Genomic DNA, 261,494 nt, shown 5'->3' on the forward strand with positions numbered 1-261,494 from the left:
GAATCTGTGACCTGCCAGACTTTTGAACTGACGCTGAGGTCTTGCCTTTATCCGCACATAGACAAGCAATACTTGGAATGCTGTGGGAATCTGATGCAAACTTTAAAGAAGGATTATAGGTAAGAACGTAGATTTGTTTTTCCGTAACTTTTCTTTTTCTTACCCAGGGGTATGCCATCACTAAAAGAAGCAATTTTAACATGTGTTTCTACTCCAGTTTGATAACCGGCAATAAAATCATTAAGGAGAAAAGGGGGATCTAGCATGGAAGACTCTTGGATGAAAACTTGGTCTAGCTTAAATCAACAGCAAAGCTATCATTTATCTTCAGTAGATGTTCAGTGGGGAAATTGTTTCAAACAGTACTTCTTAATAATGTTGTCATTTGAAGTTCATTTTAGGGAGAGGGAAAGATTTCCAAACTATGCTATTTCTTACAATTACCTAGCTGGTAAAATAGCTGAATATCATGAGCACTCCCATTGAAGTTAGTGGGGTTTTTCAGGCTTACAGGGAAAAACACATTGGTTATTTGGTTTTATTTGAATACATGTGAAAGATCTCTGAGGGTTAAACAAAGGATTCACTGTGGACTTTGTTATGTTTCTGTCCAATACTGAGTTCTTGTAGTGAAGAGTTTTGTGTTTTGGAGGAGACTGAGGAAATGTTTTATGTTTGTTCCTGTTTAGGCTTGTAGAATATTTGCAAGCAATGAGAAACTTTTTCTTACTTGAAGCTGGAGATACCATGTATGACTTCTATACATCTATTTTTGACAAAATTAGAGAAAAGGAAACTTGGCAGAATGTTGCTTTCTTAAATGTTCAACTACAAGAAGCAGTTGGACAACGCTACCCAGAGGACAGCGCAAGGTAAAATGCAAAACACGCTTTAGTTATATTTCTTCACACTTACCTATATTAATGTACTTAACCTGCATAGCACAATACTAATTATTGTGTACCCATTAAAATAATCTGTTTTAATGAAGTTTTGAGCTGCTGTCATCTTTTCTGCCCAAGTCCTCCAGATTAAATCAGACAGCTTGGTATTTAGCAGTAAGAAATAAAACTAATAAAACTAACTGCGAATTTAAAACAGACTCTCACTAATGACATCACTTGTTTCCTTGCACAGGTTGTCTATATCATTTGAGAGTGTTGATACAGCAAAGAAGAAACTCCCTGTCCACACCTTAGATGGTCTGACATTGAGTTACAAGGTAGTGAGTTAATATGGCTGTGCTTGTTATTGTAGAACAGATTTGAAGTGTTGTATTAAAATTGCTTATATTTTCTGTCTCATTATCCTCTCTTCTTCTTAGGTTCCTTGGCCTGTGGATATAGTTATAAGTTTAGAATGCCAAAAAATTTACAATCAAGTTTTTCTGCTCTTACTGCAAATAAAGTGGGCCAAGTATAGTCTAGATGTTTTACGATTTGATGGTAAGATACTTCTTCAATGAAAGATACTCTATAAATACACTTGGTTTCTGTTCTTAGGATATAAATAGTATTCTGCTTTCTACAGTAAGTAGTATAAACTAGTTAGAATTTTGATTAATTCTACAGAGTATTAATCTGTGTTAGCATTGCAAATTAGATGTATTAAGATGGGTATGCTTTTCACTTCTTTTCAGCCTCAGGGAGAGCACTATTCAAGCATTCCCTTGGTCTCTTTGATTCAAGTCATTCAAGATTTAGTTCTATTGGAAATTTGTTACTTCATGCTTCAGACCTTGCAGTTGAAAGGTCTGTCTACCACACCCTAATGTTTTGCTTTATATGTAGTCTCAGTTTTTATGCGTAATACCTTGCAGACAAGTTAAGAAAATAAGATGAAAAAAATACTCTATTTGAGATTGAAACAGTAAGCTGTTTGGGGATTATAGAAAGAGATTTCTTAGTATTTCCTTCACCAGGTTAATGTGTATACTCTTCTTGTCCCACGTAAAGTGGATACAGACTTTGTGTCTTAGAAAAATAAATTAGAAAGTCAGTGAGTTCCTCTGTGATTTGAGTAATTATCTTCCCAAAAACATGTGGTTTTCTACTGTTTAAACTTTATGGGTGTGACTGTGCTTGAGTCTTTTCCCAAAAAGAGCAATACTTTTGCCTTCCTTTTTTTTAGAACTAGTCTCTGCTGCAGAAAGCCCACAGGTTAAGGAAGGAACTTTATCAGAACAAGGAACGCGTCCTCTGTTTGGACCACAAACAGAAAGCATAAAACAACAAATACATCGCATGTTCCTCTTAAGAGTGAAACTTATGCATTTTGTTAACAGCCTGCACAACTACATCATGACAAGGGTTTGTCTTATATCACACTTTCATTTATTTTAAGAACTTGTAACTGGAGATGCAGTATTACTTTCCCTTTAAAACATACTACAAAAAGTGCAAAATCTGAGTATGATATCATTCCTGCAAAGTGATTTTGAGCTTGACATGCTTCAGTTTTAACTTGGCCGTTTTAATTCAGTAATTCTGGAAATGCATTAAAAGTTCTATATGCACATGATTGATCTTCAGATATTACTAGTTCTTTTTGACCCTTTCTCCCAGTGGTAGATGACTGAAGCACAGTCATGTAAAAAAAAAGGTTTCTGTAAGCTCTTTATCTCTTAAGAACTCTTTATGCTAATAGAAGTGTTACTGCAGATATTTTAGTTAAATGGATCCTTCTCAAAAATCTCTAGCACACAGTGTATACATGACTTCTTGAATCTAAAGGCAATGCCTTTAGATTCATATCTGCTCTACTATTGTCCTTTTTTTGCCTTTAGTAAAATTAGTACGCTCCAGTTCCACCTCTCCAAGGATAATCTCTATGTCCTTGTGTAGTGGCAGTATTCCTATCTGTATGAGGAATGTTGTTGTGTAGTGAGAAGAGCTCAAAATGTTTGCTATTGGTGGTAATTTGGAGGTTGATCCTAAAATTTGAGAGCAAATGAATCATGCAGTTTCAGGCTCTTAAAAATATATTGGAAGAGAGTCATAATCATGTGTGCAACAATTAATTTAATAACTGGTCATCTTTTTAAAGATTCTTCACAGTACAGGCTTGGAGTTTCAGCATCAGGTAGAAGAAGCCAAAGATTTAGATCAATTGATAAAGATTCATTACAGATACCTATCCACAATTCATGATCGCTGCCTACTGAGAGAAAAGGTGGGTAAAAACCTAGCAAATTTGATATCTTGAGTTTAGTAAGTAGTTCAAGAAAGTAGTTCAAGAAAGTAGTTCAGTACTAATTATGCTGTCTATTTTGAAGTTCATACGTACTAAGCAATGTATAGGTCCTTTTGAGGAAGTGGTAACTTTTCCAGAGTTAACATGGAGATCGAGTTTCCCATGGCGGTCTCTCCAGGAGAGAAGATAAAATTAAATCCTTTATATTGGATATTACATGGCTTGTTTGTTCCTAAGAGACAGGAGGTTTTGAACAAGCTGAGACATGGCAATGTAGGGAGGATTATACTTAGTGGTATGACAGGAAATGGAGGTACATGGATATGTTATGTATATCCATTTTATCCCTTGTACTGTCTGTGCATAGTCCACGTTGAAGTTGTCAGCTGCAAAATGAATTGGAGAACAAATGCAAAACACATCTTAAATTTGGAAGAATCACATTGTACTTAGGAGATTGTTTTTGCAGATTAGATTAAATGGCATGTGATTCGTTTGTATTGCAACATAGCACTGAATATTATTATGCTGAACAATGATTTTCTGACTTACTCCTTGTGTTTTGATTGTTGTTTTAGGTGAGCTTTGTGAAAGAAGCTATAATGAAGGTGTTGAACTTAGTACTGATGTTTGCAGACCGTTGGCAGGCTGGTTTGGGCGCTTGGAAGTAAGTACACATGCCTACAATTCTACATGGTTGTAATATTGAGTATGATTTTGAATGAATTTTGAGCGTGATTTTGTGCCCAGAACTGCACACAACAGTCCAGGTGAGGCCACACCAGTGCTGAGTACTGCAGGATAATCACCTGCTTTGACTGGCTGTGTCAGGCACTCAGAAGTTGATGTATGGTCCTGAAGCCAGCTGGTGTGGACTGGCTCACTTCATGTTTTTAAGGACTAATTCTCTTTGGCACAGATACTACCTAGAATTTGGATCCCACTCTCCTGTGGCATTAGGAAGTTGCTATTTTTGGAGTGCTTTTCTCATCCGGTGTGTCAGAAATGATTTGTGAATGCTGTTAATATAGACTGAAACTCAGGGCATGTGGTTGTGTGCTCTTGGATGTGGCAGAAGAGTCATAGCTGGTGTAGTGTCATCCGTATCATCTTGGGAGAGGGGAAAAACACAAGGAGTGACTGTTGTGAACTTTGTCTTCTCCCCTGAGTGGTGAGTGCTAGCTGACAAGAGTCCAAAGTGGAATTCAAGAGATGGCTGATAGTAAAGCAGTGTGGGTGTCCCTGTTTTACTGGCAGTGTGGAGTTTACCCCAAGTTGCTCTGAAGCAATAGGAAACAGGAAAGGCTGTCTTGATATACAAACATATGTAGTAATGGTAGTTGTCAGTTGGAACCATACAGTTCCTCCAAACCACTGCAGAGATTTCTAAGACGATGAGGAGATTATTAATGCCATCGTGATAGTGCTCAGATGCTCCTGTCAAAATTTTCTCTGTTTTTCAGAAGTAGCATACTCAGGCATAACTGAAATATTGTAAGTTCAAGCCAGAACTCTATGTAAAGAGTACTTTTATCATTTACTGTGAAATTTTGGTCATATTTTCAAGATAACATAGTGGCTGGTCTGTTAAGCATTCCTGCCTAACTGTTTTGTAGGATGGAATCCATAGAGAAGATGGAATCAGATTTTAAAAACTGTCACATGTTTCTTGTAACTGTTCTCAACAAAGCTGTCTGTCGAGGCTCTTTTCCTCACTGTAAGTACATGAAGCTTTTTACGTACCTGCACTTACAAAAGTTTGCTAGGAATGTGTTTATGTTTTAATCTGTATTAATGTTTGTCAGTACATCTTAAATGTCATTTTGTGAGTTATTGACAGAGGGACATGAAGACTTAGTTCTTACTAAGTTAAAGTCATTATTTTTTTAGAGTATTTGTGCCAAGGTTTTTCATGACAGCTTTCTTCAGTTTATCTGCCTTCTTGATGAGGGGAAGCTGATGTAGCCAAGCAAGTGACAAGCACTTTTCTAAACTAATGAAATTAAGTTCTGGGGTCATAGAGGAGCATTCCTTTTTGTTGTTACTGAATGACAGCTTTGATATATCATGAGCAGATAAAATTTTAGTATTATGGGGCCTCAGCTGCAACTGCTCTGAGCTGTAGGCTCTGCCCATCTGTTGGAAGTTACTTCCTTGGTAGTAGAAACAGCAGAAGATGATGTGATTGTATTTCTACTTACAACCTGGTATTAGCTTAAGTTGTTAATCAGTGCCAGTTTGAGCTATGGAGGGGACTGCTCAATGAGGGTTTGTTGGTATGTAGATGTCTGTTGTAACAGGTTTCTGACCGCATCTCAGATGATGTAGGAAACATACCTTAGTGGTGGACTTAGCAGTGTTAGGCTAATGGTTGAACTTAATGATTTTAAAGGTCTTTTTCAACCAAAATGAGTCTATGATTCTAAAACAGGTAATATCTGACACCACTGCTACTCAGTCTACAAGAACCATCTGTGAGAATGGCTTGCTGTATATAACCCCCCACAACCTTTTTTTGTTTTTGTGTACAACAGTATTTCAAACAAAGGAGCTAATTTCTTTCTGGTTCTTACCACATGAAATAACTAATGGATAACTGATGATGAATGTGGTGAAATATTGTCTAAGCTGTCAGAGACTCATGAGATGTCTTACCATCTTAAGTCCTGAAGTATTACAATTTAAAAAAATAATCTGGTATCTTCCTTTTAAGCGAACTGAATTGAATATTGCACCAAGCATTTGCAGACTGCTGCGAATACAAATATTAACTGCTTTTTTATTGTTTATTTCACAGTGGAATCTTTAGCTTTGTCACTGATGGCTGGCATGGAACAAAGTTAATACCTGAGTCTGCTGAATTAATGAAGAACTGAAAGCAGCCTTTATGTTGAAATTCCCATGTTAAAAAACTGTAAGCATTTTGCACTCCAGTTTAAAATGTGTATAGCTAAATGATGCTGATGATTTGGAGCTGTGTAAAATATTTTAAAATGTAAATAATGTACAGGTAAGTGTATTGGTGGTAGCAGTGTTTGTATATGCTCCAACATCAAAAAACATGTACAGTGTAAAATTCATTCCATGTAAACAATCTTACTTGAAAATACATTACATATATTTCATGCTGAAAAAAGGGATTTATTTTTTCTTTAATTATGAGTAATTTATAATTTACTTTTTCCATTTTTCAGCTGTGAATAGCTGTGAACTATTTTTCAGCTGTGAACAGGGTAGTGTGGAGTGGTGTGACTCAAATCTTTGTGTTCAGAAAGTTGGCTGAGTTAATTTTGGACCTTTTTTTCTTTTTAAAAAGGCTAAGAAGCATGCATCTTATTTGCTTAGTGGTTCTTAAGAACTCTGTAAGAAAATTGTTACAATAAGCTGATGTAAAAAGTACAAGATTCATTTATCAAAATGGATTATAGCAGAACATAAAATACCAGAGTTTTTTACATTAAATGCTCAAATGCTTACTAATGTGAGTGGTAACTCTCGTCAGTCTAAGTAGGATCAAGATGATGGTGTGTAATATATTAATTTTAAGTAATGAATTGTTGAGATGTTTCAGAGGTGGTCAGATATGACTTGACCTTCATCCTCCTTCTAAGCTTTTTGCAAACAAACAAAAAAAAGTAGTAGATTGTGATACAGAAAGGTACATTTCTAGACAAGTAATTGTGAAACTTGTTCTGCACAAGACAACTTGCGCTGTCTCCTCCCCATTAAAGTTTTGTTTAAATTCTGGCATCAGTACACCTGCATTAAAAAAGATAAAATCAATCCTAACTATTTACTTATTGATTTATTTGAATCAAGAGAAGATTTAATAATAAGAATTTTACTCTTGTGTGTGTTTCTGATGAAATCCAGTCAATAACTTAAGATTTGAGGGCTGTATCTGCAAGGTAAGTGAAGTATGTTACTACCAGTGTGAGACTGTGGCTCATTGTAAAACTGTTTTTTCAGCTGTAAGCTCATAATTACTTTATATGAAAGTGAATATTTGGGTTCTTGTTTGAACAGGAGATCTTAGAAGGATCTTCCAAGTTATACCCATGAAATATTTTTAGGAAAAGAAATTAATTTTTTGAAAAAGTTTAACACGGAGAAACCTTCTGATGCCCTGTAACATGTTCTTTTTTGTTTGACTGAGTGGAGGTTTTGCTTTAGAGAATGTTATGCTTGTATTGTCCTTCACTACCACAAGACACACTTTTCCAAGTGAATTTATTTTGTGGTAGGTGGACACCTATTAAAAGTAATTTGTACTTTCAGTTTACTGTGACTGGTTCTCATTTGAGATTCCATATTATTTATTGCTATCAGAGACAGTATGTCCTTCATTAATTGTTTCTTGCTCACTGAGAGTAATTGCTAACAGTTTTAAAAGGTGTATTTGTACTTAGAAGTTCAGCACTTCCATGCAGTGGTTCATTACGCTTAGAGTATTTGTATGTCTTGTACTCTCTGCTCATAAACAAGTCTAACATGGTTGCTTTATTTCTCCTTTCTGTACAGTTGTTACCCTCAGTGTAATTCCTGCTCTTCCTAGCCTTACCTTGGATAATATTAGCTAGATATGGGAGAAAAAAAATCCTTCAATCCTTCATGTTGTTGAAACAATAATTCCTAGTAAATCCCTTTTCAGATTTTCCCTATTTTTTGTGAAAGACCCTGTGCAGGTGAAAGATTTTGCTGTTTCACCCAATTTCCTGCTTGGAAATTAACCTCGAATCCTGCAGAGAGACTTCTGTGCCCTTTGTAGACAAGTGATGTCTACATGCTGTTTACTCAGGCAACTTCCAATATTTGCACATCTGTCATCAAAAAAGCACAATGGAAAATCTGGCTCTGGCAATGTTTACTGATTCTAGACAGGGACATCCTACATGTTTAATATTTGGGTGTCAGTAGTATTTGACTGACAAATCCCCATGAATGAGTCCATCTCGTGGCATTCCTTTTTCTTTAGAACTGTACAAAAACAAGTCCTGTTTTTTAGTATGCATGTCCTGTAATGCCACCAGGACCTTTTCATCAGTCCCCTGGCAGTAGTTAAAATGGCTGTTTACCTGTTCGGAAAGACATAAGGGTTTTTTGTGAATTTGGGGGTATTTTAGCTATTTATTTACTCAGATTTCCTTGTAGCAATTTCTGCTTTCTTTACAGAGCAGTTCTGTTACTTGTATTCTGACCTGAATTAATTCTTTCTGGACAATTTTTGACCTTGTTTTCAAATTCTTGTTTTCATCAGTTATTTCTGAATTGATTTTAATCTTATCTTTTGGACACTTTTCCTCTTTGTTGGAGGAGACACAGCCTTTGAGTATGCTTTACTTGCATGTCTGGAATTTCAAGTAAGCAATTTCAGAGATTTTAGGAAAGGTTTAATCTATTGCATGTGTGTATAGATTTAAAGGAGTTGTCAGGTCTAGCTAAAGGAAAGCATTAAAAATACCAAGCAAAGCAGGGAACTTTCTAAGCTTCTAAGGGGATATAATAAAATTCTTGGAAAAGAACACGCTGCACATTGGATGCTGTCACAGTTTCATCTGTTCTTCATTTCCACCTTTATTTGTTCTCTTTACCTTCTGGATGCAGTCTTGAAGTTGCAGCATAGAAGCCCCTATCTATCTGACTTGCTACTTTTCTTCCTTCCCTTTTTTTTTTTTTTCTGGGGGCTTCTGTAATCTCTAGGTCATGTTTTAGCACAGATGTAGTAAATTCTCCAGTGCTTTCTTTGCTGTTTTAATAACCCCTAATTAACCACTAGGTTCTTGAGGACCTTAGCTTATGTCAAGCTCTTGATATAAAAAATAGTTAGCAACCAGTTGTTGATTGCATGGTTTCTGTGGTAGTAGAGATTAAAGATAGCAACACTAAATCACAGGCTGGTTAAAAATATAAAAAAATCCCTCTGATGTGCTTTTTAATCTTACTAACTATAAAGATTTGCAAATCCTTTAGCTTTCCTCCTGTATTCTTTTGCACACTTACAAAAAACCTTTCCTCATTGATTCAGTTGGTATTTACTGGAGGGTGTAGTGGCTTGCTGCTGCACTGTGCATTTATTGCTGGAAAGGCTGCATGGGGTCACAGATCTGGGGGCCTAGAGAGCCACTGAAGTTACCAGAGAGAGAGGGGGCAAGGCTGGGATGAAGAGTGAGGGTGCTGAATTGCCTAACATACATGTCCTAATTCCTGTACTGATGTCCTACATGAGCAAAATTAATGTTGTTTACAGTAGAACCAAGAAATGATTGAATGCACGTTAGCGTCTGTCAGGGAGTTGGTGGGTGGACTCTCGTTTGGTTTGGCAGCACAATGTGCAGCAGGCTTGGAAAGCAGAGTGGGGGACATGAACCCATTGTACACATACAGAGTTAAATCCCACAGACTTAGCAACACAACTCTTGTCTAGTGTTTCAGGGAGCTGGAAAGCAGAACTAGGAGACCCTGCTTACTCAGATCCACTTCAGATGGTGTCATTCAGCACTAGGAGGGAAATGGGAGCCAGACAGCTGCGCACTGCATGTGTCATCATGTGCTAATTGATATTTATCAATGTCCAGCATGCCTGCTGTTGTCAGCTGTGCTCTTGGCAGCACATGTGCTCTGAGGGGTAGGAATCTGGCTTTTCCTGGAGTTAGAAGTAGGTATGGGTGACCAGATCACTGCTTTTGTGTAAGGCCTGGTGAAGTGGGGGGCTCCTGGTAGGAGTTCTGTGTTTAGGTAGCTGGCCAAGCTTCCTGCTGTGTGCAGGTTCTCACTTTCTGAGCTGGCTGCTCATTGAGACCTCTTTGCTGCTTTTTTGGTCTCTTTTGCTTAAGCTCTCCCAAGTGCTGTGCACTCTCCTGAGAGCTGAAACAATGGGTTTGCTTTATGTAATGTGGAAGCATGTAATGTTTTTGTAGCCTTGCTATACTTTAAACCTTTTGCTGTGTATAACATGAAGTCCATGCTGCCTTCTTGGGTGAAAAATCTTGTCCAATTCTTTACAGCACAGACAGGTGGTTGCCAGAGGTTGGATTTAATTTTTAAACTGGCTTATAGATAATTACCTATTTTCTTTCCTTGTAGTTTTGCATGGCGTCCTATTCTTGGGGTCATTGCAACTGTTGCCTCTCATGAGTTTGTAAATAAATATCTTTCTGTGTGTCAGGTCATGGCAGTTTCCTGTGTTATCTTACCTCCTTTCTGAGGATGAAAAATCTGTGAACTCAGCAGGTAAAAAAAAAAAATATCTAGATGTGCTGTTAAATACCAAAATATCTGCAAACCTAGAGAGTAACGTCAATATCTTAGACATAGAAGACACAGAGCCACAAGATTCCTGTTGAAGCTCTTAGGCTGCTGTGGAATGAAACTCTTCTGTGTATTCCTGTGGGCTCCTGGAAAAGATTTTCTTTCATTGCCTTTGGGCAAATACTTAAAAGCCAAAAGAAGGAAATTAAAAATAAAGTAAAAATAGCTGGAATTCAGGAAGTAGACCTGCATCTGACTGTGGCTAGCATAGTGCCTTGAACAAAGGCTTTATCAGACAAGTGCTTAAGCTTGTTACTACTGTATTATCTGATACTTGTGTGATTTTGGTTTTAGGGTACATAAATTGCCAGCAGTGTGATACATTAGTGTTACAGATCTTGCTAAAGATTGTTGGCAGGCATGGATTAAAATCAGGTTAAAATAAATTCCACCCAAGAAAGGGCCACTTGAGATCCTAAGTCTAGCCACTGGCCTCATAAAAACCACACCTGACTTCCAGTGGGTAGGATATCAGTTAATGGTTTGACTGGAAATATGTAGGTATTATATCTTTAGCTAGACCTAGAAGGCTTGTGTTCAGCATGGCAGGGATAACTGAGATGGGTGAGTGCAGCAGAGGGAGAAGCAAGACATGGAGACTTGCTGAATGTCCTTAATCAAGTACTGTTATTGCAGCATTTAAGTTCCACTAAAGTGGAAAGAGCAGGGGGTCGTGAGGGCATTACAGAATTAAATCAGGCATCTGGAATGATGCAAGTTGGGCTCATTTGGAATGATAGGCATGCCACGTGTTATGTGAGAGCGTAGACATCCAGATGGTAAAATGTGATTGTCCTTTAATTCCTATATCAAATATTACATAAAGCAACACAAATCTTGAGTAGCTGTGTATCATTATCACTACTTTTCTATATGACCTTATGGGTTGCTATAAATTGGAGTATGGAATGCTAATGAAAAGCAGATTGCTCCAGCAGTGGGGAAGCAGTTCCTTCGCCCAGTCAGTTTCTTTAGATGGAAATAGCAAGACTTGGGGCATCAGCCAGTCCTCAGGACAAGCTATTACTGCTTCCACAGTATGATGCTGGTTGGCAGCGTCTTGCTTTCATGCAAAGCAGCTTCTCCTGGCACCAGATGGCTTTTGGCAGGTACAGGAGCCACAGTGGCAGTCTTGCATGGCAGAGACTGGCAGACTGAAGCATTGCCAATCTGCGGGCAAGCTGCTGTTGATGGATTGCACTGGGAGTGTTCAACTGCTGTCCTTGCTGCCCCATTGTGGCCTGATGTCTCGTTGACCTGACAACAGATGCAGACCTAGTGGTGTCATCAAGACAAGGTTGTTCTGAATGCGCACTTGCTCGGACAAGGAAACAAAAACAATCCCATGTTATGAAGGTGAGTTATTCTTTACGTTAGTAAGCTGATTGTCCCTCATTTGTGAAATAGGGTACAGGATGGATTGCACAGGAGAGAATCAGCTGTTATTTTAGAAACTGAGGCATCCATATGTGGCTGTATTTTACAGTTTTGCCTGAGCTGGGTTAAGAAGTTAGGCTGCTAAGGAACTGTGATGGTTGAAATTAATTTGTTTGGTATAAGCACTCAAAATTATTACAAATATACACAATCAGAGAAGACTAGCAGCCATGTCCTAGAAAATGAATTGTTTCATAGAAAAGACTATTGCTGTACTGGGGAAAAAATGACTGTGAAGATGTGTCTTTGATAAGATGAACTGGTAATGTTAACATCTTGCAACAATGTGTAACTTCACAAGCTGAGGAAATTCTTGATGATATGAAAAGGGTGGAAAAATTGGATTAGCACAGTTGAAATAATGAAAATGGGGGGGGGGGGTGGGTTGGCACCTTATCCCCAGTCTTCAGAAGCTTTCTTGTAGATGCTATTACAGAAAGATTATATAAAGAGACTTAATATGGTGCAAACTTGTTGGAAAAAAACCCCAACAAACAATAGTTGAAGTAAAGGACTAATTATTCTGTTCTCAGCGCAAAGTTCATTAACAGCACAGTGTCCCACAAAGAGCTGTTGAAAAGAGATACCTAAAATTGCTTGCTAGAGCAATACTGTGTAATTTAATGATGATTAGAGAGGTTTCTCAAGAGTAAATAAAATGTTGGGTGCAAGTTTAGCAAACAAATCCAAGCAAATAGACTTTGACGAAAAATTGGAAGTCCCCATACTCTCAGGTGACTGGATCCCCTACATAGAGTAGTTTGTGGATTCTGTCTGCTGTAAAATAGTGGATGGAAAGAACAATCTTGACAAACTTCAGTGAAGAAGAGCTGGCAGTTTGTTTTTGTGGTGCGGCATCCAGTTCCTTAGATGGAATCTTGAAGAAATGAAAAGTAAAACTGAACTTTAAAAGGGACAACACTATGTAGAAAAGGTGAGAAAACTTTAAAATGAGAAAGTTTGTATGTTTGTTGTGGTTTACAGAGAAGTAAAAGTGGGAGGTTGTCAACAGGCAGTAGCAAACAGCCTATTTTTTTTTCACGGTTTTGATTTTAACAAAGTGTGGTTCTTTCGGATGTAAAACCCACAGGCGTGAGCACCCTCTGCAGGACATTTAAAGGGGTTTCCCACTTTGGTTCAAAGGGGATTCCCTTTGGTCCTTTAAGGATAGCTCTTTCATCCTTACTGCTCCTTCATCCTAACTCTTTTCCTCGCCATGCTGCCAAAATTGTGAAGCGGGAAAAAAAACCAGTGACCTGTCCTACCACACCCGGTGCCCTCGGGGCGTTGGTTTCCCTACGGTGGTGCCGGGGCGGTGCCAGGGGCGGGTTTGTTTACGAGTACGAGGGGTCGCCGTCCTCCTGGGCGTGGGTTTGTGTTCTCAGAGACAGATTTCCCGGTGCGTAGGGCACAGAAAACGTCGCTTTCATGAAAAGCAAAGGAGCAGTCCAGGACGCAGCTCTGCCGCCTGCAGCATTCCTGGGATTACTCTCGGCTCCCTTTGAGGAGGAGGAGCCGGAGCCCAAGCCGGAGCCTGCCGGGGGCGGGAAGGGGCGGCAGGTTTGGGATGAGGCGGGAGGAGGAGGAGCTGGAGCGGCAGGAAGGGTGTTTCCCTGCGCAACTCCCGGCTGAAGTGACTCACACAGGAAACTCCCTGCCGGGCGCGGCCCAGGAGCGGAGCCGCCGGGCCGGCGCGACCCTCGGCGGTGGCCGGGCCGGGCCGAGCGGAGCCCCCGGGCGGGCGGACAGACAGACGAGCCCCTCCGGCCGCCGGGCAGCGCCGATCCCGGGAGCCGGCGGCGAGCGGGTGAGCAGCGCTTCCCGGGGCCGGGAGCGGCCCGCCCGCCGAGCGGGGCGGGTGTCGCTCCTCCGCTTCGCCCCCTGCCCGAGCATGGGCGCCTCGTCTGCGGGGCCGGGCGGCGCCGCGCCCCCTCTCGCTGCTGACCGCGAGTCCCATGCGCCTGTTTCGGGTTATTTATCCCCCCCCGCTCGGTGTTCGGTGCTCCCCGCCGGCGGGGAGGTGCCGGTGCCGCCGCGGGCGCTCGGGCGGGGCCGGGCGGCGCTTCGGGGCGCGGCGGGGAGGGTCGTGCGGAGGCTCGGCCGGCGCTTCGAGCAGCGGGCAGGCGGCCTGTCCTCAGGAGGGGTCCCGCACGGGTGCTCGCCTAAAAGCCATTTCTGTTTTTTCCTTCTGGGTGTAAGGTTTGTCTTGTTCTCTCTCGCGCGGAGCCCGTGTGTCTGTAACACAAGGGTGGTCGGAGTTGTGCTTCCCAGGCTGTCCTGGAGCGGGTTAGGCGGGGGAAAAAAATAAAAATAAAATACCCTGTGCAAGTTCATCCCTCTCTTCAGAGGAAGGAGGTGATCTATGGTGCCTGTCTAAGGGCATGGAATAACTTCCTCTTGAGAAAGTTTAGGTTTACCGAGTTAAAGTAACTATGCTGTAGTACAAACAGTAGTGTAAGCCGGAAAATCCCCAGATGGATGGTCTGGTAGTCCATCCTTCCTCTCTGATGAGCAAAGACAGACACACACTTCATCTGCTTGAGTATTCCTGTAGTTCATCAACATCTCTACTAATAGTTTTTACTTTTCAATAGGCTCTCATTGCCTTGATTTTTATTCCTGCGCCGTTTGATGGCAGGTTGATGTAGCATTCAGACATGTAAATAGGTGTTTGTGCCAGGAAGGCTGCTGGGAGGAAGTTGTCTTTGTGGGATGTAGCCAGTCTGCCTGAAGTGCTGGCTGGAGAGTGCGTGTTATTGAAGGGGAAGGAAAGCTAGCTGGAGGAATTTTTTCTTAATTAGAAGGTCATACCAGGCTTTGCTGTAAACTGTGGGAAATGGAAAGCTTAGGCTAATGAGTGACTCCAGTCCTTATTACATTCCAGTTACTTATTTGGCATAACTTTATTTTAATAAGCTCACTGAACACATACACATGCAGTGTTGTTGGTTAGTGTGTTTTTCAAAGTGGAATTTCTAATAATACTGTAATGCAATTCTGCAGTCTCTGAATTATGTTTATATTAGTCGTACTTAAACTGTTTTATGCTCAGACAGAGAATATCTGAGCTATATGCTAGAAAATGCTTTGCTAGTCCTAACTAAAGTTCTGATCCTGGACTTCATTTAAGTCCCACTTTTTACCTTTAAAAATTTTTTCTTCTTTTTTTATTTTTTTTTTTTTTTTTTTTTTACATTTGTAAACACAGAGTTTCTCTTGATTTATTGTAAAAGGCTCTTTAAGCTTTCCCAGGCAACTGGGTCTGTGAAGTTCTGGTTGGTGCAGGCAGTCAGTTGTCTCTGTAGCGGCTAGGAAGGAGAGGAGGAAGCAGTCTGTACAGCATTGGGGTATAGCAGGAAGGATTAGTCCCAGTATCATCGAAGCTTGCTCTCTAGAAAATGTACAGCAGTCTTTCTTTGCAGCAGCTTAGAATTTTATGTGGTTGGTTTTGGTTTTGTTTGTTTGTTTGTTTGTTTTAACAGGGACTATGCAATTGGTGGAATATCTCTAATATGCTTTGGTTTTCAGATTGTCGCACCTAATTTATTTATTTTGGCAGTTAACCTCTCAGAGTCTTAGAAAAGTACCCAAATACTCCAAGCACTTTTCTTCCCCCCCAAAACTACCCCGTTGAAGATGGTTAAGGCTTTGTTTTGTTTACAGGTCTTGGATTTGTCAGTTTCTGTTGAGGGTTCTGATGGAACTTGGTCAACTTGGTTAACTTAAAATTTCTTCCTTAATAGGTATCATAATATTTAAACTGAGATGGAGCCGAATTACCAAAGTTGTTAAAAAAAAAAAAAACAACCCAAAAAAATTCTGTGTTACAGGAAAGGAGTGTTCCCCAAACAATCCAGACTTTTCAGTTCTTAACTCTTGAATGAATGTGTGACTTACAAAAAAGGGACTGGTAGTCCCTTAGTGACGTACCTGTAGTGTCCAAAGCATTCATTAACAAAACTCTTGTTTCTTCAGCTTACCTTAGATGGAAATTGTCCCCTATTGTTAAACCAACAAATTCTCTTGATTGGTTATACAGATTTCATAGTGTAATTAAATAATTAACAGATGTCTGTTCCAACTACGTGTTTTATGCTAGATGTTGTCTGATATACTCCTGAGGTTTTGGCTAGTACTTTGTTTATTTATGCTGTGAGAGAGTTGTCTTGGAAGGTGGCTTGTTCCCTTGAGTAAGTTTTTAAATCTTATATATAACTCTCTTGTCAGAATCATTTTATTTTTATTTTTAATTTTGTTTCTCAAAGATTTCCAAGAAATTCATGTTGAGGTGGAAAATTCAGGGTGATTGGAATTGAGCTGCAAGGTTGTAACAAAAAGATGGAACAAAAAATTTTCACAAAATTCTGTTTTGTGGATTTGGTTTTATTCATCCTCTGGTCTGAAAGCTGCTAGAATTTCTTACAGTGCTATACAAGAGAAATTTAATTTTAGTATAATTTCCACATCTGTTTGTGTGCACATCAAGAGGGTTTCATTTTACAGCTGTTATTCTGTGTTCTCAGGGCAAGTCCTTGAAGTGGTTCCTTTGCTGTGAAGTAAAGTAAACTTGAATGTTGGGCAGCAGGTTTTACCCTGGTGAATTGGAAGTCACCTGTGTGATTGACTTTGCTGCCCTTGAAACAGTGACTCTGTGAGTTTCTAAATGTCTATTGTTTATATATTTTTAAATAGCTGCAGTTACTATGGCAAGCCCCAACTTAAGAAGCAATTATGCTTGAACCAAATTAAGTGCTTGTTTACCTAGGGATGCTGCGGGAGCTTGACACAGCCCAAGCGTGAATGACCAGTGAAGTGGTTCAGGTGGATCAGCGCTTGGGAACATAATTCATTTAAACAGTCCTGGGCTCCCCTGTGAACGTGTTCTCGGGGATGAAGACAAAGAGGGAGTAGTAAATGTAACAGATTTGGAAACGATTGATATTTAGAACATGTACCTTGTTACCAGTGGCCTCTGACAGACCTTATTGTAAAGGACATTTTGTTACTTTTTGGCTACATTGTTATTTGAATACACAACAAATCAAAGCCCCCTATATTTGTCTGTTTGGTGCGTGTGTGCAGAACTGAGTAACACGAAAGAAGGACATTTCAACATTGTGAAATATGGCTGTACACCTACAAAACCTGAGAACTTAGTGCTTTATCTTTTAAGCTACAGACATCAGGATTCTTTACCGCACATCTGCCCTTAGAAGCTGACCTTTGTAGGGCTTAGGGGCATGCTTTGCTGTGTAATACTGATAACGGAGTGTGTATTGATCTGCTTTGTTTAAGTGTAATTCCATTAATCCACATCACTGCCTTTCTAATGGTAAAATTAATGTATGATGCATAGATGAGACTTGCTCCGGGAATACAGAGGGTGCAAAATAGCAGATAATCTTTCTATCTCTTGGCACCAAAAATGTTGTAAGATCTTTTGGGTAGCTCCTTATCTTTTGTAAACATGCTGGCAAAAATCCTGAAGCTTGTTTTCTTCATAAGACTTAGAAGATTTTCTCTCTTTCAATATGTGTTGTTTCATCTTTACCTCTGTTATGTCTATAAATATACATGCACTCATAAATGTGTGCATTTGGGGAGAAATTCCTGTCTTCACACAGTTCAATTTTGTGAGAAAAGTGACAATCTCAGACCTCTAACTGTAAAAAGCAGACTTGCAGTAAAGGTGGGTATGGCACAAATAATTGTCAGGCATTTGCCATCTCAGCAGAAATGCCTCTTCCCTCAGGCTGACTGTCAGCAGACAGCACGTTAATTTATAGCTATATGGCCATTCTACAGAAAGACCATTGTGGGAGAGGTGATTTAAGGTTGTGGGCAGCAGAGCTGAGAACAGATCTGACTGGGGTTGTTGGAAACAGAGCCTATCTCTCTCTCCAATCCTTCCCAGCTGTGAGATGGTAGCGGTCCCTGCTCCCAAGGATGCTTAGGACCAGCACTTGTGACCTGCTGCCATATCGCTTCTTCACATCTTCTGTAGCTGTTTCATTCTGGCAGGGACCCCAGCAGGGCATCAGTCTAACGGGCTGGTGATCTCAGAGAGGGCTCTCGGGCTGGGAATCCCTTCATAGCTAAATGAGATGCTTTCTGGGCACCTCCTGTGTGGTTAATATCCAGCTGTGGTCTGCCAAGCGTGGATTTGCAACCCACTGAGTCATGCTGCGGGGGTCCCATGAAACTGTACTCAATGACCAGAGGGAAGTAAAGAATGTGGTGGTCCTTCAGTTGTGTGGTTGTTCTGTGGTTCTGTCTGTGTGTGTGTGTGTGTGTTGCCGGGACAGCTGCTCTGGCATAGGCACAGCTGAAAGTGAGTGTCCTCCACTAAAGGGGGAATTCTACCTGTTAACTTTATTAAAACTTTTCTTATTTCAAGTAATCTGGTAACACGTGAGGAATTGGCACTGCTTGTTCTTGCTTTCATTAGAGGTAAATGCCAGGGACAACAGGCTACAGTGCCCTCCTTTACCTGGTTCACAAAGCAGTTACTCATAGACTCCAGTTGTTTGATTTCTCCTTGCTTGAACAAGATGTTGGGAGATTTTCTCAGTTTAACAGGGTGACTCTCACCAAGCCTCTCACATGGCTGGTTTCTGCAGGTCTGCTTTCAAGGAATGTTGGTTAGGAGGTAGTAGGATGACCAAGAAACTTTTTAGAGACAATAACTGCTCGTTTGGAGAGAAAAAAAAGCCACTCCTCTTCCCTTTACTGAAAGGCATCTTAAATATTCAGGCAATGTATAGACTTAGACTTACTAGATGACGCTCTCTACAAATGATTAACAGAGCTGAGTCTCAGTAATATTCTAATGAATTAATATAGAATATATTATTAAGTAAAAGAAAAAAATTAAATGATGCTTATAGTTTTAGAAACAAATAGTCAGATTTAACAACCAGTACTGTGGTTTTATGTTAGGACACAAATCTTGAGAACTGACATGACAAGTAGTGATTCCAGCAAACTGGTACAAAATGCTTTTGGACATGCTTGCTTTATGCACTGCAGGAATAGAAGAGATTTCTGGGGTTTAGATAAAAGTACAGCAGTGCTGTACGTCACCTCAAAATACTTTGATTCTGATACGGTCATGGACACTTTATTGGCAGGAATTAAAAGTGCTGTTGACCTGAACTTATTTATAGTCTTCTTTCGGTATAACTCTAATTGTTTTAAGTGGGTTCAGTGACATAAAATCAATAAGGGGAGTACACTGAATTATGCATTCTGAATGTGAAGTTCAGGCAAACTGTCATGACACATAGCTCAAGATAGATGTGGATGCCTATCAGGTGATATCAGAAGTAAAGCTTTGGATTAATTTTCACTGAAACTGCTGATTTTCTTGTATAAAATGTTGCAGATGATAAGCTGTTTTAGACAAAAAAGGAGAGCTTAAGAACTTAAAGCTATTTACTTATTTCTGTTTTTCCTTCTACCCTCTCCATAAGCATTTTCTTTATTTTTTTAAGAGAATGATTAAATCATGACTTGCTTCTTGTCTGATTCACACTCTCTGCACTGAAATGCACATAATGGCACATTTTTTTTAACAACCTCTGAAGCCTGTTGTGTTTTTGTTTTTTTAATACTGTAATTTTTCAAAATTGTATGTTATACTTGTACTGATTTGGATATTAAATCAGAAGCTACTTTTAAGCATGTATAATACAAATTTGCCTAAAATATCTTCCAGCTTATTTTTTAGATGAAGCCATGTAATATCTTTTAACTGAAAGTGGGGAGAGTTGTATTTGCCAAGTCCTTACAGGTAGAGACAAGGAGTGGGAATGACAGCAGACAGTCCATGTTTTAAAGAGTAGTTTTTATTTCAGCCTTTGTTCACTTCTTGAAGTCAAAATAAGGCAGTGCTGAAACCAGAGCTTCAGCTGCAGGCTTGCATGAAAAAAACCCATGGGATATAATGAATGCCTGTCATGTCATTGGGGGGGCATATACTGTAAGACAGAGCTGGATGCGTAATGCGGAGGCATTGTAGAAAGGGAGACTTAGGGAGCTGACCCTGCCTGGACAGCTGTCCTCGGCAGTGGTGCAGTGGGTGTCCTTCCCAAAGGCACAGGTGTTGCCAAGCAGACTCCACTGAGAAGCTGTAAGACTGACTGTGGAGGAACCCTCTCTATAACTGAACTAAGGAGGAGAGTCTCTTCCAACTGAAGCCGTTCTGTGATTCTAAATAAACAGTTTATCTAAGGCTGAGGGGCTGTGTTGTTGCTTAGATTGAAATCTACAGACTCCAGACCTTTGTCTTTATGTCTTTGTGGCTCATCTCTCTTACCTGTAACATGACAGCCCACCATCCACAGCTGTGCCCTTTTGGATTAAAGTAGTGGCATTCCCTTTACGCCACAGGGCAGCCAACCAAACCCACACTGAATTGAACGGGCATGAGCAATCTGTGACAGAAGTCTTCCTGCAGGATGAAAGGTGCTGTGCCTGAGCCGGGCCAGGCTAATTCCGTGTGCACGTGCTTCTCCTCTCTTTTGTGGGGTGGTTATTGCTCTTGTCACTTCCTTTCTCATTCTTTGCAGAATGTTTACACGGGCAGTGTTATGTTTGCTAAGAAATGAGAAGAAAGCTTTTCACAACGGCTGAACGTGCTGTAAGCGCTGAGCTTCAGTGCTTGGCTTCTGTGCTAAACTTCAGTCTTCCCTAAAGCACCTCTGGGCAGCATTGCTTCCTAACACACCCATGCAGCAGCAGGAACAGTCAGGAACAGAAGTATGGAAGAAATGCTCACTGAGGACAGCTGCAGGAGATAGCAGCACAGCAAAACTGGCAACAAACAGAGAAGATTAAATGGGGAAGGGGAGGAGTGAACTGGGTGAGAGGAAAAGAACACGAAAAAAGAGAAGGAGAGGGAGTTAGTCAAGCAGAAGTAAGATGAAATGGTGCAACTCAAAGATGTAATATCAGTATGAAGAGGGTGAGGCAAGTAAGCGTAGCAAGATGGATCTCAGCACACCTAATCTATAAGGACAGCGCTTAAATCTTTAACTTTATTCCAGCCTGAAGAGAGACCAAATACTGCAGAAGGAGGTTAATTTTGTACACAAGTTTAATTAATTCACTCAGAACTAACTCAGCAGAAACCCCCTCAACCATCTAGCCCCACCAACATCAGATTTTTTTAATGTTTTTGTTTGTGACTTCCTTCTTGAGCTTCAGACTTAGATACACAGATAAAGCAAATCAAGCAAAACAGCTCTGAATTCTTGTAGCACAAGTGCTGTTGCAGAGGGGGTTGCATGCTGCAGAATAAGCTGCAGTGACAGACCCTACCTCCCTGTTAATGTGAGTGGGATACCTTTGGAGCAGGCTTAGGCCTCTCCCATACTGTCATAATGGATTCTCAAATAGTTTCTCATTTTTGAAGTGTGTGCATTGTGTGCTTGAGATTCCTACATGGGGATAGCATTGGACCCTATATTTTAACATCAGGAAGTTTCATCTTTCCTCCAAAGCTTCAGGTTGTGGCGTGGTGCTGCAGATGCACAGTAATGGCCTGGCTACCCTTCAAAATACCTGGTCATTACTTGCTGCATCGTGCAGATGCTGCTGCTGTAGAATTAGTATGTGCTCACCTGTGTGCTCCTGTTGGCTGCTAACACAGCAGGAAAAAATAAACTCACTCTTGTGATAACTCGCTAGCAAAGATACAGTGACTCCAGCCTTGTGCTGTGATACAGGAGTGCTAGGGTTGCGTGATTTTCTCTACCTGTGGGAGAGTTGTCTTATTGATGCTGTAAAAAGGAGGAGCTAGCAGACTACACCTGGTGATAGGTGTCAGGAAAGGCGATTCTGTCCTTTCATGACTCACCAGTGTTGATGCAGGCTTTGCCTGAAGAGCCTGAGACTCCCCATTCATAACCTGTTGAGATGATAGTAGAGTGTCAGACTTTCCTATTATTGGAAAGGTGCTTGGATTCATCCAGAATGTTGGAAGGGAATGGCTGTAATTGCTTGACAAGCGTAACTGATTGTCGTCTGAGTTCTGGTGGTCAGTGTGTCTGCAAGCCATTTCAGCTACATGACAACATCGTTAGAGCGCTGTCCTCCTGACCTTGGTCATCCTGTGAGTGGGAGGGAGGAACAGTACTGACTCATTAGAGCATGGCTTTTAGGTTGCATTAATGGTGCTAATGTTGCTCACTGACACTGCCCAGAATTCACTCTTCCAGGTGACAAGACTGGTGTATCGCTGAGTGCTTGAACCTTGTTTGCACAGCCATAGCGCAGGTATTGCTCGTGTAAAGAGTCGGGGGTTGCTTGTGGTGATGTTTTCCTGCAAGGGACAGAAGCTGGACAGGTAGTAATATGGGTCACATGAAAAATTCACACGTGACTGAACACAAACAGATTTTAATTTGGGAAGTTACGATTTTCTACAAAAAAAAAAAAAAAAAAAAAGGAAAATGTACCCCTATTAGCCTCACGTTTTCCCCCCAGTCTGTACCTGCTTTTGGAGACCTGCTTTCTTCCCTGCAGCCATCCAATGGCAAGGCAAAACAGTTAATGTGAGCCGCACCACCCTGTAGGAGCCTAATACTAAATTAATTATTTCCATTATGTGGCCTTTCTTCTGGGGCTGTGGTGTAGAGTTGGGATAATTCAGTGCTGGAATTTTTGTTTTCCCTTTTTCACCTATTGAGCCTTTCTTTTAATTCCAATCGCAGACTTGTTTCTGAAAGCTTAACAGTATGTCAGATCTGTTGCACAAAGGACTGTCAGCTGCTCTTTGCTTTCTTCTGTCTTTTACTTTAATCAGGCAGGCCAGTAAATGATGTGAAAAGCATTTTTCTTTGCTCCTTCTGATTATGCAAATCTGTTGCTTAGGAACGAAAAGGAGCTCCAGTCCCAAAAGGAACATCTTAGGCTGATCCATTTGGCAAAAGGGCAGATTTTGCTGTCCAGAGCACAGAAAAAGAGCATTCAAACAGAGAAGATCCAGCGAGTTGGTGTTCTCTGAAGCACTTTAGTTATCATGCTGTTAAAATGTTTTCTGCTCAGTCTGAATTGATAGGTGAGCAGTTGAGCAGCCAAGGTGTTTGAAACTTAATTTAAAAAGAACTAAAAGGGAATTTTTGAGGGACATCTTGGAGATTTAAAATAAAAATTAATATTAGAGTAGTTGCTATGCTGTTCTTGGAAGAGGAAATCTGTTCCTTTTGTTAGTTCTTCCCTTTACAAGGGCCCTTTGTGACTGGGGTCTCATGGTTTAACTTGAGCAGAAACATTACACAGAATATTGAATCAAATTTTCTTAATAGAAAAATGATTTAATTGGTTTTCTGTAAGCCAGTAGCATAGGAGAATGAGATAATGGGGCAGAAGAAACCTGAAAATGTTGTGTTGCTATAGGGATAAAACTTAAATTCTACTGCTGTGCAAACCAATTCTATTCTTGTGGGAATGTTGTCATTAGTTTCCATGGAGTTTACTGGGGTTGGTCTCATAAACCCCAATTCAGCAGGCCATTCGATCATCTTTTTAAATATATCTCCATTTGAACTTCTTTCCTTCAATGCATGGACTGTGGAATACCTTTGTTTCTCCTTTTCTAAATTATATTCTTCTCTTCTTCCTCTTTAACTGCTGTACATAAAATTTTCCTGATTTTCTTCATAGAATTCTGTCCTCTTAAGTAGGGTAAGCCTCATTTATTTATTTATTTATTTATTCATTTGTTTATTCATTTATTTATTTATGCCTGTTTTTAAAAGGCAGAACAAATCACATGGATACATATTTCAATTAATGGATTGCACAGCAATTGCAATCTTCAGTACCCGTGCCAGGCTTGAGACTATGTTTTAATTTAAGATGCAAAGATGCTTTTGCAGGCTTAGGAAAGAAGAGAGGCAATGTCAAATGAGGTGCTGTTTAAAGTGCAGACATGCTTCCCCTTTGTCTTATTTTGAGCCTGGGAACATGTGCAAGCACTTGTAGATCAAATGTATCTATTTAAAAGCAAAATGCAACCCGTGGTTTGCAAGTAGGCATAAGGCATTCCTTCCCAACGTTATTTTTCAGTCAAATGAAACACTGTTCTCATCTGCAAAGTCAGAAAATATTCTAAAATTTCTGTAATCCAGCAGATTTTTCTTAATCATTGAAACTCCACCTTAATTATCTCAGTCTTTGGCATGATCCTTCTCCATTTTTTAAATATGAAATAATTTTTTCCACTTAAAATTTCAGCATTTCAGATCTTTTTGGATTACGTGGAACATACTCTTACCAAAACCAATTCCTTGAACGTCCCAAACCCCTCTGCTTTCTTGGGCTGTGTTCTCAAGCTAATATGTGCATGTGTTTTATTGGTGTTGGACGTAGGCTGTTCTCTAGAGCTCACATTGTAGTGGGTGCCGCAGGGGCCCGTCCTGTGCAGCGGGAGGCGGGGTGTGCTGCAGCACATTTGCTCGCCCCACTTGTGCAACTGCACGAACACGTGGCTGAACGTGCTGTGGTGACTTCTTCCACAATGGGGAAGGAGAGAGAGACTGTGCTGGAGCGGGTCAGGCTTTGCTGATCCCAGCTCGGAGAGTGGCGCGTGGCCCCTGGCTGCCAGCTGAGGCCAGGAACTGCTGATCCAGCCCTTTGGGGCTGGGGGCCCCAAACTCTCCTCTCGAGTGGCGGGAACTTGCCCTGCAGTTGTGATGGCCATATGATATGTTTCTCCTGAACTGTTTCAAGCTGTTTGAAGTTTAACTATCTGCATTTCGAATGGATTCATGCTTCATTTAAACTCTGAGTTTTCTTGGAGCTTGTGGTTAAATGACTGAAAGTAAAAGCTTTGGAGAATTTCTTACTTTTGTTTTTATTTTTGTTTTGGTTTGTTGTTTCTTTTTCTGAGGTGTGTGCCATGGGGATGTTTGTTCAGGAGCAGATGGGACATGCCTCGGTTTTCAACACCCTTTTTCAGAGTCAGTGAGAAATTTGGGATGAATGATTCGAGGAAAGTTATTTCATCCATTTTTTTTTTTTTTTTTTTTCATCTACCCCTGCTAGCTTGCTGCAGCACTTCATGCCAGGGCAGTGAAAGGACAGGGCTGAACAAAGACACTTGTTTTGCTCTCAAACTCTTAGGGACATTCTGGTAATTCAGCTGAAGTTAAGAAGAAGAAAGTGGATTCCTCTATGGTAGTGTTTCTTTTGTACTTTGATTTTTATTGGAGGTTAATGATAGAAGGAAATCATTGTCCCTGAACAGCTGAGCTGTTACCTAAATGAGATGAACCTTATCAGCCCTGGGTGGTGAGGTTAGTTGCTGCACATCCATATTGGTGTAGGGGAGAGGTATCATCCATAGCACTGACTACTCACTCCTCAGATCTTGTATCAGCAAAACCATTCTTTCATTTCCCAGGGATGTTTAACTTTCAGGGCATCAGATGAGCATGTGGTAGGCAACAGGCACAGTTATGCCCATCTCTGGATCTTTCCAGTGTGCAGGAGTATGGCAAAATCTGTGCTGTAAGGAGCTGACAGCAAAAACCACCTGGAAGTCTGTCTCCAGATTGTTCCCTGCTGCAATCCATCATGTTTCAAGTGGGAAGGTGGCTGTCTTAACTCCTCTGATGGTCATGTGAGGATAAATCCTTAAAGATTTCAGGGTGAGGGTGCTTAGGTGATCTCAGGGCGTCAAACCTTTGAGTGAGTGATGCAAAGGAAAAGAATGCCTGTCAGCTGTGGGATTTAGATTTTCATTATTTTTGTTTATTTGAGGAAAGTTTAATGTTATTACTCCTATTTCCAAAAAGTAAAGATTGCCATAAAGTAAGTGCCTCTCCTTGCTATGTCTAAATCTTCAAAGAAAAGTTGCCTTCACTGTAGTTTGATATTCACTACCTTTTTTTTGTAACCCAAGGACTGAATTATACTGTTTATCTGATTTCTGTGGGAATGTTCACTTGATAATCTTAATACATATGTGTGTGTACTCTCCAAGGACTTACTTCCCATTCTTTCTCTATATATTTTCAAGATACTGAATATACCCATTGCTTTATACCTTTTGCTTTATTTAAAATGTTTTGTGATAACATGATAGCATCCTCATCATCTCCCAGTCTTGTCTAACACAGCCATAAAGTTGCACCTGATAATTTTTGTGGTGAAGGGCTTTATTTTTCACCAGTAAGTAGGTATCATCAGACCTAGTTATCTGAGGTTGAACTTTTATGTTGGGAATCAATGTAGTTTTAAAGCTCAGCTGGATAGATTCTTAAGACCATTAGAGGCTAAAGAGGAACTGTGTGGTGATTTCTGCATTTATAACAAGGTCTCAATAAGGCTACACTTACTGAAGTTCATTTGCTTTACCTATATTTATTTATTTTTTAATTTGGTTGCTGGCTACAAGTTACATCTGTTGGACTGTGTGCACCGTTGCTCAACATGTGTAAGAACTATCTCATATCATAAGCATATTTTTTCCTCTTTTAGCTATTTATAGGCTGAGTGCCTGACTTGTGTTTTGATCATTTCTTTAGTAAATAATCTGTCCTGTTTAACTCTCACTGAAAGAAAACTTAAAACCTTCTTTTTATAGCTACTTAACTCTCTAGAATTTGGGGGATTTTTTTTTTTTACCTTTGAGCTTGAGAGCAAAATAATGTTACAGTAGTCCTCTCTCTCACAGTGATTTTGAATTTAATGCTCTCTTCTCTATTCTTTGTTTTGTCCGTCCTTACCTTTTGCATTTTTTATTATTTCTTCTGGTTAGTTCTGTTTTTGTTTTTTTTTTGGTCCAAAACACTTTTCTCCCTAATTTGTTCCTGTTCATATTTTCCTCCAGATAATCTGAAGCTTCAGGAAGCTCCAAAAGAGCAGGGCTGGGAGATGGATGCTGTCTGTTTTCTGGTATACTTGGAATTAGGAATATAGATCTTCTGCAAATACTTTGGCGTTCTGTAAGGATGGAGAGGTGGAAATGATGTCTGCTAAGACTGACAATCATCTCCTCTAAATACCAAAGCAATGTTGTGAGCAGGGTGCTGCTTACCAAACAGTTGAATGGCTGAGAGCAACAGAACAGAATTAGAACGTTTTAAAAAGATTGACCACTCTTTTTCTGTGACTGTGTTTCAGTAATAATCTAGTTCTGAAGTTAAATCAAAATGTAAACAATGCTAAAGGAGCTTCAAGATCGGTTTCCTTTTTTGGCTGGGTTTTTCCTGTGGGCAAAGTGTGACAGAGGCAACTCAGAGAGCTTCTTCACAGCACAGGTTCTTTCGAGCAGATCAGGCCCACCTGGTGCTTATCTCCTTCAGAACTGAAGGAAGGATATCTTAGTTTTTAACATACCTGCACTAACATACTTAAAGTTTCCCCAAAACACCCTGAAACTGATACCTCCGATCCTTGGACGCTGTGGGACTTGGCACTGTAAGGCTGAAGTTCATTCAGAGACAGCGATTTTTTTTGCTTTGAAATCCAGAAAAAGGAACTGAGAAACAGCACAGATGTTTCTCTCTCCTGCTTAGAAAGCTGACTGTGCTCATCTAACACTAGAATTTAGCAAGACAGCTTACTGATCTGTGTGATTCTCTCTCCTGAAGGGAGAATTTCAGATATTTAATGGTTTTTAATGAAGTTGTGTACGACCAGAAGAATGTATTCTTGGAGTGCATTTTGACTTTAATGCTGTAATGATGGGTCGTAGTACAAGGGTACCGAAAAGAAAAAGTGGATTATTTCTGATATAATACTTACATGTCTTCTACCTGAGAAAATCTGTCCTGGATAATCTCGGGTAGGTACAAAACTGAAAACACACAGCGTTGCAGGACTTTAGTAAGAAAAAAATTCTCATAGCTTGGGCAAATTTACTCATGTATCTATAATGATCAGTATGACTACATCGTTTTAGTCTGTTCTCATTTAGGTTAACTTCTAATCAGACTTTTTTTAAGTAGGTCTTTGAACTTTATGTTCTCTGCCAAAAAGGAGTCTCTCAAAGTATTAGCTCTCCTGCCCAGTAATTTCAGCTGTTAAAAACTCCTGGTGAATGAGGCAAAGGAGTTTTGCCTGTTAAGGAGGCAAAACTATTCAGTTTTGTATCTTGAGAATTTTAGCTTTCTTAAATTAGTTTTTCTGAGCTTAGAGGGGAAATAAGTTCTGATTTTGCCAACCCTTTGTCACTATACATTAGAAACAACCGTTGTCTTTTAGAACTTGATTTATCAACGACAGCAGCATCAAAGAAAGGGGAAAAAACTCCTGAACTTCAAGGAAATCTTGAAGGGCTTTCACATCAAAGAAGGAGGTGGTGTGGGCTGTGCAGTGGTGTCACCTGGCTGTGGTACATTGTGTTCTGGCTAACACAGTTGGGAGTGTAGCTGAGCTCCAGCCATCCCCCCACTGTTGCCACTGTCAAACCTAGGCTACTCATTTCTCAGGGGGCAGAAGGAAAGCGTGAATCACCCCCTCCCAACGTTTGCAAATGTGTCAAAGATGGGTGGGAAGGAGCTGCTTTCTCTTTCATGTCTTGCTACAGAGTACAAGGGCTGGAAGAATAGGAGCGTGTCACTTGGCCAAAGAAACACCAGGTGTGTGGATACCTTTGGCAAAATTGCGAAGTGGAGCTCTCAGTAAGCAACCTCAAAACAAGAGGATGTTTGTAACTGCGTTTGTAACTGTGTGTTCTGGGTTTGAAAAATGCTGATCTGTCCCTGGGAAATCGTGCTGGAGGGCTTGGAAAAATGTACCTTCCCTTATTTCTTTTCACAACCCAGAGGACAGCAGGAAGCTCCTGTTTCTTGGCTTGGACCTCTGGTCTGATACTGAGGGTTTCCCAGACTTGTGCTATTAATTACATGGCAGTGTAAGTCAGCTGGGATTTTGGTTTCCATTTTTAAATTATTTTTCAAGTATTTAAAAAAAATTCCACAGATAGCCTGAACATAGAAGCTGATGCTGGAGGATTACAACTGTAAATATTTGAGGTCAAAAGCATGCAGGTATGCTTTCTGAAATAGGATACATGGGGATTAAGGACCACGTCTTCAACATATTTATTTGTATTACTGAGGAAACATAAGTCAGGAGCCTGGCTTTTGTGAATGCCTGACTGTTCTGCAACAGGGGCCCGATTCATTAATGGACCATGTTTTAGGAAGAGAAGGAAGATGTGTGGGTTGAGGAAAGGGTGCCGATACTTTCTTTGCTCTCAGTGACAGCTCCCCTTTACACAGATAGGTGCAGTAACTTTTGGTGTAGAATGGCCAAATGTTTTTTGGTATGATTTTTGGAGCATATTGTGCTTTCTTGGAGCCAATGCTTTGTGGCCATTTGCCTGTCCACTGTGAGAGAGGGCAATGGACCTGTTGGTCCCACCACCAACACCTTCTGGAGGAGCTGCACCACTGGGTGTTTCTGCTTGGACAGAGAGGCTAAGAGGAGAAAAAGCTTCAGGTTGGAAGGAGCCTCTCAGTTAAAGTAACCTATGTAAAGTGTTGTGCTTTTTTCTTTTTTTAGCTAAAGGTTAAATTTATGGATACTCAGACTAATATATAGAGTAGCTATAGATACTCAGACTCATCTGTACATGTTGTGACTTCTTCTCCCCATTTCCTCTGGGGTAAAACTGTTCAGTCTGACCTTTTCACTGAACTTTTACCCAACTGTGGAATTTTTTTGGCATGTGCTCATTTATTGAAAGGAGGATGCCATGTTTTGGCCAGTCTCTAATTTGAGAATAATTGTGACTCTTGTGTTGGAGCTTGATGAGGGTGTAGGCAGGTGTTGTGCAAGCATCCTAGTGCTGGAATGCCAGCCAGGACTCCTGTCAGTCCAGTTCTTCATCCTTTTTTTGGCAAGGATCACAAATTGCACAATATGGGTGTTTGTTTAGTTATTTTAACAAAAACTCATATGCTCAGGCTGAAAGCAAAGTTTAGGACAGGGCTTCAAGAAACAGGCCCCTGGATCTTTCTGTTCATTGTTTGTAAAGCTGTTGGTGAACTCTCTTTATCTGGGGTACATTAGCTTTGTAGCAATCACTTGAGACACAGGATTAGTCTCTGGAGGTAGACAGGTAATCACTTCTGGTTGTTTCCTTTCCTTTGGTTTGGGTTTTAGTTCGGTTGTTTTTTTTGTCAGCCAAGCCCTTCTTTGAAGTAAAGCTGCTGTTTCAGTAGAGCTTTCCTCAGGAATATAAAATTAGGCAAGAGAAAGTGAGGAGATACTTGTGCCAGGCCAGTAAAAGTGCAGCGCCAGCCCACACCAGCAGTCTTGCAGTGAGTTTTTGTTAAATCTGCTTTGGGATCTGCTTACACCCTCCCTGTATGAGGGAATGTCATGACTCCATGGGGGTGACACATGCAAGCAGGGTCCTGCTCCTCTGGGATATGGGTGCTTCAGTGTTCCTTCCCTCCTGGTTAGAGCCAAGGGCAGCGCTCAGCTGATCCTTTCACTCAAAGTGCATGGTTTTGCTGTGGTAAGTGGAGGAAAATAAATTGCAGAGCACTACAGAAAAAGAGAGACAGCTTGATTAGAGGTGTTACATTAAATTTTTTTACTCCACTGAGGAGAATGAGTAGATCATTATACAAAAGTGGGTGATTAAATTGTTCCACCCTACACTTTCTTCCTAAAATTTCACGGAACTACAGAGTGGGTAAGGTTGGAAGGGACCACAGCAGGTCACCTGGTCCAGCCTCCTTGCTCAAGCAGGTAATCCTAGAGCACATTGCACAGGATTGCGTCTGGATGGTTCTTGAACATCTCCAGTGAGGGAGACTCCACAGGCTCTCTGGGCAGTCTGTTCCAGTGCATGGTCACTGGTCACAGGTTGCCCAGATTTCTTCCCACTGATGTTGTTGGTTCCAAACCCCATGCAGTGGCAGCAGTCGAAGGTGTATTGCCATGACCCTGAGGGGTTTTGGACTTCTCTATCACTAACTACCCAAAGCAGATCCAGATGTCCCAGGAAATGAAACACTGGAGACTGCTGGCACCTTTTGACAGGCTGGCTCTCCTGAAGATGGTCTGGGTGTAGTAGTTGTGCTTAAGATTTTGATAGCACATTGCCTCAAACTGAGCATTAGAGGTCATACTTTCCTCTATTTTTGGTGTGTTTCTGGTGTGCAGCAGTGGAGGAAGAGAAACATGTCTCGCATTTCTCAACCCCTAAAAGTAAAGACGAGGCTGTTAGTTCCAAAAGTCTTTTTTAAAACTTGTACACTAAAACCAACTGAGTTTCTGTTTGACTGTTTCTCTGCCATTATGGTTGAAGGGAAACTTCCCGTTTCCCTCAGTATAAATAATTCCGTGCTCTTTGTATTACTCATTTGTTTACTGTGTATGTAGTAACACATACAAAGTTATATGTATGTGTATACATATATATATATATCTGTGTATACATATATATATATCTGTATGTATTTTCTAATCAGGTGCAAAATGACTGCTCAAGTAACACTGGAGGATGCCTTGTCCAATGTGGACCTCTTGGAAGAATTACCTCTGCCAGATCAACAGCCGTGTATTGAACCCCCACCATCATCTCTCCTTTACCAGGTATGTTGTCATTGTAGGAAAAAGAGGTTTTCCATTGTTAAGAAAGAGTACCTGCTTTTCAAAAAAAACCAAAACAAAACAACTTCCCAAACCCAAAGTGTCTTAATATTGACAATATATATATGTATAAATTCTTTTCATAGAATGGTTTGTGTTGGAAGAGATCTTAACAATCATCTAGTTCCAAACCCTCTGCTGTGGGCAGGGACACCTTCCACTAGACCAGGTTACTCAAAGCCCCATCAAGCCTGACCTTGAACACTTGTAGGATTGGGACTTCCACAGCCTCTCTGGGAAACTTGTTCCAGTACCTCACCACCCTCACAGTCAGGAATTCTTGCTAATATCTAATAGAAACCTGCTCCCTTTGAGTTTGGATCCATTTCCCCTTGTTCTGTTACTACATATCCTTGTAAAAAGTCTCTCTCCAGCTCTCTTGCTGGCCCCCTTTAGGTACTGGAAGGTGCTATAAGGTCTCCTGGAGCCTTCTATTCTCCAGGCTCAACAATGCCAGGTCTCTCAGGTTTTCTTCATAGGAGAGATACTGCTACCAAAGATTTAATTCTGCATTTTCCTTTCTCTGCAGCCAAACTTCAACACTAATTTTGAAGACAGAAATGCATTTGTCACGGGCATTGCAAGATACATCGAGCAAGCTACAGTCCATTCTAGCATGGTAAGTAGATTTTTAAAATGTTTTAAATTATCTTTCTTCTTAATCAACCAATGTTGTTCAAAGGTTCACTGCTTTCAATGTGCATTTTCTCAGTATTCTGAGGCTATTTAGTTCTATTGACAGCTAGCTGCTGTAACTTGAGTGAAAAATTACCTTCCATCCACCCAAGTTTCCACTCTTTCTGTCAGTTTAGTGGTGTTGAAAGGTTTTTGTTGGCTTCCTCACTGAGGAGTATGTATGCTAGTGGTTTATTGGCATTCTTTTGTGTAAGACGTTCTGTGATTTTAACAGTTCCACAATAGAAGGTAAGAATTCATGCTAGTAATTCCATCTCTGCTGACCGTGTAACTTCTTTGGGATACAAAAGGACTTATGGGCTGCCAATTCTAGTCTGTACTGAACTTGTTCTCATTTCATGGCATTCTTGGAAAATGAGAAATAATATGTTTTGTGATTCTGGAGGCCAGTTCACAAATGTTGGAGTGGACAGATAAAGCACCTGGTTACATACTACTGCAAATTATGTATGTTTACACCAATCTACTTATAAAATTATTTATTATTATAAACTTATTTGGTGACTCCTTAACCTGTTTTGATTGTATGGATACTGTTGTATCTCTCCTTTGCCATGTAATAAAGAATACTACTCTGCATGTGCTGACTCTTTTATCCTGGACCATTCCATCTGGAGTCCCTGAATTTAAAAAGAAAAATGAACACCATTCCATCACCCTCTCCCCTCAGACTGGCATTTTATTTATACTTATAGACCACGGTGTCATTATTTTTGGGAAGAAAGAACAACACAAAAGCCAGTCTCATCTGGGGAGATGATAATTTTTTCATGAGATAAGCACAATTATTGCAGTTGTTGATTAGTGATCTGATAGATATTTGTTTGTTTAAGTGGGATGATGATGATGATGTGAATTCTCTCAGAATTAGGTGGATGCTAAAACAGATGACTGAGAATAAATGGCATTTTTTTAGCTGTTGGATTATAGGCAAGCTGCACATCCATAGCAACTCAGCTCTTAAGCGTGTAATATATCAACTGACCCTATGTGTTATGGTAATACTGTTTTATAAACATATGTTGTGATGTATCATTCTGCTTACAATATATGTGTGTTTGTACATAAACAGTCTGATAAGAGAAATAGGTTTATTTGGACAAGGGTTTGAAATGACAGAAGACACATGGATTTGACCTTTTTTTGTTACAATGCCTAATTACGTTGTCTTTCCTACAGAATGAAATGCTAGAAGAAGGTCAGGAATATGCAGTCATGTTATACACATGGAGAAGCTGCTCAAGAGCCATTCCTCAGGTAAAATGTCATTCAAGAGACCCTTCCCACTCCCCAGCTTAAGTCAGAACAGGTTTAACAACTAGCATAGCATGTAACAATTAACATTCAGGAGAAACATTTAAGTTTCTAGACAACTTAGGTAGTCAGTTCCTAAATGTCAGAGCTACGGAGTGTTTTCTTGATCTGTATTCAAAAATAAAACACTGAGAATAGGTGATAAGTCAGCCTTAAGTGTCTGGGAATGGTTGTACAGCTGTGGGGTAGGAAGAATATTAAGATGTGTTAGAAAACCAAACAAAATTATTACCAATAGGTGACTCCTTCCTTTACGAGGAATTTGTACTGCAATAATTTTTGTTATGAAGTACAAGTAAGGCACATCCTGTAGTTAAAATATTTAGAGTGGACGTCAGGTAATCTATTTTAATGTCTAGTTCTGGCCCTATTTTAGTGCACGATTTTGAGCAAATGGCTTAATATGGAAAAAATATTGTTCTAACACAACTTAAGTACTTGCTGAGAGGTAATAGAAAAATCTTGGATTTTTTTTTTTTTTTACACACAACTAAGCTTAGAAGACTAGCATAAGATTACCAAATCTGGAAATTTTTGGCTTAAGTTTGCCTCTTTAGGATAATAGTGTATTTTCTCAGGATCTTAGTTTCTGAGGCTTTATCATGGAAAGTTCCAAGTGTAATGATGTCTTTAATTATCCTCAGGTCAAGTGCAACGAGCAGCCTAACAGAGTAGAAATTTATGAGAAAACTGTGGAAGTTCTGGAGCCAGAAGTCACAAAACTGATGAATTTTATGTATTTTCAGGTAAAAGAAATGGAAACAAAATCTGTCAGTAAGCTTGAAATTCTATATATTCCTATTTTGTGTACTTGATATTGTGTGCCCAGATACCGAACCTAGTCATTATACTTCAGAAAAACCCCACCATATACTCTCACAGAAGGACAGAATTTCTAGTGCCTATCCTAAACACTTCAGGCAATCTCCTTTAAGACTTTCAGCATAAAATCAAAGGTAACTGTGTATAGTCCCTATGCAGCACATGAGGACAGGGATCTGGCGCTTTAGGAAGAAAGGAAACAGAAATATAATGCTTCACATTATATGTTTCACATGTACATGTAAAAACATCTCAACACAGAGGCCATTTGCTGCAGAATGAGGGATCCACAAGACTGGACAACAGAGCAGCAGGTGCAGCTTGGCTATGGCAATTTATAATTGAGGCGAGCTAACCCAGTTGCTGTGACCTGCCAGCCACCCGAGCTGGAGAATAGCACTCTGTCTTGCTTTCTCCTCCCTCCTGGCAGCTTGCCACTTATTTCAATGGACTGAGGATGTTTCCAGGCATTATTCAGAGCTGGAGCAGCTAGAGCCTGTGAGGGTCAAAGCACACAGGAAGAGGAGACTGAATAAAATGTAATAATTCCTGTCGTCTTCCCCAACCAGGGAGTCTTACTGAGTACAAACAATCTCCTGTCATTCAAGCAGATTAGTGCTCTAAAGTCAGAACAGATTCCTCTTTACAGCTGAAGTTGCTGTCTCTTTTGTATTTGTAATTTCCATCTGAAATGGCTCTGCTGTTTGCTTGGAAATAAGCTCTCAAATTAACATGTGCCATGATGACTTTGAGAGTTGGCATATACAGTGTGCTGTGGATTTTTGTTTTTGTTTGAAGGGAACATACCTATAATCTACTTTTTAATGTATGTACACTTCCTCACTAAAGAACATCAAATCACTTGTTCTCAAAGGGATATTAAACTTCGTAGAATTGCAGAACAGGGTATTTTCAACCAGACCAGGTTGCTCAGAGCCTCATCTAACCTTGCCTTGAACACTTCCAAGGATGGGGTGTGCATCACCTTTCTGAGCAACCAGTGCCTCACCACCCTCATTGTAAAAAACTTCTCCCTTATGCCCAACTTAAATTGACCCTCTTTCAGTTTGAAACCATTGTCCTATTTTTTATTTATACTTTTATTACCTTTATCTGCAAAGAAGAACCTTGGCTCTTGTGTCAAGCAAGCTCTGTGGCAAAAATTACTGGTGACACAGCATACATCAAGTACATCAAGGCCTGTGCTGATGCCTTGCTAGTTTTACGTGCTTTAAACATTTTTCTGCTTCAATGGAGCTTTTCACTGGACCAACTCTGGGTACATGAAGAAACCTTTTCCTTGGAAACGTCATGGGTTTTACTCCCCATTTCTTCTCTCTTTTTCCCCCAATAGAGAAATGCAATTGAACGATTTTGTGGGGAGGTGAGACGCTTGTGCCATGCAGAGAGAAGGAAGGACTTTGTGTCCGAAGCGTATCTGATCACACTGGGCAAATTCATCAACATGTTTGCGGTATTGGATGAGTTGAAGAACATGAAGTGCAGCGTGAAGAACGACCATTCAGCCTACAAGCGGTAAGTGGGAAGGAGCAACAGGACCTGGGTTTCTGCTGTCAGGATACAGGCCTCCCACGAGATGGCAGCAGTTGCTCTTTTTCTGACAGCTTTTTCTTCAACAATGCTCTCTTCACGTGTGGGACAGATTATCTTGAAACTAGGGATGGATTGACTGCAGTTAGGCAGTTGAGTGCTTCTGTTTTCTTTGTGCACTTCTTCCAGCAGCAAAAGGTCTTTCTGCCTTTTGATGCCAAGCTGTCAAATACTTATGTCTTGGTATATGCATATACTTTGTTCAGTAAAGCTTCTATTTTTTTAAGTTTGAGAGGAAACTGGCTTTCTGGTCACTTGTGCTACTCCCATTCTATACTATTTTATTCTTGGCATCCACTTTTGACTGTTGTAGCTGAGAGTTGTTACACTTGTTCTTAAGACATTTCAGCTTTGTTGTTTAAGAGCATTGTGACCATGGGTGTAGCAGGGAGGGTAGGGCATGGGATATCAGTAGCCGAGTTTTGTACTTGAGCTACCACATGGTATCAGGTATTTTCTGTTGAACACAGTGGCCAGAGCAGCAGGGGAAGACAGCCTTTATGCCAGCTGTAGCATCTGTGGTCTTTCATAAAGAAAGCTATTCAGACAATGACTAGCCAATTTTACCTATGCTGCTTCTACTTACCTGAGATTTAGTTTCTACCTCCACCTCTTGTAGTTGTTGTTGTGCCTGGAGACCTCCTAAACTTGCCTGGTTTGCCTTTTTTTTTATTTGGAGGTGTGCTTCTAGAGGCTAAACTCTTGTTTTCTGGAAGGCTGACTTTTCCTGGGTTGTTGTGTGGCTTGCAGGTATAGAGCCACAGCTGAACCCATCAGTTGAAGGATATACCCAAGGCTTTTTGGTTTGGGTTTTGTTGGACCTTTTAACTAGGGTGTAGTGGGGGATTTGGGATGGCAAACTGGTATATTTTGGATAAATAAAGTCCATTTCTCTTCTACTGAACTTTTCACCTTTTTTTTTTTTCACTGTTTTCTTAATAAAAATTCTCTTTTATGAAACAGGATCTTGACAGTTTTGAGTCTATAGCCTGTGCTTGAATAACTCACTGTTATAAAGCTGTGGCAAAAGAAGTACTGGCTGTGTCTGCCCAGTTCTCTTTCTGCTTCATTTGGGAGTTTGGAGGTGGAAGATACACTGAGGTTGACAATCCTCTAGGATCAGTGAATGATACACTATTGTACTGGCACTTAAAGATGTGCTGATGACTTAGCAGTTCCCCTGACATATTTGGGGATGGATGTGTTTCTATTGAGTGGGGATGGATTTGCTTACAAACAGTCCTGGCTAGGGGAAATAGTGTTTTCCTTCTGTTTTTAAAGAGCTGCACAGTTCTTGCGGAAAATGGCAGATCCTCAGTCCATTCAAGAATCCCAGAACCTCTCCATGTTCCTTGCCAACCACAACAAGATAACACAAGTAAGCTTTAACTGTCTTTTTGCAAATTACCTAATGCTTTACAAAACTGTTAAAATAAAACTCTTCCAGTTTGATAGCAATTATTGTTCACCAGGAAGTGTAACTAGTTGACTAATATTCTTTCTTCTTTTTATTCCAGTCTTTGCAGCAGCAGTTGGAGGTGATTGTTGGCTATGAAGAGCTGCTTGCAGATATTGTGAATTTGTGTGTGGACTACTATGAAAACAAAATGTATCTAACACCCAGTGAGAAACATATGCTTTTGAAAGTAGGTTTCTTTTGGATACAAAATAAAAAAGGAATGTTGAGACAGGACACAGATGTTTGAATTCCTGATTGTGTTTTGGTTTTTTTTTTAATTAACCAGATTAACCGAATAACTCAAATTACTCCTTTCTCCACACTTTATTATGTAACTTTATTATATTACATACTAAATGTATTTATAAAACTTCTAATCCATTTTTGTTTTTCATAAATTGAAGTTGACCTAGTTGAACCTACATCCATTTCTAATGAATTGTTTTTCTATGAAGTATGACGACAGAAAGGAACTGGTACATTTTAGTTTAGATATGTGGCAAGTTTGTATAAAAAGCTTTTGGAAGTGAGGCTGCATATCAAATGTTTCAGGGAACAAGTGGTTTAAAATTAGGATTAATAAGTAAATTTTGTTAGCTTGAATATGTACATGGAGTAGGGTGGGAGGCAATATGAAGTGTGGTTGATACTAGCTCCGTGTCGTGCTGTGGAAGAAAAAATAGAGAGTAATAACATAAATTATGCCTCAAATATTTTGAGTCACTTCACTATTTAACTTCTGAAGAGCTCTGTTTATTAGGACCAAATGAAAACATCCTGAAACCATACACAAACTCTAGAGCATTTACTTTCTGTCTGCAGGGATGTCCAATGTGACTTTCATATTTAGGCCTTTTGTTTGATAAATGCTTGCTTAGAATACAGTTACTGGCTGTGCTTGGCTCCTGTAAATACTAGATTATAACTCTATGTTATGAATAACTTGGACAAAATGTAGTTAGATCTCTTTTGGATGCTTTGGAGCTCTTATGTGTATACTTCAGGGTTGTGCTGAAAACCATAAAAAGCAATCACTCAGAGATGTTAGATCTAAATTTCTGTTCCAGATCAGTTTGCACATACAGAGTTATAGTAAAATGCAAATGAAAGAAAACCTGTCTAAAATTAGCCAGCCTCTAGTTTCTAGGTGATGTTTTTTGTATGCTAAAGCTTTATACAAACAAATAGCAACTTCTGAGGATAACTGATCAGGCTAATGTTAATGTAAAAACTATTAATATGCATATAATAAAAGAATACTCATAAACATATGTATATGAAAATATATTCTGTTTCAAGGAGGTTGAGTGTTTCATGGTTGTTTTTAAAATGTTACCAGCAGGTTTTTACCTCTGAAAGTCGTTTTGTGAAAAGGTTTGATTTTTTTCTTTTTCAGGTGATGGGTTTTGGATTATACCTGATGGATGGAAGTGTCAGTAACATCTATAAATTGGATGCAAAGAAAAGGATAAATTTAGCCAAGATAGACAAGTACTTTAAGGTTGGTTAAGATGTGATCTTAATATGTGATTTTAAAGGTAATTCCCCTTGCATTTTATATATAATTAAATAGAATAAAAATCACTTTGGATTATACTATGGGCAAATAATAGTTTCCTTTCACTAAGATTTGTGTTAATAATTTATCTAATCTGATTTTATTCCCTGTGTACAGCAGTTGCAGGTTGTCCCACTGTTTGGTGACATGCAGATTGAACTTGCAAGATACATTAAGACCAGTGCCCATTATGAGGAAAACAAATCCAGGTAAGAGGGAGAAGGAAGCAGAGTGGAGCATCTGGGCTGGGTAAAGTCAGACCCTTGACTATTTTCATAATCACCTGGTAGTCTGTGGGTCTGTGGTAATTGATGGGATTTTCACCTGGTCATTGTTTTGGTGTGGATATTTCACTGTTAATGTCATTCATGTAATAGATACAACTGAAGAAACAGGTAGTTTAAAAGCGCTTCTATGCTGCTGAACTCATTCTTGTATCTGTGACATTTCTTATTGCCTGAGTTGGAAGCAATTAATTTTATCTTGTACTAATTTAATTTTTATTTTTTCCTTAAATATGAAACTTTCTTTAAAAGAAATGAAGGATTTTACTAAGCAAGGTGAGCAGTAGTAGTGCATGGGTAAATAGGCATGTGTACATTGTACATGGAGCAGCAACTTAGCTTGTCTCCCCCCTCTTTTTGATTTTTTTTTTTTTTTTGGCTAGGTGTGCAGCACAGCAAAATGTTTGGAAAACGCAGGCAGTTGTTGCATAAATGGTTCCATGGTTTATAGTTATTGCTTTGTTTTAGTGAACATTTCTATGCTTCTCCAAGACCTTTCCTCCATGCAGTTACACGAATTCAGAATGTTGTGCTTTGCATTTTAATTCCTGCAGAAAAAAATATGTAACCTGCATGTAATTGCTAAGAGAAAATCAACAGCAATGGGCCTACTGAGCTACTAAAAATACGAGGCTACTTAACATGATGTTCTTGGTAGCATGTTTTTTACCTCTTGATAACATGTTAATAGTATTTAATAATGCCTTATTTATAATTGGGAGCATACTGTATGCTCTTCATAGTTAAATAAGACAAAACATCCAAAGGAAGCTAGATGTGTCTTACAGCCTATACCTATACTTCTGCCTGACCTTTCAAACCTTTTAGGTCTTGTTCCTAAGTGTATGCTCCTGAAGAGAGATGCTGGTTTGTATTTCATAGCAACAGCCTTTAAAAAACAAAAAGAAAAACCCCCAAAACAGAAAAGAAAAGTTTTGAGGGTTTTTTTAAGACTTGGAAGGAATGCTGTTTGAACTCAGGAGGGCCGTTCCTCACTAATGGATTGTTGCAGGGTTAGAGGTAGAGGTGTGAAGAGAGCAAAGGCCTCACACAGCAGAAAAGGAAGATGTCAAAAAAAAAAACCAAACCAAAAAGTAATGCATTGTGGATCTTTCTTTGCAGTATCAGTTGTGCTGTTTGCTGCCAAAACTGATTTATGCGGTGGTTTTTTTGTCTTCTGAAACAGATGGACATGCACGTCTTCCAGCAGCAGTCCCCAGTACAATATATGTGAGCAGATGATCCAGATCAGAGAAGACCACATGCGTTTCATATCAGAACTGGCTCGTTACAGCAACAGTGAGGTATGTGGGATTAGAGCTACATGTGCATATTTCACATCACTCACTAACAGTTATTGTTAAGTACCTGAAGAGCAGGAAAACCTTGTGGTAGGAAAATGGCAAAACTTGATCATCTGAGTCAGGAGAAGCTGGCTACAGGACCTAGCCCTGTTCTCTGCATTATATTTGCACTATTTAAATTTAAAGTAATAATGATGCGTCATATCAAGTGCAATCTCCTTCTGCCTCTTTCCCTCTGTATTTCTAGGATAAATACCCTAAAACCTTTACTATGTCTCTTTTAGAATATGTTGTCTAGCCCTCACTTCAAACAGGTGCTTGTGACAGTTTAAATGAAACCAAAAGTTAAAGGATTAGTAAAGGAAAACTGAAGTGCACATGTATACACACACACATATATGTAATCTATGTAGAACATATAACTATGTGTATTGTATATAATTGATGTCGTGAATTCATCTGCAGTAAAATTTTGGCCATTAGGGATACCAGTGATTTCCATCTCTTGACCAAAATCTGTGAAGTTTAGCTGCGTAGATCTCTGAAAGTAAAAGCTGATATTAATGCAGATGTTGGTATATATATGATGCTGTTTTAATGCTTAAAAGAAACCTGTGTAGAAATTTGACTGTTGATACTAGATACAGCATGTTCTGATGTGGGTTTGTTGGGATTTTTTTCTGTTTAATAATGTTCTAGGTGGTGACTGGGTCTGGTCGACAGGAAGCACAAAAAACAGATGCGGAATATCGGAAGCTCTTTGATCTCTCTCTCCAAGGCCTGCAGCTTCTCTCACAGTGGAGTGCACATGTCATGGAAGTGGTATGTTATCTAGAAATATAACCAGGTAAAAAAGAGCTGGCTTAGTGAGGTTAGACAGAATAAAAGAGCTTTTCCTTAATGGAATGAAAAATGCATATTGTGTTTTCACAGAATCACATAATATTCTGAGTTGTAAGGGACCCACAAGGATCTTGTTCCCTTAAATCCTGTCTTCCTTCACTGGTTTTCTCCTTCTGCTCCGGACTCCATTCTTAGAGGAAGGCCCATGAAGTTCTCAGAGTTTAGGAGTAATGTTACTGCTTTGAAGATCCAGTAGCTTGTAGCTTGTACAATCTCACACAGTACATTCAACTTGTTATATTCAAAGGATAGGCTGTCACCTGTGAACCTTCACCAGGTGCTTTAATGTTTCTCTTGATACGTACATTCTGTAGAGTAAGACTTCATAATTTTCTTCTAAACATTGTTTAAAATTATATTGTGAGAACTATCCACACTGACATGCAGTCACCCAGGAGGTGGTAGAATGGCTCCAACTGACTATGTTTAGACATCACCACTTAGTAAGTTGAAGCATGTACAGTCTTAAAGCACAAAAATGGATTGAAAGGCTCCCATTGGCTTTAGATTAGACTTTTAGTCAAAAGGAAAGTAAATGCAGGGAAAGGAGAATTTGAGAGGAGATGAGGGAAGGGAAATAAAGAACCTGCAGAGTTGTTTCTCTATATTGTAATAGTTTATTTTAAAAACATGCCAGTTAGAAAAGTGACTTTTTTTCTTTCAGTAAGAAGCTACTTAAGGCAGAAATTGAAGAGGAAGATGCAGGAGTCCTTTTTATACTGCAGATAAAAGCTGCATGCCTTAGCTGCACCAAAATATATGCTAGGAAGGGTTGAAACATGATCTACTGTATGAGAGAAACCAGACTTGCTTCACTTCTGCCTCTGATGTCTCAGGGGGCATCAAGTAATTTGCACTGTGTGAATTTGTGCAGTGCAGTCACAGTGGGCATAACTAGAGACTAGTTTTCTTTCTCTTCAATATTTTTAACTACCTCTTTTAAAAGCTAGTAGGAGTCTTGCTTTTTCCTGTATTATCCTATTCCTATTTAAATCAACAGTGTATTTTATGTTGAAAATCTTGTTCTCCTTTTCTCCTCTTAAGAGAGGTTGCTGTCACCTATTCCTGGCCTCTGCAGCTCCCAGACTTGCTCCCTTTATTTGTGTCATCAAAAATTGCTGCATCCAGGGTCTCTTCATAGTGACAATCTTCCTATTTTATCTCTGAAGAAGGTCGCTCGTTCTTAGCTCTGTTTTTTTCCTCCTCATCACAGAACAAACTTTCTCTGAGCATCACAGGAGGGATTTTTTGAGTATTCTCACTGCTTTTCCTTATCTGTCTAATTTGTATGGATTCCCATAAGTACTTCTTATGTAAGTTCAAATTTGTGTTCACCCTCTCCCTGTCCTCCTACTGAGAATTCATTCTGATATGGAGTATTCTAATTATTTATCTGTCTTCATATTCACTCAGTATCCATGAACCTAGTTACACGCACCATGTTCAGATAAAAAGTTTCAACATATGTTTGTTGTCCTTCTTAACTTAATGCCTCCCAAAATACTTCATCTTTGTTTAATCATTTCCTTGGTGTCCTCTTTTTGTAGCACTTAGGTTGCAGTTAGCACTCTCTAAAGAGAGCATCACAGGTAAAGCTGCTATTGCCTTAGGTAAATTGGTACTGTTAATCCAAATTTATATTGCTCTGTAATCTAACACTTATGCAAAGATGATGTCAACCACATCTTACTATTCCCTGAACTCAAACTGTGAAAATTTACATTTAAATGTGACTAGGATTTTACACTTGATGTACCCTAATGGATATTAGACCACCCTGACAATGCTCAGGGACATTTTCAGCTGTGTTTGCAGTAACTGAAAAGGCAGTATTTAAGAGAAATGCATGCTGTGCAGATCATATTGTCACAGCTAATACAGTTATTTCCACACATTTCAGCCAACTAAACTTAAAACTCCTCCGCCTACCCCCACAAAACACCCCTGTAGTTTTCCAGTTGTTTTTTGAAATCTAAATGTGACTATTTGGCCAAGTAGGAAGCTCCTCTATGTGTGGGTGTGATGGATTTTTTTTTTTCTTATGTTCTGAGGTGTTTCTGTGTTTCTCATGCTTGAAGCAGAAAAGAAACTTCTGCCTATGCCAACATTTGCTCAGAAAAAATACCTGCTGAGTTTGAATTGCATTTTTTGAGCTAATCTAGAATCTCTGGTTTTCAGGAAAATTGTTCAGGGAAATTATTTTTTGGCACTTCTGCTGGATAGCAGTTTCAGAATTTATGCAGGGTTTGTGTGTAGTACCAAATACTATTTTTCAGATATTCATGAAAACATGACAGTATTTCTAAAAGCAATGTTATTTGTGTCTTGCTGGGGTTTTTTTGTGTTTCTCGGGCATTTTTTGAAATTTTTTGTTTCCTATCTTTTTTTTCTCCCTCTTCTGCTGTGCAAACTGCAGTATTCGTGGAAGCTGGTACACCCAACTGACAAATACTCTAATAAAGATTGTCCTGACAATGCAGAAGAGTATGAAAGAGCAACAAGATACAATTACACTAGTGAGGAGAAGTTTGCTTTGGTTGAGGTAAGATAAATGTCTTTTTTTTAGGGATTTTCCAAAGATTAATTCTATACAAAGGAGAACATTCTCTCTAAGCATTTTCTATACCCATTGCAAAAAGACAGCCTGCCCTGTGCTGACTCTGAAACACCATGTGTTCCCCCATTCAATATATAGGAGGAGCACAGCAAAACTATCTTTTGTAACTTAATTCCACCTTTCTAATTTAAATTCTATTTAAATTCTCTATTTAAAAAAGGGATTTTTGAACAATTATACCAAAAAAATTAAGAAAAATACAGTTGTTTGTTTGGGTTTTTTTTTTTTGCAGGTGATTGCCATGATCAAAGGTCTTCAGGTGCTGATGGGACGGATGGAAAGTGTTTTCAATCATGCCATTCGTCATACTATTTATGCAGCTCTTCAGGATTTTGCCCAGGTCACACTTAGGGAGCCATTAAGACAAGCCATTAAAAAGAAGAAAAATGTCATTCAGAGGTAGCATTCTTGTTTTCATCTCCTTCTGTATTCTTTCCCCCAAGCCTTAGTAAATTTTTTGCAGAATTGCACAACTGTTAAATTTTACCTCTTTAATCTCTATCCCCCTACTAGTCTGTTTGACATTTGTAGTTAGCTCGATTGTGTACATATTGAAGAAGCCTGAAATTAAAAATGAGTGACTGCCAGCATGGCTGAAGTAAGAGTCCAGGCTATCTTGAGCCTCTTAGGACTACTTCTGGAAGTCTCACGTTCCTTGCTGTTTCTTTTTATTTTAAGAAAATATAAATACAGTGATACTGAAAGCAAGATTAGTGTTTTTATTTTGAAGAAAGGTTTCACTGTCCACTTTATGTTTCCTCTCCTTGTGTCTCATGTTCATCCCACTCAATCTATTCCCTGTGTCTCTTAGCATTCTGCCTTATTTCTCAGCTTCTGCTGCTTTTGTCTTATTAACCTTACCTCCTCCTCCAGTGCTCCATCTGCCCATACTGATTGGTGACATTTCCAAGTCTTGTTTTTTTGTCCTTAATTATTTATTCTGAGAGTGGTGAGACACTGGAACAAGTTGTCCAGAGAAGTTGTGGATGCCCCATCCCTGGAATTGTTCTAGGCCAGGTTGGATGGGGCTCTGAGCAACCTGATCTAGTGGAAGGTGTCTCTGCCCATGGCAGGGGGGTTGGAATTAGATGGTCTTTAAGGGCCCTGAACTGTCCTTTTTTGATAAACAACATGGAGTGATTATTTTGTGGATGTGTCATTCTTGAAGTTGTTGGTGAAATTGTTATTAATTTGAGTTACCCTGAGCTCCTAAATGATGTTGCAAAGTTTCTGTGCTTGCAGGAGTGTGCTTAAGAAAAGTGAAGTGTTCTCATCAGTGCACTTAGATGCACGATCAGTCTAAAGTCGTGTGGATTGTGTTCAGTGTTTTGCAGGCCATAAGGAAGACAGTCTGTGACTGGGAAGCAGGTCATGAGCCATTCAATGACCCAGCTCTGAGGGGGGAGAAGGACCCCAAAAGTGGTTTTGACATCAAAGTCCCAAGACGTGCAGTGGGACCCTCCAGCACTCAGGTATTTTCCTGTCTGGTGGTTGTGACGTCTGTCAACAATTATTGCATGAGATGTTTTCTCTCTGTCCTGAACTGTTTTAAAATTACAGGTTTTATTGTGTTTTTTATAAATGCTAAAAATCTACTCTGATTTATATTTGCAAAATTATAGATACTTAACCAAGATCCTCTGTCTGGTTCACTGTAACTTTCTACTCTGATGCATAATTTTTCCAAGTGTTCAATCTCTTCAGTTTGATTTCCTGGGAAAAAATATTTTCTCATTGAGCTCCTAATGTTTTTTAAATAATATTTTTGAACTATTTGAATTATTTATTGACTGCCATCTCTACTATGACTGGTGAAATTTTTTTTGTTAAATCCAGTTATTCAGTAGATGTCTAGTAGTTTTAAAATGTGTTTAAAATATAAATGAATGCCTGGAAAATATGGGAGAATATTTGATTTCTGACAAGATCCCTCTTAGTGTTCAGTAATGAATGATAAAGCTGGTCCCTAAAATCTGTCTAGTCTGCTGCTGCCACTAAAACGAGGTATTTCAAGTGTTATCTGTGATAGTCATTGAAACCCCATACCTAGATGCTTGTTCTTGTTACCTCCATACAATTCTCTTTTTTATTTTATTTATGGATTTGTTTGGAGATTGTATGGTCTGATATTCAGAGCTCATCTGAGAAAATGAGCACTTTGGGTGACAAATTAAAGGCAACTGTGGTTTGTGAAGACAATCTTTTAATACCTAAAATCTGTGGGAAAGAGAGCATGTATGGATAACAATCTTGGGTAATAAAAAGTTGCTTATTTTTGATAAGATGGGTTTAATGAAGATTTTGTTTTGATAATTGGAAAAAATTGTTTTTTGGGGAAAAAAAAAGTTAAATATTACCACCAGTGTGCTTCTCCTATGCTTTAAGGGCTTTGCTTCACCTGCTGCAGTAGAGTATGTGGTTCTGTCTGCTTTTTCTGCTCTTGGGCTGGCACACATGTCTTTCTTGACTGACAAAAGGGAGAGAGGTCAAATACATTGATTTTAGATAGTTTTTTTTCTCAGTTTCATGCAGTTCTAAAATGGACCGTGTGTGAATTGGTAATACTTAAAATTCTTTATGAAATCACTTGATAAGCTAATGGCTCTCTGAGTGTCTTGTGAAATGAATGGGAACTTTTCCCTTTGCTCGAGGGAGCACCATATTGCAGTGATTATTCTGAACAACCTTTCTGCGTGACCTCCTCTGCATGCTTACTGTGCTGTTTTTCATTATTAACAAACTAACATGTTTTCTCTGCTTCTGTTTCCCCTTCCTTATTTACCCATGTGTTTTTATTAACGGATTCTCTTTCCCCTGCCTGCCCTCTGTTGGTTTTTAGCTCTTCATGGTTCGCACTATGACAGAGTCCTTAAACTCTGCTGAGCTGTTGAAGCAGCTCAAGTCTCTGGGATTGGAAAAGCTATTGCATGTGACACACAAGTTTCTGAGGCAGTCCTACATCTATCCGCCTCTTTTAAACTTTGGTGGTAAGATATTACTTATTACTTTTACTTCTTGTGGTGAGCTGTTCCACTGCAAATGGTCTGCTGCTAAGTGTCAGTGGAGGTCCCCTCGGCATGGGTAGGCATTCGTGCTGGTGCATAGGCTAGTGTTGCATCAGTTCCTCTTGCCTGAAAGGCTTTTATCCACACAGTGTCAGTTTTCAATTTGAAGTGGAGCAGTCGCTTACTGATAGTAATTCTCAGTGTTGCTCAACTAATGTACCATGTGTATTTTCCTTTTTTCCCCCCCTTTCCACCGTAATTGTTTCCTTTAATGATACAGCTTTACATGGTGAGAACTATGTTAGAGTCCCTCATTGCTGACAAAAGTGGTTCCAAGAAAACCTTGAGAAGTAGCCTTGAGGGGCCCACCATATTGGACATAGAAAAATTCCATCGCGAGTCTTTCTTCTACACTCATTTGATAAATTTCAGTGGTAAGATACGTAGATGATCAGTGTCCAGCTTAGCATGTCCTAACACCTCTAACACGACCTGGAAAATGTTTCCGATTGCCTAAGTCAACTTACCTTTGGGTTGCATATCAAAAGCCTTGGTCTGTCCAGACTTTTTCTGAGACATGGTATTTAGTATTGCGGTGGGGTTTTTATTTTGACTTGTTATACGTTTGTTTATAATGCGTCAAATTTTGTATTGTTACTCCTTTCTCTATTTTCTTTATGTATGTATTTATTTAAATAAGGGACAGATAAGCCTATACACATGGAAATTTTTAAAAGGAAGTAGTTTTTGTGCTTTGGAAGATTTTTTTTGTTGTTGTTTTTGTTTCAAATACAGAGGAAAAAATTCTCTGTTGTGGTAAATTTGATGTCATTTCACTACTCTTACTATTCAGTTAATTGTAATCGGAAACATGCTGTCCTAAAGAATTCACCTACTGACATTGAGTGTATCTAGTCTTTGTCATCACCATGCTGTGTTGTCTTTTATTTTTGTTTTGCTGCTGGTCTCCTTTACCCTCAGAGAAGGGGGAGCCTGTTAATATCAGTCATAATGCTACTGGGGAACAGCACTGCAAAAGGTCTTCAGAAGGTCTTAGTGTAAAAACTTCATTCCTGATTTAGTTCTCGAGCCTTCTGCACAAGAGGGATTGTGTCAAGTGTTTTCTGCAGAGATGGGAAGCACACCTCTTTGCCCTTGACAGCACCCTTAGGAACTTGTTGGTTTAATCCCTACTTCATGCATCTGTCTGTCACTTCCTGCCCATCTGATCAACAGGAATATGTGGAGTGATTCAGTGCTCCGTAGGCAGAGATGGCACTGGTGGATCCAGTGCAATTTTGTCTCCTTCGCCTGCTGCTTCCCAAGTTCAGTGTATGGCTTTCTTAGCCCCCAGCTGAGAAATTAAACTAAAAATTCCCCTTTACCGGTGTACGTAGTTCCTCTGTTTAAATGATAGTCTGGTCCACTTCCACTCTTTTTTTCTGTAATAAGGGACCACTTTGGGGGCCAATGTGGAGTTCAGAACTCTTTAAAAAAGTCACGGGCTTTATGTTTTGAATTTGGTTTACGTATTTAGCCTGTGTGTAGCTCTAGTGACTCACACCTGCTTTTTTTGTTTCACATTGCATCATCAGAATTGCAGTTGTATTGTACCTGATGTATTTTTATAAGAAGTGTAATTCTCCCTTATTTATTCTGAAAGAAACCCTGCAGCAATGCTGTGATCTGTCCCAGCTGTGGTTCAGGGAATTCTTCTTAGAGCTGACCATGGGCAGAAGAATCCAGTTTCCCATTGAGATGTCCATGCCTTGGATTTTGACGGATCATATTTTGGAGACAAAAGAGGCATCAATGATGGAGTAAGACCCACTCGTGCTCTTCCACTGAAAGTTTATTCTTAACAATTACCATTTCTTATTATAATGTAACTGCTTTCAGTGGTTTTAACAAGTAGCTATTAAGAAGGTATTCTAAACCTTTGTAAAATTTTCCACTTATATTTGCCCATTTCCAGATTCTATTAAGTTTTCTTCTTGAAGTGAGTAATTGAAATGCTGAACCTTTCATATAAGTATCATTGCACCAGCCACGCACTTTGTTCCCTGACTGAGTTCTCCTTACTTATCCTTCAAAGATATCAAATATAATGTATAGTGGTAAAAGCCTAGTTCCGTTTTGATGGAAAGCTACATCTAGGAAACAAGTTTTAAACAGTAAAAACTTATCTAAACCTTTTCTTGAATACTTTTCTTAAAGGAAAAATTGTGATACTTTTTTATATAAATTAAAAAAGAAAAGATCCTGTTTGTGTGAACCACATATAGATTATAGTATTGACTGGCTTGCAACATCTTGACTACTCCCTGCTGAAGAATCATAACTTTCATACTCATGTAACTCTTTTTTTTATTCTTTTTCATTCAGGTATGTTCTGTATTCTTTGGACCTTTATAATGACAGTGCTCATTATGCACTTACTAAATTTAAGAAGCAGTTCCTCTATGACGAAATTGAGGCAGAGGTAAAGTAACCTTACCTACTGGAGAAAAATAAGTATACCTGAATGTGAAAATGATAGTAAGGGCAGAGATCTATAGAAGAGATTCAGAACAGCTGGAGATAACAAAAAAACTGAGTAAACCGACCAGAAGATGGGTAACTAACTGGTTGGGTGATTATGTTGTAAGAAAACCTGTAGACCTGTGCAAAGTGCCTCACATTAATGCCGAAAGCTGAATGTCATATTCTCTTATACTGGGAAATTTGGATGTATTAACTTTCTCGATTCTGTTTGATAAACAGTGGGAGGGCTTGGATAAGCTCCCCTCTTTTAGTTTTAAGTACCTCTAAATGCACATTTTTTCCCCCCCAAGGTAAACCTGTGTTTTGACCAATTTGTCTACAAGCTGGCAGACCAGATATTTGCATACTACAAGGCAATGGCTGGCAGGTAACTATTCCAGTAATGAGAACTCCTCTTCGCACGTTTTGGCTCTGCTTTTCTGTTTAAAGTACTTTAAGCATTTTCTCCCTTTCTCAATAGCCTGCTTCTGGATAAGCGATTGCGTTCAGAATGCAAGAATCAGGGAGCAACCATTCAGCTGCTGCAGTCCAACCGCTACGAGACACTGCTGAAACAGAGACATGTGCAAGTGAGTTGGCTCCTGCTATGCTGTTTTGGAGTTGCTTGTCAGTTTTCCGATGGTGTCGATTTATGTAGGTAAACCAGGATTCATTCTGTGCTTTATGTTCTGTCAGCTGAGTGGCATAACTGAACACTTGAGATCTGCGGTTTTGTCACATGAAGGAGGAAGTTAAGAAAAAAAACAACCTTAAAAGATCCTGTTTTAATGCACATGTCTGTTGCAGTTGAGCAAACACAAGCCAAATAGGAATGTCACGGGTGGTAGCATTGTCTTCCTAGTAATGCCTTTCACCAGTTTTCAATATGTTGTTGGCACAATGCCATGGAAGCATAAAATGCTGATATAAATACTTAAGTGTAGATGCAACATGTAATTTTACTGCCTTTTGTGAGAAATGGGATGTAAATTTTAGTACGTCATTTGTTCATGACTTCATAAATTTTGTCCATCTGCTTTGTTTCAGTGTGTTTGGAATGCAAGTTCCCAATGTGAGAGTCTATTAATCTGTGGAGTCTCGTAGTCCTTGTAGACTTTGTCTCACAATCTGACTTTCAGTTCAGAACTTCATAGCATGTTTTTCTTTAGCTTCTTGGTAGGTCGATCGACCTGAATCGACTGATCACTCAGCGCATTTCAGCAGCCATGTACAGGTCAATGGAACTGGCAATTGGCAGATTTGAAAGTGAGGATTTGACTTCCATAGTGGTAAGTGTTGTGCTGTAGTCTTGCCAGGTCACTGTCTAGTCAGTTGTGGTCTAGGTGCTAGTTTTGTTTTGTTTTGATGTAATTTATTTTAATTAAATATTTATTTCTTTTATTTGCATTGAGAATCATAAATATCTAGTGATTTTTTAAAAAAAATATTTTTTTCTTCATTATGAATTGGTATTTGTGTTTTAATGTCAGAAGCATTAGGACTTTTGACTTTTGCTGGAAATCCTCTAAGTATACGCTAAGCAAATAGCTGGACAGTCACTCCTGAAATAAGAAGAGGCTGAATGACAAACAGGCAAACTTGTTTATCCTAATAATAATAATAATAATAATAATAATAATAATAATAATAATAATAATAATAATACACACACACACAATATAATGGCCAGTCTTCGCGAAAGCGAAGATCCGGTGAAGGTCTTTCCACCTAGCCTGCGCATTGGATTTTTTAGGTGAGACACAGTGTGCGGAACTGAGCTCCACCCTTTAATCCTAAGGTTCATCTGTCAGCTGGCGAAAGCTTGACGGCAGCGAGGTCCTTAGGAGGAGGTGGGTTGCCTTTGGCGGGCTAACGAGCCCCACCTGCCCGGGAGTGGCCCTCACCGGGAATCGAACCCGGGTCTCCGCGGTGATAGCGCGGCGCCTTATTATTATTATTATTATTATTATGTTTATCCTAAACCTTAATTAAATATATATAAATGGAAAATAATTTAAGCAGTCTCATTAGAAGAATAACAAAACTCTTTGTTCTGACGTTTTGTTTTCATTGTCCTGTAAGTGTGAAATTATACAATGCAATGGTTGAAGTTTGTCTGGTTTACTAAGTCTAGGTCAACAAAACCTCTTACCAGAGAAGTAGTTTAGTCATAGAAAAGGCATTTTCTTAGTCACCTCCTCCTACATCATAAATTATTGTGGCAAACACTCTGTTGCCATTGTAGTATATATATTGTGGACTTTATGAATTCTGATGTGCCATGATTTTTATCTCCCCATGCCTTACCCTGCATCTCTGTTCAAACAGTTCTTTGGCCTGAGCTGATGCAGTTTTCTGAAGTGTGCTGCTGTACGTGGGACTGTGCAAGTCCCAGTCCTGCTGAGATAGAGAATTTTGTTGTTTCTTTGCCCAGAAAAAAACCCAAACCTACTGTAACTGAGGACCCTGGGAGTAAAGTATAGAGAAGGAGTATACTAGGAGCTACTGAGGAAACAAGGAAAACAAGCGTTCTTCTGATGTAAATTTCTATAAACACCCACTTCTATTCATGCTTACAGATAAATTGCAGATCAAAACAGAACAGCCTTGTGCCTGGTAGAATCAAAATTAGTTTATTTATCCAGGGCAGCTTGGTTTTGTAGCATGACAAAAATAATTTTTTTTGTGGAGGAACGAGATCTGACTTGTGCCTGTGGAAGAAGAGCATCTGTTCAATATTGAGGTGTCTTTTTGAGTTAGTTTCCTAATCAAAATGCTAAAAACCAAATTTTATTTCCAGGCGGCATGAATTTGTCGAGTAAATACGCAGTCAGCAAGAAATATATCAGGCACATTCAGTTCTGCTGCAATGAAAAATAAGTTAAAAGTTACACAAGGAAGTTTACTGTTGGTCATTCTGTAATAAGTTTTTTCCTGTGTCATTTTGTCATGCAGTTAACTAGCTCGATTTAATTTCTTTAAAAGCAGTGCTTGGATTTTTTGGAAGAAGAGGTTGTGTTCTTTCTGTTTGGTGTTTTCAGTGTCGGATGTCAGATAGGGGATTAGTTTAGTTTAAAGAAAGTGTCAGAAATTGTAGTAGGAACTTCTTGTCAAGAGGGAAAGCGTTATGAAAAGCAGTGCTTATATAGAGTTATGTAGCCTGCAGCTAGTGATTCTGCAGAAATCTTCACAACATTTGTAAATGTCTGATCTGGTCTTTCATTGCATCTTAACTCCTTTCATTGCATCATTAACTCCTTCACTGGAGTTAATGATGAGAAGGATTTATGGTAAATGTGATGTTATTCCTACCAGTAGCACTACAAAAGCTAATTCACCTGTTTCCCTACTTAGCAGAAATTACTTTCTGTATTTCCTACTTCAAAAGGTATCACAAAAATGCTTTTGGATTAAGTCTGACCCCATTTAAATGTTGAGGTTTTACTCAGTGGAGGAAGAGTTGGCACAGATCTGTATTTGAGACTCATCTGCAGCGTGGACGGTTTTGATGAATACTCTGAAAGTCTCTGAGGGTTTTGGTGGTTTTCTTTGTTACAAAACAATCCACAAGAGCATTGATTCTTTCCAGCTCTTATCATTAAAGTAAGAGACTAGGGAAGAGTCAGTTTGTTTGTTTTGACTTGTTGCTAGTCTTCTGTTTGGTCAAGGTTATTGAAATACTTCGTGCAGTTTCTCCACTTTATTAAATGCATCACTCTCTTTCCTCTTGTTTTTTGTAGGAGCTGGATGGCTTGATAGAGATAAACAAAATGACTCACAAGCTTCTGAGTAGATATATGACCTTGGACAGCTTTGATGCCATGTTCAGAGAAGCCAATCACAATGTTTCAGCCCCTTATGGAAGAATCACTCTTCATGTCTTTTGGGAACTCAATTATGATTTCCTGCCAAACTACTGCTACAATGGATCCACTAACAGGTTAGCAAGGCAGCTTTTTTGTTTGCAGCTGTTATTCTACCATCCTCCAGCAACTTTCTTCCTAGCAAGTGCTGGCAAGCCCATCTCCATTCATTTAGTATTTTCCACTTCAAATGAAGTAGCATGAGTCATTTTACTCATTACTGTTAAATGTATGAAGCCTCTTATTTGTCCACAATGGAAGTTAAATGTAACCACAGCATCCAAATTCTGACATTTTAATGACTTAGTTATGATATGCTTGAAAAATAAAGTGTGTCCAAAAACACTGCAAAGTGTGTATCAGGAAGATATTTTGGTAAACATGATCTTCAGCTGTGAGACAATGGAAATAAAATTATATTCCTGATTCTGTGTTAATGTGAAGAAAAGAATTGTTTACTGGAGAATGGAAGAGTTCAGTGTTCACTGCAACTACAGTTGCAGCCTTGAGTGAGTAATGGAAATAGGAAGAGGAAGGTGGGATCTAAGGTTTGAATGAGTGGGAAGGTGCAGTGTTCGAGACTTTTCATTTACGGGCTTCCTGCTTGTGTGCTGGTTTTAGGATTTGTGTTGCTTTTAGTCTTTACTCAGGTTTTGGTAAAAACCCCGTGAAGTGACAGTAAAGTGATATTGAATATTGAGATGTAGGAAGAGGAGGAAGCCTGTTCTCATCTTTCACTGTCTCCTTGGAAAGCTTTCCCTGTCTGACATGTTCTGTGATGGTTATGTTGTATTTTAGATCCAAGATTCTGTCTGTGAAGAAAAAAAAAAGAGGAGTGTTTTTTTGTGGCTAACTTCTGTTAAGTGAATCTGTTTGCATAGGAAAGTTGAATATATTTCTGAGGGAGCTGCTGTGCAGTTCATGCATCTGGAGATCAGTACTGGAATATTCAGTGTGCTGTATTAAGAATCATATAAGCATAATATTAGAAGAAAATCTTGATGAAATGCTGCTGCTTCACCTGTCAGCTTTATTGAAAGACAGTCAGTAGGTCCTATACGGTTTAGTCTGTGTTTATCCTGGCTGTAAGGACTGATGGACTGCAGACCACAGCACTTGGAAAGCCAGAGTGAAGTGCCAAAGGACACCAGCAGGGTCTTGTAGTTGCTTGTCTGTTTAAAACTGTACACAAGCATTGAGTTAGACTGATCCTCAAGCTTGTTGGGTAATTAATTCAGGGTAATTAATTGATGATAAAAGGAGCCAGATCTTAGGCAATCTGTGTACCGTGTGTCTGACTTAATCACAAAATTGCTTTAGTTTTGGTCAAAAGCAGCATTGTGGAGAGAATTAATGCCTGTGTTGCATTTGCTATACGGTACCCTTTGGTATTTTTGGTGAGAGAGGGAACAGGAAGTTCTTAAGCACATTCATGTCTATTGCTGCCTTGCTGTTAGTAGGAATTTTAAATTGGTGAGCTCTCTACATTAAACTGTACAGGTTGTTGTGTGTAAATACAGGAGGATACAGTGAGGAGCTGTGTGAGAGCTGCTGGTCTAACACTTGACTCCTGATACCTAATGTCTTGCACGAAGGCTACACGGAAACAAGGGAAGAAAAGTAGCAATGAAAGGTTGGAAGAAAGAGAAAGAATCATGATGAAAAGCAGAGAGGTTTCTTGGTGGTGTGAGGGGTTGGAGGCAGAGTTCCCAGAAAATGTGTAGTACCTGTGTCTTGCCTTATATTAAAAATAACCTGCAGCCTCAGTGTAAGGGTCCTTCTTTTAAAGTTGGTGTTTTTTTTGGTGAGATTAACTTGTATCCAGTAACCGTAGAAGCTCTTTTCCCAAGCATGCTGGAATGTTACAATTTCAGATATCTGTAGAAGAGTTCAAGTGTTTAGAAACCCTGCATATTAGTTCAAGGCTTTTCATGCAGAAGTGCTGAAACACATGGCATGTTTAATTATTTGGGACTTAGGAATTCTTTTATATCTGATAACGTACTGAGATTAAGCAGTGAGGCTGCTATTAAAAGATTTAATAATTTAGTAATTGCAGTTGCCATTTATCTGAAATTTAATTATTAATGCTGGCCAGCTGTACAGCTGTGGCCAGGCTCTGGGACAGCAGTTTGTGGAGAAGCAGTGGGGAGATGAGTGAGGGAACCTCTGTGGATGGGCCTTAGCAGTGAAATCCAAGGGGGTTTTTAATCCACCTGTTGATGATCATGAAAGAAAGATAACAAACCTTTGGATAATGCACAAGCATATGAACTGCAGGTTCAATACCATAGTCAAAGGCAGGTGAGGTCAAAGCCGTGTCTAGTCCAGTGTCCTGCTGCTGTCAGCAGCCATAAAGGGGCCGAATGAGAAAACAAGGGAGGCTTAAGGTAATTTTTCTCCCAGGAAACATGCCAGCCTCTAGCAATGCTTAACTGTTTCTGTAAAATAAAAATGTTGGGATGTTAGTGCATTTCTGGGCCTTTACAGGTATAATTCCCTCCCCCCCCCCATTGGTATGTTCTGTCCTTTTTATAAAGCTGCATGAGATTTTGGCACTCATGATGTGCTGCAGTGAAGCTGTGTGCTGCAAGTATCTCTTCTTGTTTGCTCTCAAGCTCTTGCCCACCATTTTTTTTTTTCTGAAAGTGACCATTTCCAACTTGCTGTCTTTTCTGTGCTGCCTGGGATTTATTGTTAAAAGCCCTCCCTCATGTTGGCCCTCAGTCACATGTCTTTCCAAGCCAGAGAACTTTCCACGCCAGGAATCTTTGTCATGCTTATGCCTGCATCTGTACTTTTGCATTCCCTTGTAGCCCCCTTTGTTAGGAGGTCTAGAGCTGTCCAGAGGATTCAAATGACGTAAAGGCAACATACACGTTTTTGTTCTTTGTTCCTTTTCCACTATCTGCAGTGTCCCTTTTCCTGCTTTATGTTCTTTACTAATTCTAAGCTTGTCTTTTCCTTTCATGACAGCTTGTTTTGTGTTAAGAACTAACAGAGGAGCAAGTGTGAGACAGCCTTATATTTATTTAAATAGAAGATTTTCTGTGCTTTCTTGACACAAATGATACAAGCTTTTGGACACAGTAGTCAGACTAGTAGCTCCGTCTCCTCTCAACACATTACCCAAATCTGTGTTCTCTGGTATAAATTCACTTGTATAGCAGTCTTCCAAATGCAGTGTGACATGTTTCTTCCAAGGGTACAGATTTATCACAGAATGAACAAAAAGACCAGCTTTTTATTTTTCACTCTTCCTGCCCGCCTGCCTCTCCTTTTGCAAGCTCTCTGTCTCTCTCATGATGCTTTTGAGACTAGCATTCACAAGAGAACAGCTGTGTCTTCTTGTGTTGCATATACTCTGACAGTCACTCTTCAGAAAAATGTTCAGCCCTTCCAGACACTGCTGGAGCAAACCTGAAACAAAGCACTGGTGATGAAAATTACCTGGTTTCTGCTACACAGAACCAAATGGTGCAGAGATACAAACTCATGCAAAGTAGAGGTGACCGTAGTCAACTACCTTTCCCAACCAAACAAAAAGTCTTTCTGCCAAAAGGAAAAGTGATAGCAATGGATTGGTGGATATCTATTACTCTTTCATGTGTTGTTTTGCCTTCTGTTTCCTCTATTCTCTCCATCTTGATATCCATGTTCAGGAAGGGTGAGTTGGATCTAACATTCACTTATAGAGTAGGTGTAGGGCTACTCTTAGATCTGGTAGATGGGACAAGCTAATTTAAGAAGGCTGAAATTTAAAAATATTAGGCAGGAAAGTGCAAAGGGACAGTTTCTGTAGGAGCAGGGATGGAGGATTGTGATATCCTATTACTTCTGAGATGAAGCTCAGGAAGTCTGTGAGATTTTCTGCAGTAGCAAGTCAGCAGGTTCATTGGCCAAAGCTGTCTCTTTCAGATATCTCCTTAAATAGATTGTGGTAATTAGAATCATAGACTCATTTAGGTTAGTTTGTGAAGTGCTCACTATGAACTGCTTCCTGGCGGGTATCACAGAAACACCAATATTAAATGATATGATCCCTTTACTTTGGGGCTCATGTTGTCCTTTAGCAATCACCATTGCAAAGCTTTGGTAAGCCAGAAGGCTTTTCATCCGCTTAATCTGCTTGGACTGCTTACAACCTGTGCTGATTAAAATGGATAAATTGCTGTGAGATCATCCACACTGATTAAAAATGAAACTGATTATCTTGGAGTGTGCTGAAGCCTGCATCCAATCAGTATCCAAGGGAAAGTAATAATTTACTTAGCTTTAGAACTGACACTCAAAGAGCTTCAGTCCTTCAAAGAGATGTTTCTGTTTCTTGGAGGAGCAGGAGGAAAGCCAACCAGCAGAATGTCAGAAAGAAAACATGCACACACACAGATAAAAAGTTTGAAGAATAGTAGCTGATGCTGAACTGTAAAGGTTTCTGTGTAACCCCTAGTTTTGAGAGAAGAAATTTCTAATACTTATCTGAATGACATATTGGGATTAGTCACATACCTCCTAAAATGATGCAGTCTCTAGCCTGTTGTATCCTTAGCCTTAGACATTGCCTCTCTGTAACATAGTGTGTCTGTATCTCTTACTGCTACTCTCTTTACTGAAACCTTGTCCTAGATGCATTTATTTTGCTGGATTCTCACTCAGACCAACCTGATCTGATATAATGATTTGATGTACACTCCTTAAATAGCTGTTTTCCCTTTTTGACATGCATATACAGCTTTGCACCACTTAGCAAGAAATCCCTTTTAATCAAGTTAAAAAATAAAGAGGCCATCCAACTCATAAACAGCCCCCCCAATAATTTTCCTCTGTCTAGTGAAGTTCAACAAAACCAGAATTGTAGCAGATATTGATTAGCTTCTTTCTGCACTAAAACTGCAGTGCTGCCAAATGTGTATTACACTGTTAACAGGGAACATCGGGGGGAAAGTCTGTGCTGCTTGTTCACAGGAGGACTTGTGAGCAGTCCTGATTTTGGTGCCCTCAGCTGGGCACTCATTTGGCTGTTTGATGGGTTTTTTTTGCACTACTTCATATCTTTGTAGTTCTCTTGCAGTCCTCTTCACAGTATACAAAGGTAAAGCTAAATGTGATTTGTATTGGTATTTGCTCACACTAAAGTATAATCAAACTTTGGAAACATTGATTTTGCTACAAGGATTATACCCTTCCTCGTGATTTTTTTTTAAGGTAACAATCTGACATCTCCTGCTGTGAGTTTGGGGGGGAATAAAGCTCCAAAACATTAAATAGAAATGTTGTGTAGGTGTTTGAAGGTGTACTTCTTTCTCAAGGATTTAATTTTGCGAGCTCAAGGAGCTTCCTTACTCCCCGTGAGAGGTTATTGCTACTTTGTTAATTGCTCCCTTATTTGCTGGGCTGGGCTAGAGTAAAGGTGAGGCCTATTTTGGGATTCTGCACACCACTGGAAGAGCAGTAACAGTTGAACTCCTGATGATTTGTGTCCATGTTTTGGGCAGTGCAGGCTATGTGCTTCCCCAGTTTCTACTAGGGATGAAAGGCTACCGGTCTGGCTTTGATTTTATATGCAGACAAAAGCAGTATTATACAGGGAAGGTGCATCAGATGCACCCTGACTAACCTAAGTATAATTAATGAATTCTTTACTTTTTTTTTATAGATTTGTTCGGACCGTGCTACCATTTTCTCAGGAGTTTCAGCGAGATAAACAGCCTAATGCACAGCCGCAGTATCTCTATGGATCAAAGGTTGGATTTAATTCCCTTTATGTTTATGGTTCGCTAATGTTTAAAGGTATCTCCTTTTAATTATAGAAAGTATGGTATATGAAAGTTATTAAGTAGTCTGAGATACGTTCTGTGTGTAGTTTAAATTGAACATACACTTTTTTTCAGACTTTGCTGTGAAGCTCACCATATGTTTCAGCCAAAGTGCAAGTGGTTAGTCTGGTGGTTAGTCTTATTTGACATAGCTAAAAATAATTTCTTTGTCTCAACCACCTTGCATTGCACAGTTGCTTATAGTGGCAGAGCAGATCTAAAGAAAAGATTAATTACTCATCTGGTGAAGTGAGAATGAGAGCCCATCTTGGGTGCAGCTGCTCCCTTGTTACAGTGAGCAAGACTGAAGTAAAGGGAAAATATTGGAAAAATTGCTTCAGATGTTATCTGACTTAAAAGGAATACAGATTCTGACCACCATAAACTATCAGATACCAAACTGCTTAAATTAATTTTTTTTTAAGTGTAGTAGCATTCCTTTGGCATCTTCCAAACAAGGACCTCAAAGTCATTGGGATGAAATTGGAATTCAGACCATCTCATCTCCTGCATTAGCATCATGTTTCTGCATTAGCATCGTGTTTCTTGCTTTGCAGATTAGGAGGGCCTGGAAGATTTATGCAAGTTTTCAGTAAAAGTGTGCATGATATGCAGTCACGTACTCTGTGCCTTAAGGCAAGCCCTGATACTAAGGTTGGAAAGGAGCTTACCTGGGTGACAAGTTGAAAGAGTACGTGGCACAAATGAATAGTTGTGGGTTTTCATGGGGCTACCCAAGTAAGGAAAGTTAACCTGTATTCACAGGACCAATGCTATGCTCATGTGTGATAGATTTGTACTCCCTAATCACTGCAGATCTATTTTCTTATGCTTCGGAATTACTACCTAAGTCTTAATGACAGTTAAAGGCATAATGCATTAACATATATCGGCATTTTTAATATCCATTCAGAAATACTGATCTACTTCCAACAGCAGTAAAACCAACAGTGATATCTTCAGCAAATCGTTTGAGAATATTTAACAAGCTGTCACTCTGTATTTTGCGTTGCATTCCTGAGTACCAGGGATGCAAATTTAAGTATGGAAAAGATAACTGAAAATATAAGGATCAAATTAGAGGGTTGATGATAAAAAAGCTTAAAAATTCTTTGTTATTATTTAAAATTATTTAAAAATACATACTTGGTTATACTTTTAATTTATACAAGTGTACTGTAAGTGTCGTGTCAGGCTACTTTCATTATCTACCTCCTGCTTAAAGATGAACATAATTAGTCTGTGTCTTACTGTTATTTTCTGTACATCATATCTTGGTTATGTGGTGCCATCTCTACCCAGCAATCTAGTTTTTGAGAGCTGAAGAGATAGCTCAGAAGTTACAGATTTCAGTCCTAAAATATCTGTTGTATTTGTAAAACTTTCATACTTTTAAAATGTAAAGGAAGTAGAAAATGATTCACATATCTTAATGTGGAATGTAACAGCTGATTGTCTGGTCCTGTGAATAGTGTTTTATATAATTATTTGCCAACAGGGAACAGTAATTTATAGGAAAGTGGGATTTTCTTACATTAGAGTTATTGTGTTCCTAACTATTTCAGGAGCTGACCAGATGCAGCGTAGAGCAAAAAAACCTGCTGAATTTCATAGAGATTGCTAACTTAATTTAGCTGAGTGATGATACAGTGGAGTAAGTGACAGAGGATTAACTGAGGAACACTTTTTTTTTTCAGTCAGGTTACATTATTAAAATGAGTTTAGTAATCTTTACTCTGAGAGCTCTATGTTTTCAGAAATCTTGATTTTTTTTTTCCATGAGCAGAAGCAATTGAGGGGGGTCTTACTTGCATTTCTGAAACAAATTTCATAACTAAATATGCTTATATTAGCAAATATTCCTGACTCTCTGTAATTTTAAATTTTTACAGGAGTATGTTTTTGTTCTTGAATCTAGTGTGGTTTTTGAAATTGAGGATATCTGAATGGAATTTTTTGCACTTCTACTGTATAGGTAGTGTAAGACAGGAATTCTTACTTGATAGAGTCTGCACGTTCTAGTGTGGGATATGACTGTGTGATATTATTCTGTGTGGTATATAGCCAGGCTTGTTACAGAGCACATCCTTATTTGGGTCCTTTCACTGTTACATTGTTGAATTGCCTCCTGACTGGGTAATAATGAAATACGGAGTAGCTGTGAGGGTGGCTTTTTTTTTTTGTAATTTTGTCTTTTTTTAGTTCTTGAACTGTTTAAGATATTCAGGTGAGCACTTCACATTGATCACAGAGCGAGGAGATGTGACTTTTCCATATTGGACGTTTTTGTTGCTTGTTGATTTGGTGGTTTTTGGCATTTTTGAGTTTTTAGTTTTCTTTAGCAATGCATGGTATTTATTTAGGTCAATTCAAGAGTATTTTGATTTCTTGTGTATATGTACACTCATACATGCATGTATTGCACTGTAATAGCTAAACACTTTCTGTGCAGAAGCTTTACATGAGCAATGTGCTTGTGTAAGTGTAATAAAAGAGGCTTTTAGTTTGGATCTCCAAATGATCACATATTCCCAGATGTTTTTAAATGAATCAAAGCATTTGGTCTATACTAATGTGTGTTGATGCTTAGCATAGACAGTTGTAGCAACATTCTCTTTTGCATCTAAAGTTTTCTGAGCGGTATCTTCATCCGTTTAGCAAAACAAAAGCCCACAGATAAAACTTATTTCTTGTGGCTGAGAAGGAATCAGGGCTGTCAGGTGGGAAGGGCTGACCTGCAAAAGCTCCTCAGCCTTTTAAGTGAGCTGGAATATTTTAAGAGCTTGTTGAGCATGGTCATTGAAATTCCTTTACTCAGGTAAGGTGAGTGTAGGATTAATGAAATTAACATTAGCAGGTTGGAACTTGGCAACAAGGAATGGATGCATAAAATATTTAATAATGTATATATAAGAAAGAGTCTCCTCTGGGGATTTGAACTAACTTTGCATGTTAATGAAATGCCTGCTTTTATAGAGGTTGTGTAGATCAGAATTTAAGAGCTTTCTTTCTGTCATATTCAGTATTTTCCAAAGATTTTCATGTTTGCATGTCTCCTGCATTTTGTAAATGCTAACTCATTTGTTTTCTGAAAAACACCCATTTGGAAGGTACTTTTCAATGTGAATATAATGGTTTTTATCTCCTGCTGGTAATTAACATCAGTCTGCACTATGTTGTAGCTTGTTATGAGTTTGGTAATCACTTAGAATGTTTGCCCCTTACTAGATGACTGTTAAAACTGGACAGTGAACTACCAAAACACAGAACTGCCAAAATGAACCTGAATGAATCTGTAATAAAATTTTCCAAGCAAGAGAGGAAGAATCATGTAGCTCTGTGAGTGTGTGATGACATGAGTTCTTCCAAGCTAGGGGAGAGCACAGATGACACTCTGTATACATCACTCATTTGCAGTGGGTGCTGGGTGGTTCATTGATTGTAAGATGATATAAATGTTTATCTAAGTAATGCACAGTAAACTCTGTGGGTGGAATGGTTTTATATTTAGATGAGGTAAATCCCTTTGGGAGCGCTCTGTGGTACCACTTTGTCATCTCAGTGTGATACAGATGTGTCTTTTTGGATATATGTGTTTATGTACAAATAATGAAATTCAGTAGGTGAATTACCTCAAAACTGCTCTAAGACTGAACTGCTCCTTGTTCTCAGTAGGATATATACACGTGTATATAACATAAATATATGGAAATATGTGTATTGGACTGCCTTAAAACCCACATAAAGAAACAGAGATGCAGAGAAGTAAATAGGTTTTCAAGGGCCCAAGATGTTGGCAGAGATGAGAATATGCATCTTGGCTCTATCCCTTTAACATTAAAAGCATCCTTTCTTTGATGAAAACCTGGTCACAGGAGCATTACAATTAATTTGATTAAAAAAAATATTAAAGCATTTTTTCTGTCCCCACTACCCAGCCACCCCTTTTTGAAGTTAACCTGTAGTGTTGGCTTCATGCTCTGAAGAGAGTTTTTCAGTGTCTATTTCATGAAACACCATCATTTCAGACAGTGGTACATTGTTGTAATTCTCAAGTTTATTTGAAACTGATGTGCAAGACAAAGAAAAACATCAGCTGGAGGAAATGCTCTGTAGCAGGTGGAGAACACGTTATTGCTAACTTCACACAATACAGATGCCTTCTGAACTGATTTCTAAAAGTAATACTTGCCCCCATCAGCACACGTTTCTGTGTGTCATGCTTATCCTAGTAAAAAAAAAAATAATAAAGAAGAGGCATCAAACTTATGCCAACTTGTGTCTTCCTACCACGGTGAGAGTTGATGCCTTTCACAAGTCGTGGGAATTGTCAAAATAGAGTAGCTGAAGAGATCTGCTACCTGCTGTGGAATTGGGCACTCTCTTGCCAAAACTGTACACTCCTCTAACTTCCAGGGCATGATGGAAAGGGATGGCATCTGCGCAGCTAACAGTTCTCCAACCTTTACTGGTACAACCTAGCTGTGTCAGTAAGAGCTGATTTCACACATACATTCATACCAATAGCAATTTAAAATGCCTGCAGTCACAGTGTACCTTTGTTTTCTAGGCAAAATATCCTATATTTTATATGTACTATATAGCAATACTAAGATTTATTATGTTTTTATGGAACACAAATGCACTTAAGAGATTTAAAACAGGGTGACTTATGCATGTAAGTCAGACAAGTGTTGTCATGGTGTGAGGGTGGACAGGTTTCTGTCTGAAGGACCTTGGCACTTTGCCATGAAGCTCGAGGCAGAGTAAGATAATCAGCAGGTTTTCTTCTTACAAAAATAATATGTGTTTTTACTGTCTTTCCTCCCTTCTTTACACAAAATGTACTGTGCAATTGGAAAGAAATTTGCAGCTGATTAGTAATTTTTGTCATTAAAATTGAAAGGGAAAGAGAGAAGGAAGGGCCAGGAGCTGCTCCTCTGAATTCCATTTGCTCTACAGGGAGTCACTGGCCCGTGGAGCAGAAGGTAGCTTGTTGTGGGAGCAAAAGAGTGCAAGATAGGATAACTCAGGATGTTTCTTTAATTAGAAGTGTCCTTACAAAGTCACTGTGTTGCATGTATTTAGACCAAGGGAAAATTTTAAAGACAGATGAAAGGATACTACAAAAATCCTGGTGAGTTTAGCTCACGTGCTGAGACTGACCTCAATGCAGATGGGAGCTATGGACAGCGCCATGGCCAGTGAAGTATATAATCTGAGTGTAGTAGTTCGTGGTGTGTGGTTTGGGAAGCAGTTAAGTTTGTAGGAGTAAAACTCACACTGGCAAACCACTGCACTCTGTGTGTACGTTCCAGTTGCCTGTAGTTTAGCAGTCTGGGTTGCTGTCTGAAAACTTCTACTCAGTCTTATTCACTCTAATTTAAAAAAAAAACCCAAACAAAAACCAAAACAAAACCCTCACAACCAACCAACCAACCAAAAACCACAAAAAACCGCTCACAAAAATTCTCATGGTCACTTTTGATTAGTTTTTCTATTTGCTTGCTATTTTAGACTAAAGAAAAGCAACCAAAAAATCCCCTTGAAATGTAAACCAATTATTTGCTACATGCATCATTTTAAAACAGTGGAGTGTAACTGAAGTGCTCACTTCTTGGGAATGTGAACCTTTGCTTCTGAGTTCTTCTGGATGCATGTAGGTTTTTGGAAAGGGATGTGACACCGGAGGTACAGCTGAGAGCACTGGGGTGAGCAGTCAGAGCTCCCTGTTGTGAGCGCTGGCAATGCATGTGATGTGTTGGAAGCAGTGGGGATACCGTATGTAGTAAAAATCTCCCTGCCAAAGGGTTTCTAATTTATAGCAGAGCACTGTCCCGTTACTGGGACTCGTTCCCGACTTCTGGAAGCCGACATGACAGGCTCACTGCACGCTGAGGGATTCTCTATGATTGTGGCCAACTGGATGCCACCTGGATGCTTTTCCTCAGTGTCCTGCATCTGTTGTCTCTGTCTGCTAAACTCCTCCGAGGTATGAGCCTTGCTTTTGGTCCGTGCCTCCCCATGGTCTTGTTTAGAGGTCCTGTTTCGTTCTTGCAAGCGCTCGTGTCTCCTGCGGCACAGGAGGTGCAGGCAGCCATAGAGGAGGACTGCAGCAATGATGAGGAGCAGGACGCTGCTGGTGAGCCAGATGCCCAGTGCCAGCTCTTTCTTGGTGTTGCTCGCAGATGCCTGGTCTTGTTCCAGTGTGTTAAACACTCTGCACTGGTCGCTGGAGGGGTTTGCGGACTGGCAGGTCACGCACATGATGTACGTGGTTAGCGGAGTTAGGTTTTCAACAACAAAGGAGGAGCGACTGGTGGGCACCCTCTCTTCCTTCTGAAAGCTTTTTCTCGAGTAGCTGGATATCATGTTGTTCCAGTTAGGGTGGTACATGATGCTGTAAAAGCTGTCAACACAGCTGGCCATTTTTGGCCAAATTACCATTGCCGTGTTTCCTGTGATGTTTTGGATGGTTATTCCCATCAGGATGTTGCTCGCGTGATTTTTTCCCCTCTCGATGCTGATCTCCCTGCGGAAAGGGAAGACGTTCTTTAGAGGTAACTGAGAAGCCGCGGCACTGAGGATGTTGTGTGGATCTTAATCGTAGTGCTCTGTAATTTAGGAATGGAGTTTATTAGGAGAGTACGCTCTCATCTTTGGTACTGTAATGTAAAACTGTGAGATTAAAGTTCATAGAGTTTGGGGTATTTTAAAATGTGTATTTCTCTTCCAAGTGAAAGGATAAACATAAACTTAGAGAAATTCAATCAGAGTTGCTGCCTGTACAAGTAACCAGTTTTATCTTTCCTCCCTGAGAGATGGTGAATTTTTGCAGAATTTTGCTATCAGGAAATCACTTCCTTTCACTTTTTTTTCCAGGTGATAATGGAAAAATGCAGCAGTTGTTTTTTCTCTAGTCTGAGTATCTTGCATTTTATGTTAAGTGGAAAAAGGGGGTTGGCATGAATGGATATTGAGGGATAAATGCCTCTACCATCCATAAGTCTTCCTTTTTGCTGGTCACAATCAATTGAAGAACAAAATAGTATTTGGCATCACCAGATATTATTTTGTCTCCAATATTTTACATTATTTTCGTATTCACGAATATGAATACGAAGCACCTCTCCAATGAAGACCGACTGGGAGAGTTGTGACTGTTCAACCTGGAGTGGAGAAGGCTCCAGGGAGACCTTACAGCACTTTCCAGTACCTAAGAGGGGCTGATGGAACAGCTATAGAGGGACCTTTTACATGGGCAGATAGTGATACGACAAGGAGAAATGACTTTAAACTGAAAAAGGGTAGATTTAAATTAGATATTAAGAAGAAATTCTTTACTGTGAGGACAGTGAGGCACTGAAACAGGTTGCCCAGAGAAGCTGTGGAAGGTATCTGTGCCCATCACAGGGGTGTTAGTGCTAGATGATCTTTAAGGTCAATTCCAACCCAAACCATTCTGTGGTTCTATGATACGCTCCATTTTTTGCTGGTGAATTAGCACATCTGTAGCTACTGCGGCTCCACTGCGGCAGTGGCTGTGATGACTGTACTTTGGTGGTATCAGTATCACAATATCTAGTCTTGATGCTAGTTCACCTCTTGGAAAAGCTTTCTCAAGGCTTAGTGAAATAAAGCTTTCACTGTAGCATACCTCTTGGAAAAGTAGTAGGTTTTTTTTTTAAATTACTAACAGTCTTTTCTGTTCTAAGTGATTTTATGTAATCCCATAGTCTATCTGCTATGAATTGAAGCCTGAACTTCTCCTCCTCGTAATAAAATTCAAAACAGAAAGCCTGCCAGTATTTTGGGATTCTCGGTATGTGTTACCACTGTAAATAGTGAAAGGAAAACATCTATTGTGCGGTTTTCTAAACACATCTATGAAAGAATATGTAGTAACAGCCAGTAGGTATTTTCATTTAGTTTTGCTTATACTGTTGTGAGTGTAACTTTTGAAAAAGAGCCCATCTCAACAATTTAATCTTAATCTCTTCATTTATTTGTCTGTTTCCAGTGGCACTCATGTGAAAGTTTTTCTTCCACTTTGAAAGTTTCTTACGTTTTTTATGAAGATAAATGACCATGACAATAACACTGTATTTAATTGTTTATGACTTCATTAAAATGTTACATCTCCTGGCTAAATAACAATTAAGTATTGAAAATTCTCTGAGGAAGAAATCTTGAAAGAATTTCTCATAACATGTTCTGAAATTATTCTGTAATACTTGCATTTTATACTATATAGTAGACTGGAAAAGTATATATCATTTTAGTGGGATTTTGATAGTGACATGGATGAACTCGGAGGTCTCTTCCAACCCAGTTAATTCTATGATTCTATGAGTCTATGATTACACTAATAGTAAGAATTCTGTGCCTACTTATGTATGAAAATCATTGCTAAAGGCTTTTGGACTATACTTATTGGGAAGTGAGAAGAAAAAAGATGTATGTTTATTTTCATTATGTAAAACCATGGATATGACTGATCTGAGTAGCTGATACTGTTCTAATTGTGTGGTAAGTGCACCCTTTTAATACAGAAACAATATAAAGGAACTGAGTTTGCTATCAAATAAAGTTATCAGACAGACACATTTTGGCATCTTCCCAGCTACTGCAGATACTGAAATTGGGTGCATTAGTAAGATCAGAGCTTTTACTTTCTCGACTGTCTTCTCTTTAGCTGGTATATCCCTAGCACTTAAAATTATTTTATTTTTTTTAATAGAACACTTCCTAACACAGCCTAGAAACAATACTTTCATCAATTTAATCCTGACAGCATTTTCTAAGTAGAATGTTTGGACTGTAATTAAAAAACAATTACATGTTTCTAACGTTACAAAACATCAGTTATTAGAAGACACATAGTTACTGACATGTAAATGTTTGGAAAAACCATTTGTTGTTTTATGGATCATAAAGTCAGTACTTACCGTCACTTCCTGATGGAAATTTCAGAACAGAATTTTCATGTGGTGATGCTGCTGTGAAAATGATTTAGACACCAAGTTTTCTGTATCCCTTTCCACTTGAATTATTTCCTGACTGATCTCTGTTTGCCAGTTTGCTTTTTCTTCCCCTCAGATTCCCTGGACTGAATTCTCATTGCTTGGTGATTTCAGTTTTTTTCTCCGATGCTGCTGGTGGCATGGTTTCTTTGTCTCTTCCACTTAAATTCATGCAAGAGCACATCTTGTCTAAAGATGCTGTTGCCTTGCTTTTCAAAGACTATACAGGAGAAAAAAAATAATGTCTTTTTCCCCCTCTTTGCTTGCCTTCCCTTGGACAGTGTACTGCTTGAGCATCCCTGTTATATGCTCTTGTGCGTGGACCAGTGATGCTGTGAGTGATTAATGTTAGCACTTAGATGACATCAGCAACTAACAACTCTCTTTCTTTTTTTTTTTTTTTTTAATTTAAGTAGGGGAGGGAGCAAGTGTAGATTAAAAAATAATGAACAACAACTTGCCTTCCCTCCCTCTCCACCCCCACTCCCCTTTTGTTAGTGGCTTCTTCCCTAAGGATTTTATGCTTTTGTGCATCATGGGGGGGGGAAGTGGTGCTGGTGTGTAATGGTATTTTCTAAATCCCTTCTCACAGTTCATAAAGCTCCAATAATCCAGTGTTTACAGGGGACCGTTTTAGGTAAACCTCATGAGGTTTACATTAAAGAAAGATGTATTTTTAGATTGGCTGGCTTCTTATTGTTATATATCAGTGAGTTTTTTAAACACTGAAATCATGTTTTTAGGACTTGCATGTCTGTGACAAATTTTTGCTGTCTGAAGAGAAGTTCCCTTCCCTTAACCTCACAGCAGTAAAGGTCTTTATCCTGCTGAAGTAAAATTCTTCTTGTGCTACAGTCGAAACAGATAGTTCAGACACATTTGTTATGGAGACCTACCTGACTGGAAACATCAAAAGCAAAAGAGAAAATGTCATCTTTTAGGGGCAATTGTGTAAATGCTTAGTGTATTAGGGCATCAATCTGCACATCTGCTCCTAAGGTTTTACCAGTTCTCTGCACTGTATTTGCCCTGGAGCCCTTTTCCATATGTGGAGAGCTATGGAAATGCACAGGTTGTACTAGAGGGATGCTGCTTTAGACTGTCCCCCTCCTGGGACATGTTTGGAGTTTGGCCTTTTAGCCAGCTCTGATCTAATAGCAGGAATCTGCTATGTATTAGGATTCTAATAATTACTCGTGTGTCTGTTTTAGTTTGCATCTAGAATACAATTTTTGAATTTCTAAGACCACAGTTGGAAACTGCTGTTTATATAGAGATTTACAACACAAATAAAAGTATGCATTTTTGATCCCGATCGCTTCTAAAGATGGTATCTAAGTCCTTTCCTGTTATGAGACTAAAATCCTTCATGAGCTTGGTAGAATTTCATTACTTGAATTCCTAGTAGTTTAATGCCATGTTTTACAATATCTAGTGTTGACTTGCATGGTAATTAGGTAGGATAGGGTAATTAGGGCAGGATCTGCACTGAAGGAAATGTTCTTCCTGGAAAATTTTCTGTAACAGCTGTGTGTGAAGTTAGAAGTCTAATAGTATGCTATTTTCCATGTGTGTATTAGAGAGAATGAAACTGCAGAAAATAAAAGGAAACACTGAACAGTTCCTTCTGTAAGAAAGGATAAAGGAAGAGCAGGATTCCCTCTTAAAATTAAATTTCAGGGTATTAGGAGAACAACGCAGTTGCAGAAATAGAGGATGTCAAGTTATCTAACTCCTCTCTGATCTGTGCCTTCAGCAAACAGTTCTTAAATCCCCACACAGCATCAGTCTGTACAGTTGTGTTCCCTTTCATAGAAATAAATGCTAATATGGCAAAGCACCTGGTCCTATTTATAAAGCTCTTGAAGAATTTCCATGAGGTTACATCCCAGACTTAGATTTGCTTTGATCTTGTGTACAGCTAAGGGGTTTGAAGAAGAAAGATTCTTGTTAATTAGTTGCAGAGAGCAGTAACTGCAGAAAGCTTTTTCTTGTAGGTGAGTATTCAGAGACTTAAAACAGAAAACTGAAGCAACTTCTTTCAAGATGTTTTGTGCATAAAATGGATGATACAGGAATAGAAGCTGTGCTTTAAATTCAGAGATCTGAATATCAGCATTGACTGTTCTTAACCCTTTTATACTCATGTAAATAAAAAAATACAAAAGAGGAAGTGTTCATGGCTTTATAAATGGTAAATGGAAGATGTCTGGTGGAAAAAAAATGTGGTTACAACTTTGTCTTGCTAATGCAGAGATTATGGTTGAAGTTCCTGCCTTACAAAAGGGTAACTCTGTAATTAAACTTTCCAGAGTGACAGTGGGAGACAATGTTATTTTAGTTTAATTATGCTTTAAAACACTGTTTAAATTACATTATTATAAAGATGCAGGCAGACAAAGTTTCCATTAATCATGTGTGTTCTCTAATTTTAGGCATTGAATCTGGCATATTCCAGCATCTACAGCAACTACAGGAATTTTGTTGGTCCTCCTCACTTTAAGGTCATCTGTAGACTTCTTGGATATCAGGGCATTGCTGTGGTGATGGAGGAGTTGCTGAAAGTTGTCAAGAGCCTGGTATGCTAATTCTTTTGTTTTCTACTATTCCAAAGGGTTTCTGGTAGGAAATGTCTCAGGGAAAACAAAGTGAAAATAAGATCTTGGATAAAAATAATTAAAATAATTTCCATTGAGGTTCAATATAAGCTGGGCTTGACAGTCTTGTGCGAGCAATAAATATTCCTTGGTACCCTGAGCAGTGTTTTGAAAATCTTGGATGCTTCATTAGAGATGAATTTAATTTGTGGAGACCTATGATGTTAGGACCTAGGTAGACTCTGGAAAAGTGTGAGTATTTCAAATTAGTTGATTTCTACTTAAAGACCATACTGTAAGTTTTTTTCTTGATATTTTTTTGAGCTGGAGTGTGCTTTCTGCCTTGAGCCTAACTTCAGGGCTCTCACTAATGACATCATTAATAGATGAATCCTTAATAACAAGCCAGGTTTAATCTCCATGCTTGATCTAGCAGTAGTGCTGGGACCAGATGTTGAAGATGTTATCCATACAGCCTGGGTATCCTGTATTGGAAAGGACCTTTTCTGTAACTAGGAGGAGGTTGAGGGGCTGGCTGTGTGCTGTATTATTAGCATCTATATATACAGCCATAATGTACTGCAGTAAATTTAAGCTAAAGAAATTGTCTTTTCCGCCCTGTCCCTGTTGCTTGTAAGAAGCTTCCTGCCAAAAAAATCCGACTGGGGAAAATTGTGGCATTTGTAATCGCACTTCAGGCACTTGACACACTTGGCAGTTTGTTTACAGTAATTCCCAAAATGTTCTAATTACATTTTTGGTGTTCTAGAAAGGCTGTAGCATGCTTGAAGAAGTGCTGTAGTCTCATTTTGAGGGAAAGAGGAAAACACATGTATTTTTCAGGGTTTGGGTGTTGAGGGTTGTTTTGTTGTATTTTATGAGGAACTTTTTTTAATGACTTAGTGGTAAATCTTCTCAATTCATTAAAGGTGGCATTGAATGCTTGGTCATTTGCAAAGAAGGTTAAAAGGCCTGGGGGAAGGTATCCTGCCAGTGCCTGATGCAGATGCTCAGATGTGGGGAGACAGATGAGAGTGGGAGGAAGACAGACTGCCTGTAGGCTGGGAACCGTGTCACAACTGGTATGTCCAGAAGAGCCAGTTTGGGCAGTTACAGACATACCTTAACATAAGCTTTTCTCTCTTGTTGCTTTTGAAAGTATTCAAATGCTTTTTGAATAGTTTTGAAAGTATTCAAATGTAACTTTTTTACCAAAAACCTAAAAGTTAGTTAGACAGTAGAGACTGCGCAAGACAAGAGCATGTTTTCATCTTTTTTACCTTCCTGGCCCTAGCTGTTGTGCCACTCTTCTTGTAGCAAAAAGTGTGTAATGCCACAGGAAGGAAAGTTCAGTTCTATTAATCTGAAAAAGTTGCCTTTTTAAATGTGATGACTGGTGGAATTAAACCCAAGATTTTTAGAGCTGCTTCAATTCACTTGTAGTTTGAATGCAATTCATTGTAGAGATTCTTAGTTCAGTAACACTGACATGTTTACATACATCTGTTTTCTCTTTAGTTACAAGGAACAATTCTTCAGTACGTCAAGACCCTAATGGAAGTGATGCCTAAGATCTGTAGGTTACCAAGACATGAGTATGGCTCTCCAGGTTAGTTCATGTTTGGTGTTATCATAGCAGCCTTAATAAGATGATACTAACCACTGTCTTCTGGATCTTGTATATATATCTGTCTTTCCCTCCCTCTTTTGCCTCCTGATAATCAGCAATTAGTCTGTGTTAGGCTTTGATATTTTGCTTTATTATGTTTATTCCCACAACATGAACCATTGAAAGCTGGGCTTTCTGAAATTACATAATAAAGTTTTAAGACTTCTGTGCATAGAGAGAAAGGATGACAATCTGTATAGGCAGTCTTAAAACATAATTGATCTTGAACTGGGATGTTCACAATAGTTTCTATTTCTAGTCTTTCTCGTGAGTGTGTTGAGCTTTTCCCTCTGCAAATTAACCTCTCACATTTTTTCTTTTTAAACATATAATTTAGATAACCCTGATTCTCTGGAACAGCCTTTATTCCCTCTTCCTGTGCCCTTATCAAATGTATAAAGATAAAAGGAGTGATACTGCTGAGAGGCAAACTGGTCCTGCCAGAATAGTTATGTCTGAGGCATGTGTGGGGTGCATCTTAGCTGCTCAACAGGAGGAGTGACAGTTGCAGGAGAAGAAATGGCTTTGAAAACCACTTGCCACTATGGAGAAATAATTGGCTAATTAGTATTTATCACATTGTTCACTGAAATTTTGAATCTGCTCCCCCCCTTCAAAATATTCCTCCTCCACAACTTCTAATTAACACAAATTAATCCCTCCATGTGCCACCCACCTCCTGAGTTTATTTTTCCAGAGTTACTTAGTTTTATTAAATGCCACTCCAACTGGAATGAGGTTGTTTTTTTTCTGCTTCCCACAGCTTGCTTGACGCTCATTACCAATGTTTAAATGAAGCTGAGGTCTTACTAAGTGTTTCCTTCCTATTTTTCTCCCTGGAGCATAGAAGTGGATGAATCATGGTAGTTAGCAATATAAAAATAATGTATCTGAGGCTTTTATCCATTCATTAAAGTCTTACCACAAAAGCAGTAGGTATTCTCAGATGTAGATTATGCACCACAAGGGTCTGTGATGCTTCAGGTGACATTGGGAAGCTCACAGTCTCTTGCCAGAAATCCTCACCTGTAAGGTGAGATGGCAGGAGATCCCCAGGGACTTTAGGAGAAACCTTTTTCTTAATGTTAAAAGACAATCCATCCTATAGGAAAGGCAGAACTTTACTTGTACAATGGTAACAAACAATTTGGACCTCATGTTTACTCTTCCAAAATAAATACTGTACGTTTAGATGCCTACTGTACCAAGAAATCAAAGCAACTCCTGTTTTTACAATGGAAGATCATAGCAACTAGAAGTGGACTGGATCACTGCCCATGTTCCTGTCACGTTTTGTCTCGACACATGTAGTTTACTTGTTCTGAACTATTTCTAGCAATGGACACATAATAGCCCCCTGGAGAGTCTCTTCCAAGAAATAGCAGAGGCAACCTTTATTGCACTGTCTTGCCACTTCTCCCTTTCCACTCAAAGGCACCATACAGAAAAGGCTTGTGGAAGCTCAGGGCCCCTCTATTGCTCTCTCACATCGCAGGAGACTTGCATTGTGCTCTCTGACACCTACCCATCATGGAGCTGTCTGTCCTTGGAGCAGCTCTGACTCATGAAGGAAAACGTTCTCTGTGAGGGAGATGTGCTGTAGATTTTAGTCCTCATCTGACATCTGGAGAGGAACTGCCAGACTGTAGAAGGGGGGGCTCAAAGTGTGCTTGATTTCAGTCACTGTGCTCTCCTTCCTGTGCTAAATTCTCCTCTGTAGCAGTCTTTGTCACACCTTGTTGATGTGTTTTGCCACAGCAAATGCAAGCCAATACATGCCAACTGTTGACTGTTCTCTCCTCTGCCTCCAAAAGCTTCCTCAGAAGTTACTGGTTGTTGTAGTAAGCCTGAGTGGTGTGGGGTGTATCTGTGTGCCGCTTCTGTTCTTTCATAACAAATCATTCAATCACTTAACTGGCACTACCTACATACACAGACCAGAACTGTGATTCCAGTCCCTAGATTAAATATGTAGATTTTCATCTGTCCTGGTGTAACATGCATTTATCAATTCAGAATTAATTCTTCACAAGCAAAGCGATTTAAGTATGCTCAGTAAGTAAGCCTCTAGCTCTTTCATACATTTTGGACATTTTATTTGGAGAGCTTAGTTTGGTCTCTGCTGATTACAATTCCTTGAGCCATACATAATCAACCTTCTAGACTTGTGGATTTCTAAATGATGATTTATTCCTGCTAAAAGGAGTGAGGTACAGACAGTGGCATCAGAGTTGTTCAGGACTCCTCTTTGCCAATGGGTTTGTTTCCATAGGAACAGTCTAAAGCAGTGGGGAACTTGCTCATCTTGTAGTCATAAAAATATTTGTCTAAAAATACATTAGGCATAAGGATTTTTAAAGGGACCTTTTAAAGTTGCTGAAGCTCTTAAAGGAGTATTTGTCTTATAAGAGTTTAAACTTGAAATTTCATCTTGGAGGTAACATTTTCTTCTGCTATTTTTGAGTATTTGAACAGGGCATTCCTGCTTTTGATGAATGAGTATCCTACCACTCTGAAGTATCATTGAATACCATGAGGAAAGTAGTTTGTCAACTCTGCTGTGAGATGAGGCTTTTGTCACTGGTATACCACCCCTCCAAAAGAAAGTTTTTTAAAAATTAATGAGTTTAGCAAGACGCAACCTTGAAGAGAAAGTAGCCTAATTGTGTGTTTTTTCCTGTGTATAGCATTTCCATATTCTTTAAAAAAGCCCCAACAAAACCAAACCAAAAAAACACACAAAACCAAACCAAAAAAACAAAACACTTCAAGCTGGTGCAGGACAAAACACTTGTTACCCCAGACCATGATCTCTTGAAATCCCATGCATTCACACCACAATTTGGGGAAGTCTCCCAGTGCCCCGTGCTGCTGGCTGCTGTGTTCCCATCTCTCCCTGGGCTGACTGTACAGCTGGCAACACCTTGTGAGCTGCTTCAGCACAGCAATCTGGCAAAAAAACAGTCTTCCATGCCTTCTTTCTGTAGAATATTTCAGGTCAGACTCTAATAGGAACTGGAGCAAGCCTGCACTGGGAAGCATGGGGGAGAGCAGTAGTGTCTGGAGGCTGCTGGGGAAACATCACTTGGAGCATAGCAGAAGGGTTAAGTAATGCTTCCCAGGTTTTTGATCAAACTCAGATGAGTAGGAGAATAAGTTAAGTGGAGGCACAATGATTTAAGTGCTCACTGGATGAAGGGAATGTATTTATAGGTCTTTCCGAAATCTGTCCATTGAAGAAAGATTTGGGAGAGCATTACAGACTATTTGAAAGGCCTAAATCACCTGGATGACTGCAAAAGGGCAGTAAGGACTCGTTAAATATGCAGAACAATAGGGTATTTCTTTCTAGCAAAATAAACACAATGCACGGTTACAATTCCTGCCTACATGTATGTGCTTAAACATTATGAATATTTCCATGTCAAGGAAGGGCAGGACCAGTGATATGCGGAGTTAGTGATGTCTCTTGTGAGCCAAAGAAGTATTTGGAGCTAGTATTGAAGGTCTGTATGAAAGTGAACATAGGCTAAAGGTCATTACAGCACCTGGTTTCTTGGGAGCAGTTTTGCTATTGCAAATTAGTAGATTTTATTTCATAATAGTAAAATCAATTCTTTACAGAAAATAACCCAAAACACACTAGGCCAAGAATTATATTAAAGATCCAGTTGGTTTTAGTCAGAAATTCAGTTGTCACTAGTCAGAAATTAGCAGCTCATTTTTGTCCTAATCTTTTAGGTACCAAATTTGTTCAAGCTCTGGAAAGTGTTTGATTTCAGTCTGTAGGTGTGGACTGAGAAATGAAAGGTAACCAAAGTGAAGGAATACAACCTGTTTTGTGTTGCATGTGTTGATTTGCTCAAACTTCCTAAATGAATTAGTGTACAGACTGCACAACTGAAACTTGGCATCTGCTGTTTGAGTGCTGTTGGGATAGGATTTTGGAAGCAGAGAAGGAACCTAATCCTTTACTAATCTTCTGTACTTTATCTGTTTTATATCAACAATCTTTCCTTCTGTTGAGATCTGTGTAAATCGGAAACTGGGATTATAAGATCAATTATTGTGACACCTAATGTCACCCCATCTGCAGGAATAGAGGGATTTAATTAAAATTGATTTCTTGGAGAGGAGAAGCAAAAACCTTGATTCATTTGCTTTGCAAAATTCTCTGTATGTATAACTAACTCAGTAACTTATGATTGCACCCACAGATAGAATTAGGGGAAGGAGGAAGGAGGAAGTTTGCATGAAGTTAAGTGAAATTAACTTTCCTAAGACGCTTGTTTTTTTTTCCCAGGGCTTCTGCAGCCATGCATAGTATTTCATAAAAATACAGTTCTGTGTACTGTACCCAGAAGTGTAATTGGAAATGCCATTGCTCAAACATTAATGAAAATATGATGACGTATTTCTGCCACAGGACTCCACTGGGGAGCAGATTGTGCTTTCATCAGAAATAGCCTATGTAACTCTGTAAACTTTTTTCTGTTTGGCTGGCAAATCCAGCCCTTGATCTAAAGGGAAGTAGTACATGGGTAATGACAGCAATGCTAAATGCATGCTAAATACTGGCTGTCAGATTTTCAAAATAATGTCACAATTTGTTTATGAATACATCTGTGTGGGTGTGCGTATTTATATATATGTATTTATATATATATATTTATATATCTGTATATGGAGACTGGGGCTTTGGGTGAAGAAATAAGGAACTTTGCTAAGGATTTTGAGAGGAGCTCTGCTGCCTGGACTGGCTGTAAAGGACAGTATGGACTTTTTACAGTATGAACCTCAAACCTCTCTGGCTTGAGTCAGAGAGGAGTCCGAGGAGTTCAGTGTTCAGCAGTAGGAGTCCCAGTATTCTGCACTGCAGCATCCCATTGCCGTGGTGGGCAGGTGTGTTTAAATGACAAACACAAGTGTTCACTGCTCCTCACACACCTGGGAATTGCGGCTGGCCTGTATTCAGCAGCGTTGAATGAACACCAACAGCCTTTTCCAGAGCTTTTTTTATTACACAGTCCTCGTGTTATGGGGAGGAGGGAGTTGGTGATGTGCTGGCATGACTTGTTTGGCTTTTTAGCTAGATGTAAATGTGGGGTTTTTTGAATAAATTAAGCTCAGCAAGCACTTGCTACATCTGACCTTTCTCCGTTAGTTTTTCAGTTCTGTTTTTCTGTCGAGTCACCGGAGTACTAAAGTTTGGTCTGAAATTTATCTCCACTGAATTCAAGTGGAACACTCATTTACTGCTAATTTTCCATTGACAAACACTTATTTGAGATGTAACAGAGCCAGCCCTGCATCCCCTCGTCATGTACTTTACTGATGCTTTATGTTACTAATTTTGATCACATAAGACTTTCTGTAGAAGTGTGGGAGTTAGCTACACGGTTCTCTCCTTTACTGTATGCTTTCAGTTTCCTCTGCTGAATTTGAGGGGTTTCCTTGGAATAGATAGGGTGCAGGCTGGATTTTATATTTGCATGCTCCCTTCAACCGTTGCCTTACTAGGTAGATATCGTAGTCTAATCTCCTGCATGGAAAGTGTTCATCAGTTGTGTCAAAGAAACACATGGGAAGGTGGTGAAGGGCATCTGTGTTCTCTTTCCTTGTCTTCTCTCAATTGCTTTAGGTGCAGTTGGGTGGAGATTTATCTGACTTAGTTCACTGTAATGAAAATGAACTGCCATATGCAGCATTCAGTTTAAAAGCCTTGTATGATGCATTTTTCCTCTGTTACCAGCCGAGGGTTTTGGTGGCTTTTTAAAAGGGGTAGGCTTGTGCAGACAGATGGAGAAACACTGATAAAAATTAACTTGTAAAAAGCTGAAGAGCTATCTGACCTACTATAGTTCTCTGCTCTTCCTCTCCCATCCTGCACATCGCTTTAATCTCTGTGGTGCTAACCGGGTCAGGTCTCTGCAGAAGCTGCTGAGCCCATGGGACTGCACAACCTTTCTAGGGCTGGAGGGTAAGGAGCTGGAAGTCCACCAGTGTGTTACACATCACTGTTGTTTGGGAGAGGTTTGGTGGAAAAGATATGTTTATGTGAATTACATGGTTTCGAAAATCATAATTTTAGCTGGCTTTTATCAGCTTTTGGCAAAACTTTGACAGAAATCGTGTTCTGATTATGCTTGTCAGCAGGATCTAAGCCAGCAGAGCTTTACTTGTGATCTCTGTATTTAATTGCTTTGCGAGGTTGCAGATCACCTTGGGCCCCGTGGCAGAGTCATACCCTGACACTGCCCCTGTTCCCTGTATCTTTAACTCTCTGCTCCTTGCTGACCCTGTCGTCCATGAAAATAGCAGCTGTGAAATGAGCGTGTCGGGTGGTGCAGCAGGTTGGGGAACAGGACTAATAGCAGACAAGAGCCGAGTCTCTCTTCCTGCTCCTGGGTATTTTTTTCTTACCTCTTACACCGGCTCAGTTTTGCATGATGTATGAAGTTAAAAAGGTCAGTGCACTACCAGCTTAACACTTCATAACCTCTGATTTTTATTGCATTTAAATGCTGCTTCTTCCAGTTTCCTCTGGGCTGCACATCTGGAGATAAAATCTCATGTGCTGATACATGGAGAGAGAACTCTAAACCTGCACTCCTGGTTAGTTTTGCTCTAATACAGTATATGTACACACGTTTGTGCAACCTTTGAATAGGCAAATCGGTTAGAAAATCGGAGTGGTTTTGAAGCAGAAAGAAAAATTAGTCCTGGTCCGTGTGACTCATCCACCTGCCTGGTATCTTTTGTCTGCTTTCCTGAGATAACAAGTGTGTCTGTCACTAGATTTCATTCTAGTTCCTGAGATTTATTTATTTTTTTGTTTCTCTTTTGATTTCAGGTATCTTAGAGTTTTTTCACCATCAGTTGAAGGACATTGTTGAGTATGCAGAACTGAAGACTGTTTGCTTCCAGAATTTGCGGGAAGTGGGAAATGCTGTCCTGTTTTGCCTCCTCATTGAACAGAGTCTGGTAGGTGCCTGCTGTGCTAGTTTAAAATCCATCTGTCTCTCAAAATGTACTCTCATATTTTTGTTACTAACGTCATCAATAACAAGGTTGAAATCTGCGAGTTTGCTATTACTGATGGGCAGATGGGTAGAAACAGTTCCCTGTGCTAATTTCTTACAGTCTTGCAGGGACTTTGATGTCTGTGAGACAGCAGTGATGCCTGACTTTGCTGGGTGAGAGACATTGCTTCTTGTACAGTACCTGAGGATCTAATATTGTGATCTTTACCATAAATTATAATCACAAATAGTACTGCTGCATTCAGTCACAACAGAGAGAGTCACACTCTCTTTATGTCAGTGAGTTGTGCGTCTGGTACTGTTATATTCCTTTCCTGCATGCCATTCCTGTTGTCATCACAAAGTTAATGTGGACATCCTTGGACATCGCCCTTGCTGCTTTGATGGCTGACAGTAGTGCCCGCTCTGGCAGACATTCATCTGTCCTAGTGTGAACGAAGCTGTGAAATGTGTCCAGTCTTTCAGCTGGTTCCAATATATCTTGGTTCTATCTCACACTGTGCAAACCTGCCCACTGCTGAAGGCACAGTAGTTGCTCTTTATTCCTACCTCTAGTTTTCTTTTCCCACTTTTCTTCCACATTATTACTTTTTACTGTTCAAACAAAATGGCCAACCCCTGTAATTTTTTTGTCTTCAATGCTTTTGGGTGCTTACAGAGGGAAAGCTGGGCATTGATAATGGAACCAGAACAGCAACAAGTGTGCTGCCTTCCCTTTCTTTACCTGCCTTGTGCTGTTGAGACTTGGGTGGGGAGTCTCTTCCTGCTGTGCATACAGGCACCCTGCCCAGGCTGTGCAGGCTCACAGTGCTGCCGAGCTTGGGCATCACACAGAGATCTTTGCTGACTGCAAACCAGCCACGTCATTTCCTCAGCAGGCTGGATGGGGGCCTGCTGTTGTACAAAAATAGACCCTTCTCTAAGGGCTATTAAAGCTGTTGATGTTAGATAAGGTAATGGAGACATGCTGTTCCTCAGAGTCCTGCTTATGATGTTAGGAGGATCCCTCCCTCGTGGGGCAAAGTAATTTGAAGGCCAGGTGACCAGCAGCAAAGCTGTCTTCAGTAATGGCATGACTGAAACAGAACTAGCAATTGGATTACTTTGGATTCAGGCTGAGTGGGTATGTGGTAAAAAGGCCAGGCCCCTCACTCCCTCCTGAGAGGATTGCTTGATGGTGTACCAAAGTGACACCAGCACAGAGGTACCTTCTTTGGGACACCGCCTAGGTTACACCTGTGTTCACTGTCTCTCCTCTTGATTTTGCCCTCAGTCATGCCCCAATGTCCTGTCATGAAATTCTGTATTTTTTCCATTCTGGTTATCCATCATAACTAATCTAGACTTTACCACAGTGCAAAGTGTAATTCTGAGTATATCTCTGCTAGTGGATGGGTCTTGTTCATTTTGACTGCCTAACATATGCATTTTCCTGGTATTGACAACAAGGAATTAGACCTGGAGAAGGCACATGAGCCCCAGTACCCTGGCCTTGCCAAGAGTATAGCTGATGAACAACCCTTCTAATATTAGTGTTGAGGGATTACAAATTAACCTCTGCTTCAAAAACGAGGAGAGTGTCTTAGCAAAGTTATGCATCTGCTTCTGGTCATCTCTGCATTTTCTCTGCACATACCTACAGCAGGCAAGAAACAGGAGACATCTGTTTCCCTTTTCCTCTGTCCCTAAAGATGTAAAATAATTCCTAAGACATGGTTCACTGCTGCTATGTGTCTCAGCCTGCCTGGCAGGGAGATGCTCCCACCACGGTAAGCTCCCACTAGGATAATGGGTTGTGGCTTTGGTAAAAATAACCAAGCAGTGAGTCATCTTCTTCCCCTCTTTGTCTGCGCAGGAGCCGACTGCCACTTTCCCACCGAAATTACTCTTTCTGCATTAGTTTATTTAATAATTACTCTGCCCTTTATGAACTGGTAGTTGAGGGTGGGAGGAGAGTTGCTGGAGTTAGTTTGGGAATTCAAGGTAACCTGATGAAATCAAAGCGTCTTTTGGAGTGATCCACAAGGAGAGAGCGGGCTCGGAGCAGCTCCCTGCGGTGGTGACGGAGGTCGGCTGCCCTCTGGTGTTTCTGCAATGGCATTGGCCTGCATTTGGAATCCGCTGTAGGTCCTAAATGCTTCTCATTTTCTTTTTGTTCCAGTCCCTAGAGGAAGTGTGTGACCTGTTGCACGCGGCGCCATTCCAAAATATCCTGCCCAGGGTTCACGTCAAAGGTAACGGTTAAGTGAAAATACTTTCCTTGGATAATGCTTTCCACTTTCCTTGCTGCTGCTGCAGTTTTGGTAACCATCCCCAGACACCCTTTACACCACCACTGATAGTTGCATGACAGAGGTAACAGACTGAAGTCTGTTTGCCTGGCTGAAGAAATGAGTGTTTCTTAGCAAGGCTCTGTGCAAATTATAAGAGGAAGAGGAGGAATGCCATGAGAGGGAAAAGCAGGATGGATGCCCAGGGCAGCATTATCCTGCTTTGTGGATATGGTGAGAGGCTTTTCTGAAGCTGCAGTTTAGATTATAGGATTGTCAATCAAATGGGGCAGGTTTGATCACACAGGGTGTAGGAAATCTGTCAGCAAGTAAGTAAATATCAATGGTTCCTGGTCCCAGTAGATTTTTCACATCCTTTTTACTAAACCGAGTATGCAGTAGTGAATATTTGCAATATTGCTTCCTTTGGTATCTGTTCTCCTCTTTCATCAACAGAAAGTGAGCTGTCCCCCCTGCCCCCCACTCTCTCTTCTTTCTGTGTTGTTCCTCTGTCTCGTTTCTTCTCCATTTCTTTCTGCCAGAGCAGCTGATTTGTTCTGCTTGGAGAAATCCCATCAGCTAGAAATCTGTGAGAATATTTCCAGGCTCACAGCATCTCTACATAAAACTGATCAGACCATTTTAAATGGTGTTTTCCCATTTGCCAGAGAACATTTCCTACTTGCCAGTGTTGAGGGGGTGCCAGCTGCTTTCTTAGCCTTGCTATACACAAGATTCCATCCTCATTATACCTCATCTTCTAGAGACAAGCATTTTATGCATAAGGACAATTTAGTTGTCTTAGTGCAAATGGGGGTCAAATATGTCAGCAGCAGCATATTATATTCTTCCTTGAATTTAGTTAATTAAATATATTTTACTACAAATCCTTTTTTCTGTATGCACAAGTAATGTAACATTTTAAAATATAAATGTATATTTTTCTAAAAGCACATTGAAGATTAACCCACTATTTAGAACTGAAATTACCTATAAAAATGACACAGTGAAAATGACATACAGTTTTCTTCCTCACTGAATAAAGATTGTGTGAAAGGAAGAATTTTCTTGGTTAACTGCAATTTATTAGTGCTCTCTTTTTTAAAAAATTTTCTTTCAGAGGGTGAAAGACTTGATGCTAAAATGAAGAGACTGGAATCAAAATATGCTTCACTACATTTGGTTCCTCTCATTGAAAGACTTGGCACACCCCAGGTAATCTCTCTCTCATTTGTGTCAGAGGCAATTCAAGAAATCTCTGAGCCCCAGAAAGCCTGTCCTGATAGCTCTGTCAGAACTTCAGCCCGCACATCCAGCTTGTTCACACAAGAGGACTTTTTTATTAGATCCATGAATTTGGTAGATCTGTTAAAGCTCAGAAGTTTCAAACATTTGAGACGGGGGTGAAGGTGGCACGTTTGGGGGAAATTGCTAATTGGCTTGTATGTTGCTACGTGATAGCCTCCCAGTGTAAAGTCCAGCCTGGGAGCTACTTGTGCAAATTTCAGCAGAAACAATCCGTTTTCTTCTGCACATGTATATATATTTTTAAAGCATTTTACTACTCTTTCAGCCAGTCATTTAGAAACTCTTGGAAAATGAGCTGTCATTTGAGTTGAGTGCTCCTGGAAACAAAGACCAAAGAGAACATTTTTGAACTGCCTTTGCAGCTTCTGCACTGTTCCCTTTCTCTCAGTGTGAGGGCTGCATCAATTCCCTGTAGAAGTTGACAATTGGGTGAGATCTGAATAGTCGAAGCTAAGAGCAGAATGGTCTGAAGCAAACTTCAGACTGCTTTCGTCATCACTGGTGTAGTTCAGTAGGAGCTGCTGCAGTAGGAGAGCTCTTGGTGCAATGGCACAAGATGGGACAAGCCCTAAACAGCGTTGCCTCCTAATGAATTTTGTCTGAGCCTGTTTGTGCTCTCTTCTGAGCTTTACAATCTTGAACAGCAGCAGTAAAGGAGATGTGCAGGAGAGTACAAGCAGGAGGGTACTGCCCATACTAGCAGGAGAGCACAGAAGTCTTTGGTTTTGCTTTCTGCCTCCATTCAGACACAGATTCTTTAAACCTCCCTGAGACAAGTCCAGGACTAGCATTACTGCAGTTAGTGTCACTTACTTTCAAGCCTGTCTGCTTGAGAAGGTTTTTACAATTTTCTGTGAAATTGTGAAATTCATCTGAGCCCCATCTGAGGGGAGGCTCATCTGAGCCCCAGGTTAGCAGTCGCTGACCTACGTGGGTCAGGAGATATTTCTCCCAGAATAAACCAAGTGAAACTGAAAAATGTATTTATTTTTTAAACTAAGATTTTGTGGTCAAGTGGCTTTTACCAGGATTTTGCCCTTTGTTTATCTCCACCTTAGCAAATAGCCATCGCAAGGGAAGGGGACCTGCTGACCAAAGAACGCCTCTGCTGCGGCCTGTCCATGTTTGAGGTTATCCTGACAAGGATCCGCTCCTTCCTGGATGATCCCATCTGGCGCGGGCCCCTGCCCAGCAACGGGGTGATGCATGTGGACGAGTGTGTGGAATTCCATCGCCTCTGGAGCGCGATGCAGTTTGTCTACTGCATCCCTGTGGGAACACACGAGTTCACTGTTGAGTACGTACTGCCAGCTGCCCGCGGCTCACCTGCAGCAACAGCGCTTAGCTTGTCCTCCCTGCCGGCGGCAGTGGGGCCGGGACAGAGGCGTTTGTCTGCCTGCCTGCCTGCAAGAGCTCAGCACAACAACAAGGAGAAGTGCTGCCATCGCTGGGAGGGGCTCGTAATCCACGAACACAGATACTATTGTATCTTTAATGAAAATAGCCCTCTATTTTAAAGTATTGCCAATGTACAGTGAATGATCCCATGACAAACGGGCCCTAGCACGTGTCTTTCAGTAGGGGTCATAGCCCTATGGATGCTCAGCTTAAATAAAATAGCAGAACATTTGTGCATCCATTTCTAACAAGTATTTCTTCTCTGAATTAAGAGCAAGAATGAGCACTTGGAATTTAACGTGATTAACACGAGTTAACCAGGAACCGTTGTTTGTCCTTGGTTTTGTTGATTTTGAGAATATCCTTATTTTGAAAAACTGTTGAGCTGTAACATGCTTTTCACGGAGCAATTAGAAAACAGCATAGGACATTCGCTTCCTTTCATGCCTGCAGCCTAAAGGAACAGAGTGGTGTTGAATTCCCACTTTGTTTTCTTTGAAAGCATTGCTTTCACTGAAAATGAAATGTAATGACACAGGAGTCTAATGGGAGTAAATGTTTTTGGAGTAACTATGTTATGTAAAATTTGTGGAGGGGGGGGCTTCTGATTTTTCTTTTAAGCATCCATTTGAATCCCTTGTGATATCTACAAAGAAAATTAATACATCAGAGCTTTTGCTTTCTAGATTAATGTCCAGCATATTTATTATTCAGTGTAATGGCTGATTAGCAAGTGTTTACTGTAAATAGATTTAGGTGAAACCTGCTCTGTGTGATGTGTTTCTTGTTTCAGGCAGTGCTTTGGAGACGGCTTGCACTGGGCTGGCTGTATGATCATCGTGCTTTTGGGGCAGCAGCGCCGCTTCGATGTGTTGGATTTCTGCTACCACCTGTTGAAAGTCCAAAAGCACGATGGCAAAGATGAGGTTATAAAGAATGTGGTGAGTTGAAAACATCTGTTCTGTACCCGCTGTAGTAAGAAATACAGGAACAACTCAGAGCTGTTTGTACTCAAATGCAGCATAGATGTAGCAATTGTTTTTTAGAACGAATTGCTGAAAATGAGGGCACTGGGAACTTTAGAAACAAAAGATTAAGGCATCAATACTGGAGTGTGAAGACGGATCAAGTAGAATTCTGATGTCCCATATATGTGAGATTTTCTTAATGCCTTCCATGTCATATATGTGCATTCAGATAACGACAAGGCTGCTGTAAATTGAACTTCTTTGTAGCAAAAGCAGCACTGTCAAAAACCAAAACAAGCCTTGGATTTCCATTGGCTTAGCAGTGAGAGGGAAACATTGGTAACACTGCTCAGAGAAGCGAAGTAACAGCATTTGCTGCTTTTCTGTCTAAGGCTTTTTATCTCCAAAGCTAATTCCTGTGTGTCTGGCTTTTTGATGTTTGCAGCCTTTGAAGAAAATGGTTGAGAGAATTCGCAAGTTCCAGATTCTGAATGATGAAATAATTGCTATTTTGGATAAGTATTTGAAGTCCGGCGATGGAGAGAGCACTCCTGTGGAACATGTGCGCTGCTTCCAGCCACCTATCCATCAGTCCCTTGCCAGCAACTAGACTTTCCCACCCGACGATACTTTTTACACATACTTAGGCTAAAAGTTTGAGAAAAACAACCCCACATCAACAGTCTTAAGGACTACTCTCATCTGCATTTTTCAGTATGCTTGTGCCATTTGAGTGGTGCGCTGTCCTCTCCAGTCTCCAAGCACAGTAACTGTATACAATCCATACTTATTTTTCTAGACTAAAATTTTATACACTTTGATTAAACACCTGTAAGATTTTTGAAATCTCTTTGCATTCCTGTCCCAAGGTGGCCATTTTAGACTGGACTGGCGTAATTTTTCCCTGAAGTTACCAAAATAATGGCTGTGGAGGATAAAAAACTGGTTTCTGTAGAAAAAAATTTTTAGAAATCAATGCATAAAATTGTTTGTATTAGAGCCTTAACTGCTAATTTGCCTTTATTAAAAAACAAAAAAGGAAAAAAACAGCAAAACAAACTCTGCTGGTGCTTTGTGAATAATTTTTGTAGTCAGTTGATTATTTTTCCTCTTTGCAAAACTATTCTCTGAGATCAGTCATTATGGAAATGGAGGCTAATTAAAGTGTTTGTTTCAAAGTTATTTGGCATGGGGGTGACCGACAGTATTCTGATCTTTTTAAAAGCAGTAGTTTGATTGATTAGAATGAGGACTATTTACTTTTTCCTAATGAGAACTTCTAACAGAGTTTATATTTTGGTTGGATACATATCTTGTGTACCCAAACACGTTTACAAGTGATAAGGAATTGCTGACTACAGCAATCAGGTGTAATCTATCCCAGTACATAAATTCTAATGATGTTAAACATGATTTACCTATGGAAAATATTTGTTTAATTACACTTGCTGTTTTATGCAAACACCGCATCAGTAAAATTGTTTGTAAAACTTTGCAACTGTAAAAGTTGAATTTTAAAGCAACTCATTCAGGCAAAAGTAGTAACTCCTGCTTGCTTACTGTGGGATCGTAGCTGGCTGTTGGGATCAGCCCAAACCAAACATGAGTAAAGGATGGCCAGAACAGACACAGACAGATAATTACACGTTTTACCCAGGATATGGGTATCTGGAGATGTTACTTGGTTAGTGTTTCTAACCCATAGTATGAGACCAAGAATGCATTCCTTTGAGAACCTGTTCATGGTTAGGTTACAGCACATCCTGCTCAGCTCTTTCCAGATGCTTCACAGCCATGGGATTGAGTCCAGTAATGGGCAGAAATGAGCCTCTGACAGAGGAAGTATGCAGGAGTTGAGCAGTGTGTAGGCACTGGGGTGGCAGGGAACTGGCTTCTGAAGAATGAAATTAACTTAGATTTCCTCAGCTAAACAGAGGATGGAGATTTGCCAGGCAATCTATAAGCAACTTTCCACCGTCACAGGTTTTCCCAGGACATCTGTGCTTCAGAGCTGCCATTCTGGAGTGGTGTCTGTTGTGGTGAGAGCACACACAAGGCTGCCCACTCTGTGGGAGACAGAAGTAAGAAGCACTTGTGCTTTGTTACACCAACTTGTTGCAGGATTTCTTTTACAAGGTGTTAAACAGACTATTTTCTTTAAGAAACACTTTTTAGTTCTCAGAAGACTTCTGGTCAACCAGATTCTTCTGTGTGCTTCAGGTTTTAATTAAGTACATGAACAACTTTCCTAATTTGTTGAGATAATCATTGTTTTAGGGATGCTTTGCACACTGGAGGCTTTGGCTTGGCACTGTGATGCAGAAATGGTTAATTAATAAAGCCTGAGTTTTTGTTTAAGAACTATTTAAAATAAAAATAACTAGTCGTGATATTAGTAAACTAAGTTCTAATTCTCACCAGTTAACTTTCATCAGTAAGAGAATTGGTCTCTAACATCTTAAAACTACTTTTTACATACTTTCTGATCACTAAAAGTTTAAGAGAATTCAGACTTTTGTCCTAGGAATTTTCAACAGCACTAGACTTTGATAGCAGCTAAATCCTCTTCACCTGGTATAGCCTCTCCTACCTCAAAGGAAAAATGCAGGAAGGTGCATAAAAGGTGTAACTTTTTCATTTTTAATTAGTTCTCATCAAAACCAGTGGGTCTGGAGGCCAAAGTGCCCATCACCACAGAAAGTAACAGACTCTACTGTGTGAAATTATAACCTGCTCTTGGAGTAGGCTGGTGCTTTGATACTAGAAGTGGCAACCAAGTTCAGCAACTGCCTTGGCTGTTTGATGTCCTCCCTGCCCCTCCCTGTGCGTATGCTCTTCCTTGTGTCAGCACTGGAGGGACTTTTCCCCCCCCGCCCCTGACTGAGTGCTGCTGACATCATGTTCCTTACAAAGAGGTGCAAGTTCAAATCCCGTTCTTCAGCCAGAACTGAAAGAACCTTTTTCTCATTTGACACCTTCGCTGTTCCTGTACACTAAGACATGCACCAGAGGAAGGCAGCAGAATTTGTTTCACAGGTGGGGACAGTTGAGGGGTTTTTTTCTCTTCTAGGAAAAATCTTAAATACTATTAAACAGTAAGCACTAAAACTGACAACAACAAGCAATAACTAGTAGTCTCTGTTCCAAGTATTTCCAACCTTCATATGCATGGTAGAAATGCTTTTATAAAACTTCTATCACTAATCTTTATTTTCTGCCTTTGCAAACTTAAATTACCACCTACCTGCCTTAACCTTTTTTTAAGCAGTGACATTATGTTCCAATTTTTCTGGCCCTTTTTGAAAAACTCAGTGTTACAGCCAGTAACTGTGTTACTGCAAACAAAACAGTAGTTCTATTCAAGCAATTCTGAGTTCAAGCTGCAACACCAAGAAGACAGAGCAGCTCTGCTGAGCCAGGGCAGCATGGTGCAGCACAGACAGAACCTGACTTTTACAGAAGAAGGAATAGCTTTTTCTGGCTACTATTAATGACTCAAATCCTCCCACCTGCATAAAATGGCATGGCAGGAACCACTGCTTCACCTATCCAAGCAGAGTAGATGCTCTGTCTTCTTGTTACTTCCAGCCAGTTAATCTGATTTGGTAAATTGGGGGTGTTTTGATGCAAATGCAGCAAGTTTAGCGTACAGCTTTACTTAAGCAGTATGTTCAAAGGATCATTTGTGCTCGATTGTAGCTCTCCCTTTCCTCTTTCACAAATTAGGATGGAACGAGTTGCTACAGCTCCTCTTTCATTATGGTTACGATCGCTCTGTGGTCAGTCAGGGCACAAGTACAAAGGATCCAGGTTCACTGCAACCTTTTTACCACCAATGCAGAAATAAAGCCATTTATTTTTGATAAAATTGTCATTAGTGCAATACAATCTTTTAAACTAATGAAATGAAGGTATTTACACATAACTTAAACAACAAAACCAGTTGTGGTCTGAGGTCATTTTAGTATTTTTTAAAGTAAAAATAAGGCAAATAAAAACAGTTTCAGTGTTCTTTATCCAAACTAATCAAACTCAAAAATCAACGATTGTCTACACATACTGTTAAAAAGTACAGGAATTTCCAGACAAGATCAGACATTTCACAGCAGAAAAAAAAAATTCCAGAGTTACAGAATTGTTCTTTTCTTAAGTAACATGTAGCTATTTTCAGAAGGCTGACAGACTTCCATTTCTCCTGGCTGAGAGACTCTCAGTGGACTGCACTTCACCTAGACAGGCAGAATTTTCTTCATCATCATGAAAGCTGTCGTATGTGCTCAGCAAAGTGCCATTTGCTGCTCTGTCATCCTTCCGCAAAGAGAGGGGCAGATTTGCTAGGGTGAAATTAACATCTTTGAAGGCATGCAATAAAAAGATCCCCACAATAATAGTCAGGAAGCCACTGAAGGTGCCAATAATGTCATCAGCCGCCATGTGTTGCCATTCCTTGAAAAGGATGGCAGAACAAGTTAAAACAGATGTTGTAAAGATTACATAATATATTGGAGTCACTATCGAAGTGTTGAATATATCCAGAGCCCTGTTTAAATAGTTGATCTGCGTGCTCACACAGACAGTAAGGCTTAGCAGCAGAATCCAAGACAAGGGATGTTTCAGCACTGGTTTTCCCGCAAAAAGTTCCTTTATAGCGATGCCCAAACCTTTTACACAGGAGACTGATAAGGCTCCAATTACAGAGCAAATTGTTATGTACACGAGAATGTTGGTCTGTCCATGGCGAGGTCCCACCACACATATCAAAATTAAAGACACAATGACAACAAGCGTTGCAAAGACCACAAAACCTGTGGTTGGGGGGGAAAAAAAAAATCTTATTAGTTGTGGACACTACCAAAAGCATCTTAGGGGTATCGAGAAAACACTCCTTAACAATCGGACTGACTCAGCTTAAACAGAAGAGTTCAGGATGTTTCTCATTACCCCTCCAACGTCACAGTTAAAACGATTTTAGAGTGAGCTAGCCAAAACAATGAACCCCAAGCATGTTGTATTACCTTTACCAGTCTATTGGCAAGATGTCTACAGGATTAGATTGCTAAACTGCCTTACACACAGACTCACACTGAGGTGTAGAAGCCACTGGATACCGGCTTGAGCCTGAACTGACTCTTTTTAGGGAGTTATGTCTTGGCAGGCGGTTGCATTCATCGCACGTTTCCAACAATCAAGTAATTCTTTAAGAACAGCTCTTTAATCTGTGCTGGCTGTTTCCTCATGTTTAAGATGGGGATTGCCTTTGTATAATTAGTATTTTGCAGATGTGCATTTTTGAGTGCCTCATCTTCCACGTAAGAACAACAGCTTGTCTTCAGAATTTCACTTCTCAGCAAACACTTACCACGACACCTACTTTTTCATTTTGAAGCACAGCTGAAAGTTGGGCTTGGAGACTGACACACTTCAATCAAAATTTATAGAAGTTTTGTTTATCCACCTGTGCTGCTGCATTTATATAAACAGTCATCTCAGTGCTTCACATTAAGACTCTGTTCAAGGCCAGGCAAGTTCACTGGCATCACGCAAAGTTCCCTATGGAATTATGTTACAGAATTCAAATCTCTAATTCATTCAGACAACATGAAGCAGACACAGGCTATCTTCCCGAAACTTGGGAGCAGCAGTAATGAATCTATAATAAAGAAATTACGGGCTGTGTACATATTAAGCCAGCATTTTTCTTACCTGGATCACCTAGTTTGTGGGACATTTCATCCAAAGTTTCTACTTCCTCCTCTTGTGGAGCATGAATTACCATCACAGTTGATCCCAGTATACTTAGCAAACACCCTATTTTTCCATGTAAATTAAGTTTTTCGTTTAAAAAGAAGGATGACAGAATGGCACTAAGAAAAAAAAATGCACCAACAAACATGGAATTAGTAATTTGCTCATCAACTTAGAGCTTGCTTTGACTGTAAAGGTCACTTGCATACATAGAGTGCAGCTTAAAAATAGCTACATATTTTCTATCCCAAGATAATTGCTACGGACACAACTACCTGTTAATATTTGGCATCTCTCCCCAGAACCACTCTTTTTATGTTGTCAATGAAAAAAATGCTCTAAGAACTTGCAAAAGTAACTTTAGAAAGACAAAAATCTTTACTTAGGGATGAAAATACTGCTCTGTTGTATATACCAGGTTCTTGAAATGCAGAAGACAATAGTCTTCAGAGATGGAAGTGTAAATGCATTGCTAGAACCCTTTCATATCACAGTCACTAGGTATTTGGAGAAACTTAAAAGTTACTCCTGATGTTTATAAGCACTCTTTATTTACTGTTAAGAACAAACCCCATTTATTACAGCATAGTTCAGTGACAAATTTCTAAAGAAATGTTTTAATCCTCTCTCTCAAATGACACTGCTTTCTGTTAGTTTCTTACCTTACAAGAACACTGAGAGCTCCTAAAGGAGTCACTAACGTAGCTGGTGCAAAAGCATAGGCAGCAAAGTTAGCTACTTCGCCAGCTCCCACTGCAGAGGAACAGTAATTAAAAAACAGGAGTTAGACTGTCACACAGCAAACCTGAGGTTCAGTGCAAGAGTTTGTGTAGACACAGACATGCAGTAAGGAACAATGGAAATTCTAATTACAGCGTTCAGCCAGCAGTACTAGCAGAGCACACCCTTGCCCCTCTGCCTCATTATTAAATTTTAAAAACAGGCTGTGGAACTGCAACAGGTATTAGAATTAATTCTACCAAATCACAAGGTGTTTTCTTTTAGTGTCTATGTTCTAGCTCCCCAGCCTACCAACCTGCCTCGTGAACTTCTCCATGGAGAAATCTGCAATAGCAGGATACAGCGCATCACAGCACATACAATAAGCCAGTTACCTGAATACAGCCAGTAAGTCGAGAGCTTAAGCAATGAAAAAAGTTCAGAAAATAGACATAATTCCAAAATATGCTTCCCTCTAAGAAATCCTATATATCTAAGCACTTCTCTGCTACGACAAAAACCAGAATGCATACGGCAGCAAAGACATACAAGAAGACCAATGTCTGTCTAGCTCCACTGTACAAAGAGGGCAGTTAAATTCAAGGAAGAATTTCTGGAGTGAAAGAAGTTATATTAAAATCATTAGAGCTGCACCCATCAATCTCCAGATAGCATTACCATACATCGTAGAATCCCAGTCTCATTCCTTTTCTTGTAATCATTGCTGCCATCTGTGGCACAGTTACTTATTAAAATTATATCGTGCAGATTGTATTTTTGACACTTAGATGAATATATTTTTGATACTTACTTGAAAGAAGTCCAGCCCACCACAGCCACTCCTTAAGGTATGCATGACCACCTTGACCTAAAATTGAAAGAATGTTTGCTGCTCCACTAAAAACATACATCAACGCTCCATCACTAGTAACACTGCCATGACATAAAATAATTTTTGTAGCCCGTGCCTTTAAAAACAGGGGCAACCTTTTGATACTTAAGCTTTCTAGGTAGAGGGGTTGAAATCAAAGCAGCTTCAATTTCTGACATGCATCTGCCTCCAACAGCCTACAGTTATTTTATTTCTTTTATATTAGAAATGGCTGATGACCATATATGCATTACTGTGAGAAACAGTTCTTTCAACTCACTGTAATGGCACGAAAAGCCAAGATACGTGTCTCTTAGTAAAAGTGTTACTCTGGAAATCGTACATCGTTTCTGTGGTTGATTATATGTTCAAACATCACACTTTCTCAATCCAAACCAGGAGCATGAACTATGGTATATCAAGATCTGTTCATCCCCAGCTGATAACTGGTACTGGGGGTTGCCCCAACCCAGGTGCAGCACCTTGTGCTTGTTGTTGTTGAACCTCATAAGGTTTGCACAGACTCATTCCTCAAGCCCATCCAGGTACCTCTGGATGCCATCCTTTCCCTCTAGTGCATCAGCTCTCCCACTCAGCTTGGTGTAATTCACAAGCTCAGTAGCAGAGCACTCAATACCACTGTCTCTATCACTGATGAAGATATTTAACAGTATTCCTTCCAGTATGAACACTCAAGGGACACTGCTGGTTACACTCAATTACTACACATGATTTTTAGTTTTCTAAAACAATCTCCTGACACTCAAACATCGTTAACTCTCCTAATTTCACTCATTAAGGAGCGCAGATGTAGTTAAGAGTGCTGTTTCCAAGTTCCATTTGCAAGTACAATTTAGACTTAACTGACATGTAAAGGAATCCTTTGACAAGTGTCCCCAGAGGGTATTACATACAAATTAAATAGCACGTATCACACACAGAGTTAGGGGCATCTGACACCAGAGGAAAAACACACCAGCCCTATGGTTTAGTTTTCATATACATTTAACAACAACAACAATAAAAAGTCAAAACAAGATCATTAGTTTAGTAATCTGTTAAAAAGCAAAATCTAAACATTGGCAATTTATTACAAGATGTATTTATTTACCTGCTCTCATGGAGCCTTTCCTGGCTAACCGGAGGAGACCTTTCTTTTTCAGGATGAAACTTCCTCCAATGAAAATGCTGGAACTCATAGCCAACACCAGACCAATACAGAAGTCATATCTCCCACGAGTTTGGCTCATTTCGTAAACTACTGAACACTGTCACATTGATCAGTGAGGAGCAGAACTTCTGTTACTCAACACGAAATGATGCAACACCGAAACCTGAGCAAAATAAACACATTAGAACTAAACTGGTAGAAACACATGCTGCATAGGAAAATCCTCAACAGCTCATGTGACTGGTTCTCCTATAAATGGTCTCTGCTAAAAGTGTTTTTTTAAAAAAAGGCAATCTTTGAAGCATGTGTAAACTTGCACTATGGGTGACTAACTAACAAGTCTGAACACAGAGAAGGAATGGTTTCTGACCTGGCATATAAAAACTGGAACCCAAACACATAGAAGTTCTTTGAGAAATGTTAAGCAAAGCTTACAAATATGTGATTTATTTTTCTTTTCATTGAGGACACAGGTCTGTGGCTGGCACACCCTGTAACTGATGACACTGATCAAACAATTACTTACGTTGAAATCAGTCTGTAAGAGAGTTTGAGAACAGTCGCAGCATTTCTTCCACATAAACTCCCTAGAAAAATAAAAGAGAATATTAGAAGGGTGTTTAATCATACAGTCATCTCCATAACACAAACAACCCTGACATGCATGCATATGCAATTATTCTTTAACAGCCAGGAAAATCTGGCAAGAAATAAGGCATTTGTTTGTTGATTTATATTACAGAGTTTCCCATACCTGTATGAAGCACTTGTTTCTTCAAAACATGCCTTCTTTCAATACTATTGTTCCCTGTATTTTAATGCTTCCTATTTTGATTAATTTTCTATACCCCCAGGAAAAACCTAGCAGAGAGCTACAGGTAGGTTAACATTAAAACTGAACACAGATTCCTACTTGCACCCAGTGAGGCTGTGAAAAAGTATAGCAAGACAGTCTCATACAAGCACTCAACATGGCACTAGTCAAAATGCTGCAAGAGCCACGGTTGAAAATTCTCAAATTCACTTCCCTTAGTCCTTGCATAGTCATTTTTAATATCTTATTTTGTAGGAGAAATGAAGTAAATGATCTACATGAGAGTGCTTTCATTTTCTAGCAAGTTTTAAAAATAAACTAGATTCTTGCATGATACAAAATCACCTATGGAACAAAACCAAGAAAAACAAATCATAGTGCATGAGATAGACCAGACCCAGCCTCCTCACCTACCGCATAAAATATTCCCCTGGTTTTGAATTCCAACAAGACTTTCAGTCCCCTGACGAATAAAGGGATTTTTTAATGCAAGGAAAAGACATCAACAGGCTTTTGCAGATGTTCTCTCTGCCATCTTTTCTAGCAGGTGTAAGGCACACTGTTCAGGTAATCAAGCTATGAATGTTCTTCCAGCTCCACCTGGTGCAAAATGTGACACTGGAATAGCATCACCTGCGGGAGGAGGGGCTGCTTTGCTAAGCTTTTATACTCTACCACTTTTTTCAACAGTTGCACTTTAGTTATATTACTAAAGGGAGTATTTTTACTAGTATAGCTTTTTACTAAAAGAGCACTCTCCATACTTTATTTCCCCTTTTCTTCTTTCCCTGGTTTGCGTATCTTCACCTACACTGACAGAGGTAAAGAGCATCAGTTAGTCCCATCCTGACATCTTCCACCCACTGCATTTCAGAGAAAAGGGAGAAGCACAGGCAGCTTTTCTTTGCAGCAGCAGAAGAATCTGATTGCAGAAGAACGAGGAAACTTGCGAGCTAACAGGTAATTTTATGAATTTATACTTTAAAAGGATGCTACATTTCAAAACTAGTAGTTCTACTTTCCCCCAGGTCCCAAATACACTGAAGAGTTTTTGTTGCCCTGTCAGCCACTTTGTTAAACTTGTAAACTACTCAAATCTTAATCACTTAAATTACACAAATTCAGGTAAAATTACTGCTAGCTCTTCTCATCAAGTCTATTTGTCCTCACAGACATGGCCAGTACCATTTCTGCTTGGGCTGGACTGCCATACTTTCCCCTAAGGTTTATACAGATGTCTACAATTGCAGACAAATGTCACATAGTCATGGTGAACCCGACATCTCTCTGAAGAGATCTGGTTCCCTTTGCATACAGCACAGATATAATTTGCACAGGTAGAACTGATATGTACAGCTGCAAGGTCAAAGCAATACCAGGCACGAGAAGCTTTCCACTTAAGGAAATCAGTAGTTCAATTCTAACCCTAAGACTCAGTAAAGAAAAAGACCTAATGCGTCCTCAAAAATATCATCAAGAAAAATTATCTTTGGAAATAAGAAAAGAAAATGCCACGAAACAAGCAGTTTTTGGAATAAATACGCCTCTCATGTTTCTGCTTTGGGACATGCAAAGCCACTGCATCTCAGCAGCCAGGGCCACTACAAGGTTATAAACAGGAGAGAAACCAGAAAATGTAGGACTTAAATAAAACCTGCAGTAGTGGAGTTCTGCAAAAGTTCCGTAATCAAGTTCAGAGCTGATTTTAACACAAAGAACATTTCATCCACTCAAGCCCAGAAGTGTCATGGACTAGTTTGCTGCTCTGATCTCAGAGGAGTAATGAGGGGATGAGACTCTCCTATCCACAGAAGCTACGACATATTTACAATGCCTCCAAAACCCACTCATTAACGAACTGCCTGTGGATCTGCTGGTATCTTGAGTCCTAACTCTCAGCATGAAACAGGGCAATGGCAGACTACACAGGGAATGTATACTGGGTTGGAATGTTAAAGACAGGGAGAGATGGAGAAACTTGGAATGTAAAAAAAAACCCTGCGGAACATAAGCAAGTCCAGATTAGCCACAAAGTTTGTTTGCTTATTTTCAAGGTGTAACCAAAAGTATGACAAATGCTGGCAAGATACAGATTCTCTCATCTAAAACACAAGGTAATGTTTCTTTGCCTCTTTGCTCTAAAGTCCTTTTCTCCGAAAAGCAGCAAAACCACAACACTGAAAGATGTTACATTTATTGTAGCAAGTAAGTTCTCTAAATATACAAAACACACTAAAAGAGGTGTCATGAAATGAAGAAATAGTTTACATTCAAAAGCAGGTCAGCTTAAGTAAGTATGTGGGAGCTACCAGCCAAAGAAAATTAGTAACAATTCCACAAGCTGTACCTTGTACGGAAGCAAGAATTGAGAGTTGGGAAAGGCAGACATGGTAGATTGTTCCAACTTTACCTACTTGGCCACAGTCCCTCTAGAGTTCAGTAGACAGTCTTACAAGACTTACAAGAAGTAATCTAAATATATGCTAAATTATTTAAATGACAGAATTCACAATTTTCTTATCTAAAACCTTATATTTTAACTGTGAACGGGATGATGTCACTAAGCACAAAATGACCTTAACAGGCCATTTACTTCAACCTTTTGGCACGTACTGCATCATTCACTGCTGCTCCTCATCACAAATAAGTCAGCCAAGCTTCTCCCAGGAAATGCTTGCAAAGGAACCTTCACAAACACGACAGCCACGCTTTGATGCCCATTAGGAATTCTCATTATCTAATGATCTTCACCTAGATCTTCACTTTCGCTACCAAAGCCACTCTTTTTGTCCATTCTAGACTTGGAAAAAGATACAGGTCCCTTTATCTTTGCACCTGCATGTTAAGATTACTCTGTAAGTTAGGTGCTTGGCACCTCCTGGTGGTGCTGTCAGCACCTCCTAACCACCTCCTGGTTGCCCTCTGGGTTCCTTCCCAATATCTTTCTTTAAATGCAACTCCCAAAGCTGCATACAGTACTTTAGCTTGAGTTATTACTTCCACAAATCAGTGGAAAACTGTATTTCTTCTTATACACCCAAAGCAGGTGGTTTTCCTAGCCCTTTCTCAGTAGTCTACTGTTGACTCATATTCAGCTTCTCTATTAGTATAACCTCCTGCACTTGTATAGCAAATTATTCCTGCCTGGATGCAATTCATTCAGACATGACTCACACAGAAGATTTTAAAACAAAGGCCTGTTTAGGCAAAACAAGTTACTCCAGGTACAGCCATTCCCCATCTTTTGAGTTGTTCTGTGGTACTTTATTGTAAATTCTGCTCTTTTACAAGAGCTCCATGAAAAGTTTTATGTTTCTAACATTGGAATAAAGCACCTACTTAAGGTCCTTTAGCCATAAAGCTTTCTATGGAAGAAAAAGGGGTTGAATCAACAAGTTGCTTTAATAAATAAACATTGACTATTATGTGTCACACTGGCTATTATGTGTTCACTTCTTCCTTTCCATAGGCATAAAACTACAGGAAAGAAACACTCTCTAACAAAATAAAATCCAAATATTCATTGATGAGCCTTTAGAAGGCTCATTATAAATACCAATTTTGTTTCAAAATCCAGAGGCATTCACTTCTTAAACATTTCATAGTTAGGTTTCTAAACCAGAAGTTTTAAATAGTATTAACTGGTATTTTAAGAATTCGGCGAAAAAATTGTCCACAATTTCAAGTTGATTTCATTTTCGTGCATGACACACAAGGCTTTACAATGTCTCATCTATGATTTAAAAAGGGACAGGATTTTTGTTTAAAAACACAAAGCAATGTGATTTTAAATTTGATCTTCCTTAGGTATGTCTTGCCTGAAGCATTATTTCATCCCTTTGCTTTTCACTTCACAAATCCAAGAAACTAACTTGTGATCTAAGCTATTCTTTAGAAGGTACCATGTTAAAGTTGAACTGAAATACTATCCTAGTCCTTTCCATTTTTTCTGTAACTTAAGTGCTAAGGCAACTTTTCTTACAAAATAACTAATATAGTTTTAATTACTGAGTTCAGTAAGGTGAGCTTTCAGAGGATGTTTATGTAACTCAGAATAAGAATCACAGAATATGCTGAGTTGGAAGGGACCCCCAGGGGTCAAGTCTATCTCCTGGCCCTGCACAGGACAGCCCAAAGAATCACACACAGGTTTGAACTCTGTCAGGCTTGGTGCTGTGACCACTTGCCTGAGGAGTCTGTTCCAGCGCCCAGGCACTCTCTTGGTGAAGAACATTTTCCTAACATTCAACTTAAACCTCTCCTGACACAGCTTCATGCCTCAGGTCCTGTCACTGGTCACTAGAGAGATCAGTGTCTGTCCCTCCGCTTGCCCTCGTGAACAAGTTGTAGATTGCAATGATGTCTCTTCTCACTGACCTCAGCCACTCCTTGTATGGCTTCCCCTATAGGGCCTTCATCATCTTTGTAGCCCTCCTTTGGATATCCACAACTCTGGGGCAGTGGGGAGTGTGAACACAGAAACAGTCTCAGTAAGGTTACTAAAATCCCCCAGATATACCTAACTTTTTAATAGAAGTCTTCCTCAGTTATGTTCTGTCCACTCATGAACATATCTTTTAAGCACAGAGAACATTGAAGGGACAGATACACAGCATTAGAAGAGCTGCCAGTTCAAAACTGTCGTGTGCATCTTTAGAAGGCCAAGATGCATGCACACAGTACCTAAAGATTCTGCATACACTGTTTAGGAAACAATATATTCAATTTTGCAATTTTGTAGATCTGCCCCAATACAGATACAGTTTTCCATCTCTGTCAAAGTTAAATGACTGCCCAAAATTATACGTATAATTATTTACATATTTTGTAGGCAAGCTAAAAAAATTTGTTTATATTGTTATATATATGTATATATACTAGCATGTGCTCAGAAAGCAAAACATACTTTAACTATACTAAAGATGCCTATTTTAAAAGGTTCAGTTAAACTATGGTGAAATTTATTCTTTACAGCAGATTTCTAATAATAAAACAAAAGCAACAAGCATTCCACTTTATGAAACCAGGAGGAAACAAAAAAATGCCACACTAAAAACTTCTTTGCATGTTCTATTTGTAGTTATTCACTTCTACGAAAAGAATGACCTTTAATTAAAGCATTTTCACATAAAGCTAAAAACATCTTCACTAAAAGAGTGTTATTTATTAACTGAATGCAAACTACAGACAGTGCTACAGACAGCTGATGTTGTATTAACTGTTTTCCGGGAAGATAAGAGTTGCTTCACTTCTGCTGTACCTGACACAATACCTTTACTCTCAGTGGGAAGAGTCACCAGCACAGGGCCACTGAAGTTCCACCTTTAGTATTTCAGATGGGCAGTTTCAAATTTAAGATAACTCAGGATGTTAAAGTCAAATCTAGACTTTAGTCACTGCTACACCTTTGACATGACTGATATAACCTGTTACAACCTGCTTTCTTTTCGCCAGGATTTTATCCCGAGAATCAACCACTTTAACAAAAGCAGAACTGGTGTGACACTGAATTCTAAATACATTGATACTGACAAATACTAATGCAATAATTTCCTATTGATGAAGCTGTTATCTTCCAGGAAAAACCCTAACTCTATACAAGGCACATCAAAAGCATTAAGAAAGAGCCACATTTATTATGCTTTAATTAAAAACAACATTAAAGACATTGTGATGAAATGGAGAAAGTTGACTGCTTAAAACAGAAAAGACCAGGGGACAAAAGGGTCAGATCCAGGCAACATCTTCACAGTGTATGAATGAACAGAAATTTGAATCACATCATTCTGAATCACAGAATCAGTTAGGTTGGAAAAGAGCTCCGAGACCATTGCATCCAACCTATGACCCAAGACATATCAACTAGATCATGGCACTAAAGCGTCACCTCCACTATTTCCTTGAACACCTCCAGCTGACTCCACCGCTTCCCTGGGCAACCCATTCCGATGTCCAGTCACACTTTCTGTGAAGAAATTTTTTCCCATGTCCAACCTAAACCTCCCTGGCGCTGCTTAAGCCTACAATGAACTACAATGCAAAGTTAAGATTACTATTTTCCATGTCAAACTAAAGCACTGACAGGGCTCTGAAGTTCTGCCGAAGCTGCTCTGCTCAACCCTCAACCTCGGGTAACTCAACCCTGGAGACGAACCGGTTTAGCTCCCTGGTTATCAAGGCACAGCGGCTCCAGAGCTCTGCCAGACCCAGCACACCGTACCCGGCCACTTCTGCCCGGCTGGAGGGCGTCACAAACACCGAGATTTAGGGGTTTTAATCCCGGCCTTCTCTGCCCAAACCACAGCAAGCTTCTCGCTATGGAGACACCCACCCTGGGCTCCTCCGGGGCAGGTCCAAGGCCCGGAGCCCGCAACTGCCGCCCCCGGCCCGCCCGCTGCTCACCCGCAGCGCCCGCGCCCGGGGCCTTGCGCCGAGCGCTCCGCGGGGAGGCAGCCCCGCCTCCCTCCGCCCCCCTGGGGCCGGCCGGGCCCCTGCCCGCCTCTCCCCGCCGGTACCTGCGGCCACGGCCCCTTCACATCCCCGCCGGGAGCGGCGAACGAAGAGGAGGAGACGGGGGCGGGGGAGGCCGGAGCGGGCGGCGGGAGGGGCCGGTGCCCGCGCGCTCCACCGCCATGAGGGGACGGGACGGGACGGGAGGGAGGAGGGACCGGCAGCGGGACCGCGGGCGGCAACGGCGGCGAGGGCGAAACGGCGACCGGGCCCGGCAGCCCGCTCCGCTCCGCGGGTTCCGGCAGCGCCCGCCGGAAGGGGCGCGGCCCCGGCCCCGCCTGCCGCGGGTCACGGGCGGCCTCTGGCAGCGCCGCCCGCTGCCGGGACGGCGACAGGCTGCTCCCGTACGGACACAGCTGTGCCTTACCAAGCATCGGCTCCGGCCCGCGAACACCCCTGCGACGGACCCACAGCGCCGCGGAGCACCTGCAGCCGTGACAGGCCACTCCCGCCCCGGGCGCCCCGGCCACACCCGCGCTACCCAGTTCTTACACTGTCACGGAAAGTCACAAAATCACTGAACGGGTTGGGTTGGCAGGGGACCTTGAAGATCCAATCCAGTTCCAACCCTCCTGCCGTGGGCAGGGGCACCTTCCACTAGACCAGGTTGCTCAGAGCCCCGTCCAAGCTGGCCTTAAACACCTCCAGGGATGGGGCATCCACAACTTCTCTGGGCAACCTGTTCCAGTGCCTCATCACCCTGACAACAAACCAGTAGAGCGTAAACAGAAGCATCTAAGTACTGATAGCTAAATTCAAAGTTTAAAAGTGCCTGTGATCATGCCAAATGCTGGTAATGCATACACATACATATTCCTGAGTTAAAAAACACTCATGTCTGAAGCTAGTCAATTTAATCTTCCCGTTCCTCTCCTGCTCTCCACCCTTCAAAAACACCTCTCAACCAACCTAAAGCAATAAGTAAACTTCCTCATGTTTCTTCAACTGCTAGTTCTGCTTAGCATACTCTCATCTGTTCACACAAAACATGAATTCAAGTGCTTTCCATTTGGCACAAATCTTTAAATATTTACTTCAAAGCCAGGGGTTCTGCTCAGTAACAGAAAATACTCAGACCATCTCTGAGTAATTTACAACAGCATGGTATTTCAGGCATGTTTGCTGAGTATCTGGAAAGAACTCCAAACACGAGAACGGTGGTAACCTGCCTAACTTAACCCATTCTTGTAGGGAAGCTCGGCCACACAAGCCATCTTTGTGACCCATGGATTTCACCAGGGAGGTGAGCTAGCGTAGGCACTTCTGCAAGGCTATCAACAGGGTTTTTCAGGGATTAATATCTATTATGTGTATAAACAACTTGTATTAAAAAGATGGAGAGCAAAAATATCACCCATACAATGTCAGGGAGCATGACTGAGTTAGGAGAGTCTGTGTTGTGTACTGACTGACTCTCGTGCAGTGATTTCAAATGGTATAGACACAGCAAAGGGGTTGCATGAATGGCACTGTGTGCCATCCACCCCCACCTGCTTTCTGGTACATGTTCCCTGGGCAGAATGGTGCCAGCCGGCAGAGTTTTAAAGCATCCCACCAGGATGGTGAATCCAGTCAGGTCAGTACCTGACAGAAAACTGATTACGGAATCAGGAAGCTCTAACAGGGTCTCTGATGACCACATCATGTTGCATTCACGAAGACAGCTGAGCAGAACAATGAAGTCATGTCTGTGAGTCTACACATACAACAGGTGCATTGTCACATACAAATAACTTCAGGGACTGGGCTTAAGACTTAAACTCTTAGAACAAACCTCACAAAAAAAATCAATGGAACTTTTTTTTCTTTTGACACTATCAGATTTTGGTCTCTTAACACTCTTCCCATATGAACTGTGTTGGTGAGATAAATATGCTCAGGATTGATTATGTCCCAGACTTTCAATACCGATGGTGTAAATGGCATTATTTGCCTTTACCACAATGCTGCTGCCTTAGAAGACTAACTCCAGCGATGAACAAGAGGAAAACAAAAAGCTGAATTCTCCTGATGAAACATGTTCTCAAAAGAAACACTCCTCTATGCTACCTACTTAAAAATCAGAGATGCTGCATGCAGAAAAAGCCTCTAGTTTTTTGGACTATCTTTGTATATTGCCTTAATATCATCAGCACCTCTAAAAATAAAATTACAGTAAAGAATCTATGCCAGTCTTTTCCACTGCATATGTTTAATATTGAGAGAATTTTTTTTGTTTAAAAATAACATTAAATTTTGACCAGCAGTAACACTGATGCATCCCCTAAACCACAAATGCCTGAATCACAGATCTGAAACTGTTCTTAATCATAAATCCCACCATTAAAAAAACACCCAACCAACCAAAACTTAACACACACACAGAGATTGTAAGCCATGTGTTTGCCAGTACCTGATGCCAGGAGCTAGGAATTTCAGATGAAGGATTAGATGGGCAGTCACTGTAATTTTCCAAGTGATTCTACAGGAAGCTCTTGTGACAGACAATAAATTAGACCAGTGACTTCCTTAGAGCTGTTGCCATTCAATGCATACCCAACTGTGAAGCAGTAGATCTTGAAATAAAAGCACTAGCAAGTAGCCAGTGTACAGCAGTGCAGGAACAGAGCACACGTTAACCCTAAAGACACAGTTTAAAGTGACTCGGGCCTCAGCTAACATTTCTCCAGAGAAGTGTTCATTCTACCTGTGAGCAAACTTCAGTCCAATGATGATATTAAGACTATATAGCCTGCTAGTAGACTCCAGTATAGGACAACTGAACCCTCAGTGTGGCAACTGATCAGTACCCACTGTGCCCACAGAACCTGCTGATCTGAGTAAATGCAAAACTGTTGTTTTATGAAAGGGAAATGGAAATAGTTTAGGCTTATGAATTGGGATTAGGCTGTAAAGCAGCTAGGTGTGAGGGAAACTTGACTTTTCCCCCCATGGGATAAAGAGGAATCACAAAACAAGCATTGAGCTAGAAATAAATCATTTATTTTAAAACAATACAGGTTAATAAATAGATTAGTTATCAGAAAACTTAATAAATAGCCTTTAATAATTTACACAAGGCAAATACAACATGCCTATAACTATTTTTTAAAAAGCAAAGAGAGTAAGCTTGACTCGTAAGCCGTTAACAAATCTATATATACATTATTCATAAGCTAATAAAATAAACCATTTTTATGTAATCTGTAGTAACTATATTGCAAGAGCATTGAAGCAACCAAACCTGACACTGTATGTTTGTTGCCATCCACCTTTTCCCCATATCCCATTAGAACTATTTTTTACATTCCAGGAAAAAAAAAAAAGTAGGGGTGGGGGGGAAGAAGAGAAAGTTCCACAGTTGAAAAAGGATTTAACTTAAAAATACCACTTTTGCATAATATTTTCCACTCTGTAGAGCAACTGCCTCAGGAGGGGGGAGGACATGGGAGGACCCAACACAAGAACAAATAATTTAAAAACGCAAACTTATTTTCAGCTTTCAAAAAATGATTTCTTAATCCATAACATTTCAACACTGCTGTCTGAAACACTTGGGCACTAGTAATAATAACTGCTGACCACATTGGTGCCTAACACAGTACAGACTAAAATTCTGCATTCTTTAAGCCCATATATAGCACCAAAATTTATTACAAAGATAACAGGTAATAGGTAAACATTTGATAATGCTTGATTTAACAGTAAAACTTCAGCAGTTACACCATCTCAAGACAATGAAGTAAGATCTGTAGAATCCTTGACGTTTTGTATTTGTGAAACAAGAACGTGAGAGGGGCATAACATGCAAACAACTGCCCATTTAAAGCACCCCCTATTTATAACCCTAAACTTCTTTAAATACAAACCCTCTATTTTTTAAATAAAGAGGAAAGGTAAACCTCACTTTCTAGTGTTCCGAAAAATTAATCCAGTGTTTCCACTTTTCAGTGCTAGTTACTTCAGAAAAATACATATGTTCCAATATAAATCAGTATTATTAATAGGAAGCTTCACTTGTCAAACTGTGATATGACAGGTTCCTATGTTAGCTGCAGCTCACTAATAAATAGGCTCTATTTACACATACAGAGTCCTGGAAAGTCAGTACAGCAGATAACTTGTTTAGACATTTTTCTTTTTTACAGAAGTACTTAAGATGTAACAAATTTTTTTTTTTTGGTTGTATCAAAAAGGTTTCTATTCTCCTATTGGACATTTGAGGGATTTTTGTGTTTGACACCTAATAAAGATTGTGACTGACATATGCAAATCCTCCATACACTGAAGGGATAATGATCAAAGAGCTATCCTCAAGTGAGTACCAAGTAAATATGTTTGACAAGTATAACAGAAGTCAGACATACAGAGTGAAGTGCCTTTCATAAGGATTTGAATTGAATTCAAATGCGTTCCACCACTGCAACGAGTCCACTTTTTGTATGCGTAGCCTCTCCCACTTCTACTTTGGAATCAGAACTGAAGTCATCTGCCTCCCAGCTATCAACAGACATAATACAAAGAGAATGGGAAAAGGGCAGACCCACAAAGGACACCAAAGCTCAGGAGACAACTATGCACATTTGCTCCCTGAGATGATGAAACTCAGATATCTGTCTTATTCAAAGTGCTTACTTATTAAAGGGGTGAAATAAAAAAGAAAAACAAAAAGAGTGAACAGCTAAAATTCAACTTCAACATTGCCTTCTTTTAAATCAGAAAAGCAATGGGACTAAAAAAGGTAGGACACCTAGAAAGAGGAGGGTGTGGGATGGAGTGGGGGAGAGCCTTATCAACAGTGACAACAGGAAATGCTAATACATTTCTAAAGTTAGAACTGAATCAGATCCAGGTACAGCAGAACTCAAAAGAACACTGCTACACACTGAACAAATAGCAAAAAGTAAAGGTTTCCATTACTTAGCATTCAAGATGTAGAAGGCTGCAGATACAAGTGATGTGCAAGGCCACAAGAATTTCTTTCACCTTATGTGCTGGCTTTTGACATCTCTGTTTTAAACATTAAGGGTAACTAGACATTTCTAGAAAGATCACAGATGAGGAGCAGCTGGAGAGAACTATGCAGACATTTATCAGTTGTAAGGATAGTCAGAGGACCACAGAACATGGCTGCTACTTTGTTCTTCCTCTGCATAGTGAGCACTTATCAAGTAAACTTTGTGTGGAGCAGAAAGTAGCAAGGTTTAGACAGGGCAGTCAAGTTTATTTTAAATCTAGTATTAACTAATAATTTGCATATGCACCCAACATAATAGGACAGGCACTTTATAAATAATTAATTTTAAAACAAACCAAGACAAACAAATATGGCCAAAGGAGGAATAAGATGACATCACAATCACTTCCATTCTGACCTAAAGATTTTCACTGAAGTCTTCAGAGATTAAAAGCTAATATGAAACCAACATGCAACTCAGGAACTCTGAATTTGAATTTTGAAAAGACAACTTGACTGCTTCAGAAAACAGCTAACATTATTTTAAAAAGTAGATTAACACAGGTCTCAGTCTATGCAGAATTTGTTTCAATCAGAAGAAAAGGTAACTAGTATGACCAAATACAACTGTTTGCTGAGAATCAAGAAACCATCTTCCAATCAATAATGGGCAGAAGTTAGTTTTAACCAGCTTCTGTAGCCCAATTCCCCTCATCTTTCGAACTTTCTAAAATCCATGTACAATATTTGAAAATCCATGTAGATGGTCCTTTCTCTGCTAGTGCTACTCTGTTTCAATAAGATATCCAGTTACTGTGCTGGCCTATAACAAAGTACACTTTTGCCAACTCAGTCACTCCCTTGCAATTTGGAGTTATAAAACAAGCTTGCAAATAACATAGTAGGACTCTCACTCCCTCAGAACAATCCCTCCAGAATACTAAATTTTTAGGATTCACTTTCACGATTATTGCTGCCATTAGTAGGGCTTATAGCATTCATTTTAAATTAAAATGGAGGCTGAGTTTTAAGGAAACATTAATTCAGGTTAACAAAAAAGATCACGAGAGCAGACAGTATTACACCCTGCTAATTGAAGTCCATGTTCTTGTCAGGCAGCCACAAAGCTACATTCACGATTTCTGGATAAAGTGTCATGAACTTTCTCAAATACTGTCTTGTAACCACTTTGGGGGTTTTTGTTTTCCTCAAGAGACATCCTGATCTAGAGGTGTTGAGCTCCATGGTACTCTTCCAGGTTTGCACTTACATGGAAACAAACATTCACTGCTTTGTAAGCTTTCAAGTTTTTGACTCATGATGTTTCAGCTACCAAATATAAGTAGAACATGAACATTAACTGTTTCTTTCTTTGACATATCAATATCCTCTAAATGGTTTAAACTGTTTAGAGTCATTCCCATCATAGCTTAAGGTATCTGTACTACTTGTCAAAATATTATGGCTGAACCATTCACACAGGTCTATAAATTACTGGAGCTGAATGTGTGTCCCTGTCAGTTATCTAAAACTCAGCTCTTTGAATGCCTAAGCTTTTTTGGTCTTTAACCTCATTTTCCCATGTTACAAGAGAAATCAGACCATCTTCTATGAGCTATGAGAAAGCTCATGCTCTCCTCTCTCTTAATTTTTTTATGGTCTCTATTTATTAGCTGCTTCACAAAATGGTCTCCTGCATTTAGTCACTGAACTAAAATGAAGGTATGCTGGGCTGTTTTCAACACGCCTCCTGTAGATTACCTCTTCTCATTAGGATTATGAGTTTTTCAGAAGCTGTCAAGGCATCTGGGGGTTTCAGTTCACGTTTGTCAATTCTTCCAAATATATATGGGTCCTTCTAGATACTTTATGTGTTTAGAATCTGAATACAGTCCAATATTATAGACAGTGAAACAGAATTATTAAACCAGTATAGGCCATCTGAAACAAATACATTCACAATTATGCAGTATTTTTGGATTGCAAAGGCACTGAAACAGTTCTGAGCTGCTTACAAATAAGCCACCATGTAGGCAATGAGTCTGTGCATCATTTCCATATCCTTCACAGGCTTTCTGTCTGCTCCCAATTAAAAACTGTGAGATGAATGCAGTATGTCTTAATGCAAGTGTTACAAAGAAAAATGCATACCTGGTCACTACCATCAGCTGATAAGTAATTAGTGAAACAAATTTAAGGGTCCACTGCTCTGTATAAAGAATTAAATTTAAAACTCCCCAGTCCTCGCCACATGGCAGACAAAGTTGCCAAGACAGTCATTAAAAAGGACAAATCTGCAGTTCATGGTTCAACCAACATTTATCTCAGAATTCACAGCCTTCATGGTGAACACGTTGCTATACTGAAATTAACAAATTCTTCCACTTTTATTCCTCCTTATTTTAAAGGTACACATCACTCATGATGGAAGGTGTCAGATTGAGTGAGTTAGAAACTGATGTTCTCTGCCACAGAAATGGTACCTCAGAAGTCACAATACAAGCTTTCACATGCAGGTCTGTCAGAATATCCACAGACCTTTTCTGAGGGACTACCTTTTATAGTAAAGAAATTCATCAGTCTCTATGCTGACTCAATCAGTGGTTGCAGTTAAGGTCATTTATTGTGTCGACTGGGGTACATGGACAACTGTTCCTTTGAAACTGGATGGAGGCCTCCAATTCATTTCATATAGGCCACCAAATCATCAGAGGGTAGTTACCTGCCTGAATCCCATTTGAATCAGTGACCTAGAAATTAAAGACTCTGCATCCTTCCCTGAGCCATCCAGTTTCCCCTCAAAAAATATTTTAATCTGTTTTCATGTTAGGTTTATTTAAATCTCCAATATTGAAGTTGAATTCCTTGAAGACTTGTATAAGAACAATTCCAATAGATACTGTGGTGAATCCACAAGCCATTCCCAAAAAATCTACCACTCCTACATTACTCCATTCCCTGAAAAGGATGGCTGAAGCCAGCAAGACTAGGGTGGTAAACACAACGTAGTAGATGGCACCAAACACAGAGGAGTCAAAACATTCCAGTGCCTTATTGATGTATCTGAACTGAATGATAATGCTACATCCTAATACTGCCAGAAGTACCAGACAGAGGTACAGAGCCCTTTGACTTGATGGGTTATTGTGAAAGATATCTTGAGCAGCCAGCCCAATGCCTTTTGTACTGGGAACAGTGAAACTGCCCAACAGAGAGCAAATACTGATGTAAACCATGATATTAGTAGGTCCATGAGCTGGAGCTATCCAGAAGATAAGCAGGAGAAGCATTAGCAGCACTATGCAGAGATAACCCACGAAAACTGGAAAACAAAAAGGAAACAATAGCAAGGTGAGAACTCCTGGTCTTCTAAAAATTTTAGCAGGCAAATCATGTCATACCAGTGAACTTCAGTATATATCACACTTAAGATTTGCTATTGAATACAGATCCAAATCACTGAGCTTCTAGAGATGTTGTTGGCATCTGCAACTGATGATGTTGTCATGTTCTTTGAGTAAAACAAATCATCATGTAGTCAATGACACACTGTTGCACATTTGAAGTGGATTTTGGATGGTTATTTTTATTTTATTCTCTCTTTCATCAGGACTATACTTCTTAAAGTCTCCTCCTATGACAGACAGCAGGGACAACACCTCCTTCATAACCAGTTCAATAAGGTATGGTGTGTGGATCCAGCAAAGAGCTTAAACACAAAGTTAGATCCCATTAAGGTGAGCAAGTGGAGTAGGGACAGCTGGAAGAAACATGAGGCCATATCACTTATAGCATCAGTACACACATTAGATCAGTGAAAAACATCTCATGCTTTACAGTTTTAAAGAAATACATTGCCAATTCATTTTGTTCAGATTTAAATTTAAATGTAAATTTACACCAGGGTATTTTTTTTCTTTGTTTGCAGATTTTTTGAATAGCTGATGTTATTAGGTTTGACTTTCACTTAAAGCAAATAAAGGAAAAACAATAGTTGTCAGTTTAGTTCTTAAGCAAGACAAATAAAACTGGGCCTGGAACATATTAGCACCAGTATGTGTCCTCCAGCAGCTAGTGAGAAAGAGAAAGGCATTTCAGCTTATGTCTCAACAGCCTATTTCTCTACAACAGCCTATTTTTTGCTTTATTGTGCCATTGTTCTGAGCTTGCTGTGCAGGACAATGTTTTCAAAAGTATTCACGTTTTCCTTTCTGCACACAGATCTCAATAAATATAACAAGTTCTAAGTAGAGTAAGGCACAGTTTTCCTACACAAACCGTGTACTGGTTTCTCTCTGTCATATCATGTTTTCTTCAAAAGTCAATTTTCCTACTTGATAGAAGTGTTAAGTCTCTTCCTCCTGCATGCTCTTGCTCAACGTCACAAAACTGTTACGAATTAATAAAAAACCACAGTACCTGGATTTGTAAGCTTCTCTTCAAGCTCAGCCTGAGTCGTCACACTCTCGGACTTTGGGGAATGGATGATGAGAACAACAGACCCGGCGCAGCTCAGCAAACATCCCAGCTTGCCAAGAATGTTCAGTTTCTCTTTCAGTAAGTAAGAAGCTAAGATGGACCTTTCACAAAGAGGAAGAAAAATAAAAGTTTGACTACATCCTGTTAATAATGTTCTAACAGTGTTGTGCCACATGAACTTCCTTCTTAAAGGAATATTATCAAATGTCAGTGGATCTTCAACCAAATGTTAGTGAATCCTCAGAATGTATTTCTGACTTATCTTCGGAAAGATTCATCCACCATTTGCAGTTTTACTCAGTCCTTGACATCTCACCTCAGGAAAAAAAACAACACAACAAAACAAAACCCAAACTCCAACAAAACTGCTAACCACAACACCTCAAAAAACAGCACCACATCACCTCAGCAAAAAAAGCCCAAAAACCCAAACCCCCTAAAGCAGACATCTGGCCTCCAAGGCAGTTATCTACCCATTCCTAAATTGGTGAGCTGTGACAAAGCCCCATTTTATAGGTGCTAGGCAGTCAGGAGATAAAAGTGACCTTTAGTTACAAAGATCACAGGGCTCAGCTCAGACATGTAGCTGACCAAAGTACACAAAATTATGTGGCCTAGAATAAAATAAGAGGTGGTAAGTAGAGCACCATCAGTGTGCTTCATAGTGTATAAAACTAAAGTCAGCCATGAAGCTGATGCAAAGCCATCTACACTCTGAAGCAGATGGCCAGTGCAGTCAACAGAAAAATCTTGAGGCAATGTACAGCTTTGTTTTTAAAGAGTTGTGCTTTTACATTGCATTAGTTCCACGACTGTAGTTTACCTATTCACAAAACATTTAGTTGCATATTAAAGTCCTTAAACTCATTGCCTTTTCTGTGCCCCCCTCCAACATAACATTTAAGAAGCTGGGGCTTCAGGAAAGGGGCCAAATCCAACGAACTGAAAATCAGCATCCATAAATACATGTGGGCTGTGCATAGCAGGGCAAAGAAAGACTGTGAGACAAAAGGAAAGCACTACTTAGTAAGGGAACTGTGAATAAGAGAATAGGCAGAAGAGTCCAGAATAACCACAGTGAAGGGAAAAAAAATGTTTATCTGTTCTGAATCATAGTAATAGCTAAAGCAAAAGGTACTCACGAAAACCCTTCTTCACCACTGTCTCCCCCTACCCCCAACTTTTCCAGGGAAAACAAGAATAGGTGACATTATAACACATCATTAACAACATAAGCCCAACATCTTCTTAGTGGTCCTTCAGTGAGCACTGAGTCCATCTGACATTTTATTAAGTAGTAACAACATCCAGATAAGAACAAGAAAAGCAAACTCTTACCCAAATGGAACGCCAAGAGCTCCCAAGGGCGTCACTAGTACAGTTGGGACTGCAGTGTAGGCCAAGAAATTCCCTATTTGACCCAGAGCCACTGAGAAAAAAAGCAGAAATAAGCCTTTAAACCCCTTTGTAAGAAGAAGTAATCAAAACTTACCCAATATTGTTCAGGAAAGACTGACCTAACTGGAAAACAGATGTTACAGATTTGCTTAGTTCTGTTAATTTTGCACTTAAACGAAATGGTTGGGGTTTTTTTTTATATTTCTTTATTATTTCTTAATATAGGATTTATATTTGCCACACAAGAGTATCCAAGTGGGCACAGTAAATAATCTCTTCTGTAACTTCTCTTAGTTGAACATAAGCCTTTAAATTAGAAGCACTCATGGGTTACACTCAAATATCTCAGTATTACACTTTAATATTTATATGAGGAGGGCTAAAAGTACATATGACCCATGTTTTCATCTTTAGAATGTGCATGCACATAAAAAAATGCACTTGATTATAGTTCCTGACAGTAGTGCTACTTTTTTGGGAGGAAAAAAAGGACAGTACTGAGGAATCTTCTAATGAAATCCTAAGTACATGCATAAGGACTCCTCAATACACTACATCAAATAGCACTATATAACATCAAGAGTCATTCCTGACCACTGTAAAAAAACAGGTCCCTGACAAGTCATAGAAACAGCCTCAAACCTTCTTTTTCTTTCCTCCAATTCAAATAAGTTCCAAGATGTACCACACTATTGCACATCACAGCTGTGATAACAGTTCATGTGTTCAAGCTTTCAGTTAAAAAATAAAAGCTGGGTGGTTTTGCAAGTGCTGGCAAGTTTATAATAGATCAACGTACTTGCATAGTTACAGGGTCTGTGGTAACTGGCAAGAAGCTTGAGATTGAGCACAAATTACATACAGCTCAAATTTCCAGCTGCTCTTAAAAGCCATTATCAGCATTTAAAAACATTTCAAGAATCCAAGATGCCTTTATGCTCAAGCTGGCATTGCCCTCAACTATCAAATATCATTACCATCATCCTGTTTTTTACACCTGCAAAGTACTGTGCAAACATTAATTAATTTACCAATTTAGCTCACATTATCAGTAGAGCTGAAGAACTGTGTAACCTACAGGAAACATGAAGGAGACAAACAAACTTGCAAAACTGCAGTGTGGCAAAATTATACTAATTAAATTCACTGAGGTTTTCTCTACATGCAGGAGTGAGCCAGAGAACTTGATGAGCAGCATTTCTAAAGCAGAAGAGACAGTGGTGGTCTCCCTGCCCCTGGGAACAGAGTAACTGCTATCAGACTCAGGCTTAGTTTTCAGATATATGTGGCAACCTCTGGCATTATCTTCAGGGCATCTGAAGGCCCTGGGGCAGATCGTGGATGCAGGATGGAGCACAGCTGGCACGCTGCGCTTCAGAAGATTACAGACATTTCCAAATAACTCTGACAAAAGGTTGCTTTTTTTGGAGGTCAGGTGTCTTGACTTTCTGTTGGAAGAACTCCTAACAGATGGCACCAACAACAATCCATAAATGAGGTCTCAGAAGCTTCAGTCAAACCAAACATATTTCAAGGCAACTGAACTTACTGGAGGATTTCCGTATCACCATGGGTATGTTAACAGTCCCTAACCACTATGAACGACACACCAAGACTAATTAAGACCAAATAAAAAAAGAATCTCATTAATTGTTACCATCTACCTGATGATGAGGAGGACCTTTGCTGTCAACCTATCCAGTCCTCTCTGGACAAAAATTCCTCTCCAGATACATCAATGCTGTAAGTCAAAACATGACTTCAATTCTTGAAGGCACACCAAGGTTTAACCTTGGTAAAGAAGTACCAGTAGCCCCAAAGTTACTGCAACACAAAACTTGATGCTCACTGACCTGTCTACATTAGCAAGGAGATCAGGAGTACAGAAAAAGATATCTGCTCTAGGCATGTCAGGGGCTTTATTTCAGGCTAACTTCTGCCTGCTCCCATGAACTGGAAATCTACTTGTAGCTTGTATGCATTAAGTGTGTTCCTAGACTGCATCTTCCAGCATAGTTTCATATTAAAATCCAGTTCAGGAACTCCAACTCTGCTATGAAATGGGAAATAAAGGCCAATCCATGGTGACAAACAGGAGATTTGCTTCACAAGTGTATTTATTCCCCATCTGCAATAAAATAATAACACAGATAGATCCACTATAAAAAACAGCTGCCTCTATGCTGCCATCAAAACCTGCACTGAAACTAATTAATTAGCCAATTAATTAGTTTAACACTCATTGAAATACCTGTACACATGCTGCAATCACTCTTTCAACTACAGTGAAAGAAAAGTCCCTTAGCAGAACCTGCAGCCCTTCCTTTGAAGTCCTCAGTAATCCAGTGGATCCCAGGGCCCCAAAAGAGTTAGGCAGCGTTATGCTGAGTCAGCATGCCAACACAGAAATGCTTGTTCACCATTTGAACAAATACCATGAAAACAAGTTGATAGAGTTTATGGGGGTTTTGTTAGTCATCCAAACTCCAAATTCCCTGCTTGATAAAATTATATCGGGTGCTATAATTTCATCAAGATAACTGAGGATATTGCTAATTCCCCACAAGCACCATTCTCTGCATCCCATAGGTGCCTACCTGGCCCTTGCTATTGCTGTTTGTGACTTTGTTGCCTTACTGAGTCTATAATATCGATAACAATTCTTCTTGGTTCCTCTGTAAAGCTACTGAGGCTTTGTTTTGAAATACCTGCATCTCGCTACTGGAAAAAAAGCCAACTGATACCATTCCCTTCAGCTGCTTTGCCTTCATTCAATTCAGTCAGCTCTTTTAAGCATGAAATTGTTTTCTCTGATTCACCAGGATAAGTCCTGTAATAAAACCTCTCTTATTTTAACTCCTTCTGCTCAGAGATTAAAGATGGGAGCCTCATGAGTGATAAACAGAGACTGATGCATAGATTTATTTCTACTTAGGCAGTAGTGACCCTAGCAGAGGAGGAAGCTGAGAAAGAACTACTTAAACTCAGGTTAAATTAGCTGAAGACTTTCTTCTGAAGCTCTGTTGGCTTTTACACTTGTGAACTTTGTCCTTCAAAGGGATCTATCAGTTTTTGTTCCTTTTGCATAGCTTTAAGACAACAAAAACAAAAAACAGAGACTTACCTTGCTGCCACAAAACCAGAGGCACAACTGGACTCTTATACTTCTCAGAAACAGCATCAGAACATTTCCAAATAATTCACAAAAGGCTGGATTAGAGTCTAAAAGTGGGCATAATTTTAAGCTTGTGGGTAGAACTAGGGCTGACCTGCAAGAGGAGAAAGCTAGTTGCTCCCCATGCTCCACATTCACATCAGAGAATGAACTTGGTGTGAGCAGGGTTTACAAAGAAATTAAGGGTAAAATTACACTGATATCAGCACCACACAAGGCTTCATATTAATCTTGCAGATTAAAAGCAAAACTGAAACTATATCTGTTGAACTAGAACTCAAAAAGAATCTTTTTTTTTTAATCGAGGCTGGTTAAGCGCTTTCTGATCTAAAAAATAACATGTGCTCAATGAGCCCTTTTGTGCAGAGCGACAATTTTTAATTCATCTTTGACTTTTATTAAAAACTGAGCAGGCCAGCACAATCCAGAGACACAAACCATGCAGGAACCCAGAGTCAGAGCAGTGTGTGGCTGCCAAGGGCTGCAAGTACCCAGTGGTTTGGAAGTGTGGAAAGATGTCTGACTCATGTTTGTCCCAGCTCTTTGCTTTCTCAAACACCAGCAGGCACGGTAGCCAGAGTGGTGGATTACTAATGGTGGGATATTTCTGGGGATGGGAATTTCATGACAAATGAGTATGAGATTCAATATGAAAACCCAGATTTCCTGATGTCTCGTATCACCATTGAAGCCCAACTCCTCTTAAAAAAAAATTCAAACCTTCTAAGATACTTACTTGCAATAGTGCCAGACCACCATACTATATCTGTTAAGTATGAAGTACCTGAAAGAGGAAGTATAGGAAAACATAGTTATTAAGGACCTCCATCTTAACCTGATTCTTCATGGCAACTGAGTGTGAGGGGGAAAAAAAGAATAGAAAGTTCTCGGATTTGGCTCATGTGTCCAAGTGACACTTTCTTAAGACAATGTATTGGTCAGAAGTTCTGATTTCCAGTATGAAGTACCTATCTGATGCTAATGTAGTAGCGTGTAGAAAAGCATCCAAAATGCCACCAAATGCTTCTGAGGGTGACATTTAAACATACAGATTAAAACCTATAGGAAACCTATGGAAACAGAGTATGATTTGGATCAATTAGTTTTCTAATATAAATTCAGTGAAATTGTTTCAGAAAAATTGTACCAGAGAAATTGTTTTGGCACACAGGTTGGCAGGACCATGGGATAGACCAATCCTCCTGCATTTAAGCACTGAGAAGTGTTATGACTGAAGCCTCTGAATTCCTGATATCCTGCCCTGTTTCAGAGAGAGGAGTAAAACCTCTGGATTGACCCATAGTGCCTCCCAAGTTTGAGGATGATTACTTTCACTGTCAGTTTATAGGCTCTTGCCTTGGGATGTGCCCATGTGGAGCCTCTGTACCACATTTTATAAGTTCTGCTTCTGTAGAACGTCAAGGCTTTCTAAACTGAAGCATGGCCTCCTCCAAGCACAATCTTCACCTCACATTATGCTTCTGTTTTGCTCCTCTTTCTAGTAATGCAGCTCTGCATTTATTTGGGAAGATGCTCTCTCAAAAGCCACTGGAGCAGTAGACAATATTGTACCTACCCTGAAATCCCAAATGAAAGAAAAATGCAGTCATCTATAACTCTGGAAATGTATAAAGCACCTGGAAATCAAACTATATAATTGAAATGAGATGAAAAATGACTAATGAAAATGGCCAGCTTTTGAGTGGGTGTAATAAGTTTTTAGGCTTTTGTTACTGCATATAAAATAAAAACACTGTTGGAGGCAGAAATTATAGAAAATATTGACTCAAGTAAGGTAACTTTGAAAAATATCTGTCACTTGCTGCTGTTTCAAACCAGGCAAGTATTACTAATTGAATTGATACTATATTATTGATTGAAGAGAGAGGGCAGAAAAGACTTGAGGTGCCTCCTTGTTAATTATACAACACCTGCTGAAGCTAATGGAAAAAAGACATCATCTGACACGGACGATCTTGGACTCACAGCTCCAACTGCTAGGTTCGAGGCAGAACTCCACTGCTTCGTAACATTAAACAGAGAGAAACCTGGGGTATTTTCCTGGATGCCTCCACACTGAGCACAGCAATAGAAAGTACTACGAACTGCTCAGCAAGATACACAAATAAACATCACTACTATCTTCAAAACAGGATGTTTTACAGCTGCTAGCACTGAGAAAGCAGGCACACGCCCATCACACGCTCAACTCAGTGCTCCACTGAAAGCTCTTCAGGAGTAATTAGACCCAACTATACTGCAAAATGGAAACTTCCCCCAGCTGCCTTGGGATGGAAAGTTGTTCCTTTCTCTTGTGTTTTCTCACTGTTTCCTTAAAAAAAAAAAAAAATTGTATTTATGATGCAAACGTGATCTCTCCGTGGACAACAAAAATGGATTACAGCCATCTTGGAGAGAAAGGGAGACTATACTTGCAAAACCAAGTCTGAGGCCCTTAACTGTAAGGTCATTGCAGAAAAGGGAAAACAAACTTTTTAGATCAGGCTGGCAGCTGGTAGTGACATAGTTCCAAAGTCTGCTTTGCTCCACTGCATCCACTATTAACATGCTAAATGCAGCAGGCATGGGAAATAAACTGCTGCTCTAACATGAGCCACCTCAAGTACAAATATATATATTTATGTACATAGATGTATACAAAGGAAATACCTTGCCTGTCCTGGTCACTGAAAAGCATTTTTCAAAAGAAAGAGTTTCCAGAACCTATGGACACATGCTCATACACAGACACCATCACCTACAAAAACAAATGGCTACTGACTACAGTAATAGAATCCAAAGGGCTCATGTAACCTGTGTTTACAACTTTCCCCTTACATAAAAGCATGATACTAAGAACAAATACACTGAATTTTCCTATATTCAAAGCACGATGATGCAACTAGCAAGTGCTGTTCAGCTGCGTGCTTTTGGGAGTTCCAATTGCAAAATAAAATACAGAAAATCTTCACACTCTGAATATATAGTTTTGTTCTGGCCAAACTGTCTAGACAGCACAGTCAGTTTCTGAATACGTTCACCTCAGAAAACAATAATGAGGCATAGGATTTCAATTAAAAAAAAAAAAGAAATAAATTATTTCATGTTACTGGTGCATATTTCTTCTCAACAAGAGGAAAACACCGTGAGACTGAAGAACAATATAACTTGGAAGGGCTAGAATAAATAAGTGACAAGATGTGCGGGTGCTGTTCATGGCAAGAAACTAGCAAAGCCATAGAAACTGGTTGGAAAGTCCCATAAGTACATGAAGAAGAGGAACCTATGTACGCATGCATACAACACACAAGTCCCCAGTGTTGTGTTACAGGGAGACATAAGACCGGCGAGCTGACCATACATCAGGAAACTGTTGCTGGTGCCCACCTTCACCCACCCTCGGTGCTTTCCACCCGTAATACATCCTGACTGATCCCCACCTGCCGTCTCTCCGGTCATTTATCACCTCCCCGGCGCCGCGATCCAGCCACGGACCTCTGATGTCAAACACGCTTAAGCTGACAAACCGAGGCCGGCTCCTCCGGAACGGTGTCCCCCGCTCCAGGCGACACCGCCACCCCGTCGGCAGAGGCTGTGTCAGGGCCCGGGGGTGCCCGTGTCCCGCGGCAGCCCTCCCGCATCCTGCCCCTTGCCCTCCGGTCCGGCCCCGCCGCAGCGCGGGAAGGGCTGCGCGGGGGCGAGGCGAGGGAGCGGCCCCGCGGGTGGCCGGGCTGCCCCGGGAGGGGGGACCCGTCCCGCACGGGGCCGGGGGCGACGCCCCGCTCACCCGGGGGGTTACCGGGAGTGCCGAGGGGAGCCCGGGAAGCCCCAGAAGGGGCGCTCCCGCCCTCTGCCGCCGCATCGCCGGGCCCCTACCTCTCCCGCGGGCCCGCACGATCCCCTTCTTCTGCAGGACGAAGGTGGAGCCGTTCACCAAGCTGGAGACCACGGCCACGCTCAAGCCCAGCGACACGGCGGCGGGGCCGGGGCTCTGCGCTGCCCCCTCGCCCGCTGCCGCACCGACCGCCATCCGCATGGCCCCGCCGAGAGCTGCAGGCGCGGCGCCTGCCCGGGCCCAGCGCTGCCGGCAGTGGCTCTGCGCCGGACCCGCCCTGCGCCGGGACCCGCCCAGCACCGCGCTGCGCCGCGCCGGGGGCGGCTCCGGCAGGGAGCGCCGGCTCCTGGCGCCCGTCCCGCCCGGGGACGGCACCGGGTGGCGTCATGGCCGCGGCAGGGCCGCCCCGACGGCCGGTCTGACATCACGGCTCGGGCCGGGCCGGCCTGGGGACATGCCGAGCAGGAGCTCGGAGGTGCGAGCGTCCACGGACAGAGGGCTGCGGGAGGACATGCCGGGGCAGGCGGGAGACGAGGGAGATGTGGGAAGGTGTGCAGAGGGATGTAGGAGGAGAGGGGGATGGCAGCAGGGCGAAAGGATGTGGGGAGACGAAGGGATGCGAGATGCGCAGAGGGATGTGGTCTGCGGGACAGACGAGTCCCGCCGGGCCACGGTTTCTGGCATGGGAGCAGCGCTGCCTTCCAGCGCTCTCGCTTTCCTTCGGGGTTTTTAAAATTCATGTCGGGTCCCCGGTCCAGGGTGTTGCGGCGGCAGAGCGAGAGCGAGCCGAGGGCCAGGCGGGAGCTCGAGGCCCGGAGCTGCGCTCGATTCGCTCTGCCACTGTCCAGGTCAGTGTGCTGGGCAGAGCTGGGGAATCAGCGAGGGACTGTGTGGCTACGGACTGAGGAGGCTCGGCCACTGGCAGGAGTCATAGGCATTGCCTGAAAGCTGTAGGATCCATGCTCACTCCAATTTTGTCCAGCAGTAAATCCCAGAATCTACATTTATTTCCAGGAAAAAGTTCACTCTCTCCTAATGGCACAGGCAAGGTGAGATGCTCAAAATCAAGAACCTCACCTCCCCTCTCAACTATCGTTCAGTGTCTTCCAGGTTCTGGGAGGGCAGAACATAAGCCATGCTACTGGAATGGAGAAGGACCAGAGATCTTTCTAGTAGCAATACAGCTGGGCCATCATGGGGCCACGGATCTCTCTTTGAGAGAACTTAGTCTCTCAAAGATGAAGTGCTGAGCTGAAAGCAATCTTCCTTGCTCAGCAGAAATATTTTGTAGCAGGTATCTCATTGCAGTTCTTATCATTTCCAGATATATGTTGAAATAAATCAATCCATAATGGATTTCTGCGGCAACATCCATTTAGGGAAATGGGTTATCGTATCTTGGCTTAACATAAGTGAAAGTGGACATTTTGTCTTTTTTAACTACTTTGCACGGTTCTTAGCATACATTTTAGCATTCCCAGGAAATATGAATTTAGAGAAGAGGCGAATTCCTGAAAATTTTGCTCTTGTCAGCATATTTCTCAGTTTGCCTACACTGCTCAAGGCAGTTGTCCTAGGAAGGCACAGGAGAGCTGTGACATGCTTTTGTTAAGGTTTAGTGACAAGATAAGTAATACTGACTGCGGTACTGCCCGTATTTTCACCTAGGTTGCTTCACCAGGTCGTTGTATCTCTACTTAATGCTATGGAACAAAGGATTCATCCTTGTGAGGCTCACAACACCTGCAAAATGAGAACACAGGAGGTGGAAGAATGGTTATCCGTAGCAACCCTTGGAAACAAAGATAGAAGTGAAGACAAATACAGGCTAATTATAAATATCCGTTTCTGATCTATATACAGCCTAGTAACACGCACAGGAAAATTTATTACAGGAAATAATTTATGCTTGCACAGTGGAAAAATGATATATATTTAACAGCCTTTGCATCTAATTATCAGGCAAGTTTCTAAACAAAGCTTAAACCTGACCAGTTTATACTCAAAAATCTCTCTCTGGTGTGGTTGAACCAAGAAAAAAACAGTACAAGAGATGCGAAGAAAACATTTTATTTCTCTCTAGCTATGTAATTTTAATATTGTACTTGTAAAATTTATATATGCCTTTCTAAAGTACGTATTTGGATGGGTTATTTTAAATACGCTTAATCTGCCTTATTCAATTAGTTACTATTACATTTGCCATATAATAGGTGTAGTGTTCCTAAGGATTAGCCATAGGCTAAAATAATAAACACAGTGCTGTAAATATTAAATTTGAAAATAGCTTGAAAAACAGAGCCTGAATTCACTAATAATATCGGCATTATATAGCTTACAAATAATTTGGACCAAACCATAAAGGTACCTTGAAGAAAATAGTTGTTATCATTAGTTGAATGGAAATTAGATGGCCTTTCCTAAACTATTACATGTATAATCCTGTATATATGTATAGACTCCTGAGGTCTGTCTGATCTTCTGAGACTGAGTTTCATTGTGATAGCATTCCTCCTGCCCAAGTTGTGTCAATACATTTGTAATAAAGCAGAACAAAATGCCTTGAGTTAGTTTGGCTTGTACATTGCAATCTTGCAGTATTGCTGATGTCACAGCAGTCTGATACCTTGTGAACCCACAAAGTGCATAGGAGGAACCTCTGATTTATGTGGCGTTTCCTCCAACAAACTTTGCTCCCCTCCATCAGTCTTATCCAACTCCAGTCTAAGCACTCATAATACTTTTAGTTCCACACTTGTTGGCCACTTACTGCTAATTCAAGCAATATGTAAGAGCTGGTATAAAGAGTGTACAGGTTGCTTTAGCCAAGTAGCTAACACCGCCCTGATAGAGTATGGGTGTTTAGGATCAGTTGAGAGGTAGAAGCGTATTTAAAAGACATTTGTAGGGCTCCTACCCAGAGGAAGGGATGAGCAATTGAGGTACATCTGTTGGAAGCAAGTGAGCAAAGTTGGTAGAGGTTGCACCATTTTTTTGTAGGGGCAATGGACAAGAAGATAATGTGAAATTCCTTACAAAATAGCTGGGAGAACAAGGTGAAAGTTTACCAACAGCTGTATTAGACCCTGAGGCAACAGCAGTAAATCTCCTTGGCAGAAGAACTATAGAGATCTACCGTGCCAGCAGTTGAAGCAGTATGAACTGAGACTGTAAACTAAATAGCAAGAAGACAGTGACAATCCTTCTACTTTTTCCAGCTCTTGAGAATCAAAGACCACAATAAGGGCAGTTATATTAGGACTTCTTTAATGTTCCACTGAACCTAGGCCTGAAGGTGACCCAAAAATCCTTTCTAAGGTGCCTTGATTGGTTGCCTGGAGTATAAAAAGTGACTGGTGTAAGCAGGCCATCACTGGTTTGAGTGGTTCCTGCTTTGGCAAGGAAGTCACTTGAATCTTGGTTGTAGTCCAGCTCTTGATTTGCTATGGGCATCCATATCTGTTGATGGGAGAATATATGGAAACCTGCTTAAAGGTACTGCTCTGCACTGATGGGTTCTGTAAGCTTTTTGGCTCTCTATTCCATTAATAAGGACTTCGTTGAACTGGGCCAGCGAAGACAGTGTAGAGTCTTTGGAGCTTGTTATCGATGTGCAATTTTCAAAGTCTAGTCTAAATGAGTAATAGAGGTATGCTGCCACTTTTGCACAGGAAAAAGAATTCTCTGTTAAATGACAGTGTCCACTGTCAGTATTTCTGGCGTTTTGGGAGACTTTCAGCATCCTTCCTGAAGACATGGTGCAAGACTGATGTTAGGTTACTGACACAGAAAGCATAGCAGGTGTATTGCAGACAGACCACACCATTTCAGCTCTTCTGCGAGGAAAACAGATCTCTTCAGAGAGAACCTGCCCCTCGTGCAGCAGGCAGAAGCTAGACAGCTAGTTCTGATGGATGTTCATGATCACACTGTGGAGAATCCTTGTTAATTAATATCATACCTACTCACATTTGCTCTGCAAAAATCACTTCTAGAATCCTCTGTTACTAGGGAACACAGGAAAAAGCACAAATTTCCCAGTTGATCTTGTAGCAGATGCTAGAGTCCACCTACATTAGTTGCAAACTCTGACCAGGACATGTTTTTCTATGTTGATTTCTGGAAGTTGAATACACAATCTTAATGTGACAAATATAGTACATGTATATCCAGCTCCTTGTCCTCCTATATTAGGAATGTGGTAAAAGCCTAGTCCATGCAAGTGTTTTAGCACAAACCTTTAGAACTAGGCTTCCAAGGTATGGTCATCACTGTCGTCTTAAAAAATCCCTGGGCTTTATCACAATCTTACACAAGAAGAGTTTGCTTGTCTTTCCCATGCCTTGTCTTAGTGACATTATTCTTCTGTTTGAGCTAAAGGGAGTTCTGGCCCTTGTTTCAGACTTACAGATGTTGTCTGTATGCTATTATAAGCTTTGACATGGTGATCTACATCACTTCATAAGCTACATATCAAAATAGTGGGTAGTAATCTTTGTATCACCTATGATGAAAGTCTCTTCCTGTTAAGCTGATCAGCTGCTGAATTCCATGAGTGAAGACCGAGTTTTAGGGTACACCTTGGAGCCTTGGACAAATAAAATTCTCCCAAGTGAAGAACCTTGGAGGCACTCCTACTCATCCAGTAAACTCATTTGTAAGACTCACTGGGTAGGTCCAACGATATATATATGGATTTCCTACTGCATTGCTCCTCAGCAAAACATCTTTTCTACCAGACACCTCAGAGAATATAACAGTCAGCTGCCTGCTCAGAGATCAGTCTTTGTACACTTGAGTGCTTCCTGTACTCCAAAACCAGAATTTCATGATAAAGTTTATTTTGATATGGGTGCTTTTCTATGGGGCTTCAAGGCAGTTTTGTTGGAAAGCTGCAAATGCATTGCTGTGTATCTGAACTGGAATTTTTTGTCTTCAAACTAAAGAATAGGGTACCAGTTTCACCATGAGAATGGCCTATATTTAACTTCTTTCCTTTCAAAGCTTCACTTTCAACTGCCTGTGTATTTGTAAACTGTAAGCCATTGAGCTCCTGGGACCCAGGTATTCCATTCTAGGTGTTTACAATATGCCACCATAGTAATATGTTCTGTTTACTAAATATGTGCCTTTCCAGCAGCAAAGCTACATCTCCAGCCTCCCTCACCATTGCTCCTGAGGCCACAAAGAAGCAGTCTGTCTGCTCTGAGAGAACAACGCTGAGATCCTGGGACTCCCAGCTAATGGGCTTATACAGGGTTCAAGCTGGAGAAAGGATGGTAGGCTGCTGCAAAAGTGATGGGCTGATGCAAACTGTTTCTAGGGAGAGTCTACCAGACACTGCATGATAGGAGGCTTTCTGTAAAGCTCATCTGCTTCAGATCAGGGCAGCTGCAAAGCCAGCTACGTTCCTGAGCAGTGACCCCTGGCCAGCTTTCTCCACCAGTTTATATGCTGAGCATGGGATATCCCTTTGGACAGTTTAGGTCAGCTATCCCTGCTGTGTCCCCACCCAACTTCTTGTGCCCCTCCATCCTTCTCACTGCATGAGAAGCTGAAAATTCCTTGACTTAGTGTCAAAAATTAGTTATCAAGAACTAAAACTCTGTGTTATCAACATTATTCTTATACTAAATCCAAAACACAACACTATACCAGCTACTAGGAAGAAAATTAACTCTATCCCAGCGGAAACCTGGACAGTATTTAATATTTAAAACTGAGTGTAATATTTAAAACAGCTGTTTTGAGAGTTGCAATGAAAGGCAGCAGTGGTAGTTATTTATCTTTACTGGAAGGAAACCTGTTGACATGAGGTTAGTCTCACTTTTTTCAGCAGGTGTTCAGTGTTATGCCACAATCATCGCACATGCTGATCTGCACCTTTTAATAAAACAAGGCTATATTTGCATTAAATATGACATTAAGATCTTAGGCAATGTCAGAATGGTATTGTCACCTTCTAAGGAAATTTATTTGTCTTCTCTGGATGCTGGCAATGTCTACACTGAAAAGTCATTTTTCAGAGTAGTTAAAGGAGCTATTAGGTGCTACGTCAATATTAATGCCCTGTTGTATATCTTGGATCCTAACATAAAGTGGGGTTTAGTGATGACTAAAATGCTTGAGTTGAATTTGGTCTGAGTAAACACAAAGCAGCTGACAGGAATGTTAACTAACTTAGGTGAAATTTGAAGTCATGTTTCTGGTCCTTAACAGATGACGTACTAGGGATGTGGGACAATTATTAGACTGAATTACTGAGTTTCTTCTTATTTCATAAGCTATTCTACTTATGTATTTGGAGGTCTCTTTGTCGTACACCTGTCTTAAAGATTCCTTTGATACTGTTTTGTCCTCAAATACTTCCTCCAAAGTGTTCAGTCCCTCTCATAGTTCTACTGCTAGTTGGCACAGTGTTATGTTTATCCTGGATATATGAAGATCGTGATTTCTGGCACCCTGGCAGCAACTGACTAGTGCACAAAAGGTGTTAGGTGCTAAACTGTCGGAATGAGATCTGAGAACTGGAATCCCTGTGCTTAGCTGTCACTAAATCTGTAATGCCTAAAAATATTTTACTGGCTATGTGAGATGTCCAGCAAATATTGTAGGTAGTATCAGTCCTCAGGGCAAATCTTTCTATGTATAGACTTCAGAGAGATAAAGTGGTCTTTGATGTCCATCATAATATCTCTAGTTTTACTAATTAAGAGTACTTTAATGATGATTTTAATGATAGCAACTGCTGAAATGAGATCTTGTGGTAGAGAATTATGGACGACTGTAACAAATAATAGTGTTTCAGGTCTAATAATCTAACCTTCAATGAAATTATGAGGTTCCTTTGTCAAATAAATGTCACTTAAAAAAGGAAACAGAACAAAACAACACTTTTAAAAAGGAACCTGTGAACAAAAGAGTATTTTTAAATCTTTTGTTTCAGGACATCTTTCCTTCAAATGAGGCTGCCACATAATAGCACTGTGAAAGGGAGATAAGATAATTGCTACTTCAGCAATAGAACAGGAGGAGTGCCTGAAGCTCCTTCCTGTCTGTGATTTAGACAGTAGCTGAAACAGAATAATTCTCTACCTTAATGTTTCTTTTGGACTCTGTTTGCCTGACTTCAATTTTGCCAACCCCCAAAATTAATATTTGGGAGACTTCCCTCTTTGGGACCTTAAATAAATCATGGTTTTGTCTATTTGTTTTTGATTTTTTGTTTTTGGTTTTTTTTTTCCTTTTAATGTCTTCTGCCCTGCTCTGAACTCAGGGACAATAACAGGTGCAAAAACACCTGCCAGGTTATAGCACTCGAAGGCTTTCAACCACGGTTGTTAGAGTTTCCTCTCCTCAAAAAAGCAAAAAGCCAGCTGGGTTTTGAGATGGTCATTAGTCAGATGTGTTGGGAGAAGGAAACATGGCAGCAGCAGTATCAAGTAGGCAAATGGAGATCTTAGCTCAGGAACCAGAAGCATGCTTCACTAATCCTGCACTGCACCCAGGACTTCTACCTGGCTTACAAGGAAGACACATTTTGGGCAGCTTCTTTGTGCAGGTTCCTATACTTATGCCAATCCTTCTGCTGTGGGAATGGCTGAGGAGCATATGAGCTGTCCTGCACAAGTCATGGTGGGGCTGATGGGCACCAAGTATTAGCCCATTCTGTCTTCTGCCTTCTTGCTGAGTGTGGCCAAGTTGTTGCCGGCAATATAGAGGGATGTAAAGGTTCTCTTCGCTTTGGAGCCTGGGCACCTATATCATAAAACACAAACTCTTACCAAATGATCTAAATGAGAAAAACAACAGTAGCAGAATCAAAGCCATGACTTGCTTTGCTGCTAGAAGGTAGGCTACAGCCACACAGTAGCTTGAGGAAATGATCCCCATGCTGAGGTGCTGAGATAAAGTGGATGGAAAATTTTCTATCGAGTAAGAAAACAACCTGCTATTTGTGGTAGTGTTTAAAGCAAATACATGCAAACACTTGCTGATCTGAACTGTGAAATGAATGCATTACAGTTTTAGGCTCTAAGATTCAGTACTGAGCTCTTCTCAGTATTTAAGATTGAGCAACTGGATCTACTAACAGCAGCATGGTTAGATGAAATTGGCACACGTAAATGCCACCTGAGTGTCTGGACTGTGAGCCTTCTTTTCTGCTGTTTCACTGTTTGGCCATCTTGTTCCACGCACAGAGGATTGCAAGCAGGAGCATACAGGTTTTTGAGTACACGGTGGCTATTCATTAGTGAAAGAAGATAGCTAGATCTAGCCCATGGGGATAAATAGGTCTAACATGCCTGGTATGCAAACCTCAGCCTCTCAGGGCAACATGTTCCTCTTGGCTACGCAGTTGGTAGTCAAGTGAGAAAGCATCAGTCTTTGTTGCTGCTTGGAACAGGATAATCCTCTGTCTTACTGAGCTGCTGTCTTCTACCTACTTTCTGAGTTTTTTCCTCAGTTTTCTAGCTCTTTTCTCTTGAGGCCTTGAGTTAATGACAGATATGAGTCAACACTTTCACTTTTCTTTTTTAGTGTTTTGTTTTATGTGTGCTTTTCTTATCTTGCCTGGCTCTCTCACTGCCTGACAACAATTTTCTTCAGTAAAGCCACACATCTTAATTAATTAATTGGACACTGGGCTGTGAGCTACTCTTTATGATCTTTGGAGAGGACATGGCATTTTAGCACAGCTATTGTCAAACTGATAATGGTTGCTCGATTAGGGGTCTAGGGAATAGGTCTCCTGGTGAGGGAAGGTGGCCTGGCCCTTGAGAGCTGCTGACAGATGATCAGGGGAGGGAATAAAACAAGAAAATGGCCTGGAAGCAGAGTGCTTAAAAGATTCCCTCTGTGTGAGGAGACAGGCAGCACAAAAAAGCATGGCTGAGGCAATCCATAGATTTTTGAGAGCTGCAGGGAAAAATCTTCTATTGTCTCTGGTCCTGGTGTCCCTGCTCAGGGATACTGTTTTGGCTCTGTGGCTTGCAGCAGTTATAGCCTTCTCCTGAGTCCTTTCTCAGCCTGGCTGTCAGGAGCTGCTTTGTCCCCTTTTCCCCCTGCTTGCCATCTCCCCTGTTACACTGCAGGCAGCACTCATCCTGCACCCATCCAGACCAAAAGCAACTCTTATGTGGGAAGAGCACCCAGAATCCAGAACATACTTATGGTGAGGGGGATGTAGAAAAGCAATCTGAGGACTGTTGGCTCGGTGCATCTTCTCCCACACTGCCGAGGAGGAAGTGGCACTTCTCTGTGTTCCAAAATAGCATGACAACATTTGAATGCCCAAATGTCACTGTGCGCATATATGACAGGGGTTTCTCCTCTGTCACAGGAAATGTCTCTGTAGGGCCAAGTCATGCTAGTACCTGTATGGCTCCCAGGGAAAAAGCTAGGGAATCTGTGGGAACAGATGTTCATTCTGAAGAAATTACAGGTATTATCCACCCACCTTCTCTGTCTCTTCTAGGCAGTTGTCCAGCGTGTCAGACTTGCCTAGCAGTGGCTTAGGTGTAGATATTGCAGTGCACTGTTATTGATAAGCTCCCACTGTCCTTTGGTGTGGTGCTCAGAGGTGCTCCCTCCATCAGAGGGAGCCTTAGGTTTATCTCCTGTCATCACATGGCAGGGACTACATTCTGCATCATTCATACAAAACCTATCAGCTGGGAAAGCTGTCATTTTGGCTGCTGGTCTTCGCTTGTTATTCAAGTGTTGACAGAGTCCCCTCCTTTTCCAAAGCTCCCTCTCTGCTGTTTTTTAATGGATTTTTGTTGCTGGATTCTTTTTCAGACTTCACACTCTTCTCGCATTCTACTCTTTTAAGTATTTACTGGTTGTTTACCAGTGTTCCAATGACCAACATTTTTGAAGAGGTGAAACTTTCTGCTTTCTATTTCCTCTCTATTCAGACACTTAAATATTATTGCAGTAGGTCTCCTACACTGAAATGTAGGAAAAATGGGAGATGAAGATAGTTTATTGAACTTTTATTTAGCAGTAATCATTATCTTTGAACCCCTATCTATATGCTAGAATTAAATGAACAAACTCCTTGCTGTGAAACTATTTTTTTTTCCAGTATAAGAAATACTTGCAAACTGAATCAGCAACTTAACTGTAGCATGTGTATTTTTATAGTCAGTTAGTTTGGCAGTCTGGACGGTTCAGATGGCCCGTGTGAGTCAAACAGAAATTATGTTTAAAATGGTGGTTCAGATAAGAAATGCCCAAATTCAGCCTTCCCATGCAATTTTAATATGACCCTCTAGTGAAAGTATATGCTGATACAGCAATATTGTATCATAAAGGTATGAATCACTGAACCTGAACAAGAAGTATGGGAGTCAGGAAGGAGACTATGAGGCAGAAGTCCTCTGCTTCTTGGAGAAGCTGAAAGATGTCAGGTAACTTAGGGGTCCAGATGGATGGGACTGTAAGTTTCTTCACCAACAAAATACAGTGTGGGGCGGCTGGACTGCGTTGTGTCAGGGCCATGAGGGTCTCTGTAGGTATGACTTGCCCTGACTGGCCTCTACTGACTGAGACCCCCACCCACACTCTCTGCCCATTGATGCAGGAGCTCCCCTACAGATCAGCCTGGGTATAATTTGTGTCTTAGCAGCATGTGTTTCCAGGCAGCTCCCTGACATGCCTGAACTGTTGTTTGTATCTCCAAGGCTCACCTCAGACCTCACTTGTCACCTTGCGTTTGCTTGTCACCACCCTGCCCTGCATGCCCAGCTCAGGGACCGTGGCCTGTTGGTGAAGGCACTGCCTGCACTGTGGTCACCCTCAGCTTGCCTTCCCTTACAGAGTAGCTCTGCTGCTGCTATTGCTGCTGCTCCCTGGCAGTTAGCACAGGTCTTCCAGAGCCTGGAGCTGAGTACCATGGAGCCTGTTCCCCAGGTTCTCTGTCCCCAACAGCTTGCCCACTGGCTCCCAGGCTACACACAGGGCTTGCCCCTATGTTTCTCGTTGCTGCTTCTAGCTGACCTCTGAAGCCTGCAGGAAGCATGCAAAGGCAGCTTCTTTTTCCTTCACATATCCTACACCCAGAGCCACCTTTGGTCCCTGATTTCCTTGAACCCTTCAGGTGGAGGTGGCCAAGGTGTACTGGTACTAAGCAGTAGACCATTGTAGAGCAAGGAGTTAGTGATCCATGTAACAGTGAACCTGAACAGGACCAGGTCTGTGCTTTGCTGCATGTACAGGTTGGCCCTTGGCTGCTGGACCTCAGCCAGCTCACAGCAACAGCTCCCACTCGGTTCTGGTGACTATAGCATCTGTTTGTCCTTGTCCTTATCTAGCAGGGCAGCAAGTTCTCATGTGAGCATCCTTTCTGTTTGACAGTAGAAATGATGAATAGAGTTATTTGCTTGTAAAGAAATCCCATAATAACTTGAATGATCAAAATGGTGGAACCTTTCCCATGGACAGAGACTGCACAATATGCTGTGTGTGGATCACTGTCCCATTTGATGCTGCATGACTTGGGGTTTCCAGCATCTAAAGGGACATAAAATCATCTATACTATTCTCTCTTTATTATAGTGTTAGATTTTATATGATGCTTTACAGAGTCCGAGTGACTTTCTTACTGGTATCATCATGGACTGGCATTCTCCTGGTGCAAAACATAAGAATACAGAAATTTACTAGTCAGATGCAGCTAATTTTTACTGCCTACCTAGAGTCCCATTCAACAGATAACAGCTGCTCTCAGTGGCAGTTGCTGCACCAGAAAGGAACATACTTGGACCCCTGAAGGACCTCTGCCATGTCCTACCTTACTAACCCCCAACAGAGGGAGTCTATGAAGGCAGCTTCATTCCTCATCCCACTGACATGATGCACATAGAAAGAAGGAGTGAGAAAGGCCACTGTGTTGGTAGAAACTCTACCACTCCATTGCCCAGGGTGGGAAGGATGAGGTCTTCATCCCTGTGTAGATCGCTGCTAGTCTGTAGTACTAGGCTAAATTGAATAGCTGGGAAAGTCAGCTGATTTGTGGATACTTTTAAAGCTCTTATCCTTTAAGAGTTTTGGGAGAAAGCACAATATTATATTGAATTTCTGGTTTAAGCAGCCCAAGAGGCAAACCTTCCTCATACAAACTTTTTCTGTAATTGAAGTTTCATCTTATTTGTAAGATGCTGCCTCAGTTTCTGTTTTTCCACACCTAAGCATGCTATGAAGGGACAAGGAGATGGGCCCAAGCTGCAATGTCAGAGTGGAAGGAGGGAGAGGGTTACCACTTTCAATGGAGAATAAACATTAAAGGGCAGTGAAAAAGATGATGCCTGGCTTGTCAATGGTAAAGGAAGGAAAATATTGTAAGCAGGAAAAAGATGATTAGATTGGCAACTGCAAAGAAGCAAGACTCAAAACCAGAATGAAAATGTGTAGGTCAGCAGTGGGAGGGGGTATTCTGACATTAAAAATTGCATACCACCCAGGGGTTGCAGATTTTGGCCTCAAGAGAAAAAAAAAAATATTACACAGAATAGGCTTACCACCCTGTCACTAACAGGGTGGAAGAATTTATTTTTTTTAATTAAAGTTTTTGGCAGGTATGAAATTTGCACAACAGAATGTCACCCAATCATGGCATACAAATAAAATTTTATGGTAGTGAGCAACTTCATTTTAAAGGTCATGGCATTCTGATTTTCATAACCTTCATTTTAGGTAACTAATAGGCAGTGCTTGCTTTATTACCTTTTCTTACAATAATAGAGGTAAGCATGCAGTTTAGATTTTGAAGTCTAAAACGGATTGGGAAACTATATAGGTATGAAATGAAAGCATAGAAAATTCTAGTGCATGCACTTTCTAAGTAAATCATTGCTTCAGCAAGATGAAAACGTTTACTAGCTTCAAATTTAGTTGTTTCTGTATGCTGCTCTATGCCTATGATTCTGAGACCTCTAAACTTACCATCATCTTAGCTGGGTATGTATTTAAACAGCTGGTTGAACTGGGATTATTCTTTCCATTTCTCTGCTGCATTTAAAATGTTTGGGAAGACTATGGTAAAGCAATGTTATAATAAGCCCATACGCTTTGAAAAAAAAGAGAGATTAGAGTTTTTGTCTGACGCTCCTACCATAAAAAACTGATTAGTGAAATAGCAGGGTAAATTTTGTGTAATGCTTTCTCTCTTCAGTATCCTTTATTGTTGCTCACTGTGCGTGTTCCTCCCACCATGTGGAGCTCTCTCACAAGGGAAATGGGAGGATGTGTTGATAAATCCTAAACTTCCACTGAAGAGCAACACCTTGCTAAATTATTGGGTGGTAGGCCATCATTTCAGAGGGAAAGAGGGTTATTAAAGAAGAGAGCATCAGTGCTATATTTAACACCTTCTTCTAATGCCTTAAATTATTTTCTATATACTTGGTGAAGGAAATCTATTGTTTAAAATAGTCACCGAAATTCTTCCAGTGCTCAGGGTTGCAGCCCTTGGTTCCCAGGGTTCCCTTCCCTTTCTTGCCTAGCACAGATTTGAATTTTCATAAACTGTGGCTCTCTCAAGGTCAAGATATTTGAAAATTCAAATACACAGATAGTTCTTGTGAAATATGTAAAAAATAAGTTCTCGAATGCACATCTCAGAGAAACACTTTATGCTCCTTTCAGAGAGATAATTCACTTAAAACTCATTCAAAGGCAACAGCCAACCCCAAACCCTGACAAACTGAATTTAAAGCTATTTCAGAATAGCTTCCTTAGGCTAGCAGCTGTATCTGCACTGCATGGTTTACTGTACCTGTATAGACTGATTACACCACTGTGTAGGTTTCCTCCTCTCCTTTATGGTAAAGGAGGGGAAAGGTGTTTGAAACATTTTTGATTGTTGTACAAATCTTGGTGTATTTTAACCTTGTGCTACATGACTACAAAAATGGGGAACACTACTATGAGTATGAAGTAATATCCCCATGACAGAATTATTTTTGGCCTGTACTTCTATGTGGGGATATTGAATGTTGTATACCTATGAGAAAGTCACGTCAGTAGGCAGCAGGGAGAAAAGCTGCCTGTTTACCTCCTCCCCAGCTGCTGAGTTTTGGTCATGCTGGTCCTTGTGGCAGGGAGGCAAGAGTGACCATGATTCCTATGGAAGGACCATCAGAATGAACTTATGGGCAAACCAGTGAGAAAGGGAGTCATCAAGAGGGGAGGAAGTATGGAGAGGGGCAAGAAACTCTGGTGGAAACAGGGAGCCTGTCTCTACAAAAGGTAGTCCCATAACCATGCTTCAGAGGTCATGGAAAAGTGAGTTCCCATATGCTCTTCTCTGGTCCCCCGGCACTTGGTTAGAAAAAAACTTGACTGTGAGGTGCTTTTAGATTTCAGAGATGGGGGAGGGGTGATCCCACAGTTCAAAGGACATGTTTTCAAGTCTTTTTGATGTGGTTCACCTGGCAGATCTGAGACTGGGTGATCACAGAAGATTCACACAGGAGCCATTTGGTACATTTACTCCAGGATTGCTCCACTGTAAGTTGTCACTGATGAAATTATAGTATTGCAAACATCATCGAAGTTCAGGTGGGATAAACCCTTACCCATATCTATGAGAGGAAAAAGATCTGGAGGAGAACAAAGGACTTACTTGTTCCTCTACTGAAAGAGCTTCAGGGCTTTACAGTGCCTGCTGCCTCTGGGGCTTTTGCTGTTTCAAGGAGACGATGGGTAGGCTGTCACTCTTAACTGGTACCTTTTGGTACTGCATGTAAGTGCTCACTATGTGCAAGATGTTTCTGGTCTAGTCTGTGCTAAAAAAAAATTAATCAGATATACAATGTTTCATACAGTTGTTTTCACTTTCTTTTAACTTTGAATGATGTCTCAACCCAAGGGACACTAAGTTAAAGTTAGAGGGGCTTATTTTTTTGATACAGATTCCTATACTGAGAATTTAACTGTATGCAATAATTCATGTTATGCAGTTTCTGCCTTAAAGAAAACTTTACAGAAGACCTGTATGGTAATGGGCTTAAAAAACAATCCATCAAACACTGAGACAGAATCAAATATATATGATTTCTTATAGTATTAACCTATGTGCCTAAGGGGAAAAGTTTTAAGGAAAGGAAGTGTCAAATGGGAATTTCCATTTGTCCATGTTCTCTTCAGGCCCTTCCCTGAAGCCCAGAGCGCAGGTAGCAGGAAGGAGACTAGAGGCTTAAGGCAGGCAGGGTTAGATGGCAGTTAACCATCCTCTTGCTGCTCAAGGACTCTGCTGTCCATAGATGTTGAAGATGAATTTTCTTCTGGAGCATTTGCTTGCCTATTGAGGAGCAGGATTTGCAGGAGGTTTGCTTTTAGTAAATGAGTGAATGCTGCTGGGGAAGAGCGGTTGTGCTGTTGAGTGGATAGTTCTATCTATAGCAGAAGCTAAAAACAGCACAGGCAGGTGAGTCCCTGAGAGCACAGTGTGGGAGAACAATGGTGTCTAGAAGGGCAGCCAGTTATGGCCCTTGCAGCTTCTTACTGGTAGGTAGAGTTACCATATGTCTCTAATAGCCTCTTCCTCCTTTGGAAAAATAAAGTTTTAGGATAATTACTATTAACACAGGCAAAAGTCCTTTCCCCATTCCTCACAAATAGTCTTCCCGCCCCAAAACACAGTTCCTGGGAAATGAGATCTACTTGGCTCTGAGACATTAGGTAAACAGGGCGAAATGCTTTCTGTTTGTATAATTCTCCCTCCCACCCCTTTTTCCATCTCAAATTTCAAGTACAAACAGAAGTTGATTTTTTTTTTCAACTAGAATAATTATATCCTTTTTTTTTTTTGTACTAGAAAAGGAGCTGGTTATCTCTGAGAGGTCTGGAGGTAAAAAATGAACTCATCCAACAATTTTAGTAAGACTATTGCTGACAGAGGCATTGAATCATTTGTTTTCTTGCTCACAGTGGTATCCTACATATAAATCAATAATTACATTTCTTGGCTCAATCTCTACGGTGATGAAGCAGGAGTAATCTCTGATGCAGCTGAAAATGTGCTGCAGAACAGTAACAACTATCGAGTGAAGGAGCATGAACTGTACAGGAGAGGTGCCCAGAGCAGCGGCTCGGCTGAGGTTACCACAGGCCATGTGCTGCTCTCTGCTCTGCCCCTTCATTAAAGGTGAGGATACAGCACAATAGCTTCCTCAAGTCAGAGAACTAGGTACCTTCCCTCTCTGAGGCTTCTTCTGGGAAAAAAAGTTGGCCAGTCAGCTCCAGAATGGTTTTGGGGCAAATGTTTGCCACTACTAGACTCATCTTACACAGCCAGACAACCAGAGCACTATAAGGCAAGACCTTGAGTTTTTGCCTTTCATGCCAAAAGTGGATCCAGCCCTTTACCTGTTCAGGGACTCAAGATAATTTTGGCAGTAATTAAGAATACTTTGACTACATAAAACATGATTTTAGGCCGAGGCTAACAAACATTAGAATAATGTTCAATGTGAATGTTGCAATTATAAATGGCTGTTCTTTTTTAATTAACTCTTTAAGGCTGTTGCAGGAACAGTTGCAGTTTAAAAGACCAGGGAAAGATGAACAGTAGCTAGTTTTAAAATTGGAGAGCACTGAGCTCCCAAGACAGTCACAAACAAATATATATTTCTCAAAAGCACGATAGAGAAATAAAAGCAGGAGGACAGGATGTGATATGACTTAAATTAATTTCTTAGAGACAGCTAGTACTGGCATTGATCCAGAAATGTAGCTTAAAGGGGCTGAAAGAAATATTAAGGAATAAACCAGTCTGAAGCATACATGTGTGGGTGTTTTGATAAAGTGAAAGGGATTCTGGAAAGATCCAGAAGGTGGGAGAAATAGTCTGAGCTTCTGATATTATGAAGAAAAATTTAAGTCTATTTTTCGTTATGATTGAGACTGAAAATCAAAGTCCTATTGGGCAACAGGTGTGGTTAATTCTGTTAGCCCTGTAGGGGCTATCTATCCAGTAGGTAAAGTACTTTCCTGCTATGCCATGGATGAGGAGCTAGTGCAGCAGCACCATTTCCACCTTCTCTGGCACAAAGAAGAAACTCTTACTACCTGAGATCTACCCTGAGATCTCTTTCCCATACTACACAAACCATTTATCTTTGTATAATAAGTTCAAAATGTATGTGGGAAAGGGAGCATATTTTCTAGCTTTTGAAGACTTTGTATGCAAGCCCCATGGTGTCAGCCTGTTACTGGTGCAGACAGAGGTGCATAATGATTATGTGAAGTAATTGTCTTTCAGGCTTCCTAAAGGTCAACATTTTGGGGCTGAAGACTTAAATTCCAGTCCATCAACCATGTAGAGCCTGTGCGAGCAGTCCCATCCAATAGCAGTGTGTGTCCCATTGTGCTAGTTGCCCTTTCCAGTGCTCCTCTGACTTTGTGTTATCATTAAAATCCCTGCTCTTCTCTTTCAGGAGTCTAAGGATGTGGAATTAGGCTGTCTTCACAATCATCTTTTCATGGACACTTCAGATTCATCAGGTCTGAATAACTTCTCACAGAGTTATTTGAGATGATCTCTGCACTGGTTATACAAATACATCTGGGAATACTTTGGAAAGAAAGATGGGGCATTAATGTTGGTCTGGCCTTAGGACAACTCATCTACCCTTTTTGGATAGCAAGGTTTCTTGGATTGACACTGATCCTAGGCAAAATATTAGGGGAAAAACTGGTATAGCATTATGCTACAAAAGAGTTAAAAGAGAAGAGGTTGATGAGAGGAGATTTGGAAAGCTTCCTTATTAAGCAGAATTGGTTCTTCATCTTTGCTGAGATGACAAATTTGATAAGAGTAACTGTATGTATTTAACAGACATAATTTTCTTAAGACATTAGACTTTGTTTTGACTGCAAATTAGTTTTGTACAGCATTAGACAAGTACATATCAGACGAAATAGTTGGGTTGTAACTGATACCAAGATCATGAACATACAATAATATAGACGTCATTGTGTGTGTCACTGAATAGACATGATCCAGTGGGGCTCTGCGCTACTCCCAACACGTGGATAATGAACCTGGTAGATGACACACTGTTGTGTTAAGGGTATGGGAATTTAGTACAATTTAAATTCCCTTGTATTTCAGCTGGTCTTCAGAGATCAGAGGGGCAGGGCGTGCCTGGGTTTGATTGTTGATAATAACTAATTTAGCATTATATGTCTGGTAGAGTTCAAAAGGAGAACTTGCATGAGCACAGATGTACAAACAGTGCAGTTTACCAGTGCAGTACTGTAGGTCTGCTCACATTCTATAAAGACTTGGCACATTCCACATTCATGAGTAATGTGGTTTATTGAAGCACCAGGAAAGCAGGTTCAGGATTGCTGGTGATAAATACACTAACTACAGAGCCTTAATATGTGTTGCAATAGGAAGATTAGTAAGAGAAGTCTAATAGCACTATATATGTATAAATTAATATTCCCAGGTGTGCTCCAATGCGGTTGGAGATGCAAAGCTTGCATAAAAGGCTTCTCTTCAGGAGAAGAGGAGACATACAGTCTGTAGACTGACCTTGAGCAGGCAGAGATGTTTTTCCCCTCCAGCCCTTTCTGCCCTGAAGCCCCCTTTTTGTACTACAAATTTTGGTCTGTCTCAGTGGGATGGAACAATCATATGGGTAGGGTTTCGTGACTTTGGTCATGCAGTGCAAGCATACATGTTTTACATGTCCCATGTTCTCCTTCATCTGCATGCTGAGGGGTGCAGAAATTAATATATTAATGCAGGTCTCAGTTACTTTCAGTCAGAATTTATAGTTAACAAAAGAGGTTGAATAAACACTTTGGTCCTCCTCCATATACTGAGGCAACAGTAGGGGCTCTCTGACCTTCATCGGAGGGTCTTTATGGGCATCCTTATCTCCTTAACAAACCAGATTTATAACAAGGCTTGTTTTTCTCAACCAGCCTCATCAGTTCTTCACTGTCTTAAGGCAACACTGCTATTCTAACCACTTACCACACAAAGGGACAGGAGAAGTGCCCTGCTCTCATCGTGCAGAGAAACCTACACTGTCTCATAATCTGGGTTTTGTCAAATTTGCCCTAAGAACGAAAAAGGTGAATTACCACTTGAAGAGAAGGGATGGGAGCTGAGAAAGAAAAGGCAGGGGAAGTGTATTGTCAAAAGCAGTTTGATGTGAGTAGGATTAGGCATCTTAGTGGAAAAGCACCTGAATGTGCAATCTTGGTATGGCAGAGCAAAGAGGACTTACAGAAATAGGCAATGTGACAAGAACAGCATTTCTGTGTGATGTACTCTATACAGCACACTGAATCGGGAAGTGCAGCTCTGCTTATAATGTTTTAAAAGTATGTTGAAAAGCTAGTGATGTAGAAAAGAGCTTGTAAATTATTTGAAAGATAAAAGAATATGTATGAGAGGTGAACAACTTCAAGAACTTGCTTTACATCTCAACAGGCAATCAAAGGATGATTTGATCAAAACATGTAATCTCTTCCTCATAGCAAGGGGGCATTGATGTTCTTCAGTTCAGTGGGAAAAGCATCAAGAATACATAGTTACTAGTTAGAAAGGGATGTATTTCTTTGATTTTGTTTAGCAGTGGTGGTGACCTGCTGGAGTATATTCCCAAGAGAAGTAATGACAGATCTGCTCCAACCATTGCCCAGCAAAGGGAGAGATTTGTGCCAGCAGGACAGGTAGAGGCAGTGACCTCACTGACAAAGGGTGCATTCCCATAGTAGGGTGAGTGTAACTAGGTTCATTCAACAGTCCAGATTACTGGACAAGTCCAAAATGGTGAATCAGGTCTGAGGTCAAGCCCAGAAGTCATGACAGCAAGTCAAGGTCTGGATCACTGGTGTATACTAGGCATGGTGGAGCTGCTGTGCAGCTTAGGCAGAGACCAAGGGCAAGACTCTCATCTTAAAAGCATCTCTAGAGAGAAGGGTCCTACCAACAAGGCTTACAGTTCTGATTCAAGACTGAACTGCTGCACCACAGATTAGCCTGGGTGGGGCCCAAGCAATCAACCTGCTAGCAACTGGGGGAAGGATACACTTGGCCCCGATACACCTTTGCCTCTCAATGACTTCACATCTAGGCTGGGTACATATTTTATGCCATCCATATTTGATCCCCAAAGCATAAAGTTTACAGCTCATGCTGTACTGAAAAACTAGACTGGATGATGTAATAATTATGAAATTAAGGTCTAAGGTCTACATGATGAACTGGTAGAAGGTAGATTTGTTTAAGATGTAGAAGGTAATAATGTAACACTCTGGAAGCTGATCAGGAAACATTTAATGAAGAAGAACCCTTGTATCTGGCCAGCTTTTTCTTGTTCACCTATGCAAGTGGGTAGTACAGTAAATATAACCACAGTTTCCTTTTGGTCTGTAATTGCACTAAAGTATTTTATTCATATCCTTTTACAACCAGCAAATTTAGGCTTTTCTGCTTAGAACTTTTCTGGTTCTAAGGCCTCTAGTTCATTGCCATTTCTTGGTTTATGTTATTCCTTCCTGAGCCCCTGGTGGTCTAGTGGTAAAGGCGCCGCGCTATCACCGCCGAGACCCGGGTTCGATTCCCGGTCAGGGCCACTCCCGGGCAGGTGGGGCTCGTTAGCCCTTAAAGGCAACCCACCTACGTCCTAAGGACCTCACTGCCACCGTCCAAGCTCGCTTGGCCCCGGCAGATGAACCTTAGGATTAAAGGGTGGGCTCAGTTCCGCGCACACTGTGTCTCACCTAAAAAATCCAATGCGCAGGCTGGAAGGTGGAAAGACCTTCCCTGGATCTTCGCTCGCGAAGACTGGCCATTATTATTATTGTTATTCCTTCCTGCTCCACTGTTTTCAGTAGCTTTGTTCTCATAGACTGGAGCACCTGAGTCACTCCATCCCAACTCCCAGCATTCTGGCTTCCCTGAAATTCTGGAAGGTGTCTCCCTTCGGCCTCTGCTCAGAGAAGCTCACTGGCCCTCAAGCCTCTCCTAGTGTGTGAATGAACACTCAGGCCCCCAGAGTGTGTGTCTTCCAGGCTGCTCTCAGGTGACATTTATTCACCCCACTGGCTGTACTCCAGGTCATTGAGTCTTTGCTCTTAACAGAGTCAGGTGTATTACGTGATACAGTCTCTAAGCCAGGGCTTAGGCTAGTCCAGCATCCCTTAAATTGTACAAACATGTATGGCAAAAGTGGCCATACTTGAATTCCAGGAAACTTATTTTCTAATAAAAATATACAAGGTGAGCACTTCAGCTGCTCTTTTTGCATGGAGAGGCAGAAGACCTCTTGTCCAAAAAAGACATTTAATTAACCACTTAAACAGGGTTCTAGTCACCATACCTCTTACCTTCTTGAAGCTAAGGAATGTCTTGGTAATTATAGAGGAAATATCCTGGTTTCATCATGATGAGATATCTCTAAGTATCCTAGAAATTAACAGGTCTTTTGCAATGTATATTTATTTAGTGCATTTAAAAAAAAAAACCTTGATGCAGTGCAATTCCACCTCTAAATATAAGGGTAGAGTACTGACAATAAAAATCTGATTATCTGTAAGGCACACAGCCAGTGCTGCAGCTCCTAAAATCTTACTTCTGTCCAATAATGGTAGGGTGGATAAAAATTACCCTCTCCTGTCCTTGATCTCCACAATGTCACTATTGTAAAGTGGATGAGTTCCAAAAGATGCAAAACTGTTAACCCTAATTGTTGTACAGTTTCAAATGCAACGGTTGCATAAATCTCTGGCTTTTCTCCCAGGCATTGTTCCTGCACTCCAATAAACCTATTCTAACACTGGAGAGGGGATTTTCAAGTTCATTGAGATAATCTGAGATTTTGCTTGTAATATTTTTACACACTGAGATTACAGGGTCTGCTTAAAATTTTTAGTAGTCCAGAAGTGGTCTCCATGTCAGCCATTTGGGTGCTGCAACTCAGAAATTTTTAATTGTTTTTTTTACAAAATACTCTGGAGGTCATTCATCTGCTTACGCAGGATCCAGTAAATCCTGGTGAATATTTTTAGCAAAGTAAGTAATTTATGAGAGGTTCTAATCAAAAGATGCAACAATAACATTTTTCCAGACCTATCCATGACAGCAGCACAGTAGGACAGAAAATGCAGTTTGAATGATATGACTTGTGAGGGCAGAATCTATAAAATCTCATCTAAGGACTTTCTCTTCTGTACAATCTCTTCTGTACTTTACTTAGCCTTGTTGGTGCTCTCTGATAATATATTGGCTTTTGAATCTATTTCAAAATAGATGTTTACATTAGCATCTGTAACACATTGGAGAAGTCTGGTAATATAACAGTAGTTCAGAATTGCAACTTGCAGAGAAAGAAAATAAAAATATCAAGCAAAATTGGTTGATATATTATTATTGAAGTCCATAACAAATGGATTAGAGTGAAACAAATATATTAGAGTGATGAAAATAGTAGAACCTGTGTGGTCTGTATGGCTTTCTAATAGTCTTGAGGAAAATCAGGACTCAAGAGTTGTAATCTTTACTTAGATCATGAATCATGTTAAGTACTAAAGATGGTTCTGCAGGATACTTTCATTACAAAAGGCACTGGTCAGTGAAAAAATGGATTGTTTGTTACTTTGTTTACCAGTTGGGTTGTTAGGGGAGACTAATTGTACACCATTTGTTATTTCTTCTCATGTCCAGGGTGGATGTGTTAAGGAAACACATGGGATGCTGCTGAGAGCTAAATTTTAATGTAATATTTGCATAAAAGGCAAAAATGTCTTACAGTGCAAAATCATATTTACTTTCTATCACCAGCACAGTTCTGGAACAAAACTCTGAAAAGCTAAACAGCAAAGCTGAATTAATACATGCAAAGTAATTTTCATTGGTAGAGTTACTTGTTTTGTACTTTTCCCATTATTATCATTCTTTACTTTGTTGCAGTAGTATTTTAGACATACTAGAATTACTGACATGTTAATTTTTACTGTCCATTTGATTGTCATTAATGCTTTAAGGTTCAAATTCTAACTAAATTTAGTCCAGTAGCAGCCTTTTCCAGCTAAACTAATCTAACAAGACTGCCATGTAGATTTAATAGCATCCAATTTACCAAGCAGCTGTAAAAGAACTGGAACTAAAATGATTTAGTTTTCGAATCAGATAGTGAAATATTAAAGTTATATTGATGCCCTCATTGATACTGAAATGTCACTTGACCAGAGTCAGCAGCCAGCAAGCTTTTGTTACATGCAGAGGAATTAGTGCTGTGTTAGCTGCTGAAATTATAGCTGTTTGTATAAATGCAAAACTTCTGTCCATAAGTAGTTTTGACCACTCAAAGTATCATACGTGAAGCCACTTACGACAGTTATGTAAAGTAGTGGGAAGTCTGTTTGTTGCTCATCTTATAAAGAGTTAATGCATTGGCTAATTTTGCCTCCATTGGCCTCTGTCAGGGAAGCCAACTTGCAGCTGATAGTGTGCAGCTCTTCCACAGAACAGCAAAAAGTGCTAAAATCAGATGTAACATATGTTTATGCAAAACTTTGAAGACAATTGAAACTTACACTGATTTCTGACTATGTGAAAAATCTTCCGGAATACATAAAACGATGTACATGCACCATCTCCTACCTTACTGTACTTGTAGGCAGGGGACTGACATAGTGGTGAGGATGTTACCTCAGCATTGTCTCTAATACTCTGGACAATTGGTAAAAAGTGAAAAATTAGGGCATGAGTTGACTGATGTGCACTACCATTTGCACGGGCAGGCCCTTTTAGCTCCTCTCTTTTGTTTGCAATTCAGTTTGCCTTCACTCTATGATAGTCAAGTTTTTCTCATCTGTGTTTATTCTTGTGACATCACTGCATTAAATGGTGGAGGAACTCCCTGAACTTTTTTGGACTGTGGTTGGATAACTCCCATATCTGGTACTCAAAAGGAGAGGTAGAAGCAAATTACTATTAATTAACCAGATAATGAATATTGAAAGCAGTCAATACAGCCTCCTTTGTATTCAAAGACTAAATGAAGTAAGAAAGCAGGAAGACTCCAGAGAACAGTCTGCTCTAATGCCTTAATCCAGCATGGTTTCATGCCAGGGTTAAAGGTCAGATTGTTCTAAAATAATTTGTAAAATAGAGACTTCTGGAGTTTCTATGGGCTGGGGTGTTAGAGAAAAATCCCCCTCTAGAACAGTCTTAGGTAAAAGGTATATCCTAGTAAAACTCATGTTGGCTTGAAGGTCCGAGAAAAGAGATGATGGGGGGGCAGCAGAGGGGCAGGTACTGATCTCTCTCTGGTGACCATTGACAGCACAGAAGGAAATGGAATGAAACACTGTCAGGGGAAGTTTAGATTAGACATTAGGAAAATGTTCTTCACAGAGAGGTTTACAACAGAGAGGCTGGTGGTGTACTGGAACTCCTGGCTCCCCAGGGAAGTGGTCGTGGCACCAAGCCTGTCAGAAGTCAAGAGGTGTCTCGACAATGCTCTTAGTCATATGGCTTAGTTTTAGGTAGTCCTATGAGAAGGGAGTTGGATTTGATTATCTTTATGTGTCCCTTCCAACTTTAGAATAACATAGAATATCTCGATATTGTATGGTTCTATAGGCTTAAAGGAGGTGCTTTTTCCCTAGCAGTTGCCAAGTGGATTCAGTAACTGTTTTGTTAAATATATTGTCATCTTGTATTTTGGAATTAAACTAATTTCCTAATTTTTTATGTACATGTGAAATACATTATCCTAGCTTGTTATTTTACTATTAAACAACGACAAGTTAATATGACAAGAAGCATTGCATTTGTAGTGATACTTTTGTTGAGGTGACTAAGGTTAATAAATTTGTTTAAACTTAGGCAGCATAATTCTCTGCTGCGAAAGTATTCTGATACTTCAGGGAAGCTGTAGTGACAATTTTGAACTAGCATTTTCTGAACAGAGAATTTTACCATCAACACATACATTGCTAACCAAATCTAGTTTGCAATTTCCTGGGAGCGAGCCAGCTCTAATGTAATGTAACAGGACTGACATAACTGGAGTGACTGCAGGTTATTTATTATTGGAATTGAATTTAGAAATGATATGAGAGTCCTGTGACCTTCCTTCTTACTAAAAAAAAAAAAAAAAAAAGTATTGCCTATTTTTTTTTTAAAGATCATTGAAGGAGCCAAGACAAGATTTTACTCTCAGCACCATCGATGTGTGTCCATTCTTTCAGCCTTATTATCTTGCTTTAGAATTCACTTCACTGTCTTTCTCTTTTGTGTAGTGAGTAGAGAGGTCCATGTACTTCTGAGTGCAATTCCTCCATCCTGCTTTGGGGTAGAATGACTTGCATTTGAGGTGTCTATCTCTTGTCACTGACACTAGAAGTAGTCCAAATAACTAATTTAGAGTGGATAATACTAGCTAAAATCAATCCTACCCATATTTTACTACAGTGTGAGAGGACAATTGAGGATCACTGATTAAAATAAAAATAGTATGTGCCTAGAGGATTATATCTGATATTTTTGTATTTGATATACATAATCCTGGTGACACACCTCCAATTACATCTAATTTATACCACTGTAAATCAGTTATATCTGATTTACTCTACATCAAACTTTGTGTCTGCAATTGTATTTCTCAGACAAGAAGTAAATACAACTTCACATTTCAAATGGGATTTCAGATGTTTGTCCTCAAAACAGGAAGGAAACTGTTTACAATGTGAGTAACTTGTAAAAGTGAAGGGACCTTTTTACCTATAGAATATTGTTCATTAATATAAAAGTAATAACATCAGACTCAGAACTATTTAATTTTAAATGGGACAGGCTGTAAAACTAGATTTACCTTTTGGCTCTGCTTTCAAATGTAGTAAATTACCTTCAAAGCCAGTTTTGATTTTCTCAGGTTCTGTTGAGGTTATTTTAATAAATAATAGTATCAAAGAGAAAAGAGAAAAAACAAGCAACTGAAAAGAACTTAAAGTGCCATCAGTAATTAAGAGGGTTGATGATATGAGTGACAAAAAGACTAAAAATCATTATTGTCTCAAATGTATTATGTTGAAAGTTAGAGTCCATCTGGAGCAGACATAGTAGCAGAAATCACTCTCCAGGTGGTGGAAGGAAGATGTGTGTTTGGTGCTTTGAAAGGCATGTGTATACAGAGCCAAAAGTGCACACAATTACTACAGGTCATTGTGTGAGAGGCAGGGAACCTGTAGAAGAAGGACCCTGAACTTAGTGACAAAGCTGGAGTCCTACCATCGTAGCACAGACATCACAGCTTTCTGTCACAGAGGAGTACTGAGTTAATCTTATAGCAAAGGTTTCATAAATGTTTGTTAAAATCTTTTACACTGTCTGAAAATACAGCAGTAACTTGAAATTCACAGGGAAAGGAAGATTCATAGCAGCAATTTCTCAGGCACTGATTTTCTTCAGAAGAATATGAATAAGGAGAAATAAATACTGAAGGTCTGATTTTTCAGAAATGATAACTGGCATGTTGAAATGATGTGGATGGAGACACATCTGTGATCTGGTTGAGAGGTGACACAAAACTATGGCTCTAAAGAAAGCATTAGAAGATGGGTCCAAGTCCTCTGTGGTGTTTAGTGGTGTTAATACACTTGTACTGAAAGCAGAAAAGATAACAGGTGTGCATACTGTTGGTTGCAACAGTTTATTGTGCTTGCAGCCAACACAGCATGAAATCAACACAAGACCTAGTGCTGCAGCAAGCCAAAGCACACATTGTCCCAGTAGATTGTTTTCCTTCCTGTTTGAACTCATTAATTTTAGATCACTAACCTTGTTGGTGCCCCTCCCCAAACTTTAGGGCGCAGTATACATGATCATGTCTTAAATACCACGCGATTCTCCCTTCAGGATAAAACAGTTCTTGAAATTGTATTAAATGGGGTGAGAGTTGGCAAGACGGAAGAGCTGCAAAAAAATCCCTTTATAAATGGGCATGTTGGAGAAAGCCAGCAGGGATTCTCCACAACAGTTTTTGCACCTCTGTGGAAAGGGAGCTGTGAACTGATTCATTTAGAAAAGTAGCCTGATGATATTTTGGGCTAGTATTCATTTAAAATACTAAAAGACAGACCTACCAATTTGTCTTGATTCCCTTCCCTCCTTCCCCCACCCTGGCCATTTTTCCTGGGCTTGTGCTTTGATCAACCTGCCCTTGACCTTTCTATTCCGCTGCTAATGCCCCTCCCAACACCCTGCAGCCAGGACAAACTATGGCATAAGCTCAACTTGTAACTTTTTTTAGTTTTAAAGTAAGTTTGGTATTTTTCCCCATGAAGCATTTTTGTACGAAAGGATACCATATGGCTCTCGGTTAACGAATCCTTTATAGAAGTACTGCCTCTTTTCCTGCTTAAATGAATAAAAGTTCCTACCAACATAAAGGGTTTCCCTATATATTAAGCAATGTATAAAAGCCAAAGTGGTTTTGGCCACCTTTCAGGTTTTAGGAGAAACTCAATACTCGGTAGGTTTTAAATGGAAAGAATTAAAAATAGCATCATGTTTCCTTCTTATATATTGCAAGATTTTTCTTATGCTCTGATTCTTGGCTAAAGGATGCTGTTCTCATCTCTATCTAGTAAAGTTTCCTCCTACTGCATCCACCTACCCTAACTAAAGGGCATGAGACTTTTTTATTTTTGAGATATAATGAATTTAATGCTTTTTCTCATTTTGGTGAATCACTTCCATTTTGTTTCTAAGTCTTCTGCAATGACCTATGCTTTGCATACTAGGTTATCAAAAAAATGCAACATTCTTGTTTATGTCCTTAAACTCAAAATTTGAAATGTTCTTGCTGCTGAAAGTGCCTGCTGAACATCCCTCCCTCATTTTAAGTGATTGTGAAGCAGGTTGCACTGTCCACTGAAGAGTTAATTTGTAAATTTAAATACTGCTATTCAAATATTTATAATCTATTTGCATGGTTATAGAAAAATACAGAATCACTCTGTCCCCAATAAATAGGTTAATGTAACAGTGATGGTATATTTCAATTTTCAGTGTAATACATGTTGATTTTTACCACCCTTGTAATTGCTTTGATGTTTGGGTGGATTTTTAAATTACATCTTGATCATTTTGCAAATCTAATATTTGTAGGTGAACAGTTTTATTAATATAGTTTAGTACTGTAATATATCTTTAGATGGTATTATGAGCTAATCTTATACAGAATGTTCCTGTAATTGAAAAGGCCTTTTAAATGCAAGTATTTTCTGCTTGGCTTTAAGTTAAGAATTGTATTCAATTAGAAAATGATAGAGAGCCTATGGAAGTTGCTATTTTCTAGTATATAGATGTTCCTATTTTTAAATATATGAAATATACATATATTTTCCATCTAACTTGCTGGCATATCCATCACTGTATGCCAAATGCTTTTAATTTCAAGAGGTCTGTAATGGATATCTGAATATCTATGTAGTGTTTACTTACAAAGGCTCATGAAGATCTGTCTAGTGGGCATAGTCAAGCTGGAATTTCCAAAGCTACTTTGCCAGTCAGAGAACAACGTGCATCTTGAATGTTTTATGAAGCGATTATTTTGAATTGATAATTTAAAGAAATAACAGGAAGAGCCACAGAAAATTCATTATTGTTGCCGAGTTCAGAGGTGTAAGATGAAATCAGATCAGACTGGTTTGGGCTGTAAAGCAAGAGACTCCCTAGATACAAACACTGGGGCTGGCCCAAGGGAAGCAAAATAACCTTTATTCTCTGTAATGAAAGACATAACCTGGAATGCTTGTGTTTTTCTGAAAGACTAAAAACTAGCGTGGTTGGAGTCGGGTGAGTAAAATAAAGGATATATGAGGCTGAATTTCTGAACTTAATGAAGTTGATGAAAACGTTACTGCTTGAACAAGGACGGTGAAGATTCACTGTAATATTAAAAATAATTAACTAATCAGAATGTAATTAACAATGAATTCCAATTAGCTACCTGTGGAAGTTGTGGGTTTATTGTGATGAGGTTTTTTTTTTTTTTCACTCCTCTGTACTTTGAATTGCTTTTGCAACACCACCTCTGCAATTGAGCTGTATCAACTGTACAATGTACTGTGATTCACACAAGACCGTTTTTGCAAAGAAAAATTGTCACAGGAGAAGAACTGGTTGAAATTTGGTGTGTAAGCAATATTTGTCATTTAAAATCAGAGTAAAAAAAGGAGAGGGGTTAACCTAATTCTGTTTAATGGAGGAGCAATACAGTTTCCACACTAGAACTTGCATTACTATCTGGTAAAGGGTAGGAGTGAAGTCACCTTGGAAGTGTGGATGAATGTGAAGGATGTAGGTTGCAAGGAAGATCTATCAGAGGAATAGGAGAGAAGCAGCAGGGCTGTTACCACTGAAAATGAGAAAGGAGCAGAAAGCCATGTACAGAGATGGAAGATCTTTCATTGTCCTGAAGAGGTGTAAGGAAAGACAGTTAGGATACTGATGGCAAGAGGCCTGGGTTTCTGAACATGGAAGCTGCTTCCTTTGTTTTGGTTATTTTTCTCCTAATGTAAATAATGTTTATTCAGTAATGAAAATGGCTAGTAGAAAGTACTATTGTGACTATTTAGAAATACTAGTGTATATGGTAAAGGAGGAGAATCCTTTCATGTCCTTACTGTCCTGTTTTCCCCCTGCAGAAAGCACTGGTGTGGCATAATAAACCATTATTTGAACCAATTTGAACTGATGGCATTCTTTGCAAATAATACAATAAAGAAGTAGTGGGCCTTTATCATGAGCTTTTAATTGTATAAAACTGAAGTTTTGGCCAACACTTCAGTTCAGAGAGTATTAAAATAATAAAGGCTAATTGTAGAACCTTCTCACTTTCATTGGAAAAGCCTTCATCCCTCAGAATTAAGCCAGGAAATTTTTTGAGACTTGTTTTAATCCCAGAGTGGATTGGATTTTGCATTTCGTGGATAATAATACACAAAGTCTTCCAAACTCAGTGGGACAGCTCAACACAAATGGCTCTTGAAAAAAGAATTACAAACAAAACAGGCATTGTCTTGCAGGGAACAGCTACACACTGCTCTTACAGAGATGGTTTTGTTTCCCATTTGCATGCATAACAATTATTGATATTCACTAATGAGAGAAAAAAATGCCCCACATTCCACTGCTGTTATAACTAGAATGGATTCCCTAGAGCTCACACATTTAAAATAATTACTAAATAGTAAAGATTTCATGCTGACACTGAGAAGACCTGCTAGGTAGGACTAGATACTATTTTTATGTAAACATATACTTGCTTATTTTTGGCCCTTTTTGATGAAAAAGAAAAAAGTTGTTCTTACCATTTGTTCATTGGCTTGTAAGGTTTTGCATTTAGTTACTTGAGAATGTAATTGCCTCTTTTTTTGAGACTGATCTTAGCAATACTTATGAATCCACTGTCACAAGTGAAATAAATATGGTACTGCCCAGATTGTCCAAAGATACTTCACTTTCTTCTGCCTGTTCTGCTTTAGATTGCTGTGATGGATTTACTTTATTCAATTCGTAGCTGTGCCTCCCCATCTCCTTAGGCCTGCCTGACAGTGCTATAAACTGGCACTGACTGCATGGAGGTGAAGCTCCCATTCATGTCACCAACCCTATGTTCTTCAGCCTTCTGTGGTTTACACAGTTCCCACGTACACCAACATCCTTCTTTTCCTCTACATCCTGCACCTTTACAGTGCCTCATCTCTTGTAGAAGCCAGTGTGACTCCTCTGCCACATTTACAAAAAAAGAGTGGTCTCCTGCCCAGAAGTAGACATTTTAAAGTACTGTGTATTATTTGAAGGTGTTGTAAGAGGTTGACCCGAAAACGTGACCCCTTAGTTTTAGTGTACCTTTCATTCTGATGTATTTACTTTTTGATTTAATCTATAACAGTGAATAGACCTAGAATATGCCTAGAGGTGTATACAAGTAAATGAGTGACTGTGTCTGACCACAGAAACTAGAATTTTCATGCCCAACCATTTCTCTGGAGGGAGTAAGAAAGAGATGCACAGATTTTGGCAGACTTGCAGTGAAAGCAGAGAGCTGAAGTTCCTTCCACGTCACTAGCAGTCTGCCCTGCAGCTCCTGAGGACGTTGGTGTCTCTAAGACAGGGCCATCATAGAATTATTTGGGTTGGAAGGGACCTTAAAGATCATCTTGTTCCAAGTCCCCTGCCATGGGCAGGAACACCTTCTACTAGAATAGGTTTCTTCAGGCCCTGTCCAACCTTGCCTTGAACACTTCCAGGGATGGGGCAGCCACAGCTTCTCTGGGCAACCTGTTCCAGTGCCTCACCATCCGCACAGGAAAGAATTTCTTCCTAATATCTAATTAGGATGTGCATTTGAAAATCCATCAGATCCACTTAATGATTATCTTGGGTGTAAAGCAGGTTACTTCAGCAAGCTGAGGCACAAAAGATGAAGGCTGGAGAACTGATTTACAGGATGATATAATGCTGCTTTAGGATGGAAATAGCATCAGACAAGTGGAGTACAAGGCTTGGAGTGGTAAAAATTCAACTCTTTTGTTGTGGATGCTGGCACTGTTTGGCTTGAACTTGCCTTCTGAAGTCTGTCAGACCTGTGCATCACCTTCATTACATTGGTTAGTCTAAAGTGACATGCCATTGTTATTTAAATAACATCAGAACAACAGTTACTGGTGGATTTAATACTGAAAATGCTGTATATAAAGACAAACGTCAGGTTCCTGAGCTTTCAAATTTTCTGATTATTTGTAAAAATAAAATTATCTTTAATAATGTTATCAAAGTACATATTCATGTTGTTGGACCAGACATACATTCATTCTCTCTGGAGATGTGCTGGGTACATATTTTTATAATTGAGAATGCCATTTGAGATTGCACCATGCTATTACAGTGCATTGCAAATGGAAAAAAAAATTCATCAGAAGTGAAATCTAAATCTGGAAATACAAAATAATCCATAAATTCTTCACAAGTATTTCTAACTTTGAATTTCCATGGTTACAGCACCCAAATATGATTTTTGTTGGAGCGAGTGTGTACCTGCTAATTGGACCAGTGATTCAAGTCTAACAAATTAGGTAGCTAGGTAATTCATATTGTTCATGTTAAGAGTGCCAGGAAAGGCTATTGCCGTTTGCTATTTAATAAAATTTTAAAAAATTTCTGGACATAAATGTAGATTGTCTAAAGATGATCTTCTTGGAGAGCCAAACCAAAAATGGTGGTGAATGTTACACATGCAAAGTACCTCATTCAGATATGACTTGCAAATCATTTAAACAAGCAGTAGGCACAACCAGTGGGCACTGTCATTTCAACCAAGTTTTCATTATTCCTTCTGGTTTGGGCTTCATACATAGAATATAGAATCATAAAATATCCTGAGTTGGAAGGGACCCACATCATCAAGTCCAATCCCTGGCTCTGCACAGGACAGCCCAAGAATCACACCATGTGCCTGAGAGTGTCCTTCAAACGCTTCTTGAACTCTATCAGGCATGGAATATAACCATTCTTTGGGTGAAGAATCTTTTCCTAATATCCAGCATAAGCTCCCCCACACAGCTTCATGCCATTTCTTTGGGTCCTGTCACTGGTCACCAAAGAAAAGAGATCAGTGCCTGCCCCTCTGTTTTCACTCACTAGGAAGTTGTAGACTGCAATGAGGTCTCTCCTCAGTCTCCTCCAGGCTGAACACACCAAGTGACCTCAGCTGCTCCTCATACAACTTCCCCTCAAGGCTCTTCACCATCTTTGTTGCCCTCCTCTGGACACTCTCTAACAGCTTTATATCTTTCTTGTATGGTGGTGCCCAAAACTGCACATAGGACTGCTGTGGCACTCCGGATTAAGCTATAAACTGCCCAGAGTGATTCCATTTTAATTTAAGACTTTTTAAAAGCCTTTTGGTTTGTTATAACCTCTAATTAGCGTCCAGAGAAAGAGTCACACACTCTTCTCTAAGAGAATTCTTTTTAATTTAGTGAGAAAAAGAAGATATTTTGGCAAGAAGTTTTTACAGGAGTAAAATACAACCAAGCAAAAAGCATTTCCATTGGGAAACACCCATTCCACAGGAAACACCCACTAAAACAATCCATATATCAGTGAAATACAGTTCAGTTTAGTAAAACCCAGTTCATTAGTTTTGTTACCCACAAGAGAAGGAAAAGAGTAAAAGAAAACAGATTAAAAGGAATAAAGAAAGAGAGAAGGAGTGACAGAGGGAAAGGAGAGGAGAATAGTTACCAACAAGATTCAATAATTCACTTGGTGCTGGCTGGAGAGCGAGAAGAGAGAGAAGAGCAGAGACCATGTGGAGTCTCGTGTATTTATAGAGTTCATTTTTCCCTCCCAGGCAGGATATCCAGTCAGGGCCTTCCCGGCCGGCGTGAGCTGTGCTGTGGTCAGTCACAGGCTGCAGGGCTGTGGTGTGGGTGGGCTGCCAGGCACGTCTGCCTTGGCTGACAGCCCGGCTGCAGGGCCTTCAGCCCGGCCATGTGCTCTGCACGGGCAGCAGGCCTTGCCTTCAGCTCTGCCCTGTGCCCTCAGAACAGGCCTTATGTGCCGGCCTTACCACGTTCCTGCAGGTCCAGGCCCAGCCCTTCCCCACACGCACACACACACTCACAGTGAGTTGGCTCTGACCCATATTAATACTTCAGTGAGATTTGGATCCAGGATCTCACAACTGCACACAGGACTTGAGGTGAGGCAGAGTAGAGTGGGACAATCACCTCCCTTGACTGACTGGCAGTGTTTTGCCCGGTTGGCCCTCCTGGCTGCCAGGGCACTGCTGACTCATGTTCAACTTGCCATCAACCCCCAGGCCCCTTTCTGTGGTGCTGCTGTTCCAGCGTCTCATTCCTCAGTTTGCACTGTACACCCAGGACTGCCCCATCCCAGGTGCAGAATCCAGCACTTTCCCTTGTTAAACTTAATATGGTTCGTGATTGCCCAGTCCTCTGATTTGTCTAGGTCTCTCTGTGGGACCTCTCTGAGGGAGTCAACAGCTCCAAGTCCTTTATGCAGATTATGAAGAGCACCGACCCTAAAATGAAGCCATGCCAAACTCCACTAGTGACCAGTCACCAGCCTGATGTAACCCCTTTACTATAACCCTTTGTACCTGACCCATGAGCCAGTTGCTCACCCACTGCATGTGTTTATCCAGCTGAATGATGCGCAGGCACAGCAGAAACTGACAGGCCTGTAATTACCAGGGCCATCCCTCTTGCCTTTCTTGAAAATTTGGGAAAACACTGATGGACCCCTGCACCTTCAAAAGCATTTTCCCAGGGGACCTTGCTAACTAGTTCCCTGAGCAGCCTGAAGTCTGCTCTCTTCATATCAAGAGTTGAAGTTTTTCTGGCATGCTTGCTCTTGTCAACAGAGGTTTTAAACTCAATTGTTTTGAGGTTGCTGTGGCCAAGATGGCCACCATTCGTAACTCCGCTCATGATACCCTCTTAGTTAACAAGCAAAAAAATCAAGGAGTGCACCTTTCCTAGTCGGCTCCCTTAGTACCTGTACGATTACAAAAAGTACTATAACAAAAAGTTATCGTCCGAGTGCTTTTGGAATTTTTTGGACCTGTTTGTTTTAGCTATGTGGTAGTCCAGTTAACATCTGGCAAGTCGAAGTTCCTCCTAAGGACAAGGCTGGTTGATTTAGAGGTGTCCCTTAGTTCCTTAAAGAATAATTTGTCAATTCTGTAGTCATCCTGGATGGGTGGCCTATAGCAGACTCACATGACAACATCCACTTTATTTGTTTGTCCCTTAATCCTTGCATGTCGAAACAATCCTCACCCTATATAGAATATGACTACTTTCTTGTATTTTCAGTCTGCCAGGTAAGCAAAGACTAAAGTATTTCCCATCCTGGTGTGCTAGCTCTTGCTCAGCCACACACTAGTCAGAATAGACACAATGTGATACACATGACAATACTTCCAGTCCCCTCAACTTAAAGTTTTTAACATTTAGGCATTTGGGAAGATTTTTCAAAGGGAACTACTTTTGGTTTTGAAGGCTCGTATTTTAAAGTTTCTAGGAGTAACTTGAGGAAATTGTGTATTTCTATATTTTGATATAAATTTTCAGGCACTTCAAAAATTTTGTATGGTATTTTACTTCAAGTGCCTACTGTATCTTGATCTGAGAGGTCTGTGGTAAGTAATAGGCTAACCGGTTAGATCACGGTTGCATTTGTTACTTTGAACGCTGGAGAATCAAATCCACTGTTTTATTACAATGCTTCTTACATAATAACACCTAAATGTTGTGTACTTTTGCCTAAATGCCAGCAAATGGTCTCAGTTCTGTTAGCATTTCATTGACATTCAGTCTGTGGCTTCATGTCGGCCAAACCCAATAACGGTCCCATCTGCCAAGTCTTGCTCCTACATTCCTAATTCTTTAGCTGCAAGGGAACAGGAGTCTAAGTATTGTGAGAAACTTGACTTATGGTTAATTTGAATTTCAAGCTACTGATATACATCCCCAACAAACTTATGCTTAAGGATGATTATTTGCCTCAGAGCAGTTTCTCCCTCAGGTGATCAGTCAGCATTTGCCTCTTGAACTCCAGTCACTGCCTGGTATTAGCAAGTCCCTGCTTTATTCCCCAGAATCATCAAGTCCAACCACCCTGCCAAGGCAGGGTCACCTAGAGGAGGTTACACAGGAATGCGTCAAGGTGGGTTTTGAACATCTTCAGAGAGAGAAAGAGACTATCCTGTGTCAGGTGCTCTAGGATGACCCTGCTTGAGCAGGGAGGTTGGACCAGATGCCACACTGTGGTCTCTCCCAACCTCACCCATTCTGTGATTCTATCATTCTGTTTGCCTCCGAGCTTCTCCTTGTTAATGACCTTACTCCTCTGAAACACTTAAAATCTCCTTACTTTCAGAAATCAACAGTCAACAGTACAGTTTGCAAATGGCCCCTCAATTACTTAGGTAACCCAGAACCTCTTTTTTCTTTTGTTTGTTTGTTTGTTTGTTTAATCTCTAATAGTATCCCAGCTATAAGGAGGTTTTGGTCTCCGTTATCACCGGCCTGGCTCCGCCCGCCCTCTCCCCGCTCCGCTCCCCTCCCCGCTGCGGGACAGGATGTCCCGCCTCCCGCCGCTCTCCCGATTGGCAGAGCGCTCCGCGGGCGTACCGGGAGCCGAGCTTAGCCCGTCTTCAGTAGCGAAGGAGAGAGAGAGGGAGGGACCGGCCGAGCGGCTCCGCCGGCGGAGGGGTGGGGGGCGGGCGGGCGAGGGAAGGAGGGGCGAGGATTACCCGGGGCCGAGCGGGCGGCGGTGCAGCGAGGCGAGGAGCTGCCGCCGCCGCAGCTGCCCGGTGAGTGTGGCGGTGCCGACAGCTCGGTCGGGTTCGGCGGGGAGCGGGGAGGAGAGGAGAGGGCGGCAGTGCCCCCGCCCCGCAGAGCGGTGGGCGGGCGGCGCGGGCAGAGCGGCCTCCGCTCCGCATCCCGGCAGGGGAGGGAAGGGGAGGAGCGGCCCCCGCGCCCTGTGCGGCGACCCCTGCCCGGGCGGGGCTTTCCCCGCTCCTCCCGCCTGAGGTCCCTGCGACCCCCGCCCCGCCACCCCCTCCCCGGGCTGGCCGAGGTGGGTGAAAGCCGCGGCTGGCGCCGTCAGGGGCGGTGACAGTGGGACGTGAGCGCAGGGGGTGGGATGGGATGGGATGGGATGGGATGCTCCCGGGAGAGGGGCAGCCCCCGGGCCTGGGCTGCCGGCGGGGAGGAGGGGGTGCGGGTGACCCTGATAATCGCTTTATGTTGGCCTGCGGCTTGCGTAATCTGCGATCAATTATTTATTTCATGCACCACTTACGGGGCTGAGGGGCAGCGTTAAGGCCTCTGGTGTGGCTCAGTGCAGCAGAAGGGAGGCTTCCTTCCCACGGGTGTGATAGGGAAGGGAAGTAGAGGCTTTTTTTCTGGGTTCAGATAGTGTTAATGCGTGTTCCTCTCCCGTGCAAATTCGGAGGATGTAAGCGAGGGAGGTCCTTCTTCATGATACATTTTTAAAGATCAAGTGGAAGCCATCCTAGTCTGGACAAAAATAACCTTGTGTGGTTTACTTCATGTACTAGATTGGTCCCCCCCTTCCCCCCCCTCCCCATTCTGTGACAGGTTGGGCTGCTCAGCCAGCCTGGAGAGAAGGCTGAAGAAGGAAACATGTCTTCTGATTCTTTTTGTCTGTCTGCTCAAGCAAGATTTGACTCCAAATGGTTGAAGACAGACTTGCAGGTAAGGAGTTTGATGGTCGTATTGCATCGTGACCTTTCAGGTGCAGATCAAGGATGCTTTTTGTCTGAAAAGCTGATGAATAGAAGACTGCAACATTGCTCTTGAGATAGTGTACGGGTTTTTCTGATTATGCAGATTTAAAACTGGTTTGGAAGAAACATTAACTTATTTTGAGCTGCAAATAGATCTGCATTGTCAGTTCAGTCCCTTTACTTTGAAACAAACTGGGCTGTGTGTGTATGTTATCTTTGCACAGTGTCAAAGCCCTTAGTTGAGTTTGTGGCATTTCTGCTATAACTATAAATTCTTCATTTAGGCTGTTGCTAAATGTCTTGCCTCCATATGAGCCAGTGAGGTTTAATGCATGGAAGAATTGAAGTGAAAGGTGATGGAAATCTAATTTACGTTTTCAAGAATTCAAATTAGCTTTTACTGTAGCTCTGTTTATATAACGGGTAGAGGCATCCTTTTGAATTTGCTGCTTTTTGAAGGGAGTTAATTTTTTGTCATAGATACATGGCTGAAATGGAAGTGGTCTTTGTTGAAATGTGCCAGTGTTTGGTGAAAGTTTTCTTTTGTCTTAGAATATGATCTGTTCATTGTATCATGCAACTTGCATAAGGGAGGAGAATACCATCATGTTTTCCCAATTCAGGTTTGACAAGTGGAAAATACGGAGAAATAGAGTAGTTTGGACCAGTTATATTTGTTTTAGATGAAATAAGTAACTAGATGAAGTCCTTGCCTCCTCATTTTCCTTTCCCCAGATGTTGCATATAGATCCCTTACCCTGAATAACTGTGCATGTTTTCCCGCTCAAAACTCTGAAATTCTTGTTGGGATGGGCCAGCCAGTGTTATTCCTTTGTTACAGTTAATAATAATGCTACTGAAAATTTCTCAAAAATTCTGTCTTTATCTCGGAATAAATTCTGGACTTTATCCCAGATACGTGCTGATAGTCTGAATGGTTGAGTTGAGCTGTTCATGTGGTTAGACAAGGATTTTTCCCCATGCAGTTGTGATTTGAAAGCAGCCTTTCTCCAGTATTTTACATCAAACAAGCTAAATTGGGATCAGAAGTGACAGATATAGCCTAAGAGGTTACATTATTTAGTAGGTCTTGTGTGTAAATGCTATAAAATGATGGTGCTTGCTCTTGATTTGGATAGATTAGTTCTATTTTCATCTTCTGTTCTTACCAAAGTAGAAGTTTTGATAAAAAACTCAGGTGTTTTGTCTAATGTGGTTAATAAACACAGTAAAAATGTTTTGGAGATAAGCTTATTAAGAAATACCGAAATACTTTTTGTTTCCAAGGGAGTAGCTTCTAGATTACAAATATATTGCTTCAATGATTGTTGAATACAGTAAAATTTTAGCTGAAAAAGTGACAACCTTTGTTCGTAACAGCTGCTGACTGTGTGCTGCCTGTTTTCTTTCTGTATTATATGGGTTGAAAAATGTGACTATTCATGTGATTTGTCAGATTTTTTTCTCTTATTCATAGTATCTCTTTTCTACATCTCTTTGTCATGTAAACTTTTTCAGTTGTCATTCAAACTTCTAATGGTTATTTTCAGTTATGTGTATAAATGCAATAAAATATTTGTCTTTAATGAGACTAGTTAATGCCTTTTAATAATAAAAGTCTTAATTTGTAACATAGTTCTATGAATAGATGCTCTTACTTATAAGAGTTCTTTGTGAGTAATTACAAGTTAGACTCTAATTGTCAGGGTACTCCCTTTGTTTTCTTCTAATCAAGCTGTAATCAAAATAATGAGATTAATGAAGTAACAGTAATTGTTTGTCATCTGCTGGACACATACATCACTTCTCTGGAATCTGAAGACTACCCAGGCTGCCTGGGTATAATATAATTTTCTTACTAGATTAACTGTTTTTTGATATTACATGGGTCCTTATCACCGAACTCTTAGTATGTATTTGGTATTTTGAAAAATCTACATGTGAACCTTGAATTACATCTTTTTAGTGTATTAAATGGCAGATGTCTTCTGTCAAGTAAAGGGGTTTTGGGCTCTGAAGAATTTTTCTATTACATGATTGACTATTTTAGCTACTGGTTGACTTAGCATGACCTAGCTGCATGGGAATTTTTTTTTAATAGGTATAAATTCTGTCTCTTAATCCTTTGAGTTCAATGTGTACTGAATATGCATCTCCTACCACGCATGTTTTTACCATCTCAACCATAGAAAGACCTTATTAGTGTTCAAGAGACTGTCAACAGCAGTTGAAAAGATGAACACAGATGAGACGTTTGAAGACACACTAAATGACTACAAGTTATTGTTTGGAATGGGACCCTGAAACTCTTCAGTTTGCAGCTTTTTTAAATCAGTCCAAGAATGAGTAGGTGAAAGTTCTTGGATAAACAGAATTATACTGGGGAATTCTTACCTTAGGAAACATACAAAGTCTTTAAAACTAACCTTTGCTGTAGCAAAATTTGGGGTGTATACCTAGAACTGGAAGTAAAATGTTTCATTTGGTGACCTACTAGTCTCCAAAGTCTGACTTACCTTTTTTCTTTGTCACTGCTGCTGGGCAGTTTGTTCTTTAGACTTGACTGGCAGTTATTGTGGATTAAGCCAGTGCAATGTCTCTGAAAATCGTTGTATTCCTTTTTGCTTTAGTTGAAGATGCTGTTGCATTAACAATGTAATATACTGTATTCTAGTACTATATGCATTAATAAGTCTATAATATAGTGGTATTAATATAATAAGGAAAGAATGACATGTGGATTGTAGCATGGATTGTTTTAATCACCTGTGTGCGTCACTGTTGCAGCTGGTGTCCGGGGCCAAATTTAAATGTTCTTACTCAGTTTTGGGATGTTACCGCTAAGAGACAAAGGCGGTGTGATGTAGCATGTTATTAGTGTTCTTAAGAGAATATCAAAGGCACAAGCCCTCTTTCAGTAGCAGTGAGCCTCTGGCCTGCAGGACTTACTGAAGTGATGTGAAATGTTAGAAGTGTATCTTGACAATACGCTTTTTGCTTATATTAATTTACCTGAATCTAAACAATACTAATATAGGAAGCCAAAATGCTCTACAAAGACCCAAGTGCATCCCATGACTATTACTGTGTCGTTTTATTAACTTCATGATTTTTGACCTGTGATTGTATGATTTACAGCTACTACTATAATATTTAAGTGCTTAGAAACAATTGTTTTACTCGAAATTCTAAATTTCCTGGTTTAGCAAAATAAGATATTCCGTATTGTCTGAAAAAAACACAAACTGTTACTGCAGCTGAAAAATTAGGATAGTTCAGCTGAATATAAGATAACATCATTAGTACAATATGTAATACAGTCTCCAATGACGTGTATCAATATATGTGTGTATAACATCACTCTTAATAAAATAATCCTATGACGTTATAATACAGGTGGATTTTACTACAGGCCCCTTTTCCATGAGTTATGTTTGACATAGTCACTAGAAAAGTTAGCATATAATTTCAATTTCTGATTTATTTATTTATTTATTTAGATTTGAATTAATACATTTTAAAAACATCTACCTAATTGTGACTATTTCTAGTAGAAACCATCACATTTATAGCAAGATCTGTGTGTAATGGGAGAGTTTGTTTTAATGACTGTTTCTAAGGAAGACATCCTTTTATTTTAAAGAGAGGAGGTTAAAGTTGTTTATTTAAACCTAGACACCCCGTTTGTAGAATCAAACTGTGCTTAAAATAATTCTGATTAAATAGATGTACTGTACTAATTTAGAATCTTATGCAGAGACCTTTAATTAGTGATGGATGAATAACTGAAAACTAGAATTGCTGTGAGCTGAGGGGATGCATGTGTGTTCAAATGGTGTTTAATTAGGCTGCTTATTCTGGATCCTGTGGAGAACTATTGTGCTTACTAGCAGAAGTTAGAGGGAAAAACTTTCATTTTCCTGTAGTGTGGAGAAAAACTTTAGGCAACAGTGAAGGTGGCAAGAGCTGTCTACAAGTGGAATATGATGCATTTTCATCAATTTTCATTGGCATACTATTTCTGTCATCATCTTTTACCATAATGAAAGTGAACTTTTTTAAGATGAAAAATTCACCTTTAAGAGTTGCATTGGTTTGAAATCTTCTTACTCTGCCTTCAAAATTACATTCAGCATTTTGATTTTTATGAAAATCCTACTCTTTGTACATTTAGATCAATGTCTTTGCTTGTAAGAAGATGGTGTAATATCTTGACTACTAAGAGAAAGAAGTTAGTGAAAGCTGCTTTCTTTGTTTTATTGCTGTCTTTTTAATTTTCTTAGTTGTTTTGGTTTTCTGATCAGAAAATGAAATGCTTATTTGGAAGTTCTTATAGTAAACTGCAAATCAGAAGTCCCGTGTTTTCAAAGGAATTGAAGTTTGCAGTAGAGATTTTTTAAAATTATTTAAAAAATGAAGTAATGCTGTCTCTTCAACATAAGTGATTTCCAGAGGGAGGGTTGAATGCTGTATGGGGAGTGATAGGTTAGAGAAATTAAATTTAATGTGTGTGCAAATATTTGGGCTCAGACAGAACTACTATTCTTCAGATGGAGAAAGTTAAATAATTTCTAGGTTTGAGGGAATTGCATAGTTTTTATTTGTGTATGACTGAGAACTGTTAATAAACTTCTCCAACAAATGGAAGACCAGCAGGCTGTTACTATGGGGATGTTTCTAGTTTAACCTCAGATTCACTGAAGAAATGTGGGGCTGCTGAACTTTTCTGTCTTTGCTGTCAGAGCTTTTGAGCAGTATGTTTAGATCTAATGATGTTTCACTGTGCTTTGCATAGGTGTGATAAGCAGCTGTGGTTTCAGGGCATGCTTCATTCAGCAGGGGAGGAAGGAAGCTAGGACAAAATACTGACAAAGACAACAATGAGAAAGGAAGCACAAGTTGAATGGATTCAAAAAAGCAAAAACAAAAGAGAGACTTGGGAAAGGACTTACTGTTCTGTGATTTTCTTTGCTATTACTGGGCTGAAAAAGTTTTTAATTCTATTGTATTTCTAAAGAGAAATGTTTTTTAATGTAGTCTTTAAAATACAGCCAATGGCTAATCTAGAAGTACCTGAATAGAAGAACAGATTCTCCCTCCGCCCCCACTGGCAATTCTGAGGTGAAGGTTATTTAAGTAGCTTATATTTTAAATGTTCAGTGATTATGAAGTCACTTTCTTAAATTTCCAGTGCAATTATATAATCAAGAATCCTACCTGAACCGATCCTCATCCTTTTGTGTAATTTTCTTTTCCTGGCTTCATTTTTCTTGAGTTCAAGTTAACTTTTAAGAAGGCTTCTGTGCTTTCTGCAGGGAAGTTTATTAAACCATGTCAAGAATGTGATCTGCTGTATCACACGGAGTAAGCTTTTTCTGACTTAAACTGTTGACTTTAAGAACAAAATCAGAGCTGCTGATTATTCTTGAAATAATTACTAAAGGCAAAACTGTAGTGGTGCTTTGAGAATTCTCAAGAGCTTATCCAGTTATGGTTGCAAGATTTAATTTTCTTGAAATGTAAGGAAATGGGAATGCCAGTGTCTTATTGTCTAGAGTTGATGGGGATAGACAGGAGTTTCACTGCCCACCCTGTTGGAGAATGGCAGCAGCATATGCCAGGAGCCAAACTAGATAACCCTTGGACTTAAGCAAATGTTGTACTGGACAGAATAAATTACAATTTGACTGCAGAGATGAGATTAACAAAATATTAGAGCAGGGACTGCCCAGTTTACAGTAGAAATTCACTTTAAAATCTACTTACGACCTTGCTTTTTTGGTTTGGGATGACTAAGTAGGGCTGAGCCTTAGGTCTGTGTGGAAGTATGGATTTGGTGAGGTACCTGGCTTTCAAGTGCAGAAATCAAGACAAGCTCTGGGGATGAGAAATTGCAACAAATGGTGGAAGAGGCTTGGGGTTTTTGAAAGTGAGGTGCATAGGAGATGGGGATTGAGAGGAGGTCACGAGATGCCAAGGGAAGGATGAGGGAGATTTTGAGCATGGAGAATGAGTAGGAGGATTAGGGACACGGGCTAAAGTTGGAAGGCAATGGATAGTAGTAGTGGAGCATGGAACTGCTCTTGTCCAGTGTGTAGGTGGTAGGGCAAGCAGGGACTTAAGAGGGAGATTGCCAGAGTACATCTCTGGTACTGTTGCCAGTTGCAAAAGTTCAGTGAAACTTAATTATTTTTAATTTGTTGGCTTACTGAACTTTGTCAGGTTCATCCCTTTAAACATTCACAAATGAAGTTACTAAGGTATTAGAGGGAAAGATGCCCAACTAAATCAAGCAATCTAGTGAGAGAATGTTAGACTTTACAAAACACATATAGCTGCTCTTGTGCTTGCAACTCCAGTATGTCAGAAACAGTGAAGACCACTGATTACCTTGTGAACTTTATTTAAAGAATTTAGTGGAAGAAAGAAGTGCCTTTTTTTTTTTTCAACATAGAAGACAGAGAGATATTTTCTAAATTTGTTCTGAACAAAGTTCTAGCTCTCTCTGACCACTTGGATGTATTGATAGACTCCTTACAAATTACTGAATGCAAGAGGTATCGATGGGAGCAAAAAGAGAAAGTAATATATACTTGTTCTGGGTAAGATAGTCATAAAATACTGTAGAAAGAAAGAAAAGCAGGATTACGTAGTCAAAGCAGATGTTAGAGTTTTCTACTGTACATTTGACTTACTGCTATCTTCAACTGCTAGTTTCACAGGATCACAAATGGTTGAGGTTGGAAGGAACTTCAGTAGGTCACCTTGTCTAACTCCCCTGCTCAAGCAGGGCCACCTAGAGCCCATTGCCCAGGACCAGGTCCTGATGTCTTTTAAATATCTCCAAAATACTAAAACAACCTCCCTTGGCCCTCTGTGCCAGTGCTTGGTCACCCTCACAATGTAAAAGTGTTTCCTGGTGGTCAGAGGGAACCTGCTGTATTTCAGCTTATGCCTGCTCCCAGTGGTCCTTGTCACTGGGTGCCACTGAGCAAAGCCTAGCTCCCTCTTGTTTACATCTTCCCTTCAGATATTTGTATGCGTTGATGAGTTTTTTTCCCCACGAGACTTCTCAAGGCTAAATAGTCTCAGCTGTCTCTGCCTTTTCTCATGAGAAAGACGTTCCAGTCCTTTAATCATCTTTGTGGCCTTTTGCTGGACCCCCTTCTGTATGTCCATGTTTTCTCACACTGAAGAGCCCAGCACTGGATCCAGCACTCCAGGTTTGGCCTGACCAGTGCTGAGTAGAGGGGATTGATCACCTCCCCAAATCTGCTGGTAACACTCTTCCTAATGCAGCCCAGGACACCCGTTAACCTTCTCTGTGGCAAGAGCACATTGGTAGCTCATGTTCAGCTTGGTCCCCACCAGGACCCTTGGGGTCTGTTCTGCAAAGCCATTTTCCACCTGGGTTACCTCCAGCCTGTACTGGGGGCTGTTCCTCCCCAGGTACAGGACTTCACACTTGTTCAGCTTCATGAGCTTCTTCTCAGCCCATTTCTCCAGCTTATTGAGGTCCCTCTGGATGCCAGCATGAGCCTCTAGCCTCCCCATTTCTGTAGGTTAAGTGACATATTTCTCTCAAGAGAATGGTAAATGTTATGATTATGTAATTTTAAGATCATGAAAATAAAATTGCTTAAATAATTTATCACTTTAGAACTCAGACTTTTCTTTCATTTTTGGCTATCTTATATAGCATATAGCGTCTGTTTGCTGAATCTGGAGTAGATTATTAAGCTGTCTTCAGTTATGACAGATAAATTGGTTGTAAGTACTGTTTCTTAGTTATCCTTTCAGTTGGTTCCTTTGATTATTGCTGCAAAATAAGTCCAGTGTTCCCTTTACTTTCAAGCATTTCTCCTTTTTCCCTTCCCCCAACACACATACTGCTGACAAAATGTTAACTACAACCTGAGTAAAGGCAAAATTATTTATCTGAAGGCTGCTTATGGGGTAAGCTTCCACATGAGGTATTTGGAGAAGGAGGTGGAACTCTCTGTGAACTGTAATCTTGGTGGTTCCTCTATCTTTATGCAACATACCAAGAAAAATACTTTGATAAGAATTTGAACACCAAACCCAAGGCAGAAGAAATTTTGTTTACTTTTTCAGTTTTCAGTTGTGTGAAAGAACTGAGTGAACTTTGTGCCATGTGAAAGGATTAGAGTGGAGAAAACAATTCTTGATCTACTTTGCAGGAATGCTTTCAAAAGTAGTAAGTTTTCTGAAATAAAACACTGCTGCATTATGAGGAGCCTTGAATTCAAAGCCTGTAGGCCTTTAGATCATAAGCTGTGAGAATCATTTCCATACCAAGGTGATCTGAATATAAAAGAAAATGTGGGAAAAGACAATTTATTAGAGAAAGAGCTTTAGTTTTTGAAAACTGTAGCTTATTATGCAACCCATCTGGAGAGTTGCCTCACTTGCTGTTTTTCAAGCTTGTATTTTAGCATAGGTTAGCATTTAACAGGCAAAGTTTATTTTTTAAAAAATCTATCACATTTGAGCCAAAATTAATGTAACAGTTGTGCTTTGCTATTTTCACAAGAAAAATTATGATAAATGAATTCCCTAGGTACTCCACTAAAGTATATGACTGCATCTGAAGAAGGAAAACCCATATATTGTTGAAATATTTATGGACTGAGAACAATGCAAGAAAATCAGCTAGTGGTGAATGATTTTTCATTGTTGAAATAATCTATAAGGTCATTTCAATTTTTTAAAATTAAGCCAAATGTGAAGCTTTTAGCAAAACACAGATCTTTGCAGGAGCTCTTTGTACTGTCAAACCCTGAAGAACAGGGACTGTACCTTTCAGTAAAGCACGGTCACTATAATTCTGGTGCTGCACAATTGATTAATCACACATAAGCTGAATAATGTCTAGCTCACACTGCATCATTTTTTCCCCTCCTGTGTCTCTGAGATCAGGACATAGTAAGTGACAGATATGTACAATGTGTCAGCTTAATTTTATGCTGAAAGAAAAACTACTAAATCATCAATATGTGTTTCAGTGAGTTTCTAAGTACGCAATATGAAGTCAAGAAACTACTGTGGTCATTTAGTGTGTTACAGCGGTGTGAAGGCATGCAACTTGACTTTAATTCTTCATGTTAACTGAGATAAGCTGGATCAGCAAATGTCTTCCCTGCTGGTGATTGTGTCTCTTAAAACTTGTAATTTTTACAATCGATAAAATAGATTTTATTTTTAGCTATTTCTTAAAGATAAGTGGAGTTCTGTGTATGATGGTAAATATTTTACAGCAGTTGTGTAAGCAGTATCTTTGTATTACTTCTCAGCTTTGGATTTGAATAGTAGTTACATAACACAAAGATGCTTCTGAATCAGCCTTCAGCAGTTTTTTTTTGTTTAATGTATTCACTCACGACTTTGGTATGCAAAAAGTATTCTGTTTTTCACTCTCATGTATTGCTCTCCTCCATTACTGTTACAAGTTATAGCCTGGAATTCCCTAGGGATGTTGATGCCTGTTTTGCAGCATTTTATGAAGCAGAGAACAACATCTATAGAAGAGAAGTTATCCTGGTCGTTAGGAGTCTCCAAGGGAGATCCGAATTCCTACATCATTAGGGGACTTGTGTTTCAGCCAGTGCTTTTGTGAATGGTTCCAGCTACCAGAGTCTTGCTGTTTATTCTGTTGCTAGTATTTGTCCTACAGAGTGTATTGGGAACTGACCTGGGCTGAGGCAGCCCTTTGCTCTTCCGCCATGTGCAGCTGGTTTTAGTCTTGATCAGTTCCATAATCTGGTTCTGCATCTGAGAGGAGGCATTGTAGCAGTTGGAGGGAAGAAGGAGGGGCTGTGAGAGATGCCTTGCACAGGAGGACCAGTTTGAACTGGTTAAATTAATTTATGAATGTGTGCCTTGATGTCATCATATGTTCTGGTTAAGATACACAGCTCTTCAGTTGCTGGTTTGGTGATGGGACTATTGACTTTATACTTCTATGTTTTGTGACTTTATGCAGCTTGACTTCGTTTGCATAACTTTTCCTGAAGGGAAAAATGAGACCCCATGCCTTTGCCCCTGTCATGCCCTTTGCTATTGGATGTGTGGATAGTTCTGAGTGACCAGATCCACACTTCTGATGAGAATTTGTCACCAAAAGAGAGTTCATTTTGTTGTATTTGAGCCTATCTAAAAGTTACTGTTTCACACACTTTTAATCTGAAAATAGCATAGCTATAGAATCAGAGATCCTGGAAATCATTTAAATCCCTATTGTACACATACCCCCCAAATATTCTGGTGAGGTGATACATGTGTTTTCTTTCTTCTGGGACAAAATATAAAATCAGATGTGTTTTAAATGTTAGCTTGAGTTGCCTTGAGAGAAAATTGTTTTGTGTAACTGTATATAATGTATTAATTTTAACAGCTCGCTTTTACACGAGATGGACTCTGTGGCTTGTGGAACGAAATGGTAAAAGATGGGGAGATTGTATATCCTGGAACAGAATTAATACAAAGTGGTGAACTACCTCCAAGAAAAGGTATGCATTTTAAATCTTTTTTAGTTATTCATTCTTTCTTTTGGTGATGAAATTGGACTTCAAATTCCATACTGTCACAGAACTTTGGTTTATCATCACCTGTCTATATGATTTCCAGGTGTTCGTGTTTTGAATGAAATACGGTTGAAAGTGATTTCTTAAAAGTGTACTTCAAATGAAGGCTTAAATCTCTTCCAACCTTGTGAAATTTAACTTCATAACTAGACATGTTGTTATGAGAGAGGCTTGGCAGTGTCTTTTTGTTTGGTATGCTTGGTGTGTTTACAGCTGAAGCCTTTGTTTAAAGGAAGTGGACTGAGGAATGGGATAAAGCCAATACTGCTATTTCTAATTTTGTTTACAATCTTCATAAAGTAACTGAAAGGTCAGCTAAAAAACTGTCCGCAATCTGACTAAGAATGTAATGCTTGTGTGTGTTTGTGTGTGTGTGTGTCTTGCAGTGTACTTGAGAGCAGTTCAAACATTGCAACTTCTGCAAACGGCCCAGTAATACATCTGTTTAGAAAGATTATTTTGGTGGAGGTGGATTTTGTTTTGTGATGGGCTGTGCCAGAATGGAGTGATTCTGCTCTTGCCTTTTTTCCATCTTCATATTGTGGTACTCTTTTGACTCCTTATTGAAGAGAAAATTAAACTGTTCAAAAAAGAAAAGATTTGTTTCTTAATCTGGCTGAAATGGATTTACCAAATGGTCAGATAAGTTTTGTCAGTAATTTATAAGACCCCTAAATAAATGAGAAGGGTGGAAATACTGCCTTTGGTATTAGTGAAGTGTTATTACAGCATCTGTTACTTCCTGAACCTGTACTGTTGGATAGAAATGGTATTTCAGATCAGTTATGCTCAATTCCTTATAGAGACAATTTTTTGTAACTATAGTATGCCTTCTTTAAAAATAGGAGGGAGAGGAATGTGTTTTTGATTAGAGGAAGTTATTCCTACAGGAAAGAAGCTGTAATAGTTTATGAGAGGAGAGTGAATTCTGTGTTATTTTTATCAAGAGTACAAGCTTTGTAGGCTATGAGTGGCTGTGTGCTGTAGTAAGGACTAGAGTTATGCTCCTAGTTCTTTCAGAGTTAAAAATCTTGTCTTTCTTCTGTTGCTGGCCTTTGAATATTATTGCTGACACTGGACAAAAATACAGCTAATCTTATCAGAAAGGCTACTACAATAGCTTCCCATGAAATGAGTGGAGGTAAGGTAGTGCAATATTTTTTTCTTTGGATTGGCTAGTTCCATGTAAACCATTGTAAACTTGATGCAGTGAAGGGAAGGATTACCCCCTAAGTGAACTGTGGAAAATGCTTTCCTGTTCACTGAAAACTCATGAGAGAGGTGTTGTGATGGCCGTGGTATAACAGTTCCACACACACTGCTTTCATGTAGTGAAAAGATAACGTCTATAATAAGACTATAATAAAGTAAATAACTACCTTACCAGGGAAATTGATTAATTCGTCTTTTTGTGCCAGGTACTTACACCTTGTTTTTAGAGTTGTACCTCTGCTGGTCTTTGAGAGAAAACTATTCTTCTACTAACTTTATAGCTAAGTAACTGCAGTTGAATCGATACTTTTGTTAGTTATGGTGCTGTAGTGTTTTCAGTAATTCTGAGAAAGCTTATAGAAAGGTGTCACAGTATAATAGGTTTTAGATTTCAGGGGAATCATTGAAAAATCAAGTAGGAAATTGCAGTCTGTCACTTCTGATGCAAAATGTAGAGAGCAGTGTAAAGTAAAAAACCCAGAAGTGCTACGTAAGTCAGTCTTCTGTGACTTCATATGTTCATCCACAGTTGAGACATTTGTTCTGAATAATGATTTCATTTTTTAAAAAATGCTGTATGTATGTATGTATGTGTGACTTCAAAGGATCAAAAAGGTATAAGGTGTTAAAGGCTGTAGGATACTGTTACTTAAAAATACAGAATTTCTGCCAGTTTACTTTATACAGTTACCTTGAAGTATGCAAGCTTCAATGAGGCTTTTGAAAGCTTTCTTATATTCATAGTGGTGGTGGTGGTGGTGGTGATGTTGTTGAAGGCAGACTGCGACTGCTTCCAGTACTGTGTTGTGGTGGGTTGACCTTAATCAGCTGCCCACCCTTCCAGGTCCTCACTTGCTGCCTTTCCTCAATAGGACTTAAAAAGGAAAAGCTTGGGGATTGAGACAAAGCCAAGGACATCACTTACCAGTTACTGTCATGAGCAAAATAGTCTTGAGGAAAATTAATTTAGTTTATTTTAGTTCCAGTTAAGATAGAATTGGATGTGAGCAACAAAGATTAAAACACCATCTTTGCCTTGCCCTTGCTTCTAAAGGAGTTAAGTGTGGGAACCACATAGCACAATTCACACCTGCTCCTTTCCACAACTGGGGAGTGTGTGTTCTTCTACACAGGTACTTCTAAAGCATCTGCTACTCTAAATGCTGCAGTAATTTAGAAGTTGAAGAGCCTGAAAAAACTCTTATTTAATGTTTAACATCAATGTGTGAGTTCTGTTATGGTGAAGTTAGCCTTCATAAATGCCACTGTGCTGGGCCCTACAGGACTGTGAAATGCAACTGTCTTGCTTACTAGACTTGAGCTTTAAGAAGAAAGAGCTAATCAAGGCTATTTTTGTTCAGTGTCAATCAGGTTGTATATTTGATTCTGTTAGGCAGTAGTGAATCACGGAATCAGAAAAAGTGACGGTCAATTTGCACCTCTGAACTTGCAGCTCAAATTGAGTTTCATGAAATTGAGATCTAGGTATTGGTCTGTTTTAGTTTGTACTTAGTTTTTTGCATAAATGATCTACAAGTGTAATTCAAGGAGTGGGAAAGGTACATACAAGTAATGAGATTTATGAAAAACCCAGTGGTTTTATAAAAAAAAATATATTAATCTCAATATTCAGACTTAGGTACTAAATTGACTAATTTGGAGATAAACAAGAGAAGCTACTGTAAGTAGTCCCTTTTATTCAGTCTGTTTTAAGAAGTTTTGAGTTTGTACTTGACTCCATGGTAACTCTTCCTTCACCAGTGCTGTCGCTCTCTGATTCTATCTGGACAGCTCAGAAGAGGCACTTCATTCTTTCAGTGGATATTAGCAGTGGCAATAGACACGCTATTGATAGTAAAGAACATTCCATTTCTCTCTAGGAAGAATATGCAAGTAGTGTACTTTTTCTCTCCTGTTAGCAAGAACATTTGGTTAGGAATAACCTCTTTGTTTTTTCTTCATGGCACTTTCAGAAAAACATGTTTGATAAATGTGTTAAACAGAATGTGTTTGCATGTTTCCACATATCATCTGAGGACACAGCTGTGACAGTAGTGATGGCCAAATACAGGTGCACTTGCAGCATGGCATGTACTTAAAGGATAATCAGGCTGCCCTTGGGAAATTTGGATTGGATTAATATTCAGTATACTGGAAGCTAAGTACTGAAAATAGTAAAAGTATTAAATAATATTATTCTTACTAAATTTTGAAGTTAGAGAACCATTACTGTAAATTTTTAATACATACCAGTCAAGTACACAAGTGTTTTTTATGGGTTGTTGTTTTTAATTTATTTTTTGATTCCTCAGACTTTATAGGTGGGAATTTCTGTTTCAGTTAGCTGTTTTAAGTTCCAGGACAAAACCATGAAATTCTCAGCCTCATACCTCTTTCCTACCTTTGGTAAACACTGTGGCTTCCTCTTCTATTCCCCCTTTACTGAAAGTTGGACCTTTGTCAGCCTGATGCCATTGAATCCACAAACCTCATTCAGTGTTGCACCTGCAGGCAAATTAAATAAAGTCTAAATGCCATGAGCAATTCCAGAGAGGCTGGCAGAAATGAAATCTTTATGGTTAAGAATAACAGCAGGTAGAATTGGTGATGGTGGCTGCTGTACAGACTATGAATGTATCTGTAGTAGTATGCAGGCATGTAGGCTGGCTCCTCCTTTGGCCTCCTCATTTGTGTAAGAGCGAACTTGTTAAAAGTGAGAAGTGTTACTTTACTCACCCTCTCCTCTGCTTCCCCCGACCCAGCTATGGGCTGTACCCACTGGCTCCAGAATTCAATGTTCAACTGGGGATTATTATATTCTATCTGCAGGACAGAGGGAAGCCTGTAGTCACCCTGTTGGACAGTTTGACTTCATAAGTGTGAAATGCTCTGTTGCAAATTCAGCAGATAATTTAAAGAATGCATTTTAAAAAAATAGTATCCTAGGGAAGAAAAGAAACTATTTCTGATTAGTGCTAGGAGATCAGTCTCGCGTCATCTTCTGTATCTGGAAGGCTGTGTAAACATGGCTTGCAAATGGATAGGCATGTGTTCTTCCCTCACAATTAACTATCAGTTGAAGTTTACATGTATGTGTACACACACATATATATATATACATGTATGAGAAAATGCTTTGACAGAAAATAAATCACTATTTTGTATTGCAGCTGAAATACTTCTGAATCTGGGACTACCAAATGCTGATTTAGAGTAGTTGTGAAATACAGCCCTTGCCTAAGCACACTGTGTGACTTTTTACCTTGTGAATGGCAACATCTGTGGAGAAAGTGTTGCAGGCTTTGTCTCACTGCTGAGAAATTCCTAATGATACCAGTTCATTGGTATTTGAGAGCAGCACAAGACTATATTGCATAGGTGGTGGAGGCAACCATGTGGTATTGTCTTTTTTTCTTCATTGATTATGAAATGTAAGTTCCACTTCTAGTGCTTCCTTTTCATCCTCCGTTTATGCTGGATTAGGCTATGGCTGTGCACGATAATGCACACATGGTGAGCTACTGCTCTCCAATCTGGGAGCTAATTTCTAGTTGAGAATGGCTGCTTCAGTTGCTCAGTTTTGACCAGCTATGCCTACCTGCCTCAGCTTAAACAAAAACATAGTTAAGAGAAAGTTCTTTCAGGGACATGTTACACAGTTGTTTTCCCCCACCACAATATTCACACTTCACTTTGAGAAAAGTTAAGTTGAATTGGGTTGTCACACTGCACTGTTTGTGTGCATTGTTTTGAAAACTGTCTTATGACTTGTTACTTTGGCCTGTTCTGACTTTGCTCAATATTTCATTCTTCCTGCCCCTCTATCTGAAATAGCTTGGGGTCTCCCTGTTTAAAAATCTCTTTCGTAAGTATGACTGAGCTTCCATAATTCTGATGTCTGTGTTGCTGCTTTTGGTTTAGACTGATACCAACTTTGTCCCTTAAAGGGCAAGTGTTTTTTTGCAAGTATAGTGAATTGTCTTTTAATGAGATTTTTAGCTCTGCTCCTTTGCACTTTTTCTCTCATTGCTCTCCTTTCCTGTTCATACAGACAAAAAAATTCTCCTGTGGATTTACATGTCAAGGTTGTTTTCATACAGTACAAAGCTTGAGTTCCTACCTGGATTTGGACCTTCTGTGTTTGCAGTGAGTTGGACAAAATGACTAAGTTTGTAGCCCTTGGTTGTCATCCTTTGCCAAGGATCTGTTAAAAAGTGTAGCAAGTTCTCTCTCAGCTGCCTGCAAAATAGTGTCTTGGCACAGCACCCTTCTACCCACTAACTAAAATCCCAGACCTTGTGAAGTGTGTCTCTAGCTGTGTGGGTGAGTGGTGAAACAGTGAGATTATGGTGTTACTGTGGAAATATTCCAAACCACTGGGGCTGAACAGTGTCCTTAGTGTATAATGGATTCTGTACCTTTAGTATTATTTGCTTATGCCTTTGAATAGAAGCAGCTGGATTGAATAACATTTTGGACATTGTTATCATGCTGATGACTCATAGGCTGTTCTCGGTGTTTGAGGGAGACGGTTGTACCCTCTATGATTGCCACTTACAAGAGGGATATCCAAGCTGCATTGTCTTATTCTCAAGTGACTTTAGTTATCTCTTTAGCTCACAATCTCAGCTCTAGCATGGGTACTGCAGTTATGTCTCCTCTGCCTTTTTACCTGCTCTTCAATCTTCTTCTTCCACCTCCTGAGTACTTGTGTCTGTTACAGGTTAGGAAACATCGGCTTTAATTTAAAACGTGTGTAATTAAGGCACCCCAAAAAAGGTTTATTTGGGATGTGCTATTGTCCACAGCCTAACAAATTTTAAACAAAGAGGTAATCACAAATCCAGTTACAACCAGATCAAGCATTAATTTTCTGTCAGGCCAGATGGAAAGAATAGTTGAATGTTTCTGTACATTGTGATAGGTGTACTTTATATGTTCTGAGCCTTTGAAGTCTCTGTCAGAGTGAGACAGGCTGCAGTCAGATGTTCTGTGTCTGACTACAGCTGTAAACCTCTTATTATCTTCTGAAATAATGCTGGTACAAATGCAATTTTTCTGGGGATGTTTGGGGTGAAATAGGAAAACAAGCAAAATACTAGTGCTTATGTGACATATTGAGGCTGGGACATTTAGGGAGGGAGTCTCCTTGTTCTAGATGGGCAGATTGGAATGGAGGACTGACCAGCTGTAAGAGCCAGCTGAAAATGGCTGGAACTAAACTCTTCAGGGATAAGTTTCAAATGCTGGACTGGAGTAATTTTCATGGTGTTGTTTGAAAAGAAGGTCGCGGTGAGGAAAGCTGTTGCCAACATGTCCCTTAATTGCAAGACAATCTTACGCATTGAACTGACTGGAGTATGGATATGGAAATCCATATTCCCAGTATGAATAAGGACAGATGTCCAGCTCTCTAGTTCTACTGTGTTTAGAAAATTTGGACTTTCATGGAGCCTTTGATTACAGAGATAAGTGACTAATGTCTGTGTTCTGTCTTTATGAAAGTAGTCTCAAAAGGATTGCAAATGCTGTTTTATTGCTTGGGCAGAAAATGGTGGTATTATTCTCATTACTTGCTAGTAATTACTAGGATGCTGGATACACTACAGATGTTGAAATACTACTGCAGAAAATTAGTGTAAATGCCAATATATACCTCTCCGTGATTTTGAAATTAAGGCAATTACTATCTTTTCTCCTGTGTTCGAAATGGAATACAGAAACAATTAAATTCTACAGAAATGCTGATAGTTGGAAGCAAAATCTGACTTAAAGTGCATCCCTTGCAGTACTGTGTTGCAAATCCTTTGCAAGTCTTACATGATGGTATGATATTAAATGTTCATCACTCCGAGGAAGTTATCCTTGGGAAGAAATCCCAGTGGGGATTTCTGGGTTTTAAGGTCACTGTCTTACGAAATGTAAGATGAGACCAAGCACCTGTGACAGTTAACTTGGTAAAATACTACTTCCCCCCACCCTGTACTCTTAATGATAGACTTAGAATGCTTTAAGCTGGTGGGCTGGGTATTTCACCTTTACATGTTTAATCTAGACCTGAATTCAAAGGGAAAGTAGCTGAACTGGTCTTTTTTTTTGTTTCCTTTAGATGATAGCACTGAATGCCAAACTGCATCAAAGAAAGAAGAGCAAAACGACAAAGAAAAGAAAGATGAAGAAGAGACTCCACTGCCCACTTACAGGGCCAAATCGATCGTTGAGAGTTGGGTGTGGGGCAAACAACCAGGTATTACAGCTGTTTTGGTCATTGTCACTGAAGCATTACATGTTCTATATTGATCACTACTTCTGTAGCATCAGGAAGTAATTGCATCGAATGTACTTGCTGACAGATGCATCTGTTAGGTTAGTGAAATAAGTTGGATAAGTGGTTAACTATGATTTAAATAAACATTTACTATAATTAATTTCAGATATAATTAGACTCATGACTTGAAGAGTCAATTTGCACCTTTCAGGCTGCTTGAAGGAGTGATAAACTGACTTGGAACAAATGAAGTTATACAGTGAAATGTTCCCATGTCTTCAGAATATTTATTTTCTGGTGAAGACATTAAAAAGAAATGGCTTGGTTTCTGGAGCTTGAATTTTGTGCTGGCAATAAAGGTTTATTAGGTGATTTTTCACTTTGATTTCATTGTCTGGGAGACTGAGCTAATCATGGAAGGAAGGTTGAAAAGGTTAGTTCAGTTAGCTGTTTGTCCTGATTTTGCTGACAGTAAACTTACCCTATGGTGACAGTGGAAAAATGGTTTGTGTGTTCACATCTTCCTGTGGGGGTCTATAAAATACTGATTTTTGATATAGAAGCCAGTTGAAGTTCATGGCTGTTTGTTCCTGTAGATCAGCAGTTCATTGTCTAAAATAGTTCATGTTTAAAAATAGCAGATCAGAAGAAGCTTCACTTAAGTGGTTTGTTTTACAGTTCTGGTGCATGATGTTGCCTGATTCAGATGTTGGCATGTACAAACTTCAGAGACATCTGTTGTGCCACTTGTCCTTTCCCCTCACCCAGAAACACTTGAAGGTCCCTGGGAAAAGTATTATCTCTTCAGTGCCAGAATCTGCATCTGTGTAGCTCTGTTTGCTAGGGAAGCTATTTGTTTCTGTCGAGCCACAGGTCAGCTGCTGGTCTGCTGTCCTCTGCTCCGTGCCAGCCAGCTTGCTCCCTTTTCTTAAGGACAGGAGGACAGATGGATTTGATGTCACTCTGGTAGTGGGACAGAATTTGGCAGTGTAGGAGGAATGAAAAGAATTGCCACTACAGTGGAAGGGGAGGGAGAATTGAATATGTTGAAGAGATGTAAGCAGAAGGTCCCATTATTTATGTTTTTTATTCTTATTTAATGTCCGTTACTGAAAAGTAAAATAAACTATTTATGAAATGGTAGTCTAAATGTTAAGTGTCTTACCAAATTTCTTCCAGCTGACCAAGGTGTTTGGGACAAAACCTGGCCTTTAAGCCCAACCTCCAACTATTTCTTAAAAATTTGAAAAAACAGTTGCTCAGAAAAAAAAGGATGTGTGTGTGTTTGGAGTTGTCATAAAGAAATAAATTACTATCTTATAGTTACTTTTAGTGTTTATATATAATATGGTTTATTCTAGAGATAACTTGTGAGGACTTCATAATTTTTCAGAAATAAATTTGTATTTCCTGGTCTCTTTTACCATTTGTGCATCAAGTTTGGATCATCTAACTGTGACATAAAAATCCTTTAAAAATGCTGCAAACAAAGTTGCAGTGTTAGGGGTGGCTTTTGTTCATGATGGTAGGTTACCTTGTTAATTTTTGGTTTGCATTTGTCAGAAATATAGGTAATAGCTGCCTTTTGAGCCATCCTAGCTTTTTTTTATCTTGGGAATTAATTTTGAAAAAATTACAGAGAATTAGTTTAGTTTTGATATTTTGTATAAATGTTTCATAAAGTGAGAAACTGTTTCAAGCATTTCTTCTGTCTTCCTTCAAAAAACCAAACTTTTAAGTATTTGCCAGTCAAAACCATGAAGGAACTTTTGAAAAGGAGAATTGTTTCTTAAATATATCATTGCTGATCAAGTAAGAATTAAAGACTTTCATGTCTTTTTTTAATGTTTTCATTTATGTTTCATATTCCTATAAAAGTAAGGTATAATTTGGAGACGTGAGGTTTGGAGTTACGTTACAAAAAGAACTGAAGAGGCATTTAAAGCCTGTGTTTCAGGTCAATGCACTGAAGTATTTCTAGTGAGTTTAATGATTTACAGTCCTACGTTATGAAAATAGCAACTAGGTATTCAACACTGTATATCTATGTTTTAGAAGTGCTGTAATAAAACCTTTTTGCCAAGCATGGAGGATCATGCTGTAGAACTTCAGCAGGCTAATCTAGGTCAGTGGGCCTCAGGGTCTTACTATTCCAAGTACCGTAAAAATCCGTAAGATAGCAATAAATACAGGGTTAGGTAATTATTTGACTTTAAGGTGTTTTTCCTTCTCTTTTGCATCTTACTGTTCTTCCATTTCTTATTCAGCTCTTTTCTGATAATAATATTGAATCATTCAGCCCTCATTTGTGACATGAGTTCTCCTCTAAAACGTCTTCCCCCTGCCATGTTAGTACCAGGTGGAGTATGTTCATAAGGCAGTTCTTATGATTCTTCCTAAAAATCTCTGTTTACTGCATTCATCAGTTTTCTTTTCTGGAGATACTTGATTTTTAACATCTTATATGATCTGGAGAGAAGTCCAGGTGTTCAACCCTGATAGGGGAGAAAAAGAGGAAACCCTTTGAAGTGGTTATTCAAAGCCTGCAGAAAATAGAGTGGTATTTCATCTACTTGGGCTTCTTTTTCTTAGTCATAGTATGCATAAGGTTGGCTATACTGAGCCAAATGAAAAGACAGTCTAGTTCGATGTCCTGACAGCAGTGGCATAAATAGCAGTAGCCAAGTGAATAATGAGGTTCCATGTTTATAGTACACTGTTTGTAGGCTACTATCCTTGAGACAGAGGTGGTAGTATGGGGCAGTGAGAATGTGCATTTGAATTCCACCCACCTCTCCCTTTTATTTGCCTGGAACATATGTGTGCTTGGCATAACTTAATATTTTTAATATATTTATGTTTAATATTTTTAATGTTGATTTTTTTCCCATTAATTTGTCTAATCCCTTTTGAACATTCTGAACTGTTAGCATCCACAGCTATATGTAGCAAGGAGCTTTGTAATTCATCTGTTTATCTCGTGAATATTCATCTTGTCTTGATTTTGGCATTTGTTGGTTTCCCCTAATGCCCTGTTGTTCTTACAGTGGAAGAGACAGTGAGTAGTTTTTCCTCACTTCCCCAACACTGGTGGGGGGGTGGTTCTTTGTGCTCTAAGAATTCTGGCATAGTCACCTTCACCAAAGATTTTATTTCATGCAAGTTCCTTGTGTACGGAAGCTATTCTCTTAGTCCTGCCCTCTGGGTTTTTTTTTTTCTTCTTTTTGTCCTATGTTGTTGTGCCAGAGCAGGTAGGTTGGGAACTGTATGTACTACTTCTGTAGGGTACTTCTGTGGGTACCTCATGGGTTTCATGAAGTTGTATAATGATCTCTGTTTTTTGTTTTGTCTGACTTGATACCCTGTTTTTCCAGCTGCTCTTGTACAGTGAACCAATTTCTTCTTGGATTTACCATGCTACAGTGCCAAGATTTTATTCCTCAGTGGAAGGCTGATTTGAGACCTTTTTATAGGGAAAACTGGGATTTTTGTCTCCCTTGCACATCAGTGCACATCTAATGTTTTACTGCTGACTAATTTAAGTGCCTACATATTTTTACAGTTGGCTGTCATCTTTACTAATGTAGTACCAACAGACTTCATGACCCAAATACTTGTCTCCATTTTCACCCAATTTTACACATTTCTGTGGGACTTGCTGTTGTTGTCACTTGTAGTGTATATGGGCTATTTATTTGTATTCCTTGGTGCATTCCATATGCATCTCTGTCAGTGCTAATGGTTAGAACCCTTAACATCTAATATATGTCACTGTTGGATGTTTAGAAATGTCTTCAGTACACACCATGCCTTTGTAGATATAAAATCTGAGAGATTTGAGTATTTTTGACTTCCATCCAAAAGTGCAGTATTCCCTTATTCTCTTAAGATGAATCCTGTTTTGTTTTTTTTTTGTTTTGTTTTGGCAGTGGTGGTTTGGTGTGTTGGGGTTTTTTTGGTGGGATTTTTACATCTTGAAAGAAGGACTAGCTAAATCTTTCTCAAAGCTTAGAATTGTAGAGCCAGGTGACTTTGTGGGTATAGTTGAGTATTTAATACCACTGGATGTAAGGTAATTTTTATTTCTTAAAAAAGTTAGAAACAGTTCCATTTGTGCAAATGTGTCTAAAAACTGTCTAAAAATTTACAAACAAATAAATTGTGATTCAAATTCACTGTAATCGGATCTCATTTCTTATGTTTAAGATGCTAAATATTCCATTCTTACAGACAAAGTTAAAGTCACCTTAATTGCTGTCTGACTAGAAAATGCTACTTTCTACTTGGAAGGCTCAGTAGGGGTGCTACTGTTCTGTTTCCCCCCAAGACAAGAAAATAAAAGAGGAAATAATCTTAATGCAAACATCTTTAAATGAATAAGCAGTGTACAGCTGATGTGGGGATATAGTTTTCCTGTGTAGTCAGATCTGGTTTGTATGAATGGTGCATTAATCTGTTATGATGGTAAATCAATGTTACGGCGTTGCACTTCTGGGGTTTCCTCATGTGTGAGTGAGGGCTCGTTTTCAGACAGTGCTGTGTCTTGTTTTCCGATATTGTTGGTACAGCTGATTGCACGAAGACACGATTTAGAGGCAGCACCAAAGACGGAAGATTAAAATTAACCCTGTGACTTCTGTGAGCTATTGCTGAGTTATCTGTCATTACCAACTGCAGTTGACTGTTCCTGTGTTTGCTTTGTGAGAGAGAAGGAGATAGGCAGAACTTCCATCCTCCTGTGAGGGGCTCTTAGTTACATAATTGAATCTAAATTTTTACTGTGTATAGAAGGAATTCAAAAGTAGTCATGGCATTGAAAAAAACTGCTTTTAACCTTCTTTATTTTGATATTTTCTGCTTTTATCACATTTCTTGATCAATACTAATTTGACTCAGCATTTGTAAATCGAAAGGATGAAACTTGACGTCCCTTGTTCTACATTTCTCAGAACTTCTTCATCCTTGTTTTTTTTACTTTCTTGCCACTAGAAACAGATTTTTCATTTGCCTTCACATCATCATTGCATCCTGTTCCCTCTGCCCCTGTTTCCTCTGCCCCTGCTTGAAATCACTTGTTGAGCTCCAGGTAACTGGTTGCTGGTTATGCCCTTATAAGGGGAGTGTATGCATGTGTGTATTTTTATACACACACAAGAATTTCAGTTCTTGCTATTTTGTTTTGTGCATCAGGAGTATTTGAACATCAATTTGAACAAGTTTTGCTGATGACTTAAAACTTGGAAAATTATAAAATCATAGAATGTGCTGAATTAGAAGAGACTCATCAGGATGGAGTCGAATTCTTGGCCTTGCACAGGACACTCCAAGAGTCACACCATGTGCCTGAGAGCGTTGTCTAGATGCTTCTTGAACTCAGACAGGCTTGGTGCTGTGACCACTTCCCTGGGGAGCCTGTTCCAGTGCTCAACCACCCTCTGTGTGGAAAACTTTTTTCTGATATCTGACCTAAACCTCTACTGACACAACTTCATGCTCTTTTCTCGACTTCTGTTGCTGATCACGAGAGTGAAGAGATCAGTACCTGCCCCTCTGCTTCCCCTTGTGAGGAAGTTGTAGACTGCAGTGAGGTCTCTTCTCCAGGCTGAACAAACCAAGTGACCTCAGCTGCTCCTTGTAAGGCTTCCCCTCCAGACCCTTCACTATCCTAGTGTGTCCAACCACATAATGAGATGGATTTTGAATGCACATGCAACTAATCATTATTTCTCCTGCTGAATACTAATGAAGTCAAGTCTGATGGTGGTCATGTTTTTAATTGGGAAGCAGACTTCAGAAAGCTAAAAGCCCTTTAGGCATTATGTTCTTTGTTGGTATAAAATAACTTTGGGAGCATATTTAGGTTTGTTTCTGAAGGAAATCATGTGCATGTGACTGCATTTTTGTCCTTCCCTCTAACTTCTGAATTCATTCATTCTACAGGCTTAGAGGGTCATTAGAAGCCTGTTAAGCCAAACCAGCTGCATCCTTTATCTCCTCTTTGTCCAGTGGAAATAGCATGTAGTGGAAGGGGAAAGATGAGACAAAATATAAAATTCTCTAGGAAATTAGAGCACATTAGTTCTGCTGATGACAGGAATGTGTGCTCATTATGACAGTAGATTCCTGCCAAATTCTGTTTGAAAAGTGTTTTCAGGTCTAAAATCTCTCCACACTGTAACATTTATATTTGCTGTTACTAAAGCTTGTGACTCAACCCAAGTCCTTGAAACTTTTCAGTCTGATATTGGCATTTTTAAGGTGCTTAATTTGCCAGTCAGAAGCCTGTGGTGTTCCCTACAAGATCTAATGAAATGAGTGTTAAACTATGAAGCATGTTAGGTTGTTTCCTTGAACTGCTGAAGTAGGAACAAACATGCCTTAGGACAGGCAACCTATATTAGGCTCAGGTCAGGTTAGTGTTCTGGCTGTGGTTGAGATTGTTCAAGAAGTCCCTGCCTTCACTTCTTCTTTTGTCCCATGTTTTGCTCAAATGTCTAAATAATGTGTCACTTCTTAATACTGTTCTACCAAAAAGTCACGGTTAAACCATTCCACTGTTTTTTCCTTCTAATGCAGAGAACTTCGGGCAGGAAAAATTAGGAAGTGAAGACATGTAATTACGTCAATTGTTGAGGGGAGAGATGTGATAAATTTTAGCAGAAGGTGGTAAAACCCTTACCTGTCTCTTGCAGCCAGTGACATATCTAACTATAGTTGTCAATTAACAAGTATCTGCTAATGGTGATTTGAGAATTTAAACTCGTATGGTATGACTTCAGTTCCTACAGTGTAGGTACAGATTGGGTAAATAATGTGTCTCCACCCTTCATAGAATAACTGGCAAAGCATAGCATTACAAGGGATGGTTAACATCAAGGGCTGGTGTAGTGACATATGAACAGTTTTGTTTAAAGAGTTCCCTGTAACCTTCTCAGATGAAATCTGAATCGTTACTATTAATAAGCTATTCTCTCACTAGACTGTTTAGTTCATTGGTAATAAGTGTTGCTTAGACTTGAGGGCTTATTGAAATGAATTTCATTGGGTTAATTCTCAGATATATTTAAATCTTTCTAAAGATGAACTGAATTTTTTGTAAAGATAAATTTACTTGTGGCATAGGAGAAAATTTAAAGTGAGGAAGTATATAGATATATCTCACTTAAAAATAGTGTTACTTTTAATAAAACAATGCAGTCGTTTATTCAAGTCTTAGCTGTCTGAGTTACAGGACTACTATGACCTGTTCTAGCCTTCACTACACTTTGTATTACGAACTTTATTTTGCATTCTTGAAATACTAAAGGAGTTTGTATACAAAGTATTTAAGAGTAGAGTTATTTACTTTTAGTAGAAAGCCTTCCTAAAATTGTAACCATTTGAGATTTTGAAGGCAAAGCAAGAAGGGGTAAAGAAAATAATTTAATTACAACTAAATTCAGTAAACTTAAAGTTATGCAGGTTATTTTTATATGGCTTGTACCTTAGTGAGGCTAAATCATATTTTCCATTGAGAAAATTTTCATGCAGTGTTTCAGTATTTGAAAATAGTGTATTGTAACTGAAAAGTTCTTCATATGTTAGTTTCTGAATGCAAAGACTTTTTGGTTTTTAGGGCTAATAATTTGAAAAATTAATTTTTTTTCCAACCCTTTTTTCTTTATAAAAAGTCAAGACAAAATTTTAGTTGATTCCTTTTCTAGCTTTTGTATTGTCTTAATTTGACTTCATTTGTTGACATTTACTTCACTAAAAAGAAAGCAAAATAACTTGCTTTTAAAATCCCTTTACTTTAGGAAGTGCTTTTGTGAGGTTTTTTTCTACGAGACATTGCAAAGTCTATGGAACCATGGACTGTTTCTGTATTAAACCAGAACTAAAGCTTTGAAGTATTAAAAACCTACAGTAATGTTGTCTTTTTTATTTGGTTGGTTTGTTTGTTTGTTTTGGTCAAATGAGCCAGTTGTCCTGTCAGGTCATTGAGAAGGATGTTGAGCATCTTACAGGTTACCATTAGTATGTATTGCTGAACCGTTAGGAATTAATTTGGTAGGTGGTGCTATGAGCCTTCTACTACATACACACAGTACTCTGTGTGTGTGTACAGTGGCCCAGCTCTGTAACTGGTGCTGCTTGATGTGCATACATGGTATGCAGTGCAGGATTCTGTTTGTGTTCATTCAGAGTTCATACAGGTCACTGTGTCACCTCCTGCATCGGCACGGCTGGGATGCTGATAACAACAGGGCTCTCACCCCAAACGTGGGCTCGCTACCCAATGCACAACGCCAGTTTATACACCAACACAAGGTGTTCCTATTTCCAACAGGGAGCTGGGTGGTAACCCATAAAAGGCTGGCTCCCCAGTCATCAAAACTGTACACCATCTGTACATTTTGGCAGACAGAAATCACGGGTCATTGGCTACAAGTTACATGGTTCTCTTATTAATTAGTGTTCCACCTTTTTTTTCTTAAATGTTTGTCTCATTTCTCATGCTAGCTAGTCTGCATGCTCGGTCTTTCTCTTTTTTGAGTCAGTGGGTTTCTTGTATCCGTGAGTCGTGAGTCAGTGATCACAATCTCCCCCTGCCAGAATCATCTTTTATCTAGTTGGAGTTGATTTCAGCACAGATGCTGAGTTATCTTTTTAGTTTCTTCCTTACCTTGGTTGTTCTGCCCTATGTCCCTGTGGCCTGTAAATTTTGCATTCTTTGTGTCCACTATCAGTGGCACATCTATCTCCCCAAGCTTTGTTAACCTCTCTTTACATCTGAGATCATTGAAACATGCCAAGCCCTAAACCTTAACAAGGCAGTTCTAACAACAAGTAATTTATCTTTCTAACACCGGGACATCACTGTGTCTGACTGAAAGTGGTGTGAAAGGTATGCAATTGTAGACTTTGAGGAAAAATTCCTCATAAAATAATTGCTGGAAGACTGTAGGTGGTCTCTGCCTGTCCCAGGTGTTTCTTCTCAGTAGTCCCCATGACATATGCTTAATAAGTATGTTATTTTGAAATGAAGGACTTTTCATCTGAGTCTTCAACTCTCAGAAATAATTTTAGAGGGTGTCCACAGTTAGATAACTTGCCAGTCAGGAAGGAAGGATGAATGCTGTATCTCTGTATTACTTGGCAGACCGCTGAGTCTAGCACCTAGTGCTTGTTTTCTGTAGCACCATACATAGACTCTCTTCCCCAAATGTAAGTGTTAAAGTCCCTTGTTTCTTCTTCACTATTTCTTTACTTTTCCTATAGAGACATGAGACCATAATATGGGGAATGAATCGGCAGGATAAAATTATTTGCCAAAACCAATACTCGGTTAGAGCCTGGTACCAGTAATGCTAAGGTTGTTGGTTCGATCTCTGTATGGGTCATTCACTTAAGAGATGGACTCGATGATCCTTATGGGTCTCTTCCAGCTCAGAATATCCTGTGATTCTGTGATGTTAAGCAAAGTCTCTTTGTGAAGCAGAGAGCATGGTCATGTCATACTTTGTTCTTACAGACTGGTGGTATTTAGAGGTAGATAAGACTTTAGTGTTCAGGAAGAGAAGGAAAAAGCCCAGATTTTTATGTCTTCCAATGGTTTACTTATCAGTATTGACCATGCTCTGTTGTGATACCCTGAAGTATGTATTGCAAGATGGGTTTTTTTTTGCTTACACAATAACAGTTAAGGCTCACCTAAGGTAACAGCAGCAACCTCAGAACATGTAGTTTATATTTTGTGGAATGTTTTACTTTGGTATTCTAAGTAATGCTAACACTGCAACTGAGATTTTTTCCCTCAAAATTGTATTAAATGAAAAAAATTTCTGTTTACATAAGCTTGGAGGTATACAGAAGCTTCAGGCTGGGTACTGATAGTCATCTATCAGTAGATAGTTATTCACTTTGATATTCACCTGTGCCACAGAATTCTGGGAAGATTTAGAGGAGCTAATATTAAGGGCAGTGTGGCTTTTTGTCAAATTTGTCCAATTTGTCGTATTTCTTGTTTGAGTCAATGTGTATAATTGTTGCAGTTGCTTTCGTCTATCAGGCCTAGACTGCAAGGAACACATTTTAATCTATTCTTACTTGATGAAAAAATAAGTTGTTCCTCAGAGTCAGGTGGAAAGATGTGAATTGCCTCAGGGAAAGGAATCTAACACATTATGAAACGGTGAAATGTGAGTAGCAATGTCGAAAACAGGCTGACAGCAAACCATAAGAGACTGTGCAATATGATCCCATGGCAGAGAAGGCTGCTTGAATTCTCTGCTGGATGCACAGCAGAGATGTGTTGCAGAGTGGGGACAAAACATTGAAATAGTTTGTGCAGTTACAGCTGCACAAAAAGTTATGCCTCATTAGATAAAATTTTCAACTCTGGAGACTAATGGCCAGTCTTCACGAGTGAAGATCTGGGGAAGGTCTTTACACCTTCCAGCCTGTGCATTGGATTTTTTAGGTGAGACACAGTGTGCGCGGAACTGAGCCCACCCTTTAATCCTAAGGTTCATCTGCTGGGGCCAAGCGAGCTTGGACGGTGGCAGTGAGGTCCTTAGGACGTAGGTGGGTTGCCTTTAAGGGCTAACGAGCTCCACCTGCCCGGGAGTGGCCCTGACCGGGAATCGAACCCGGGTCTCCGCGGTGATAGCGCAGCGCCTTTACCACTAGACCACCAGGGGCTCCTGTAAATGTATATAACTCAGAGACAGCTGTTCCAAAAAATATGTTGGTTTTGTATGGTTTTGTGGTTGTTATTTTTTTTTAAATTGTGTCCATCTTCTTGTAAGCTCTGTTACATACATGCAGACCTTTTTTTCCATACCCCTTAGTCAGGTGTCAGTTAAAACAAAGGTACTTCTGTGGAGCAGCCAGGCAACAAACGTGGTTGGCTTAGGGACAAGTGCAGTAATTCAGTGCAAAGCAGAGGGGGGTGGCCCAGTGATCAGACTGTTAATGATGGGACAGAAAAGAACCCCTCTAAGAACGCATTGATATTTATCCTGTGAATTAAAGCTACCGAGAATATAAAAATAGTTTCCAAATCTCCATTTTAAAGTGGGTTTGTTATTGTTGACACTGTACTTCTTATCATCAGTTGTTATATTACTAGGACTTCGAGCTGTTGAATACTTTCTCTGATTAGTGAAGACTTAATTCACTAGCATAGGTACGTAAGTCAGATCTTTTATTTGCTAATAGTACTTGCAAGCATCTTAAATTTCTGACATTGTTTTTTCAGAAGCTTAGCAGCTCTTGGCAGTGATCCTAGAGCTTCTGAGAGTAGTTTTGTAACTTTTGGGAAACTTAAGGTAATTAGTATAGCTGCAGAATGAAAGCTTATCCTTTGGGGACACGCAAGGTACTTACCTGCACTCGGGAGAAGTCTGACTGAGGTTGGATGGTGATAAGAATTTGCTGTCTAACTTGTTTCTTTGAAATTCATAAATATTTCCTGTGATTTTTTAATTTCAGACATGAAATATGAAGGGCTAGATATGTTTATACACAACCAGTTTTGATAATAACCTTTGTTGAAACACCTGTTTAAGTATGATTGTCATTATATCCTACTGTGGATTAGAAATGTGCACATTATGTATGGGAACAGGGAGTTTCACTGGGTTTCGAGGTTCAGATTTCTGGTTGGTTTACAGTTTTCAATTTTTCTTGATTTTTCTGGATACCGTATGTAACAAAGATGTACAACCATAAAAACTCATCTTTCTCTGATTCTCAGATGTGAATGAATTGAAGGAGTGCCTTCATGTACTAGTGAAGGAACAACAAAGCCTGGCTACACAAACTGCTACAACAGCTCTGTCAGCTATGAGGCTAAAACAGCGGCTAGTTATCCTGGAACGATATTTCATTGCTTTGAACAGAGCAGTTCTTCAGGAGAACGTCAAAGTAAAGTGGAAAAGCAGTAGTGTTCCTCTGCCTGCTATGGATAAGAAAAGGTAATGAGATGCATGAACAAGTTCATACATTAGAAAACTCATAGAAAGATTATCAACCTGTGTGTCAGTGCTTGATATGATGTATTCCTCCTTGAGAGAAGCAGTAAAGAAACTTATTTCTTGAGATGGTTTTGCCATATTAAGTAAAAAGTGGTGTTATCTGCCATGCAGTGTTCTTTCTTGCCTGATGCTTTCTTGTAGTGTCTCTGTTCCTACTGGTAGGTTTTTATTGTAATATGTTGCTGTAGATACTGTTGTTTTAGCTATAAGCATACTTTTATCTAAGTATTCCTTTTGTTCTATTCAACTAGAAGGTGTGAAGAAGTCTTTCAGAAATGATGCTGACGGTAGTTACATAGTTTGAATAACGTTGATATGTTTTTGTCAATATTTGCTCAGTTAGGACACATAAACTTAAAAATGCAAATATATAAAAGCTGAACGTAATTTTCTGTAGCGTGGTTGAAAAATAATGTAGTTGCACATTTTATATGCAACAATTTCAAGAGAAGTAACTGAATAAGAAATGGTCTGATTACTTTCCATGACTAGATAGCTATCTAGACCTGAAAATAGAAAAATTTTCAGATGAGGCATTAAAGAATCTGTTCAGTAGCTGATTGCTCTCTGACAGAACAAGCAGTTCAGCTAGGGAAGTTTTTATGTTACATTGTCTCTAGCTTCAGATATGAAGGGAGAGTGTAAGTAGATATCACGACTAGTTATTATGGGATTGGAGTTCTGACAATTATATCTTTCTTTGAATAGAGAGTTCTCTAAAATATTTTTTTCAGTGCTGATTAAAAAGAATACTGGTATGTTTAAGTTATCAAATTGCTAAAAATGAGAATATTATTTTTTTCTCCTTTGGAGAAGTCCTAAGCAATTCACTGCCTTTGTAATCTCACATCAAAAGGAAACAGAATTGTTGGCTCTGTATTGGAAGCTGTAGGAAATCTCTTGTTGTTAAGTACAATGGGGAGCTTACTTAAATTAATGCGATTGTCTGCATGAAAAGAAAAGTTAACAGAAATGTGTGTGAGTCCAGTGGATATTAACGGAAGTTGAAGCTCTCTCTCTTGCAGACACACACCAATACAGAAACTGCAAACAGGGATTTGTAGCATTGACACTTGAATTGAAAAAAAAAAAAGGAAAGACAAAATTGGTGGAGTTAATTATCAATTATAAAAGTTTCATTAAAAAAATCTGTAAGCATAGTTTATGCAGTGCTAGTTAAAATATAAGCTTAATGCATAAATAATGAGTACATGAAGTATGTTATATTTTTTCTGTTTTGAATACAGCATCATAATTTCACTCTTACTAACTATGGGCATTTTTCTGATGGCAGTCAATTATGCCAGTCCGGTTTATTTTTTTCACCGTGGAGCTTTTTGATGTTGGGTGTTGAATTGGTGCTTTGAAGCAGTTGAAATTGATTGTTGGCTGCTGCTATTTTGATATTGTTCACCTTTATTCTCTAGACAATTACAATTCTTTATAAATAAAAATTGTGTCATCACATACGCATGCATATAGCTAAATTATAAAATTGTTAGATATATGTTATACAAAATTGTACTAACATAAATATACTATTATAATATAAATTGTATTGAAAAAATGCTAATGTGATTTTATTTAGCCCAAGACCTGTAGGTAAAGGTGTAGAAGGACTTGCACGAGTTGGATCCCGGGCAGCACTTTCATTTGCATTTGCTTTCCTTCGTAGAGCCTGGAGGTCAGGTAGGTCTACACTTGAGCATGTTGCATATGTTTTTGATTTGTTCATTCAGGCATTTGTATGTGTTAAGTATTTGCGTAGAACTATACACTTATAAATTATAGATTTGCATAATTGCATTTATGTTCATGAGGTGCTATGCCCAACAATGCTGTTGCTGATCGAAGTCATCTGGGCCCGTACCAATGCTGTGTTGTGCTGGGATATTTTATACTTATGAGGGCAAATTGGGATTTCATGAAGGAGAATGTATTTTTAGTGCCAGATTTCAGAAAAGTTAGATTTATTCTTCAGACAAGGTCAATCCACTGTATTACTGCATGATAGTGGCAGCTTGGAAAGAGTGTGAAACTTGTGTTTAGTTTGTGTGCTTGTCAGCGATTGTCAAATTGCAGAGGTTGGCAGAATTGTCACCTGTGCCACTTTAACCTGCCTGTTTGCCTCAGTCTGCAGTGTTTGTTCAGATGGCAGGTGGTTGGCTTAATCTTTGTCCAGCCAGCCCTAGTTCTTCTTCTGATTTCCTCAGTGGATACATAGTGGGATGAGGTGGTTTAAGAGTTATATTACTGAATAGTTTTTTTTGGTGAAGATTTCTTCAAGATCTTCCAGTTAAAATGTTCGTGTGAAGATCAAGAACATTGTATATGTTAAATAACTTGTAATCTTGTGGTTGAAAAAAAAACAAACCACAAAATATTGTGTACAGCAATTTGAAGATGAGAATGTAACTACTATTACTGTGTTCCTCAGGTGAAGATGCAGACCTGTGCAGTGAATTGTTACAGGAATCACTTGATGCACTGCGAGCTCTACCGGAGGCGTCCCTTTTTGATGAAGGGACTGTATCTTCTGTATGGCTGGAAGTGGTAGAAAGAGCTACTAAATTCCTAAGGTCTGTTGTGACTGGGTAAGTTTCTTTTATTGAGCATTGCTGAAGTAGCTGTTAAACAGCAAACTTGCATCTCTTAGTAGCTGTTTTTTTCCTTTTAAGTAGGTCTTAGAGTTACCTTTTTACAGTAGTTACTAGAAGTTAATTGTCTTTTGAATACTGGAATGACATCCTTACAGTACATATCATGAAACATACCTGAATTTCACCTTGAAAAATGTTTTTCCTGTTCCTGGAATGTTTAATAGAGCTACAGATACTGAAACTTGGAGCAATTTTAAAGCTCTAGCTGCCACTCTAAAACTTGATCTTCTTTGGAACATTTGGGGTTTTTTTCTCAGTTGCTTTCATCACCAGTTTTATAGTTTTCTGTAAGTTTAGTGGTTCTTGGCGTGCTGTAGATTTGTAGATCTTTTTGATAAGCAATTACCTATTATTTTCTATTACTTAATATATACTGTTTGACTTTTAAATAGAGATGTGCATGGAGCTCCCAGTACCAAAGGGCCAGGAAACATTCCTTTACAAGACCAGCACTTGGCACTTGCCATACTGCTTGAACTGGCAGTGCAGAGGGGTACACTAAGGTAAGAAGCAGGAGCACTCCAATTTTTAACCATCATCGTCTGTTGGAATGGTGTGATCAGTGCCTCTCTTCAGTTTCATGGGTTTGGGTTTAATGTAATAATTGTGGTTCAAAGCGTATGAACCTTTTCTGTAATGCAGTGGTGATTGAGATCTAATATTCTCTAGATTGCAAAATCTGTTTTTCATATTTGGTAATCTGTTTAAAATGGTAAACCTTGACATCTGATATTGCCAAACTTTAAATTGTAGAAAGTGAATTATATGGATAACCTAAACCAATATTTTTAGGAATACATATTAATAGATGGTGTTAACTCCCTCTTTCAGCCAAATGTTGTCTGCAGTGATGTTGTTACTTCAACTTTGGGATAATGGAACAAGGGAAACGGATAATGAGCGATCTGCACAGGGAACAAGTGCACCCCTTCTACCTTTGCTACAAAGATTTCAGAGTATAATATGTAACAAAGACATGCCTAATACAGAGGAAGAGATTCAGGTACTTACCCCTGGGTTATTTGAAGGGGCTGTTATGTTGGAATCAAATTTCATTTACCTGGCTAAAATAATTATAAAATTATCCAACCAAAACTAGTGGTGGTGTTTTCCATGTAAGATGTATATACACCACTGTTATTTGGTTTTCATGTGTACATTTGAGTTTCCTTAGGTAGGAGGAAGAATGTCACAGTATGGTTAGAGGTAAACATTACGTTTCATAGTTAATGCTGTTGTCATAATTATCTTAGATGTGGCCGAGGTAACTTTTCTGCCTATTTGGATTGTTTTTATTTAGTTGTGTTTGAAGTTACTTGAACTGTGACTCTTAGTGCAAATTACTGAGATTAATAAAACATAGTAAATCAGTTTTATTATGCTTGAAACTTTATATTCACAATCTATTTTCTGAACGTACATGTTTTGAATTTTTCCTTACTGTAAAAAAACTGATGTGCGGAGTTAGTTCATTGTCTCTTAAACTTGTGCTGATACTCATCATGTCTAAATAATATTGTGTATGTGTAGTGGCATAGATACAACTTGAATTCTTCTGACTGCCCTTTTCTCTTTTCTAGCTCCTGACTTACCCTCTAAGTCCAAATGAAAGTTTTTTGAGGTATCTGACTTTGCCACAGGACAATGAGCTGGCGATTGATCTGAGACAAACAGCTGTGGTGATCATGGCCCATTTAGATCGTTTAGCCACCCCATGTATGCCTCCACAGTGTAGCTCTCCTACATCTCATAAGGTAACTCTTTGCAGTGTCAGATTTAGTAAGATCTTTTCCCTGAAAGCATAACTGATTTTTCAGAATGGAGGGAAAATGACTCCTAAGATTATTCATATTTTTGGTTTTCATAGGATAACTCTGAGTTGCTGAAATTTGTCTTACTTGGGTATTTTTTTATTTCATCAACCCTTTTTCAGTCAACCTTGGAGTACAAATTTTACTTTTGGTTTGTGAAACTTACTTTCTTATCACACTGTGGCTAATTCTGCCATATTTTGAGCTGTTCCCTGTGTTTATCAGAGTAAATTCTCAAGACCAGACTTTATAAATGCTGGGGGTCTGACATATTAAAAAAATAAAGAGAAAAGTAAATGCTAAACTTCCCAACTTGAAAAATCTCTGAACAGTTTCTGTAAATATTTATAGCTCATTCAGTATCAGACTGAACTGAATATGATGCATGCAAGTCTTTATTTTTGATATCTTCTAATTAAGTAGATTTTACTGACTAGTAGCAGGAATGACTGTCTCAGATTTCAGTATGTTTTGCATTTAAAGGTTCAAAAAATAATCTGCTCTATGCATTTTATTGTGTACTTCAAAATTAGTACTTACAGAATTTCTTATTTTCTAGGGATCACTGCAAGAGGTCATTGCTTGGGGATTAATAGGTTGGAAATATTATGCTAATGTGAGTGGTCCAATTCAGTGTGAAGGTCTGGCCAACCTTGGTGTTGTACAGGTTGCCTGTGCAGAGAAACGCTTTCTGATATTATCTAGAAATGGAAGAGTTTATACACAAGCGTACAACAGCGACACTCTGGTGAGAGATTTTTACATGGTTTTAAAAATTTGTTCTCTTCTGTACTACTTCATAGCATAAGTCTGCTCCTTTAACTATTTATGTTTTTTTTGGAAGACTAGGTGGAGACGTGCTGATTTTTGTGATCTTTTGTGGTGTTGTATTTGAACTTTCAGGAATAGCGTGTTTTGTCTCTTGTATTGATTTGATGAAATACATATGGTTTTTGTAATTCATGTCAGGCTAGAGGTTATGGATACAATGATAATTGCTTTTATTTGTATGCTGGCCTTGGTAAAATCTTCAGAAAGTGTCAGACATGAAATGAGTTTTACTTTGGTGACGTAACTGTGCCCAAGCAGAGTAGTTTCTCAAACAAAAATATACTGTAACAGAAGCATTTGTCACTAAGATAGCCTGTAATGTTAAGATAAGCAACATTTTCATATGTACTGAAGACATTATAAAAATGGGAAGAAAATAATTTCAAAGCCTTGCTTTTGTCAGATTTGACCTTTTTTTTTCTTTGTACCTTCACCTCATTCGAGTTCACAGTTTTGATAAAGCCGTAGGATAACTGTACCTTGTTATTCTGTATGTAGGCAAGTGAGGAAAATTGTCAGCAGTTTCTGTAAGCGTATTTCTTTTGCTTGGTTCACAGGGACCACAGCTGGTGCAGAGTTTAGCTTCCAGGAATATTGTGAAGATAGCAGCACATTCAGATGGGCATCATTATCTGGCTTTGTCAGCAAACGGTGAAGTTTTCTCTTGGGGTTGTGGAGATGGTGGAAGACTAGGTCATGGAGATACAGTGTATGTATTAAAAATAATCATAACATTTATTTGCCAGTGTTTTGAATTCATAGTAAAAGTTACTTTGTTGTGTATATAAGCATGCTCAGCATTTGACATTCACCTCTTTTATGTGTTGTCTGTCTGTAATATTCCCAGTTCTATGTTAATGCTGCTTTCTGAAATACTTATAGACAGAGGATGTAGTAGTGTTTTTACTGTTATTAGGCCTCTTATTAATGGTTTTATGAATCCACAGCATATTTTCCCTGAGACATTGACTCGTGTGTTGGAGTGGGGTTGTCATTTTCTATGCAATCAGGTTGTATATAATTCCATTTTTCTTGTGTGTCAGACAATGACATTACTGTCCTGCTTTTGCATAGAAGCAGTCTTCAGCAACAGTGTTGTGTAGGGGGTGTGCATCAATAAATTTTAGAGATTTTAAGTGTCTTCCCCCAGTGCTGAATTCCCTATAAAGCAAGGGAGATACTACACAAGGGTTGTCAGTGTCATGAAAGTAATTGTTGAAATACAGTAATTAAAGATAATGTTTTTAACAATGAAATATTTTTTAAAGGGATTGCATTGGTTCAATTGGAAACAGATTTCACAGTTGTTAGACATTCCTTCAGTGGTTTGGATGTTGTTGAACAATCTGAACTTAATTTTGGCTTGTAGCTCTGTTTATATCTTGATACTTCAGACTAGTAGCAAGGCTTGCAGGTAGAACTGTAGCAATTGTTTCTCACAAGTATGCCACACCTTTTATTAACTACTCATCAGATCACATTTATGGAAATATGTCACCTTCTCTTTAAATAGCCCCCTGGAGGAACCTAAGATGATATCTGCTCTATCTGGGAAGCAAGCTGGAAAACATGTTGTTCATATTGCATGTGGAAGCACCTACAGTGCAGCCATTACTGCTGAAGGAGAGCTGTATACGTGGGGACGAGGAAACTATGGCAGGCTTGGTCATGGTAAGTTAGTTGATACCTTCAAATAAGTTGTTAAAGAATTGTTTAGTGCCTGTGTCAAGTGATCTTTCATCCAACTTACCTGAAGCTGATTTGAGAACCTTAGGGGGCTTCGTATGAATTGAAACCCACTGAATTTCTATGACTTACCTGAAAATAAGCAACTGGAGGGAGAAGAAAAATTTACAGCATTCTCTGTTCCTTTCCTCATGAAACTAAGATTATTTCATGGGTTAAATCCATATTAGATACCTAAGAAACCATAAGAAAACTTAATCATGATGCTCAGATCTGAAAACAAAACCAGACCAACACCCCCCCAAAGCCACGTAACAAAACATCCAAAGCAAACAAACAAACAAAAAACCCCAAACAAAACAAAGAAAAGAACGTTTTCCTTCTCATAGAACTACTTTGTTTTACAGGTTCCAGTGAAGATCAGACCATCCCAATGTTGGTCACAGGGTTAAAAGGACTCAAAGTTATTGATGTGTCCTGTGGGAGTGGAGATGCTCAGACTCTTGCAGTTACTGAAAATGGTTAGTAGCAAAATGAAACTTAAAATTTTGAGTAAGCTTACCTTTTCTTCCTTTCATTCTTAGGACACTTACATAGATAGGCTTATTTCTAGTGGCTTGAATTCGGTAAGCATTTAAAGCTGAAATTCTTTTTTGGGAAATATATGTGTATACATTTATGCATTTTGCATACAATGTATGAACATATATTTCTGTGCATAGATATGCAGTATATTCATTATGAATATGCAATGATATATATATTTTATGGTATATATATTGAAAGTATCCATGTAAATATAAAATAGACACACAAATATTACATCTATGTAATTATGTGTCTAAATTATTACTGTATAAATGCAAATAACTCATGTTGTTGCAACAACCAGAATTTTGAGCAGGAGAGCTGCCTGTGTTGACCCATGGAAAGTGCTAAAGAGAGGCTGTATTGAAATTCTGCTTCCCAACATCCCTGAGTAAGCAGTCTAGGGCAAGACAGCTTTGAAGCCCAAATTTCATTGTGTGAGGTTATGCCCAAAGTAATCCCTTAGAAAGAAGATAGTTCTCAAAAGCTACTTGTTCTTTTAAAATACAGCTGGTTAATATGATGTGCAGTATTTAAAAACTGAAACATTTGCTTATAAAGGAAATGGAAACCCAGATTTTGTCCATTTTTTTTCTTTCTGGTCTCTGCCTTGCATGCTTCCATTGCTTATCAGAATACCTTAGGGACTTGCTTATGCAGGTCAAGAACACAATGCATCAGAATGTAAAACAAGACTTTCCTTTTGAACATATGTGACTTTACAGTTTTTGGACCATAACTTTATTTAATGCAGATACAGAATGACTTGACTATTTCTAAGTTCCTACATCAGAACTTAGATTTAGTAGTGTATTTCAAAAAACATAATAGACAGTGTCACTCTTTGTTTCACGTTGAGAAATGCCTGAATGATAAAAACTGAAAATTAAAACAGGTTTTGCAGACAATTCGGCCATTTAATGTGGAAAAGATTTTGCAAGTTCTTATAAATAATAAAGCAGTTTTTAACTTGCTTGATATACAGTAAATCCTATGCTTCATATGTTTTTAAGAAGGACTTTCAGTACACTGAATTTTCAGTGCATGTTATGCACTGAAATTTTTTATGTTTACTTTTATCAACTTGAAAACTTTTCAAATCCTATTCTTCATTCTTATTTAAAAAAATTAGAAATTAACTAATAACTGCTATTCTTAACAGTTGAAAAAGTTGTGCTTATTACAGAATCTCAGATTTTTAAGAAGTTACTTATCAAAACAGATAACTTCATTACATAAAAAAGCAGTGTGATATTTTTTGTTTTCTTTCTCTTGATTTAAAGGTCAAGTGTGGTCTTGGGGTGATGGAGATTATGGAAAACTGGGAAGAGGAGGCAGTGATGGTTGCAAGACTCCTAAGTTGATAGAAAAACTTCAAGACCTGGACATCGTGAAAGTTCGCTGTGGGAGTCAGTTTTCTATTGCATTAACCAAAGATGGCCAGGTCTATACCTGGGGAAAGGGTGACAGTCAGAGACTTGGGCATGGGACAGAAGAGCACGTTCGATATCCCAAACTGCTGGAAGGCTTGAAAGGTAATTATCAGAGCTGGGAGTATTCCAAAGTTCTTTTTGCTGGTGGTGGAGTTGGTTACTGGATACAAATGAACTAAACTTAAGAATGATGGTACCATGTACTCGCTTATATTTGATGCTGGTTGCATTGGAAAAGGCAATAGTGCATGTTTCCCATAATTTCTGCATTTACACTTTTAAGATTTTAGCAGACCTAGAGACACTGCTATGACTACTTTAAATGTTGCTTGTCTTGTGTTTTCTTTATTCTTACTGGTTTTCTTTTATTAGGTTCACAGAAATGCTTACTTAAAGCATGTATTTTTGCATTGTCATGCAGCTTAGATTAAGGCATGTGAATGGAATAAATGAAAATCACAGGCAACAAGAAGTGTTAAAGTTGTGTATTTTTGACTAGTTTGTAGCAGAGTGAAGATTATTTCTTTCATTTGTGAGAAACCTGGGTTCTGTAGGGAGAGGATGAGGAAGAAACCTTTTTTATTTCTCTGTCTTTCCTAAAATTGTTATTCATATATGTTGAGTGATCAAATTGAAAATAGCTTTTGAACTAATGACTACAAATAACTTTACAGTTTCTCATCATAGATGGGGAGATCTTTTAATGAATCTTTCCTGAAAAGATTTCAAAGTAGAAGAGATACAGAGTTGAACTTTTTTTTTTTTTTTTAAACTTGTTAACTTTTGTACTTAAGCTATCACTTATGAATCTTAAAATATTTCTTCGGTTTATCCTTTGCTGTACTTTCCAATCCACTATTAGAGGAAAGGTGAGGCTCTTGACATCCATAATATGTTAAGTATGGTTGCAATTAGCAGTTTTCGGTATCTGTGATATTTTTCTGTCAATGAGATTGTAATGTTTAAGTTATATTTTCAATATTTGAATTTCAGGAAAAAAAGTGATAGATGTGGCAGCTGGATCTACCCATTGTTTAGCACTGACTGAAGATAGTGAAGTGCATAGCTGGGGGAGCAATGATCAGTGTCAACATTTTGATACTTTGCGTATCACCAAGCCAGAACCTGCAGCTCTCCCGGGATTAGACACAAAGCATATTGTTGGAATTGCTTGTGGGCCTGCTCAGGTAAATTTTATTTTTGAATGATTTGGTTTTGTCTCCCACTGATATTAGTTCTGTACTCTAATCCCAATCCCTCTTTCTGTGCTTGCATGGCTTTTCTTATTTTCACTCTTATTCCAAATCAATGAAGACTTGGAAAAAAACAAATCTTGTGCAGTTCTTCTGCGAAAAAGGGGTGTCTAGCTTTCCCTCTCTTGGGTATTCTGACAAGTAGCTGTTTACCTGCTTTGTTTTGTCTGGTATAGCAGTAGAGGAGTTGTCAAGCAGAATGTTTCCTGCAGCAAAGATAGTGAGGTATCTGGACTGGCATGACAACACTCTGGAAAATTTGATAAGAGAGTTCTGGATTGGTAGGGTTTTATGTATGTTTCCAAGGATGCAAGTGGAGGGTTCTCTCTAACAGATGTGCTGGTATTATTTCTGCATCTTCTATTGCTGTTTGAAGGCAGATGTTAGCTTTACACTCCTATCTCTAATCAGTGCCTAATCACTATCTAGTGCTCTAATCACTATCTCTAATCTTGTATTTAGGAAATAACTAACAGTGGAACTCTGTATGCTGTTTCAATTTATAGAGTTTTGCTTGGTCATCATGTTCAGAATGGTCAATAGGCTTGAGGGTGCCTTTTGTGGTGGATGTTTGCCCCATGACCTTTGAGCAGCTAGATCTGCTACTAAGACAAGTGACAGAGGGAATGGATGGATCCTCTGACTGGCCCCCTCCTCAGGAAAAGGAGTGTATGGCTGTGGCAACATTAAATCTTCTGAGGCTTCAGGTACCTTCAATTTCTTACACATTGAGCAGTCATTGAGCTAAATGTTTTCAGGAAATTGCTTGGATGAAAATAGTAAACTTAATGTGCTTTAAAACACTTTTATTGATTTTAAGAAGTGAAATAATTACAGTATCACTTCCACTCTTTGAAATTTTGCTGCTAGTGGTTGTGGGTTTTTCTTGTTGACAGCTTTTGGGTTTTGTTAAAAATGAACTACAAAAACAGTGTCTAAATGGATTAGGCCTTGTATACACACTCAAGAGATTTTGAGCATTTCTATGACTTTTAAATAGTGTTTTTAAGAGTGAATGTCCTCTTAATTGGTGTCTGACAGTCACTGAAAATGTACTGCTTTTTCTAGCATAGTTGTAGTGAGGTAGAAACAAATTAGGTTATTCTTTAGGTTTAGTTCAGAACTTCAGGGTTCACAGCTACTGTTCATAATTTATAAGTATTGGTTTACATTCACTATGTGTTTGGGCAAACCAAAACCGTTAGATTTGCAGATGAAAATTTGTATCTTGGTTAGTGAACTTACTCAATTGCTCTAGGACTGTCTTTCCCCCCACCCCTGCCAAACTCGTATCTCTTCTTAATTAAAATTTACTTTTTTTTTTTTTCCCTCCCCTTTTTTTCAGCTTCACGCTGCCATTAGTCATCAGGTGGATCCAGAATGCCTTGGCTTAGGTTTGGGCAGTATCCTGCTCAATAGCCTGAAACAGACAGTGGTAACATTGGCAAGCAATGCTGGGGTCCTTAATACAGTGCAATCGGCTGCTCAAGCAGTGCTGCAGAGCGGATGGTCTGTGTTGCTACCAACAGCGGAAGAGCGGGCTAGGGCGCTCTCAGCACTCTTACCCAGTGCAGGTTGGTCCTGAGATTTAAACCTATCTGGTTGGTGCTTGCATTTTGAGTTCATTAATAGCTTCTCCTGTTCTTAGTTTCAGGAAATGAAATGAACGTAAGCCCGGGACGTAGATTTATGATTGACCTCTTGGTGGGCAGCTTGATGGCTGATGGAGGCTTAGAGTCTGCGCTAAATGCTGCTATCACTGCAGAAATTCAGGTATGTTTCAGCAGCTTTGCAGTTCAGGTTCTTCTGCGGTGGGCCGAATTTGTTACTTTTATAAATACACAGAGTAAATATGCGCTCAGCTGTGAACTGTGCAGCAGCTACTGGCATGTTTTCACCACGGTTTTGTGGAGTTTTTCTACTCTTGTTTGCCTTTACAACCTCTCGTTCCTCCCTCCCCCTTTCTTTTTATATTATAATTGCCTTAAAAAAAATGTGCCCACATGGTTTTTATGGAATATACAATACACATTTTGTCTGTTAGGAATTGTTTCATTTCAGGTATAGGTAAAAGTAACTTGGGTCTTTTTACCATGAATATGTGTCAGGAAAATGTTTCGTATGTTTTCTTTAACTTGATTTGCTTTTTTAGGATATTGAAGCAAAAAAAGAAGCACAGAAAGAAAAAGAAATTGATGAACAAGAAGCAAATGCATCAACGCTTCATAGGAGCAGAACTCCATTGGACAAAGACCTTATTAATACTGGAATCTATGAATCTGCAGGAAAACAGAGTTTACCATTAGTTCAGTTAATTCAGCAGTTACTAAGGTAATTGCTTTGAATTTTTCTTTGACTCTGTACAGAAGATATATTTATATGTTTTTTGAACTAGTCAACTAGTTAATTTTGACTAGCAAAAAAGGTCTCCTGTTAGCATTTTTAACTCCCCAGAATTCAAAATATTGAACATTCTCCTAACTTGTTAGTAGTTCTGCTATTTTACGTTTGCTAAGAAGTAATGTTCTACACTTAATTACCCAATTTTAGAAAGACTTACTGCCTTGCTTTAATGGATTTTGTTACCTATTCCTTTAGTCTGAAAGTTTTTGTAGCAAATATAGGACAAATGTTCAAAAGCCTGTCCTTACAAAGTAGGGAAATCACCATGAATTTATTTAGAACTGAATGTTTTGCTTCAAGGAGACTGTGTCTGGAGCTGTAAGTGGGGAAGAAACCTGAATTTTAAATTCTTGACTCACAGAGTTGTGAATGCATAACCAATAGTGTGCTGAGAACAAAACTGCTTTATGTCAGCCAGAGGAGTATTTAACATGTAGCATATATAGCAGTAATTAAGTATGAGCTTACCAAGAAACTTATTGTGTTTTTTCACTTAATTGTGATGGCAACCATGTAATTTAATGTATCCACAAAATGTATCTACAAAAACATTGACTTTTTGAGTACTACAGTGCAAAGAAGTGAACATTCTATGAGGAAACTTTGCATAGGTTTCTTATGTGCTTGTGTGAAATTTTAGCAGAAACTTAACCCATGTTTTTGTGGACTGTCTTCACTCTGAGCTCCATTTAAATACCATATGATACTTTTATACCACTTAGGAACATTGCTTCACAGACAATAGCCAAACTAAAAGATGTTGCTCGTCGCATTTCTTCCTGCATGGACCAAGAACTTTATAGCAAGGAGAGATCTGCCTCTCTGGACCTTTTACTCCGTTTTCAGCGTTTGCTTGTTAGTAAACTTTACCCAGCAGATTGCATTGGACAGGTCCCTAATACATACAGTAAGTTATTGTTATAAAAAAAAAAACCCAAACAACCAAAGCCCTGCCCTCTCCCCACGGATTTCTGTAATAACTTTTACAGGATACTAGTTTGTTACTGTAATTTATCTTCTTGTGTCATTTATCAGCCTGGTTGCTGAGTCTGTCTGAACAGTGTTGGAAAGTAATTTATTTAAATTGTTTTCTGTAAATGATAATTTTTCTTTGTTAGATAAAAGGGTCTTGATAATAAACTCACCATAAATTTTTAAAAATATGTAGTTTCTTAAATTAGTGGTAATACTGAGTGGCATCGTTTCAGAAGAGTTTGAAAGCTTTTGAAGCCTGTTACTTAAATATGGCTATGTGATGGTTTTCTGTGCTCTTCCTCCGTTTTATATAGGTCCTGACCTCTTAGGTGTTGGTTCCTTACTGAAGAAATACACTGCTCTTCTGTGTACACACATTGGTGATATACTTCCTGTGGCAACCAGCATTGCTTCTACTAGTCATAGGCATTTTGCAGAAGTATCTCGTGTCGTGGATGGAGATTTAACAGGTGGGTTTTGCTGTCCTTCTTTTCTTCCCTTCCATGGAATTTCGAAGTTATATTGTAAACATTCTTGAAAGTTCCAAATGACTAAAAAGGAGGCAGTTTAATATTTTGATTGATGGGAGAGAAGGAAGGCAAGAGCTTTGTACTAAAGAGTAATAGAAAGCAGAGTATATTGATGGTGATTTACTTGTGTGATGCAATAATCATAAATCTTGAACTAAATGTATCTTCTGTGTTTTCTGTTTAGGCATTCTTCTTCCAGAATTGGTGGTTTCTATAGTGCTACTCCTCAGTAAAAATGCTGGATTAATGCAGGAAGCTGGTGCTATCCCTCTGTTGGCTGGCTTGCTAGAACATTTAGACAGATTTAACCATTTAGCCCCTGGAAAGGAAAGGGATGACAATGAGGATTTAGCATGGCCAGGAATAATGGGTATGTACCAGTAGCATCTGGACTGTTTATTTATGTTTTCATAAAGTAGCTACATAAAAATGGCTGTTCATAAACATACTCTCAGGAAGGGAATTCTACTTTACAAATTTTTATTAATCAAGTCATATGGCAATATTTATTTCTGTCAGTACATTCCTAAGGAAGTTACATATAGAGAGGTAGAATAAGCAGAGTACAGATGCAACTTTTTCAGGAAGTAATTCACATAATCTTGCATTTTGAGTGTGAAAAGTAACAGTGAAAACATGAGTAGTACATCTAGGCATTTTGTTAACTAAATTCTATCTGTAACATAAAGGGTGAGTAATATGAAAGCTTTAAAATAAGGAATTTTTTTTTTCTCACGATACTTTATAATATGAACTGTGTCTGTGGTCAAAAGAGAAGCTTCTTTTATATTAAAAAAATCTGCATTTAGACTGAAATTAAATATACAACAAACGTCTTACAGGCAAATGAGTAATAAAACTGAAGGAATTTGGAGGAAGAACTGATTAGAGCAGTGATTTGCCAGAACACTGATTGTTCTGCTCCACCTCCACACAAAACAGCCATATAATTGGGCAATGCTAGGTCTTTGACAGTGTGACATTAGAGATTAGTGCATAAAAGATCACAGTATACAGACAATTTAATTGCATAATATGTAGGCAGGAACATATTAATAGTCATTTTGACTTTTGAGCATATCAAAAACTAAGCAGGCTTTGAACAAAAGTGAAGAATTTGATTATGCAGCTATTAAAAGAATGTTCAGAAAAAAACTTACTTTCTGGTTTTCTGTTGATAAATTCTTTTTTGTACCCATAGGTTCATTTTTTACTGGCCAGAGTTGCAGAAATAATGAGGAAGTGACACTTATACGTAAGGCTGATCTAGAGAACCATAACAAAGATGGAGGATTTTGGACAGTGATTGATGGAAAAGTGTATGATATAAAGGACTTCCAAACCCAGTCTTTAACTGGAAGTAGCATACTTGGTGAGTATTTTCATCTGTCTTAAAGACACAGATTACTTCTGTTTCGAGACTAGATGAAATGAACAGATTTTTAGTCATTATATTGACTGTCTCATTCTTTCATTAGCCCAGTTTGCAGGTGAGGACCCAGTTGTTGCTTTGGAAGCTGCTTTGCAATTTGAGGACACACGGGATTCCATGCATGCTTTCTGTGTTGGCCAATATATAGAGGTAAAAATGTTACCAATGGGTAAAACCTTTCTAAAGTAGGGTATTACTTTGCTTTCAGACTTCTTGTTGGAGCTCAGTTCTACCTTTCAACTCCTATTTCTTTTACTTAGCCTGACCAGGAAGTGATTACAACACCAGATCTCAGTACTTTGTCATCACCTCTAATAGACACAGAACGGAATTTGGGTCTTCTCCTTGGACTGCATGCTTCCTACCTGGCAATGAGCACACCGCTTTCTCCTCTGGAAATTGAATGTGCCAGTAAGCAGAACTTCATTTGGAACTTAAATAAGTGATAAATACTTGTCAAAGCATGCAAGAAGACAACAAAGGACATATAAATTAACTGAAAATCTAGCACTTCTGTAGCCTTGCTGTCTTCTGCAGAAGTTTTTTATTCTTAACATTAATTACCACACTCATCAAGGTTCAATAATTTGCAAGACTTAAATGGGGATTAAATACTTTCTAACAGTTAAATATCCAGAATTTCATAATATACCACATAGAATATTGGAAGAGAAAAGAGACTGTATAGCACAGTTATATCACTAATTTGTTTCAGCAAATGGAAGAGCTGCTAAACCTTATTTGAAGCTGTGAATGCATTTTATTAGAGGAAATTCTTGATAACTTAGTCTTTGATCAGAATATACACTTCTATTTTCTTTATTTTAGAATGGTTGAAGTCATCTATCTTTTCTGGAGGCTTGCAAACTAGTCAGATTCATTACAGTTACAATGAGGAAAAAGATGAAGACCATTGCAGTTCCCCTGGTAACACTACCCCAAATAAATCAAAACTATATGCACATCGATTAACTTTGAGTGACCATTCACAACCTTTCCTCCAAGCTATTGCGGATAATAATATTCAGGATCACACTGTGAAGGTAAGCCCTCAGTAGTTCTGTGTTGCTGAAGGGTGATGGTGGTGAGAATTATAAAAGTTACAGAAAAACAATTGAAAAAGTTATTTTGGAATTACTTTATATGAAAGAAGTGGTTGAGTACTGCTAATGGATAAAAAAAAAAAAGTGCATTACTTTCCACGTCAAGTTCAGTAGCATTGACAGGTCCTACTGATCTCCAGTTGAACTAAGATGGAATTTCCTTTGTTAAGGTGCAAATGTGTTTTTTGTATCAGGTGCATGTATGCTTTTGTCCCTCTGTGCCTTAGGGTTCAGGTTTCACATAGTTGGAACTGTGAATAATATGAAAACATCTAAGATTTTCATTGATCACTTTCTTCTGTAATATTTTCAGATTTTCTAACCCTTTGAGATCAGCTCCTTTATCAAAAAACCCCTAATAAGTCCTTGGGAGGATAGGATAATGATAATGAATCAGAAGACAATTGAAAATTGCTTTAGGTCACCTGACTATCTCACAAAGAGATACAAACCGTAGTAGCTTTGTTCCTTGAGCCATGTTGCTCTTCATGCAGAAAGAAGGATAAAGGTTATTTGTAGTACTGGGTTGTAATTGCTGTGTATTAAATAGTGCATCCTGTGTGTTGTATCTCATGAGTATTATTAGTTCAGATTGCGGAGATTATTTGGTGTTACTGAAATGCTGTCTGTGGTATTTTGAGTCCTTTGATTGCATTTTAAAAACAAATTTAAATAGAGGCTGTTGTGTGTTTTTGTAGGACTTCTTGTGTCAAATAGAAAGATACTGTAAACAGTGTCACTTAACAACACCAATCACATTCCCTCCTGAGCATCCTGTGGAAGAAGTAGGACGTCTGTTATTATGTTGCCTTCTAAAGCACGAAGATTTGGGTAGGTAGGCTTGTGGTGTATCTTTTAGGATCAGTTTAATCTCTGCTATGTGTGATTGTGAAAATGCATATTCAGAGATTGTCTTTTCCTATTAAGGTCACATAGCACTATCTCTTGTTCATCCTGGTACCCTTGGAGTTGACCAAGTAAAGCACAAAACCTTACCAAAATCTGTAGTGGATGTGTGTCGTGTTGTCTACCAAGCAAAGTGCTCACTGATTAAGGTAAGCCTCTTAGCTGCTGAAGTGTAGATTAATTTCCACTTGAAATGTTTTATTAAAAAGTTATATATAATTCATTTTGTTGTGTATTAGACTATAACCTAATCTTTCAATGTCTTTTCTAGACCCATCAAGAACAAGGTCGTTCTTACAAGGAAGTCTGTGCTCCTGTCATTGAGCGTTTGAGATTCTTATTCAATGAACTACGTCCCGCAGTTTGCAACGATCTCTCTATAATGTCTAAATTTAAACTTCTTAGTTCCTTGCCCCGGTGGCGAAGAGTAGCTCAGAAAATCATTAGAGAAAAAAGGAAAAAAAGAGGTAAGGCAGCATTAATGTTATATTCTCTTTGAAAAAATGAAAATCAATCTTATTTCAAGGTTTGCTGCTGTTTGAGACTCTAGTTAGTTAAAGCACTGAATCCATTTGCTTTCTGCTGCATTTTCTTGAAGTTTTCTAAGCCAATGGTTGCCTGACAGTTCCTACAGCAAGAACTGGCAAACAAGAGCATCAAGTTTATTTGAGGCTTCGTGTTCCAATGTATTAAAAATGATCCTCCAATATCAGTCCCTCTGAATTGGTTTTCATAAAGTTTAACTGGAAGTGACATCGTTTTAGAAATCATGTTTTATTAAAGCAGTATAGTCAAAGAACTGTTCAACTGGAAATAAATTAATGTGGTGAAAAGACATCAGAGTGCTTTTGAAGTTGGTCTTTAAAGGTAAAAACATATTACAGATAATACCAGAGTTAATTTGGTAACAGTTGGACACAGAGTTCACCAAGAGTACATTTCCATTTTATTACAGGTATATCTTAATCATTCTGTGTGCTTAGGTTATCTTGAAAACCTAAAAATGTGACACTGTAAAATCTTATCAGCTTACATGAAAGAATAATACTTTTCTTTTTTTATAGTGCCAAAAAAATCTGAATCTGCTGATGTAGAAGAATCCAAAATTGGAAATGAAGAAAGTGATTTGGAAGAATCCTGTGTGGTACCTCACAGTCCTGTACCTATAGATAAAAAGCCCATACCAATCAAATCGCCCAAGGTAGGATATCAGATTTTGAATCAACCTCGTGAATAAAAATAACAAGAAAAAAAAATAAGCTAAAGCATGATTGGTATAACTTGGCACTTAATGTTCTGGTAATGTTGTTTGAGATGTATAATTAAGTGTGGCACATTGTTTCAGTGAAACCTGGAGTAAATCTTGAAAATAAGCTTGTACTGTGTATTTAGCATATGTAAAGATACTTTCTCTAATTTTTAGATTATTGGTAATCTTAGATAAAATTTCATTTCAGAATAAAATGTGATGGGTCACTTCATCTTTTTTTGAATATTAATGTTTTTGAAATTTTATGTAGCAATTGTAAACTAGATAATGAGTTACAAATAATACCAAGCTTTTTCCTGACCTTTGAACAAGTTTCCTTTTTCTTTTATTTTCCCCTTCTAGTATTTTAAATTTGGACGTGGCTTTACATGAAATAACTTACATTTTCAGTAATTAAAACTTTTCAAACAATTTAAACATGCTACCTTCCTGTTTTGCAGGATAAGTGGCAACCACTTTTGAGTACAGTTACAGGTGTCCACAAATACAAGTGGCTGAAGCAAAATGTCCAAGGCTTGTATCCACAGTCTGCCCTCCTTAACACTATTGTTGAATTTGCACTTAAAGAAGAGCCGGTGGATGTAGAAAAAATGAGAAAATGTTTATTAAAACAGGTAAACTGGATGAAAATGGGCTTGCACATATTAGCAGTTTACATAAGTATGGTAATTTATTCCTTCTCTTTTACAGCTGGAAAGAGCAGAAGTTCGTCTGGAGGGAATAGATACTATTCTGAAACTGGCAGCTAAAAATTTTTTGCTCCCCTCTGTGCAGTATGCTATGTTCTGTGGATGGCAGAGGCTTATTCCAGAAGGAGCCAATATAGGGTAAAACTTCTTGTTGCTTTTGCTTTCACTTTCACAATTCTTCACTAAAAAAAAAAAAAATGCTGATTGTTGTTGTTGTTTTTCTGTGAAGGGAACCTCTTACTGACTGCTTGAAGGATGTCGATCTGATCCCACCATTTAACAGAATGCTGCTAGAAGTAACTTTTGGAAAGTTGTATGCATGGGCTATTCAGAATGTCCGGAACATCCTGCTAGATGCCAATGCAAAATTTAAAGAACTAGGTGAATCTCATTTTGTTGCTCTCGCCTGGGGAGAAAACTGTTTTAGTTTAATATTGTTGTTTGGTTTGGGTTTTTTTCAAGTTCCCAGTAACTGTGATGTTAAAATCACTTCCTTTGTTTTGTGCTGAAAATTACTTTGACTTTCTGTCTGTGTGTTGTTCCAACTCCCCCCACCCTTCACCCCATGTTAACTCACTATTCAGTGTCTAAGAGCATGCTGGTGATTTCATGGCAGAAGGTGATTGAATACTCATTAGTAATATTTTACCATTAAAATGTAAATTATGAAAGGTTTCTTGGAACTTCAGTTTGTAAGTTCTTAAAGCCACGCAGGGAATAAAAAAATGTTTTAAACCATCAATCAAATGAATCAATAACCTATTCTATTGTAGCTTCCAAATGTGAGCTGACTTAGTCATTTATGTTACTTTTGAATTAGGTCTGCAACCTGTTCCTCTGCAAACGATTACTAACGAGAATCCAGCAGGACCAAGTCTTGGGACTATTCCTCAGGCACGTTTTCTGCTGGTCATGCTCAACATGTTGACACTGCAGCATGGTGCAAATACCTTGAGCCTCCTCCTGAATTCTGGCATGCTGGCGTTGACACAAACAACACTGCGGCTGATAGGTACGGGATCTTCTTCTTTATTACTTAGAGGAAAGCATATGCTTTATAAATCTCCTTTGTTTTTTACCTGTTGCTGTACCCAAGTTACAGAATGATTTTGCTACTTAAAGATAGTGCTTAATGCTATTTACCTTTACCGTGATGTAAAAACCACATCTGTAAGTGTGATTGAGAAAGTTAATTCAGCTGTAGCCTTTATTCAGTCACAAGTTTTTTTCTATTAAACCCTTGCTTTGGCCATCCTTTGCTAAAATTTGAGTTACGGAGTAGTTTTGGTGGAAACATTACAAATAAACTGAAAACCAAAATTTAAAATGAAAACATTAAAAACTGCCTACTCTCTGCTCACTCCATTTCATTTATTCTACACATTAAAAAACATTCCTAGTCTGCATATTTAAGCTTTCAGCCTTCTTTTTTCTATTATAGGAAGTTTTGTGGGGTGTTTTGCCGTGGTTCCCATTGCTGTGCTTTTTCTCTTTTGGTTTTCTTAGATAACAGCAAATATTTGTTCCTGTGACTTGTACTTAACTGGAGTGCTTGCAGATTTTTTTTTTTTTTAATCCGTTTGTAGACCCACTGTGAGCCAATTGAATTATCGTTACTCTCGTCTCTCTTACTTGTCACTTATTTTTTTGTTCAAGCTCAAGTGTATAAATTCCTGTGCATTCAAAACCTACTTTTTAAAAGGTCATTTGACTTATCACCTGTTCAGTCAGCGTTCCCATTTATTACTGCTTTTATATTTCAAAGTTTACATGCCTGAAAGTTTATGCATGACAAAGGTACATACAAAAACTTGTAGCAGGTTTTAATTTTTTTTTCTTTAATTTTTTTTGCCTCTTTAGGACCCAGTTCTGACAACATTGAAGAGGATATGATTGCCTCTTCTCATGGGGCTTCTGCCACAGTCCTAGAAGAGTCAAGAAAGGAAACTACACCTGTTCAGCTCCCTGTTTCTGGACCAGAGCTGGCAGCCATGATGAAAATTGGTACCCGAGTAGTGAGAGGGGTAGACTGGAAATGGGGTGATCAGGTACAACTTCTTTCATACAGGTTTGGGTGTGTTATAATCTCAAATCTCTGTTCAGTGGGCTGTCTGTGAACTTTTTCTGGTCATTCAAACATTAGTGTCATTTTACATTTCAAAAATGTTGAATTAAGGGTATGGTAATTTAGCAGAAAATAACCCCACTTGCATTCCAGCTGACCCTCAGAGACCAGAGGGGCTGTGTGCACCTGGACTTAGTTTCTGATTATAGCCAATTCAGCATTGTGAGTCTGGTTGAGTTTGAAAGAACTTGCACAAGCACAGGTGCACAAATAGCACAGTTTACCAAAACAGTACTGTAGGTCTGATGGATCCAGTAAGGACTTGCATGATCCACAAAGAAATAATTGAAGCACTAGAAAAGCAGGTTCAGGATTGCTGGTGATAAATGCACTAACTACAGAGTGTTAATATGTGTTGAGACAGAAAGTATAGTAAGAGAGATCTAATACGTATATATATATACATATATATATATATATATATAAAAAATGAATATGTCTGGGTGTGCTCCAACACAGTTTGAAGCACAGAGCTCACCTAAAGGCTTCCTTTAAGGAGGAGAGAGACAGTCTGTCACCAGATCTTGAGCAGGCAGAGCTGTTTTCCCACTTCTGCCTCTGAATCCCTCTTTTATACTACAAATGTTGTCCTGTCCCAATGGAATGGAACAGTCCCACCCATTATAGATGGGGTTTGGTGACTTTGGTCATACGTGTGTTACATGTCCCATGTTCTCCTTCAGCTGCATCCCATGGGGTGTGTAAGTTAATATGTTAATAGGGCTTAATGAAGGTCTTCATTACTTTTGCTCAGTATTTATAGTTGACAAAAGAGGTAGAATAAACACTTTGGTCCTCCTCCCTGTTACTGAAGTGGCAGCAGGGATTCTTACCTTCATCAGAGGGTCTTTGTGTGCACCTCCTTAGTGAACCAGAGTTACAGCAAGGCTTGTTTTTCATGGAGAAGGGAGTGTGGCTGCTGGCTGGTACACAGTTGTCGATGCTCTTCTGTGCCTCACTGAAGCAGTATCGGGCCATGAAACCTCTGCTTCTCTCCAGACATCATTTAGTTGTTAGGCCTTGCTCGAGCCAAGTGCAGGATAAGCAAGAGGCCCAGCTCATGTTTTTCTTGATCAACCTCATTCTTCACCATGTTAAAGCAACACTGTGTGCAATTCTGACCATTTGCCACAAAAGACTTGGAGAATTAACATAAAGCTTCATTTTTGGAGATGAAAATTCCATTTATGGAGACTGTTCTGATTAACAAGAAATTGCATCATTTGTTTACTACAATATTATACATTTCCAACTATGTAGGACATACTACTACTTATGTAAGACATAAGCAATAGGTAAAATAGATCTAAACATGAGTGTCTAAACATGCAGTTTAGTGGTATGATTTCTTTTGAAGATTGTGAAATGCTTTCTAACTTCATGCAGATGTTGAAACATTATTGAATGTTTACTACCTGATCCTTATGTTAGCAGCAAAAAACAGCAATTGCATTATTAATTTATGCACTTTGGATATGAATTAGTGTTGTTGATTGTATAAATTGAACCTTTCTGTTCTGTCAGGATGGACCCACACCAGGTTTGGGTCGTGTGATTGGAGAATTGGGAGAAGATGGCTGGATTAGAGTGCAGTGGGACACCGGAAGTACAAATTCTTACAGAATGGGGAAGGAGGGAAAATACGATCTCAAACTAGCTGAGCCACCACCTGCAACACAACCCACAACAGAGGATTCAGACACTGAGGATGATTCTGGTAAAAAAAAAAAAAAATTTTTTTTAATGAAAGGAGGCACAGTTTTAGTTGAATTTCAAAATTGATATCTTGTAATATGAAAATATTTCTTTCACCAGGAGCAAATGCCTCACCAAAGAAGATTGATTTAATATGTGTAAACTTCTGACCAGAATATTTTTTAATGTAACTTTACTATGAGAAAGGAGGATAGAAAGGATGGTGTCAGGTTTGTTGCATATTCATGGACTAAAGAGAACAGAATTATTAAATAGTTTCAGTTAGAGATACCAGGAGGTATACATTTTAACATCTATTAATGCCATTCTAAAGTGGATTTTTATATGACCTAATTATACATCTAGTCACACTGTTTCCCTATTTCCAGCACTGCCCTTGGAATTTCTTTTAAGCAGTGTACTGCTAGAGAATAATTTTAAATTATATGCAAAAAATATCTGGTTTAGATTTTGTTCTTGCAGTTGGAAATAAGGGGTCTTCTTCCTGTCAAATCGTCTCAGAGAAAATATTTACAACAAATGATTCACATCATGTTTGTTTCACAACCTGTGTGAAATAAAACAACTCAGTATTAATGTATTCCTTTTGTGTTTCTCTTCAGAAGGAGAACAAGTTGAAAGGAATCTCCACCCTACTGCCATGATGCTGACAAGTACTGTGAACCTGCTGCAGACACTGTGTCTCTCTGCTGGTGTCCATGCTGAAGTCATGCAAAGTGATGCTACTAGGACTTTGTGTGGTCTGCTCCGTATGCTTGTGGAGAGTGGAACAATAGATAAATCAGGTATTTTATACAGAAACAGTCTGATTCAGCTGTGTGCTTCTGTTTTGTGTTTTGTTGTCTTGTAGGTTTGTAAATCTTTTGTTACTAGTTTTTAACCCTTTAAGGCCAAAGGCTAGAGAAAGTGTTTTCAGAACTTTAAAAATTTTAGTTGTTAAAGGTAATGTAAGTGATCTTGAGCATTTGTAGAACATAAATAGTAAAGGCAGAAAGAATGCATGAGGTGTGAATTGTTGGCTTAGACAAATAATTTCTTAGCAGCCTTTTTCTGTTTGACACAACAGTATGACTATGTCATATTCCTTTATGTAGCTTCTCTGTGATTTCAGAAGTAATGCTGTTAACTACTTTTAAGTGAAGAACTAGTATAATGATGAGAATCATTTTAAAGACATATTTAATAAAATTAATTACAGCCTCTAATATGGAAGTTAATAGTTCATGTAAAGACAGTGGAGTAGCACAATGTTCTGATTTGTCCAGAAAAGCCCTACGTGATGTATAGATGTAGCTGGTGGAAAAGTCAACTGTTACATGTATATATATCTTTTTATTTTTAGCTTCCTTGCCAAATAAATTAGTTTATAAAGAACAGCATAGGAGTTGGTGCACGTTGGGATTCATTCGAAGCATAGCACTCATGCCTCAGATGTGCAGCACTCTTAGTACATCTCAGTGGATAACTCTGCTAATGAAAATTGTTGAAGGGCATGAATCTTTCACTGCTGCTTCACTACAGAGACAGGTAATGTGTGCATTTCCAAATTACTTTGAGAGGCAGTAAAATTAGTAGACTTTAGTTGTCTCTAAAACAACAACAAAAAAGTATTTAAAAAAAAACAGGCGTGAAATGTCCTTAAATCAGTTTTTAGTTAATTAAAAGAAATAACATTCTTTTATGTTGAGGATTCACTGTTTAAAATATGCACCTGTAAGTTTTGATCCTTCACAGTACTGCAGACTTCCTTGTTCTGTTGAGAGGAGATGTAAGGTCAAAACAGTATTCCAAAAATGCGTTCCAGAAACTCCCATGTAACATTTCCTAGAAGGTGAATAAAGAAAATAACAAAAAGATGGTTAGGAAAAATGTGCAATTTTAATAAAAGTTATGCAATTGTGTATTAGCTGCTGTCCCTCCTTCCATAGTAAATGGCTAATATTATTTTAATTATAATCTCTCTTATAAAGCTACATCTTTGCATCTCATTTTGGTATTGTATTTCTCTTATCCTCTTCCCCTTACTTCTTCTTTTCTTTTCCTTTTTTTTCTTTGTTTTTCCTTTTTCATTCCTTAGCATCTTGTTAGTGCCTTTTTCATGAGACTGAAAAGCAACCTTATTTTGGAATTACTCTGCAAAGTTTCAAGGCTTGGGGATCTAAAGATCATCTTAATCTTTTCCTTGATAAGGCATCAGCTTTTTTTTTTTTAACTAAAGCCTTGCATCATAAAGGCCTGTTCATTTTTGTGTTATCTTCCAGCAAATTCTTGCCAGTATATTTAATATGCTTAGACTTCTGTCATCACCCAGGATTTAGTGCAGTAGAGTCACCTGTGCTGTTCAGGGAATACTTCAGAGAAATGACCATTCCTCGTGTACCAGCACCTAACTTATTAACAACGAAAAGATGAGACCTTGAAGTTCTAGAAAGATGTGTTACTGACAGAAGTTTAGAAGAAGAGAGTTCTCTTCACTCTTAGTCACTTGTATTGGTCTTCTGGGTAGAAAATGATGAAACTCAAAACCCAAAATACTTCTATTCAGAATGTGCAACCCCATCTGCTCTTTGACACTGTAGTGCTGCACCTTCCCCTAGTCCTGCACTGAGTGTCTTGGTATAGAGATGCCAGCCTGTTCCTCTGTCCTGTGTTGGAGGCCCTAGTTTCACAGGGACTACTTTTGGGTGTCACTTTTTCGGTGATTTGCTTTTTGCCTTCTTCTACCATTCAGCTTTATATCTCATGAATTTTAACTATTATAGTCTCATGGCAGAACACTTGGAAATTTTCATTCTGAAATATATCTTAGTACTAATTACTGAGTCTGGAATCTGACAAACCTTCTCCCTCTGTATTTCTATTTTTCCTATGTTCCTATGTCATTTACATTGTTTCCCAGTATTGTGTTTGTCTCATGTCTCGAGTATTGAAGAGGTTGGATTTGCTAATAAAATACACCAATAAAATTGTTACTGACTCTGAACTGTGACAACTTCTTTTAAAATATCCCTTAGTAAACTGAAGATCAGTAGCTCTGTAATTTCCACAGTGGGAAAGAAATCAGCATTGTAGAAAGAACTACAAAGGAAAGCTAACTTTAAAAATGTCATTCTTCTGTACTTAATATGTTTGAAATATGTTTTCTTTAATTTGTGGTGACTTAGAATAGAATAACACTGATTTTGTTCTCTTTTTAGATCCTTGCTGTACATTTACTGAAAGCAGTACTTCCATCCTGGGATAAAAATGAAAGGTCAAGAGACATGAAATTTCTTGTGGAAAAACTGTTTGGATTTTTAGGGAGCCTACTTAGTACTTGTTCTTCAGATATCCCACTACTCAGAGGTAGAGGACTTTTCCCTCAGTGGTTTATTATTATGTATGGAAAATGTGCGCATTAAACAGTAACTGTTGTGCAATTACTTTGTCTTTCCAGAATCTACTCTGAGAAGGAGAAAGGCCAGGCCCCAAGCATCTCTAACTGCCACTCATAGTAGTACTTTAGCAGAAGAAATAGTGGCACTGCTGAGGACGCTCCATTCGCTCAGCCAGTGGAATGGACTCATAAACAAGTACATCAACTCTCAGCTAACCTCCATCACCCACATCTTTGCAGGAAAACAGTCAGAAGGGGTAGTTTCCACGTTTTAAAATAAGCTCATTTTTATAGCAATATTTATTTTGAAATTATAAACACTAAATATTTGTAAATGATGTTAAGCTTAATTTTGAAACCATTTTTCTATTTTTGTAAATATTTGTGTTACTATTTTTTAAGTTGAAATATTTGTGATTAACTTTGTATTTTAAAGCAGATACAAGTATGTATTTTCTCCCTACAGTTAAATTTTATTGTTCTTTGTTAGGCTGTGTTGGATGACTATTTTCCTGACACTGAAAATCCAGAGGTGGGAGCTCTAATGGCAGTCTTGGCTGTGATTGGTGGCATAGACAGTCGCTTGAGGCTGGGTGGACAAGTAGTTCATGATGAATTTGGAGAAGGCACAGTGACACGCATCACCCCAAAAGGGAAAATCACTGTACAGTTCTATGACATGCGGACATGTAGAGTGTGCCCTCTGAATCAGCTGAAACCAGTAAGTTTGTTTTATTGAGGCTTTAATACTGGGAAGGGTAAGGTTTAAATTTCTAATATGGTGCAAAGAAGACATTCTTCGTTGGATAAACACATTGACACTGAGCACATACGATGCTAGAATGCACAGCTAAGATGGTCCTCATGCAAACCTGTTGAGGGCCTTTAAATCTCATCCTCACTTGTTGAGGAGGTGAAAGGAGGAGGGATTTAAGCTGAAGTTCTTTGACTTGAAGTAAAATCCCAAGTCATTACAATGTGATTTATAGCTCTTACATGAGAGGAGCTTATTTGCATTTAACTTGATTTGCTAATTAGTGTAGAAAGTCTTGGGTGTTTTGGTTTGAATCTTGATTTGATTGATATGGCATTAGTGAAAGCACGGGCCAAGTGCCTGATCTGCTTCAGAGACCACAGTTCTTCCTTGTTCTGACACTGTCCTGCCTTTTCGTCACGTAGACCTGCAATTGTGTGGTACAAATACAGGCTTAGGAGCTGTGTAGAGAATAGAAATCCTCTCTAGTTGTTCCTGGGCAAGAGCAGTAACACAAATGCTACTTTTGTTCTTCAGTTAATAACCATTGAAACTTTTGAATGATTTTGTAGGATTTTAGGAAAATGCTTAACTGCATTTTTTTTTGTTTTGTCTGATTCTTCCCTCACCATTTAGCTTCCAGTTGTGGCTTTTAATGTGAACAACTTGCCTTTCACTGAACCTATGCTATCCATTTGGGCTCAACTGGTAAATCTGGCTGGAAGTAAAATAGAAAAACAAAGAATGAAATCTCCCAATCAGGGTCTTTCAGGTACAACTGGGCACTTTTTACGATTTGTTTTGTTTGGAAGTAAATGGATATGCTCAGAGAGAAATACTGGTAACAGCAAACATGCATAAGAAAAAGGGTTTCCTGGAACCTTACATTTTTTCTTGAGTCAGCATTGAATAATATGCACTTATGAGACAAGTTTATCTAGGAGGTGAATTGCTCTGCATTGTAAGTGGAGGTTTTTTTTTTACTTTGATGAGAAAATGTAAATAAGTTTAGGGGCTGAACTTCTTGTACTGAATTGTTTAAAATATTGAATCCATATAACATTTTAACTGCACTTATTGTGTCTATCTCGCATTGGCCTTTTTAGCCATCAGAGCGCTTGTAGCAAGCGTGGGTAGAACCCTTCTCAAATCTTTGTTCGCGAAGCCTAGCCGTGATGATGATGATTGTGCTATCTGTCAACCACATGATTGTCCACAGTGTGAAAAGTGGGAAGATGCTGTTTTTAATATCATAGGTCGTACAATACAAGAGATTCCTAGCACTAATGGCTGCTTAATATTTTCGATAGGTCAAGTTGATCTGGATCTACTGCGATGCCAGCAATTAAAGCTGTACATACTGAAAGCAGGCCGAGCTCTGCTTTCTCACCAGGATACACTAAGGCAGATCTTATCTCAGCCGGCTGTTCAGGAGTCTGCATTAAATCCTGCAGGTATTCTGAAATGCAACCTGACTGTGCTGCTGTATGGTTAGATGGTAGACAAAGGGTATGACTCTGTTACCTTTGCTTATGGCATTTGGAGGGTAGAAATTTCAGTTTACCCTCTAAAGACGAAAAAAAAATATTTGTGACTGTTAAATTAAAGTTGTGTGTGAAAAGCATTTCGACTTTTTAACTTAGGTATTGAAGCTTGTTTGAAGCTTGAAACACTGGTGTTAGCTAAATTTGTAGGTCTTCTGTAGTTAATAAGCTTTGTAAGTAGTATTAAAATACTTGACAGTTTTTTGCAGGGGTTTCTTTTTCTACTTCAGGGCTTGAAGTGTGAGTTCTCAATTGGCTATTGCTTTTACTTCAAATGTTTTGGAGTTTCCAGTCAAACAAGTATTGGGATACAGTGTCTTAAGAATAATGTCAAAAGGACTTTAAGGAATTGTAGTTCTAATAATTTGAATTAGCTCTTCTGTAGATGCATTTTACATATAAAAATAAATACAATAGCTCTGTTAGCATTCAGGATAGCTGTTTGAGGACTTTAGAGTTTATATTAATTCCTTGGGCCTTTGTGAAACATGCTTTGTTATATCATAAAATATGATGATATATTTGCTTTATTCCTATATTTCTGCGAATTTTTGTCAACTGCCAAATTTTAAGTTAACAGACGCATCACATTTTTTTTAGGAATGGAACATAATTTTACTTCTGCCATTATTTTTCAAGGGAAAAAAACCCTAACACTTTTTTTTTTTTTAATCAGAAAATAACTACTTGAGGACAATTACCTGTTTTATTATTGTTTCAAATAAGGCTGTCTTTTGTTTGAGTTAATAAAAACTGAGAACACTTTCTTGAGATAGTCACAGAAAATATCTAGGAAATATGAACGTTTATGCCAACAAGAATACGACATTAAATAAGAAAGTTGCAGAATTGTGAATAAGTGGATTTGAAAAAAGTATTCACTTTTGAGGGGACAATGGGCTCCCATAGGGAGCTATTCCCAAGAGGTCTATCATGGGGGAAATAACCCAATCCAGGAAGTATGTACCATAGGTTTAGGATCATTGAAACTGATGGTTTTCTGTATAAAATGGTTTATCCCAGAAGGATCTCTTGATAATAAAATTATTGCAAAAAGAGTGGACTCAGAAGATACCTATGCAAATTCACTGTCCACTGAGTAGTTTCAGCTAGACGTGTTCTAGGTGTATTTTAGTAAATTTACTGTTTATCTACATATTTTTCACTTGCTTTTTTTTGTGTGGAGATGGTGGCACACATGGTTTAATCTTAAACATGTGATTCCTATGAAGAAGAAATATGTGAAAAATAACAATATGCTCGATCAACCAGCAGGTCTCAGAATAAGTCTCGTGATTGACTCATGTTATATGGTTTTGGTTAAAATAATGTCTTTTGTTTCAAGAGGATGGAGCAGTTGCCTCTCCCGACATAGGAGATATGTCTCCTGAAGGACCTCAGCCTCCCATGATCCTTTTACAGCAACTTCTGTCAGCTGCTACACAACCATCACCTGTGAAAGCAATATTTGACAAACAGGAGCTTGAGGTAGAGTTTGTGTTTTCTGCTAAGTAACCTAATAAATAACCCTTTCCAGTTCACATCCCAGTTGAAACTTTTTAAACTATAGGTTTAGAAAAGTGACACTAAACCGTTTTGGCAAATAACCTTTAATTTTAGTTGTAGGCACACACAGACATATTAAATATGCTTGCTTTACTTGGACTGATTTATTTGTTCCCATTTAGGCTGCTGCTCTGGCAGTATGCCAGTATCTGGCTGTAGAGTCTACACATCCTTCAACTCCACTGTTTGAAGACTGCAGCTCTAGTGAATCTACAACACCCATCACAGTGCAACATATCCGACCCACAAAAGTGAAGAAACGCAAACAGTCTCCAATTCCACCCCTCCCCATTGTAGTTCAACTTATGGAAATGGGATTTCCTAGGAAAAACATAGAATTTGCACTAAAATCTCTGTCGGGAACCTCTGGAAGTGCTTCTGGATTACCAGGTATTTTATTTAGTTAAATTAATGATATTAGAAGGAGAAGGAAAGTTACAAGCAGATTAAAATGGTACTTAGGAGGTAGCAATTGTTATTCTTTTTTGGATGCTTTCTTAAGAATGTCAGAGCATCCTTTGGAGACAGACTGAGTTTGTTTTCTGTATTAGGAGTGGAAGCCTTAGTTGGCTGGTTGTTGGATCACCCTGATGTTCAAATTACGGATCTCTCTGATGCTGATACTATCTCTGATGAGTATTCAGATGAGGAAATAACAGAGGAGGTGGAAGAAGCTGAAGCTGCTTGTCCTGTGGTAAGTGTCAACTTACTAAACCTAAGTTATGTTAGCTAGCTGCAAATTTTGTAATTCTTTCCTTTTTGTGAAAATTGGGAGAAGTACAAGCACATTCTGCTATCTCAAGCTTTCAGAACAGTAACAAGGATCATGTTTGCCCTGTGTTTCTAAGGCATGTCATAAAACAACTGAGAATAATCTATGAATAGTTTATGTGTGAGTAGCACAGAGGAGAATGGAATGCTAGTATATGCTTCACTGGGGGTGGCTGTAAGTATCCCTGATAGATGCTCTTAGTTTCTTCAGAAGTTAGTTGATGCTATAGTGTAATGTTTTGTAAAGGAGTTTCCCCCCTCCCTTCCTTTGGTCTGAAAAACAAATGTATGTTAGCTCCAAGGAATGAGTGAGGAATTAGTGAGTAAATAGCCAAGAAGTCTGTTTTAAATAACTTAACCTTTTCCTTATAAAAACATTTTTCACTTGTTGGTGATAAAATTACCTTTACAATGCCTATTGAGTGTGATAGCTTTAATGTGAATTTGTATTATTCTTCTGTTGACTTTCAGGAACTTTTTCAATAATGATTTTTTTAATGAAATGAAATGAGTTCTATATTTCTGTATATTCTTGAAGGAGTTAACGTTGAGTTTTCTTGCACATGTGGGATTTTGTAATTGAAAGAAGTGGATTATATTTTCAATTAAATTAACTTGACATTGACTTCTGCTTCTCTTAAAGAAGTTAATCAAATCTTGAAAGAAATAATTTCTGATAATTACAGTGTTATCTTTTTTAGGTTGTTTTTCTAAAGGAATGCTTTAGATCTCATTGTATTATATAAAAAAAAAAGTGTGCTTTAGGTTAGAGATTACCATTTACCACTGGTTCTTTTGGTTTTTGGTTTTTGGTGTTGTTTGTTTTTTCACTTTCCCAACACGTAGCCTAAGAAGTGAAATATGAATGTGTATCTGCAAGGCTGAGTAGAGTACTGGCAAATCCACTTTGTTCATATTTTCCTTGGCAATCAGGTTTCATAAAAGCAACTTGCAACTTGTTCCACACATTTTGAAAATTTACATCTGCATTCCTTGACAAATAATTTTAGAAAGTAACTTGAAATTAAAGTAAAGTAGATCTTAAATGTTACCCCAATAGTGAGTTGAACCTGTTGAAGTTTTTTCCTATTTTGGCATGCAACTTGGGTATCATATGTGTTTATTTTTGTTGGGTTATCTTCATTCTCTGCTAACAATTTTATTTATCTGAAGTGAAACCAAATTTTGTATTTCTTACATATTTATTTTGGTTTTTTTTTTTTCAGTCAAGTGGTGCTGTTGTAACAGAGAGCCAGACCTATAAGAAACGAGCTGATTTCTTAAGTAATGATGACTATGCTGTGTACGTGAGGGAGAATATTCAGGTAAGTATGGTGATCAGAAACTGTATTGAAACTACTTTTGTTTTGGTACAAAAGTCTTTGCATAGCTATTGCATTCTGTTGTCATTTTTTCCCTAGGTGGGGATGATGGTTAGGTGCTGCAGAACCTATGAGGAGGTCTGTGAGGGAGATGTAGGCAAAGTTATTAAATTGGATCGAGATGGATTGCATGACCTGAACGTACAGTGTGATTGGCAACAAAAGGGTGGTACATACTGGGTCAGATATATCCATGTTGAGCTTTTAGGTAAGTTCACTGCTGACTGCTTTTTAATTAAAAAATGATAGTCTAAGGAAAATTTATTTTTGGAGGGGGAAACCCACTCACTGTACGTTTATTCTTTCATCTGCTAGGATTCCCACCACAGAGTTCTGCCTCTCATATCAAGATAGGTGACAAAGTGCGTGTGAAAAGCACTGTTACCACACCCAAATACAAATGGGGATCAGTTACTCACAGAAGTGTGGGAATTGTGAAAGGTAATGTATATTCAAAATGTATGGGGAGGTAATAAAACTCAAAACCACACAGACTTTCTTCTGGACACATGTAAAAATCACGCTCTTTTGTGGAATATTGCATGATGATAAAGAATATAGAAACCATTTGAAGTCTGTGACAAATTTAGATGTGTACTCTGGGGCAGCACATATTGTTAGTATGTTCATCTGCTTTTGAGCCATTTCATTCATATACAGTAAAGGTCTTTAAGCATCTGTGCAGCCTGTTCTCGTTTATACTTTGGAAGAATCAATGATTTTCCTTTAAGAAATAATTCTAACTTGAAGTCTTCATAAGCAAGTGAGGAGAAAGTGGGATGCACTAGGGTCAAGCTCTAAGGGATGTTATTGAAGTAATCTGTGAAGCATAGGTTCTTTGAAGAGGTGCAGATCTTGATCATACTGTATTTGTGTGTAGAAGTACACTCTCACTTGGGAACTGTTTCTAAAAAAATAAATGAAAAAATAGGAGTAGAGGAATTCAAATAGAATACTATTCTAAGCACTTTCAGCTTTATTTTATAGAGATTTTGCAACATGTATTTTCTCCATGTTTTTGTCATAGCATTTAGTGCCAATGGAAAAGATGTTATTGTGGACTTTCCTCAACAGTCTCATTGGACTGGCTTGTTGTCAGAAATGGAATTAGTCCCCAGCATTCATCCTGGAGTCACGTAAGTGATGATTTACTTTTTTCTTAATGAATATGGGTTATTCTTTTACCTTATTGTCTTGATTCTGTTATCTTGTCTCGTGTTACAGTTAACCTGTACCATATATATTTCCTTGTTATTCTGTTGTCAAATCAGGTGTGATGGCTGTCAGATGTTTCCTATCAATGGACCTAGATTCAAATGCAGGAACTGTGATGATTTTGACTTTTGTGAAACCTGTTTTAAAACCAGGAAGCATAACACCAGACATACTTTTGGCAGAATAAATGAACCAGGTAAGTTTCACAGTCTAAATGACATATTTTTAAAACGTCTTAACATTACAAAAAAAGGTTTAAGGGTTAATGTTTTGTTATAATCCACCACTTGCAATTGTAGCAGTGCTCTGATCTGCTAAAAATGTTTTGTTGTCTAAGGAGTCACTCTGAACAGTACTTTCACTGTGTTAGGGAGCTGAAATTTAAAAGTGTTTTTTAAAAAATAGCTTTTAAATGTCTCTTGAATTTATCTAGTCAAGAACTTGTAAACTTGAAACTCCTTTCAAAAAAAGAACATGCTCTTTGAGCATGAGTACTATGTACTACTACATAGTATCACCATACTGATGGGATATCCTCCTGTGTTCTAAATTTAGGCTACATACCTGAAGTCTTTGACTTGTTATATTACCTTTCACATTGCTTATGGTTTCATGAAAGCCATTTTCTTTGAGTGGTACATGCCTAATGTTTCACATAACCATGCAGGTCAGTCTCCTGTATTCTGTGGACGTTCTGGAAAGCAGCTGAAGAGACGGCACAGTAGTCAGCGGGGAATGTTACTGGATGATTGGTCAAGGATAGTTAAGAATTTGAATGTCTCATCCTCTGTCAATCAGGCTTCACGTCTTATTGATGGTAGTGAGCAGTGCTGGCAGTCTTCTGGTTCACAAGGAAAGGTAACTTTAAGCCCTGACTGGTTTATTGTGGCATATTTCTTTCTTCAGAGGAAAAGTATTTACCTTAGTGAAATATATTTGTTTGTTACCTTTGTGTAAGGTAGAAGAATAGTAAAAACAGACATCTGAAGTACAAAATTATGTTTCTTCATAATAAATGTACCTATTTTTTTTTAAGCTGTGCTTCATCTTTCTAGTTATAGAATCACAGAATGGTAGGTTTGGAAGGGACCTTAAAGATCATTTAGTTTCAAGCCCATTGCCAGGGGCAGGTATGCCACTTGCTAGATCATGTTGTTCAGAGCCCCATCCAAACTTGTCTTGAACACTTCCAGGGATGGTTCATCCACAACTTCTCTAGGCAACCTCTTCCAGTGCTTCACTGCCCTCTGAGTAAGGAATTTCTTCCTAACATCTAATCTAAACCTACCTTTTTTTTTGTTCAAAACCATTGCTACTTGTCCTGGCAGTGTCTACCTATATAAAAAGTCCTTCTCCCTCTATTTTATAAACCCCTGTTAGGTACTGTATGACCACAGTGAGGTCTCCTCAGAGCTTTCTCTTCTCCAGGCCAAAAAACCCTAACTCTCTTGGTCTGTCTTTGTGGGAGAGATGCTCCATCCCTCTTACTGCATTTGTAGCTCTCCTCTGTACCTGCTCTAACAGGTCCACATCCAGTGCTGGAGAACCCTGAGCTGGATGCAGCCCCCTGGGTGGGGTCTCACAAGAGTGGGTAGAGGGGGAGAATCACCTCCCTTCACCTGCCAGCCACTCCTGTTTTGAGGCAACCCAGCATGAGGTTGGCCTTCTGGACTGTGGGTACACACTGGTGACTCATGTTCAACTATTCATCCACTAGGATGCCCAGCTCTCTTTTTGTGAGGCTTCTCTGCAGCCTCTCAACCCCCAGTTTGATAAGTACAAGCAGGATTACCTCATCCCAGATGGAGAATGCTACACTTACCCTAATTAAATTTCATACAGTTGATGATTGTTCAGCCCTCTAGTATACCCAGGTCACTCTGTAAGGCCTCTCTGCCTTCGAGGGAGTCAACAGCTAGTTTAGTGTCATTGGCTAAGTTGTTTACTGTACATATGACTCCTTTGTTTAGATAATTTATTAAAAACCTTGTTCCTTAGTTCATGGTTTACCAGTTTTATTGTCCTTCAGTAATGCTCTGTGGGCAGATTAGGCACTGGGATTTACTGCTAGATGTCTGTCCGGGTGTGTTTTGATGCTCTCTCGATGGCCATGCTGAGAATATGAATATCCCCAAGTATTCTTCCTTCAGGTTTTCTACTGACTGTAACCTAAGATTTGTATTATATCCCATTTCTTGACCTCCAGTGGTATCGTGCTTTCTGTCTTCCCAGTGGTGTTGGTCTTTGCTGAAATAAATCTTTTGCTGCAACTGTTTCTTTTGTATTTAGAGGTAGGAAAAGCAAGAAGTTCATAAGGTCATTTTCCATTGGCCTTATATTGCAGCTGTGTTTCTTGTTTTCTTCAAAAGCATTGCACATACACTCTTGTTAACCATATGGTCCTAATAATACCATCTAAAAATGAAATTCTGTATTTTTCCCCTAGCACTGGATTCGCTTGGAGATTTTTCCAGATGTTCTTGTTCACAGACTAAAGATGATCGTGGACCCTGCAGACAGCAGCTACATGCCCTCCTTAGTTGTAGTTTCAGGTATGTTTGTTCTCTTAGAAGTCCGAAACCTTTTTTTTGATGCTCAATAGTAGCTATTTACCTGGTTTCAGTTAACATAGCTGTTCAGCATGCACAGTACCTGTTTGTGAAACAAACACCATATCTAAAATGTTTTTCTTTCCATGTTTTCTAGGGGGTAATTCCTTAAATAACCTTATAGAGCTAAAGACAATCAATATAAATCCTACAGACACCACAGTGCCTCTACTCAGTGATTGTACTGAAGTAAGTGAAGTTTGTGTGAGAATTCCTCTTGTGCAACAGAAAAATATTGTGCTGCAGGGGGTGGATGAAAAGCACTATTTTCATTGTTAACGCATGGCATTTTATTTTTCCTCTAAATTAGTGGTATTTCTGGCAGTTTAGTACAGTTAATTATTCTGATAAGTTTTACCATAATCAGGGTGTAACTCTATAGTAGACATAGTAGTAATGATATTTTAGGAGATTTTCATTTAAGTCAATATATCTATGAACCCAAGAAGATATCACAGTAGACTTAAATTTGGGGATAGTTTTGGACAGCAGTTCTGATATTTTTGACTAACAGCAAGGAGAAATGCATAATAAACTTTTACGAGATTGTAAGTGAAATCTTTCTCGAATGAGGCCATGTGTTTATCATGAAGTATGAATTTAGACCTCAAAATCCAAGTCTTTACAGTTACAGATTGATTTTGTTAAGGTGATGAAGTCAAGGAAAAGTTCTAATTTTTTCCTGTGTTTTAAGAAGTTACATAGAACCCCAAAGATGGCAATATAGCTTTTTTTCTTCTTAGTACCACAGGTATATTGAGATTGCAATCAAGCAATGCAGAAGCTCTGGGATTGATTGCAAAATACATGGCCTCAGCATACTGGGACGTATACGTGCAGAGGATGAAGATTTGGCTGCAGTCCCTTTCCTGGCTTCTGATAATGAGGAAGAGGATGATGATAAAGCTAACACTGGGAGGTAGGTAACTACAGTGGTGGGGGTAGGGGGAAATGATAAAGAACCTACACATTCTTATAATCAGGAGATTATAGTAAGAGTAACTTAATTAGCTTGAATGGTAGTAAAGAGAAATCAGTTTTATCAGAATTGTAAGTAAATCCTTTGTCAATAAATTAGTTCTTTAAGATTGTCACACCGGATAGGTGGTAGCATTTTGTACAACTCATATGCTTCTGCAGTAAACTTGGAGTTGTAAACTGAGCTAAAAACTTGATGTGCTTATATTTGATATGTAGCACGTGTGCTCAGCAAAATATTCTGGGGGATTTTTTAAACTCTGTTAGTGTAGTCTGAGTGCTAAAACTGTTCCAAACTGAAAAAAATCAGGAAATAGAGTAAAAAGCTGCCTATGCTAAACATCCTTTTTGCTAAACTGACTATTTTCTTTTCTGAATATGTTCAGCCTTGTTAGAAAGAAGGCAGCTGGGCTCGAATCAGCAGCTACAATAAGAACCAAAGTTTTTGTTTGGGGACTGAATGACAAAGACCAATTGGGAGGGCTAAAAGGCTCCAAGGTATGTTTGCTGTTTTCATACATAAGTATAAAAAAGAAACAGAAAAATAAAGATGTAAAAGTCTCACACAACTAAAATTAATTCAGGCTTAATCAGATTTTTATGGTTCATTGTCAAAAGCTATGAAGAGTAGATTTGTTACTCTGAAATCTGGTTTGATTTTTAGCAACCACTCAATCATTCATTTCAGATGATAGTGAACTAATTTTTTTAAAAATGTATAGCTCTCTGTACATATTGTGTTCCTTTTGAGTTTGCATGCATAAAATAAAGATATTGGCAAACTTTTCTATGTATTTCTATGTATTTTTCTATGTATTACTTGTACCTTTCCATCAGGAAAAAAAGCTGAATTCTGATCTTATGATTTGTTTAACTTGATTGCTGTTTGGTGTAGTTCAGGAGGAATTTCATCCCTATGCGCGGCCATTTACACATAATTTTTAGTACATAGGAAATATAAAGCATATGCTTAATCAATTTATATAATGATTAATCTGAAAATTATGTTGAGAGCATTTATTCAATTGATGTTGTAGTTCAGTTCTTCAGTTTATGTTGTGAATATGTATTATTGTATCCATAGAGTGCCTTTCAAGAAATAAAATATTAACCTTTCCTTTATTCTTTGGTTTTCTCAAGAAAACTTTACTAAGAGAAAGTCCTCGTTTATGTCACAGTTCATTTTTTCTCGGGTTTTGTGTTTATCATAGTTTTAGTATTAAATGCATTTTCTTGGTTTCTGTCTTATGCCCGTAGGGTGTATGTTAACGGGTGTGTGTTAGGCATCTGAAAGTACCTGTTAGATTAACCAGTTTATCATGTAAAGGCTCTTCTTTTTAAGTGTAAAACATTAAGGTGGGATTTTTATTTCCTGTCTGCTGTAGATAAAGGTCCCTTCGTTTTCTGAAACCCTGTCTGCTTTGAATGTTGTACAAGTAGCTGGTGGATCCAAAAGCCTTTTTGCAGGTAATTTAAGTTTGAAATAAGTGGAATTATCTAATGCCAGAAGCAGATTTCCAGTTGTGAAACGCTAATGGTGTTTCAAACTTTCTTCTTCATTTTAGTGACTGTGGAGGGTAAAGTATATGCCTGTGGAGAAGCCACAAATGGAAGGCTGGGTTTAGGAATATCTAGTGGAACTGTGCCTATTCCCCGCCAAATTACAGCTCTCAGTAACTATGTGGTAAAGAAGGTGGCTGTTCACTCAGGTACTGACTATTGCTATGCTTATATATGTAAACATAACATAATAAGCCTGAAAATAGTTGCTTTGCAATTTTCTTGGGTGCCGTGATGCCTTAGTGTCACGTATCAGATTTTTTTTTTAAAATAAATACAGGTTATTAAATTCTGGCTGTTGCAAACAATGTCAGATTAAATCTAATGGTTCTGTTATTAAAATCTATGAATTTAGACCATGCATTTTTTCTTATCTGCTGGAACTTAACTTTGGTAATTTTTTTCTGTCTGATTCAGAGAAAGTGTTTTCCTTTTTTAATATTGCTAAATGATGGGTTTGTTTTTTCCCTTTTTTCTTACAACACTGAAAATAGAAAATTGAGTGATTATTTCTTTTTTTTGTAATGTGCCAGGAAACCTACTGTTACAGAAGTTATGTATTTTAAATCACATAAAAACTTTGAAGAAAATAAACTGTATGTGGGGTTGAAAGACTCGTACAGTTGCATTGTACAGCAGTGTCAAATTGTAGCTAGACCTGCTGCCTGCTTGAAAGCTCGAATTTAATTTTTTTGTTTACACTTTCAGGTGGCCGACATGCTATGGCATTAACTGTTGATGGAAAGGTATTTTCGTGGGGTGAAGGAGATGATGGAAAACTTGGTCACTTCAGTCGAATGTAAGGATATCAAATTTGTGTGTATTTCAGTAAGACAAGATTTGTGTTTGGTGTTATAACTCAGCTGACCACCACTATACACAATAACAGGATTTTTAATACTATAGGAGTAAAAAAACATGTAGGAAGACTTACTTTTTTCTCAGCAGCATATGCCAATTTATGGTGTAGCGTTTGTAGCACTCATCAGTCATTTAAAAGGAAGGTATTCAATTAATATAATACTTGAAAACCTACTTAGTGGATCAAGTCTTGAGTAGTATTTTTGCATGTCACTGATGAAATTGCATGCTTTTGGGGACACAGTTTTTGGTTATTTTTATAAGGTAAGGTTTTCAGAGGTGCCTTGAGAAGTAAAACCATTGCAGTTTTACATTTCTTAACTGTAACAGTTCATAATGTGAGCCTCTCAGTGTTTTATAGCCCCTTTCTTTAGACTTTGGTTCACTGACTTGTTAGTCAGAAGTAAATTTCTTACGCTTTTCAGTAATACAAGAGTTTAAACCTCCACAGGACAACTTTGAGGAAAATTTGAATTTTCTCAGGATTTTACTCTGTATGCACCCACAGAACAATATTTTGAAAGAAAAATACCTGATAAACAAAGCCTGTAGGGGAATCTTTGTTTTTCATTCTGATATATTTTGAGGACCTGCTCATAATACATAAAAAATTACAGTACCCCACTCAGATAGTTAATACATTAAAACAAGTACATATTCATAAGGGTGTTTGTCAGACTGATGAAAAGGGAAGGTCAGATGAGAGCAGTATTGTTGGTTGTTGTTCAACTGGTCTCATGTTTTCTGTAATTTTATTAAAGGTGAGATTTGGAACTCCAGAGCATTTCATGGGAGCAAATTTTCCAGAGACCATACATTACTTCGTAGAACCTTAAAAGTTGCTCTGATACAGTCAATATTAGAAAATCTTGAGTTGAATCTTTTCCCTGAATTAAGAGAATATTGTAAACATATGAATAGTAAAAGTTTCCAGTAGTTGCATAGAAACCTAAAAGTAAATTCTAGTTCTAATTTCTTTCTCATAAAGAACAAAGTTGGGATGGGAGTGTCATCTCTTTCTGTCTGTCTCTGTCTACTATTAACAAATCACTCACTTTGGGCAATAACAGGATACTGGTTTTCACTTTGTATTATACGCAGTTTAGCTGATTCATCACTTTGGTATTTTGACTTTGTCAACAGAGTTTTGCAGCATATACATAAAAAACTTCTTGAATTAAAGAAGTACTTTAAAATAGTATAAAGTTTAGATTTATGGTGCTACTAAAGAGTACATCTTGGCATCATAGTGTTGCATCTTATTTTATCTTGAGATTGCTATTGGTTATTGCACAAAATTTTTTGGATTGTTAAGGTTGGATTGTGTTGTGTGATTGGATAGTGAATGTATGACTGTTTCATAATTAATTCAGTGAATTTGTTGTTCATTTTCTCTAGGAACTGTGATAAACCCAGGTTGATAGAAGCACTGAAAACCAAACGCATCCGTGATATTGCCTGTGGCAGTTCCCATAGTGCTGCTATTACCTCTAGTGGTGAACTCTATACGTGGGGTCTTGGAGAATATGGAAGACTAGGACATGGAGATAATACCACACAGCTGAAGCCTAAGATGGTAAAATAAACATTTCTTGTCTTTGAAATACAAATGCGTTTAATAAATGATAACATAAAGCTAAAGTAACAAAAAACATGAAAGCAGTATGAAGACATTGTTTTGGAGTGATCTGACTTAGGTTTTGGTACACCTACCTCTAATAACAGTAAAGCTATTTCAGAAAGGCCAAAAAGATCCAGTCTCTTTCTTGGGAAATGATATAAAATGACTAGTGCTGTTTTTGACATTCATGTCCTGGATAGGAGGAAGCTGCTACTGTAGCACTGTAGGAGCATGGCTTGACAGTTCTTTGATCAGACTGGGCACAATGAACAAGATTAGTCATAAGACCTTGGAAATGTTTGTAAGGTTTTAAAACACAACTTTAAACAAACTTCTTGGTTACTCCTTGTTTTTTGTAGGTTAAAGTGCTCCTTGGCCACCGAGTCATTCAGGTTGCTTGTGGAAGCAGAGATGCTCAGACTCTTGCTTTGACAGATGAAGGTAGGAGTATCGTGTTCCAGAGGCTTTCTAGCACATGGGAATACTGTGATCATTGTTTGACCTGAAATTTGGTGTTTATTAGGTTTGGTGTTTTCCTGGGGTGACGGTGATTTTGGAAAACTGGGCCGAGGAGGAAGCGAAGGATGCAACATTCCTCAGAACATAGAAAGACTGAACGGCCAAGGCGTTTGTCAGATTGAGTGCGGTGCACAGTTCTCGTTGGCACTGACAAAGTCAGGAGTGGTATGGACATGGTATGTTACATTTGCCAGGAAGTGCTAACAAAGCACTTGCTAAGTATGTGCTGTATTTACTGCTGTTCAACTGTCTTAACTCCATTTGTGCCTTATCTGTGCACTCTGACTTTTGACAGCTCTTCCAGATGAGCTGTATCTGTTCAATTACTCTAACACTGTCCTGTAGTGTGTTTAGTTGTGTTTTGTGTTCTATTAGAATGCCTTGGTCTTGTGGCATTAGTGGAGGAAGAGGGAGATCGTTCCCTCTCTTGGTCACAGTGGAACATGTAAAGGAATGTTAATTCAAGACTTCAGAGTGGAATGTGGAAAAAGAGAACCTGAGAACCATAGCATGGAGTATGTAGTCTCCAGCTAAAGCAGACACTGAAATGTAAGCATGCAGGAGAGTAAGGAAGTAAGCTGATGTTCAGGGCAGATGGGAAGAGCTTCCTTGGAAACACAGGGTCTCTGCAGAGCTTGTTGCTGCTTATAAGGCCACTGAGTTGTCACTAATGGTGCCTTGAAGCAGGAATTGGTAGGAGATGATCACAGAGTTAGTCAGAAACATTTTTGTTTTTCTTCTATTTGCCTGCTTGCTTCTGCTTTGTTTTAAACACAATTCTGGCTTTTTGAAGTTATAAACCTTTCTGTAAAATCTCAGAGTTTACAGCATGGCAGATCAACTTCAGACCTCTAACCAGATCTAGATCTTACCCCATCTTTGTTATTAAAACTGTGGCCCATTTGATGTTTATCAAAGCTAAGTAGACTTAAACCAGTCATTTTTGTTGTGTTATTTGTCAGTCGTTGCTAAATGATATGAAGAGAAACGCACAAAACTTTTATTTGTATAAGTTACTGCTACTGTTAAAGGGGAGAAAAGTTTGTAGCAGAGATGTTTCTCAGAGTGGCCATTGGAAACTATTTCTTTCTTGCCCTTCCTCCTCTTAATTTTTTTTTCTGTAGTGACAAAAGGGGTAAGAGGAAAGGGAATTTGTCAGTCTTTAAGAAATCTTAGCAAAATTCTTGTTCATTCCTTCTTTGCCCCAATTTGTCTTAACGTGTCTAGTCAAAAATCTACAGCTATTTCCATGGCATTAAACGTCTACAAGGAGATTTTTTTGGTTCTGTTTCAGCTGGGCATGTCTACACTTTAGGATGTTTGAGTTGCTTCTAAACTTTTATTCCTCTTGATTTTGTAATGGTTTGAGATAAAAAATCACAACTTCTGGGTTATAACTTCAGGTAGATAACAGTGCTGCATATCATATTTATCTCCAGAATAATATAACCTTTCTTGAGAAAAATTGGTGGTGGTGGTGAGCAACAGAACTGAGTGAACGGTTACTAAAAATGCAGTGGAAGAAATCTCAGGGATTTTTCTTCTTTACTGACATTCTTAGTAGAGGCATCATAAGGTGTTTACATTAGTTTTGTGTATGGTGTTTTTTTAGTGTATTTTGTGTATAACAATTTTAGTAGAATTTAAATTATGGAGACTTGAGAACCTATATTGAGGCTTCCAACAGTGTGAAAAAGCTCAATTCTGAAAACCTGTTAATTCCTGTGTATTTTTTTATGTGACTTGTTAAGGGGTCTGTTGTTGTTAGGTTTATCCTCAGTAGTATAAAGCTGTCCAATTTGTATCAAAACACAAGAACTTTGTGAGTGTTTATAATTGCAGTGTTTCTGCAACAGAGGAAATTAAATATAATCCCAGTTATTTTGCATACAAAAAAGTCATACTTGTGCCTGTTCTATATTGAGGTGAGAAGTTATGGAGTCATAGAGCTGCAGTTATCATCATTCTTAGGCCTTTGTAATTCAGTTTTGAAGAATTTGCTCATTGCTGTTTGTGTTTAATGTGGTGATAACTGAAGTATTTTCATTTGGAAAACTGCATTGACAGAGGAATGCGTAAACAGTGTACATATCCTGAATGGTACATTTATTGTCTGTTGCAGGGGTAAGGGCGACTACTTCAGGCTAGGCCATGGCACAGATGTACATGTGCGAAAGCCACAGGTTGTGGAAGGACTAAGGGGTAAAAAGATCGTGCATGTGGCCGTAGGCGCACTCCACTGCCTAGCAGTTACTGACACTGGACAGGTACGCTGTGCCTCACCCTCCTTTCCCCTCATTCCTTGATCCAGGAAGGAATAAAGTAAACTGTTGATGAAGAAAGTGTAGTGATATTGGTGCTGATTAAATGAAATAAAGATTTCTTATTATATTTATTTGGTTTTTAAAATCCTACATAAATAAAAGCATGATTGTAATTTAAAATATACTAGCTTTTGTATTGGTACTGGAGTTTACATATTTTTTTGTTGTAGTAGCTTTTGTAATACTTTCCTTTTATTATCTCATTATCACTTTCCTGCTTTTTACTCTGGAAAATAGAAGCAGTCATGGTATTCTGGACAGATTTCTCTGATGTGATTCAGCATTATCATAGTATTGATTCAGATCTCCAATGCAATTACTAAGCAATTAATTCTTCTAACTTACTGTTCACTGTGAACATTAAGTAATTTATGAATCAACTGATCATTTATGAATTGGCAATAATTTACGAATCATCTGATAAAGTGATGCTTTGATTTTTTGTTTTATTTTATTTTAATGTATGATAATGCCGGCATTAATGAATGGGATGGGAAAAAGTCATGACAGTAGGTTCTAGTAGTGTCCTAGAGTAACAGTAGGAATTACTAACATTCCTTTGTAGGAATTTTTAAGAAAACACTTAAATGAGATACACAGTGAAGCTAAGTCATATGTGGAAATGTTTACTGGCAGGTTTACGCTTGGGGTGACAATGACCATGGGCAACAAGGCAATGGAACTACTACAGTCAACAGGAAACCCACTCTTGTCCAGGGCTTGGAAGGCCAGAAAATCACTCGAGTTGCTTGTGGGTCTTCCCACAGTGTAGCATGGACAACGGTGGATGTAGCTACACCATCTGTTCATGAGCCAGTACTTTTCCAGACAGCAAGGGACCCTTTAGGTGCTTCGTATCTTGGTTGGTATTTGTTGCCTTACATTGTTTTTTTCTTTTAATACCATTGGAGTGTTTGTTTTGTGTGTGGTTAAATAGCTTATAGAAGAATGCAAAAAAAGGTCTTAAAAAAATAAAATCAGAAAACAACAAAATACACCTTTAAAAAAAAAGCCAACTAAACCTCTTCCTGAGAGTTGAACTTGTAAAGGGCTTGTTCAGAAGTCATATTGGTCTGAACTTTTGTTGTTGTTCAGAAGATTAAAATGCAGAATGGTTTCTCAAATACCCCAAAGGCTTTGTCTTTATGGTGGTAATGATAGATGAATGCTGCTGTAATATCAGTATTTTTATATATTACTTTTTGTTTTTAATGTAAGAGACTTAAGTAGTTAAAACAGCAGTGTTTTGTGTTGCATATGAAAACACCAAACATTTTACTAATTAAGCTTTTTCATGACCAAGGCAATGTGTACCTAATATATATTCTTGTAATTTGGGAACATTTGTGTAAGTAAAACCTGTTTCAGATGCTGATTACCAAAATTGTTCTATTTGTATTACTTAATCTTTGTAAGTAACAAGGTCAAGCATTTATTTTACAAAAGCTCTTACTGCAAAGCCTCAATATTGACTTTAATATTGTAACTGTAGGCACTGCATTTTAAGAATCTATTGTAGAGTTAGTCATCTTTCTGATTTAACCATTAAAAAATGCTCATCTTCTCTTTCCCCCACTCCTCCAGGTGTTCCTTCAGATGCAGATTCTTCTGCTGCCAGTAACAAAATCAGTGGGGCAAACAGTTCCAAGCCGAATCGCCCTTCCCTTGCTAAGATTCTCCTGTCACTTGATGGGAATGTTGCCAAACAGCAGGCATTATCTCATATACTGATGGCATTACAAATCATGTATGCCAGGTAGGCATGGAAACATTCTTGTCTGTTACAGAGCAAAAGATGACGTAGTTTACCATGTACTGGGGTCTCTTGAGTCAGGTATAAGTTGCTTAACAAGTTTGTACTCCTCAGGATGGGCTTAAGCTTCCTTTAATTTTTTTTTTATGTTGATGTTACCTCTGTGCTCTTATGTTTACAAAAGTTTAAATTGCCCCCGGGAAAAAAATGTTTATTTAAGAATACTCAAGTAAACAATGTAGAATCAGTGTAAGTGAGTCATGATAGATGATATGGAGGAAGTAGTGGGAGCAGGGTGGAAAGAACAATAAAACTTTACAGTGCCCTCATTGTTAGTAGAGAACAGAGTATTTGTGCTAAAATTTATGAAGAGAAACACAGGTTAAAATAGTGGCCTTAAAACATGGTATTTAATCATCAGACCCAAAGGAGAAGAGTGATAAACTACTCTCTAAATAGAACTTGGAAACTTTATTAAGGCAAGCTAATGTAATTTTTCAAGTTCAACAAGGGAATATAGTTAGGTTAATGTTTATCTGTCCTAAATGATTTCAGGGATGCGGTTGTTGGAGCGTTGATGCCTGCAAGTATGATTGCACCAGTAGAATGTCCCTCTTCATCACCAGCCCCCCCATCAGATGCTACTTCTGCAGGAAGCCCTGCAAATGGAGATGAATGCATGCTTGTAGGAGATATAGAAGAGAGGCTAAGCCCAAACCCATGGCAGGACAGGAGAGGGGAGGTAAAGTGTCAAATTATTTTTTTCCCTCAGTTTTTAACAGTAAAGCTGAAAAATATGATCTCAATTAGTTTGATAATAGCAGAGAATAAAAAATCTTTAGTGCTCTGATTTCGGGACTGGTTTCTCTGTGTATGTCAGATTTGGAAAAACTAAAATTTTAGTGTGAAATCAATTTTGAACTTGCAGAAAGTATTTTGTCACTCATATGCAATTATGATGATTTGTAGTAATATTTTAGACATATTGAATCCTTTTTACAGGAGTGATATTAAAAAACAAAGTCAAGAATTAGAGGATATTTGACCAATATTGAATGAAGTGGAATTATAAACTTAGATCAATTAATGTAGACATGAGGCCCTAAATGAAATTCTACTCTGATTCCAAACTGTTAATAGAAACAGAAAAAAGAAAAGGCTTGCTACTGAAGAGACCTTTTGCTCTAACAAACTGTGAATTTGACATGTATTATTAGGGGTTATCTTGTACTTTGTAGACTTTTATGCAGGTGCTGATGTTTTATTGCATGTTTTTGTAGCAGCTGGCATTGAGGGGGCGTGTTGGCTGTTCTTCTGTCTTAGGAACATAAAATAGAACCTAAAAATACAAGCAGTGAATCTGAACTTATGGCTATTTTTAGATTGCTGCTGTCTTTGAACACTAGCCTTTCTATTAAATAATTAAACTCTTAAAGGTTTTACAGTGTATTGTTGAAGCTTTTATTAGTTATTATTTGTTTTGGCTAGGTTGTTCCTTCAGAAGATGCTGTGACACCGTCTGCTGTAACTCCCTCAGCTGCTGCTGCCTCTTCCCGTCCTTTCATTCCAGTCACAGATGATCCTGGGGCTGCCAGTATCATTGCAGAAACCATGACAAAAACAAAAGAAGTAATGTCAATACCTTCCTTAAAACTTAAGTCCTTACCATGCTTTTATCAAGCAGGTTTTTTTTTTTGTATGTGTTTGCCTTTAAAAATTACTCTGTAAATGACTGCATATTTTTAAATCTGTCTAAAGACAGAGGGATGTTTATTCTTTGTTTTGTAGGATGTAGAGAGTCAAAGTAAGGTATCTGGCCCAGAACCACAGTACTTGGATGAGTTTACGAGTCTTCTGGTACCAGATGACACGCGAGTCATGGTTGACCTGCTAAAGCTTGCTGTGTCCAACCGAGCAGGTGAAAAGGGAAGAGATGTTCTTTCAGCTGTGCTGTCTGGCATGGGCACAGCTTACCCACAGGTCAGGCTTTGTTTCTGTTGTATTTTAACTACGTCCTTTCTTTTAGCAGTTTACTAGAATATTTTCTTGTATTGGAAGTGCAGCTCAGCACACTGAGAAACTTAATAAACATGAAAATTTGTGTTGAACTTAAATGCATGTAAGCTTTAGTAATTTTAACAGAAATGCTGCATGAATATATGCGTATTCTACAGATGTCAGTAATAGACTAATTTCTCAATTTGTCATGCTGCAGCTAGGCATTAAAATAGAAGCTTATTAGCGTATTTATGTATTGGCTGTCATTATTGGAATGAAGCTGAATTAACCAAACCCTATTTGCTGTTACTTTAAAAACTTCATTGGTGGTTTTGTTTTGCATCTGAGTTTATTTCTCAGATTGATGCAGTCATTATTGCTAGCTAAAAGTTCTGTTAATAAATTGTTAAAGATTTAATAATTCTTCTTAATTGTTAAGATTACCATTTGATGCATTGAACTTTCTAACTATTTGCTAAGTATCCATAGGTGTAGGGTTTTTTTGGCGTAGCTGACAAAAAGAATGTTACAAATAATAAATTATTTATAGAATATCTGTGTACAATAATGAACTGAAAGTTCTTTAATATTTCTTGTAGCTTTACCCTTCAAACAGTAGTTTTTCCTCCTAAGTAACAATTAATTTATTTTAAGATTTCTAAAACTGTTACTCCCCACCCCCTTAATTTTCAGTGATTAGCTAAGTATATTTACGTTGGGTTTGAGATGTAGTTTTCCCAGTCCAATTAGATACACGCTATATGTGCAGTTATACATTAGTTCTGGGGTTTTTGCTTCTAGCATTAATAGTGAGTAGCAGAACTTGTTTGCGTGGGGTTTTCGTATTTTGCAGTCAGAATTTTTATTTGAAACTGCTCTTTTAAAATTAACACTATTGGAATTTTCTCCCTAAGCAGCGATTTGCAATATTACATACTGGTTAAATATTTATACCTTTCATTAATCTCTTGCTCTATGCTTTACAGCTTAGATTTAATAGTTTGCTTTTTCTGTAAGGAAAACCAGTTACATGTGTTGTCGTTTACTTACTGAAAACTTACATGGTTTGGCTTTTAGTTCTAGGAGTTTTTCTAGCTTTAACACTACCAAAAAGAGTATTTTTGAATTAATATCATGGTCTATGAATCAGAATTCAGTAAAAAAGTTATTTTAAATTTGGGAAGAATGGTAGTTGGCTTAGTTTTCTTGGACTAATCAAATATACTGTTTTTGAAGTATATCTTTTTCTTTTCTTAGGTTGCTGATATGTTGTTGGAGCTCTGTGTTACTGAACTAGAAGATGTAGCAACTGATTCACAAAGTGGTCGCCTCTCTTCACAACCTGTTGTGGTAGAAAGCAGCCATCCATATACTGATGATACCTCTTCTAGTGGCACAGTTAAAATACCAGGTACGGAGTTCTTAAGAGTTACATTGCTAAGTTATTTTCAAGCTTGCATGCATTAAGTTGTTCCTTAGCTTGCAAAAATGTTTATTGAACTTTTAAATGTTATCATGTTATGCTGTTTTCTCTTCATTTATGGAGACTGAGTCTTTTTCAGGGTCAGTAATTGAACACTTATTTTCTGGTCTTGAGAAAGGGAAATACTTTTTTATTTTAACACTGTTTTTTCATTTAGTGCTTCCTTCAGGAAGTTACTTAGTACTTATGAAGAGTTACAGACAATAAAGAGCTGTTTACCTTAACTTTAAATAGGCATATTTTGTCTTTTGCAGCTTTAGTTTTGAACGTTCTAATATGATCTTTTGTCTACTAGCCCCTACTCACTTGAGCTTGCTGTGATCTAAACCTTGCAAAGAGAAGAAATTACAGACAAATAATGTCATTAAACCAAAGGAAGTTATTTTTATTTTTTGCAGTATTGATTGCTCTGTAAAAATTTGTAAACTCTTTGGTGCTGTTTAGGTGCCGAGGGACTGAGGGTAGAATTTGATCGCCAGTGTTCTACAGAGCGGCGCCACGACCCTCTCACCATAATGGATGGTGTCAACAGAATTGTTTCTGTCCGATCAGGTTATGAGATCTCGTGCTTTTCAAAAACATCTTGTGTGGTTTGCTGTTAAATGCTGAATGAAGTGTACCACTCCCTGTGACAGACTTCTTGGGAGGGATACGCAAATTAAAAAAAAAAAGAGGAAAAACTATGTAAAGTGATACTCTCTTTTAAACTGGAAATGATACATGATCTAGACACACAGAGTGATCTTGCATCTTCAGTTATAGAGAATCTCTCAGAAAAACATGTTGTGCTGTCCCGCTCTTCATAAGAGCAGTTAAGGGTGTAAAAATAAGTGTTTAGCACTCCTGCTAACATGTGTGAATTTCTGTATAATAGTCAAATGTCCAAAATAATAGGTTGGTGCTCTCTGTTTTCTACTCTGACCTATGCATGTGACACTACATGAATTCTTCACATCTTTAATCTTGATATCTCTGATTAAAGTTTTAAGCACTAATAATTTGTGGTAGATTTTAGAAGAACGTTTTTAATCTCATCAAATTTTATGTTGAACCTGCCCATACACTACATCATGTACAAGGGTCTCAGTAGTTACTGCCTGTGCTTAATATCTCTGGGCAGTCATGACGTGGGCTTTTACTGTTGACCCATTTTTCCCCAGACTCTTTCAGATGCACATGTTTCATTAGTGAGATTTTTTTTTTTATTGGATTCCTGGTTGGAAACTGTAAAGCTTAGTGTATATTTTGTTAATATTTTTGTAATATGAAAGATAAATTAAAAATAGGACAGTGGATTTTAGTAAACTTTCATAATGCCTTTTGGGTGTGCTAATGAAAGTACTGAGGCTATCTGCTAGCAGTGCTAATTGAACAGTTAAACACTTAAGTTTTGTTCAAATAACATCCTTATATTTATGTTTATGTGCTTTACATAGCTTTTTTTCTTAAATGCATTTATGTAATGTTTATAATATGTAACCAGGGAAGTAGGTTGCTATGGATGAATGGCTGGCATATTGACTCAGACAATACAGATGAATATGTTCGTATTACCTACCATAACAGGTCGTGAGTGGTCAGATTGGTCTAGTGAATTGAGAATTCCAGGGGATGAGTTAAAGTGGAAGTTTATCAGCGATGGGTCTGTGAATGGATGGGGATGGCGATTCACTGTTTACCCGATCATGCCAGCTGCAGGTAAGGTATCACATATGACATTTACAGACAGGTAAGAGAGTAGATTTTCTTGTCTGCTTTTCACAGTTGCATTTATTGGATGGTACTTACATGCCAAAGTTCAATAGTTCATTTACATTTATACTAAGAAAAATATACTTTCATACTTAGGAAACATTTTCAACTAAGTCCTGAGAAGGTGCACTTGTTCATAAGGAAGAGGTAAAAATAGTTTGTAATCACTCTAGTTTGCCTCTTCATTGGTGAAGAGAGGATACTTTTGGGGCACAATTCATCTGAATTTATTTTTTTTCAATGCATTTGCTTTGAAATTAGGTGAATTAGGTCATGAAAGTGCCTCTTTCTTCAATCCCTTAAAAGGGAGGTGGAATGGATCAACTCACATGCAGATTAGCACTCTAGAGTGATGTATTTGGTCAGCTAAATCCTGCGTATGTTCTGTTCTTATTTCAGTCTGAGGACAAACTTTCCCCAGCTTTTTTTTTTGTTTCTTTTTGTTTCTTGCAGGCCCTAAAGACCTTCTCTCAGATCGTTGCATTCTTTCATGTCCCTCAATGGATCTGGTTACGTGTTTGTTGGATTTTCGCTTAAATTTTGCTTCCAACAGGAGTATAGTTCCTCGCTTGGCAGCTTCTCTTGCAGCTTGTGCTCAACTGAGTGCCTTAGGTAGGTATAGTCTTAAAATTAAGTCTGTTTGTTTGAAGTTAAAATGATTGTTTTAAGTAATTACATTCTTTGTGTACTTACTATTTTTCTTTAGCTGCTGGCCACAGAATGTGGGCCTTGCAGAGACTACGGAAACTGCTCACAACCGAGTTTGGCCAGTCCATTAACATCAACCGGATCCTAGGGGATAACGAGGGAGAAACACGAGCTTTGGTGAGAAGGCAGTGATGCTCCTCTTCACATTTTTCACATTAAGACGGATGTGAGGCATTAAATGCTAGCCCTGATGTACATTTTTGCTATTAATGATAAAATAGGAAATGGGCAAATGAATAGTCGTCTTTCACAAGTCTGCAAGCCTGTAAAAGTACTTTATTTTAGAAAAAAAATGGCTAATTCCAAGACTGTATAGATATGTTTTTGGAATTGCCAAATATGGTAAAAATAATTTTGTGTTAAGAAGTGGATAGAAATAATACTTTGCACAGCTACCTGTAGTTTGGGAAGTTATTTTTATTGTTTTTATTTCTAAATCATGTTCTTTCTGTAGTGAATACAGTAAGACTAACTCTCTGGTTCTGTGGTGTTCTAGAGTTTCACAGGGAGTGCTTTAGCTGCTTTGGTTAAAGGTCTTCCAGAAGCTTTGCAACGACAGTTTGACTATGAAGACCCCATTGTGAGAGGGGGCAAACAATTGCTCCATAGTCCTTTTTTTAAGGTAATGAAATACAATCAGTAAAGAATTCATTAGAACAGTTCTGGGATTTTTTTTATAAGACATGGTAAGCGCACCTAGTCCAATAACAGGAGTGTTTTCTGACAAAACCAGAATACTACTTCTAAAAGGAGAATGAAATAAAAAAAAATAAAGGATAAGGAGTACCTAGCTAGGCAGAGGTAGGTAGGTAGGTCAAAAAAATATCTTGGAAGTACAGTAGGCTACACTTTTCAGTAAGTGATTTCTGACATGTCCTAAAAGGAGTGTTGTGTATTTCCATTTAGTTAGTTAGTTAAATACTCTAAAGGCTTTATTTATTTACATCTAATTGGAACAAATAGGAATGTGTTAAGTGGAAGGCTATTCTGTTTTGGACCCTGTACTTCAAAGTAGAAATAAACTAGTAGGAAGTATAGAGAAGAACAAGAAGAAAAAAGGCTAAAGAAACCTCCCATGTAGAAAAAGTAAAATTAAAGACAGTTTACCTATCTTAACAAAAAGAAATTCTCAAAAGTTTATACAAGGAAGAAGTAATCCATTGTTGACAATATTCATCAGTAACATTGATTTGAAATGGAATCAAATCAAAAATCAATTGAAAATTCATTTAATTGTAGGAAGGGGACTTAGTTTAGAAATGGAAGGTAAAATGTTCGACACATGGTATTTGATGTAGAAAAGTTAATTAATCTAGGAGTGTTTTTCACTGGGAGGTTATGAAAACTTCTGGATTTGAAGAGGAAGTTAGGTGCCATGTGACATAGTGTGGATACACTTGATGTTGCCCCATCAGTGAGGGTAATGAAGATGACTCTTAGTGTCCCTTGTACTTTACATGTCTTTGAGACCATGTTCAGGCCCTACTGGTCTATGCACTGTTCAACTGTATCAAATGCATATTAATTTTTATTGCACATTTTTGATCCATCCCTAAAATGTTTTTTATTGTCTGCAGGTGCTTGTGGCTCTGGCTTGTGATCTGGAGTTGGACACTCTCCCTTGCTGTGCAGAGACACACAAATGGGCCTGGTTCAGGAGATACTGTATGGCATCCAGGGTTGCTGTGGCTCTCGATAAGAGGACACCATTACCTCGCCTTTTCCTTGATGAGGTACTGTAGGAATACTTTAAATGGTTAATGGAACATATGGAATTGTTTCATGTAAAAAGATACACTGAGATTGAAGTATTTTATGCCAGCTGTGAGAGGAGTAACTGATAATTTGAATAAAGTTGTTTAATACAAAATATTTTACAGGTGGCAAAGAAGATCCGAGAATTAATGGCAGATAATGAAAATATGGATGTTCTTCACGAGTGCCATGATGTCTTCAAGAGAGAACAGGATGAGCAGCTTGTCCAGTGGATGAATAGGTTATTTCTTTCAACTGTCACTGGTTTAGTCTTGTGATTCTTTTTTATTGTACAATGATAAACTGCATTTTCTGTGACATTTTAAAAACTCTTTTAAGATTTTATTTGTTTTGCATTTTCTGCAGGCGACCTGATGATTGGACACTTTCAGCTGGAGGCAGTGGAACAATTTACGGTTGGGGTCATAATCACAGAGGACAGCTTGGTGGAATTGAAGGGGCAAAAGTCAAAGTCCCAACTCCCTGTGAAGCTCTTGCTACCCTTAGACCAGTGCAGTTAATTGGTGGTGAACAGACTCTGTTTGCAGTGACCGCTGATGGGAAAGTAAGGATGCAACAAATATGGTTGTTTGTTTGACTCCCTTGAAATGTTTCATCCTCAGTCAGAATGGGTTTGACTACATGACAAATAAAGTGCATAGCACAGGTTTATTATTATTATTGGTAGTAGTAGTTTAATTTTATTATTTTAAAGAATCTGAACTGTACCAACTCCACCTGTGCATTCTAGGAATGCAGTGTACTACAGCATTAAATGTGTGAAACAAGACACATATTTTAGTTCTCAGTTCAAAAATGTGATCAGATTTTGGAAAACAAATCTGGGCACAAGCAACATGCTCACAGAGTTAGGACAGAGAAACAGGACAGACAGTAAAATGTAGTGATGATTATATTTCTCTGAGAGGGGAGAGGTATAATCTCAGATGATTCACAGTTGGCTAAATGTAAATTAGATATTGCAGGATCTAGTTTGCAGATACGTAAATCGTGAGCAAAAAGGAATCACAGTGCAGAAGTTTAGTATAAGGTATAGGAGAAAAAAATAAGTTAATGATTTTGAAGTCTTTATTTTTATACAAATGGCAGCTCTCTGTTTAGGACATGATGGAGAATTTTAACTAGAGCTTTGTGTAGCAGTTACATTCATCTAGTGAGGTACTGTAATGATTCCTTAGGGTCAGTATGATCCTTGTTACTTATTCACAGAAGGGTAGAGGGCAGATTAAATACATTTCTTGACATTCTGTTGAAAGAAATTATTTTCAGAGAGACAAAAAGAGTGAAAAGCACTACTTAAAACTATTTATGGGATGGAAGGGAAAGTAACAATTGTTTTTAGGTGTATATATCCTACAGAAGGAAGAACATTAGAATAGTGCTGTAAGAGAACTACAGGTGATAATGATAGATGATTTTGTTATGGTATCATGCAAAGCTATGGTTTCTTGATAGTTTTACAAAACAAGGTTTAGGATTCCAGAGGAAATCTGTTAAGTCAGTGAGACTTCTTGACATGATTGTAGCTATGTTTTCTGAAAGCTTTTGTGAAATATTTCAAAATATTTCTTATATTCCAAAAGACAGAAAATAAGAGGCCTGTAAGAAACTGTTTTTTCCTTTAACTGTATTCTGGCATACCTACTTGAAGAATTCATTTCTACATCTCGAGTGAATCTTCTACATGAGGCAAACAAAATTAAATTAAATTTTATTCTTTACTCTAAAGCTGTATGCCACTGGATATGGAGCAGGTGGTAGGCTTGGAATTGGAGGAACAGAATCAGTTTCTACTCCAACTTTACTGGAATCCATTCAACATGTGTTCATAAAGAAGGTTGCAGTGAACTCAGGAGGAAAGCATTGTCTGGCATTGTCTTTTGAGGGAGAAGTTTATTCTTGGGGTGAAGCAGAAGATGGTAAACTGGGTCATGGAAACCGAAGGTAAGTAGCACTCTGATATGTTATTTTAAAAGAAACTATTAATGGATACTTATTATAGTTGCTATGTATTAAAAGTGCTGTATGAGTACTGCCTACATGCAGAAGTCAGTGTTAAGTAGTGATGTGGAAACATATATTTTAAAATCGGAGAAACACAAAATATTTTTCAGATAAGCAGTTACTCTGATTTTTGGATTTAGATCATGATCTAACGTATCTGTGGATGCTGAAGTTCAGTAGCTTTTCTTTGAGATCTGTCTTGTAGGTATGTGGAACCTTTTGGGGGCAAAACTGCCATTGTCCTGATTTCCACATCCAATGTTGCCTACATAAAGTGAAAAATTTTGTTGTGTTAGAAATGTGATTCTGATCCAAAAAGTAAAAGGAATGCTCAAGTCCATGGGGGCAATGTTATATATTTTATACTAGTGTGTTTTATGGTAGAAACAGTCTGTTTCAAAAATTTTGGGAGACAAGTGTTTTCATTTCAGCCCTTGTGATCGTCCTCGTGTAATTGAGTCTCTGAGAGGTATAGAAGTGGTCGATATTGCTGCTGGGGGAGCACACAGCGCTTGTATCACAGCTGCAGGAGACCTTTTTACGTGGGGAAAGGGAAGATATGGACGCCTTGGGCACGGAGATAGTGAGGACCAGCTAAAACCTAAATTGGTAAGAAACCTTTGGAGTATTACACGGTCTTAGTCCTGTTCCTCAGTCATAAATACCTGCTGATCTGTAACTTTTTGCATTTCTGCATATAAAGAATGAAAAGGCAAAACAGTGACGTGTGTTTATAAGAAATGAACAAATTGCCACACCTGGAAGGATAAAATGAAAGAGGAGCTCCAAACTTTGCAAACTTTGCAGCTTTTAGTGGTCACTAAACAGCTTACAGGGAGTTTCTTTGAGAGAGGTTTAAAGAAAACCCCAAATCAAACACTCCACCCCTCAGTAAGTAAATTTCACCCTTTTCCCAGGAGTAGTTTGCACTCAAAGTAACAAGTGAGTTCCTTGTCTTCTGGTTCTCCTCATTATTTACTTCCTGGAAAATACAACAGTGTTTGCAGTGATAGCCACTCAGTCACTTATAAATTGCTTTTTTCTCCTGACATAATAATGATACTCTTGATTCTCATGATTGAATAATGATATGTTACTGAAGTATACACTAAGTTAATAAGAATTTAGCAAAGTAATTATGAAGTATTTAATTGCTATTTGCTAAAGAAAAGTTGAGCAGTTTTTGATGAAGATTAAGTAGTAAATCTAAGAACTTGGACACTGTGGAATGTAAGAAGAATGAGTATACTGATAAATTTGGACTTGTACTCATGTGGACTAAAGCTTTTAGCCAAAAATAGTGGTATTAAGAAAATTACCCTGCCTTTGAAATGAGAGTTCATTTTGCTACCTTCATTCTCTTGCTGAAAATACAGCAAAGGCTAAGATTGTGTCTTTTTGGCTCAAACTGAATGTTAGTTTGTTATTTTTACTCATAGCTCTGTGTATGTATTTCTGTTCATACAAGCATTAACTTTTTCCAGTGTTTCAATTTGTGAGATAAGTTCTTAGTCCTCTTTGGGACCTTATCACCTCTCTTCAGATATTCTTGTTCCCCTGGCCCCAAAAAAGCAAGGTTTGCCCAGCTTTCCTTTTCCTCCCTCCATGTTCTTTGGTAGTACGAAAATAGATAACCTGTAGATGAGTTGAAGTATGTGAAGTTCCATTCTGCTTTGGGTGATGGGTTGTGCCACCTATAATCTATTTCAAGTAGTTGTGAGGATGGGAAGGATGTGATGTGCATGTGGGTCACTGAGCTTTTACTTTGTGATTCCAAATCCCATACTTTGTCACTAGATGGCACCCTTTCAAAAGGCGTTAATTACAATCAGGTTATGATGCAAGTGCTCGAAAATTGAAAACTAGTAAAAGACTATTTGAAAATAAGTTGTGGGTTTTTTTTCCCCTTACTGTATTTGCCCAGAGAGCCTGAAATTATTTGAACAGAATACAGTTTTTGATAACATTAGGTATTTTGTATTAATTGTTTTTCCTGACATTTTAGGTCAAAAAATTTTAACTAGCTCACCAATTAAAATAAATAAATCCTGTATTTAAAATGCATAGTTAGTTTTCATTTTACTGGTTTGAAAAGAGCAAAGCCCTTTGAGTTGCCTTTACTTGCTTATTACGCCTGTGCTCTTTCAGACTTGTAGTTCCACTGAAGCACTTCTGCAAAGTGGGTTTGTCATCTTTCCTGAAACTAAATGCCTGAGTCTTTTATTGTGAACAAAAATGGGTGATTTTGTTACAGGTGGAAGCTCTCCAGGGTTACCGTGTGATCGATATAGCCTGTGGCAGTGGAGATGCACAGACATTGTGCCTGACTGATGATGACACAGTCTGGTCCTGGGGTGATGGAGACTATGGAAAACTTGGGAGAGGAGGAAGTGATGGCTGTAAAGTACCAATGAAGGTATTTCAGTGTAATTATTTCATTGCTTTAGAAACCAGGATATTGGTGGAGAACACTGAGGACAGATTTGCCAATATGTGCAAACTTTGACCCATCCTGGCACATCAGGATTCTGCTGCCTGAATGTTACAAATGAACTTTATAGGCTACAATAACAAGTCTTTAAGTTTTGTGCTGACTGATGAAGTTGCAAATGAAGGTTTTTCTTTGGAGAACATTGCTGGTTTGAGCAATATTTCTCATTTTAATTTTGGTTCCTGTCAAAACATTACATCTTGCCAAGAAATCTTCATGTTTGTTTGTGTTATGAAATTTCCATAATACTCCTGATGTCATAAGTTCATTCCAGAAAGGGGTATCAATTATTTGAGAAATAATCTTACTTATATTAAACTTACATTAAACTTTATATTAAACCCTTCCTGTGAATGCACGGTTGACTTGGAATTTCTTCACATTACAAATTAAATCCATGTAGCAATCAATTTTGAATTCCAGTACTTACTATGAAGATGAATGTTGCTTGTGTGTGAGAAATGTGTGTGTCACTGTGTATGCCTGTGCACAATGGATTTTTAGATTCTAAATCCAGAATCACACTTTATTACTTGGATACAAGGATCCCCATTAAGTGTCCAAATGTTTCCAGCATGATGTAACGTAATGTGAAAATAGTTTGTTTATCTTTCATCAGTCCCATAGGATTGATGGTAAAGTAGCATAAGGATAATAATAATAAGTAGGAAGAGTCGGCTGGAGGTATAAATTTTTTATTATGTCAGCAGAATCACATCCTTGTCATACCAGCTGGGGATGATTAATGTTGAGTGTTTGCAGACAAAGCCTTATCATTTCTACTTGGGGCAATTGCCAGCTAACTATTGGCAAAACATACTAGAGATGGATTTTCAACAGTTTGTGAAATTTGAGCTTCTTTTTGGTGTTTAAGTGGTGAACAGTAGAAACATAAAGGGAGTAGAATTCTTCTAAATTATCTACATAAACATTTTAATTTGTAAATATACATATAGATATACATTTGAACATTATATTTTACTTAAGACTGTGCAGTCTTTGGAAGTATAGCTTCTTTAATTAATTCTAATTTGATTTGATATTATTTTTCTAGATTGATTCCCTCACAGGCCTTGGAGTGGTTAAAGTAGAATGTGGATCACAATTTTCTGTGGCCCTTACCAAATCTGGAGCAGTATATACATGGTAAGTATTCTCTATTAGTTATTTTGGCAGTATTAGATGTAACCTTGTCTGTAACAGATTTTAGTAATACACTGCCTTCACTGTTTTGATCTACCCCATCAAAAATTTTCTGAGTTCCTCTGTCTTGATTAGTAATCCACTAATGTTCTTTGGGGAACATTTTGTAGTGCTGTGAATGAAAAATCCAAGTATTTTGTTTTGGAGACAGTAGAATTATAAGCATGAAGTATCATGCAGGGTGGAAGATGATAGCATAAGTAACATTCTCAGGTGTTACCAAAATTGTGTCTAGCTTGTAGTGGCTGCAGTGCGAGAATTTGATTTTAAAGTTCATTGTTTTAATCTTCCTACACCACTCCGAATTTTGTCATTTAAACTACTGGACTAAAATGTTTAAAAAGACTAAGCAGAATACCTTCCCAGCTTTCCTCTGCCGTCTTGTTTGCATGGCATTAGATATCCTTAAACTGTACAAAGTTCAAGTCTCTGAGATCAGTAAACGTACTGTTTTTGCAGATAAATGGTTCTAATACTTGACCCTTTGAGAAGAAAAAAATAAACCACCCCCTGCAAAATTGGTAAAAGGACCTACACAGAATAAGTAGGAAAAGCACAAGAATTTGTACTGTGTCAGCAGAATCACATCCACACAAAATAGGGATGATTAAGTTGAATATTTGGAGAATATTTTGATATTGGACTTTATAAGTACATCTGCAGATCAAATATCAGATGTGGTCTGTTGTTACATTTTTTTCTACAATTAAAACACAATTTTGAAATTTTTTACTCTTCTCTGCAGGGGCAAAGGAGATTATCATCGCTTAGGCCATGGATCTGATGACCATGTTAGAAGACCACGACAAGTGCAGGGACTGCAAGGAAAGAAAGTCATTGCGATTGCTACAGGGTCTTTGCACTGTGTGTGCTGCACTGAAGATGGTATAATAATTAAATAACTTATTTAGTTCTTAGAACTGAATTTGAATAAAATGAAACTTTAAATCTTTTAGTCAGCTGTTGATAGGTTGTCCTTGCAAAAACCATTGGTTCTTTGTGGGCATGGATACATCTTATGTTTGGAGATGTTTCATGTTTCTTAAGCAGCAAGCATGATGTTGATTTAAAGTGATCACATAAAACTAAATTGATGAAAATTAAAGAATTCAAGTTGCATAAACATTGATGGTCAAAGAAAAATATAGAACTCCATAAGTAATTACAGAATGATGAAACAGTAGCATTGAATGCATTTGGCTTTTTTTTTTTTTTTTGCAGAGTCTTGTGAGCCTGCTGAAGTGTTTAACTTGCTAAATGAAGCATTGCACAAACTATTGCTTCTTACAAAGCAGGCTGAGATACTGAATATCCTTTGTAGCAGACTCACTCCCCCATTTAATTAACAAATCTGCACAATAACTGAGTGCTTTATGGGTGCTAGTGAAATATAGCTGCAGAAAATGAATGTGAATAGTGAATATAGCTGCAGAAAATGAATGCTCAGGATCAAGGTTGTTACTTTAAAAGTATTTTCCAATTATCTTGCAGCAGTGAGCACCTATTTTAATGTCCTTTCTGTTAATATAACTTACTATAGGATCTTTTGTCTCATATAAATGTTAAACCTTTTTAAATTCTTTTTTTTTTAATATTGGCTTTGTTTTTTTCTGTGAAATTATGTTTCTGATGTTGTGTTCTTCTTCTGCTCCACCATTTTCTCCTATTTTGAACAGAACTCTTTAGTTATACAAACCACTAGGAAAGAAATGCATCTTATGCTAGCTGCTCTACATAGACTGTGAACCTAGCTATGTCATGAAGATTTATCTGCACTAGATAGTGGATTTCAGGATGGCCATCAGTCCTAGACGTGTTGATTAAAGCCCAAGACCTCATTCAGTTAAATGTTTTATAAATATTAACTTAAAAAAAAAAGGGTAAAAAGCTTGTATATTAGCTTCAGAATGATCAATTATATTTATTGATTTAGGGGAAGTGTATACATGGGGAGATAATGATGAAGGGCAGCTTGGAGATGGAACAACTAATGCCATCCAGAGACCACGCTTGGTTGCAGCACTTCAGGGTAAAAAGATCAACAGAGTAGCCTGTGGCTCAGCACATACTTTAGCTTGGTCAACCAGCAAACCTGCTAATGCTGGCAAGCTCCCTACACAGGTAATATTTTCAGCTTATTGAATTCAGATTTAAATGTACTTAGTATGCTTATATGCTCTTTCAGTTGATGTATTTCCTTTTAAATCCCTGCATAAGCTTAGTGTGCTTTGATTTGGCTTTAAGTTTGAGCCAGTTACTTTGTTTTACTTGTGTATTTTCAAAAGATTCTGCTTTTCTGAGCTGAAAAACCTCTTCATTCAGTTTTTAATCCAAATGCACAACAGTGACTGAGTTTGTACATTGGCAGGAATTTTAATTCTGTATTGCAGCTATGAAAATGTTATACCTTTCAGTGGAGTTCTTTGTTGCTTGCTTTATGTTGAGAGGATTGTTTTTTGAATATTTTGTATTTCAACTATAATGCCTGTGTGTGGTGATGACAGGATGTAAAATGTGTTTGTTCTTGGGTAAATTGTAAAATATGGATTAACACTTATATTCCAGCCATCATATGTTTAATACTTGTTTCAGTTTAGATGGATACTATTGGTATCTTTTAGAAAAAAATGTATTGTTTATTGTATTGTATTAAATGTTGACAGTATAAATAAGCAGATATCCGAATTTCTGTTACAAATTTATCTACAAATGTAAAGATTGTTGTTAAATTTAATAAAATTAATTATATAATAATTCTAAATTACATTGGGATATCATTGCTTTATCATAGGTTCCTATGGAGTACAATCATCTGCAGGAAATTCCCATCATTTCATTAAGAAATAGGCTTCTGCTTTTGCACCACATTTCAGAACTCTTCTGTCCTTGCATTCCAATGTTCGATCTTGAAGGAAGACTTGATGAAACTGGCCAAGGACCCTCGGTTGGGTTTGACACATTACGGGGAATTCTGATATCACAGGGAAAGGTATTTTATCAGAATGTTTTTTAGGGAGAGATTTGTAACTGTGAGTGTAATGTACTGTTTGAACTGTTTCTAAAGAAAGAAGATTTATCTCAATTTGTTCTATAAGTTGTATGTCAAATATTTGCATTCTGATGATGCAAACTTCTCTCTTTGTGTTCTTTATACTGTGGTTTTCTCAGTTCTTCAGCATAGTGCTTTTCTATTTTGAGCTTGAAAATAACTTTACACTGTAAATCTTCAGTTTGTAGTATAGCTCAATTCTTCTAGAGAATTCAGTAGATGGTTTCCTGGAAAAAAATGTGAGACAGTAGACAGTGACCAGTTCATACCTGTTTACATTCCTCTGTCAAGGTCAGGTGATATACTAGTTGATCCAAAGCCTGTGCAGGTACAGACTTGTTTTATTAGACTGAACTACAAGTGAAAATAGAATACCTAAGAGTTCAATCCCAAATTGGTAAAGAATGTGAATTTTTATAGTTGTAAGTAAAGTCAGTCATAAGAAAATGTAGATAATTATAATGCTTTGAAGCTGCAGCACTTACTCAAAACTTCAGATATGGTAAGCCTGTGAAAACATGACTTGCCTTCAGTATAATCATCAGTTTTGGATCTGAATTTTCTCACTGTCATAGTAATTTGTCTAACTGAAAAAGAAAACATTATACAAACAGACAAAATCTGCTGGGAGATATCTTTTCAAAGAGAAGCAGTTAAGTTTCCCCCTGCAGTGCTGTTCTATGTCCTTAAACAAGACACACGGCCTGTAACTAGACTCCTTAGTGCATGTATTGCCTCAAGGTCTCTTTTTCTAGACTCCAGTAAAATTTTGTAGTAGAACAATTAAACTGTATCCATATTTCACAGACCAAGGGAAGGCAACACATTTTTCATCAAAACCTTCACTGGAGAAAAAGGAAACACAAATCCTAGCTGTTCTGTTCATGACATGTTAGTGCTATTAATTAGCAGTCCTTGCATATATGATGTTACATATAAGAATGGGAGTGCAGGAGGCACATTCAACTCATTTACTTTCAGTCTGCAGAATAGTTACAGAAAGGTTCCACGTATGAGACAAAATGTGATATCAGGTATATTTTATGTCAGAAATGTTCAACAGAGGCAGCAGAATTTGCAGTGCCATATTCGTATCTAGAAATCTAAGTCAGGCTTACTGTCAGAGATTCTAATGACTTTAAAATCTTAATCTTGCTTGAAACTGGCTGTAAAATCAGATTCAAATGTTGAGTGAGAGAACCTAAGGTATTTGAATTTGCATAAAAAGTTTTTTGGTTGTCATTCTGTGACATTAATTATTCTCCATATACATATATAAATCTGATATAAACTAATTTATACCTGTACTCATCAGTATGTTGGTTGCTTAATAATAAGGAATCTGGGGACCGTGCAACCTTTCAAGCCACGGTTTTGAGTTATAAAGGAGGGACTTTTTTCTTTACTTTCTTAGTATCCCCACTGTTTCAGATGTGAATTGTATTAGCACAAATAACATGATCCTTGACTACACAGCTTTATTTTCTGTTGCTTTTGTTTGTTTTTAATATGTCAAAAGTATTTGATGCTTGTTTCATTTCTTCTAAAGAAGACTCAGATGTGTTATGCCTTTTCGAATGTTTTGTTGTGTACTCAGAAAGAAATTGCTGAAGGATAGCATTGCAGGATCAGTTTCTCTATTCTTTTGAGTATTTTTTTTTCCTGAGTTGGACTAAGCATGTGTTTATCTGTGAAATATGTTCAGCATTTTTATTTGATTGCAGTTTTGCCACTGTCTTAACTTTGTGTACTTTCCTTTTTTTTTAGGAAGCAGCTTTCAGAAAAGTTGTGCAAGCAACTATGGTGAGAGATCGTCAGCATGGGCCAGTTGTAGAGCTCAACAGGATACAGGTACCTGATGCCGAAGTTTCCATGTACTGTCTGTGTGTTTGGCCTGCAGTGCTGTGTTGATCAAACCCCTTTGTTTCAGCTGTTTGGTATCTGAGCACTGAAGAGTTTAATTTTTATCAGTGAATCAAACAATGAATAATTGAATGTAAGGGCTGCTTATTTCCAGTATGTTTTCATCCACATTGTAGTTGTTCGGTGAGAAGGGGGCACTTTGTGAAATGTGAATGATTTAGAATGATTTAGACTCTAATGAGCAAAGTATGTCCTGCTTGACAAAGGACTGCTTTTTCAAAACTCTCTGTATTGTTTAAGAGGGCAGAGATTCTGATGCTTTTCTTACCTATCCAGATGATCAGCTGAATTACTCAGCTGTTGCTTTCATAACTGAGAACAGGAAGGGGAAAAAAAAAAAAAGGAAAGGAAAAAAAGCCTTTGAATGTAATTAAATATCAGTCTGATAAACTCTTGTCCGTTGCTGGTCATCACATGTGGTCATATTGATTGCAGAACTCTTTGATACAAAAGGGCTTTTTTCCTTATCATTGACGTTAGAAAATGTAATGTTGTGCCTTAGGCCAGATGTGTCTTTTTTCCATAGATATTTCTGTAACATAGAATAGTAAAACATTGTTTTCATTTAAATGGATTGAAGCCTGATCTTCAGAGTCCTCATGCATTTAATTCTGCTGCTTTCCTTTTTTTTTTTTTTTTGTGTGTGTGTGTATTGAAAAAAGTAAGAACATCTATTTGTAAGGTTTTGTGAAAATTTTGACTGGTGAGTTTTCTTTCAGTGAACAGAAATACATCCTGATGTGGCTGTTTCTGCTTCTTTACCATTTTCTATGTGCACTTTGAATTTTTTTGTGGTAATGTTCTGTGATAAAAATGTGGTATTTTAGTTTATAGTACCAGAGATTTTCTGATTACTTTTTGTGTGTGTATTTAGAAAGTTCAATAAAGTAGTGAGTGCAATCATTTTAGGCAGGAAACTAGTGAGTAGGTTTTGGGCTCTTTTGCTAGTGTCCTCCTTGATGAACTCTTGAGTTCATTAATTGAGATAGGCTTTCTCATGTATTTTTACATGTTTGTTACTTAAATCTGTCTTGAATTCTAGAAATAAGTTGGTAGCTTCCCTTTTTCTGTGGGAAATGAAATACTGCTTTAACACAAGTCTTTCCTAGATTTAGCCAAGTGAAGGCTAAAAAGGGCCATGTTTATAATCTGGCCAGATTACAATGTACCAAGGATGGCTCACTATTTCTTGAGTAATCTTTTGCTGAGAATGAGAATGTGGATTCTTATTTGATCCTTTATAATATTTAATTGAAGATTCAAAGCTGCTTTGCATAGCTGCAAAAAATCCTAATTGTCAGTTTAAAAATGCTCATCTTATTTTTAAGTTCTTTTCCAGATATTAACTTGTTTTTTTAAAATAGTTCCTTAGCATCCCTTGCTGTTTAGTGGTTTCTTTGGAAGTATCAGAATTGAACGTAACAGCTGTCTAACTTGCAGTGTAAAACCAAACAAAACACCACTCCCTTGTCCTGATATCAAGTGTTATATGGACCAGGTTCCTTTAGAGTAGATCACATTCCCCTTATGTACAGCTTGCCTCTGTTTTTTTTTTCTGTTGGGAGCCTTGTAAAGGTGGGGACATTGTAGTTTTATGTAGTTTTCCTGCTCAGAGTGAGTGAAATAAAAAGTCATGACCTGTACTGTAATTCAGCCAAGTACCAGCCTGGTGTTTCTGCAGCATAAAATTGAGTGTAGATATTTTATGCTTTGAGGTGTAACATAAAGGAGTGTAGCTTGAACGCACAGAGACAGTTTGGGATGCTGTTGGAGGACTGTATAGGGCATAAAAACCAAATTTGCTGCAGTTTTATCCATAGTAATTTCTGGGAATAGGCATGAAGGGAAATGTTCCAAAACAGCATCTGGGCCTTGTTCTGGACAGGTGTAATAGAAGTAGTCCAGAAAGTGAACTAGTCTAGACAGGGCTCCTGTGCTCAGGTTTACTTACTGACCCTCTTACTAGCAGATCAGATTTACCCAGTGTTTAAGTACTGGTATAGCTCACGTGGTGTCAAATGGACAGTGTGTTATGACCTATAGGCAGACGCTTTCAGAATGCTGTTAAAATGTATCTTTCCCCAGGAACTGAAAGGAATTTCACCCTTTTTGAAAGGAAACAAATTTCAGTTATTAAGGAGAATGTCTGCTTTCATTAATGTAACTCTGCAAAGAATCTCCTGGTTTGATGTTCTCTACTGTCAAGGGAGGAAAGTGACGCGTATGGATATATGAAATGCCACTTTAAGACTAGGATTCCTTATTAAATGTGGATTATAGAAATCTCAATAACATAATGAGTAAAAATGATCTGATCTTAAAGTAGGCACAGCATACGAATGAATGATTTGTTCTTTTTTGAGGGCTGTATTTCAGTTTAAATAACATCCTTCCTTCCTGGTTTTGTCTTCTCCCTGATAAAGTGTACTTTAAAAGAACACTTACTTCATGACAGCCTTCATTTTCCTACATTGATCAGGCTAAGATTTTTTTGTTTGTTTGTGTAGAATAGTTTTTTCTTTACTCTTTGCCTTTTTATACTCTATTTTTTCTGTAGCGTTTCAGTTTGAACATAGATAACTGAAACTTGAGGTACAGGTGAGACTATGTCTGTGCTCTTATAATTATTACACTGATACTTCACTACCTCTTCTGGAGATTGATTTCGTGATATATCCTTGAATTGTGATTGTTTTCGTCATAGATATGTCTTGTCCATGAACTGTATATATTTCTCGGCTGATTCCTACTAAGAAGCTGTCATCTTTTTGTAAACTTTCTTTATTAGTGTCCAAGTGCATGGCTTTATGTATTACATTTCTCTCAACTTTTGTGAGTTGAAGAGAGTCTCATAGAATGGCCAGTATTTTAATGGGTAATTTCAAGCTGCTTTAGGCAAAGTTCTGTGATTCAGAGAAAGAACTTAAATTTTGTTCTTCATCACTTGAAAATGCTTTAACCAGCTTACAGATTGACTTGAGTGACTCTCCCCCTTTATTGCAATAGTGCTGCTCACAATAAGTGTCTCATGTGAAAAACTTACCCAGATTTGTCAATTGAATGTGTGAGTAGAGACAGGATGAAATAACTAAATGGATTACAGTCAGAAAAACTGAACGCATACCGATGCATTGGCTGCTGCTTCAAAAATAAGGAAAGAAGTCTTTATCGTCAGGCTTTATCGCTGACATCCCTCTGTCCTTTCATTTGCTTTGAAGATAAACAGATGTAGTGCTGAGTAGTGACAGATGAACAAAGAACTGTTTGAAATGAAAGATAAGTAAGGTGTTGGTGGTTGAGGGTACCAAGAATTCCTTATCTGTCTGCACAGTAATGCCACTGAAATATGTTCTTACCTGTGACTTTTATAATGTGCTTATTCAATAGGTAAAGCGTTCCAGGAGTAAAGGAGGACTGGCTGGACCTGATGGTACAAAGTCAGTGTTTGGACAGATGTGTGCTAAAATGAGTTCCTTTAGCCCTGATAGCCTTCTGCTTCCTCATCGTGTTTGGAAAGTCAAGTTTGTTGGTAAGAGAATTCTTCACACCTCATCCCTCTACTTTGCAGTTAACTTTACGGTTTTCTTGAGATTTACTTTCTTGGAGAACCTGAAGGAAGGGATACAGAAGACAATGTATGTGTGTAGGCAAAATGCTTAAAATGTAAAAAACCTTTTAAAATTACTCTATAAAACCCCTCAAAATTAATGGAAATGTGTCTGTGATTCTGCTCAAATTCCAGGGGCAGCTATTCTGCTTGCTACAAACACCCTGCAAAACCTAAACCAGTTTTTCAGCTGTCTGAATTGGTAATTAATCGTAGCTAGTCTTACTGGTAAGGTTGTTTTTTTTCAAATCACCATATCACTTTGAGCTTTTTAGTGAAAAATACTTCAGATTGAAGAGCCATTCTATGCACTGAATATGGGCTCAATAAAATATATCTACTTAAAAATGCTACTCATGAAAGTCAAAGCTACACTTCCTGTTCTATCTGTGTTTTATTTTATCTTGATAGTGGATAGCAATAAAAAAAATAGTTACACTCTGTCAAAATAGTATTTTTGTCACTGTGATATGTCATACAGTCTTCTAAAAAATGCATTTTACAATGAACTGGAAACATCCAAAACTTTGAGGGTTTTCATATGAGCAGATAAGGCAGTGCAGCTTTTAGTAAACTTTTGCTTACTCAGTTATCCCTGTGGAATGAAATACAATTTGTTTCAATACTTCAGTTATTTTTGAAAGAACATTTAATTTTGAGCCTTTTTTCTTCCAGGTGAATCTGTGGATGATTGTGGGGGAGGTTATAGTGAATCAATCGCAGAAATGTGCGAAGAGCTTCAGAATGGGCTGACCCCTCTGTTAATTGTGACACCAAATGGAAGAGATGAATCTGGAGCAAACAGAGATTGTTTCCTATTAAATCCTGCTGCCAAGTCACTCCTGCATATGAACATGTTTCGTTTTCTTGGTAATTTCTTACCTACTTTGTGCTATTCTACTGGCATTACGCGATCATAATATTGGGAATTAAAAAAAAATATTTAAACTTACAGGTGTACTTTTGGGCATTGCCATCCGGACGGGCAGCCCTCTGAGCCTCAACCTGGCTGAGCCGGTGTGGAAACAGCTTGCAGGAATGAATCTAACAATTGCTGATCTCAGTGAGGTAAGTGTGATGAAGTTCCTGAGTAGGATATAGCTTACAGCAGACAAGCAGACTCTAGCATAAGTTTTTCTCGAGTGATTGGTTTCCGTGGTTCCCATATGCTTGTATTTTGACTGGCCTTTTACATTTTGAGCCAGTATACAAGGATGATTTGTACTGACTGTTAAAACTGTAAATGTGAGTTGTTCAAAAGTAGTTAATCTATTTGAATTCTAGAGCATTCTTAAATCTCATGGGTGTGACTAAACAAATCCTTGTGGTTGAATTCCTGCTTCCCAGTAGACCTTTCTGTAGCTGTTACTGTGTTGTGCCAAGATGCGATAACTGATTTGAGTGCACATGCCTGCACTGTTTTGAAGTAAAAAAAAATGAGTGCAAACTATACTAGTTTGTGCTCACATACTGAATATCACAAGCTTGCAATGTCTGTTTAATGAGCTCAGTAAATGTGGGATAAGACTTAGGTCTTTAGTACAAAGAAGAGCTCCTTCTCAAATCCCGTCATGTAGAAATGTACTTACTGTAAAAGCAGAGTCATTCACTTGTCACTAAGGGGATTCCTTTTGTACCAAACCCAGCATTGGTAGAGATAATTATTTTTTTAAGCTTTAAATCCATTTTCTCATAAAATACAGTTTCTTGGGAAATGCTCTCCAAAAAGGTTGAAATCTAGAACATCATGCACTTTCCAACATTCAACATAATGAAATTTTATGTAAAATACTAAGCCATTTTATGGCTTTGAAATTAAGTTCAAATAATTGTGGTCAGACATTGATCAAAGCTTTTGGCAGATAACACATGATGCACTGCATTTGGTATACAAGAGATGCTGTTGTATAGTGCTAATAAACTGACTTTAACTTGGGTTTGTTACTTTCAAAAGGTTGATAAGGATTTTATTCCTGGGCTTATGTACATTCGAGACAATGAAGCTACTTCAGAAGAGTTTGAAGCTATGAGCCTCCCGTTCACTGTGCCTAATGCAAGTGGTCAAGATATTCAGCTGAGTTCCAAGTACACCCATATTACACTGGATAACAGAGCAGAATATGTGAGGCTGGCAATAAACTACAGGTTTGTTGAAGAAATCATTAAAATTATTGACATGAATAAGCATTTTCTTTCAAAAAGTATGCAGCAGCTTTTAAACAATATACTGCTTTAACCTCTAATGTACAATTATTTTAATATTTTCAGTGTATTGCAGTAATGAATTTTTGATTTCACTTATTTCTCCAAGGAGAGAAAGATTAAACTTAGTTTTTAGGAAACAAAACAAACAAGCATGTATGGCTCTAGATTTGTCCTGACAGAGCAGTTTTGGCAGCCAGTTTTACAGATGGAGAAATGTCCCCATGCATCTAGTTCTTCCTATACACTAAAGTAATAGGCCTGATCTTGTGAAGAGAACTTAGGTTTAGTACTGCTGCACTCACAGTTTTTCATATCATCACTTGCAGTCAAAGGCAGTATCAGCTGAATTCTTACTCTGTTCTTATCTAAGTTGGAATGCACAGAACAAAATTTTCATTCCTTGGATATGACACTTGTGCCCACCCACCAAAAAAGCCAAAAGCTGAAAAGGGGCCAAAAGCCAAACCTTGCACTGAAATGCAAATAATTGTTCAGTATTTGAGAAGACAGGCCTTTGGTTGCCTGTGTAGCCAGGTCGCTAATCTAGATGAGCACAGCTAAGCAGCAGCCATAAGCGTCTTGTATGAGAAGTAGTAAGTCAAGTGCCTACTGAAATATGGAAATTTAGGTAATTTGGATGAGAAACTGACTCATGGCTGTTTTATTCACTCCACCATAGTCATCTGCTTCAGAGAGTGCTTGAGCAAGACTGTATTATCACTATATACTTACTTATTAGTTTGTAGTTAGTGTCTGCTAACAACTACTGAATTAGTCTTTGTTTTTCCTTTTTTTTTTTTTTTACTCTATAAGTGGTTATGAACCAATCCTTGTTTAAGTTTTTGACAGTAGAGAGAGGGATTTCTTTGGAGTGGATATTCCTTTGAAAAAATGGCTTTGTTTTATTGCCAGTTCTGGCTATCCTCAAAGGACACAAGCAATTCTAAAGCATTTTGCAGTCAAAAGGCCTTTGGGGGAAACATTTCAAGGTTTAGATTAAGTATCAGGTTTTTACTACATGAAGCCCTTGAGAAGGAAAACTAGCACCTGAATCGAATCCATAGGGAAAAGTGGATTCAAGAGACCAAACTTGTCCTGACATCCTTGTTTATTTTGTTGGTGACTAGCCTGAAGACAGGACTTGTGAAACATGTGAATCTGTGCACTGGAGGGCTCTGTAAAACATCTCAGTAATTATTTGACAGGGAAAATAACCCAAAACACAAATTATGTGTGACATCAGAAGCAGCAAAATGATACTTATCTGTGTCTGCCTTGAAGTCAATAAACCTCCTGTCTCCACAGAAATCATGTTTTAATTCAGACCCATTTTTCTTTTACCGTAATGTCTATCTCATATTGAGAATGGTTAAATTAAGGTTTCAAGACAAAGCCCATCTTTTGCCAGGAAGATGTTGTTTCCAAATTGGGTATTGGTTTGTTTTTGCTGGGCATAGCACAGGAATAATACTGGAAATAAAATATCTTAAACATTGGGAGATATCTGTCCATATTGAGCTTGCTGTGCAATATGAATTGGTGTATAAAGTCAAGTATTTTGTGAATAAATGTTAATGTCCTTGGTGCATAGCTGGAGATGTGAGGAGAAGGGTTAAACTTGTCTTGATATCACAGTAATTGCTATAAATAATCGCTAGAAATAACATTCACAGAAACTCCAAAACTGTTTCTTTGCAGGCTTCATGAATTTGATGAACAGGTTGCAGCAGTTCGTGAGGGCATGGCCCGTGTTGTTCCAGTTCCTCTACTTTCGCTCTTTACAGGATACGAACTGGAAACTATGGTATCAATTTCTGCTTTGTTACTTCTGTCAGACTAACTTGAAGTGAGATTATTCACTCATTCATTTTACTAATCTAAACCCCACATTAAATGCCGTTTACAATGATTGCTCTGTGGTTGCAAACATTCAGTTCAAGAAAAGACTAGAAAATATTTAATTGCCCTATTGGTGTTATTAAGGTTATTTTGGTATAGCTGAGCGGTGATGTAATGAATTTTTTTCAGTAAGAAACAAACAAAACCAAAAAACCCCACATGACAGGGATCTAGGAGGTGAACTGGAGATATTTGTCCCAAGTAAAATGTTTAATTCGTTATGTGATTCAGGAATGTGAAAAGGTTCATTACTGTCCCTGATGGGAAGATGTGTATTTAGTACTATTGGAGCAGGAGACTATTCATGACTTGAATGTTCAGTTTGTCAGTGTAAAAGATGATTAAATATTTTAAAGGAATAGAGGGAACAAATCACCTGTAATTGATTTTATCAGACTTGTATAGCCTATCACTGGATCTTATTTTTCAGGTATGTGGAAGCCCAGATATTCCACTTCATCTCCTGAAGTCTGTAGCAACTTACAAAGGCATTGAACCAACTGCTTCCTTGATACAGTGGTTCTGGGAAGTGATGGAGTCCTTCTCCAATACCGAGCGATCCCTCTTCCTGCGTTTTGTGTGGGGCAGAACAAGGCTGCCCAGGACTATTGCAGACTTTAGGGGGAGGGACTTTGTTATTCAGGTAAGGTGTATGGGATGGAGAGGGTGTAGGGGGTATTTAAAAAAGCTGCTAGTGGAGAAGTAGTAGCATGACATAACAAGAGAACAGGCTGATTTCACTGAAGTGTTTTACAACGTTAGATTGTAGATTTGACAGTGCAACAAACAATATTTGTTAATATATATAAATATTCTCTCTCGACTTGGACAATTCATTTAATTTCCCAGCCACTTATTTCTCTGGATTTTGATAGTTTTCCACTGTTACTCAACTGTTTTTGCTGGCCTTTATTTAGCATTTCATTCAGCTTAGTTAATAATTTCAGCTAAATTAAACCCCCCCTATCTTCAAATCATGTTTTGATATCTGCTGAAGTAATACACCACATATGCATAATCAAAGCAACTCATACATGTCTGTTTTTATTTATTTACTTTGTGTAGGGAAAATGGATTTAGCCTTTTATTTGTCTTTTAAGGAACATCAGCATCAGAATCAAAAATATAATATCCTGTTTCAAAAAAAATCTCAATTATTATTTTGATACTCATTTGTGGTTTGGACAGTGAATTAAAAATATTATGCCTTTTTTTTTTTTTTTTTTCTTTTTTAACAGGTATTAGATAAATACAATCCTCCAGACCACTTCCTTCCTGAGTCGTACACATGCTTCTTCCTCCTGAAGCTGCCCAGGTATTCCTGTAAGCAAGTACTAGAGGAAAAGCTGAAGTATGCCATTCACTTCTGCAAGTCTATAGACACTGATGACTATGCCCGAATAGCACTGACAGGAGAGCCAGCAGCTGATGACAGTAGTGATGATTCTGATAATGAAGATGCAGATTCTTTTGCTTCAGATTCTACACAGGACTACTTAACAGGACATTGAAAAGTAATATAAGGAATAGTTGTCACAAGCACTGAGGCAAAACGCCAAAATGACAATGAAGCCAAGGACAGTTTAGGTTTCAGAATATAGACTATATAGTCAGAGGGATGGTAATCTTCTGAACATGGGGAAAGTGTGTTTGCTACTCACAGTAGGAGTTAAGGGTTACAGCTTAAACCATCAGCTTAAAATAAATGGCACAGTATATGGGCATTTAACATTTATTTTAAGAGCTGAAAGTGGCCCCCCATAATGCTGCACTACATTTAGAACCTTTGTGTTTACTGAAGTGTTGTAAATGTTTATATAAATATGGTAGTGCAGCATCCAAAAGGCAGTGAAACCTTTAAATTGTGGGTGCAATAGGTTTTTTTCATATTAAGTGTTGTGTTCTGTGCATCTTCTTGATTGTATATTGGAAATACTGTGCAACAACTGAATAGTATTATAAATATTTCAATTAACTTTACTAGAAGTTTGTTAAAAGTTTTTGAACATTGAATAAACATTATTCCTTGAAATTCTTCTATAGATAATTAAAAATGGCCAATAGTTTCACCTCCACCCCTGGTTTGTATATTTTAGCTTATGCGTTATTTATCTCAAATTTGATACTTTCTGTGAACAGCATCATAATTCTTATCATGGAAAGTGTACTGTATATAATTGGTGCCATGTAAATGCAGAAGTTATAATTTCCTTCCAAATAAAAGTTCTGCCACATTGAAAAACAGTATGTGTTTTTCCATGGTAATGCAGCTGCTACATGGGATGAACATTGAAATGGCTCTACTAAGAAACGTTTCTGCAGTTTACAGCTGCTGAGCAAAGGTTGTTGGTGCTGCTCACCAATTGCAGGTGCATTGCCAGAGACAGAACATGATCTACAATCAACTTGAGCAAGTCTACATGATGTGTAGCAAAACACCGTGGTTTTG

The 261,494-nt window shown here is 38.8% G+C and overlaps 6 protein-coding genes across 14 annotated transcripts in view; 3 read left to right on the forward strand and 3 right to left on the reverse strand.

Moving 5' to 3' along the window:
- Nucleotides 1-7,469, forward strand: part of TUBGCP5 (tubulin gamma complex associated protein 5) — a 22,754-nt gene extending 15,285 nt beyond the window's left edge. For both annotated transcript variants that reach the window (XM_050333027.1, XM_050333028.1), the window contains 9 exons: nt 1-119; nt 690-872; nt 1,138-1,222; nt 1,325-1,445; nt 2,131-2,309; nt 3,046-3,171; nt 3,771-3,859; nt 4,809-4,909; nt 5,990-7,469. The exon at nt 1-119 is cut by the window's left edge and continues 70 nt beyond it. In XM_050333027.1, coding sequence (XP_050188984.1) covers nt 1-119; nt 690-872; nt 1,138-1,222; nt 1,325-1,445; nt 2,131-2,309; nt 3,046-3,171; nt 3,771-3,859; nt 4,809-4,909; nt 5,990-6,036 — 1,050 coding nt within the window. In that variant the 3' untranslated portion in view covers nt 6,037-7,469. The remainder of the gene's footprint in view (nt 120-689; nt 873-1,137; nt 1,223-1,324; nt 1,446-2,130; nt 2,310-3,045; nt 3,172-3,770; nt 3,860-4,808; nt 4,910-5,989) is intronic.
- A 6,095-nt stretch (nt 7,470-13,564) lies between these two features.
- Nucleotides 13,565-86,660, forward strand: CYFIP1 (cytoplasmic FMR1 interacting protein 1). 3 transcript variants are annotated; one of them, XM_050334000.1, is made up of 31 exons: nt 13,565-13,744; nt 31,380-31,503; nt 32,090-32,179; nt 33,436-33,513; nt 34,215-34,316; nt 35,747-35,928; nt 37,285-37,381; nt 37,521-37,649; nt 38,859-38,963; nt 39,138-39,229; nt 40,491-40,608; nt 41,308-41,430; nt 43,928-44,053; nt 44,361-44,527; nt 45,453-45,600; nt 47,414-47,567; nt 48,797-48,953; nt 49,519-49,615; nt 49,968-50,044; nt 50,138-50,246; nt 50,826-50,945; nt 53,397-53,596; nt 59,176-59,263; nt 70,794-70,937; nt 72,474-72,564; nt 79,478-79,608; nt 81,829-81,901; nt 83,058-83,152; nt 84,304-84,542; nt 85,437-85,584; nt 86,057-86,660. In XM_050334000.1, the coding sequence occupies exons 2-31, from the start codon at nt 31,387-31,389 to the stop codon at nt 86,219-86,221; spliced, it is 3,762 nt and encodes a 1,253-aa protein (XP_050189957.1). In that variant the 5' UTR covers nt 13,565-13,744; nt 31,380-31,386; the 3' UTR covers nt 86,222-86,660. The 3 variants fall into 3 exon arrangements, with proteins under 3 accessions (XP_050189957.1, XP_050189956.1, XP_050189958.1); XM_050333999.1 differs by lacking the exons at nt 13,565-13,744; nt 47,414-47,567 and adding an exon at nt 46,968-47,115; XM_050334001.1 differs by lacking the exons at nt 13,565-13,744; nt 31,380-31,503; nt 32,090-32,179; ... (10 more) ...; nt 44,361-44,527; nt 45,453-45,600 and adding an exon at nt 45,787-47,115.
- LOC126649664 (fibronectin type III domain-containing protein 9-like) lies at nt 63,371-68,708 on the reverse strand. The gene is made up of 2 exons (XM_050334007.1): nt 68,284-68,708; nt 63,371-65,949 (listed from the first exon to the last, which is right to left on the reverse strand). Exon 2 carries the CDS (start codon nt 65,819-65,821, stop codon nt 65,150-65,152), a length of 672 nt encoding a protein of 223 aa, XP_050189964.1. The 5' UTR covers nt 65,822-65,949; nt 68,284-68,708; the 3' UTR covers nt 63,371-65,149.
- Nucleotides 86,661-89,447: 2,787 nt separating the features above from the next.
- Nucleotides 89,448-101,828, reverse strand: NIPA2 (NIPA magnesium transporter 2). Of its 3 annotated transcripts, none has more exons than XM_050334003.1 (7): nt 101,810-101,828; nt 94,645-94,705; nt 94,059-94,281; nt 92,888-92,944; nt 92,019-92,109; nt 91,315-91,475; nt 89,448-90,416 (listed from the first exon to the last, which is right to left on the reverse strand). In XM_050334003.1, exons 3-7 carry the CDS (start codon nt 94,195-94,197, stop codon nt 89,779-89,781), a joined length of 1,086 nt encoding a protein of 361 aa, XP_050189960.1. In that variant the 5' UTR covers nt 94,198-94,281; nt 94,645-94,705; nt 101,810-101,828; the 3' UTR covers nt 89,448-89,778. The 3 variants fall into 3 exon arrangements, with proteins under 3 accessions (XP_050189960.1, XP_050189959.1, XP_050189961.1); XM_050334002.1 differs by lacking the exon at nt 101,810-101,828 and adding an exon at nt 101,448-101,659; XM_050334004.1 differs by lacking the exon at nt 101,810-101,828 and adding an exon at nt 101,264-101,282.
- Nucleotides 101,829-104,402: 2,574 nt separating this feature from the next.
- Nucleotides 104,403-119,531, reverse strand: NIPA1 (NIPA magnesium transporter 1). Of its 2 annotated transcripts, none has more exons than XM_050334005.1 (5): nt 119,307-119,527; nt 116,167-116,214; nt 112,196-112,286; nt 110,798-110,958; nt 104,403-109,700 (listed from the first exon to the last, which is right to left on the reverse strand). In XM_050334005.1, the coding sequence occupies exons 1-5, from the start codon at nt 119,464-119,466 to the stop codon at nt 109,189-109,191; spliced, it is 972 nt and encodes a 323-aa protein (XP_050189962.1). In that variant the 5' UTR covers nt 119,467-119,527; the 3' UTR covers nt 104,403-109,188. The 2 variants fall into 2 exon arrangements, with proteins under 2 accessions (XP_050189962.1, XP_050189963.1); XM_050334006.1 differs by lacking the exon at nt 104,403-109,700 and adding an exon at nt 109,708-110,138 and having other exon boundaries at nt 119,307-119,531.
- A 36,036-nt stretch (nt 119,532-155,567) lies between these two features.
- Nucleotides 155,568-261,289, forward strand: HERC2 (HECT and RLD domain containing E3 ubiquitin protein ligase 2). Of its 3 annotated transcripts, none has more exons than XM_050331532.1 (93): nt 155,568-155,660; nt 156,451-156,567; nt 167,014-167,128; nt 174,525-174,662; nt 186,424-186,643; nt 188,292-188,392; nt 189,141-189,297; nt 189,756-189,866; nt 190,195-190,366; nt 190,944-191,117; nt 191,734-191,922; nt 192,563-192,714; nt 193,519-193,676; nt 194,099-194,212; nt 195,563-195,814; nt 196,706-196,899; nt 197,472-197,672; nt 198,311-198,539; nt 198,614-198,738; nt 199,118-199,296; nt 200,091-200,275; nt 200,658-200,813; nt 201,058-201,243; nt 202,075-202,245; nt 202,352-202,455; nt 202,566-202,716; nt 203,134-203,348; nt 204,107-204,239; nt 204,336-204,463; nt 204,586-204,781; nt 205,379-205,515; nt 206,025-206,198; nt 206,275-206,411; nt 206,503-206,654; nt 207,094-207,285; nt 208,134-208,321; nt 209,923-210,115; nt 210,717-210,899; nt 211,457-211,641; nt 213,312-213,459; nt 213,551-213,747; nt 213,981-214,211; nt 214,881-215,016; nt 215,555-215,698; nt 217,134-217,276; nt 217,477-217,744; nt 217,906-218,048; nt 219,352-219,450; nt 219,547-219,715; nt 219,823-219,948; nt 220,535-220,643; nt 220,779-220,918; nt 221,390-221,580; nt 223,169-223,274; nt 223,429-223,520; nt 224,075-224,250; nt 224,696-224,807; nt 225,695-225,776; nt 225,875-226,018; nt 226,578-226,668; nt 228,129-228,306; nt 228,711-228,792; nt 228,875-229,046; nt 230,993-231,137; nt 231,831-232,056; nt 232,779-232,950; nt 233,503-233,689; nt 234,436-234,576; nt 234,736-234,927; nt 236,203-236,356; nt 236,873-236,980; nt 237,995-238,126; nt 238,634-238,792; nt 238,887-239,005; nt 239,385-239,510; nt 240,466-240,621; nt 240,769-240,884; nt 241,010-241,208; nt 242,394-242,608; nt 243,100-243,277; nt 244,923-245,084; nt 246,214-246,305; nt 247,108-247,247; nt 248,296-248,483; nt 249,154-249,351; nt 251,179-251,262; nt 254,722-254,863; nt 255,617-255,811; nt 255,897-256,009; nt 256,896-257,086; nt 258,845-258,950; nt 259,476-259,688; nt 260,284-261,289. In XM_050331532.1, exons 2-93 carry the CDS (start codon nt 156,496-156,498, stop codon nt 260,554-260,556), a joined length of 14,520 nt encoding a protein of 4,839 aa, XP_050187489.1. In that variant the 5' UTR covers nt 155,568-155,660; nt 156,451-156,495; the 3' UTR covers nt 260,557-261,289. The 3 variants fall into 3 exon arrangements, with proteins under 3 accessions (XP_050187489.1, XP_050187492.1, XP_050187491.1); XM_050331535.1 differs by having other exon boundaries at nt 155,642-155,660; nt 189,141-189,282; XM_050331534.1 differs by lacking the exon at nt 155,568-155,660 and adding an exon at nt 155,909-155,926.
- Nucleotides 261,290-261,494: the final 205 nt, after the last annotated feature.

The sequence above is a fragment of the Myiozetetes cayanensis genome, unplaced genomic scaffold (assembly GCF_022539395.1).
Source record: "Myiozetetes cayanensis isolate MyiCay16 unplaced genomic scaffold, myiCay2020 scf5-8, whole genome shotgun sequence".
NCBI classification, from domain to species: domain Eukaryota; kingdom Metazoa; phylum Chordata; class Aves; order Passeriformes; family Tyrannidae; genus Myiozetetes; species Myiozetetes cayanensis.

Excerpts from the sequence above, each read along its gene's own strand:
- NIPA2 (XM_050334003.1), bottom strand. The coding sequence starts at position 94,197 with ATGAGCCAAACTCGTGGGAGATATGACTTCTGTATTGGTCTGGTGTTG. Across the intron at positions 91,476-92,018 it reads GCTCTCAGTGTTCTTGTAAG|TGCCATTCTGTCATCCTTCT; the intron begins GTAAGAAACTAA and ends TTTTTTTCTTAG. Across the intron at positions 90,417-91,314 it reads CCACAAACTAGGTGATCCAG|GTTTTGTGGTCTTTGCAACG; the intron begins GTAAGAAAAATG and ends CCCCAACCACAG.
- HERC2 (XM_050331532.1), top strand. The coding sequence starts at position 156,496 with ATGTCTTCTGATTCTTTTTGTCTGTCTGCTCAAGCAAGATTTGACTCC. Across the intron at positions 190,367-190,943 it reads ATACAGAGGAAGAGATTCAG|CTCCTGACTTACCCTCTAAG; the intron begins GTACTTACCCCT and ends TCTCTTTTCTAG. Across the intron at positions 220,919-221,389 it reads TGGCAGAATAAATGAACCAG|GTCAGTCTCCTGTATTCTGT; the intron begins GTAAGTTTCACA and ends ATAACCATGCAG.
- NIPA1 (XM_050334005.1), bottom strand. The coding sequence starts at position 119,466 with ATGCGGATGGCGGTCGGTGCGGCAGCGGGCGAGGGGGCAGCGCAGAGC. Across the intron at positions 116,215-119,306 it reads CGTGCGGGCCCGCGGGAGAG|GTACTTCATACTTAACAGAT; the intron begins GTAGGGGCCCGG and ends TTCCTCTTTCAG. Across the intron at positions 112,287-116,166 it reads GTGGTCTGGCACTATTGCAA|TGGCTCTGGGTCAAATAGGG; the intron begins GTAAGTATCTTA and ends TTTTTTTCTCAG.
- CYFIP1 (XM_050334000.1), top strand. The coding sequence starts at position 31,387 with ATGACTGCTCAAGTAACACTGGAGGATGCCTTGTCCAATGTGGACCTC. Across the intron at positions 84,543-85,436 it reads ACACACGAGTTCACTGTTGA|GCAGTGCTTTGGAGACGGCT; the intron begins GTACGTACTGCC and ends TTCTTGTTTCAG. Across the intron at positions 85,585-86,056 it reads ATGAGGTTATAAAGAATGTG|CCTTTGAAGAAAATGGTTGA; the intron begins GTGAGTTGAAAA and ends TGATGTTTGCAG.
- LOC126649664 (XM_050334007.1), bottom strand. The coding sequence starts at position 65,821 with ATGGGAATAACCATCCAAAACATCACAGGAAACACGGCAATGGTAATT.